A 288,358-nucleotide genomic window follows, 5' to 3' on the forward strand; every position below is an offset into this window, starting at 1 on the left:
GCATCGAAGGGTTTGTCCAGTTCGCTGTTTCCAATGTCAAAAGAACAACCCTCCCGCCCGCCCCCCCCAGCAACAGCATTCTTCAGATGTGCGTGATGATCCCCTACCTCCCCATTTTCTCTCCCACCCACCTCCCCATGATTTCTTCTGAGCATGCCCAGTAGGAATGGTTCATAATAATACCAATCCACCTACAAGAGAAAAAAAGGGAGAGAGAGAGAGAGAGAGAGAGAGAGAGAGAGAGAGAGAGAGAGAGAGAAGGAGCCCACTGATCCAGCTCCTAAACTCCAAGGTCCTTCAGTCTGCTGGAACAAGTAGGTGTGAGTGGGTGTATATACTGCAGTGTGTGTGTCTTTGTGTGTGGCTTATGGGGCAAAATCGGGAAGAAACTTCTGCGACCAGCTCCCCCTGCTCTGCTTTCTTTTCGAAAGGCCCTTGCGAGAGACCACCGGCATCACTTTTGTCGTGTGGAGATACTGGTGTCCACTGTTACTTCTAGAAGGGTAATTTAAATACTCAGTTTTTGTTTTGCACAAGGTAGATTGGCTCCCGCGTCATAGGATGATGCAACATCTGCAGAAGCGCTGTCTGCTGCCCCCCACAGATGGTGGTGGGGTCACGGGTGCGAAGTAGGCGTGGACTTTAATATTGGGTAAGTGGGTCTGAAAAGACAAACACATATATTTCCCCATTCAGAAAAAAAATCAGAAAGATGGGGGAGAGCATGGGTTGCACACAGAAGGACGCTGGGCCCATGAGTTGCAAAGCAGATCTCTGTAAGGAACAGGGAGACATTTCAGGGAAGGTGTTGGTTTTTCCTCATTCTTCCCACCCTTTCCCCACCCTGTAACGGGCATATCAACATTTGCCAGTTTTCTTCCTAGCCCGCCACTGTTCTGCTGGCCAGTGAAGGGAGCCCCTTAATTCTATATAGGCTTCTAACATATTGTAGATTTGTGGGCCTCACTTAGTAAAACACAGGTGGCTGCCAAGAACTGAAAAACTCCCTGAACTCTGCATCCCGTTTTAAGTAGGCTCTTCGTTGATCTGCCTCTTCCTATTCCAGTCCAACAAGAGGCTGAGTATATCGTGTGCCCCCCCCCCAACACCAGAAAGAAATATATCATTTTTACGTCCAGGAAAAACCAAATTTCTTAGCTTAAATATTAGGAATGTCTGAATATATTTGTGGGTTTAGGCAAGGAGTTATAAAGGGGCACAGAAGCTGCAACTCTTGACCTGCTCAGTCTGGCCACTGGAAAGAGTGAATTACCAAAGTTCTCTCACAATAGTTGAGGGTGCACAGGAACTGAGCAAAGTGGCTCGGAAAAGAGGCTACATATTGTGAATGAGAGACAGACTCGGCCTTCTCTAACGTGGGGAATTTCCTGGTTCAAAGTTCCCAGTTGTCAATGGGCCCCCCAGGAGAACCCTGCAGATAATTCCCACATTGACACCACAGAGGGCTATGTGTGAAGTTCTTTCTCACTCCCCTCAAAACAAACTTAAGACTTTCATGTCCTTAGTCTTAGCACGGGGTAGGGAGGTGGTGTAGATTTAACATAGAACCCCACTGGGCTTCCCCGGCATCATCTTCTGAAAGGAGTCAAACAGGCCCAGGAACTAGCAAAGCGTGCACTTGTGCCTACTTAAATAAATGCCTTTTTTTTACCCTGAGTCTCTTGATTCCAGCCCGTGAAATCTGTTGACAGTCGTACAACTCTATCCTCTCCAGGCTGTGGCAGCTCTTGAGGTGCTCCAAGGAGGCGTCTGTAATCAAAGGGCAGTTGTCCAGCTCAATCACCTCCAGGCGGTCGTGGGCGCAGGCACCGTTGCCCAGGTGGCGAATCCCATCGTCAGTGATCAGCTCACAGTGCGATAAACTCTGCCGCCACAAAGGGAACAAAGCGAAAGCAAAGGAGAAAGAAGCAGGCAGCATTTGCAAAGGTGTTATGATGAGGTCATTTCAAGATGGTGGAGCTACCCCAGCCTGGCAGCGCAGAACTTGATTTATGCCTAAGTTATGTTCAGCTGCAGAAATTCTCCAGCAACAGTATTCCAAACCTCGGTCTACGGATTTGTTGGATTCATGGATGCTCTCCTCATCGGATGAGCCCCCAACCCCAGCGACCTATGATGTGCCATGCTGCTGGGAAGAGCTTCCCCTTCTCTCCAAATCCCTGCTTCCTCAGCCCTCTCCATTGCCTACTGCAGAGGTGGGGAACGTTTTCCACCCTGTGGGGCCACGTTCTCTGCTGAGGAACCTTCTGAGGGCCACATGGCAGTGGAGGGCAGGGCCAGAGGCAAAAGTGGGAGGAGCAATGGATGTAAATTTTAACTTTGTACATTAGACTAGTTTCTACACAAACTCACACACTCTTTATCCTCCATCCATACAAGCAAGAGGCATTATTAGACTTCAGGGAAATATTTTAGTCAGGCAAAAACACTTGGGGTGCAAAAGCAAGGCCAGTGAGGTGTGTGGCCTAGGGAGAGTCCCAAGGGCCAGACAGATTGGTCTGGAGGGCCACATCTTGCCCCCAGGCCCAAGGTCCCCCCCCAGCCTACTGATTCTCCAAGTCACTCCAAGCTCACTTGCTTTGTGCTGTGTGTGTATAGTTAGTTCTCTTCTAAACCTTCAACATACTTGCTATGCCTTCATTTAGCATTTGCCTTTCCCTTCACTTATATATATATACAGTATATCTAATCTGTGTTATTTGTATTGTAATAATGAAAAGTGTTTAATTAGCGGTCAAGGCACCTCAAATTATCTCATGAAACCTTGCAACAATCCTATTATTATGCATCTATATTGCAGATAGAGGGGGACAGAAGCCAAGAAATGGTTTAGCTCAGGGTCACCTAGCAATTCCATAGCTGAGGCAGTGTCTTTTTTTTATTAATACTGATTAACTAACATTTAATAGTGTCCACAAGAAAAAGAATAATAAACATAGCATTGAATTCATAGCGTCATTTTACATAATCTTAAAACATTAATGGTCAATGTAGGCTCTCCATACATGTTTGCAAAATTAGTGGGAAACGTTTGCTATCTATTTCCCTTGCATATGAAAAGAAGGGGCGGGCGGGTTTCATTAAAGGTGTCTCTCTTTACAACACTTTTTGTGACCCTCCTAAGCCCCGTTAGTCGCTCTGAAATAGCCACATCTCAGATATTGTTGAACCATGTCTCAAGGGGTTAGCTGAGGCAGTATTTGAGATCAAGAAACTTTCTGGCTCGTATATCTTACCTACCATGCTAGACCAGCTCTAAAAGCTGGGCCGTCTTGTTGACAAAGCTGCTGTCCTGTTCATAGATCCATTATGCCAATGACAGACAAGAAGGTAGAACACTCAGGAGTTGCTTCTTAAACAAGATGTTGTTTTCTTAATCACACTCACAACTTTGAGCTTTTTTAATGACCCAAAAATTCTGCAGCTGAGAAAAAAGCACTCAATTTGAAACTCTGGCTCTACCACATTGTTTTGGGCAAGTCATTATGAGTTCTTCCTATCCAGATCCGTAAAGCTTAAACAACAGATGACCTAGCTCACAGAGCTTTGGATATGAGCACATTATTTAGGCGTTCGTGCATTTCAACACGCTGAACTACACATCTCAGGAGATCACCCCATTTTCTTTTCCAACTTGGCAAATAATTTAAAAATCCAGTTAACAACGTGGTTAAAATCCACGATGAGGGGGGAAAACTCTTGAAGACTCACCAAAACCTGAAGCCGTGGACAATGTATAGAGAGCTGGATTAATGTGCTGTCTGTTATCTGGAAGAGATCAAAAGATACACATGTTTCAGAAGGTATCGCGTAGCATATCTTGTAGCAGTTCTTGGTCAGGACTAACACCAGAATAATGTCAAAGCTTGAGGTAGGCCTTCCAGATACAGTCATACCTTGGGTTACGAACGCTGTGGGTTGCATGTTTTCGGGTTGCGGACCGCACTGAACCTGAAAGTACCGGAATGGGTTACTTCCGGGTTTTGGCGCTCGTGCATGCGCCAAAAAACAAAATGACATCATACGCAGAAGCACCGAATTGCGTCATGCACATGCGCAGAGCGGCGCTTCAGACTGCGAATGCTGCGGGTTGCGAACATGCCTCCCGCACGGATCATGTTCGCAACCAGAGGTATGACTGTAAACGCAAATGGCTGCTGACAGAGTCAACTGTTTTCAGAAGGCTCCCGGAGTTTTGGAATCAATCCCTAATACAGACATTCCCTCTCTCATCAAGTACATACAGAGGTTCTCAAACTGCGGCCCGCAAGCTCCGTTCAGGCGGCCTGCAGTAAAATTGTATCTGTGTCTGGCCCTGCACTTCACTGATTTTTTTTCTGATGGAGAGCAAAGCTGTTTTGACCAGGGATGGACTTTCAAATTGGCAAACAAGAACCTGGGGTCCCTACAGGGCCTCTGATTTCATGATACTGTGCCAGTTCGCATTGGGATGCTGGCACTGAAGAAAAAATTATATATTTACTTTGCTTCATATTTAATTCAGAAGCACATCTATCACATTAGAAATGAAATCCTACAGTCATTAAAACTTGAGTTGTGTGCGTCCTTTGGTTCATGGAACCAAACAAGTTCATTAAGTGATCCACCGAAACCTTCAGCAATTTTCAGGTAGTCTGAGGAAACATACCGGTAAGTTTGAGAATTGCTAGGCTGGATGTTATGGGAGCCATATGGCTACTGCCAAAAGCAGCACCTCTGCACTGCCTCTTCCTCTCTCCTGTGACGATATGCAGTAAGCGAGGTCACTGCACTCCAAGTCCCCCTCCTCTTGCATGCAACAGGCAATGAAGTACAGCAGGGAAACTTTCAGTACAATGAAGCCCCATGATACTTTAAAAAAATTATTACTGAGCAGAGAGGAGGTGGTGGAGCTAGAGCAGCTGCCACTCATCTTACAGTGATATTTTGTTCCACCAGATTTTATTACAAACTAAGGGGCTGTTTTCAACTAAGCACTACTATGAGTAGACCTGTTGAAATTAATGAACCTTAAGTTAGCCTTATAAATTAATTTCAATAGGTCTACTATGAGTGAGATTAGAATTCAATACCACTCTAAGTGGATAGGATTAGTGAGACTATATACTACTATGTCTCAATATTACGGCGATAGGAAGTTCAAAAACATCTTTTCCTTTTGGGGGTGGGTGGGTATGAGTGACCAAGACCCTCACCAAAGCATTCTTGTGAAAATGCTTCCATGCATTCTCTGAGTCATGGTCTGCATGCACACCCACACCCACCCCTAAGAAATGGGATGAAGATATTTCATATACCTGAACGCACTCTTCCAGGTCCATTTTTTCAAGCTCATGACAATTCTGGGGAGAACCAAAAACAAAGCAAAACACACACAAAATTAAGCATTCGTGTTTTTTTGGTTTTTTTTTAAAAAGCATGTATTGATTCTACCTTCTGAACTCAAGGTAAGATGGCTATAGACTAGTCCCATTTACTTCAATGGGATCACTCCAATGTAAGCTGTTGGAGAAATGAGGCCAACAGGTGTTTTAAAAAGAAACATTCCTTCCACGAACAGAGCCATGATTGCAAGAGGATCCAACTGCATTACAGTGCTGTCCTTAGTGCTGGCTAGTCTAGAGCAAGTTCTGCTTGGTAGAGAAAGTGCACCGTATTATCTTCCCCTCTCCCTGATTTGGCTCCAAAGCAATCCCAACACTGTAGTTAAGAACATATTATGCAGCTATGGAAATTATCTTATTTAAATGGCCTATTCTGCTCCCATCAACTAGATTTCTCAATGTAGTTTAACTCCAGACCAGCCCCATTTCCATCGATGGGATTACTCTGGGGAGAGTCACAATAATCTCTGTATTTAAGGTCTAGAACAGGGATGGGGACCCTCAGCCCTACAAATGTTGTTGGACCACAACTCACATCATCCCTGACTGTTGGTCCTGCTGGCTGGAGCTGATGTGATTCCTCACCCCAAAAACTCAATGATGGGAAAGATAGTGGAGATCAGAGGACAAGATGGTTTTGCAATGGATGGAAGCAGGGAATGGCTGCCATGAGTTGGGAGAGGGGCATGAAAGCGCGAATCCTTAAACAACAGAAAATGCGGTGTTGCTCTGTCTTCCATTAAGCCCCAGCCAAGCTTTTGAGATGCTACCATATTGCAAAAGTCTAAAGAGGTGCGTGCTTTGAGACATCAGTCCTGCCAGGTTCTGGTGCTTGTTGAACCTCCATTTCCATGGCTGTTCAATCCAGAACTCAGGTTATATCCTCGCCCTTAGGTTCTCTCAGGGACAAACTGGATATGGCAGTGGCACTTACATTTCTTTTCACATGCCCACCCCCATTCACTTGTAAAGCCTTATATAGGGTGTGCAGAAAAGGGCGCCAAGTCAACACATCACCTCCTCTTAGTTCATTGCTCAAACCACTCTTCTCTTTTCCCAGCTTGCTTATGGTACTGAGCCAGGTATGGCATGGGGCACAGTTTTTTTAGCATCTGTCTTCTACAAGGAAGACACCACTCACTGCTTTAAGTCTATGAACAAGCAAACAAAAAGCACCAGATGCTTACCCGAGCCAGCGTGGTAAACCCCACATCAGTGAGCTGAGAACACCGAGCCACTTCCAATATTCTGCACAGAAAATAAAATACAGCAAATTAAGCACTTGTGCTTTTCTGAAATCCATTTCTGAAATCTCACAAACTTGGTGCCTGTGGAGAAGCAACCCCAAGACCACCAGTTCCAAAGTAGTTGAGGACATTTCACCTGATGGGCTCACTCTATATATCAGCAATCCTAACAACACACGTCGAAGAGATAAATACAGCTTAAATCCCCCAAGCTACACATCCCCTCCCCCATTTTTAAGATTCTTACACTTCCCATAATCGCTCCTGAAGACCTTAAATAAACAATTTTTTCCTGTTCTCTATTTCTGCCTGCCTGCCTATCATATTTGACAAAACTCCTCCAGCTCATCCTTATTTACTCCAGACCCTGAACCCATCAAACCCTTGCAATCTCACTTTCTGATGATCAATGTCACACAACTTTGTGGGAGTTAAATTCCTCAAAGCCCATCCCTATTGTCCTCTTGACCTGGCTCTAGGAAGGGAAGCTAGGATTATTAACAGTATATTACGCAACCTACGACCATTAGTCTAATTTCAAAAGCTTTCTGTAAGCAATCAGTTCAGACTTCTGAGAAGAGTGATCTGTCCTTCCCCCGGCAGCCTGCTGGGCAGGGAGGAAGAAAGTGGGATTCCCCTCCCCCTCTAACTTTTTGCTGTAACTCCACACACTATTTCAGCTTGGTCCATAGTAAGCATGTGGCCCCTGACAATTACCCATGAGGGATTTTGGCCCTTAACAGAAAAAAAGTTTGCTTGCCCCTGTTTTAATTGTGGCAGGTTTCATTCTGGGCAATGACATTTTTCACTACCTTGAACCTATGAGAGTAAGTGTAAACAAATGAATTTCCTTTTCTATGGCCCATCCCCTTCCACATAATATGTCAACCCCTTCCTGTGAGCTTTTGATCCCCCTCATGTTACCCATTTTTACCCAACATGCATCCCATGTTCACATGCTAACCTTGCATCCTCTCATGCAGCCCTCTAACCCAAAGCCTACTTACCTAAGCCTTGGACAGTTTTGCCCTAAAGCGTTCAAGATGGCGTCGGTGATGTTGGAACAGCCGGAGGCGCACAGAGACTGTAACTTGTGGCACCCTCTACATATTGTAATGAGGCCATCGTCTGTTATTTGCTGCAGAAGGCGAGAAGGGAATCAAAGTCATTTTCAGTGTGAGACAAGGTTTTGGTCTGTTTCGCCTGGCGCATGAAACCCACAGGTCAAAGCAAACTATTGTTTAATGTGAATGAGCAGCATGCTGTTGGCCACTGCTCATAAATTCCCACAGCATGCTGTGGACAAAACAACCTGCATGTTTGTCATGTTGTCCAAACGCAGGCTAAAGGTTGGTTTCCACCAAACAAACCACAGGCAGTCAGTCAAGAACAAATTTTGGTACTGCTTATTACTTTGCTGGGTGGAAATCAACCACGAACCAGGGTTCAGAAGACAGGATAAGCCAGACTCTGACACGTTTTGTCCACAACGGGGCAGCAAAGGTTGTGGGGGAGGAGCGCAATAGGAACCAGAATGCTGCTCGTTCCCATTAAACCACAGTTTGTTTTAAACTTTGGTTTGATGTGACATTTGAACTGGGCTCCAGGGTGGAAGAACCCTTCTGAGTCCTAATATTACATGTTAAGTATTATTTGGTAAACTCATTTTAGCAACTATCACATGAAAAAGCAGGATGCCAACTACACACAGGCTCTCAAAATCTGTTCCTTTTTTGGGCTCAACATTCCATTTTTGGCACCACCACAAAATGGTACAGGATATTTTCTCAGACAAAAATGTACTTCCTCTTCCAACTTTTTAAAAATACACACACACAAAAAGTTATATACGGAGACAAGAAAGCATTCCAACCCGACCAAAAGAATCTTTTCCAGCTTGTCCTGCAAACAAAATTTGAAACGCCTCCTGGGCAAGGGTGAGCTTAAGACCAGATACGATTTGTCATATGAAATGCTAACATTAGGAGAGTTCTTTACTATATCCAGAAGGTATCCATTGTATGGTCTAGGGTGGTGATATGGTTGCCAACTTGAGATTTTAAAAATATCCGGACAGTGAGTGGAGTTGGCAAGCTCCTAGTGATCTGAGGGTGGAGCCCAGTGGATTTTGTAAGGTCAGAGGCCAGAGCAGAGTCAACAAGGTGCCCTCAATATGTTGTTGGACTGTAACTTCCGGCATGCTGGTAGAGCATGAGACTCTTAAATGGAAAGAGCTCTCTTCCAATATCCTTTATTCCCTGCACAGGAGCTATACAGGGGAATATCATGGTTTTAGGAAGCCTTCAGTGGCTTTGGGGCACCATGGAAATTCTAATAACGTCTGTATGCCTAGCATACTAGGGGCATTGAATGTCTTGCTTAACACGTTTGGAAGCAAAGGGTCAAGAACGGCTATAGGCACAGAGACACAAGCAACTGCAAACAGTTGCCCATCCCCTCAGCTACTGACGATTTTTATAGCCAGATTTCCACGCACATTCCCATCCACCACAGAGTTGGGATTTTGCCCCTATGAAATAAGATGAACATCAAGCTACCAGGACTGCAACTACTCCAAGCCAACAGGGAGAGGCATTTCTTGGGGTGTGAGTGTCACTCTGCATAGTTCTTCATGGCCTCTGCATGTTAAGAAAAACGGGAGCAAATTTGGATTTGTGCAAACCAATTACTTACCAAGCAGGTCTGCAAATTCAAAGTCACCAGTTCAGGACAGTGTGCCCCAATGTATTTGAGAGCTTCATCCTCCAGCTAGAACAAAAGTGTAATGGGAGGGTGGGAGGGAAGCAACTTGTTAAAGAGTCAGCGTGAAGTCATATTTTGGGTTTTCTTTTTCAGGAGAAAAATTACTGAAAATCTCGATTCCCAAAGGTCTCAGTTTTTATTTTAAAAAGAAAGGGCTGGTTTCTCCTCCTCAATGACAGCTAAGAGCCCATATGGGTCTCTGGTGTCTTGTGTCGCCATGGGACCCACGGCATCTAATAGGCTTTCAAAGCTGTCTACAGCAGAAACTCTCAGCATCAAGGCTTGCCATGAAGGAGGGAAGAACAAGAGAAATGTTGCGTTTCTGCAAGGCCTCCCCCTACGCGATTCTATACCCCCTTGAGTACTACACCTTTGTGGCACAGTAGCCCCAGAATTTCTTTGGCTGGGTTCTCAAAATACTTTGCTTCGTTATGGAGATGTTTGAAAATCTCATAGTGTAACCACATGGTTCTAAAATCAGAGTTTCTGAATTTTATGGACTTAAGTGCCTTTAATAATAAGAATAATGTTATTATTTAAACGTTGCCCACCTGGCTGGCTTTCCCCAGCAACTCTGGGCGGCTTACAGTACATATACAAACATAGTAAAACGGCAAACATAACTACTTGTTGGTTTCACATAAGCATGCTTTGTTTAAAAGAGAAAAATAGGCTCTTTTGTTAAAGAAAAAAAAGGCAACATCCAAGTTATTTCTGCTACTAAAGATGCTACGGATGTCCTTGAATCACAGAGAACAGATGGCAAAACAACTGATAACAAGTGCCTTGCTTCCATCAATATTTTTTCCTTAGCACTCCATAAAAAAGGGAAAAGGCTCAAGCTATTTAAAAAAAAGAAACATGCATTATAAAATTACGGCTGCGTTTGCTAAACCTCTCCACTATAACTTCTTTCTTTGACTCATATCGGTGCAACTATAAACTGAACATCCTTTATCCATGTGGATGCCGATACAGATGTGGATGTGTATCTCCTGATGTGCCCTGAAGCTCCTGGATGCATATTTGATGCAGATGAACATCCTCAATCAAGAGCCCACAAGCTGTAACATGTGGTTAGCTGCCCACAACTAAACCTGGATTGGGAGCCTAGAAACATGTCTTAAGCTACTCTATTACAATTCCAAGCTGCTCTAAGAGATCCACAAAAATGTCTGCAAAAATCCAGTACTGTATAAAGAAAAATGAAACCATGACAGTGGAAAGCTCCTGTCCTGCAACTGCCTTGAGTCACAGATATTTTATTATTTTGCCTGGGATTGCTAACAAGGTTGGGATTTTTCCTTTCCCTGTATGAGGTGCCACAACTAAGTCATGTGGCCCATCTCAAAGAACTGAAATTCTTTGAGATGGGCCAAGCACACAGAGCAATGGCCCTCAACTAGTTGAACCAGGTCCTGCCCAAAGCTGAGATCAGGGGCCATCCTGCCCAGAACAGGATTCAACACACAACCTGATTTCCAATTCAGTTATCCAACTTGCTATTTTTACTTTTTAAGCAATTTCTAATTTCAAGACAAAACTTGGAGCATATTTGGATAAAGGGTAGGATTGCGGAGTGTGGTTCAGAATTTCAAATACAGTGGACGCAAGAAATGCTCAGCTTTTCAGTACAGATGCTCAGGTTGTTTTTTTTAAAAAAGGTTGGCTTGGATGCCTTGGTTCTCTTCTAGTCAAACACTTTTTAAAATGACAAATATCCTAGAACAGAAGTAACCAAAAGTTCCTATCCTTAAAAGCCACTCGCTATCGCCAGACAGCCAAGAACTGCACGAAGCACAGTGCTTCTGCTCTACTTCCTTTGTTCAAAAGTAATTTCACAGATTTCCTCGTGTAGTGCAAATTGCCATTATAACACTTTTGGATAGGGTAAAACAAATAAAGGAATAAATAAAATTTATTCTCCCCTATTGTTCTCCCTCTTGCTTCCAATGTCGCAATGTATGACCCACACTCAACTTCACTCTGCTCCAAATTAAAACAAATGCACTTCAAACTCAAGCTTTCTTGAAGCTGCTGTGTCCTCACTGGAGACTTACCTGCGTGCAGCCTTTAAGAAACAGAGCTTTGAGTCCACCGCAGCCTCTCACCAAAGCCTGGATGCCATCTTTTGTCACTTGGTCACACCATGATATATTGAGCTGCTCCAGTAGAGGGCATCCCTCGCTTGAGAGGTGAGAAGGGGGCAGAGATGTTAACTTAAGGATAAAAAATCTTGCTTGGAAACAAGGGAAATTCACCCCTTGTTTGCCAGTAATAACACACTGAACTCTGCTCCCTGCCGCAGCTTCAAGGATGACCACCAACTAAAAACTATAGCAGGAATTTGGTTAGAGCATGGTGCTGATAACGCCATGGTTGCAGGTTCAATCGCCATATGGGACAGTTGTATATTCCTCCATTGCAGGGGGCTGGACTAGATGATTCTCAGGGTCCTTTCCAGCTCTATGATTCTATGAATAATAGGGGTGGTGGGGTGCTGGGGGCGGCAGTGATAGAAGCCATGTGGCAATACTGCAGGGAGAAAGGGAATGGGCATGTTTGTATACCATGCACAAGGGCTACTATATCAAAAGGACCTGAACAGGGCAGGGGCTGAGGAGGAACAGACAGCAATGCCACAGCGTGTCTCACATCTGAATCAATGGCAAGGAAAGACCATTCTATTTCTTGGATGTCAGCCTTCCGTGGCATCCCTACTACTAGCGTTGTTGATCTCACCTGTTCCACGACTAATTGGGAAGCTCATTCTTTCCCTCTGACTCTGACCCAATGGGACCAGAAAACAGCCCAAGGTTGTACTGATTTGTCATCTTATGCCCAGCCTTCCTGGAATGCCCCAAGTCAGACTTCTGGTAACTAAGAAAGAACAAGGTGTGCCTCTACCCCCCCCCCCCCCGTTCCAATTCTGGTCAGCTGCTATACCACTGACACCATGAGCTGCCCCAGAGCTTGGTAAAATGAAACAGGGGTTTCCATCGCAAAGAAATGTGATATTTTTACATCAGGGTGGATAAGCTTTATGAAGAGCTACACTCACCTCAGTGCTTTGAGGGACAGGTTGGTTATTGAAGTGCAGGAAGCTAGATCAAGATGTCGGAGTTTGGAGCAGAACTTACTAAGGCTAGTACATGTCCTGGAAGAGAATAGGACACACATAGGTTCACAGCTCTGTCTTTTTTTTTTTTTTTTTTGAAGTAGAGGAAGTTTAGTGATCATGTGCCTATATCAGAATGGGTCCCTCATTTTCATTGTAGTTGACTGAAATCTATTTCTTTAAAAGCACACTAAGATTCTCAATATTCTTCTTAATTTGGATTTTTCTTTTTAACCAAATCATTGTTAAGACGACACAATGTTCTACAGTTTATATTAAAAATTGATATATATATATACATGGGTGTAGTAAATGAGAGAGATCAGATGCTCAGCACATCTGGCCCAGCCTAACCATGTGCCCTCTAAGCTTAGCCTCTGATCCCTTGCCTGTCCAATATACACACAGGGGACCACTGCAGGTTTGGTGCAGGTGATGCAAAGGTAAGGAAGGGCTTGCTGTGCACCAAGTTTAAGATGGTGTCGCCCCCTACAGTGGAACAGGGGTCCCTTGACAATTTGCCCTATATACCCATTCACAATAAGAACGAATATACTCTGACACCATTTAAGCAATAAAACATGCAACCAAGAAAAAGTGGTGAAAAAGAACTAAAGAAATACCGCGGAGAACAGAAATAAATGCCACTTACGCATCTGTAATCTTGGTGCAGCCATTCAAGTTCAACACTTCAATATTTCTGCAGTTCTGTGCAAACGTCCTTCATGACAAAAAAAAGTACAGTGCTTTGCAGGCTTTTAATGACATACATTTTAAATCAGTGGCACCTGACATTTAAAAGGTCTTACACACTGAGGGGCAATTAAAGCAAATAATGCAGATTTGGGGTTGGTTGGTTTTTCTAAGTGATACTTTGAGAATATTTAGGGACGGTACCCAGCTTAAAAAGAAAAAAGAGAACACCATTCACAATCTATTTCATGTGCTGGCTGTGATCAAGATGGTAATGTACATGTGGATCTCCCACTGCCAACTACGGAAGACAAGGCTCTACATACATACTAGGGTGCTTTCATCAGTGTACACTAGCTGTAGCCAATAGGTGTGCAAGTGCCAGGCAGGTAAGTACATGCACCAGCTCCCCTTGCTGGATCTCCAAACTGCTTTCTAACATTGCCTGGAAGAAGGTCCAGCATAAAGAGAAACCCCAGTGCACAGGTGTTAAATGTTGTACTGGGACTGGGAGACCAGGGTTCAAATCCCTGTTCAGCTACGATGCTCATCGGGTGACCATGGGCCAGTCATTATCCAGCCTACCTCACAGGGTTCTTGAGAGAATAAATTGGGGAAAGCCATGAACACTGGGCTGAGCGCCTAGGAGGAAGAGATGAAAACCTAACTGTTAACAACAAGAACACCTCCTCCTCTCTGAGCATCAGGAGGAGAGAAAGATTAAGTGTTTTATAGCTGTGCTGTCAACATTCTGCTCTCTTTCCTTGAAGTGCTGCCACCATGCAATGTACCAGAAAATGTGCAATGCACATAGCCCGCATTTCAAGTAACAAAAGTACCAGAACACTATATCCTATTTTAATTCTTCACAGTCTTTATCTCATCATCCTTACAATGATCCATCCTGTAAAGGCACTTATGAAGTGAAGGCACTGTGAAGGCACAGATTATGGTAAACCATAATCAATGGTTTACTGTGAACAAGGTGCCTCTTGCTTCATTCTTCCCCTTGTGCAGGGCTGGTGCAACAAACCACAATCCCAGGCTTAGAGCCCTGACCAAACAAGCTACACTCCTTGGCCAGAGATCATGGGGTTTGTTGCTGGAGCTCACACTAGGGAAGTAGGGGCAATCACTGCACATTCACAGGCAAACCATTAACTATGCCTCAGTTTACAGACTAGGGAACTTAACTTCCAAATTAGATTCAGACAGCTGCCCAGTTCAGATGTCAGAGTCAAGTCACATTTTGATCATCAGAGATATGCTGTGGGCTTGAGTAGTCTCTCCAGTTTTCTGATACCATGATACCCTAAGCTGGGGAGAGAAATGAGCAGAGGAGCTGTAGCACGTTCCTGACAGCCAAGCCATGATTAGGCTGTGGTGTCCGAACCACACCAGTGTGCATGGGGGACGTGTCTGGGTCTCCTGCGTCTCACTTTTGATAGGTATAATTCCCTCCAAATCTGTTATGGGAGGACTGGTGGTACTGGCCTATTTCGAGCAGGTACCAAAAGAAACCAAGCACCTGCTGGGCAACCATTAAGCAGATCTTCGCCCTATTGTGGTGTTGCAAGAGAACATTTACTTCTAAATAATAACCACCATCACCTCAGAAAGAAGGGGAGACACATCTACACATAACCGAGTGGCTGTGGAAGCACAGTGATCTCAATGCTGAAAACCAGGAAGAGCTCAACACCTTGAGAAACAGACAGACACTCTCTGAGCAAACCGAACTAGCAAGAGCAACATCATTGAGATATGGTCAAAATATAAAGGAAAATTGATACCAGTAAATTCCCCACTAACTCCGGTGGTGGTGATAGAAGACATCCCAGTAAATTAAAAAAAGGAAATTGAAAAAGAAGCAAAAGAGAAGAAAATATTTAAAATAAAGAAATGGGTGGAGAAAATGAGAGGCAAAGAACAAATAAAAGAAGCTCTAACAGGAAGTAAAATAACTTGGTTTAACTGTATACAATTGGAGCAATGGACAAAGAAGTGGTTATGAGAAAACAAGAACTACAAAGAATATACAAAATTTTAAAAAATGATTATAAAAAGGGAAGATGAAGAAGAAAATGTAGTTATAAAAGTGGAAACCAGTGAAATTCATAAAATATTAGTAGAAATGGAGGATCAACAAGATCAGTTAAAAGAGGTGTGAGAAAAGGAGAAAACAGGGCAGGTAGTCAAAGTTGGGGGTAAATATGGGAGAAACACAATTTGAAAATGTTGTCTACAAGGATAAAAGAAAATTAGTATGTTGGTTTGGAGATGGTATTTAACACAAGTCAGATTAAATCAAATAAACAAGAAATATTCAGTGTTATGTTGGAGGGTATGCCAGGAAACCAGGACTTATGTTCACATGTGATGGTGGTGTAAATATGTACAATTTTTTGGGCAAAGGGTGTTTAAGGAGATAACAGAAATCACTGGGTCCAGAAGTAGCATGATTATCAATTTGCAATGGGGTGGAAGGTTCACAGGCTATGAAGGACTTGCTCACAAATTTATTGAAAGTTGCACAAGCTATTACAGCTAGGAAGTGGAAGGGGCAAGGTGAATATAAAATGGAAGAATGGTTTAAAGAGGTGTGAGATATAGCTATTGATAAATTAACAAGGTAAGATGGGGAATATGCAGGAGAAATGATTTTGAGGAGATAGGTAAGGTTTTTGTAGAATTTGTATTGTTAAAATGGAAAGGGGTCAAACTAGCACAAGAGGTGTTGAAATTCTGGGAGGGTCCGGGGGGAAGGAGAATGGCAGCCTGCCCTCCCTCCCTTCGAGCTCAAGAATCTAACCAATTTGACTGATTGCTGCTACAGAACTGGTTACAATGTATTTAAAATTGACACAGGAGACTGGCAAACTTTTCTTTTGGGAAGTTAACTAGAGGAAAATATCTCCTTTTAAAGTTGCGGTATTTGCGCTCCAGTTCAGGAAAATGGCGATGAACAAAGAGGGGAGTAGAAATACGACACCCGTTTCCTCCTCCTCTGCCAGCATGCTGGGTTTCGTCCTTGAACTGGCACTGAACTCTGGACTAACGGACGAACAGAGACTCACTGCCTTGAAGGTGGAACTGCTCTACAGAAAAGTCAAAGTCTTGTGTGGGGGTCTGAAATGGAACCAATTGCCCACAGAGGAGGCTTACAAAACTTTTGATACTTTGGAAGAAAGTCTTGCCAAAGAGCTGAGAGGATGGATGCAAAGATGGAGTGAAATGAATGAGCTACTTCGGAGAAGAAATTCGCTTTTTGGGGGTGGCAGCCCCAAGGCGACGTTAAGATTTCGTATATCCAGTCCCCGAGGTGTGAGCTCGGGGGCCAGGGACAGAGAATTAAGGTATTTACAAGAAGAAAAGGAATGTTACAAAGAACCGAAGAAGCTGAGAGATGATGAGATGGACACCTCTGAACTCGCGGCAAGGAGAGGTTTGGACTGTGCCTGGATCTGTGGACGCTTGGAGAGGGAAGAGATATGGAAGCTCAGTGCTGATGCCATTAGGAGAAGAATAATGGACAGAGGGGGTGTGGGGTGAAGCATTAAGTAAAACTTTAAGCAGCCTGATATGGTAAATTGAAATCGGAGGGTGAATACTGTCAACAACTTTTTGTTATATTTCTTATTTGAACATGAAAGGAGATATTTCAAGTTTTTACGTTACTAGCAGCAACCTTAAGGATAGAAGAGATAGATTAGATGTGAATGATTTGAGAAGATTTATGAGGTGGAGTATAAGCAAAGTGAATTTAAGTGGATTAAGTTTATGGATTTAGAAGATTAAATGGTGAGGTATTATTATGATGATGCATTTTTAGCAACTGTTGAAGATATAATTGAATGTAATTATACAATTGTAGTTAATGTTTTTTTTTGTAGGAGAAATGGTTATAAAATAGACTAAGGATACAAACTCGAAGGTGAAAAGGCAGGGGAAGTCAAAAGTCAAGATATGGAATTAGAAATTTTTTTTTTTTTTTTTAGAAAGATGCATTAAGAAAGCTTGACATTGTTTGTATTTGTTTTATTTGTTTTGCATTTGTTTATTGTAGGTGTGGGTGTGGGTATATGTTTGTTATAGAAAAATGCCAATAAATTCTTATAAAATAAAAAAAAAAAAAGAAATTCTGGGAGGGTGGATAGTTACAATGGAATGGTCTTGGGGTGGGGTGCTCATTTTTATTCTTAATTTATTTATTATTACTTTGTCAAAATAAAATAAAATAAATAAAAAAGAAGCAAGGTGAGACCAAATTTGCACAGGCACTCAGAACACGGTGACTTGCTAGAGGCCTTTCACAGAGCAATGACTAGCCTATAGGATAAGTGGCTATTCCTAGCAACTTAAGACAAGCTACAGTAAGACTGAGTGAAGTTCCAGTATATTCAAAGGTAAGGTCCTGATTATATGATACCTACAGTTGTGTGGGTGCTGGCACCTGGTAGTTATTTACCATGCCTTCTAAGAGGTCAAGTTGTATGCCTTACAAGGAGTTGTTTGGAAGAAGCTATGGGACAGCAGCAGTAGTGCCACTCCAGACAATGAAGAGGCCAGAGACCATCTTGGCTGTGAGTCCTGGAAGACCTGCTCCCTGCTTTGCAGGCCTTTTCCCACCTGGCCTGGGAGGGCAGGGCCCCGACTGACTCCAGCTACAAAAGCTGAGGCTGCGGAACAGAATCTTGTTTAGGTGGGGTTGTTGGGGGATTGTTGTTGTTGATGATGATGTTATTTTTTTGTATCTTTATTTTGGATCTGATGTGGAAATTGTTCAATTTGGTTGCGTACTTTTTGATGTTTCATTATTGTTCATGGCTACTTTTGTTACATCTGTAGTTACGTAAACTTTTGTATGTTGTAAGCTGCCTCGAGCATGATTTTAAATTTGAACACAGGTTTCCTCAATCCAGACTCTGGTACTGAGAGTACGCTGCAACATTTCACTGCAGACACCCACTTCTGTTCTGTAATTCTGTTCAATGGACTGTGATCCAGCAACTGTAGAATCTACCAAGGGTGCAAACGTGAAAGTTGGTGGCTCATGAGGACAGGGATTTTCAGGGGGAAATGAAAAGGAAGTGTTTCTTGTCCTTACTCATATATTTTCCCACTGCACGACACAGTGCTAAACAGCTGAGGTTTGGGGTCATTAACTTGAATTTTTTATGCCATTTAGCTAAAAATAGGATAGGCATTTCTGTGCGCTGCTCTGGTTTGAAAGAAGCGGCTTAGTCATGCTGGCCACATGACCCGGAAGCTGTACGCCGGCTCCCTCGGCCAATAAAGCGAGATGAGCGCCGCAACCCCAGAGTCGTCCGCGACTGGACCAAATAGTCAGGGGTCCCTTTACCTTTACCTAGGATAGGCCAGAAGGGTGGAAAACAGAAAAGAGGACATGTTTTCTTTTCTCTCTTGAAATGTCTCCATTATAAGAGAGGGTTTTTTTCTTTTAACCTCATAGCACACATCCTTTCAATGGTAATCCCCAGTTCTAGGACACTATAAATTGTTATGGACTCAAGCAGGCAAATAATATGTTTCCCATACATTTCCTCATTATTTTCTTTCAATTGATGCTCTCAATGCTCTGTAGGACCTGAAAGTCACTCTTAATAGGTTCTTGTCAATTCATTTCAATTTAAAAAAATTCTTTTAATTTGTGAATTAATATACTTCTATATAACCGAAAAGTTATGCAAATATGCACAACCCCCACTATTTTTGGTAGGCCCATTTTCTAAACCGATAGAAATGGGAGCACCTAAGTGTGTTATCAATACAGGAGCCAATTATTTTGGAAATGCTGTAACCTAATTTGAAAGTGGCTCGCTGCCCCACCTTACATGTTCGGATTCTCCGCTGGATAGAAAAATAAAATTATTTGTGCTTTTTCAGTGGCAAAGCGCTTGACCTCTCTACCTTAATGCGTTGTCTCCCACACCTAGGCATCCACGAAGGCTCAGCTTTCGTAAGAAACCCCCACATCTTTTAGAAATATTCTCCACTACACGCCCCTGTAAAAAGACCAGGAAGAGAATTCGATTGATGTGACCTTCCAGAGTAATTAGCTTTGCTTAACTTTCCATGTGGTAAATAACTTTCTCATTTCTTTAGTAAAAGCATCAACTCCCCCCCCCCACTCCTCCCCTGGTTGATACCCTTTTTTATCCGACCCTCAAATCCTCCTTAAACTTGTGCATTTAAATTCTGTATTACAGAAACCTGCGTTCTGTAGAATGTCTAACATCTATATGTACTTGGCCCATAATAAGCTGAATCTAGGGCAAGGTCACACAATCCCTGTGTGCTGCTCAGATTCTTCTTTGCTTGTAGCAAATTGTCATCTGAACCTACAGGCACAAATCATGATTTGACATGCCTTCATTCAACCCACATTCACGGTTGTTTGCTGCAATATACTCTTTTCCCAGTTTGCGCTTGCAAAAGACAGCCCACAGACAACTATTTTACTTAACAAAATATGAGCTGACAGGAGCCATCAGCATGACAGAAAACCATTAGCCAGCCGTGCATAGGGTCCTGTCACTGAGCCACAATAATATTATACTTGGAGAAGTTCAAAGAGCTGGCTTTCTGCACAAAAATCTGACTCGGATTGGCTCCCCATTACACAATTTGAGAACCCCTGGTATGAACAGTGTAGCTTTAAAACTCATGCCAGAAGCTCCTAAGTCATATCTGATGGCACGGATCTGACTGCTGCAATGGGAAATTTGACTACATGAGAAAATAGGGAGCTGCCTTATCCCAAATCAGATCATTGGTCCATCTAGGTCAGTACTGTCTACTCTACATGGACTGGCTGCGGCTCTCCAGGATTTCAGACAGCCCTACTTGGGGTATTTCCCAGTCCTGCTTTGAGGTGCTGAGGTCTGAACTTGGGTCCTTCTGCATGCAGGGCAGATGTTCCACCACTGAGCCAGGGTTCTTCCACTTGGAAAACACTAATGTGGCTAAGAGCCCCAAGGAACCAGAACAGATTCTTTCCACAGCAACGGTTATCACATAAAGAATAGATTTTGTGCAACTAGAAATGGACTAAAATATTTTGGTGCCTGAGGAAGGAAATCCAAATGACATCCTTACCAAATGGTTGTTTGTTTGTTTTTTTAACCCAAATATTTTACAATCTGCTGCCCTTAGAAGTACTCCAAAAAGCCCACCACCCAAAATATGCTGTCTCACCCATCCTAATGGTGCATTATTCTTGCAAGCGCCCAATGAACTAATTGCCCAGATCTGCTAAACGGGAAGTTACCACCCCTAGATCTTTCCCCAGTAAAAATATTAACAAGTTAGGGATCCATGTCTTTGTACACAGGTGAGTTCACACATCCACAAACCTATGTGCATAAAATAAGTTAGCGCAGTTTCAGTATCTGAAACCCTGGAGCTAGAAACTAGAAATTAACAATCCTATCTCTGGGGAAAGATGCAAAAGTTTACACAATTTATTACTGATCTTACACAGTGCTGTAATTACATTTTAACTAGAGAAATTGGTTCTGCACACCACTTAATTATACCTCTATGTCCCTCTGGAAATCAAACAGGTCAATGCGCTGCCAGTTGCTGCCATCCAGGGCCAGGACATTCCACGCCTGCAGTGAAAAGAGAGAAGACAGAGAAAAGAATGTAAAACATGGGAAAATATGGTGGAAATATAAAGCAAAACTTGGGTCTGATTTAAACCAGCACCAAAGCCGCTGGCCCTTAATGAGGTGCAGCTTCCAGTGGGATGCTTCTAGCAAATCCATGCATGAAAGGCCCCAACCATGCACAAATGATTTTCAGTGTGGCAACAGAACTACTGAGAGAATGCTTAAATCATTGTTTGTTCTGGCTGCCATTTCTTTCTCTTTAAAGAACCACAGACAGTTGGGTCTTCCACAATTCTGAAACATGCACACCTAGTGAATACACGCAAATGCTCAGGCTACGGTGCCATACTTTGCAGTGGATTGACATGATTGTCTGGGTCCACCTTAGTACAGGTGCTAGCACCCTCTAAAAAAACAAATTGTCTAAGTGGTACATAGGCCTACGGAGGCATGAGTAGTTGCAAAGGAGTAAGTTACTCTCCAATGCCTTAACCCTATTGGTAAAGCAGAGCAGACACCTGCCCTCCCTTCCACACCCTTAAAAGAGGTGACTGTATTGGCTGATGATGCCTTGGAATTTTCTATAGTTTCACATTAAAAAACCAAAAAGCTTTAAAGCACGTATTTTAATGACTCACATATAACAAATGGGAGTGTTATATTAAAGTAACCCTATTAACAAAAGTAAAGTTCCCTAAAAAAAATCAATAAGAGGTGTACTTACATTTTCAAAATTACTTCTTGGCACTTCGCCATGTCATATATATTATTTTGCATTACCCACTGAGGAAAGTTGGAAGAGAACAGGCAATGGAAGGGGCCATGGGAAAAGAAGAGAAGCAAAGAACTACAGAATGTGAGAGTCTTGCTGGATCAGATGGAAGGCTCACCTAATCCACATAGCTGCTGTATAGCTATAGCAGCTAATAAGACCCATGAATTTGTTTATTTTATTTTTTTAAAAAACCCAATGGCAATCATAAGATAAAGATGCATTTTGTTAATTACTGTCTTTTGACTGTCCAGCTCAGTAATTTCATTAGTGTTATGAGAGAGGAAGCCAAACATCTATCTACTCCACATCATACATAATTTTAAAAACCCAATTCGCCTCCCCAGCTGTCTTTTTTTTACCCAAATAAAAAAAAAATCCCAAGGGCATTAGTTGTTTCTTCATAAGGAAGATGCTTCAAGTCCCTGAATATTTTAGGTTTTTCTTCTCCAGTGCTACAATATTGCTTTTGAGGTGGGACAATTAGAATGAAGTACGGAAGCTTTGTAAATAGCGGCCATTTTATTTTTGGTCCCTTTCTTAAAGATTCCCAGTATGGAATTTGCTCACTCCACTGATGTTGCACATTGAGTTAACATTTCCATGGAGCTATCCACCACAAACTGAAGATCTATTTCCTGGATAGTCACAGACAGGTCAGAACCCATCAGGATTTTTTTGCCCAATGTGTAAGAATGTGCCAGTGCTTACTAATGACTGTGTGCTGGAGAAACAAGCAACAAATGTGAATTTGCATGACCCACCTTCCTCATCACAGTGATCTCAGTGGTTTAGCTACAGCTTCAGCACTCCCTAGTCCCTCCTTCAGTGTTTGAGCCTGAGCATCAGTTCCAGTCAGGCATTTAGTGACTGGGGCAAACTATGAGTTCATAATGTGTTATATATATGCAGGTTGATACTTAATTATTTTGTTAACCTATGGATTATTATAACAGGTAGGTAGCCGTGCTGGTCTGATGTAGTAAAAACAAAATAAAAAATTCCTTCCAGTAGCACCTTCGAGACCAACTAAGTTTGTTCTTGGTATGAGCTTGGTATGCACACTTCTTCACAAAGCTCATACCAAGAACAAACTTAGTTGGTCTCTAAGGTGCTACTGGAAGGAATTTTTTATTTTGTTTTGACTATGAATTATTATGTTTCCATAATAGCAGTCACATCTCCACCCAGAATTTTTATGATAAGCAGATGCACACATATCCTACAGGAGAGAGGGGAGCATTAATTGTATGCCCGACATTTTCCACAATCAAGAGACATGCCAGTATTTGCGTCTAAGAGAGGTAACAGAAAAATAATTATATCTGACATAGGTTAGGGAACTTCCCTTTTGCTATAGTGATAACCTTTTACCCCATTATTCAGTATAGGGCAGTTGGCAGAAACATATAACATCTCTTTGTGAATCTCTATCCTAGGCTATTTGAAAATCTCAAAATAGTAAAACTCCACCCAGTTAGATTTGGCTGATCGAAACTAAGACAGACCTCAGCTGGTAATGTTACAAGAAAAGAAAAGTAAAAAAAGGTGGGTGGGGTGGGGAATACAACCTGTGGGGAGGATGTGCATTCTATGTCTCTGCACTTGTACAATTAAAGCAGTATCATACCACTTTTTACAGTTATTGCTTCTCCCAAAGAACCCTGGGTAGTTTGTAAATGGTGTTGAGAGCTGATAGGATGAAAAACTCCTATTCCCTTCACAGAGCTAAAATTCCCAGAGTTCTTTGGGAAGAGGAATTGAATGTGAAACCACTATGACACCTGTAGCTCTGCGGGGGAAGAATAACAGTTTTCAGCACCCCTGACAAACAAAAGTTGCCAGGAATCTTTGAGGAAAGCAATGATTGTTTAAAGTGGTATGCTTTAAATATATAGCGCAAATGGGGCCTCTGTTGAAATATTCCTTAAAGCTGACACTTTCTTGGCTTTGGGATATGATGACAAACTGGAGGTGCCCAAGAGACAAGCAATTAAAACCTTACCAGTACTAGATTGCAAACATTCTTACCCTGGAGACCTGAGCGCAACGGCAAAGCGTGACCACATCCAGGAAGGAGAATATTCTGTTAACAAACACATACATACAAATAACTAAACATTGGAACATGCACATGGGATTCTCCTCCCAAATTGTTTAGCAACAATTGGCATATTTGGTCTTGCAGCCTGTTTCCAGTGCCTGGGCTCAGCCCTGAAAAATTTAAAGTGGAATAGGATTTAACGTTTGACCAGTCAAAAAATATGTAGCGATTTGACCGGTCAAATACCTAAAGCACTCATCTACTAGAACTGTAACAAAGATTGATTCTTGGAATAATAAACAGCAAATAATCAAATATGTGTTGTTTCTCTATTAGGGTTAATTCCTTATTATATGACAACTGGAATTAAGAGACACACTTACTAGAAACAGCAAAATCACTTTACTGTTTAAAATAATGGCAATGAATTCTATCACACTATTTCACACATTATAAATGTCTAATAGCAATATTTATGAGCTCAAACAATCCTTGTCAATACTGACACATTTTGTTTAAAATGCAGTTAAATAAAAAAAGCAAAGTAAAACTAACTAAAAAAATTAGTAGTATGAACACCACATAGCAAGAATAAAACACAGATTTTAAATGTGGTTGGGGATGAAGAGAGAGGCACAGAGATATGATGTACTCAGACCCTTGCAAGACTCTTGCCTTTATTACTGAATGGCACTAGGATGCAACTAAAATGTAGGCCGTCTTTGTGGAACACTTGATTGTATTGAGTTTTCAGCAGGCACTGCCCATCCATTTTCAAATACATCTTTGTTTAAGGGCTAGCCACTCTTAATATTGAAAGTGTAAAAATCTCAGGAAACTGAACCCATTCTGCACCTTTTCTGTGCTCCCGCAGTGTTATGGCACACAAACGGCCCTTCCTTTAATCTCTTAATACGCTATGCAGCATTTACGATACAGACCACAACTGCAACAAGTTGGTAACACTACTTCCTTTTGAATGCATTCCCTTTTCCTGGGGTTTATATCCCCTTCTTCTCTCCCTAAATGCACCTGAATACTAGAAATGTATCCTATACCCAATCCTTCAGAAAAGCTTCAACAAGTATAGTATGAAAATCGAGAAACAACAAGGATGCTCTAGTCATGAATTTAAATGCATCCGTGTGCTCTCAGGTGGTTTGTGATAGGGTTCATTTGCGTTGTACCTCCAGGGATAGGCAGATCTCTTTGGGTTAAGAAACCAATGCAAACTTTCCAAGGATATTCCAAGGACTAAAAACAGCACTGAAAGCTGCCTAAAAGCTCAGTAGGAATGCTCTTTTAGCCAAGCCAGAGCAGCTTAGAGACTCTGCAGGCATTGTTTAGTTACACACCCCAGAGCTGCAATGAACTGATGATGATGATGATGCAGCTTCTTCTTGCCAACAGTGAGGTTGGAATTCCTCAGAGCATTCCTCAGTCTGGGCTAGAACAGGATTCCACAACTCCATACTCCATGAACCTGGCAAAACCATTGTGCATTTTCATGATTCTTTTTGTGCTCTGCCTCCAAATTATTCTCTGCTCACCCTTTCTGTAAAGAGGAAAACGCTTCACATCACTAGGAAGTTAGTCAAGGGGAGGAGCAGCGATGAGAATCACAAAGATACAAAAAAGAAGATAATCATGTATTTTACTGGATCACCACCTTGATGTGAAATACATGCAAGTTTTTGATTTTCACAGACTACATCAGGATGAATGAAGTGGTTAAGAAAGGGTGAGAAGCTGTTCTAGATATTGGCTTAACCCTGGGCATGAATATTATCTAGAAGAAATGAAAGATCTTTTTACTGAGGTACAGTCACGGTCGTTTTTAATATTTATACACCAAAGAACTTGGAATCTACACACTGGGGGGGGGGCATATCCACTCCTTTGTCCCATTATCATCATCTAGACTGGGAGTACTCTACTGCATATATAGTGTGTTTCCAAACCAGAGCAGGATAGGCAAACAGAAAGTAACTCCCAGGCCCTATCCGACAGCTTTCCTCTTTCCCAGTATCCAGAAACCTCCCCACTGCCATATAGAGCAATCTTGGAGGAGGGTTAGACTTGGCAGGATGTGTGTCACGAGGTTTTAAAACTCAGCTCTCTATGAACCTTTCTTTACTTCTCACTCTTCAGAAATTTCCTCTCCATGCATTTATTTGCTTCAAAGCATGCAGGCATTATAACACAACATTGGAAGGTTTTAGGATTGTGAGAAAGAAAGCAAAGATGATGCATTTTTGTTCTGTGGATAAGTCTTCCACTGCAGTTTCTCAAATGTGAAAGTGCTTTACTGGGTGCCCACCAGAGCTCAAGAATGAGTACCAATACAAATGTTGCTAGACATTTTAATGTGAGATAAACTGTGGTTGCTAGGGAGCAGATTTTTAACAGGTGGCCAGTCAATTTTAATAATAATAATAATAATAATAATAATAATTTATTTATACCCCCGGCCACTCTGGGCGGCTTCCAACAAAATATTAAAATACAATAGTCCATCAAACATTAAAAGCTTCCCTAAACAGGGCTGCCTTCAGAGGTCTTCTAAAAGTCAGGAAGTTTATTTCCTTGACATCTGATGGGAGGGCGTTTCACAGGGTGGGTGCCACTACCAAGAAGGCTCTCTGCCTGCTTCCCTGTAACTTGGCTTCTCACAGCGAGGGAACCACCAGAAGGCCCTCGGCACTTGACTTTTAACATATTACTGCAAGCAAATATCGGGCCAGAGCAGGTTGTAAAGCCCCCAAACACAATGGTATATATTGTTTAATAAAACCTTCAAGGAGAAATTTAGTTTAAAAGTCAAATGCTAAGAATGTACCACTACCACCCCAATTACAGCCAAAAAACCCTAGATTCCCATTTGGGTAGTGGCTTCTTCTAAACCATGTTGATCTACAAAAACCACCAATAAGAGCTAATTTTGAAAGGTGAAAGCATTTACCGTATTTTTTGCCCCATAAGACGCACTTTTTTCCTCCTAAAAAGTAAGGGGAAATACCTGTGCGTCTTATGGAGCGAATGGTGGTCCCTGGAGCTGAATTGCCCAGGGGCCAAAAGCAGATTGTGCTTTTTATTTTACAAAGAGAAAAGGGAGTGTTGAAAGGACCCGCTCAGCAGCTGATCAGCAAGAGATCGGGAGAGAGATAAGAGTCCCCGGCTCCCTTTCAGCCCCGCCCTCCTTTGTTGAATGTGCTGCAGAGGGAGGTTGTTTGTTTCCCCAGGACATGTGACTGGCTGATTAGATTATCTGTCTGAAAACAGTGGAAATGGCTCCCTCTCCTTAGGATTTTTCAGAAATGTGAGTTAAACCCCATAAAAATGGGGCTTTTCCTCTTTGCTTTTCCCCCTTTGCAAAAGGAGCTTTGCTTTTCCCCCTTTGCAAAAAAAGCTGCAAAACCTTTAGCTGATCCTCAAAAAAACAAAAAAACAAAAAAAAAAACCCCTAGGGCTTTTCCCTTTGCAAAAAAAGCTGCAAAACTTTTAGCTGATTCTCAAAAAAGGCCTTTTGCCTTTGCAAAAACAGCAGCAAAACCTTTAGCTGATCCTCCAAACCCCCCCCCCCAAACCCCAGGGCTTTTCCCTTTGCAAAAAAAGCTGCAAAACTTTTAGCTGATCCTCAAAAACAAAACAAAAAACAAAACAAAACAGGGCTTTTAGAGGAGGAAAACCAGAAAAATATTTTTTCTCTTGTTTCCTCCTCTAAAAATGAGGTGCGCCCTATGGTCCGGAGCGTCCTATGGAGCGAAAAATACGGTAAGCATACCTACATTTCACTGAGATATACAGTGGTACCTTGGTTTAAGAACAGCTTACTTTATGAACAACTTGGATTAAGAACGCTGCAAATCCAGAAGCAGGTGTTTTGGTTTGTGAACTTTGCCTTGGAAGCAGAACATGTTGAGTGTGTTCCATTTGTAAATTGAGTCCCCTGCTGCTATCGGAAAGCAAGCCTTGGTTTAAGAATGCTTTGGTTTAAGAAAGGACTTCCGGAATGGATTCTATACCACTGTATAGGCAATCTGTTCTAAGAGAAAGGCCACCTCTATGTTGGCTTTGTGTGTTTGTGTGATCTCCCATCAGCAACACAAAGGCCACCTTGCCATTAGCCTGGCCATTTGCTCAGTTCTGCTTTTTAAGAGTAATACGATTTCAGTCCCTTGCATGTTTAATTAACCTCCTGACCTCTGTTGCTTAATGCCTCTACTTAAATAGCTCACTTTAGGGGAGGGTGGAATATACTACAGTAAGTAGGAGAGAGAGGGACTGATCAGCTCAGCTCCAAAGTGGCCCCAAGCCACAGTAGCGAGGGAGGAAGTACGCTTACTGATTTATAATTTCTTTTTTGTACCGCTTAATAAAAATCTCTATGCAGGTTACAATAAAAACACATTAACACAAAAAATGCAAACATTATTCTATAAATCCAGTAACAGGTAGGTAGCCGTGTTGGTCTGCTGTAGTAAAAAATAAATAAAAAATCCTTCCAGTAGCACCTTAGAGACCAAGTAAGTTTGCTCTTGGTATGAGCTTTCGTGTGCATGCACACTTCTTCAGATATCTATAATATTTTATTATTCTATAAAATCCTAAATGGAAAGAACCATCTTAACTTCATACTAGACACCCGACAGTTTCAAGTGGTTTTTCCGTTAGTTGACACTGGGGCTTTTATTGTATTGGGTAATTGTTTTATTATAGTTATATGGTATTTAAACTTTTAGCATATTATTTAGCCTTATTCACTGTGTATGTATTGGAGTTTTATATTGGAGTCTTATTTCTTAAGTTTTCAAGACCAACGATTAGTACAACTGAATTTGTGGTTGTTGTTGATTATCTGAGGAGGATAATTTAGTGTTGCACTTCTGAGTTTACATGCTATCCAACAACATGTTGTCACTACAATTACTTCTACAGCTACTATGGGTAACATATATCATCCACCGGTATCATTAAGGTGAAATTATGTACTAGGCTGATTATGCTTATTCCATGAGGATACATGTCACCAGAGAGGTTTACAGTATATAGAAAATTTACATGTTGCATGAGGGACCTGGATGTAATTGTTAGGATGACACCAGCCATGCCTTTGAAGCAGCTGGGAAGGGAGAAGAGTTCAGGGATTTTATTTTTTAAAATGATTTTGTTGTGTTGTCTTTGTTTCTCAATTTGATGTACTGTGGTATTTTATGCATTGTGAGATGGTTATTTTTATTGATTATACTTTAGTAATTATTCAATTGAATTGCTAAGAGTGAATTTTTGTTTAATTATTATTTGCTGGTATTTTGAGAGTTTTACTGTGTACTATTATATTCTAATGTATTATTGCATATTACTTTATTTGATATTTTTATTGTAAAGTCAAGTTTTTATCATGACTTTTTTGTATTGGATCAGATTATTATAAGGTGTATGATTGTTGCTGTATACTTGGTTGTTGCAAAACCACCTTGTGCATTAATATTGAAAGGTGGTCTACAAATTAAAAGTGAAGTGGAATGAAATGAAATGAAATGAAGGCAATGTGTAAACCAGGTATTACTGTTAGCTAAATACTACAGTTAAATGGGAAGGCCTTTTTTAAAAGGCTTCTGAGTCTAACGTTTGGGGCACTGTAGCAGTTGTAGGAATTGTTGCTGAGCAACTACCGGTAGATGTGTCTCAACCTGCTGTGTTCCAGACCACAGCTTCAAGAGACGTATATGAAGGTGAAAGTTGAGGTAAGAACTTACTCTTTCTCTCCAATGGCTCTAGATGTAAAGAGTAATCTTTTTGTCCTTACCCACGGGTAGAATCCAAAGGGGGAGAAAAGCAAATGTTGCACCCCAACTATCACTGGCTGATGAAGGGACTTATTTTATTGGACAAGCATTTTCTAGTCCTAATTTTGTATATTTAAAGGAGGGGGAAAAATAATTTCTGGGATTGCTAGCCAAACCACAAAGAGCTGCAGAAAGGTTCCATAAAGCCTTGGTGTGTGCAAATACTTGCCCCTTCAAAATGAGCAATTTTACATAACTACAGCAACCCAGTAAACGGAAGCAACAAATCCCTCAAAAATAAAGAACATATTAACTGAAACTAAAAATGGAAAAATCAAAAACACCCCTGCCTGGAATTCAAAGAAATCAATGGGCTTTCCCAGTTTCCTGTTCTGATTATTACACCTCCTTATATCCTGCACTGGAGACTGAATGCTCTCCAAAATTCCTGTCAGTTTTGAAAACTGCTTCTTGGGCACTGCAGGAAGCCACAATAGAACAAACAGAGCCCAAGGGACAACTATACAGGCAGAAGCTCTTCATAGGGTGCATTGGATCATACATTTGAAACCAAGAGCACTGAACTTTCTAGCAATGACAACATATTGCTGTAAATCTTTGTGTGAGAATGGGCGGTGACGAATTTTGAATGCTATTTTTTTGAAACAAACAGTCTTAGTGAGTGAATGGGCAGTAAAATGGTAAATGAAATTCAGTGTAAACAAGTGTAAAGTGATGCATGTAGGGGCAAAAAAATGATAATCATCTTAATGTGACATATCTACAGTCATGTGGGATGTTGAACTGGTGGTGACTGACAAGGAATGAGACCTTGGGGTAGTAGTGGATAGCTCAATGAACATGTTGTCCCACTGTGTGGCACCTCTTAAGCATGAGCCTAGCCTTTCCTTGGACTCACCTGTTTTAATAGCACTGCTATATATTCACTTTTGCTCACCACACTGACAAATGGGAATGACTCCCTCTTCTTTCTCCAATGCAAACATAGCTTCCCAGCCATCTCCAAAAACAAAACCAATCCCCCAGAGATACAATCAGGTTGAGATTAAACAACAAATACTTAAGCAACAAAAGAAAAAACTAGCCTTTAAGGCCGAGGGCAAACAGACACAAAAATAGGATTTCCTTGAAAACTGGAGCAGTCACCAACCCCTCTTGTCCCTCTAACTGGGAATTCCAATTCCTCAGACCATATGCGAAACAGTCAGCCAAACAATTAAACAAACACCCATAATTAAAATCTTCTGAAATGGCTATACACTAAATATGGAGATAGTCCTCCATATGAAGAAAAAAATGAATAATTTGCCCAAACAGATAAACCATTATTTTCCAAGTGAGCAAATTACCAAACCCACCCAAACTGCCCTGTTACTGATAGGTATGTGAAGGAAGGCAAAAATTAATTGAGGGCTACATTATTGCAATTTTCCACAAGGCTAGATTAAACAAAAAGCTTTCTCACAAGAATAAGAAGTGACAAAAATAATCATTATAGAAAAGTGCTGCATGGCTTGAAGAAGTGCCTATGGTAAGGGAGCAGGAACCATTGCAACATGATCTCTTACGAAGGGATGGATGCCACTGTTCAGGTCTAAGCGCTGGCCTACATTTAATGGACTGACAACACAGTTGTCCTCTAGTTCTCAGGTGTGCTGGAAAGCAAACAGGTTCCAGATCCGTTTGAATACTAGCACCATAACTCATCAAATGTTATGATATTGTGTTTCCTTCTTTACCACTGCACATTTATGTGGCTGCCATCTGTGTTGAGTGTGTGTGTGTGTGTAGTGTACAAAAGAGTTAGAGCGAGAAAAAACAAACAGTGTTGGCATGGTACTCCTATCCCCTATTTTCCTCCCTTGTGTTGCCAGAGCATGATGAAGTGGCAGCAGAAAGGGCAAACAAAACTCCAGTGTCAGACACAATGTAGTGCAAAGTCATCATGATTAGAAGCCAACCTGTTGTCCACACTACTGCAACTCAATGGGAGAAAAATAATGCTTTTCACTCAACACCCCCGTACATGAGACGTCAGGACATTCTTTGGAATGAAGGAATGAGGGAACAAGAACTTACACAGCAGGGCTGTATGAAAACACACCAGCCTTTGTCTGACAGAAACTGATGCCCATTTATAAGCCTGTCCCCTTGATAAGACTCCCTTTCAAAGGCTGCCCTGCCAATGTGCATTAATGAATTTTCGCAGTATGCATAACAGAAATTTTCCAGTTCTCAAAACTCTTGCTTATAGTTTAACTTTTTATAAACTCGATCCTCCTCGTTTGTTCCCAAGAGCAAAGTTTGGCAGAACCCTGAATGCAGAACTCAGCTTCTCAGGAGGAATTCCAGAAAGATAGCCATATTAATCTGCTGTTAAATAAATAAATAAGAAGTGGCTTGCAATACCTCTAAAATTAATCATTTTATTGTGGCAAAGCTTTCATAAGCAACAGCTTGCTTCTATACACATTCCTTAGATGTAAAGAGGTCTCCGGGCTTATCTACATTTTGCCTTTAAGGGAAGCATCATTCCATGGCAACTCTATGTAATCTCGAGTATGCAGCTTTCCCTAATAAGTCTGCCAACTGCATGACGGATTTATATGAGAGCTAGACTACAGCAGAGTAGTGGACTTTGATTTGGGTTCAAGTATCTGCTCTCCGTGTATGCAGCCTTCTAGAGTTGCGAGGATAAAACAGGATAACTCATGTACTGATTATTTCTAAGGAGTCAGTTATACTCCTGAATATCTGAATTCTCTGATTGTAAAGAAATCCAATGAACATTTTTCAGGAGGATTCTAAAACACATTAAGTTAACAACTAAAATTTAACCACACAATTAGGCTATGAAGGATACAATCGGGTTAGTCTCAATTGTCCCTACCTTCCCCAACTGCAAGCAAATGGCTTGCTAGTGTGAAAACGCAGGTAACTGTTGACCCTATGGCCATACCCAAGTTTTTGGTAAAACAAAGTAGATCAATAACCTCATAACACAAAGTTGGGCAAGTAATATACAAATACATGAGTAAACGGGGGTGTTTTTGTGGGGCCTGCAAGACCAAAACCCCTATGATCAGTATGCAGATTAACAAACATCCAGCAATGGAAATATATGAAAATACAGTTTTATTATTTATATCTGAAGAGCTTCAGGCAAGTTACAATACTTAGCAAATCCTCAAAGCAACTATGTGAAGATTCAGCTCAGAGTGTGTGATTTGCTGAAGGCTAGTCTGATATGCTTCACTGCTAAGTTGATCTTCCATATCCAAAATAAACAAACCTTCTATCCCCCTGATCCGCAATGTGGGCTAAAGTTCAAGAAACCAGAGATAACTTTAATCACCTAACGTTTTTGTACACTGTACTAGCAGAGAGGTTGGGAAAATGTTTGAAATTCCCAGAAACCAGCTCCAAAAGTCTGGGAGACAGAATCCAATATTTAAGAACTAAATTATCAGTAAGTAAGCTTTAGGTATTGACCATTCTGCTAGATGGAGAGAAAGGCCAAGTGATGCTATCTTACAGCCAGTATATGATGTCACAACCTTTAAAACTAGCTGTAACAATGTAAAGCAGCCTATCGCTGATCTATTATGTCTGTAACCTGAGCTAACTGGATTGGCAAGTTTGTTTTACTGGTTCTTTTATCTCACGTTTAACGTTAGAGTCCACCACTTTACACTTAAGCAGGTACCTGCTACTGCTCACTGGTATGCACACATACAAGCCACCTTAAAAAAACTGCTGAAATTAGTCGGCAAAGAGGCAGGTAAAACTGATACAATCTGCAAGCCCAATGGAAGATTAGACAGGTTGGAGTCACAAGATGGTAGGTTGAACATAGTAAGTATATAGCTGTCCCTTTACTATTTTCACACTTTCATAAGGAATATAGTATCTGTCACTGACTTGAAAGAATCAAATTTGAGGCAGTAGAATAGAGCATACAATCCATAAATCAAGATTTGAGAGATTGACTCAACTCCTCCTATCAGTTCACACGTAGTTCATGATTTTTGAAAATGAGAATTGTAGGATGAGTGAATAACATCCACTAGGAAGTATGAAAATAGCATGAATGTGTGTTAATTCAATAGTTTTAGAATCTGCCAATATGCCACAGCTCTGCATCTTTACAATGGATTTCCAGTGTCAACTTTAATAGGAAATGTTTCCCATCCCTCCTCTATTTGCATTAACAAAAGCTAACAAAATATTATATACCACTAATAAACATTTTTCTTCGTTTGCTCTTTAGGCTATGCGTATACTTAATTCCTGAGTTTATTTGTGTGACATCTTCAGGTACCTTGTATGTGCAGCAGAAGAGACACGATAGTTCCAACTAGGGCTGCTTGAGGAATCCCATATTTATGAATTCTGACACCTCCCAGACTAATGTGCAGTTCAGAATTTAGTTTCAACAATTTTACACTCACTTTCCTAATGTTCCAATGCTGTCCTTAGCTCTAAAAATGTACCAATATTTGTTAGAATGTGCATTGTGCAAGAAAATGCATTTAGAAATGAGTGTTTTGAGAGATGCAAATTTTCATGCAGATCTTTTAAAAAAATGCAGATCAATGTGGAAACTGGAAAGAAGCAAGTGAACACATGTGAAGTGTCACAGACTGATTAGTCCATTTGTAGTTCCAACAGTAAACCAGTGGTCAAGTTCTAGCTTCAATACAAGTTTATTATTAACAACTGCATCTAACTGCTAGCAATCAAATCTAATAAAACTTCAGAAGATAAAGACAGGGTAAATCTTTAAAATTACATCCATGTCAAACTCTCAGTCAACCAGTTATTACTGGCTACAGACCACTAAAGGATGGTCAGGAACTTAAAAACAACACGATAATATTAACCATCCTGAATGGCTGGAAAACGAACCCCCTTGCATTTGGAAGCTGATGGCAGTGGTGTAAAAATCTATAAAGTAAGTTTTAATTTCCTCATTCAAAGATTTGAAAATTTTGAGCTTTGAGTTGGCTCAAACTGAAGCACCTTGACCACAGTTGCTCTCTTTGGGAATCTAAAGCAGATTAGCAGTCATGCTGCCTTTCTTTTTAGGAGTCTGCTTGTTTCCAATACACTGTTGCATATTGGTAAATAGATTATTACAAAGACCCCATAGTCTCCTGTGCTTTTTTCAGTCAAAGAAAACCAAACCACATAATACTGTCCCTGAACTTCTCATTGCTTAAGGAAGCGGTAGTGGCAAGGCACATATCAATATACCATATTTAGGTTCCTAATGCCTGTTGATTCTGCATGGCATAACCAGTGACTACACTCAGTAAAACTAGCCTGATTGACAGATTAAGAGATTTGGGAGGTGTTTGCATAATTCTGCACCACCTTCAGAATTTGTTGAATTTACCAATTTTATTCACTTATAGTCAACTATGGTCTCTGCTCACTCAGCTATTACCAAAACTCCTAGCCTTGCACAAGCCAAAAGGTGACTTACCGAAGCAGCAGTTCTTTGGGAAGTTTTTTGTTGATTGCAGCCTCATCACTGTTTGAGAACATCTGCAATAGAGAAAGCAACAACATACATTTACCCTGTTGTGTGGATCATTATCTCTTACAAACTTGGGGGAGCATGGCAACTTCATAAGGGAAAACTATTTTTGAGGGAATCTGAAAAGGTGGCATTTGAAGAAGACATAGTGCCTTGCATGTTTATTTTAAAAGGCTGGTATTAAAATATAGTGCAACTCACACTGAACATTTGGGGTTGTGTTGAACTCTAAATGAACTAGCCTGAATAATATGACAGTTTATTTTGGTTTCTCAGTAACAGGCCATACACCATATGCCTCCCCGCAACCCTCAAGTGTTTCCCTCTTTCCTGCTGGATTATGTGGATGTGCAACAGCCAGATACAGACTGAAAGGAATGGATCAGAATTCCAAATGCAAATTCCAAATACACAGACCCCCCAATTGGCAAATAATAACCCCAATGAACAGTAGTAATCCACCAGCATTTGTCAAACTGAGCTCTTCAGGATTTCATGTCATAAACCATTTCTCAGAGCATATGGTGTAGTAAATCATGCTGAAGCTAAAAAGGTCTGGGTCCTGTCAGTGCCTGGATGGAAAAATGTCTGGGAACCCTATGTACGCTTATTTTGTATTCCAATATGGAAGAATGGCGATATATAAATAGGAATGCAGGAAACTGTGTAGTCACTATAGTGGAGGGGAGCTGGCTGATGGTAAACTCAGTAGTGTGGGCATTTCTTTGGCATTTGGACTTTGCACTCCAAAGATGGAAAGTTGGCATAACCAGAGGAAGTTTGCTGGGCATACATCAGCTAACAGCCACATGTTTCTCTCAGCATCTGTATCCCCATCAATACCACATTCACGTACACTCTTCACTTGGAGATCTCTCTGAAGCCACAACAGACATACCATAACAGTTCAGATTTCTACACAAAGAGGAAGGAGTATGCAAACAGGGCCAAGAACTGAAGTAGTGGGCCAGCACATATGACTTCACCAGTCATAGAAATCAGGATTTTTTTTAAAAAAATCCATGTGTAGTATGTATTAAGATTTCAACTGGCATGTAAAAGACACAACCTGGCTTAAGAGAGCAGGGGAACAAGAATTATTTGCTTTGGGTTTTAAACAGCCCAGCACGCCAAGCATTTTTATGTGTGAACATACAGGTAATCTATGCATTGTGGTTATGGCTTTGCAGGAATAGACAAATAGGAACACTGTTTCCATAGAGTTACACTGCAGGTAGGCAGCATTTGTGAAAGGCTGGGAAAAAAGAGAGTTATCAACATATAACCACATCAGTTACCTAGAATTTTGATGCCAGTTCCTAAAAATTGCCCCACCAACCCAAGAAAATCCCAGAAAATGGTTTGCTCACCTGACAGAATTGGAGGCCCAGTTCAGAAAGCACATACCATGGGCTCATTCCTGACACACGGTTCCCTCATCCACTTCCTGGTTCTCTTATATTTGCTGTTAATAGCCAAATGAGAAAACTTGGGTTAGCACCTTGCCTCCAAACCGTGATTTGAAACCACACTTTGAAAGGGCTTTGTAAATCATGGTTTGGAGTCAAGACACCAGCCACATTTTGCCAATTCAGACCTCCTGCTCTCATCATCCTTGGCCATTGTCCATGTCAGCTGGGGTACATGTGCGTTGGAGTTCAATAATAGCCAAAGAGTAACAACAGAAACCCCACACCCAGTTTACTATGATGTTTGAGTATGTAAAAAGTTAAATGAAGAATTCTCTATTAAGGATAGAGTCTTGCCCTTGGGCTGCAAGACCTGGGTTCAAATACCCACCAAATTCACTGGGTGACCTCGGGCCTTTCACTCTTTATTACAGGAAAACTTATTGAGAGAGGGGTCAATTGCCAGAAGGAAGGAGAGCATCAGAACTTTCCCTCTTTAAAGTGCTTAAAGATCTGAGGAAAGAACACAGGTGCAATGCAGACTGCACCCCATCCAGTAAAAAAATCAGCACCCAAGTTTTGTTCTGCTCTCTTCCTCATGTAAAAGCTCAGGTTAGGTCTTGCTGTATCTTCTTATTTTACCCTTCATAAATCGTTGAGGTTGATCAGACTAGGAGCTGTCAGAACTGAACACTGCTTGATGCTAGGTCTGCCAGGTTCAAAGTCCACTGCTCTATTTATTACCCCATTTATTACCAAGCAGCAGAACAGGTTGCTACTTTCCCCACAGAAGCTGTAATTTAAAAAAATATATATACTGAGAAGAATCTCTACAAGCAGAAGCCTCACCTCATACTCTGTCTTGATGCACCAGATGTAACACAGCTATATCTACTTCAGTGGCACCCAGGTAAGCAAGTTTGCTTACAGCTAATCAATCATCTTTATAAGGTATGAGCTTCCAACCATTTATTACATGTCACTTCTGCAGAAACTAGGTCATGCAATTTAGTCAAGAGGAATCCTTCTCCCTGGAGTCAAGGCCAAGATGAGTGGGCAGCAGTGCTTAACAGAAGAACATAGCTATAGCAGACATAAAGTAAAACTAGTGGAATGGAGAGAACCAGTGGGGCACAGTTATATCTGGATAAAACTACTGCAGGGATGTGAATTTTTTTTCCAGCTCAAGGGTACATTCCTTTCTGGCAACTTTCTGGGGGCCACATGCCAGAGCTGGCTGGGGCCACACACAAAAAAAGGCAGAGAAATGAATGTATATGTTACCTTTGTACAGTCAGGTAGTTTCTACACTTACTCACCCACCCACCTCTATGCTTCATAGAGCAAGAGGCATTAACAGAGTCCAAGGACAGACACAAAAACTCAAGCGAGGGGTGTGTGTGCAAGATCTAGGGAAAGTCCCAAGAGGCAACTAAAAGGGTTTGGAGGATTGCATTCAATCCTAGGACCTCAGGGAAGGCTGTACTGGAGGTGGTATCAAAGAGAACACAAGAGTTCAAGATCACTGATTAATTTAGTTCAGGGGATGTATGATCACCCCCTCCCAACTAAAATGCCCAGGGTGACCTTGAGATGGAGACTTAGGGGGCACCTAAAGGAAGAAGTGTCATAATAACTGCCAACTTCAACTACCCTCACAGATTGGAGCATTCATACACCCAATCACAACCAAGAGGTAAAATTTCCAGATACCCTAAACCAGGAGTCAGCAACCTTTTTCAGCTGTGGGCCGGTCCACTGTCCCTCAGACCATGTGGTGGGCCGGACTATATTTTGAAAAAAATAATAATGAACAAATTTCTATGCCCCACAAATAACCCAGAGATGCATTTTAAATAAAAGAAGAAGAAGAAGAAGAAGAAGAAGAAGAAGAGTTTGGATTTGATATCCCGCTTTTCACTACCCGAAGGAGTCTCAAAGCGGCTAACGTTCTCCTTTCCCTTCCTCCCCCACAACAAACACTCTGTGAGGTGAGTGGGGCTGAGAGACTTCAGAGAAGCGTGACTAGCCCAAGGTCACCCAGCAGCTGCATGTGGAGGAGCGGGGACACGAACCCGGTTCACCAGATTACGAGTCTGCCGCTCTTAACCACTACACAACACTGGCTCTCATACATTCTACTCATACATTCTACTCATGTAAAAACACCAGGCAGGCCCCACAAATAACCCAGAGATGCATTTTAAATAAAAACACACATTCTACTCATGTAAAAACACGCTGATTCCCGGACCATCCATGGGCCGGATTGAGAAGGCCCATGGGTCGCATCTGGCCCATGGGCCTTAGGTTGCCTACCTCTGCCCTAAACGACTCTGCCCTAAAACAGTTTGGGTCCTGGAACTGACCACAGAGATGGCAACCCTCAACTTAAGTGGCGCCCAAGACCTTGTGTGAGATGTGTTGATGAACCAATTTGGAACACAGTGCTATGTAAGTGGACAATTGCTAAGAAAGTCCAACATGACTTCAAAAGTGGAAACTTCCCCAAAAAATGAGGGGTTGCTTATAAGACAGTGGAACGGCAAAGTCAAGAGGGTCAAATCTCTCCAGAATGGTTTGGGGCTGTTTAAAACCACAATAACAGATTGGCTAGAATGTACAATGCAGATCAGTAAAGGTACCACCAGGGCCAAAAGGATGGCAGCATAGTTAATGAGCATAGCCATGGAAGCTATTAGAGGTAAGAGGACTTCCTTCAGAACATGGAGTTCTGTCCAAATGAGAAGAACAAAAAGGAACATAAACTTTAGCAAAAGAGTTGTGTGAGGCCACGAGGGATATAAAAAAAAAGAATTTGATGAACACTTTGTTAAAAACATAAAGAGGCCAACATGTAAACATTTTTAAAATACATAGCTGTTGGATAACAAATGAGTCAAATGTGTGCTTCAGGAGGAAATGTAACTGCAGAGAAGCTGAATGAATTCTTTGCATCTGTCTTCACAATGGAAGATGTAGTTCTCCAGAGTTTCAGACAGGAATCTTTCCCAGTCATAACCAGAGATACCAAGGATTAAACATGGGACCTTCTGTATGCAAAGACGTGCCCTGCCACTGGCTATGGTCTCTTTCTTCGCTGTGTGAGGTAGTTGCCTGGCTCAAGCAAGGTCAGAACAGATATTGATTTGCTGGCAAACTCAGCTGCTTCTCAGCTGAGACAGAATCAGGACTTTATTTCCTAAAAAAAAGAAAAAGAAAAAGAAAAGAAAGCTCACACAAACCCTTATGATTAAAAGAATCAATGCCAAAATCAGCAACCAGCAGAAACTGCTAGTCTGGAAAGAAGACCTTGACATTGTAAAGGAATTATTCCAAAGGACAAGGTTGCAAAGGAGATCTGGTCTGAGAGCTTTCCATGGGCTGGAGCTGAAAAAAAGCATTGCAGCTTTGTGCTGGCACATACAGATGTGGGGGTATTCTTCTAAGGTTTTTGTTGTTTTTAATGGGGGGCATTGTGGATGAACCGTTACAGCTTATAGCATTCTGGAAGATGTTTAAGAGCCTAGTTAAGTAACAGAAACAGAACTTAAATATAGGGCAGGACCTAGTATATCCAAACTCTTAAAATTTGTGCAAGTCAGTGTCCAGGGAAGAAAAATGGTGAGAGTGGGCCATGAAATCAGAAGCAAAGAGACTTCTGAGTTTTCAAAAAGCATGTGATCATAAGAGAAATTAAAGGCATATTTTAGTACCTGTCCCAATAACCTTTCAAGCAGCCTACGACAGGTACCACAGGCAGGGAGAGTTAATAGCACTCTTGGATTCCAGGAAAATATGAGAATCCACAGGCTGGCCTTGGCATGGCCTGCACTTCTCCTGCTTCTCTCTCATGTCATGATACTGCTTGCTTTTCAGTTCCGTGAACCAGGGGCCAAGCCACCTCTCCCAAGAGACAGAAAGGGTGTGGAAACTTGTATTATAGCTGGGATTGCTAATCGTTGGCCCTTCAAATGTTACTAGACTACAACTCTCAACTATTGGCCATGCTTGGAGGTGCTGATGGGAGTCAAACAACACCTGGAGGGTCTAAGGTTCCCCATCCTTGCATTGTAGCATCAACTAGGGTGGCCCATACAAGAAGATTAAAGCATAATAAAAATCAGAATTGAATGCTTATGTTCTTTACGCTCTCTTAAACTAACTTTAATATATATTTCTAGTCAATTATAAGTAAATAGTTTTCCACTGTAACACTCTCTTGCTGCAAAAGTTTTCCTGAGATGCTGGGTCAAGTGCATTGCAGATGCAGAACAGCTAAAACACTTTTGTGATCCATTTTTTATTCCAGTTCCAGTATCTATATCTTTTACTTCAAAGAGAACTTCCAAACACTCCAAAATATTTATAGACTGAAAGGATACAAGTGAAATACAAGGTATCCTGGGCATATACAGAAATACATTGAGTTGAAGAGGCCTTTCACCCAGAATGAGCATGGTAGACATCAGACCATAAAATAGCTTGCATATTTTTGCCAAACTTAAATCCTACCATGGAGTACCAGTCGCAAAAGAGCAACCATGCTTATTCTTGCTGCCATAAACTCAAACTAATAATCTCTTTCGCCGTTGAGTACAAAAAGAGACTGCCTCTTCCACCATGTACAAATTGCAACATCCGAGATCAATGAAGTTATTGCTTGGTTTCCCCTACTCTTACATTCAGAAAATATAAGGGAAATGCACATGGTCTGCAAAAGAGGAGCATAGCCTTGGGGACACATGCTTCCATCTAATCAGGGTTCTCTTGCTAACTAGGATTTGAAACGAGAGGTTGAAGTAGTTTTACACATCCTAACTGAATCAGTGAAATATAAGCCACAGCTAAGTCAACAAGGGAAGGGATGGAATATGCTGGTTCCTGATTTACAGATCATGGTTTGCAGGGAACCAGTGTTGTGCCCGTACCAGAACTTAATTTAGGGAAGCTTTTAATGTTTAATAGATTATTGTATTTTAATATTCTGTTGGAAGCTGCCTAGAGTGGCTGGGGAAACCCAGCCTGATGGGCGGGGTATAAATAATAAATTATTATTATAATTTGCATGTGACACTTAAATCACTAACTATAACCCATCCTGAGCCTTAGGAATTGGCTTGGACTAGAAGTCTTAAAAAAACTAAAATACATTTTGCCTGCTATTAGCCACTCAACATGCACACAGGGAATAACAAGATTCTATATTTCTGTTTATGATGCTGAAATAGTTCTTCCACAAATTGTATTTTAAAATCCACCATTCCTCTGGAAGGAGCTGTATGGAGAATATTGTCCACAGGAATTTATAATTAATACAAACAGTTCAGACTGGGTGAGCTTTCTTTAGAAGCTTTCCTGCTGTCCAGGGACTTCTATTTTCTTTTCTTCACTTTCCTTTTTACAGCTCACTTTATAAATTGTGTTCTCTTTGGGAAATGTGTATCTGCAGACTGCTACAGCCACCACACTCATGAACACAATCACTGAAAGTCTGGGGCCTATGATATCTGCTCCAAGCACAGGTGTTATTAGGCCCGAGGAACAGGAACTGATGGATGGCTGATTACATATACCAAAGAGTGTTCGAAACTCCCATTGTTCTGGGCACATTTTGCAACAGAGAATTTCATTAGCATGAGCAGTTTCTGAGCTCTGGGCGCAGTAATGTGCCAAAGATTTCAGAGTAAAACTGCAGAGTGGAAGGAAAGGAGGACATTTTTATGCCTCCCCACTTCCAGCTACTCTCTGAAGACTTAATATTCTTAAGAATATTAGTGGGGTGGGCAGGGGAAGGACCATTTGAAAAATGAACACAATATTTTAGCTGCAGTTCATTAGTTTTCAGCTTTGTGTTCTTGTTATAAAAAAGTGTGCCTACGCATTCTGTTGTTGTGCCTACAACGTAGGTTTAAGGTGCCATTTAGCTCCTAGCTTTCATATCTCAGTTTCTAACACTGATACCAAACCCCTTCTCTGCAACTTCCATAGGCTTCTTGAAATTATGGTGTGTGTATTGGGCAGCAACCACAAGAAGGTCAAAAAAAGATGAGGGAAACAGGGGCTTCCTGTTTCCGGCGGTGAGAAATGGCTGACTCCCACACGATCGGACCTCAGCCGTGCCAATAATTCAGGGTTGATATGGGGGTAATCAGCCCTGGCAGACTCCCCAGGGTGGGGGAGGACTGTCTCGTAGACCCGCAGATTGTCCAGGATTGTCAGTTGGCATCAAGGTGCAAGAGGCAGGACGCTGGGTCCTGAGCACGGCACGACTGGCACTCTCCGAAGTCACTCTCACAAGCTGGAAATATCTGTTTGATAAAATAATTAGATTTGGACAATAAACAGACATAGTCTGGACTGAAGAAGACTGAAAAAATCTGCAGAATTGCACAGTCCCTGGTGTTTAAGTTCGGACTTCAAAGAGATTCTCATCATGGTGCTTGGATTTATGGAGGTAATTGGTATGTTCTTTTTTCTTCTTTTCTATACCTACAATTGTTTTTCTATGCCAAGCCTCATTAAGAAACCTATTGTTTTTTTATTTTTTATTTTTTAAACTGGAGTACAGATGGACTTCTATTTTTAATTAAGTATTCAACTGTGCAGCTTTACTTAGACTTGATAAAGATAAAAGAAGAAACAAGATGGCGCTTGTTAGTATGACGCAGCACGGAAAAATGAGAATTCCTTCCTTTTTTGAGGGAAATGGGAAATACTTGTTAGCTGACTTTATAATGACTTGAGATAACAACTTGGGATAACATACAGTGCATCTGTTTGCAGAATTTCTTCATTATGAGTGAGAGAGAAGGCTAGATGGATGTCTAGCAACCCCCCTTCTAGGGCCCGGGGGGGGGGTTGTGTGGTGTCCGGGAAAGCTGATTGATCGCCAAATGACTTATATCTGTGGAATACAGTTCATTTACATTGCAATATTGCAAACAGTATGCTTAACAATTTAACATTGGGAAATTATCGTGAACAGTAACAATTTAAAAACTTGGGAATTACTGTGTCATTAAACTTCAAATGACAGGCTTGGAAAACAGCCCGGATTGAAAGATTGGAATGAAGTCAGGAAAAGCTGTGCTGGAAAATAGACAGTTGAAAAAATATATATACACAAATAAAGCTGTACCCGATGGATGAAAGGATAAATGATTTTTGACATGATTGAGAATCGCCAGGGATGGGGAACTTTAAAGCATCAAGATCGGAATGTGGAAAATATGAGAACAACAAGAAGGCGGCAGAAATGAAAATATTGGAGATATACTTCAGAAGTCCAGACTATGAGAAGCCCCCCCAAAATTAATAATTAATAATTTGGATTGTAATTTGACTGTTTTTAAATTTAAGTTTATTATTTTTAATTGGGTTATAACTTGATGGATTTTTTTAATTGGGTGTTTTTATTGGAAAACTAATTAAAATGATTAGAAAAAAGAAAAGAAAAGGATGAGGGAAGAATCCATGAAGCACCTTACAACTCCTGAGCCATTGCCCTGCTTGCTCCATGTTGTTAATTCTTTGGGAACAACAAGCAATTCAGGCCCAGTGTTGTAGAGCAGATTGAATACTGGCATTTCAATGGGGAAACCCAGATCCAAATACTTTAAGCCACTCACTCTTCTACCCTCAATAAGCCAACATAGGGGAACAACCCGGGAAGGAAAAAGAGAGAAAGCGAGTCAGGCGAAAACTGTGGCACAGATCTGGCCTACCCTTAAGCCTGTTTTCTATTTAAAAAACTCAGAGTTTACTCAGCTTCCATCTACTAGAGTTGGGCATACCACTGAATCCAACCAAGTTGCCAATACACAAGCTGTAGGAAGTTTGTAGGGAAGCTGAGTAATAGTTAATACTATGTCAGCCACCCACCACCCACATCATCCTAGAGCCCCTAGCCATTCCCCGCAGCTATGTGCAACCCCTGGCACTGTCTGCTCAGAGCTATCTGCCTGTGTCCACCTGGGCTAAGAGCCCTTAGTAGCAGAATGCTGCCAACAGTCCTTTATTCATCTTGATGCTTGTTGGGGCCAAAAAATTAATTTCACATATACGCTCATGGGGTCTGAATTGGAGGTGGCGGACAAGGAACAAAACATTGCAGTCATAGTGGATAGCTCAATAGCCCGTGAGCCTGGGTGAAACCGCCTCAGCTTTTGAGGTGAGAGCTGAGGAAGTTTCACCCGGTGTCTCGCAGGCAGAGGCCAATGCATTGTTTTTTCAACACTGTGGTATACTGTCAAACCTCAATGTTTGGCTGACAATACACCACAATGTTGAAAAGCTGATATCGTCCAGCCCGACCAGTTAGACCAATATTCTGGTATTTTCATTTTTATTGCACATACTCAATTTTTCTCCACCACCCTCCGCTGCTGATACACCTTTTGAATAAACTGCTTAACTGGATTTCTGAGCTGTGCTGGTTTGTTAACACACTCAGAGGTTGGTTGTCCCAACCAATGCTCCACTGCTGGCTGTTAAAATGCCTGGTAAAACATGAGGGAGATGGATGAAGTTGCCAAGCAAGACACTTGGAATTCAGCTGGCTGTTCGCCTGCTCCTGAGTAGACAACCACAAGACAGTGGGAATCCTGAACTTCTTGTCCTAGGTAACATATAAGCGTGTAGTAACAAGCAGAGAGAGAGAGAGAGAGAGAGAAAGCTGTTGCAATTTATCTCTTTTTAACCTGGAAGTCCTTGTGAGAAACTAACATCATCATGCAAGATAGATCTCAGGGTCTTATGGGTGAAAATGTAATTCACAAGAGCAAAACAAAGGCCAATGGTTTTTGCTCACCCTAAAAAACCCACACCCACCCACCCACCACAAAAAAGGCTGACTTAGAGGGTTGTAATCTCCCCTGCTTTGTTTCAAACCCTCCACAAAATTTGCCCAAGAGTTCTCCTTTAACATTCACCCCAGATCACAGTTAAACATTAAGGAAGAATATTTCCACTCCTGTGACAAAAAGAAAATACATATAGTTATTGGGGTGGTGAAAAGTATGTATCAAAATTGTGAATCATTCCCGCTTCAAGTACTTTGAGATTATCCTATTTTATCCTCACAGCCGTACTGAGAGTTAGGTCAGGCCAAGTAATAATGCCTTGTCTAAAGCTGCTCACTAAGCCTCATGACTGCAAAGGGATGTGAACAAAGGCCCCATAGACCAAGCCCAACAGTCTATCCATTACAGCATACTGCCAATTTTTATAGGGGTAACACTCATCCATTCTCTTCCCTACCCCCATTGCTATTGTGGGACTAGTCATTCTGAATGCAACAACTGTCCACACAAACACTGGCTCCTCTGGGATACCCAGAAGATCTGAAGGAGTGCTATTAACAATTCAGAATACCAGAACACTAGCACAGATATGCAAACTATATTGGTGTCGGAGCATTGCTGCTTCTAGTAGGTGTTCTAACAATGGTGTGAACTCTCCTGCTATTTAAGAACCAAGATGAGTAAAAGTATTGTACAAAGCATTAAGCAATCCCTGTGTATAAGGAATGCAACCTGTATTTCACAAGCAAGACAGGAATGTTGTCCAACTGAGAGATGGGCACACAGTAGCAATTAGAAAAGGAAAAGGTTGGGCAACAGGTCTAAGGAGTAATCTTAGTACTTTATTGATCTACTGTACGAGATTAATTAGATTTATGACTGGCAACACACAAAAAGAATCCTGAAGCAATTTATAGTGGTAACATACCACATACAATAAAAATCTATTAAAACAAAATATACTGAAAGTTACAGGTAGGTAGCCGTGTTGGTCTGCCATAGTCAAAACAAAAAATATACTGAAAGTGTTCATCCAAATCACCCACCAGCTTTTAGAAGAATAATTTGAGAGCAGTGCAGTAAGGAACTCCAACCAAAAGGTAACAGCAGATATATATCGTCCAAAACTGGTTTGAAGTTCACATCGTGATAACTGTTTCATAATACAGTGATACCTCTGGTTACGAACTTAATTTGTTCCGGAGGTCCGTTCTTAAGCTGAAACCGTTCTTATACCGAGGTGCAGTTTTGCTAATGGGGCCTCTGACGCGCGATTACCGTTCACATCCTGGGGCAAAGTTCTCATTCCCAAACTCTTTTTATTTTCATCAAAAGGAAAATAAACACTCAACAGTCATTATACAAATGTTTACAATATTGCATAAACTCCGCCGAGTTTTTTGGACTTCCTTCCTTCTTTACTCTGGTTTTCTAATTTTACATCTTTCTCTCGCTTTACCTTCTTTTATACATGTTTTGTTTTCTTGTTGTAATTATATCTCTTTCCATATTTTTACTCTGCTGCAAGATTTCTCAACCAGGAGCAGCTATTTCCGGGTTAGCGGAGCTCGTAACCTGAAGCGTTTGTAACCAGAGGTACCACTGTATTTGACCTGGCAATATATCGCAAATCACAATGTGTGAGAGGGCTAGGCGATATCTGGTTTTCAACATAGCGATATATCACCAGCTAAACATCGTGATAGATCACCAGCTAAACATTTCATGCAGAAATCTTTGCAGTCCTCTTCCTGTTTGTTGCTGTAGCAGCAGTCCTCAGAATGGGGGAGACAGCAGTTCCCCCCCAACAGCAGCAGGAGTCTTCATGGGGGGAAGGTGACAGTCCCCAATGAGGGGCCACAGGGCTGCAAGGTCAGGAAGGTGGAGTTCATTCAGGGTAGGCAGGCTTTATAACGCTGCCCCAGCAGCTGGTCTATGCCCAGCTGGGGCAGCAGCTGTTCCCAATGGGCCTGCCCAGGGACCTGGTGCCTGCAGAATTCTCCACAGTCCTCAGAATGGGGGGAGACAGCAACAGCAGCAGGAGTCCTCACAGTAGTCCTTCAAAAAGAGACCCCCTTCCACCTGACCTGCTCTTCACAGGCCACTTTTATTGGGGCAAACCAGCATGAGCCCTCATTGATTAATGAGGAGCTAGCTGACAAGCAGGCACAAGCGGCCCAGGCACCCTTCTGTTTGTTAACTTATTCTAATGGTTTACAATAACACAGAGAGCATAACTCCATTCAATATGCAAATGAGTTTTGCATTCTGGGTTCTGACAGTTTTCTTTGCACTTTTTGGTTCCACCATTGGCTAGGGTATATTCTTTTCTCTACAACTTTACACTACCCCAAAGCCCAGAATAAGAAATGTATTTGCTTGGAGATGGAAGACCGACCAAGTCCCTGCAGATAGCATCCCACAAATGCAGAGTTGGGGACATAGAGAACACCCTCTTTACAACAGTTAGAAAGGGATATATCTAATGCTAGTCAAACACAGAGTAGATCCACTGAAAATACTTGGGTCCATTAATTTCAATGGGTATACTCATAATCTAGCTGGATACAAACCAAAGCTCTTTCGCCATTCTCCCTAAATTTGTAAGTGTGAGGAATATAAAAGGACTAAAAGTGCTGGTCAGTTGACAAGCATGACCAACCAAGTGAGGTACACCTACCCTCTTTCAGAAAAAAAAACCCAGTGCCAAAATGTTGTCAATGTTCAGGTCAAACAGTCCCATGAAATTTAGATATATATTTTTGTACTTGGATTCGAGAAACTGTTACCTTTATTAATAACTGAAAATGATTTATAATGAAATAAAGCAACATTAATTCTAACCCATGAAAGATACTGTACGTAATGTCACACCACAATTCCCATGATGAACTGATGTTTTTTCTATTTGTATAGTGATCTGATCCAATGCAGCAGCATGAAAAGGGCACAAAAGGAAAGAGTCTTCACAATCTTCACAACTGCCCTCTTCCTGGAGAACTGCCAAAGTAAGAGCTTGAACATCTTCCAGAAGCATTTTAAGACTTTCCTTTTCAGGCTGACTTTTTGTGGCTAAGGTTAAGCCAGCATGGTGAATGAGGATGTACATACTTAAATGGGGTTTTGAAATCCTGGTTCCAGTGTGTGTGTGTGTGTGTGTGTGTGTATTTAAAAATGATAAATACACTCCACAGGTTAAAATGTTCCTTTAAAAACATAATTAACATACTAGGGTTGTGTACATTCCATCATTCAATCTAAGCATGAGTTTGTTAAAAGGATATGTAGTCTGCTTTTCGATTGAAAAAAAGGGAGAGTTAACTAATACAGAACAATAAAAACAATACAAAGGATCGGCCCTTAAGAGTGCTACCCACTCTTGCTCATCTTGATGAGTCTGGAATTGCTTGGCCAGAGCCTTTTTGATTATTCTTGGTCATAAAAGCAAGCTGAACATTGGCTTCCCCAGGCTCTTTATCACTAGCCATGAAGGATAGGGGTCAGATAGGCACGTCAAATGTACTGATCCAAAAGCTCCCTTCACATCCTTGGCTGCCAGCACTTGGAACTCCTCCAATAAAACCTACCCAGACACCCATGTGGTTGACTCAGAAAAATGGGTGGAATCAATTTGGAATGGATGCAAATGATTTTATCCACAGAACCTTGGCAACACTGTCATAGAAGGTCATGAGTTAAGCCTTCCAGCGAAGGAGACACAGAATGGTAAAGCCCCAACTATACAAAATCTTGCACTCAGTGGTGGTGAAATCCACAGATTTCTACTCCACTGTCACTGTGAGGAAATAAACCTTTCACCGGACTGTTTGATTGACATTGCTACAACTTTTCATCCAAGTGAGTTCAAGTACATTCCTGCCACCTCATTATTACCAGCTTGGTCTGCTTGCCAGCTATGACCATTCCTGGACATGGATAGCCTGACCATGGCAGTCCATGCACTTGCAACCACAAGGCTAGATTACTGCAATGCTTCTATATGAGGCTGCCCTTGGACCTGGTTCAGAAGCTCCAGTTGGTGCAAAATGTGGTGGCCAGTCAGCTGATGGAGGAAATGGCCAACAACATGTGGCATCATTGCAGGCCCGTCTTAGAGGGATCGGCCGCCCTGGTGCAGCGATCCCTCGGCGCCCCCAGCCTGCCGCCTCTCTGCCCGCCTCCCTCCCGTGCTGGCTGCTCCTCGGGAGGGGGGGTGGGCGAGCGGGGATGAGAGGCGTGGCGTTGGAGCGGGCGCCCGCGCTCCGGCGGGCGGAGGATGAGGGGCGGGCGGGCGGGCGCTCGCGCACCGGCGGGAGGGCGGGCGGGCTGCAAGCCGGCCGCCCTCGCCTCCCAGAGCCCCAGCTGGAGTGCTGGAAGGTCGCGCAAAGCCTCGCGCCGCTCCAGCTGGGGCTCCGGGAGGCGAGGGCGGGCGGCTTACAGCCCGCCTGCCCGTGGGGGCGGGGGCGGGTTGGGGAGGGGGAGCCCGGTATGCCGGTGGGCTCGCGGGGCGCCCCTGGGGTGCCCTGCGCCCTGGCGTGCCGCGCCACCGGCCTCTATGGATGAGACGGCTCTGCATCATTGTTAAAACATCTGCCCTGGCTGCCCATCTACAACTGAGCCAGGTTCAAGGTCCTTGTATTAATTTTCAAAGCCCTGAACAACTTAGGTCCAAGGTACCTTAGGGACTGCCTGAACCCTTAATATCCCAACTCGATTACTAAGATCATCTGCAGGAGCGTCACTGATCATCCCCTGAGTTGCTGAGGCTCATCTGACAGTGACATGACACTGAGCCTTTAGCATCATCTTCCAAAAAGAGATTCAGCAGGTGCCTTCTGCTTTAACCTTTAAATATCTGCTGAAAACTTTTCTATGCCACCATGCTTATGCATACAATTAAGAAAACATATTCCTGTAATAGTTAACTGATTATTTCTGGCAATTTTTTACATGGTTTTGCATGTGTGTGTGTGGTGTGTGCGTGTGTGTTATAAACCACTTTAGATTTTTTTTTAAAAAAAATGAATAGTGGCATACAAATATTTTTATAAATATATAACCCACAGTTTTCCATTAACCACCACAAGTTCACACTTCTAAAGCCACTGAATCTGTTCAGGGATAGCACACAGCAGCTGGTTAAAGGTCAGACTGGCCTTTGTCCCATGATCAGATACTGGACAATACTTTTTAACACAGCTTTTGAATAGCAAATCATTGCTACAATGTGGCATATAGCCAGACACTCATGGGGCCGTAGCCAACTAAACAGATCTGCTAGTGCAAGTATTTCTGATTGTGCAGGGAGAGAAAATGGGAAGTTCATTTGTGCAAGGGCAAATCCTTGTGCTGGTGGATATTTAGAGCAATACAGCCCAAGATAGAGAGATCTAGCCATCAGGGCCATGGAGACCCTTGAACAGAGACATGAAATTATGCACCCCTGTAATTCAAGTACTACTGGGTTTAGAAAAATGTCATCATTTAATCAATTGATGATTTGGGGTGGTATAATTACCTTTCTAGTCAAAATAGAGATGCTCAATTAAACACTGCAATGCATGTACACAAGGGTATAATTTCATTTAATCCAATATGATTTCTTGGTATTACTCTTTGTGCTAAACTTTGTATTTACTATATATCCCAAAGTCGACAGCTGTTATTAAAGGTTGGACCATGCTACACGGTAGGGAGATGGCATCTGGAAATTGTAATATTTTATACAATGCTAGTTTTTAACTAGCTGTGAATGTGTGTACCGTAATCTGAAAGGGAGAGGACATATCAGGCAATAAGTCATGTTAAGGAGGACTCACAACATCCACATGTGACTAAAAGCCTAAATGAAAGCTAAATGCTGAATAGCTGTAATTAGAAAAAAGGCCTTAATTTACAAACTAGGGCTTTAAAGAGCCATGCAGCCACCTCAGAACCAAAACCTAAAGCCTGGGCAATGTTCTTAAACCAAGAATGCTGACTGTGCCACTGCTGCCAGACCACTGCCGCTTCTGTTGCTGTCTCCCACCGCCATGGTGAGGCCTTGTAGCCTGCTACTGATTTTGCTACCACTGCAAGGCCACTGCTTTAATTGCCACTGCCGCAGCAAAGTCTCATAGGTCGCTACTGCTGCTGCCTCCCACCACCACAAGGCCTTGCAGGCGGTCAGCACTTCTGCCACCGCTGCCATGAGGCTTCACAAACCACAGCTGTGACTGCTGCCACCAGGTCAAATATTATGAAACAGTTATCACGATGTAAACTTCAAACTGGTTTTAGACGATACATGGTATGTCTATGTCACCCAGTCCTAGTGAGCATCAAAATCACCTGCTAAAACAGAGGCTTATTAACCATCATTTTAGCAGGTGACACCATGCAAATTTGCATAACACCCCCTGTAAATGGATGGAGAACCACTCCCCTTTAGCAGCACTTTGCAAGGTGTCTTCAGGACTTCAAAGTATCTTGAAAAGGTGGGTGACCCTGCACACCTGTCAAATTTGGTTTGCAAAGCTGATGCTGAAAAGGATTTGGCCCATGGAGCCAAGATGTTTCCCCACACCTGTTGTAAAGGCTGTAAACTCCCCTGCATAGAATTACCACCACAGGTTAAAGTGGGAGTTTGCTTAATCCCCAAATATATGTTCCTGTGAGAAAGACACAGTGTTACCAGAAAAGGAGCCTTTACATATGAGTTGTGGCGAATCACTACAAAAAGTAAGTTACTAAAACAGAAGAGGTGTGTGATGAGATGGGCTCCATACATACAAAATACCATGCACTTATTCGGATTAAATCGTTTTGAATAACCAGTTTTTCCAAGGAAATGGCAGTGCAGTTTAGAATCCTAGTCTACCCGTAAGTACACACTTTCATTACTGCAAGTACATGCAGCCCAAACATTGAATCATAGAATCGTGCAACAAACTAACTATTTAAAAAAGAATCTTGCAAGAGATCTAGCACTCCAATTGTCTCTACAATTTGGGATCTTTAAAGGAGGCATAAATAATTGATTAATAATAATCAATTATTATTACTCACTACCATCCAAATACCCTCCAAAACTTCCTGGATAAAGTGTTTAAGTTAACAGTCAAAATCTAAATCACTTGTAGTATAGCATCCTTTAGAAATTAATCAGTCTGGATCCTGAAGGACATTTGTGACTTTTGAGTTATATCAATACAAAACTCACACACAACATTCCCAAGTACAGCAACTGTGAAGACATCTATGTTGACTAGAAACAGATTTCACATCTAGGGGGGCAGACTTGTTCTGTGGTACCTTCATGATTTAACAAATTTATTATAAATTTTGTGGACCACAGTCCATTCATTTGATGCATGAAGTATAATTGTGAATTGGTAAGCACTGGCAAACACATGGCTGAGGGGAGCAAAGTCAAATGCAAATGAAATTCATAACAAACAGTGCCTCAAAGCAAGATAATTACAGTGACCAATTAACAAGGCAGTGTTGATGACAGCACCAACATCCTGGCATTGGTATCCAATTAACGTATGTATTGAATTGTAATTCATCTGTTTCATGCTGGACTTTCCCTTTTGAGATCTTTGGGTTTTATATTCCTGTGTGATTTACATCTAATGCTACTTCAGCCATGTCAGATCAGCCACAGAGCATTCCTTAAGTGACCAGGGAGAGCTGCCACCCCATTGATTTTAAAGAATGTTCATACTCCTGTTCCTATCTCACCAGTTCCCCTCTCAGTTCTGACAGTATACAAGTTACAGGAGAATATGCTCAACTATATCAACATGGCTTCTTCACTACTAGAGTGGAATAGAAACAATTAAGTATTGGTTTTTCTCTTGCTGTAAACCGAGGCCATTGTAAAAAAAATATGGAGGCAGCCTAGTGAGCAGTACTCTATTGTTTGCTTTGCTGCGGAGCTAAGTGATTATTTTCTCCATAGGAGCCACACCTTCAGAACAGACATTCTTAACAAATGTTCTCATTCTGGTACAGAGACCAACTAGCTTTCTTCCACAAAAGAGGGGCGGAAGGGGAGGGTGTTCATTATTACTGTAATGACCTGATTGTGACAAGCAGGCATGAGGAGTAGGAAAACAATGCTTAATGGACAGCCCATATGGTATCAATTCATGATGTAAAAATAGGTGATTGCCCAACAGGCTTGTAAGCATAACATTATTTTTAAAGTGTCTTGAAAACCACCTGCAGTTTGAAATATTTCACTTAACCTCTTAAGTGATTGGGAACATAAATTTCAGGAGAGATTTGTGTATATAACGCCATAGCTCTCAAAATATATAGACAGCCTCATAAGGGACTAGGTCACAGAAGTTAAGAGTTCAGAGAGTGAGAGTTTAAATGGGTGGTCTATGACTAGACAATACATCCTGCAGATCACCAACTTGTGGAGAGTGCCTTGCTTTAAGCGGAGGCAGGGCACACATACAATGCAGACAGCCATACCCAGCTTGAGGACTACTTCTGCAAAGATGATGTTCTTGGTTTGAGGAAAGACTACTTTTAGGTGAGGCAGGGAAGGAACTGGTTTAAATTTGTATGAAAGCAGGATGTTTGCCTCTGACCATTTTCTACCCCTGCAATTGTACTTCAAATGGATGGCTTACACAATTACTCCTTTCTGAAGGAAGGTTCACACAGTGGTGCAGCTATGTACTGTACTTCCAGATCTTGCACTAAATGGTCTTACGGGGAGTTGGGCCACCTTATATGACCATTAGTATCATCTCTCCCCCTTCCGTCACTTCATTCATTGCAAGTGGTTAAATGTTCCAGGCATGTTAGTGCAAAAGCACAAACAAATCAGCTGGACAACCTTGATAAAATAAGAAAATAGAGAACATGCAGTTGTGTTATTTAAACTCTCTTAAATCACTGCACTATCCTGACTACAGGAAGAAAATGCAATTTGATTCTGCTGCCTTGATGGGAATGCACAAACTTCGTTCTAGAAAAAGTATTGTATATTTTAAAGTTGGAAAAAAATCAAATTAGCACCTGCAATCATGTACTTGTCTGGTCAGTCTCCACAAGCATATAAAAAACTTAAAATAAGTGGCGGGATAGAAGGATAATAATGATGATGATGATAATAATAATAATTTATTATTTCTACCCCACCCATCTGGATGGGCGGGATGTTACAAATATAGTATCACGCCTGGTGGGCTTTGGCATGCCCACACCTGGCTTCTTTGCCACTGGGGGATCAATGGCTTCTATTCATATAGAAGCCTTTGACCAGTCCAGGAGCAGAGCCGCACCATGCATTTAAAGCACATTCCACATCCATTTAAGGCATATGGCTTCCCCCAAAGAATCCTGGAAAGTGTAGTTTGTTAAGGTTGTTGGGAATTGTAGCTCTCTGAGGGTGAAACTACAGTTCCCAGGATTCTTTGGGGGAAGAAATGAATATTAAATGTGCACTGAATATGCTTTAAATGCACGGTGTGGATTTGCCCCAGATGACCTTTCTTTTAATTCTGAAGATGTTTGACTTGGCTACTGTTTGATATTATTTTATTGTCCAAGCATTAACAGATTTTTATCTGCTCTTCAATTCACAGGTAAGGTGTTATTTGACTAAAGTCAGTCATTGATTTCAATTATTCTTCTCTGAGTATGATTCTGTTGGATACCACCCATCATTATGTATTTTTAGTGTGCTTTTATTCTGGTTATTAGCTTCCTTGAGTCTGTGGACAGAAATGAAAGATACTGAAAAAACCATTTCTGTCAGATCATCAAACATATGGAGAGATGTACTACCAGATGGCAGCTTCCCCTGGAGACTCAAAGTCTGACCATCTTTCTGAAGAACTATTTACTCAAGTTATCTTTGGTGGCAACAGGCAAGGGTTCATTTGATTAAAGGGTGGGGCTTAAATGTATCTAGTTGTCTGAGTACCTCTGTGTTTTTGTGTTAAGGGCTGGTACAGTGCAGTGGCTAAAATAGTGAACCTCTTAGTTTATACAACAATGCTCTGTGGCCACAGGCAAGCCATAAGTCAAAGCACAGTATCTGCAAAATGGGAATAATACTAGCGGCTTGTTGGAAGACTCATCAAGATGTTTGTAAACACTGAAAAGCTCAAATGCACACAAATGTATTGTATCTGAGGAGGACACTGTACCCAACTATTGCCTCTCAGAACCATCTATACTGTCATCTTCATGCCAATTGACTTTGGATGCTCAGAGGTGCCACTGGCTTTTTCCACAATATCTACCAGTGGGAGGCACTCAAAGGGTATGCTTCCAAGAATACATAAATGATCAATTGCCAAATATGAATGATGCTCTGGGTACTTCAGAACATGTTCCTATCAGCTGGGCAGACACACCCTGCAATTCACTTGTTATTCAAAAAGTGGAAAAGAGAAATTAGAACCGGTTATTTTTACTCAGTTTTTAACACTGTTAACTGAAGAAATCATTCCTCCTGCCATGGGACCTACTCAAACACTCCTGAGGCAGAAAACTATCTACAGTAAAAAAGAATTTTACAATCACTGTGAAATACTGTGAAAAATAACTTCAGTGTATGTACTGACAGATACTATATATAATCCTTCAAGTTCTACTCGAAACCCTTTTTGAAAAGCAGTGGCTCACAGCCTCAACTATTCACACCACTACTGTAAAGATAAACTGCAAAGAACATGTATCAAGCACACAGATTCAGAAATTATATATAATCTCTCCTATCACACTGCTCATTTTGCACCATTCCACCTACAGCCAATTTACAGAAATCATTGTATGTCTGTAGATCTAATATAATGATGACTCATATATAATGGCTAGTCTTTTCTGCACTATTCCCTACTTTCAAAGGTTATGTAGAGACTAAATTGTAAAGCAGATTGCAAATCATCTTTCTTTGAAAGGCTTTAAAGAAGATTCTATGAGAGATACTTTAGAAATTCCCTCCCCTCCCCTGACATCAGATGTTTTCTATGAACACACTATTTTGGAGGAGCCTGTGCAAGTAACCTACTGCCTCCAGTAAGGTTAGTTTGTTAGAATTACTGTTTACAAGGTTCTCTGCAATACTACTCAATATATGTGACCATATTTTCTGCCACAATTTTCTTCTTTCAACACCTAACTCAAAAGCTCAAATCAAGAATCTTGAACATTATCTGGTACTTACCGGTAATTCTTTTTTAACCACGATACTGTCATTGATAGCTATCTATTGTTTAGCAATAAGGGAGGGACATGATCACAAATCACCCTCCCCCAACACTCCACCCTCAACCATGGCTTGATCAACCATGGCTTGATGTCACATCTGATAATTAAGAACACCCCCCTAAACACCAGTTAACCATGGTTACTATTTTGGGAACATTATGCCTGCACCCCTTATGACTCTGATCTGGCAGAGAGATTTATTACCTGGTCTATTTTTTACTGGAATAGAGGTCTTTAGTTATTACAACTGCAGGCAAAACATTCCCTAGTTTGATATGTTTGTACAGATTTGGTGATAAATGTTTTGTGATCAAGACAGCATCTCTGGGGTTCCCTGCTGCCATAAAACAATGGGAGATCTGATTTAGTCTGTTGGTTTCACTTACATTGAATGAACAAGACTTTAAAAAGTATGTCATGCTAATTTTATGTACTAAGTATCTGAATAGTTTCTCCAAAATTCAGTTAACTGAAGTATTTGCCTGGAGAGGAGAATTCAAGCTGCTACATTCAATGTGGTTTAAGTGTTAGATTCAAACAAATTTGAATATTTATTTGGAAATTATCTTTATTAAACTACTTTTAAATAATTTATTAAAACAACTCAGTAACATACAGTCGACACTCAACTTCTGTGGGGGTTAAATTCCATGGAATAAAGCACTAAAGCCAAAATCATATATAGGCAAGACAAACTCTCTCTGCACCTCCAAGCACTCTCCCAAGGTGAGTGCAATGGCAGGTGGGATTGCCAATGTTTGTTTGTTTGTTTTAATGGATGCCTAACCCTATTTGCTTAAGTTTAAATGCATGTAAGTTGCAAGTCAATTGTATAAAATTATAAAGAAAAAAAATTAAGGGACTGAAAACTATTTTACCATACTAATTTAGTATCCCTCAAGAGCTGTGTGCAATAGCATGTGCTTTCTAGAGCCAGTCACTTCATAAATAGCCAATTACAACCATGATTTTATATTTCATTAGTATTATATTCATTTCAGTTGCCAAAACTGCACAATACTCATTTCTAAAAGTGGAACATTTTCCATGGAAAAAATATCACCTGAAAAATTTCCAGAAATGTTTTCACCCCACAGCACTGTAACAATATATTTGGTCTACAAATATTTGTATTAGTAAGTAGTCTCTCTCTGTATACAAGCTGGAAATTAGCTATCATTCCATTGTATCTAATTACATGTTCTACATAACTCAAAAGACTAAAATATTCATTTACTATCAGAGACTGGTCCAACAAAACTCTCTCATATTATTTCTGGTTTCCATTTTTAAATATATCATTGTATGCACATTTTCCCAATTGGGTTATGCCTCCTTTCCTCTCCCTCGCAAGAATACCATGTAGACATCTATAATTAGAATAAGCAACCATAACACACACATTTGAATGTTAAGGTTCCCAACTGTATATCTCCCTTGGACACCAGTTTTGGGAAAAAAAAAACATTCCCAGTGCTACCCAAAACACTGTTCATCAGTGCCAATATATACTTTTCACAGGGGAAAGGCCTGGGAATACATTCCCCTTCTCATACAATTAAACAATTCATCTCAATGGGGAAAAAATACTAGTGTCAAATCACAAGAACCCCTCCATCTATCTAAACTCTCCCCTCAATCTTCAGATTACAAGATGGTGTAAAAAATAATGAAATTGTTATGTGCAGCTGCTTCTTACTTCTGTTCCCTGCAAGCCACAAAACTTCAGTTAGTCGCCTTTTTTATTTGGATTTAGTTACCAATCAACATTTTCCTCTGCTATTTAGTCAATGGAAATTAATTCAATGAACATGCACTCTTTTTGTTTAGTTTGCATCCAGCTTCCAATAGTACCCATTAAAAGTAAGAGAATGAAACCAAAACATTGTTTTTACCTGTCTCAGTTTCTGGATGAAGACGCCACTCTTTTTCATTCTGCAGAATTTATCACCTTGTGCCATACGCTGCCTAAGTCATCCAGTACTTTGACTCAGTTACTTTTATTTTTCCTTTCTAGACCAGAAAGTAAAGAAGTAGCTGTGCCCAAAGCAGAAGTTCCTTCTGAGCTGAGCTAGTCTCCTCCCTGTATTCAAGTTATTCCTTGGTCACACTGCTGAAAGATTACACTTGGGCACTTTATTTTCCTCCCTCATGCAATCCCCACAAAAAGAGACTTGAACCATCTTATTGCTCTTATTTGTGTCAACGATGCTGCCTCCTCCGCACTGTGGCTATCAATTCAGTAAAGGGGGGGGGGAGACAGCTGTTACGACAAAGAACTGGATGAATCTCTGGCTAGATAGGGTGCTTTTGTGTGATGCCAGATCATGCCAATTATGTACCGTGTTTTCCTGAATAGTTCATTGTTTACCCTTTGCTTGCCCTGTTTGCACTTTTTACAGCATCTTCATCCTTCAGGATTCTCCTTTTCAATTTCAGAATAGTAAAGCAACAGTAGTCCTGGACTACTGTTGTCCATCATGACCACCAGTCATGTTTCCTTTAAAGCTATTTAGCAATCCGTTTTGCATAATGTCCACAAACACACAGGGTCAGCACCACACACTGCAATCCAGTCACCCATCCTGTCAAAGAGCTACAGGCTCCACAATGCCCTTCAACCACATTCACATTTGTTACTTCAAAATACACAAAAGCATCAAAGCTACAGGCTCTTCCTTACTCTGAACCCACTATATTGGCCATATGTCAGAGCGCATGTGTGTGCTCACGTGCACACCTCTCTGACCACTGGTCAGCGTCTGAAAACAGTTGTGATTAATATACAGCTGTAATTTGCTAAGCTGATGTGACCAATAATCATTTTGTCAGCATACAATTCGATGAACTTTAGCCTCACATGGACAGATATAACTATTTACATATTACTTTAAACCCTCAAATTTTGCTCTTTTACAAACACACAGAAATAGACTATGTATTCCGCATCCTGGAACACTATGCTCCTCTTTTCTTGTATGTCCTTCCTTTTCCTCCTAGCTGCCCACCTTCCTTTTCCAGACCAGGAGGATCCCCTTTGTCTATACTGTATATTAGGCCCTTAGTAGCCATAAACAAACAGCACAAAACTGGTCATGCCAGCAGCATTAAGCCAGGTTCCCTTGCCCTACCTTCTCCATTTCATGCTTCTGTCCTTGCATGATTCCTTCCTTGCCCCTCCCCCGGTGACATGAAGTCCACAATTACTCCACAGAATCTCCCACTACTCTGAAGTATCACCCTCCTCTAATCCCTACACCTTTCTTCTGTTTTATCTCCCCCACATAAGTGGGACAGAAACTGGGATAAGATGACTTTTCCTCCTAGCCAGGTTAGCTAGCCTCCTGATGAGACCTTTTCCTGCCACTACCTAGGAACTGCAGCTTTTATTTTCTTTACATATACTAAGTAAAGGTTATCTAGACAGAACATTACAGCTGTTGAATTTTCCACTGCTATGCTTCCTGTGGATTCCCTATATCTTCAGCAACAGCAGCCTGTGTATAAGAGTGCACTTAGGATGCACTTGAGAATAAATTGAAAATTAGTTGGACAAGTAATTGAAAAGTGCCATCCCCTTCTAGCAGTCTCTGAACAAAGCTAGAATCTTAACAGTACCTTCCAACCCTCAAGAACCTTCACAGGAGACGGAGGATATCTGTAATATGCCCCCTTATAAATAGCCCAGGGAATCTGTTCACACACACACACACACAACCCTTCCCTTCATTGGTATGGCGTAAATTATGTGGGCAAAGTGTGCCTGCCTTAACATTGTTAGGAGCCTCCACATGCCTACAACTTGTTTCTCTCCCAATTCTAATCTAGTCCCAACACACTTCTACAGCAGCTCTGCAACCTTCTTCCATTAACTCTACCACCACTCCAAACACATACTTTCTCATAACTGAATTTCTTCTGGCTGCAACCTGCCAATTCATCCCCATCCCTAAACACCTGAAGAATAGCATTTTCAGGTCAGACCCTGCCCCACCTCACCAGTCTGCTCTTCAAGTTCTGGTTAATTTCACCCCACACCCAAAATAATAATAATGCATTAATGTCCATGTTCCTCCACTGTGTATATAATCAAGGCAGCCCCAACCCTGGGACTTTCACTGCCGCTCCCACAATGCATAGGCTCCTCCCCTTCCTCTTCAAGCTCATTCTCCACCCATCCTGCCCCACTCCCAGTGGAAGTGGGTGGGACCCCAAACTCTGTTAATGAACCTCCTTGCACAACTTCCCTACATGTACCGTGGTGCCACTAAGCGCACGCACCAGACTTCCTAACGTAATACTTCCTTTCCCCTCTGGTGCTCATCCTTCCCACAAGCGATATCCCACAGAATGGCACGGGCGGGGGGGGGGGCCGCGGGCGGGGCGAGGGAACCCTTCCATCTGCGTAACCTATCACGACTGACTCCACCCCACCCAACATACAGTGTTTCCCTCTTATTTGCCTGTCTACAGGCTTACCTATTCAAAGACGAATACATACACCTTTCCCAGTTTTGTTCGAGGGAAAGGATCTCTCGCGTCGACGAGAGAAGAAACCACCTTACACCTGTACATGCAATCTCCCTCATTGTAATCACGACAGGCAACCCTCCCACCCCTACCCCCCACCCAAAGCACACTTAGGGGAACTTGTCGCCTTCTCCTTCCGCGGCCAGTTTTCTTCTCTGGTGTCTGTCTGGTAGGCGAGGAAAGGGAATTTCCTTCAGCCTAATCTAGTCGCCTCCCTTCCCCCATTTAAAACCCTCCCAGGCCGGCTCTGGAGACACACAAACACCGCCCCATCTCGTCGGCCACCGCTTTATCGCCCCTCCAGATCTAGGGTCCCCCCTTTCTTTTGAGGGGAGGAGGAAGAAACGAGAATAGGGAAAGGGAATCTCCTTCGGTGAAATCTAACGCCCCCCCCTGCCCCATTCATAACCGAACAAACCAGCCCTGCAACACCTTCCCTCTCCCCACCCCGGGAAACTTTGGGAAGGCCCAGCCGATGCTCCCTCCGCTCACCTCAAACCGGCTCTTGGTGACTCCGTTCATTTCCCTCCTCATGGTGAAGGCCCGGCGGGGGTCGGCTCGGGTGAGAGCAGGCCAGGCCGGGCCGGGCCGGGCCTGGCCCCCCCGGCTCCTGAACGGCGGCGTCAGCAGCGGCTGCCCGCTCAGCCCCGCGGCCTCCCTTCGCGCTGCGGGGCTGAGGGAGGCGCAGCAGCCGGGGAGGCAGCAGCCGGAAAGCCCGTAGTCGCCCGTCTGCCTCCCTAGACCAGCGGCGAGGGCCCGGGCGGCGTTAAGGCTCCTCAGCGGGTGCGGTTGAGGTGGGGGGGTCGGCCGGCCGGAGCCCCCTCCGCCGACTAGGCCCACTCCAGAAGGGAGGGGGGGAGCAAAGAGAAAGCGAGCGAGCAAGAGAGAGAGTTCGGCCTTCGTCAACTACAACTACTACTTCTTCTCCTTCTACCCAAAACAAAAACACTCCGCACCTGCCAGCAACAGCGCCGCTCATTGGATGAGGGCGGCGCAGGCCGGGGAGGGGAGAGCACGGGCTGCGCGCGCCTCTGCGTGCGCGGGTGGGGGGGGAGGAGCGCGTGCGCGGGTGGGGGGGAGGAGCGTGTGCGCGCCCGCCCCCCCCCTGCTCCCGGGGACAAGGCGAAGAAGCCGGGCGGGTTCTGGTCTGTCTCCCCCCCCCCCCGCACCCTTCTTCAACTCTGGTTTTGGCAGGTGAAGCGACCTCCTCCCGTCGCCAACCCTGAACCTATGCACGTTTCAATGACGGTCGTCGCATCGCGCAGGATTTCGGTTCCGATCCTACGCACGTGCGCGGCTCCCGGGTGAAGCCGTTCGTCCCTACCGAGCTCGGTGAGGCTTGTAGATATGTTTTCATTGCCCGCGCACTGGCACATTTCGGTTACGCTCAGCGGTGGGGACATGCTCCCAAGCAGCTCTAGTGACTGGCATCCTTACTGATCTTAACGTTGTGCTGAATGGATGAACAAAAGGAGCTGCTTCTTCGTTGCCATCAGTTAAAATGCTTCAAACGCAGCTAAGCCTTTTCTCTTCTCTTCTCAATTTTATCTAGCTTTCCTCTGGTTGGAATTATTATTCCCTGGGGTACCCCTTGCAGCAAGCTTCAGCATCCCATCAGGTGCCTTCAGATCAGTCTCTTGAGCAACAAGATGAAAGCTTCCAGTTAATAAGATTTGGCTCCTTTGTTCTTGGGGGGGGGGGGAATAATTCCTGTGGCATGGTGTCTCATCCAGCTATATTGTGTGTGTGTATATATATTGGGGGGGGGGGGTATTCTCAAACCAGGATAAGTAGCTGCCTCACTCCCTTGAATCCAAATTCTGCCAAGATCTGATGGATTGGTAGATTGAGCGAGTTGTGGACCACCTGCACTCACTAGGTTGGCTTTCAGCAAGCCGATTATCCTATCAGCTCCACATACAATTGGGGGGGGGGGACATACATATATAGAGGATGGTTGCCGTATACTGGTAGTGATGATACAAGCAGTTTGACAGTGGAACGGACTGTTTTAAAAGGTGGTGGATTCTCCTTCACTAGAGGCTTTAAAGCAGAGAATGGAAGACTAGCTACTGGGGTGCAACAGCAGAGGATTTCTGCAAAAGCAAGGGGTTGGACTAAGGTAACCGTTGAGGTCCCTTCCATATGATCTTACTAATTTACTGTACAATAGGCTATTATAAGGATTACTGAAAGGATTGCATGTGAAACTGCATGTACTGGAAAACCTGAAATACACTGTATAAATGTCATGCATTCTTACTAGTGTTAATTATTAAACAAAACAATTAAGCTTTTACTCCTGATACCATGCACTGAAAATTACCAAAACCAATTAAACGATACTTTTGCCAGTTGTTCACTCAAACAGGAACAAAAGAAGTTGATTAACATTTAGAAATTTATCTTACTTGTATATGAACAATACAGTTCTTCTACAAACCTGCATTTTGTTTCCACTCTACAGTATATTTCCCCCACCTTTGACTAATGCAAACATTTTTGTTAAGTCAAATCGCTGGTCTGCCCTGTGTTCATGCCGTTTGGAATGTAATGTAATAAATAAAGTTTCTTCTAGGAATCTGATTTGGGAGATGAAAAGAAGCAGACATTTACCTGGATACCTCCCACTGTCAACACTCAGCATTAGTCCCACATACGCCATCTTCCAATTAAGAATCTCTGCTCACAGGCAGTAACATTTAGAAATTAACATCCTATGACCAACTATTCTCTTATTACACAAACTCCCAACACCCACTCCAATATCTATCTACACTGTCCTTCTCAAGGTTCCCCAGAACAGTTATAATAAACCAACAGGCATTTGTACTGTATTTGTCTTCATCATATTGTGGCTTATATTCCATCCACATCAACTTGTAATGCAAATCAAAGCCTTCGGGAACTAATAGGTGACTAGGAATTAAAAGAAAAAAGCACTGAGAACTTGATCATGTACAAGGTGTAACAAACAAGATGCAATCCTCATCTGTTCAGCATGGGCAGAAGTCCAAGAGTCTGGGGAAGCAGACTATTAGACCAGTGTTTTTCAACCTTTTTTGGGCAAAGGCACACTTGTTTCATGAAAAAAATCACGAGGCACACCACCATTAGAAAATGTTAAAAAATTTAACTCTGTGCCTATATTGACTATATATAAAGTAATTTTTCATTTTTTCCCACGGCACACCAGGCAACATCTCGCGGCACACTAGTGTGCCGTCGAACAGTGGTTGAAAAACACTGTATTAGACAACTGAGCTTCCTAGACAAAAATGCTGATGAATGTTCCGCATCTACCAGTTCCTGCTAATATAAATAAAACAGCTATGGTCGTGATGGAAACGCACTACCAACTTTTTAAGTTTTGAAATAGAAGTTTCAAAAAAGGCTTCCCTCTCCAAAAGAGCTCTTACTTGACAATCAGAACTTCATCCAAGTAGAAGCCAACTTTTTAAGTGCAGAAATTGAGCTGAGGCAAACATTTCTATCAAACAAAATTTATTCGCATGTAAAACAAACATGTTATTTGAAGTACCATCAAAAAACTAAAAATGCAGTCTATTCCTTCCCCACCTCCTCAGTCACCAGAAGCAGTATTTACACAATTGTTCACAAATTAAGAGTAAAGGACCTACCATGTACATGAAAAGAACCAATCTTAATCTCAGGTGAAGTACCGGTACCTTCACCTGAGATTAACAGGTTTGATTCTTTCCTATTTTCTGTTTGTCTTTACAATACTGAAAGATGTAGGGTATTGTGAACAAATAAATGCACTTTTAGAAGTAAACATGAGATATTTTAACACAGAAAAGGGTTGTGTGATACTGGTATGTGTACTCCCAATTTTAATTTGTGGAACTATTCTTTGAATGGCTTATCTTTCTTCATTCCCTATGAAAAAAACCATCACTACTGGACAATAAAAGGTATGTTGTATTAAAAGTAGAACTTTATTAACATCCTGCTTGGATAAGATAAAAAACCCACACAATTTTGGAACCTGTTAGCATGGTAGACTTTAGACTTCCATGGAACTAATATGACTTAATCCAGTTTATGCACAGAGGGCTCATAGGCCACAATAAACCTAATCTTCCCCCTCCTTCCCACATATAATTGGGTGTTCAGCACTTGTGGGAAATGGAAGGCTGGTGCATCATCCTCATCCCTCATATGTGCCAGGGAAAGAGCCATTATGACTGATAAGGGAATCCATTCATGAGCAAATCCTGCACCTGTCATACACTGGATCAAGGCTCGTTTTTATTCTGAAGAACCTTTTTGCATAACTCAAAAACCTACTACTGGCCAAGATGGATGTCCACTGAAAAACAGAAAGCCTCAATGCTTGTTTAACTTTGGGACCCAAAGAATAACCCCTCTAGAATTCATGGTTCAAGAGCCATTACCTCTTTTAATATTTTAGACACTGTCCATACCTAAGAATTGTATTACATTGCTCCTCACAGCCTTCATCCTCCAAATACTTTCAACAATTCCATTCCAATTACAGAGGATACCAGAACTATATTGTGTGTCCCATCATGAAAACACCACTCAGATGTTGCTGCTGGGATGCAGCAAGATGTCCAAAGCCTTAAACAATAAAGCTTCTCATTTTGAGTTGCACACTGTGTTTCTCAGAACCCAGCTTCCCTAAATGAAAAGAATACTGTAAAAACCATCATAATAAAGAGAACTGTTGTGGCCTGAACATACACAGAATTACATTCTGTGATGTGGCTATCACAAAAAACCTCTCGATGTTTCAAAGACCTTGTACACACCCAAGTCGTCTGCAGTTATAAGTCCAGCAACATTTGTATGGCCACAGGTTCCCCATTATTGTTGCATACTCTAGTATACCATGTGGAGTTCTATGTGACCAGGTGCTACCCTATTCTTTTGAGTATCAGGGAATGTTCCATGTGAAGATGATACTGGAGAGAACAAGACATCAAGGTGCCAAGACAGAGGGTGATATGCATATAGTTCATGGCCTTCAATGGAACACAGCAAGGCAAATCTTAATCCACTACAATACCATCTCTATCTGGTACTATGTGGTTATGGAAAAATTCTAGAATGTTTCCCTTGTATCTAGGTAGGAGTTGAAGTGCACATTCACTAAGCATATATTTTGACCACTCACACATTATAGGCTCCTGCTTAACAGGTCTCGAACCCTATATTACCTCTCTGGCCTGTGAGCTGCTCCAGTATGCTGTTCCAGTAACTGTTGAAGTCATGTGAGAGGAGTCAAAGATGCAGCCACTTCACTCTGCCTAGGATTTGAGACAACTGCCAAGGGAAGTAGCTGCACTGCTGATTCCTCCCATGACCGCAAGGTTCCTACTTTTCTGGAGTGGGATGTAAAGGAGGAGCCATGCTGCAGTGGATCTTATACCGAGGAGGAAACTGATCCCACACTCATGCCAACAAACTACATTCACCAAGGGAAAAAAGTGTCACTCCCAATTATTTCAACAATATTCTCTCCTAGCTGCTTTTTCAACCTACCTCAAAATTAAAGGGGCTGAAAAGTCTTAATCTACACTCACAGCACCAAACTCTCACTTTCTTCTTCCCCACTCAGTTGCCATCTTATACTACCCAGTGGTAACACAGGAGACATGCATGGAAGCCAACAGTTTCCATGGAAGTAAAGAAATCAATTTTATAATACAAAGATTAAGTGAAATGGCTGTAAAAGATGTAACACATCTATGTCAAATACTTCACCACCTGCGTAAGGGCCCAACTGGTGCTATCCACTGAACAGTTCCATTTCATATTTTATTTTTAATAGGAGATGGCAGTCAGCACCTTGTGAACTAGGGGAGATACCAGGCACTGAACCAATTCCGCTAATTAATTTTTGGTGTAAATATCAGAGTATGAATAACAAAACCCAAACAAGCTTAAATCCTGAACACTAAAAATACGCTCCAGAATGGAAACGTTCCTAAAAATGCGAAGTGAAACAAATGAAATGTTTAATATTTGCCCAAGTTTCAATTCTATCTTGCAAGTCCACTCTGGGACAAGTGACAGAACTACACCAAATAGCTTGGTGCATCAATTCTTTGTGGTAGAGACTCTGATTAGATGGAAGTATGCATGTGTAAGAGTCCATGTAAACTTCCAAGAGTTGAAGAATATTTTTTTCACCATGCTCCATTTGTCAAGAAGGACAGCTAAAGAAAAATGCTTGTTTTTACCTGAACCCACAAGGGTGTTGTTTGCACTCACAACTTTAAAAGCATTTTTAAAACAACACTAAATGAAACATTTAGCCCCAGCCCACTCCCCACCTGCCAACCTTGGCTAAATATTCTCAATTTCTTATCAGGGCAACATCCATAAGATCCTCATCTTCGTCCCCAATCAAAAAATCAGGGCTAGGCCTGGATGGCCTTTCTGATGTAAGAATGGCACTGCTTGTCATAGACAAAGACTGTTCTGAAGAGATAGGAGATTTAGACCAGTTCTCCGTCTTAATGCTGTGAGTTTTCTTTTTGTCTCTCTCTTTGTCACGATCCCTATCCCTATCCCGGTCTTTATCTTTTACTTTCTTCTTTTCTTTTTTGTGTTTCTTATGCTTTTCCAAGCTGTATTCTGGAAGAGGCCTAATTCCATCATCAGAGCTGGGGCTGTTCTGATAGGATTTCTCTGCTATGGATGATCCCGATTCACTCTCGCTGTCAATGTTTTGCGGGGTATATGCTGGAGACTTACTGTGACTAGGAGAACAGCGCTCATGCTTTGGAGTAGACCCACTTATTAGTGGTGATCCATAGCTTTTGGAAGATGTCATCTGAGGCCTTAAGCCATCCCCACCTCCTTCCCCAGGCTTCTGCAAGGTAACTTTGGCTTTAATGCTAGGAGAGCCACCGTCATGTTTGCTGATGATAATCTTGGCCACTCCAGTGCTTCCAACATTCTTTGAATCAGATGCCTTTTTGGAAGAGTCAGAGGAGCCTCCTGAAACAGAGACTTTGGATTTCTCCTTGTCACTCCTTTCCCGCTTCCCCTGCAATTCACCCCCAGAGAGGTTGTGTTTGGAGGACATGGAGTGACTTGAGGAACTAGAACTCTGGACAATCTGTCCATCCATTGAGTCTTCCCCACCAGGGCCACTGGTGACCACACCATGCTTGAGTTTGTCAATCACAGCTGTCAAAGATGGCTTTTTGTTCCGGCTTGGGGACTTGCCTTTTGAACTCCCGTGCTGATTCTGAGACGAAGACATGGAAGAGCTGCCAGATGAGAAGGAAGATGAAGATCCCGCTGAAGAATTTGAAGAAGGGAGTGGCTTCTGGGACATGGAACTGGAGGATCCCATCCCTGAAGAAGACTTCATGCTTGAACTTGATCCAGTCCCAGACATGTGTGAGCTTCCAGAACCGGAACTAATAGGGGACTTTGCTTTAGACGACGGGGGAGTACCTGGAACGGGTTTCATCGGAGAGGCCAGCTTGTCAGAACCGCCCGAGGGTCTAGAATGAGAAGGAGAAATGTTTGGTTTACTCATGGAAGGGTTCATAAGTGATGAAGGCTTCCCTTGAGGTTTGATCTTGGTACCTCCAGAGCCGCTGCTGAGGCCGTGTTTTGTGATGGGGGAGGACCCAGGCTTTCCCACTGATTGGGTGGAGCTTTTGGACTGACCTGATCCAGAGCCGCCTTGGCCCGAGTAGAGGCTGCTGCTCATCTTGGACCCAGAAGACCCATCCGACTTGCTGCTCTTTATTTTGCCCGATGTCGATGAGGAAGACGAAGAGGACGAGGATGACGATGAGGAGGAGGAAGAGGAGGAGGAGGAATGACTGTGATGACTTTTGCTGCTCAAAGAGGAGACTGAGCCGCTGCTTGTGTACTGCCCATGGGAAGGTTTGCCAACAGTCACTGTTCCCTTGGGAATCTGGATGGTGATTTTGGGTATGGGAGGAGTGGCTACCCCAGGGGGTGTTTGAGACCTGCCTGAACTTCCAGGAGATTTCGAGCCACCTGTGCTTGCTGGTGGGGTGAAAGGCCTGGTAGACGAACTATGAGAGGGAGATTTGCCTTCTGGCTCCACCTTCCTCCGCTTCTGGACCTTTTCTTTACTCTTCCCATCGCTGGATGGGGTGCGGCTGCGTTTTCCACCCTTGCCATCCAGCCCAGGACCCGTTAAAGAACTCCCGGATCCATTACCCTCTTTGACCCGTTTCTGCGACTTTTCCTTCCCCAAATCTCCTGTGCTCAGTAAGGGGCTCTGGCTTCCACTATGATGCTCCATGACATCAGAGACTCCCAAAGCCTTGCTGGCAGCAGTGATAATACTAAAGTCGACTGTGTCCGCTTGGCTGCTTGCCTTGAACTTACTCTCCCCTCCATCTCCCCCCAGCACCTGCACGCCCAGAGTACTTATCGTTTGTGATGCAAAGCCCTTGAAGTCATCAGCGTCTCCACTCTGGCTGCTATCATCAAAGTACTCTTCTCCAAAACCGCTTTGGCTCTGGCTGTTCAGGAGGTCAGGGTTGAAATCAACTCCATCAGGGAAAAACTGATTTGAAGAGTCACTGTTTGGGCTCACGGTGGCATCAGCAATCAGGTCAGCTGGATCAGTGTAAGGGTTTTCACTGTTGTTAGACTGAAAGACATCAGGATCAAACAGGGCACTTTGGGAATGCCCTGAACTAGAGGAGTCTCTTACTGGTGTTCCAATAGGAGGGCAATCTTCACTGGTGCTTGGTAGCTTGGATGCTTCCTCTGCTATGTCAGAAAGGATATCTGTCACATCAGCACCAATGCTGTCTGAGCTAGAGAGCCGAACCATCCTCTGAATACTGGGCTGGGTATGAGGTATAGACTGTGGATACGTTGTCGGTGGAGTGCTGCACTGACTGGGAGCTGGAGTAATATGAGGGGTATCTAAAGTGTCAGTGGTCATATTGACATCAAAGATGGGATTCTGAGAGTCAACATCCATGGAAAACAGCTCTCTCTGGAAGTCATCTTCAGTTTGATGCTTGGGTTTCTCCACCAGGACACGTGATTTTTTCTTCTTTTGCTTGTTGCCCCCTGGACCCATTTCCATCCTTGGGGAACCAGAAGAGGAATTTTGCCTCTCAAGTGGGCTGTTTCCATAGAGCGTTGAGAAATCTTGAGCTGGATTGTCCTTCAACAGGTTCATGAGCATGGGGTGGTTCTTGGTGTTGCTTGCAGGAGATGACACAGGGGGAGGGGTATGGTGTGGAGGTGTGGGACTGGAGCCAATAGTGGAGCCCACGTTGCCTGTGATTTGTAGCAAGCTTGTAAGGATAGGGTTCTGGGACACTTTGCTGAAGTCTTCCCCATGGCCCACTGAATCATGCCGTTCTTTTATACCCATGCTCATCGTGAACAACGTGGAGATGGGTCCGCCGGGGAAAGTGTTGGTTGGGGTGGTGGTGCCACTCATTGGGTTGTTGCCGGTGGTCATGCCATAACCTGGGCTGCTGGCAGGGGGCAGGTTCTTTTTCACCATGTCTTCAACTGTCTCAGCAATGAGGGACAAGGCTGGTGTGTCTGCTTGGATTGTTTCAGCCTTTCTCCGGATGGCTCTCATGGTCACAGGTATTGACATGCATCTATAAGGCAAGATGGAGAAAAGCTGGTTTAGTGTCATCCTTGCCAGCAGTAAGTTCCCCCATGAAGCTAAAAGCTGTACTCATCAAAAACAATTATGAGCAGTGTTAGGTACACCTCTACAGAGTGAGCCTCACTTCTCTACTACTCAGGCACGCTATATACAGGAATATAAACTTTTACTCTTTTTTATAGAGGCGAATTCTCCACCACAGCAACAAAGTGGCAACTGTAAGGAGTAAGGAAGCCCTACTCAATTCACTAAAGTTCTCATGAATAAATAGGTGAATGTACTCTTTTTAAAAGAGAGTTCCTACTTTATTTTCTTATTCCACGAACATGACAAAATCAAAGAATGTTAAGGCTTTGCTGAACTGAAGAGCCTGTTCAAGTAAATATGACCTAAGTAAATATGCCTTGTTACAGGAGGGATGGGGGACCTGCAGGCCTCCAGATGTTGTCGGACTACAACTCCCATCGGCTATGTGGGGTGGGTCTGATAGGAGTTGGGAAGTCCAACATCTGGTGGTCTATAGGTTATCCACCCCTGAATTACAAAGTAAAATACAGGATGGACAGATCTAGGCACTCCTTTCATACATGGCTATGCACATTAATGAAACCCAAATTCTGAACTTCAAATAAATCATCTCTATTCACATCAAGATAAATTTAGTTATTTTATTCATTTTACTCATTTCTCTAGACTATAGAGATGGCTTGAAGGCCCAGAAGAGATAGAAAACATTCTTCTGATCCAGTTAACAGAAGACATAAATTCTACATGTACCATTTCAGCATACATGAAAGTGTGCACAACATATAAAGACCATCAGGGGTGAAAAACACATGCCTATTTTCCAAGGGGTCACTGGGTAACCACAGCTAAATGCAAGCTGTAAAATATAAAGTGCATGCACTTTTCATAAATTGTGTACATGCTTCATATACTCTTCTACCTACACAAAGTGTACAAAATTGCCTTATGTCACTGGTGCATGGACGAGCAGCTGTCTCAAACTTCTGCTCCTGGAGGAAAGCTCCTTATCACCAGCAGTAAAAGCAACCCACAGAAGACGGGACTGAGCCTTTCCCTTTTGATAGAAAGAAGGGAGCCCAAATGCCTTTAATAATTAGAAATCAGCAGCTGATCTTAAATCCAACTCTAAGTTTCAGAGAGCTTTTAATACCAAAGCACACCATCCAAGACAGCAGTCTGATTTGATAGGTAAGGTCTGTCAAAGTGTGGGCATGAGAAATTTTGAGAAAACCACAGAAGGATGGACTTGCTGCAGTGCCACAAATATCCATGAGGATTATTGGACACGAAAGGTTACAGAAGTTCTAGTTACCTCTTTCTACTTTTATTTGCCATCTTTTATATTTTGTTATAAATATATGTAGATAAATAGATAAAAGAGAAATGCAGAGATGGAAAGCAGGAGCTCCAAGTTAATTCTGGTTGAAAGGGAAGCTAGTGATTGCAGTGCGATGGAAGGCATGTGTCCCAAACATTTAAAGCAATTACCCCCCCCCCCCAAAAAAAAGGAAAAGGAAAAGGTTCAGGATGCCATTGCTTTAAGGATTAGCACAGAAACTTTCCTCCCTTGCCTGGGATAGGCTCTATTACTGAAAAAAAACTGGTGTGTGTGTAGACCTTTACTGCTGTCACCATTAGAGCAGAATATAAAAAGGATGGTAGGAAAATGTTACTGTAAGATTATTTTTCCTTTGGTAAAACTTTAATGTAAGTGACCTCTGAGTTACCAGGTTTATATTTAACCACTGTCTTCAAAGATCAGTTTTTATTCTGGCTTAAGCAGTATGACATACCTTTGAACAACTTTAGCAATGAAGTCATCTGTGCAGATGAGTGCATCAGAAAGCCCTTTATACAATTTGCAGTTCACATGTGTAGAATCTTGCACATCCATTACCACTGAAAGACACAGAGGAATCACAGGGAGGTCAGTAAATCGAAAATGTGTCCATCTTCATTCAATGACTGTTTATACATACATTTTTTTTTCTCTTAAAACCCTCCATCCAGCAACTTACCACAAACTAGAGAGTCATTTACAGGATGCTGAAAGGACACACTGAAACAGGAATCTGACAAAGGGCAGACTTCAAACTGCAGGATGCCTGGGGAATCTGGAAAGACAAAAGAGCTTGCTAGCAAAGGCCTTGAGCTTAAAAAGTCATGTTCACCCTATAGATAAAATAAGGGTAAGAGAGAAAGATGTTCATACTATTCTTTGCAGCTCAACTAAGACATGGCAAAATAGGTCAGGAAACATCTGATGGTGCATGGGTTGTGTAACAGCTACCCTAATCTTTTCAAAGTTTATGTTTATTATGTTAGCTGCTTCAAGCTTACTCTGGAAGGAAGAGTCTTCTATATTAGTTTGGTGCATTGTGGGCTTTGCCTAACTGCCATTTGAGCAGTTTACTTTAGGGCCTGCCTTCTTTAGTTTTTTATACTCTTGCTTAATTTCCTTACTAACTGAATGGAAATCCTGAACCTGAATTTACTGGCTATCTAGTTCATGCTTCCTTACACTATCCAGAATTTTGATATGGTAAATAAATACAAGGGTTGAGAAGCAACAATACTACTAAGAGTAAAAGTATTAACATACATAAATGGATAGAGAAACTGATCTTCCTATGCGAGTGAAATAAATTGGAGGAAAAGCCAAAGGAGTCAGCTGCTGTAGTGATTCAAACCTAACAACATCTGGAGAGGACTGACAGATTATAGAGACCAATATGTTGTAAAAAATACTTCAGGCAATGTACCATGGATAGCACTCACCTTCTTTTAAGACTGTTCGCTTGACACAGCTGCCTATCAGAGTGTTGTAGGCCACCTGATGCCTGATCAAATTGAGGATGAGAGGAACCCGACTAGGATGGTGGAAAGCAATTTTGCTGAGCAGAGTTCCCTGAAGACTTCGTCCATCTGGCAAGGGGGCATCTTTGTTGAGGAAGTAGCAGTGCTGCTGTCCTGGCAAAGCCTGTTATGGAGGGGGCACACCCAATCTCACATTTACTACTTGGTAAAGTATGGATGGGTGCTACAAAATCATACATAGCCAGGAGATGAAAACCAAACTACTGTTTTTGAAGAACAAAACTGCATTATTCAATTATACTTTATTCCACCCTTTCCCAAAAAGTCCTACTAGTAGCAGTGGAAGGTGAGTAATGGCTCTAACAAAAACAAACAAACAGATACAACAAAAGCATTGTGTCCACATTAAAAGAGGCAGGAACCAGTGCTATGCCTTAGGCCTGGGTTTCCCCAAATTTGGGTGTTTGGGACTACAATTCCCAGCAACCCTGACCATTGGTCCTGCTAGCTAGGGATGATGGGAGTTGTAGTCCAAAAAACAACTAGAGACCCAAGTTTGGGAAACTCCGCTAGGTTGTATTTGCTCTCTTTGAGGGCTCAATTATATGGCTTGCCTAATTAATACTTAATCTTCTGGTACTGGGATTAAAATAAGATCTCATTATATACCACCTCATGATATTTTTTCTAGACACCAGTATAAGTTTAGCAACAGCAGCATAATTACTTTGTCCTTTGAAGAGTCAGTTGAAAGTATTATCAATACATAATGCCAAAAATTCTCTTTTGCAGATCACTAATCATATGAGGTTCTTAGAACAGGAACTGCCTTCATTCCTTTCAGTCCAAGGTTCAGTTTCTCTACTGCACTCCTCTCAATAATATTCTCTCTTAAAAGCAAACTTGAATAGTGGAGCATCTATCAGTTAGGAAGCAAAATGGGGCCATCAAAATGGCTTCGTATAGATCTCACAAGTGATCACTGGTCCAGCACACAGAGCAGGGCATACCCTAGATTTAGTCTCTTGCTCCAGGTGGAAAGGGTGGTGGTCTGGAAATAGGAGGGGTAGATTTTCCCCCATTGTCATGGTCAGACTACTTCCTGCTGAGGTTTGGACTTGCAGCGACAACCCTCCCCTACAAGGGTGCAATGCCATTTAGCAGTGCCTATCCTCAGATGCTGATTGAATCCAATTCCTGACTGTTCTGGGTTTTCTCAATAGATAGGGCAGGAGATCCTGCTGAGGCCCTAGTCTATACAGGCAATTAAGAAAACAACTTTCCATAATGGTTAGTTGATGGGCTTTGATTTTAAATTAAGCGTTTCCATTATACACAGATATGGTTGTAAACAGCTTTGATTTTTGTATGAGATAGCAGGATGTAAATATTTTTATAAATAAAATAACTGGGAAGATAAAAAGGTGTCCTGGAACCAGAGCCATGAGATTCCCTGTTCCAAGGAAGCTTGAGCCTGTAACAGAAGTGCTCCAGTTAAGGGGTGGAAACACACTGCACTATTTTGTAGCAAATTCCCAGTTAATATCTACTTTACGACCACTCTTCCCTGAAGCCTCAAGATAAAGAACAATGGTGGGACTTCACCATAATTTATACTGAAGGCATTATGTAAACCTACCACAAATTCTCTAACAATGTAAAGTATTCCAATGAGAGAACATATTTTCTATAATCAGATCATATAACCTGTCTAATTATGAAAAGCTATATATAGGATCCTATATTAAAATTACTGATATTTAGTTGAATGTGCACCTAGAATTTACCAACCTTCTCACACTCTGTGAGTGAAGGTAATTTATGAAATCCCCACTTATAACTTACCGCATAAAAGCGCATATTATGATTCAATGGTCCAGGGTCATCTTCCTTGGATAGCTCAAACTGTGTGATAAGCTCATATAAGGGGACATACGTTGGAGGGGTTTCAAACAATGGAATGCCTAAGAAAAGAAAGAAAAACTATAACCACCCACCCATAGATTTATCCTCTCATAAAATACAAGTACTGTTACCCACAACTTGTATTTGCACTAGAGGGGATCTCAATAATTTTCACTACAACTTGACATGAGAGATGCTTGTTGCAGCGTCAAATTTCTATAATCAGTTATCCAGAAACCACTTGTGTTTAATGTATTCCAATGTGGATATTGAATGCTAGGAACTTTGAAATTCTTGACATGGAGCTAACATGAAAATCAGCATGATCTTATGGAGTGCTGCACCTGGGAGAGATGGGTTCAAATACCTGAACACTAATAAATTACACTAGGAATCTTGAATAAGCAGCAGGATCTTAAACATGTATATTAGTGAGATATCCCTCCCATGATCTGCGTGAAGATGAATGAGAAGAATAGTATCTTAAAGGCAATCTTAAAAGGCCTGAGAGTAATCCAACCTCTGTGCCATGGAAGGCCACATACTGGTCCCTCCCCAATTAGGCAAATTACATGTTTTCCTGTATCTGCTTGCTCTGCGCCATTTGTTTGACTGAAAAATTAACGTCTCTAAGGATTTGGCTTGGTTTTAAACAAACACAAAAAACTGGTAACAAAAACAGATTGAGAAGATTAGCTTTTAAGTGGTCAGTAGGGATATGGGAAAAAGGATGAAGACATCCATGTGCTCTCATTAATACAAGACTCTGCTTAACATTACTCTGATTTCTTGCCTTTTCCCAATTGTATCATTTGGGTTAATCAGTTCCATGATTAACATTAGACACTTTGGTTTTGTTTTTTTTTAAAAGAGGAAGACAGTCTGAAGCTGCAGGTATATGGAAAACATGATCTAGGCTACAGAAATGCTGAAGAACAAGGGAGCAAATATTCATATCAACCCAAAATCTAAAATGCTTTGACTGCTGCCCTCTAGATGTCAGGTTATGGCACCAAATATCTGAAGACATGACTGACCTGTGCAGTTCTGAAGTTTCTGAATGAAAGCCCGAGAAACTGGAATAGGCCTTGGGAACTTCAAGAAGAAGCAAGCTGGCAAATCAACACTATTGGCACTGGTGATTGAGGAGAAAGAAGGTGTCCTAAAGAAGAGATTAAAATAGTATTACATCTGGGTTCATGCAAATACTTTTTTTTTAACATTAGGAAGGCTGTAAATATACTTTTATTCCAACAAGCCTTTGTTCAGTTCTGAGTAACTAATTTATGCCGTTAATCTGTTATCAACTGAAGAAGAAAATTAATATATGTACTGTCCATCTTGGATGACCTTATGGAATCATTCTAATTCATTATGGTAAAATTACACCAACAAGTAAACAACAAATAGTGCCTGTTTCTTACCCTTTGTTGTCCACTGGATGAGATCCCATAATGAGAGGGGCAATTGGAAGTTTGTTCATTGTCAGTGTTCCTTCAATTGTAACACATATGTTCATACCCAGGTAGCGAGGAACTGAAAGTGGAGGCAAGTGTTAATTTCTCTAATTTAAAAGACCATCAGGTGTGGTGAAATCAGAATAGGAGGGAAGAAGAATGGGTGCAGTGGCAGCAAGTTGGACCAGTCATGGGGAAAAACACAAATAGGTTCAGTTTGTCACTTGGCTGTTTACTATTTAGTCATTGCAACAAGCTGCAAACTTAATGGTTGGGGGTTTAATGTACAAGGTCCACTGCAGGTCCAGCCAGTACTGACATTTAGGCTAGATAATTTTCAGGATACTCCATCATGCTCACAGTCATTAACCAGAACACCAGAGAGTACAAGCTTATGTTTCCTACTAATAACCATTGTCTCTTAAAAAAAAATACTACTAGTAGTACTACAGTCATCTGAACTCATTATTCAACTGCCTCACTGTTAATCAAGACATGCACCTGTCAAGAAATTTGCCTGGAGACTAGAAAAATTAGTAATCCACAGGAATGTTAATGGGACTGCTTGTTGATAAACATCAGACAGTGTTGGATATAAGAATCTGTCAATACTCAACTGACTATATACTATTTCAATATAAAAAAATAGGAGGGGATATCTATACTTAGGAAAACACAAGTAAACCTTATACCAAAATAAAAGGAATCTCCTGCTTGGGGTTCAAAGAAAACCTTCAATATACAGTGGAACACCGGGTTGCGCACACCCCAGGTTGTGGACGTTTCGAGTTAAGAACGTCTGCAACCCAGAAGCGTTTCCGGAGCGCGCAGAACCCCCAGATGCGCGGAATGCTCAAATCGCGCTACTTCCGGGGTTTGGGGGGGCGTTCGCATTACGCATGCCTGTGTTACGTAGCGCGATCCGGAACAGATCGCGTGCCTAACACGGGGTACCACTGTAATGCAAGGTGTGTTCAGAATGCACATTTGGAAGCAGAAAGCACGTCTAGAAACATACCGTTGTTCTCATTCAGAATAATAGGAGCTCCAGTACCTTCCTCAATCAAATCATAGGGTGAAACATAATACTTCAGATTCATCAGGTGACCTGAAAGAAGAATATGGCACTCTCATGGCACTTAAAATGTGGCTCAGCCTTGAGAATATGTCACCTTCATATTATGACATTCTTACATGGAATTCAGGGTGGCATATGTAGCATTGTTTTTATTCTTACAGCAATCTCATGAGAAAAATGGCCTTCCTAGTATCACCAAGCAACTTCATAGTAGAGTAGGGATTCCAACATGCGGAATCAACAGAGAAGCCACAGTCCTATACTGGCTATGAGCAAAAACCCCCACAACAACCCAGTAATTTATGATGTGACTCATGTATACCTAATTTACCAAACATGTATTCAGAAGCTCTGAAGGTTCTTGGTCCTGCTGACTATATCTGGGGTTGGGAAAGAATTTTCCTTGAAGACACTTTTTGCCTTTTCTGTTAAGAGGTGGATCACTTACATTTATGGAGCTGTTTGCTTTGGTAGCTAGCAGTCTTCCAATATGCATCTTTTCTCTGCTTATGGCATACTGGATAGGCTGAGCTCCATAAGGGGCTAATACGTGGATGGGCATTTCAACACTTTAACAAAAAAATAATAATAGTCTGGCACCATTTCACAAGTCATCTTTCAAGGGGGGAAATGGGCAGTATTGTAAAATGGGCCCCTCTTTCTTTCACAATATACAGTCACCTACCTCCACTCCTTGGGGTGAGATAGCCAACACTGCCATGCAGAATCTTGTCCAAAGGGCTTGCATTGGTGGCTTGCCTACAAGCAGACAGAATCAAAGACTTATGATAAGCTGGTGCAGAATTAAGACCCAAGACTGCCACAGTATAAATCTTTTGGATTGTTATCTTAGACTGAATTTTTAACATGCCCAAACTGAACTTTTAGGTTTGCAACACTAAGATTAAAAAGAGGAACCCATTTTTCCTTCTGACACAATTTTTTCCTTTTTTACTACCATGTTGATAGGCAGCGTAGGACACAGGACAGACAGCTAGTCTTGGATCTGGGAGCTTTGAAATCCAGTATCACCTCCTCAATGAAAGTTAGCAGTCAATCTTTCAACCCCAGTTCCTCAAAAACCAAAGATAGTTGTTGGGTTTGTTTGTTTTTTCTTTCAGTTTTAAGACTTCGGATTCCATAATGCTACCTTTGGAAACTTAAATAGCAATTCACATGAAAGAAATGTAATATGCAAGCTTCTTTATTAATAAGCATCTATTTCTATAGACTGCTTTAGTGTACAATGAGTTTGGCTGTGTTTGTTGCATTCATCTTCATGGGAGCCCGACAAACTTGATCATAATCTGCTATATTTACAGATGGTGGAACTGAGGCAAAGATGTTGTGGCTTGCCTGAGAATATCTAGTGGATCTGTCATTCAAGTACGATTTGAACTTGGTTCCTTCCAAGTTCAATGTTCTATTTCCTGAACACTACTGCTGCTTAGGACATCAACAGGTAAACGCTGGGTTCATTCAGTAAAGCAAACTTTTCTTACCAGTACATCCCTGCCATCTTTGAAAGATCAAGCTCCAAGGACTGAAGAGCCAAGTACATTTTAGTTTTCAGTTTGCTAAGGAGAAAAAATAAAATATTATTTTAAAATTGGTACAGAAAAAAGATAAAAAGATGCTTTGACGTGGCAACCCTATATACATTAACCTGGGAGTAGGTCTCATTGAACTCACTTGGACTTCCTTCCAGTATACATGTATAAAACTGCACTGTGAGTCTTACAGAATTGCACTGTCAGCCAACCGGAGCGCTGTCCAACCAGTAGCAGCCTTCCATGGAAGGTCTCTCAACTGTTATCATACACGATCACAGACATGCCAAGGACTTAAGCTTCAGACTTTTTATAGCTTATGTAGTTATTTCAGTTGAACACCAGATTCTGGAAACCACAGGAAGGGAGACTGCTTTCGCACTCAGGTCCTGCTTGTGGTCTTCCCAAAGGCATCAGGGTGCCTACTGTGAGAACAATATACTGAACTAGATGGGCCATGAGGTTCTTACAATCTTAGCTTTCCTATAAAAAAAATCATTTTTTGACAAAATGAAGACGATATTCTAAGACTGGCCGTACTTCTAAAATTCCCAATGCACACAAAGGATCCAACCTTGGCTGCACAATTCCTCTTTTAAAAAAGACGCAGATTTTAGCCCCTTTGTGTTCTTTCTAGCATCAGAAATACTGCAGTTCTACCTTGGCTTCCTTTCTGAAAGTTGGGAGAGATAATGGTAATGCAGGAAAGGGATGGGGTGGCACATAAAGTAAGGAGAAAAGGAGCAAGTAGACATACAATTGGGCAGGGTTTCAACCACTATATGCAATGCTCTAACAAATATGTGACTGCAGGTGTTGCCACATCACAGAAATTATGACATATAGTGGAATGCTTACTTGTCACCAGGCAGTTTATACAGATTGACAAGACCCTTCAGGTGCTTAGAAAATTCTTCAAAATTTCTCTCTCTGGGAAAGAAAAACATATTAATTTTAGAGAATCTGGAGGAATCATACATGCCAGAGATATTTATAGTTAGATGCACCTAAGAGAGATGGCGAAAGGAGTCCATTTCAACATTTTAGCTCCAAAAGCACATCCTACTACAGTACTCTTCCAGAAAATTCCAAGATGCATAATACAATTCAAAGGAAAAATAGATAGGTGAAAACACACACACACACACACACCATACTGGAGGGTTGCAAGTACTGAAGCTTCCCTTTCAGTATCCTTACTTTGAAATGTCATGACCCAAGCTGCCTGCCTATGGTGCTGTGCCCTCTCAAGCTGTATGTAGGCTTCAGTGCTCTTTTGCTGGCTACTTGTTCTCCTGGGCCTTCTCAAAACTCTCTGAGAGGACCTTTTCCTATGTGACTCTCATAGCCCTGAAACCACTATTCTAAAGGAGAATTTCTAAGAGAGAAATCTTTAGAACAAAACAAATTATTGTGAGGCCTAGGTGGTTGCCAACAACCCTATTCTCCTGATAGAAGAGAAATGACCTATATGACAAGTTCACCAATGCAGTGCCTGATGATGTCAATGTGCCTGCCAGTATCTATGGCATCTGCCAAAGGTCTCAGAAAATACCCCTTCAAAAATTCACAATGCATGAGAGACTATTTGCTTTCCCCGCTCCGTTCCTATTTGCACTGGCTTGGCCTCTCCTAGAAACGCACCCAGCAGTCATTTTGTGCTATACTATGCCCCTTCAGTAGCCATTTTATAACTAACATTCACAGTGCTTTCTTAAAATTCCAAATGTGCTCACTGGCTGAAAAATGTTGGTGATCCCTACGTACAGAGTTGCGCCACTCCTAACTTCTTATTAAAGACTCAACCCTGCCTTCTTACTTAGGAGCAAAGGAGTTGGCCTCTCCTCAGTGGATGAGAACAGTCTTCATATAATTCCAAAGAGGAAGTAAAGACCTTCTGCTGAAATCTATGTTTTTAAAAACCCCAAATGTGCAAGTTACAGTGACTTATCCAATGCATTTCAAAGATCTTCGTGGATAAATAGGGACCTTTCAAACATGAGCTTGAAGCTGCTTCACAATTCTGTCTGGAGGGCAAGACAAGCAACTATTTGACAATTCAGTGGTAACAGCAAACTATGGTTTGTACTAGGAAAGAAGTAACTCAATGAATTGGAGAGTCCATGGGAAGGATGGAGGGCCTTATCATAAGGCCCATTCATATAACACCGAATCCGACTTGGTGTTGTTTGAATCAGCTCATTGAATACAGAATATATATTGGGTCTATGTTGCACCACTGTCAACATACTCTTCACCTGCTGTGAGAGAGATTTGAGTCAGGTGTACAAGGCTCAATCATAGCTAATTAGCCCCCCAAAGGCAGGAGCAACATACATCTTAAGGAAAACTGCACGCTTAAAAGGCTCGCTTTTTAAAAGGGCCAGAAACTGAAAACTGGATGAATATCCACATATTTGTTGTTAAATCTGAGCAACACTGCTGCCCCACCCAGTTCTTCAATTCTTGTTCTTTCCAAAATCTTCACCTCACCCTGCACAATTCCTGAAAAGCACTATGGTTGAGAAAAGATCTGTACTCTATGTTCTAAAATAGCCAATATGATGGATGAGTAAGCCACAATAAATCCAGGATGCTGTATATAAATTGTACAAGAGACATTATAGGAAATGAAGAAATGGTTATCAATTGTTGGAAAACTGTAGCCATACAACAGAACTGCAAAGGGAGAAGGTATGTAGCCAGTAATGAAAGAGACTTAGTACTCACCTTAGATGCTGCACCAGCTCTGGGCAACTCTAGAAGGGAAAATAAAAAATGTGTGCCACAACTTCATTTGAAACTGTTGCAGTTATTCAGCACAATGGTGCTGGCTTAAATTGTACATGACTATAGGGAATCTCAGCTTCATGCAGGTACAAAACCCTAAAAACTTTCCTAACAGTCCTACAGGATGTTTGGACAATGCAGAAGGCAGATCAGAGATATCCAGTGTTTCAAACACTGGGTGATAAGGATGATTAGAAATGACTGCAAGCATTTTGAAGGATGAGACTATAAAGTTAAAAAATGATCTCAAATCTTTACACTGCTTCAACAAAGAACAAAAAATAAGTTTGGGGAAGGGGAGAGAATTACAAATGGTACTAACTTGTTTAGCAAGCTGTTTGTACCACACTAGTAATAGGGCAAAGGGAGCTTTGACTTCTCTCCCTACTACTGAGGGATCCAACATTTTATTAAAGGATGGGAGATGATAACCTCGGTATTGAAAGAGTAGGTAGAATGTGAAAATGTGGCAGCTTGTGACTTTTTTACAAGTGACTGGCTAAGAGGATTTAAAGGGAATTGGGCTGAATAGATCACTTCCCTTCAGGAGAAGTGTAAAACTAAATGCAGGAGTACCGGTAGAGATATCTGGATTTTAGGAAGCTGTTAAGCTCAGGGTTGATACATACTGTAGATTGCCCTGCGCTCTCAGAACAGAATGGGCTGTAAAAACATGTTTCAACAAAAAGTAGAAGGCAGAAGTTTGGTGTGACCTTCATACTCTACGTACCACAGGGTTTTCTCCATGATGGGCCACCTTAACATCGCACAGCTGTCCTGTAGGATCCAAATGGACTTCCACATAGAACATGTCTGAAGTTATGTAACATTCAGTGCCATTTGCACTAAGATGAGATCCAAGACTTACACACAAGGAGAAAAAAGATATTCACACATGAAAAGCTTTATCAAATACCAATCAATAGCACATCAATTAATCTGTTTGACTGGAGGCCTATATCCTGGTCTTTATTCTGGAGGCTCAAGATTGATAATAATGGGCTGCATACAGGTTATTTGCACTGAATTTATACTGAGGCGGCAATCTTAACCTTGCTTTCAGGAAGTAAGTCACATTGACTTCAATAGTTCTAAACAGCCATAGATAGGATTGTACTGTAAGTCTTGATTAACTTGTCCCTTTAATTCCAATGAGAAATAAGTGCAACAACCAACCTTGATTCTAGTCCAATGTGTAGGGGACATACCTCTTACATTTCTCTTTCTACATAACCACCATGTGATTGCTATTTGGCAACACTCCTTTCCACCGGTCCAGGGCAGAGATGGAACCACACTAAAATCTAAGTCTAATTAAATCAAACATTTGATTTCTGGACCTGACTGTAACAAAAACCTTGGCTTCTACATTCTTAAGCACGTAGTATAAACAATGAATAAAAAAATACAAAAAATGTGATTGGTTGTAGTCTCAATTAGCTCTTAAACATAAGATACACGAAAAATATTAATCTTACTCACTGGCGGGGAACCTATGGCCCTTCAGATATTGCTAGACTAAAATTCCAAACCATCCCAGTCAGTGTGGCCAATCGTCAGGGATCATGGGAGTTACTCACCCATTTTGTCTTGCAATAGACTCTAAGCGATCTGTCATAGCAGGTAGCGATGTCACTAGGAGGAAGACGAGCTTGTTTAAAGCCAAGTACACAAGCAAATTTATTCAAGTCCCAATAGGTGATATCCAACCAAGCCATACTCAGAGTAGACCCACTGAAATCAATGGATCTGAACTGAAAGGGGATGGCAGACAGAGGTTTATCTTTCCATCTGCTGGGCAGCTGGAGCTTTAACTGCCTGAGAAAGCCAGCTCACCTTCACAGCCCCTTATCAACTATGAGGTAGAGACAATGCCCATTAGCCAAGGCACTTCTATTTGTCACTGAACTTGTGCCACATTCCAAAGATGCAGCCCAAAGATAAGACCCTGCCTCTTGGTCAGCCATCCTACAATTGTAGACACTTACTCCACAACTTGTGGAAATAAGAGTACAGTAAAAATTTGATCCTGATCTGCCCTCAGATGTGTACATAAAGGGAAACTTCTGTGTCTGTACTCATTTAACTAGTTACTTGAATAATTACACTTGATGTCAGAAAGTGACAGAATTGCCACCTCACAGCAGTGGCTGTTTTAAAAGGTGGACAACCAGGATATTGAACTATGCAGAGATTCAACACACAGTCATCTGAGTGGGAACTTTGGGCTCACAGGAGCCTTTCGTTCACCCAGTTTTCCCATTGAAAAAAATGAGAATTACTGGGTACAGGCTGCAAGTTTTGGTAACTGGCTGAAACGGGAACATAAACAATCTTTCTTCTTTAACCAGACACAAAGTGGTTAGGAGTGTGTAACATAACATGTGACTATACAAACAGTAGTAATTGATTCAATGAGTCTACTGAACATGAGCATTATACATGCTCGTATGAAGCTTACCCACTGTTTTACAGCAACAGAGAGCCGAAGAATGCAGTTATAAACATACAAGGCCACAAGTTCCACTAAATACAGTAGGACTTCTGAGTAAGCATGCAAAGGGCTGTCCAATAACCTTACTTCCAAAGATCTTTGAGGGTAGCATAGTAATTCTTTGCACTCATATAGTACAAACCATATAAACATCTTGATTATCCTAATGTCAATTCCTCCTAGTCTTTTTAAAAAACAAACAAACACAAACACTTATTTATGTTTCAGAAGCATCTACCAACCTTTTAATGCCTTCTGCAAAGTTTCTAAGCAGCTGACAAGATTCTGATGACCAACAGAGTTCATTACAACTCGCTTTTCCTATGTTCAAAGGTGATGGAGAGAAAAAATAGAGAAAGTGTTCATGCACATTCAGCAATACTGTGAAAGGAAAGCTATAACTAAAACATTGGAGCATTCAACTGCATTCCTGAAGGCTTCCACTTTGTTCTGGAAAATCAGCTACTATGGGTGCTGTAAATAAAAAAACCCTCCACAGATGCCGGCCTTGTGCATTATAAAGCTAGACCATTGTATGAATCACACTAACTCAAACCAATGACAGCTTAGAATTGTTCTACTAAATAATACCAAATCAAAAGAATTACAGTGATACCCTGCGTTACGTACGCAATCCGTTCTGGGTCGCGCCACATAACGGTAACGTTAACGAACAAAAAAAAGCAAAAAACCGAAAGTTCGCGGGTTTTTGCACTTCTGAGCATGCGCAAAGTGCGCAGAACGCTTCTGCGCACCCGCGTTCCGTGGAGGACTTCTGGGTTGCGGGGGTACGTAACTCAAAAGTACACAACACGAGGTATGACTGTATTATTCAAAAGCTAGATTGTTTTGACTAATACTTTCTGTGTTCTATGAGTTACTGGGTTTTTGATAAAAGAATCAGCAATGACAGTTTATTTGCAATTGTGGCCCATTACTGCCAATCTTCCCATATAGTGCATAAGTTGCAGAGGAATGCTAGGCACCTTCTAGGGAGTATTCACAATTGATACGGAACAGCAGCAAAGACAGTGCTACCAGAATGGAGAGCATGTCATAGAATTCAATCCAGAATCCTCTTTAACTGCTGGGATTCTGTGAAAGATGCACACCGATCTCTTGGCAATTTACTGTTGACAATGTCCTCTCTAAGTAGACAATCTTGACAATCACTGTTTTAAGAAAATGTGCAAGGAGATTTTACCAAGTACTCCCATCTAAAATATGCCCTTACCATAACTTGCCGGACAAGCTTCATCGTTTCTGTCCAAGGTCTACTGTTAGGGTTAAACTTAACATGAAGCCTTTCTAGAAGGGAACTCATCTTATTCAGTTTCTCCGTATCTATAAGAGAAATTGCAAGTCAGTGAAGCATACAATATATTTGATTTTCAGTCCAGAGATGCAGGTTCACCTTCAATTTCCCTGCATAACCCCCAGAGAACATTAACTTGAGTTATGTTACCATGAATAGACTAAAGTACCTTGCAGAATGGGACCATGGTACATGCAGTCCAGAATTCTTTACAATACGTACTGTCAACATTAGGTAACCAACGGCAGATACTGATCTATGTTCTCCATATTTCTTACATACAGGTTTAGAAGAGATCAATACTGTCATAATTAAAATATCAAGCTCAGGACACAATAAGAGGGCTTAATCCTACATCAGGGAACAAAGCTAAAAGGGGCCTGCTTCATATTATTTAACCTCAGAACTTACTTTAGTTAAAATCCTATGCTAATAATGGAATGGCAAAATCAAATGGAGGAGGAGTTCAAATTGTTGTTGTTTTAAAGGGAAATTCATCTCAGTGGGTTTACAAACAGAAACCCTAAACTTTAATAGTTGGGTTTCCAGTTAAAGGACCTCAGGTTGATACTTTTGTATCTACTGTGGTTGATATATTTACTATTAATGGTCTCTGTCAACGTGTGATTCTTAAGTGATGCATCCCTTTCTGAGACATTTATAAGAAGGCAGGTTAAACAGGCATTGTTTATCCTACTGGCAAACTAACAATGCTGTAACATCTAAAATGCACACTGCTGCCACTTTTAACATAAGAGGATTTGCAAGGGAGCAATTACTTCAATATTTTTAAACCTCAGAAAGCAAATTAGGCAGCATTATACATAATAAGCAAAAGATTTGTTAATAAAGCTGTAGCAAGAATATTTACTTTCCTTTTCTCAATGGAAAGTTAAGTAACCTTTAACACAAGCTGTAAATAGCAACTCACCTGACTGCCTGTGGTGAAGAAAGAACTGCCTCCAGGTAACAAGGCAGGAAAGCTGTAAGCCCACAAATGACTAAGAGGTGCATGTTGGCAGGCAGCCCAGAAATTTTTTATTTGAAATAATTTCTTTTTGGATGTCGCTACTTTTCTGAAAAGCTTCAGAAATGCAGAAGGCATCAACACCCCTAAAACCATCTCCATTGAACTATGGGTATTATGTATGTCATTTACAGGAAAAGTTTCAAATTCTTAGGCAGCTGCTGAGTGACAAGTGTTGACAGCATATTTGTAGGAACACAACTGCAATTTTTTCTTTCCTTGACATTTCTACCAACATATCATCTATCTCCAATTTAGGATGACCATCTTATACTGTCTTATACTCAGCATATTGGTCCATCTAAGGCACTACTGTCTACTGATGGGCAGCTAAGCCTCATGTTATTTATTGGTCAGAGTCCAGGGGTCAGCAACTTTTTTCAGCCGTAGGCCGGTCCACAGTCCCTCAGACCATGTGGTGGGCCTGACTATATTTTGAAGCAAAAACATTAACGAATTCCTATGCCCCACAAATAACCCAGAGATGCATTTTAAATAAAAGCACACATTCTACTCATGTAAAATAAACCAGGCAGGCCCAACAAATAACCCAGAGATGCATTTTAAATAAAAGGACACATTCTACTCATGTAAAAACACGCTCATTCCTGGACCGTCCGCGGGCCGGATTGAGAAGGCAACTGAGCTGCATCCAGCCCACGGGCCTTAGGTTACCTACCCCTGGGTCAGACAAAGGTCTTTCAAAGCACTGTTAATGGTCTTCTAACTGGAAATACCAGAGATTGAATCTGAGATCTTATGCATACAAAGCAGTCCTGTTTAGGGAATTTTTTAATATTTAATGCTGTATTGTTTTAACACTTGATTGGGAGCCGCCTAGAGTGGCTGGGGAAACTCAGCCAGATGGGCGGGGTACAAATAATAAATTATTATTATTAATTATTATTATGGTCCACCAGAAACCTTAAAAACCTACTCTTCACTCTGTGTTTTGAAAAGCAATAGATCACTCCCTCTAGCATGTCCTCCATACACACCCCTGGGTCTGCTAGCTAGTCACTGCTTGCAGACAAAACGCCTGAAAGAACTTTTGGTTTAACTCAGGGGTCTGCAACCTTTAAGACCAAAAGAGCCACTTGGACCCGTTTCCGAAGGGAAAAAAACAACTGGGAGCCGCAAAACCATTGCGACATTTAAAACAAATATAACACTGCATTTTATTTTAAAAAATCCGATTTAAATTTTAAAAAATCCGATTTAAATTTTAAAAATCCATTTTAAAAAAATCATTCATTTTTATCCACCCTGGGGACCACTACCAGGTCACAGCCTGATCCAAGGTGGGTTGCAACAGCATACAAATATTTGATTTGTTGTTGTTGTTTTTTTAAAAAATGAGTCCTCAACTGCACACTTGTGTTAAATGTTTGTCCCATGTCTAATTGAAGACTGCTGGCTTTTACAATAATCTTAGTGTCTTTTACCCTTAATATTCCAGACCAGAGGCTATGTTCACCTCTTCCAACCTCCTCTCTTGCTAAATAAAGCACAGAATTGCACCAGAGAAGCCTGTGATGTTTGTGCTGACTTGCATACAGGTGGCTGTAGTAGTTCGTAGTGTTCAAACCTTTTTAGGGGAGTTCCCTGCCCCCGTAATGACAATGGCGATAGATTTTGCACATGAACACAGATCCAAGTTAGGACTCCTCTCTTCCACGCCAACAGGTGCTTTGTCAAGGCTCCCCTAACACACACTCAGGACAGAGGAAAAACTGCAAAACGTCCCGGCCTTGCTCCGGGGCGGAGAGAGATGCGCGCCCGCGAGAGCGCGGTCTGAGGCTGCGAGCGGAACCAGGAGTGAAGGAGGCAGCAGCAGGGAAACAGGCGCCGCTTCCTCAACCATTTTTAAAAAGAGGGCTTCCCCCCTCGCCCGCCACCCGCTGCCCTGGCCCAGCCTGCAGCTGCCTACCTCGTCGTCGCCTCGACTCAGCAGCCAGCAGCCTTCCGAGAGGAACCGCGGCCAGCCCTCCCCCGCGGTCCCACAACCCAGACGAGGAGTCCTGGCCTCCAGTGCCCGTGCGGGGACGTGTCTGAAGACCCCCTTCCTGCCCCCATCCCGTCCCGCCTCCCAACTGCCTCTGGATGCCGTGGGGTCCCACATACCCGCCGACCCTGGAGCTCCCCTGTCCGCCCCAAGGCCGCCTCCCACGCTAGGAAGACTCCTGGAGCTGGGCAGGGTTGGTCCCGCCAGGCAGGCTCGGGGGGCAGCCTCTCCCATGGGCGCCTGCTTCGGAGGCGGAGGCGGGGTCTTCAAAGTTCCCCCTCCCGCTCGCCCAGCTCCATCTCTTCCTGAAGGAGCATGCGCGCCTCAGGCGCGCTCCCCGCCAGAGCCCTCGGCTGAGGCACGCCACCTCTACTGCGTCCCCACCGCCTCCGAGCCCCGCTGCCCCGCTGTTCAAGGCCAGGTGATCCTGGGTACGCCCCTGAGCAGCGCCCTCAGCCTCCGGAGGGCAGGCCGCCGGCCAGCTGGAGGGCGGTCGCTGCCAGCTGGAGAAGTGGGCGGGCGTATCCGCCCCGGAGCCCCGGCAGCCGTGTAAAAGAGCCGCATGCGGCTCCGGAGCCGCAGGTTGCTGACCCCCGGTTTAACTCAACATGGTGGTTAGCATATGCTAAAGAAACAACATCCAGCTCCTTTCTGAGGTTTAAGTCCATGAAAGCCCCTTTCTCTTTCTACAAAGCCCATCTCTTGCATGATGGAGGACTGCAAAGGCTACAGTCCTAAACATGTACCGGGTACTATCAAGTCAGGCCTACTGACCATAGTGAGGTTTACTGCCAAGTAAGCACAGTATAGGATTCAGCTGTAAATTCCGCACCCGCTTCTAAGTTTTGGGCGTTCCACCAAGCCCCTTTCCACCTGCAGGATGGGGAGCCTGCTGGCTTCCAAATGTCGTTTGATCCCAGCTCTCATCAGCCCTAGCCAGCATAGCCAATGGTCAGTTATGATGGGAGCTGGGGCACAGCACCATCTGGAGGCCCATAGATTCCTCACCCCCGCCTTAAAAGCAAACGGCAGAGAGAGATTGAGCACTAGTTTAAATAAGGAAAAACAAGCCAAACTTGTTTCCCCCCTCCCTTTAAGAAGCATTCAACTATTCCATGCTTTGCAGATACGATCATAGGAGCAGACTCCTAGGCCCCCGCCCAAAGTTGAAAGGCACCACCATTCAAATGGCGTGCATGTGCTGGATCTTGTGACCGATTGCGTTTCACCCTCACCCCATATTTTATTTATTTATCATTATTATCATCATCATCATTATTACATTTTATTCAAGTTGACACTCCTGGATGCTACATTTAAGGGGGGGCGCTTTTAAAAAAACTCCCTAACTCCAATCTGTACATAACTCCCCGAGAATTCACGAATGAGGTCCGACGTCTTCCCGGAAACTCTTCCCTCCCGTCCATGGAGGGAAAGGGGGGAGGCGACTCATGAAGCTGCCCCGTAGCTCTCTTTGAACGAGAAGCAGTGAGGCCCTTCTGACCTCTTCGCCAGAGAATTTCCGATACTTTTTCGCAGCCCGAAGGATTGGGCGGCTTTGGCGGGCGAGGGGGGGCACCTTAATGAAATCTACAAACCGCCGCTCTGACTCCCGTCCCGCCCGCCCCCTCCGTCTAAGGGGCCTGGTCTTCCTACGAAACTCGAGCACCCTTACCCGCAGCATTTGCCAAAGGAAAGCGAGAGATTTTGACCCCTAAATCACTCACCCTCGGCGCCACTTTGGGCCGCCTTCATCCCTCAGGAGCGTGGTGGGGCGGGAGAGGGGCCAGGTGCCCCCCTCCGCTCTCCCTCATGTGGAGGTGGGGGGGAGAGGGCCTCTCCCGCTCTGAGGAGGAGGAGGCGGCGAGGCCGGGGCGAGAACAGCAGTTGGCCTGAGATGCTACCTCGCAGCAACCGCCATCCCGCCGCCGGCCGCGCGAGACCACGTCGCGCTTCTTCTCGCGGGATTCGAAAAAAAGGAAAAGGGGCGGGGAGGAAGTTCACAAGGAAATCCCGCGGTGCGGCCAACCGGCAAAGGCTCGGGGAAGCTCTCGCGAGATTTGAACACATACACGCGCGCGACCCCCTCCCCCCTCGTTTTTCAAAAGGAAGCACTTTTTAACTCTTTCACGCGAACAGCTGGGCTTTGTCGTCGTCATTTGCTTTAAACACGGAAGACTTTTGTCGAAGGATGAGAAGGACCAAGTTTGTCCACGTCCGTTGCTTAGCTATGGTGTTTTGTCATGGTTACCAAGCGGCCCAAAAACGTATTCGCTGAAAAAGCTGAAAGTGAGAAGGCGAAGAAACTGCCATTCATAAGTTCGTTTGCTCCTGTTGCCAAGGGGGGCGAGAATCAATAATAAAGTTTTGTTGAAAGATATATGTCCCCAGAACTACAGTGTGTGAAGTTTCAATAAAGTTTGTTGAACGGTACAGGAAGAAATGAATGAATGGAAGTTCATGGCCCCTCCTTATGAAAACAACCTTGCATTTTCCCTTAATAAAAGTTTATTTCCTCAGGAATGCTGTCGTCTGCGGTTACAATGAAATAAAGTTTTGTTGAAAGACAAAAACCACTTCCCGCGAGATTACGAAAAAAAATTGCTTCATCCGCCTTCCAGCCCCCCCCCCCCCCCATCTCCGCTTCCCTATTTGCTTCCAGGGCCCGGCGTCGCGAGACTTCTCGAGCCTCCTCCTGCGTTCCGACCGTGTGCGCCTGCGTGCGAGGAAGGGCGACCGAGCGCTCACACGCGCGCATGTGCATGTTCTCGCGGTATTTGGAGAAACAGGAGCAGGTAGAGAGGAGTTGGGGGAAGGAACCCCCGAGCGGCTGGCTGCAAAGGAAGCCACGGCATCGGCGGCCAGGAGGAGGACGGCGGCGATTTCTCCCCACGTTCTCGCGAGAGTTGGTGGCTAACCTTCTCCCTTCTCACTTTTCTACCTTTCCTCTTCCCCCCCCAACCCCTCCCCCCACCCGAACCTGGAAGCGGCTCCGTTTCGTTCTGGGAAGTACTAGGAGGAAGAGGAAGGTTGGGGTCCCGGCTTGGGGGCCTCGCTAGAGACTCAGGCTGAGGGCAGGGGAGCCCCCTCGGTGGGAACGCGTTGGCCCAGGGGCCCAGGGGTTTCCCCACACAGCCAGGCCTTGGGGCGGGTGGAGGTGTGCCCATCTCCCCGCCCCCGTGCTCTCTTCTCAGGAACTTAGGGGGTGTTTGAGGTAGGAACTAAGTCCGACCCTCATCTTTCTTTCCAAGGGGGCCTTGAGTTAGTGGGGTGGGGGTACCCCTGACCACGAGGAGCACGTTGCTTAAATATTTTGGTGGCTTAGAAACGAAGAGGCCTATTGTTTGGGGGGACCGCTGCTTCAGAAAACTGGGGGTGGAGTGGGGTCTTTTTCTGAAGCTCTCTTTTTGTGGGGGGTAGGCAGCAGGTTGGAGAACTCCCAAACTCATTCCCCATTTACAAAGGAACCTAAGAGCATCTTAGTGCTTCTGGCGTGTTTATGTTCTGAAACTGGTGGATAACTGAGGTAGGGTACTTGTTCAGGGTCTTAACAACCCACTCCTCCCATCCTACCTTTGAAGTCTAAGAACAGGGGACATTCTTGCCATTGCTGCTTGTCCCCTATTCAGAAGGTTGGGGGTAGCCTGTGGGGCGACTTCTCCCATAATATACTTTGTCGACCCAGATCCTTGTAAAGAAACTACATTCAGCCCCATGTAGGAGAGAGAAGAGTGGGTTGAATGTAGGACAAGGTAACTAAAGTGAAAGCAGCCCTTCTGTTTTGGAAGCGGGTAAGTTGAGGTTTAGACTTAGGGGGTTTTGGAGGATTCCCCCCTCTTTTCAAGCACAGTGGAGAAGGAATGCCAAACCCAGAGAGACATGGGGGTAAGAAGGATTCAGGAGGAGGGGGGTCCTTGTATCAAGAAGCAGTGTCCAGCAGTGGCAGTTCAAACAGCAAAGAGAGGCACCGACTCTCCAAGCACAAACGACACAAGTCCAGGCATTCCAAAGACTCACCGATGGGGGCCCAAGAAGCTGGAGCACCGCTCGGCAGCATGATCAAGCCATTGGTGGAATATGATGATATCAGCTCTGACTCGGACACCTTTTCAGATGAAGCAGTCCTCAAGCTGGAACACAGGGAGAATGATGAGAGAAAAGGGACATCAGAAAGGAGTGACCGGCTACACAGGCATCGGCATCATCAACACAAGCGAGTCCGTGAGTTGATGAAAAGCAAGCTGGTAGACAAAGAGAAGAGGCTGGATAGGAACCAAGACTCCTCAGGCAAGTTGAGTTCCACTAAAGAAAAGGTGTCGGGGGCCTCCAAAAAGCTGCATGAGGAGAATGATGACCATTCATCTAAGTCATTCAAGAGCAGCAGCAAGGACTCCCGGTCAGCCAAATCGCACAAGGAAAAGTCCAGGAAAGAACGAGAGACAAAGTCCGGACACAAAGACCGTAGCAAAAGTCACCGGAAAAGGGATGCTCCTAAAAGTTACAAATCGCTGGACAGTCCAAAGCGGAAATCCAGAAGTCCCCATCGCAAGTGGTCAGACAGTCCCAAGCAGGATGATAGCCCCTCAGGAGCATCTTACACACAGGACTATGATCTCAGCCCTCCACGCTCACACACATCCAGTAACTATGATTCCTACAAGAAGAGTCCCGGTGGGTCTTCACGGAGACCATCAGTCAGCCCACCATACAAGGAGCCTGCTGCATACCAATCCAATGTGCGCTCTCCGAGCCCTTACGGCAGGCGGCAGCGGTCAGTCAGCCCATACAGCAGGCGGCGTTCATCAAGCTACGAGAGGGGAAGTGGGTCTTACAGTGGAAGGTCGCCTAGCCCATTCAACCGAAGGCGCTCCAGCAGTCCTTTTGTTTCCAAGCGGTCGCTGAGTCGAAGTCCTGTGTCCAGGTGCGTGGCCTTTATTTTTAATCAAAAGTGTTTGACTTCTTTGGTTCAGATGGTGCTAGTGTCCTGAAGTCAGGTAAGAAAAATATTTGCTTTTCCCCTGTAACATGATTTGTTTAGGGTACAAGGTCTTTGTTGCTTGTCTTGCAGCACTTTTATGATTAGATAATTATTATTTTCACTTTATTGCATTGGGAATCTGAGTTTGAAAGGTAACCAAATCCATTCAGCCAATGAGACACTGGCTCATTTCAGATGTCGCGCTGAATCATTGTTCCCCAGCCTGGTGCCCTGCAAAAAATTTTAGGCTACAACAACTCCCATCATTCTTGATCTGACCATGCTGGCTGGGGCTGATAGGTTGGAATCCAACTATAGCTAGAGGGTACTAGTTTGGGAAAGGCTGTGCTAAACCATAGTTTAGCAAGACAAGAATGAGTGCAGTGAGCGTTGGAATAACATGCTTCCTCTTCCTGCTCCTGCATGGCTTTGAGGAGATGTTTAGAAGTTTTGGTTTAGATTAACTAGCTTGTCTGGTTATCTGAACCCAAGAAACGGGTGCTTGTTTGAAACAAGGTAACTTAAAACCATGCCTTGTTGAAGCAAATCATAGTTAGCATCAACCACAATTTAGGATTCAGATAACGCACTGAAAATCGGAAACAAAAACCACTGAAGAGTGGTTAATGAAAATCGGAAACAAAAAAAAACTCTTTGGAGCTACACCAGAAGAGGGGACGGGGAAATGGAAGCTACTGCAGCTCATCCTCATCATACTAAACTAGAGTTTAATGTGACCTCTGAAAGTGAACCATGATTTGGACACAATTTCTGAAGTGGCAAACCATGGTTCCATTTTGTGGCATGTCAGTTGGTGGAGATGCACAGAGTGGTGAAATTGATGGATACCTTTTACTAAATCTTCCTTATGTTAATTAAAAAAACAAGGTTTAGAATTGTAGAAAACTGTGCCGTCCTGATCCTAAGTATATTGAGCAGTAGAAAGTGAGGTACGTCAATAGAACTAAAGTCTCAGATTGCAATGGTATCCAAGGTACCTATTTCTCACAAGATTTGTGGCTGTTATGTGGTTACCAGGTTCCACTGGTTTCAGTAGAACTTGGTTTCAATTAAATCTGCCTTGGATAGCTGCTTTTCTCAAGGTAGAATAGGTGAATATGAAATCTCCCCATTCATGTTAGAGAGTTGTGGTGTATGTAACCCAAATCTCAAGATGTGTGTGGAAATGTTTGCTTCTGATCCATTACCACATTCACGTTAGATGTGAGTACCTCAGAAATCCCTTTTGAATACAGCTAGTGATCACCTTCAAGGGAATCCAGGCATCCTACAACCTGTTTAAATTGACCTTGGGGGCAGTACAGTAAAATGCTTTTAAAAATCAATCATAAAAGGGGATCTTGAATCCACTACTAACATCCTTGCTAGTCCTTGATCAAAGCCAGTCAACACCTTTCACCTGTTCAGTTTACTTAGAATGAGGTTACATTTTTGTCATTTCTGAAACTTAAGTTATTTCATAATCTGGATGTGCGGAACTGCTTTGGTCACAGATCACCACAGATCACCCAACAGCTTGCTCTGCAGTTTTAATATGAAATCTTAGGCACAGTACTGCACCCAGAGCTCAGAAACTGCTCACATTTATGAAAGTCCCTGTTGTAAAAAGTGCCTAGAACAATGGGAGTTTTGAACACTGAGTTTGCTGTTGGGCTTTGAATGTGCAAAGTTGCCATTTGACTATAAGCTCCTTGTGCTCTATCTAGTGCCTAGCACCTTGTCAGTGCTAAACATATAGTCACCATCTTGTTGTTTTGGTTATCTAGTCACTAGATTCTAATGGGATCGTATCTGCCAAGCCATGAACTCTGTGGATAGCCTTGAGCAAATCCCTGTCTCTCAGCCACCATTCCCCACCTGTACAGTAGTAACATCTCTTGGGTCAGGCAGGTTGATTCCTCAGTCCCTGGCAACTACTTCTAAACAGGGTTGAGCAAGTGCAGCTGCCATTTCCTGCTCATTAAGGAGCAATTGCTATCAGAAAATTCTCTTTAGCATAAAGCATCTCTTTTTAATGAAAAAGAACTGGATAATGAAAGCTGATTGCAAGCACTTGGGGTACCTTAAGTACTTTTAGGAAGCTGCTATGAAAAGGATTGCATGGTGGAGCCTTTGTTAGGTACTAGGTAGAGTAAGCTTGAACAGAGTAGATGTTTAAATATTTAAATATGTGAATCTAGGAAGGGGATCTCATTCCTGTTTGTTTTCATACACCCTTGTTCATCTCTTTGGCTTTGTCTACTCTTGACTTTTTTTTCCCTTCATGCTGCGTTATCTCACCAGGTGCTTTAAAAAACCCTTAACTTGCTCCAATTCACCTCCTTTTCCTATTGGGAGTAGAAAGTTAGTGTTCCTCGATAGAAAGCATGTTCTATTGCTTCTGAACTGTTTCATGGGAACAATAAGAAAAGACCCCTTAGGGCTAAATGAATACTTCAAAATTCGAAGAAGCCCAGTATCAAATGAGCTGCCTGCTTTGGACAGGACTGGGGGGGGGGGGTGGGATCCAGTTTCTAGCCAAATTCTTAAGTGAGCAGAGGCAGGTATGCTGTTTAATGAGATTAGGGTTACAGATCCTTGGAAATACCCTACCTGCAGGAACACTTTCCACATTGGCCCATCTACTGTGCAGTTCCTTCACACTTCAGAGGATTTTGGGAAATGTATTAGCATACATGCTTGGATTTATGGACTGCAAGAGACGCCTGCTGTGTGTAGCCATCACCTCACTGAAATTAAAGTGTGCCCGAGAATACTGCAGTGCTGTGTGCATTCCAGGGAAATAATTGGTTAATGGTGAACAAACGATCTTTTCAGACAACCATTTCTAGTCTTGTTATTGTGGAAGTTCTGTGGAGCACTCTTTTGAAGTCCACTGTTATAAATTAATTCTTTAAAAGTTTGAAAATGCCGATGAGGGAATTTCTCATTGTCACAGTAGGTTTCTGAGAGTCGAGAAAAGATGTTCAGACATTCCACTTGCAGTTCTTTGGACATGTCTTAGTCAAAACAAAAGGGAGGGATAGAGTTACATGGACATAGAGCTTTCAAACAGCCTGGACAAAATAAAAAAAGCTCTTTTCCAGTGTATCAAAGCTTCCCTGCTTGGTTGCTTGAAAGTGATTCTTACTCAGCGTGAAAAGCTAGGCAAGTGGATATTTGCTTATATAACTTGGAGGGTCCTTGAAGGAGTTACAAGAAAACATCCTGGTGATTGTGTGTGTAGGATAAATGGATATCCCCAACAGTGATGGTCATGGCTCTAGGGATGGCAGTCTGATTTGTGCCCCAGTCAAGGGAGGCACACCCAGGGAAGAACCTACCCCGCAACTGGCTGTTTTCCTGCTGGATAGCAACTGAATAGTGAGCTAGCCATCACCAAGAGCCCAACTGGCATTTCCCATGTCAGGCCATTCAGAGAATTTGAACAGTCTGAAATGGCAGGTATGCCTGTTGTAGTTACTTATTGACAGTCTGATGTGCACACAGAATGAAATTAGAGTGACTGGCCTGAAGCTGAAATCAGTTTGTTTACTAAACTGAATCAATGACACTCCTTTTGGTTGCTCCTAGAGGGGCTGCCTTCTGCTGTGTGTGCCCTCCTCCCCAGTCTCCTGGTCCTTGTACGGCCAGATCTCAAGAGCCGAATTTAAATTGTCCCTGCCTGTCATAAGCAGCAGTGCGTTCAGTCCTGTGCATTTAGTGAAAAATGCAGCTGGGATTTTTCCAGCACTGCCTGTGAGTCTCAAAAGTTATGCTGTCTTTCAGTAGTGATTGTAAAATATATGCCCAAACTTTCAAATCACCTGTAAGTAATAAGGCAACCACTATCTCCAGGAAGGTTACATTTTGAGCTACTAAAATGGCTCTTAGCGTCATCTTGTCCTTGCCAGCTAAGACAGAGAAGTCTTGTAGTGCTTCTGCTAGGTACCAGGATTTGGTTGAGTTTTCAATTCAAAGGAAATGCTTCATCTTCTGAAAACACCTGACTCCAAAAGTTGGTTTAACGTTTTTGAACTTTGTGAGGTAACTGTTTAGTACATATTCTTTTACTCAAACCCCCCCCCCCATGTTCCTGTTTAGGAATGATTTAGATTATGGTGATCAGTTGACCTGAGATTTGATCCGCAGAAGCATTTTGTCCAGCCTTAAGTGGTGGTAGAACTAGGATGGCCAGGAGGCAATCCATGGGTCATATCCCACCTCTAGCATATTCCCTCTGTGAGGAGTGGCATGAGACTCTCAGGCATGCTGTACTGAACTGCTCTTCAGCTTTTTTCTCAGTTGTCTGGTGCTCCTTTCATCATAAATGAAAATAATACAGGAAAGAATTCTGCAGGAAAGAGTTCTACCTTGCTACAGTGGACTCTGGCACATGCTCTCCCTTTAGTGCTGAGATTTTTGTTTCCCTAAGCCTTTCCTCAGCCAAGATGCCTAGTGTGTGTCATGCAGTGATACTAAGGTGTAGTGTTTCTAGCCCCCAGGCAAGTTGGCTAGGCGCCGAATACACCATGGCCAGAAGTTGTCCACCTCTACTTTGGCAGGTAGTGCAGTGACTGATTGTTTAATGTGTTGTAAAAAAAATATGTGGCTGATAGAAGCAAATGGGGAAGCTGGTGAGGAGTTAAAATGTTCTTTGGAGCCACAGGATCACAGCCATGTCTACACACTTCAAGCATGCCCCCCACCCCTTTGAGAGCTAAAGGTTTGCACATGACTATAGCGTTTTTTGGAGATGCTGATTTTCCTCTACTTTTTCCACAGGAAGCCAGTGAAGTCTCGAAGTAGAAGTCCTGCTTACTCGAGGCACTCATCTTCACATAACAAAAAGCAGAGATCTGGGTCCCGCAGTCGCCATTCCAGTATCTCACCTGCCCGGCTACCATTGAACTCCAGTCTGGGGGCTGAACTGAGTAGAAAGAAAAAAGAGAGGGCAGCTGCTGCTGCAGCTGCAGCAAAGGTTGATGGGAAGGAGAGGAAGGACTCTCCTAGCGTTTTATCTAGGAAAGAAAACAGTTTGGCTGAAGTTAAAGAGCCAGCGGTTGAGGCCAAAAAGGCAAAAACGGCTAAACCTGAGAAGTGCCCTTCTGACATTGAGCCAGCAAATGTCACACAGCACAACACAGAGACAAAAACTACTCCTGAGCCCCTAAAAACAAAGGCAGTAGAGAACCACGAGAAGAAACCTCCTGCTTCAGTTAAAGACTCAAAAGCATTGGGAACAAAAGATATGAAACTTGCAGGCGGAAAGGAGGAAACTGTGACTCCAAAGGAAACAGAGACAGCCAAGCAAGAGGTCCCACCTCTTTTGCATTCTGTTAAGTCACTACCTCCTCTGCCAACATCGTCGCCCCCTGCACAGGCTCCTCCTCCGTTACCCCCTTTGCCTCCATCACCAGTTATTCCCCCTCTGCCGCCTTCCCAGTCACCTGCCACTCACACCCCTGCTTTAGTTCCATTGTGTCTGCCGTCATCTACCCACTCCAGGACATCTCTGACTACTCAGGCTAACTCTCAACCCACCATGCAGTCCTCCTTAAAGGCGCATGTATCTGTGACAACTGCTGTTCCGCATCTGAAAACTTCAACGTTGCCTCCGCTTCCTTTTCCACCTGTCTTGCCTGGGGAAGATGACATGGATAGGTAAGCGCAATAACCAAACAAACCTCTTCCACAAAGGGTTGGTAATATTATGGACCAGGACTTGTTAGAATTAATGTATCTGCTCATTTCTCATTGCAAATGAAAAAATCTGGTGTTTGAAATGTGATTTGGCTTTCTGAAAATGGCACAGATAGTGAAGAATAACTCAAGGCCTCAGATGTAGAAAGCAGCTTTGGAATGTATGGAGAGGATACCAGGTATATGGATGTGTAAAACAGGCTTCTAAATTAGTGGGATGGTTAGGATTGCGGCTCCCTTGCAGGAAATGGAAGATATGGCCCCAAGTTAGAGCATGTTGAATAAAGGATCTTTGCTTAAATAACAGAGCTGAAAGAGGCTTTAGCCTGAAATTCTGGACAACTGTTGCCAGTCAGGATAGTACTGGATTTAGCCGACATGAATGGTTGTACAGCAGCACTATTCCTTGTGTAGCATATATCAGGGGTCGGCAACTTAAGACCCATGGGCCACAAGCTGCCCACGCAAATCATTTAACTGGCCCACGAGCTGCCCGCTTGGCAAGTCCCCATGTGCTTGCTAAACCAGCGTGGCACGAGGACTCGGTTTTGCTGCGCTGGAAATCACGTCTGCACATGTGCAGATGCCGGAAATCGCATCTGTGCAGACACTGGATATCGTGTCAGCACAGGCGCAGACGGCGGAAATTGCAGGCAGGTGCACTTATGCACGTGTGCAATCCGGCCCACAGAGGGATCTCTGCTGGAGTGAACCGGGCCAGGCAAGGTAGACCTTGCCAATCCCTGGCATATATAAACCTAAATTTTTGTTTTAGTGTTGGCCCCTTGTTCACAATGCCTCACTTATGTGGCCAACTCAGAAAAAAAATCCCCAGTTAGCAACAGTTTAAGTGCGTCAGGTTTATGCTACTGGGCTCAATTTTTCTCTTTAAAGGACTTGGCAGTCAGGTTCAGACTATCTTGTCTTGGTTCATTAATCTGAGAAATGCATGAGTGTTTAGCCCTTGCACGGCGCCCCTTCACAGTTTGCTGCTTTCCACAGTTAAGCTAGGAAACTTCTTGTTAACCCTAGTTTCCTATTTTGGATTAACTGGGAAACTCTGAAATTCCTTCCAGTAGCACCTTAGAGACCAACTAAGTTTATTCTTGGTGTGAGCTTTCGTATGCATGCATCTGAAGAAGTGTGCATGCACATGAAAGCTCATACCAAGAACAAACTTAGTTGGTCTCTAAGGTGCTACTGGAAGGAATTTTTTATTTTGTTTTGTTTTGACTATGGCAGACCAACACAGCTACCTACCTGTAACTGGGAAACTATGCTTTAAGACAACCCAGCATATTAGCCTGGAGTTTGTAACATAGTTTTCCATTTTGGACAAAATGGGTTCAACAGAGACTTCCTGATTTAATCATGGCAAAGGAGCTGCCTGTGCACTGAGAGGTTATCATCCAAGCACGGACAGTGTGTGGCATTTGCTTCACTATCAATGATTGATTGCCATATCTGGAGTCAGAGAGAATATTCTCCCAATACAGAGTCTTGAATTTTTAGGGAGGTTGGGCTTCTTTTTTAGTGAGTCCTTTGGCTCGTTTGCTTTTTCTGGATAGGTTCTCAGCCTGCTTATCAAACCAAGGCTTGTTTTAGTCTAACTCTAGTTTGTTAAAACAACAATCCCCTGAATTTGTAGATAACCACGTTCAGATCTAATGCTAAATAATGGACAAAGCTGAGGCTGTTGTTCTCCCCACTCCTTGTCTGGTGTAGTTGTAAGGAGGAGATAAGCTCATGCCAGTCTTTGTCAAAATATTCCTAAATTTTGAAGTAACTATAAGTCTTGAATTAACTATGAACATGGAAATTGCCCGTCTTTTTGGCCTGTGAGGTGGTTTTCCTTTCTAAGGAGCATGTTCTGTGATGCCATACGCATGTACAGGCAGTGTTAGAATCTGAGATACAAAAGTTAGGAGCTAAATGGCACCTTAAACCTGGGTAACGGGCGCAACAACAGAACGTCTAGGTGCGCTTTTTTCTAATGACTACAAAGCTGAAAATGAATGAACAGCAGCTAAAATAATATGTTCATTTTTCATATGGTCTAGTCCTTCCCTGTAGTATTCTTAAGACGGTCTCTCCTCCAGTCTTCAGAGAGTAGTTGGAAGTGGGGAGGCAGAAAAAGGTCCTCCTTTCCTTCCAGTCTGCAGTTTTAATTTGAAATCTTAGGTGCACTACTGCGCCCAGAGTTCAGAAACTGCTCGCACTAATGAAATTCCCTGTTGTAAAATGTGCCTAGAACAGTGGGAGTTTCGAGCACTGGGTGCGGGATCTGGTTTTGTCTCTTCTCTCCAATTCAGCTAGAGCCCATAGAGGCTTCCAAGAGAGAGATTGGAATGGTGCATTGTGATCATATTCTGTGCTTGTAGAATCTAATGTTCTATTTGCTGCAAGTTATGTAAACCAGCTTCAAACAATTGAGTGGGGGTTTGCTTCATTTACAATATTGTTCTTTTTTAAAATAATACTGACAGGACTTTGGGAGAGAAGATAGGGAGGAACAAAGGTTAGTAGGGTGGTGATGTGGGGGTCATAGTTTATGCCTGCCAACTGTGTTGAACCATAAAGCCCACCTTTAGAAATGTGGGGCTGGAATAAGGCAAAGAAGCCTGATACTTTAAAAATCCTGCCCAGAGGAAAGGCCTTCAATCCATCTGATCAGCTGTGTAATTAAGCAAAGATCTAGTGCACCCCTGAAAGAGAGTTTACAGGGCAGTAGATCAAGCTGACTTCAGCCATCAGAAGTCATAAGCTCCCAGTGTCACTAGCCAGACTGACTTCTAGGGAGGGATTTCATTCCTGACCTCAAACAGGGCAGTTTGTTGGACTCCAGGTATGAATTTTTGCTAGGCTTAGCTCTGCGTTACTCATTTTCTGTGTGTGCACTTCACAAGGCTGATTCAAAGTTGCATATATGCATTACTTGACAACTGGTTACAGGTGGGGACCACTTCACACTGGGGTTCCATTCCTGCCCCTAGTACACATCGGCAGAGCACATATAAGTGTGCTCCTTTCTGCCTTCGTCCGGGTCTAAAAGGACCCATGCGTTGGCAATCACGCGTCAGTTGGATGTTCTGAAAATGATCACTGCCTGTGTTTCAAAAAAAGCATTGTGTTTGAAGTAAAGTGAAAGTTCTTGTCTGTAGGCCAAGGGAGAATTAAGGCCACTTGTGGTTGCTAGTCATGATGGCTACATTACCTCCAGCTTTGGAAACAGTATGCCTCTGAGTAACAGTTGATGGGGATCATGAGCAAAAGAGTGCTATAGTACTCATGCCTTGCCTGTGTGCTTTCCAGAGGCAAATGGTTGGCCATTTTGAGAACAGTATCATGCATTAGATGGGCCTTTGGTTTGATCCAGCAGATCTCTTCTTAACTAATCCTACATATGTAGTGGTGCATTCACACATGCACATTACCACTTTAGGTTGTCCTGATGACTCTGCACACGAACCAGCCTGTAGTTCTGATTCAATTTGGTGATGGTGAGGGGTGTCACACCTGTAACAGCAGGTGACTGAAGATGGATGAAAATTAAATTTTAACTTGCGGAGAAAATTGTTTCATGTAAAAAGCTCATATATGCAGTGGTCAGAAAGTCATCCCACTCCTTATAAGCAGAAATTAATATTTGCAAGTAACAGTTGGGGGTATTTCTCTTCTCTGTTTCCTATCTACCCTTCCCTCTTTCTCACCAACCATGGCAAAGAGGACTTCAATTCTTCACATCTGCTAGGGAGGGCAATGGACCCCAGAAGTGGCAACCATTTCAGCCCCCAGTGCGTTGATGGAGCACGTATAAGTGCCCCCCGTTATGTCCTTGTTTTGACTTCTTCTGGGCCCAACAGGACCCCGCATCAGTGATTGCGTGTCAGTTGGATCCTCCTAAAATGGTCTCCACTTGTATGCAGGAGCAGAAAGGGGATAGATGGCCAGTCAGTCTAAGAGATAACTTACAAGGGAGGAAAGGAGTACCTGTGCAAACCAGCCTTTTTCTGGCTTCACTAGATATTGCCTGTTCATTTTGGCCCCGAAGTTTCAACCATGAGGGTAGATGCTTCTCAACTCAACTCATTTTATTTCGGCTTTAAGCCCATATACATAACAACCAAAAACAGAAACAGAACAGCACAGCCTGGTTTACAGTTACTAACAATAAAATAGATTAAAAAAATACTCAGCTGAATAGAATATAATAAAAGTTAAATTAAAATTTCAAACTGTATATAACAATCCATTGCATTTCTTAAGTGTCAGGACTGAGGTCAGAAATTTTGCCATATGTATGTAGGGTTACATTCGGGTCTGTATCTTGCAACAGAAGAGCAAGGTAAGTCTCTTCCAAATACCCCGGTAATTTTTGAATTAATGGGAGTAATAAAGTCTTTCGGGCATCAGTATACAAGGGGCAGACAAACACTATGTGATACAAAGATTCAATTGAGCGGTTATCACAGGCACATAAGACTGAAACTTGGCCCCTAGAAAATCTGTGAAAAAGAACGTTTGAAAGGAAGACATTAAACCGTGCTTTAATAAAAGCGAAATGGTGACTAGCAATAGAAAGAGTTGATAGATAGGCTGGTACTTGAAGTGGGGGTACAATTCCCAGAGATCTCGGTGAGCATGTCCCTCCGCCCAGCATAATACTGCGATGCAGCTCAATGTCATCCAATCTTTGGGAGATGGTCTTTTTTGCTGTATATAGATCTTGATTCAGAATCTCTAAGGGCGAAATTCCAATAAGCAAAAGTTTGGTGTGAATCTTACTAGCCCAAGGGCTCATGAACTAATTGCGCCATAAGCATTGGGCCAGATAACATTCAGGCAGTCTGTGCCAGAGTGTCAACCAATAAATAAAAACACGCTTCCACAGGAGCGTCTCCAAGGAAGGCATCCTCGGCTCCACGCGTATGGCCGCATTGCTCACACAGGTGGGGACTTTCAGGAGACGACGAAGGAATTGGCTTTGTAGGGATTCAAGAGAGGAGAAATTTGCCAGAGCAGCCCATAATGGTGCTGCGTAACTTAGTGTATTTACTATTCTCGACTTATAGACCATCAGCCCTGAAGGCACATGCAGGGCACCATCTGTGAAGTAGAATTGAAGTAATGCATACACCAGGGACTTAGCCTTATTAAGAAGGTACTGGATCTGCGCTGTCCACCTCATGTTTTGTTGGAACAGTATGCCTAAATATTGGAACTTAATGACTTGTTCTACAGCCACTCCATCTAGCTTCCAAGTGTATTGTTTGGGGCTTCTGGAAAACAACATTATTTTTGTTTTGGCGTGATTAATAACTAGCTGATTGGATCGGCAGTATGAAGCAAAAATCTTCAGTGCTCTATTTAAACCGACTCGAGAGTAGGATAAAATTACTGCATCATCAGCATATAATCGTAGTGGACATCTATAATCCGCAAGGCGAGGGGCATGGATATTGGCAGATGACTCAGCTAAAGGTTTCCTCATATCACATATATGAGTTAAAGAGGTAGGGGGCCAATATACAACCTTGCCGAACGCCTTTGTTTATGGGCACTCTATTCGTGAGTTCACCACTTAGTGGGGTTAATCTCACCCTGGCAGCTGATCCCTCATGGAGTTGGAACACGAGTGGGTAGATGCATCTTAGTGTGTGTATGTGTTTGTGTGTTAAAGTAACTTTGGATACCCAAATTGATGCCAGATACTAGATTTGGTTCTTATATGGCCCATCACTTGGATGAGCTAAATACCAACAAATACTCACTGTCAGTAAAGTTTGAATCCTGGTGACTATCTCCAAAAAAGAAAGCTTATGTCATCTTTCTGTTAGAGGGTGGTGTTGAGATGTGACAAGTGGTTGCTGTAAATAATTGATAAATGTGCCCTTCTTTTGTTGTTGTTGTTTTTTTCTGGTGCTTTAGCCCAAAGGAGATTGTTCCCTCAAAACCTGTGAAGAAGGAGAAAGACCAGAGACCACGACACTTGCTCACGGACCTCCCACTCCCTCCAGAGCTTCCTGGTGGAGACCCTTCCCCTCCGGAGTCTCCAGAACCAAAGGCAGCCACACCACCTCAGCAACCATGTAGAAAGAGACCAAAGTAAGTGTGGAGAGGGCACCTATTTGCATAGTGGCCACTTCAGGGAAACTTCTGGTCATTTTGCTAAGGTTTGGAATTAATGGGAGGAACCATAAGAAACCAGATGAAGATAGACACTTAGCTACTCACCGAAGTTGTGTAAAGTGGAGCTTGCCAGATCGTTGCTCAAGCCATCTCATGCCATGTTTTAGTAGTGATAAGAACAGTTGGCATTTATGTCTTGCATTCTCATTCATTCTGAATCACCTTATAGGAGCCCTGTGTGACAATGGCCAAAGGCTACATACTGTGTTGAAGGCAGAGGCAAGATTTGAACTGGGAACTATTGGTTCCCAACTCAGTTACCGTGCCATGTTAGCTGTCATGCGCAGACTGATAAACCTGTTATTGAATTGATATACATGATTCCTATTTAATGATTAAAAATAGAATAAACTCTGCATAATGTGTTGAGATTCACAGTTCTAAAATAACAATAGAAACAGTGTGGAGAGGCAGAAATCTACTCCTTAGAGGCATGGCAGAATTAAAAGATCTCATGAAGCAGAGTAAAGCTAAGAAGATGCTAACCTTGTGTAGCTCATAGGGGAGAGCATTCTGCAAGCAAAATGTCACTACTGAAAAAGCATTGTTGTTAGAGGAGACCGGCCTTGTCTTTAACAAGGAAGGCATCTGACATAGGGCTGCACCGGAAGATGTTAAGACACAGGGAAGGTCATTGAGAAAGATGCATTTTCTATATAAATACCTAAAATATAAACTATCAATGTCAACACCTTACAGTTCAGCTCAGAAATAGATTGGTAGTCAGTAAATATTTATTTAACTTTGGTGTAACTGAGTCTTTCTGATTAGCACCAGTAAATAACACTATGATTATGTTGCAAATCTCTATACAGTGGTGCCCCGCTAGACGAATGCCTCGCTAGACGAAAAACTCGCTAGACGAAAGGCATTCGCTGGCGGAAGGCCGCCTCGCAAGACGAAAATGTCAATGGGCTTGCCTCGCAAGATGAAAAAAAATATTTTTTTTCGTCAAACCACTATTTTCCTGTTGGTGCTTCGCAAGACGAAAAATTCGTTATACGACAACACTTGCAGAACGAATTATTTTCATCTTGCGAGGCACCACTGTAAAACTATTTTTAAGGGGAGAGGAAATGGCAGAAGAAAGAGGTTCATAAAAAGAATCCATCTCTTTGCACATAAAGAGTAAGTCTTTAGGAATGTTTTTTAGGTGATGAGAGAGGGAAAAGATTACTACGTAGAAGGTAGCAAATGGCAAATCAGAGGGCCACTGAATTTTGGTGTGGTGCAGGAATCAGTTGCTGGTATCCTAACTAAAGGGAAGAAGCAAAATTCCCAGAGCAGATTTATTTTCTTTGTGTTTATTTATTAAATGTAACATGCTCTATTTTTATAAAATAATGAAAACAATGGGGACAAATTTACAGAAGCAAAACAAATCGCAAGCAACTTATTGAGGATTCACTTTTTAAGAGCGCCAAAGCAGAAATAGTCCAGCAACATCTGTAGAGCCACAGATTCCCCATCTCTGTGTCAAAGGATCTGTGGTAGCAAGACTGAGGAAGATCTCTGTCTTTGGGAACCCAGTGCCTGTTGGAATACTACTGGATCAATAGCTAAACTCTGTATAAAACAGCTTAAATTATTCTCATATATGTTTAAACACCTAGTCCTGTAATGTCTCAATGGAAAATTGCCCCAAAACCATGTTTGAGGTTCTTCAAACTTCTCAGAGGAAGCGTGGAGCATAAATGTAATAAATAATATATTGAATTAGAAATTTCAGTCGGTGTTACAACTTGCATGCATGAATGCTGTAAAGAAACTGTGGTGTCAGGTGTTGATATGGGAACCATGAAGGCAGATAATTGGACAGGAAGATCCACCAAAGCTTGTTATTCAGAAATGTTTTGTCGAAGTCGGCATTTGGGATTTTTACAGCTCTTGTACTTCCCCTACCCAACTCCGATTTCTCTCTCTCTCTCTCTCTCAGAATCTGTTGTCCTCGTTACGGTGAGAGGAGGCAGACGGAAAGTGACTGGGGAAAGCGCTGCGTGGACAAATTTGATATCATTGGTATTATCGGCGAGGGGACCTATGGGCAAGTGTACAAAGCCAAGGACAAGGACACAGGTGGCTACTCGGTGCACACTATTTTCTTTTCTTATTTATTTACACATTTCAAATTTATACATTTCACTAATTTTACAGTCATTTTGACATTTCAAAACTTGACTTCCTCCCCCTTCCCTCTTTCTGCGGTTCCTTAAATTTGTTTTTGATATCTTCTGCATATCCAAATTAACTTAATTTGCTCATGTATTCATCTTCTTTGAATATATGCTCTTGTAAAACTGCAGTTTATTACAATAACCCTGCCAATGTTTTTGTCTGTTTATGATTTATCTGTAAATATTCAACAAACCATTTCCATTCTTTTATTTTAAAAAAAAAATGTTACCTTGATTTCTTATTCTTCTGGTAAGTTTCACCATTTCTGCATATTCCGTAAGTTTCCATTCTTCCTTTGCTGGGACTTCTGCTTCTTTTCGTTTTGGGGCAGGTAACATCCTTGCCGCTGTAGTAGTTTCTAAAATAAGTTTCTATACATTTTAGGTCATTCTGTCCCTATAATTCCCAAAGGTCATTTTAAAGATCCTTTTCATTTTCATAGAAAAGTGCACACTATTTTCAGTCTGTTTTTCTCATACTGAATTCACTTTTAAGTAGCTGTCGCAGAGCATGCCAGTCAGCCTTCTTCCCTTGGCGATTCCCCAGTTGGTTCCTCCCCACCATTCCTCTGCATCCAACCACTCCATGGCAGTACCCTATAAAAAAACGCACTGTGTTGTTTAACTGCTTTCACATTTGTTGACATCAGCTCTTTTCGTATAGGCAGAGGCAGTATGCTTACAGATACCAGTTACTGGAAACTGCAGGAGGGGAGAGGACTGTTGTGCTGTTGTCCTGCTTGTGGGCTTCCCATAGGCAAATCGTTGACTGGATGCTGGACTAGATGGGCCACTGGCCCTGAGACAGCAGGGCTCTTCTTACATGGATGTGGCCGGTGTCTGTGTAATAGGCTGCTGCTTGGAGGGCTCTGTTTATTCATCATTTCTTCAGAATGCAATGCCAGTATGCTTTCTCATGTTTTCTCAAAACAAACCCTGTGCATTACGCTGCGATTGGTACCACAAGAAGAGGCCTAGGGATGTATCCAGGCAGAGAAGCTGAATTTTCTCCTTTGCTCCCCAACACTAGCCGTGGCACCACAGTCCAAAGCAATAGCCTTGCAATGATTTGTAAGAATGAAATGGGCAAGATGACTGGCAGTAGGCAATAATTGTCTTCTTGGTGTCAAATTATAAGCTTGCAAATAACATAATGTATCTCTTACCACTGGTGGTACTACTACTACTACTATTATTATTAAATTAATATACTGCCCTTCATCCATGGATCGCAGGGTGGTTCACAAGATAAAAACACAAAATACATAATAAAAACAAGAACAAAACTGATAACCCTTACTTCCCCCCAACCCCAAGCAGTGTTGGCCTTATCTACCAACCAGTACTTATCAAAGGTCCGGCTGTGCTGACTTAATATTTCTTCATGTAACTTGGAAGGGAGGGTTGCGTTTAAGAGCACCAACTTTTTCTCAGCTCATTTTTATTGCAAATGGTTGCCTGCCTTCTTACCGACTGCCATTTGTGTTTGACAGGCGAGTTGGTGGCTTTGAAGAAAGTGCGGCTGGACAATGAAAAGGAGGGCTTCCCCATCACAGCCATCCGTGAAATCAAAATTCTCCGGCAGTTGATTCACCGCAGTGTTGTCAACATGAAGGAAATTGTCACAGACAAGCAAGATGCACTGGATTTCAAGAAGGACAAAGGTATCGAAGGACATTGTGCTAAGAAGTAAGACGTGAGACTGATGCAGGTTGTGGGGCCCCCTTAGTAGCAGTGAACATACTTAGCATATAAAAATGCTCCATCCAGGTAAAGGATTCTGCGTAGCCTTGCTTCAGTTTTCGCCAGGAGTGCTAGCATGGCAAAGGCTTGTCTTGTCACAAACATTCACGTCTGAAGTTTGCTCTCCATTTTGAGGGTCTTTCCTGAGATATTTAGAAGAGTTTCAGGCTTTTCCAGTCCATCTCTTTCGCTTGGGTGTCATAACCGTGGTGAACAGGGAAGGAAATGTTTCTCTCCTTAGAGATCAGTTCAGTGCAGTGACCTATATGATTCCAAGGTGAGTGATGGGCTGGCACATGCCAATTTTAATCCCCCCCCCCCGAAAATCATGACAATCTTCATAAATATTAAGGAAGGCAGAAAAAGGAGGGTTTCAGCTGTAAGCATAGAGTCAGAGCAAAAGCTGTTCTTGCTTTTTCCTGCTCACACCATATTCCATCTTGCAAATTTCACAGATGAGTGTTTGGGCTAAAGCACCAAATTGTGTACTTTGACACCGTCAGTATTAACAGGCATTTTCTCCTCCTCACCTTCTTCCAGGTGCCTTTTATCTTGTATTTGAATATATGGACCACGACCTCATGGGATTGCTAGAATCTGGATTGGTGCATTTCTCAGAGGACCACATCAAGTCTTTCATGAAGCAGTTGATGGAGGGGCTCGACTACTGTCACAAAAAAAACTTTCTACATCGAGACATAAAATGCTCCAACATCTTATTAAACAACAGGTAACTGCCTTCTGGCCAGACCAATTCGACAAAGGAGATGTGGCTCCCAATTCCTGTGCTTTTTAAGGCCAATGTGGAAAGGTTTTTGGAAGCTGCAGCTCGTATAAAACGCAACAGCCAGATTGCTTTCTGGAATATACATGTAAGCCATTGTTAATAAAAGTCTACTTCCGCCTTCTTGTTGCAGTGGGCAGATCAAGCTGGCTGACTTTGGGCTTGCCCGGCTCTACAGTTCAGAAGAAAGGTAAGTTGTCTGCTGAGAAAAGGGTAGGTGTGGATTTAGCTACACCAGGATGGAATCTACACACACATATAAAAAAACGCTGTGAAAATGCTTTTTAAAAAAAATGGTTTGAAAAATATATTGAATTTGTCATAGCTCACCATTGCTATCTAGTGTCACATTTGTATATTGCACTTTACAACACACTTAAAATGTTTCATTTGGAGCTGTATAGCTGAGTGCCAGGACAGTCTCCTGCATAAATGTTAATCTTGCACGTCTCCCATCTGTCTTAGTGAGACTTATGCAAGAGATAGTCCTGCTTGGGTGAACATCTGAGTAATGTCTTGGGTTCAAATCCCACCTCAGTCTTGAACTCATTGGAAGCCCTCAAACAAATGATTCTGAGCCTAATTCCCACCTCAGTCTTGAACTCATTGGAAGCCCTCAAACAAATGATTCTGAGCCTAATTCCCACCTCAGTCTTGAACTCATTGGAAGCCCTCAAACAAATGATTCTGAGCCTAATTCCCACCTCAGTCTTGAACTCATTGGAAGCCCTCAAACAAATGATTCTGAGCCTTTGGTCCCTGTTGATGAAGTGAAGACTGGTGCTTTTATTTTAAACCAAAGATGTGGCGCAAACCTATCTTTCTCTTACCTTGGAAGCTCTGCGTTGTGATCAACTAACCTTTACTCAGAGTAGACCCATTGAAATTGGTGACTGGGAATAGGGTAAAGGTAAAGGACCCCTGACAGTTAAGTCCAGTCGTGAACGACTCTGGGGTTGCGACGCTCATCTCGCTTTACTGGCCAAGGAAGCCAACATTTGTCCGCAGAAAATTTTTCCAGGTCATGTGGTTTCGAACTGCTAGGTTGGAAGGAGCAGGGACCGAGCAACGGCAGCTCACCCCGTCGCAGGGATTCGAACCGCCGCCCTTTCCGATTGGCAAGCCCTGGGCTCAGTGGTTTAGACCACAGTGTCACCTACGTCCCATTTCAGTGGCTTCGCTGAGCAAAAGCTAGTTGAACGCAACCCCTTCTTCCCTGATCCCTCAATGTGTGGAGGCTAGTGGTGATGAAGGAACAGTGTTTCCACAAGTGATCAGAGGCATGCTCCTGAGCTCAGTCTCTGGCAGAGTAAAGATGCCTTCCTGAGCCACACCCTAATTCATTTTGGTTCAAATTCTGTGCTGCCAAATGGCTCAAGGGTGAATGAAGTAAGGATCGCAAGTAGCTTGGCACAATTGAAAGTGCAGTATAAACAGTCAGCAATAAAAACGATAATTTGAATCCTTGATATAGGTCTTACATAAACTTGACTTTCATTATATTAAGCGCTCTCCATACACCACAAGTATTCTGGGGGTAATTCATCCTACCAACAGCTTGGGGAGGGGGGGTAGGTAGTTTTATCCACAGGGTGAATATCTGTTTTATTTCAAAATAGCTTGAGGCAAATTGTATTAAGTTCTGGATCAGGAGATTGGGGTGGGAATAATTTGGAAGTGATAACTGAGATGAAATGAATTATATTTCTAATGCTGGTTGCTTTTACAGTATTTTGAAATTCTTCCCTCCAGTGTCTGAGAGCCAGTGTGGTGTAGTGGTTAAGAGCGATAGACTCGTAATCCGGGGAACCGGGTTCGCTTCCCCGCTCCTCCACATGCAGCTGCTGGGTGACCTTGGGCTAGTCACACTTCTTTGAAGTCTCTCAGCCCCACTCACCTCACAGAGTGCTGCTTGTTGGGGAGGAAGGGAAAGGAGAATGTTAGCTGCTTTGAGACTTCTTTGGGTAGTGATAAAGCGGGTAATCAAATCCAAACTCCTCCTCCTCCTCCTCTTCTTCATGTTGTTCCAGCATTATGCTGGAAATGCTCCCTTTTAAAATCGCCACAATCAGAATGTTTCTCCTAGAGGAGCCAAGCCTCCAGGCTGTCCTTATGGGAATAGTCATTACCTGCTGCTGCCACCACAAGGAAGCAAAGCCTGGAAGCTGTCCTACTCTGGCACTAAAAATAGTATTATCCAATAACATACACCTTTTTAATGATTGTGTAAGTCCGTTTCCAGTCCAACAAATGGCCTAGAATCAAGCAGATGGGCATCTGATTAACCCCTTAGATGGGAGGCCACTGGCCTCCTGTTGCCGCTTTCTTTGTGTTGCATATTTCATTGTGTAAATGTCACTCAAGTTTTTATGCATCAGGTTGCATGCCCTATTAACCTATAAAGCATTTTTTTCAAGCAGCATTAGCGATCCGATGACATTTTACAAGCATGACTTGTAAAAGCACCTGTGACACACATCTGGACGAAACGTTAAAAGCCGCTTTTCCCATTGTCTGGATTGAGCAGGTGTGGCTGTGAGAGAAACCTTCCTTAGCCTATCTAAAGCCCTTTAACAAACACACACACACACACACACACACACACACACATCAATATGGGATGTGACTATGAAAAATGATTCCTACACAGTTCATTTTGTTTCAACCATTTGAATCCAAGCCAGCTGGGTTTGAAGCTTCAGCCTTGGTCCCAAACACAGTTTGGCTGCACCATTCTTGCTTCTGTATGTATGTTCCGATTCCTTACATAAATCTCTTAACCTGAAGCATCTCTTTTTTCCCCTTACTTAGCCGTCCATACACCAATAAAGTTATTACATTATGGTATCGACCACCTGAGTTGCTGCTAGGCGAGGAACGTTACACTCCAGCCATTGATGTCTGGAGCTGCGGGTAAGTTATCTTTCTGGTTTCAGATATGAGTTTACAGTTCTTGGTGAATGCTTCCCTGTGTTGTGCTTTTCCAGTTGCTTGTGCAAGAGAGAGAGTGTATGTGAACTAAAAACATTTTCTAAACATTTTGGCACACTGTGAAAACTCTGGCAGTGCCCGCATTTGATGTAGATTAGGAAATCATGCTATAGGCCAGGTTCTGTCATTTGCACCATAACGGTGCACCATGACAGTGTGTGTGAGAAAGTGTCCATGGATTATTATTTTTTATTATGTTATGCATCCCATTGTTTCTTTTTAAAATTTGGTAGCCTGGCCCCTTTATTGCAGAAAGAGTCTGCTCAGTGTTCCATGAGCCTTGGAGCGCTGAGAATAGAAGATTCTGTGTTCTATGAGTTCCAGCTTTCATCCTGATCCAAAGTAGAAAATTTTGGACACCTAATTGGCACAGAAGCTATCACAACACTGATCGGGCTTTCTGGATTTGTTTTATAGCAGTCTTTTTGCATGGTAAAGGTGAATGTGTCACACATCTCCCCAATGCAAATGGAAAATGTTGACCGTAGAGGTTGATGGAATTACTTTTTTTAACGTTCAAATTTGACTGGGCACTTCCCTCCCAATTCTGGGTTTCTACCAAACCTCCTAAGCAACCAAGGAAAGTCACCCAACTCCCTATTCAAATGCTTCCTTCAGTTTCTGCTGTTCATTTCAACCTTTCTTTGTTCCTTTTCCCCTCCCAGCTGCATCCTTGGGGAACTATTTACAAAGAAGCCTATTTTTCAAGCCAATCTTGAGTTGTCCCAGCTTGAATTAATCAGGTAAATCATTCTGTGTGCCATCAACAGGAGCGTGTGCAAAGAGAGCTGTGTGTGCTGTCTTGGCGATGCCAGCAGTCATTTTGTTCCGAAATGCTAGCAGTCACCTTATGTGCAGGTAACAGGCCCCCCCCCCCGCAGGTAGTTTTTATGTACAGACAGAAAGCGGTTGTTGGCAGCTCAGTGTCAGAACCATGTAGACACAAACAGAAGCAATCAGGATCTCAGTGAGAGAGAGAAATTCTCCCTTGGCTTCGTTTAATTGGCACCAGATTAAAGGGAGGCAAGAATACTAGCAGCCTCCCATCATAGAAATTTAGGGCAGCGCAGAGCATATAATGCCCTTAGCCTAATGTTTCACCCTTTTTTTAAAAACTCTGGTCCCTGCCTAAACTTGCTTCTACCTTCCAAGGCACCCTGTCTTAAGATGGAATTATTTCTAAACTATGCTATGAGAAAGAGCAGTAATCACGGGGGTCCTTTAAAAGTTAGAAAAATAGGCACTTCTGTGCAATTAACCTGACCTTGCAGGTAAACAAGCCCTGGGAAGCTTTATAGAAATCTCTTTCCTTTGGATCTGCTGTGTGTTATGTCTGTTTTGTGGCCTATTCTCCTGCAGGAGGCAGGGGATCCTTGGATAGGATCCTGTGCCGGTGGGGAACTGTCTGTTCCAGGATCCCCTCCATTCCCTGCAGCAAATGGACCTTCACAGGAGGTCCAGTGTCACATGTTTATTCCTGTCCATCCTTGATGGGAGGCCCTGTATCATCTACCTGCAATGTAGGGTTAGGAGTAGTGAGGGGAGTGGGAGGCTGCATGCAGGCATGTGCAGAAATAGCGCTGAAGCCATATGGCTTCACTAGATGAGAGGGAAAATCAAAAGAGGCTTAAGCCATCCACGTCTTCCAGGCTGGAGAACTAAATGGCTTCCGTTTGAGCGGTTTCATTTTGATGGATGTTTCACTTCACATTTTATGGTCCTTTTAACTTGTGTAAACCACGAAGAAATCCTGGGCAACGTGGCAGTATAGAAAGGCAATACAGAAAGGCAATACAGTGGTACCTCGGGTTAAGAACGTAATTCGTTCTGGAGGTCCGTTCTTAACCCGAAACTGTTCTTAACCTGAGGTACCACTTTAGCTAATGGGGCCTCCCACTGCCGCTGTACGATTTCTGTTCTCATCCTGAAGCAAAGTTCTTAACCTGAAGTGTTATTTCTGGGTTAGCGGAGTCTGTAACCTGAAGCGTCTGTAACCTGAGGTACCACTGTACATAGTTGTGTTCACGCTTTCCCTTTTCTAAATCTCCTGCAGCCGCCTTTGCGGGAGCCCCTGTCCGGCTGTGTGGCCAGACGTCATCAAGCTACCTTACTTCAACACCATGAAACCTAAGAAGCAATACCGAAGGCGCCTACGGGAGGAGTTTTCCTTGTACGTCCCGGGTAACAGTGTTGTGTGCCTGTGAATCCTTGTGTCTGTGATATCTCCAGAAAGCACTGAATTTGTGTAGAACCCCCCCCCCACAAGACACACACCCCAACATTTTATGTGTGTGTTAGCAATAAGTGTGGGGACTGAGACATGGAGAGGCACCAGAAAAATGATTTGCTGCTGGAGAACAATCCACGATAGAAATGGAACAAGATGCTTGTGATATTTGCAGCAAGAGATCAGCCCAAAACAAGTTGGTGCTGAAATATAGAGTATAGCCAGTGCAATACCCCAATGAGAGAGTCCGTTCTGAATGTGAGACATCCAGGTTCATACCCTTGCTGAGCTGTGAAGCTCGCTGTAGTAACCTTGGCCAAAACAGAGTTTCTTACCCTAACCTACATTGCAGGAAGCTGCCAGGCTAGTGCTCCCCTCTAAGCTTTGGGAAGAATAGGTGAGGTGCAAATATCCTAATCAGTACAGTGGTACCTTGGGTTACAAACTTTATTCGTTCCGGAGGTCCATTCTTAACCCGAAACCGTTCTTAACCTGAGGTGCACTTTCACTCATGGAACCTCCTGCTGCTGCTGTTCCGCCGCCACGCAATTTCCGTTCTCATCCTGGGGCAAAGTTCTCAACCCAAGGTACTACTTCTGGGTTAGCGGAGTTTGTAACCTGAAGCGTTTGTTAACCCGAGGTACCACTGTAGTTTCAAAGTGACTTACTATCTAGAAACTGTGTGCAGGTCATTGTCTCCCAACTCAGAATGGATTCATCATCAAATTTCTGTTTAGCTAGAAGAAAACAGTGGTACCTCGGTTCTCAAACTTAAATCTGTTCCGGGAGTCCATTCGACTCCCGAAACTTCAAAAACCAAGGCGCGGCTTCCGATTGGCTGCAGGAGCTTCTTGCACTCAAGCAGAAGCTGCGTTGGATGTTCGGCTCCCAAAAAACATTCGCAAACCAGAACACTTATTTCTGGGTTTGCGGCATTCGGGAGCAGATTTGTTTGGGAGCCAAGCCATTCGAGTACCAAGGTACCACTGTAATGCACTTGGGTTGTGTTGCACAAGCCACTAACTCAGTCCAGGAAGTAATAATACTGGCCTGCTTTTAAAGGGCAGGGGTACTCAGAGGAAACTGGTTGAAATGAATGAACTTAAGTTGATCATGTCTCCTAACATCAGTGGATTTATTCTGAGTAGGACTAGTGATGAATATCACCCCGGGCATTGGAGACAGGGAATTAAGAGATAATATTTCTGCAGAAGAGCAGCGCTTGTTATTGTCATAATGGGGACCGTTTGTGGGTGGTGGTGGTTGTTGTTGTTGTTGTTTTCTTCATTTTCTCTCTTCTCCCAGCATCCCTTCTGCTGCTCTTGACCTTTTGGACCATATGCTCACGCTGGACCCCAGTAAACGATGCACAGCAGAGCAAGCCTTGCAAAGTGACTTCCTGAAGGATGTTGATGTCAGCAAGATGGACCCTCCAGAGTAAGCACCTCACTGTTCCTTGGGAAAGTGAGCCTGCAGGGTGGGGACTGAAATATGTCCTAGTCTTTTAAAGGTGCACTGAGAGTGGAGTGCTTTGATTCGTAGCAAGGCAGGGCTAGCTAACCCACAGATCCACACAGAGCGATCTGCACAGTTCAGGTCACAGAATGCTACTGGCATGGAGGAAGCGTTCACCAACAGGTGCCCACTTAACCATCGCAGCAGAAGCAGTGGAAAGGTAACCTCAGTCCTGGTTTGTGAGCCAGTTTAACCTCGGAGGAATTGAATGGCTTCTGTTATGTGTTTCAGCCTCAGTGTATACTCCTTCTGTATGCAATGAGAAAGGATATCACCTGCTTTCCTCCCACTCCAACCCCACCTTGTAAGGCAAGAGGATCTAGGAAAGGATTTTTTTGCTTCGTGTCTTTGCCTGCCTCATTCATATTCAGAGGCAACGGGAAGACTTCAGCCTCCACACCCAAGCATATCTGCAGCCCCAAAATTGACTCTGCAGCACAGCTCAAAGTACACCTCTAAGTCTTCATGAAAATGTTATCCGTAAGAGTTCCCTAAATTTGGTTTAGCTTACTTGTGTTACTGACCTGACCCAGTCCTTTGCATCCCCTGAGCCCTTTGCCACACACAGAGCACTCCGGGAAGGGTTGTGTCATATTGAGATTTTGGGCAAAAGTTGTGCAAATCTAGCTCCTTTTGTAAGGCCTGTCGGTTAGTATGAGACTGACCTGCCCTTTCTCTTAAGTTCTCCATTCATGCCAAATAACTCAGGATGGGCAGGGTTGGTCTAATACCTGAGATAGTAAAAGCACACCCACCCACACCCAGTTCTCCATATTGTGCTAAAAGCTTGGGAAAGAAGAGGGAATCTTTGTGCTGAGCATTTGGGACCAGTGTGGCATCAGACAGGCAGGGGCGGTCGCCCAGTGTCAGAATTTGCCTTCCAGGCTTCTGCCACAGCTTCATTGCTCCCTTCTCAACAAATGTCTATTTGCTGTCTTTCTGCAGCCTTCCTCACTGGCAGGACTGCCACGAATTGTGGAGCAAGAAGCGGCGGCGGCAACGGCAGAGCGGGATCGTGGTAGAGGAGCCCCCCTCGGCCAAGGTTTCCCGAAAGGAGACAGCCTCCGTAATAAGCACAGATGCTATCAAGAATCACAGCAGTCCTGTACAACCACAGCCTGCTCCGATCAAAACACAACCTTGCGCTGTGGACTCATTTGGTCAGTGTATAGCCTGCGGTAACAGCTATTGCTTTAGTTAGCTAGACTGGGCTGTCTTCTTGCTACCCTTGGTTCCTTTTTGCCATCCAGCTGGTTGCTGCTTGCTTTTACTACTTTACACAGAGGCAGCTGGGTTGAGCTCTAATGTAAAAGGTGATATTCTGAAGCCAGATCTCCAGCGCCCCCCCCCCAAAAAAAAAGTGACAAAGGGAATACAGCTGTTATATTTGCACTTGGGAAAACCATACGTTTGGTGCAGGACCTACGTAGGAGGAAGCTGGGGCAGCAAGGAAAGATGCAGACAGATGCATTGTCAGAAGGACTGTCAACTAATTAATCAGGACTTCCAACTTGGAGAGTGTTTCCAGAAGGCTATCATGGTTGATGATATTGAAGTGTCCGAGAGGCCCAGCGGAATCAGTAGGATCACTCTCACCAGAGTGACCCTATCAGATTATTGGACAGAATGAGTCAGTTAGTCTAAGAGATCTGAGATGACAAACCCAACAGGTGATAGCTGGAGATAGCATGGACTAGTAGGAAAGTGAAACTGGGGCAACCCAGTCAGGTGGGCAGGGTATTATTATTATTATTAATTATTATTATTATTATTAACTGGGTTGAATAGAAAAGATTCCAGAGTAGCACTAGGTCTGTGTCTGTACAGGAGCAAGACTGAAACCTCCTGTGGCTTCCTGTCCACACCTGCTATCCCACCCTGTATAGTCAAACCCACCAGCAGGGCACAGAGCACTTCCTGGTCTGTCCAATGAGGGGGTACTCATCCTGAGAATGGCTCCCCACCATGTCTCCATCCTTGGACTCTCCATGCCCTTAATAGCTCTGGTTTTGGTTGTTGTTGTAGAAGGTGGAGTGAGGCAGGTGTCTGATTGCACATGTGGATGGTTATGGACTGCCTTCTGCTATTCCTTTCCTAATGCTCTGCTTTGTTTTGTTTTGTTTTGTTTTTGTCTTCTGGCGGCCTTCCTTGGCGTTTGCAGCCGGCCTCGGTGACATCACGCAGCAACTGAATCAGAGCGAGCTGGCTGTCTTGCTGAACTTGTTGCAGAGCCAGACGGACCTTAGCGTCCCACAGATGGCTCAGCTGCTGAACATCCACTCAAACCCAGAGATGCAGCAACAGCTGGAAGCCCTCAACCAGTCCATCAATGCACTCAATGAAGCCACCACGCAGCCGCAGGACTCTCAGAAAGCGTCCGAAGAGGAAGCAGCTGTTGAGGAGCAGCCCCAGCCAGCCCAGCCGTCAGAAGAGCAAGCCACCCCGGAAGTGGCGAACACTCAGGGAGACATGCAGAGCATGCTGGCGGTTTTGCTGAGCCAGCTCATCAAGACCCAGGAGCCGGCAGGAAACGTGGAGGAGAACAACGGGGAGAAGAGCAGTGAGCTGCGGGGGCCACGGAAGACCCCCACTTTGCCTCAGGAGGAAACTACAGGTAAATAATCGCAGCATCCCCCCCTCTTGCTCCTGGGACATAAGGAGGGGAAGGATGTGGGGGCTTTCCAAGCGGTAAATAAAAAGCACTTTGAATATTCTTTAACCAAGCCTGGTAGTCTTCTCTTGAGTGTGTGTGGAATCTGGCAGCAAAATCCCCATCAGAAGTTCATGGTCAGGCTGCTCCCTCCTGCGTTAAGGCAAGACAATAATACAATCTACTTCTCCGCGTGGCTTTAAGAGTAGGAAGCCATTTGCACATCGGAATTGCCACCTGAATTTAAGTAGTGGCAGCCACTGTAAGACATATCACACAGGACTGGTTCTGACATTCAGACAGACAATCTCATGTGGATTCTACCACATTAGAAAGCAATTTGGGAGCTGACTTCGTAAATATTCTCCAGGCCTAAACTTCCATACACGTAAGAAGCTGACATGGCAGTGAGAAGGCAAGGCTAGAGCACTTGTTCTGCCTGTGCTGTCTTTCCATGTGTAAAAAAAGCATTTTAAATAAGCAGTTCTCCCCCCACATTCTGAAATGGTAGTCATGGGAGGCTTTCTGCCATGTGGGTTTCCCCCCGCCCTGAATGTTTTGATCAAGTATTGCTCATACCTCTTTGCTTGCTACACTGCATGCATGTTTAATGTACCATAACTTTCATCTTCAAATGTCATAATGCACCCTGAGAATAGGATGGAAACTCCTAAAAATTCTTTTTTGAGTCTGTGGCTAAGCTAGAAGGAAAACAGGAGCTGAACTTCTTTGTTGGGGAAATGGGTTAAGAGGAAATCTTACCCCACCTGGGTGAAGGCACAAGTTTTCTTCCTTTCGTTTGCTTTTTAAGGGAGCAAGTTTCTACTCCTTTTGTTTGCAAAGATACTCTTGAAAGCACGTTGGCAATATTTGCTGAATTCTCAGATGCCAAAGGAGAGGCTCAGCCTTATTTCCTGCGGGTGGGACTTTGGGGCTCCGCCTAGGACTTTGCAACTCCCCATGACTAGCCATAGTAAAATGAACATAGTAATATGAAGCAAATAGAATAACTTTTTTCCCCATTTTCCCTTTTTCCATTTTCTATTCATGTCACACAATGTGGGTTCCCTTGGTTAATTAAGTTTTGTTTTTGTTTCTGTTCCTTTAAAAACATCAAGAGTACACACACCTAGCCCTACATAGAATTCTGTACCTCCTACCATTTCCCTGACTTAGTAGCAGCTCTTGAAAGATCTCGGGAAGAGGCCTTTCAAGCCTTGCTATCTCAGAGCCTTCTAGTGGGCGGTCACCCGGGATCTTTTGCACACAGAGCATGACCTATGGCCCCCCTCCCCATGAGTCCGTGTCTGAAATGTTTTGATGTTTGTTCGCGTGTGACTTTTAAGATGGTGTTTAAAAGAAGTAACCATTCCACAGCCTGTCCTCACATTCTCCCACCAGAGAAGAGACCCCCCGAGCCTCCAGGACCTCCGCCGCTGCCGCCTCCGCCGCCCAACCTGGCCGAGGAGAACATCTCCAACGCAGCTCAGGACTTTAACCCGGCCGTGACGGCTGCCCTCCTCCACCTTTTATCCCAGCAAGAGGCAGGGCTGCCGAGCCACCCAGAGCACGAACCCCAAGCTGTGAGGCCTTCCTCGGATTATACCCGGTCGCAAACCTCATCCAGGACTTACAGCACCGACGGGCCCGAGGGAAGCAGCTTCGATGTCGACGAGCGGAATTCCAGCCAGACTTTAACAGCGGAGACGTCGCCTCAGACCTTGGGGAAAAGTAGGACATTTCTGGGCTCCTCAAGTCACCTCGGGGAGTCAAGCAGCTACCAGGGCGCAGGATCGGTTCAGTTCCCGGGGGACCAGGATCTCCGCTTCGCCCGGATCCCCTTAGGGATGCATTCTGCCGTTGGCCAGTCCTTCATCAAAGCCACCGAGGGGAGCAACAACACACTGGTGCACCCAGAGGCCAAAATTCACAACTACAGTGAGGTGGGAGTGGCAAACGCTAGTTCTAGTGACACAGGAACAAGTCACACGTGGGGGAACCCGGTCCAATCCGCTGCTTACGGAAAAGCCTTTCGCGGGCAGAGTAGATTGCCTCCAAGAGGAGGTCGAGGAAGAGGGTTACCTTACTAAAAATGACTGCAGAGGGGGGAATTGGTACCTTTTTTTTCAGTGGTGTTTTACCATCCTTTTCCCCTCTTGACCTTTCCAGCAGCCAGTTTGTCGGGGCAAACGACTGCCCACCTCCAGCCCACCACAGAAATGGTTTATTGTTGATACTTTCCCCTCCTGCTCCCTTTCTGCTCACCAGGCTGCTGCTGCTGCTGCTGTTCTCTCCCCCACTCCACCGTGGGGCTTTAGAATGAAGACCTTGGCCTTTTTTCCCTCTTCCTTTTTTTTTATTTTACATTTTCCCATACCCAAAGACCTACTGATTTGGGTTTCCCCACTCAAAGGTGGTGGGAGAAGGAAAGGATCCTTAAAGAAGTCATAATAATAAATTGGAAACATGAACCGAATGTGTTTGCTAGCCTTGAGCCATTTATTTGTGAGAGTGAGCCCCGCTGAGAGTCTGGAAAAAACTGAATCGTTTCCTCTGCAGCAGAATGAGGTGGCAGAAAGAGCCGTACTGCTCCTGATTGCAGGCGGGGGAACCTCCCCTTTTTGAATCCATGCGCATGAACACACACTACAACTTGCCTCCCTGCACACAGAAAGCCTAGCATACCTGGGAGTGAGATTGTAGCCCAGTCCTTCTCTCCATTGTGCTAGTCTTGCTGTTTTCCAGGAGGCAAAATTATGGGTTTGGGCCCCCCTCCCAGTGGTAAAACTCATTCTGCCGCATTGTTCCACTGTATGTGTAAGATCCAGCCTCAGTATTGCAAAGGCAATGCGTTGTTTTGTTTTCCTTTGCCTCCTTGAATTTCAAGATTTGTCAGATGGTGCCTACATACCTTTTATAATGAACTGGGAGGATTTGGTTTATGTTCTGTAAGATCCGGGATATTTCTCTCCCCACCCCGTTCTTAGCCACATCTTCTTCACATGATGAAAAGACAGGATGCTACCATTCTTCTCCTGGCTAGCTGTCCCTTGTTTTACTGTGAAAGGCCTCGTGCTGCCTCATACTCACCTTCCAGACCTTTAGCTGAACTGAATTTCTGTAGTGTCCACGAGTCCGTTGACTTTTGGATGTTTTCTTCTTCTTCTTTTTTTGAATTTTCTCTCTTAAGAATGGTGAGTGTCTTTTTGTTGGAAGTTCTTAAGGCCAAAGTTAATGGCTAAAAATAAAATAAAAACCAAAAGCTTTGTAATCCTTAAGTTCTTCAGGGTGCAGTGAGCTTAAGATCGAAGCTGAGAGCGGTCGGGGCAGACAGGAGCCGAACAAGCAGGATTGGCGTTTTCAATCTTCCGAATGGTTAACAAGTGTTTACTGTCTCTTGTGCGATTTCGTTGTTGTCAATGTTAAAAAGCAGCTCTGTCCACAGCTTTCCTCACTGATACTGCAGTGAGGATCAGTTTATATACTTTTAACGGCTTTAGCAGTTCCACCTGCTCTGGTTAATTTGTTCCCCCCCCCAAAAAAAAATATTTTGAAAGACATAGATTTTTACTGTGAAAGGACAGCAAGCCTGGTTTTTTTGTGGGGGGTGTTTGCAGGTAAAAACAAGTAGAAACTTGGAAGGGTGACTAATTTCTTGGGGTGGGGGGATCATTCCCCTTTTAAACTTGACAATGTTCAAAGGGGAGAAGCATGTCAGAAATTGCAGGGGGCAGAGGGAGTTTTAGCTCCAGCTTCTGGTCTTTACTTTACAAAAGAAGAACGGAATCTTCTTGCTTTCATATACAGGTAATACAAAAGAAAAGCTGCCTCTGTGTAGCACACTGCTGCTGAGGGCAGGGGGAAATGCCTTAAAACACATGGACAGGAGAGCCTGGTGTGGTACAAGGGAGTTGAAACGGCCTTTTTAGAAAGAGTTCTGTGGAGGTTGGGGGTAGGCACTGTTAAGTATAATATGTGCCACCTTGTATTGACAAACAAACAAAAAACCCACAACCTGCTTCCTTCAAAGTGTAGTAAGTTTGCAAAATTCCAAGTGTACATTTTGTATGTGTGTGTGTTTTTTTTAATTCAGTTATGAGTTCATGCCTAACATGCAAAGAAAAAAAAGAGAGAGAGAGAGAGTACTGTACATGCAGAATATGGTAAATAAAAAGGAGAGACTTCTCCCAGGCATTTATTTAAACATTTCTCTTTTTTTCTTTTCCCTTCTTCAGTTTCCTGATGTTTTGGGCCTTGGCATTTTTAAGCTGTCATGGAGTTCTCAGACATGTCTCTCCTCTACTCCGTCCTCTCCACCTCCCTTCCTCTCTCCACGGGAAAACACAATTGCTGCCATTCAGCCATGTGGCCATTAATTTTCTTTTTTTGCTCTTGTCATAAACCTGCTCACCTGAAGGAATTTGACCACCCTTTTCATGCAGGGTCTTGCAGATTCTGACTTAACACGCTTCCTTTACTGCCTCAGATCCTCCAAGGAAAAACTACTTAGGAAGGTATACTCTGGTATGAAGATTCCCACCCCCCCCCACCCCTTTCTAGTGTTGAGTCTCAGCAGCCATACCCAGCTGAGGAAAGTATGGAGTTTACAGAATCCAATCAGTTTTGAGTCTTTAACCCAAAGTAAGGTATCACCTTGAGTTTCAAGGGAATGAAGGGGGTAGTTCATAATAAAACCCTCCCTCATTTTGGCCCCAAAGTTCCCAGCAGCTGCGTTGCCAGTTTTCATACAAGATGGGGTTATTATTATTATTTTTAAATGCCCACGGTGACATTCCTTGAGTTGCTGCTCCTCAATTAGAATGTCACATGGAACAACTTTGCACCTGAATTGTTTACCCTTGGGCCACAGCTTATTTTGCATGACATCTGCCCTATGCTAAATGGTGGCGTCCTAGTCTTCATTGTCACGCATCCTCTTTGGGTGTTGTGTGGAAAGGGTGCATCTTTAAGGAGTCGCTGTGCCCAAGTTTAGTGTTTTAGGAGGCAAGAGAGATGATGGCGAGCATTGAAAGGGGAGTAAATATGTCCTACACATGAGGATCAGGATCCCAATAAGTCCCACTTGGATAAACTCGGGGACCCTCCTTTGGAGAATCTTAAAAAATAATAATTGTGGGGAGACGTCTGATCCATCAGATGTGGAAAAGTGTACCTATGCTGTATCGCACCAATTTTAGTTGCTTAACAAAATGGCAAATACTTCTGAGTAGCGCAAATCCTTGCTTCATAAAATCATGTTTATGCATGCACTATTTCTTACCTGACAGTCACATGGAACGACTTCACCCCTAACCTGTTGCCCCAGGTTATGACTTGTGAAAGACCTAACGCATGTAACAAACAACACAGGCAGAACTTGGCATGGCTTGGATGCAGCAGTTGGAAGCATTCAGTTGACACACGCACAAACAGGAAATAGCTAATATGTGTATGACCTGACAGAGCATGGCTGGACCTTGTCTGTCAGCAGGTACAGCCTAATCAAATCTGTTTTTTTCAGCTTCCACTACTGTTAATTAACACAGCAGTTTTACTTGTGAAATGCCAGCAGCTGGGCAGTGGAAACCCTAATGGAACATTGCTGGAGCTCATTTCCAAAAAAATTGCACAAACTTGGGGGGGGGGGGGAGAGAGAGATGACTCACACAGATCCAGGCTTTCAGATCCCCCCCCCTTTTAAAAAGACATTTCTAGCCCTTATAGTTGGGGAGATACATATGAAGTCGTGCAGGGTCTGTCGGCAGAAAACCTCAATGTACTGTACAGAGATGGCAGCAGTTTTTAAATGGAATTCCAGGAAATTCCTTGGAAAGCTCATCGGGGTGCCTAACTGAGAAGTTCACTGGTGGCAACCAAGCTTCCCTGAAATACAGCTGGCCCTCTGCTTCTGATTTTTTTTCCTGTGCAGCATACACATTTAGAAGAATATTAGGTTGCATTCTCAGTTCATGGAAGGGAAGGACAAGGCCCAAAAGATTAGCTCAGTGCCTCACACGAACTTAGCCAGGAAGCTAAGAGCTAAATTTGTGGCTCAGCTTGATTGTCCGTTATAATTAAACAAATTACACTATTACACATGCATGCGTATGAACTAAGTGTGTGCCCTGAAACATAACCCTCATTTCTCTGGAACATGCAGGAGAACATATGTGTAACTCTGAAAGAAATCCCTGAAGACGCAAAGTTTGAAAGCCCTTGTCTTGTATCTACTTCCCTACAATAAGCTGCTGTTTTCTCCTTGAGTTGTACACAGCTGTGACCCATCACATGTTCACATCTCTTCTGTATTTCTAGAATTATATTCAGCAGGCTACCAAATTCCAGCTAGTAAGCTCAGAGTAACCTGCAAATTGAAGCAGGGGAGAAGATGCAAGATGCACCGAGTTTCCATTCCAGTAGAAATGATCCAGGTGTAACCAGGAAGTGTCTCGTCTCTGCTCTGCTAGGAATGTACATGCCTGCTTTATTTGTTGTCCAAGATCCTTGTGAACCCTTGGCCAAGGCCGTGTGTACACAGTGCATTTTTAAAAAAAGTAAATTTATGTGTCCCTCACCAGAAAAAACCTCCCTACATTCTAACTTTGGCATAATTTATTATGCAGTATTTACTAATGTATAACTCTGGTTTTGCTAGCTATGAGGACCACAAGGAGATCTACAGGGCATTTGGCTCATTGCAGATCTCATTCAGCTACTTCGCTGGGTTCTGAGATTTTTGCCAAGCATTGTGCATGGCATACTTCAAAAACAGTAATTCTAAATGTTAACAAAAAGATGGCACAGGGAAAAACCACAGGGAAATGGATTTACAAGTTAGGCTCATAATACCTAAATTTTATCTCTTATATACATAGAGCTACTCCCTCCCCTAATTCCTCTGTTCATTGTTCACCCTATCTTTAATGTGCATATGTATAGTTAGCCAATGTTGCCAGATTCCAAGCATTAACAGAGCATTAATCTTCCACATGTCTCTATTCAAAATAAGCCTGCTGCTTTTAGAAGTGGTGGTCTGATACACTTGGGAGTGATCGGGAACTCCTGAGTGTATCTGATTGCTGCTGAAAGCAATTTGGTGCCTTACTGTTAGGGTAAGGCACCAAACTCAAACAGTGCCAAATTGAAATCATGACTGCAAAGGAACATTCCCTTGCAGCCTTGGTTTTATGTGTCCTGTGCCCGATGTCGGATGGGCATGGCTTGGCCCAAGTGGCAAAGCAAGCCAAATTAGGAGGGCTGATCTACCACTGATTTAAATTAAAATTAAATTAAAAATGAATTTAAATTTTAAAGGCAGGATATAACAACATCAGACTAATTGCATACATATGATCTTCCCATATGCATTCACAAGGGCTAGAACCATGCTGCTTCTTTTTCTTAAATGAAAGTCTAGAATCTCAGGCTCCAATTCTGTGCCCATGACCAAATGTCTTTGGCTGCTCCCGTGGAAAGAGCCCTGCCCATAGTTTCTCCCAGCCATCTTCGCAAGCTGCTGTTCGCTGGCGCAGCACTTTGGGTGCAGCCTTACGCTGGGGTTGTTACTCTTGGTTTTGCATTATTTCTGTCTGCAGGATTAATTTTCCTTGATTTTAATGCAAAAAGCAGTGTGCATATATTCTCGACTGCTGGCCACTTTTAAGAAACCGAATAACACTGTAAATGTGTACAATTGACATAATGTCCTTTGCTCACTGAAATGTTGGTGCAGAATCTGTGCCCCCCTCCTGGAGTTGGGGGTGTTTGAGTAATGGAGTGTTCATCTTGAATGTATCGTTGTTTCTTCCATGGATCTAATCAAATGAGCTTATCTGGGTTCCAAGAGTCTCGCTGTAGTGAGGCTCAACCAGAAATCAGATTTCTCAGCAACAAGGACTGTACACGTTCTGAACAAGTCTCTCTGATTATTCATAACAAAATTCGTATTAGTTATTATTTCTTCCACCACTTGGAACAGGTCCCCAGCCCCCCCAGCCCACCCTCAAGGAGATCACTAGCATGCAATATTTCTTCTCTGGCGCCTCTCCTGCATGATTTCTTGTATGTGTAAAACATGTTCATTCTCCTCCCACAGAACCGGAATGATTTGCCCCTCCATAATATAGATACTGACTGAAGTAAGCAGCTGCTTTGTGGGCCAAATGGACATCTCTCTTGTACTCTGTGCTTGTAGTGACATCTGGTGACATAATGCATGCCTTGCACATTATTAGAGCACCAACCAATGGCAACAGGGAAATCCACTTGCTTCCATCCAAGAATATTTAAAAACACAACTTTCAGATTCAGCTCCAATGCTAAGGTAACTAACCATGTATGGATGAAAAGATAATGGGGTTTTTATATACCAGTTTCCATAATTATGGTGTTTTGAATACCCCAACACTGCTTAGAGCAGGTATGAAGAAATTGAGCCTCCAGGTGTTGTTGGATTCCAACCTCCATCAGTCTTGGCCAGGATCGCCAATGGATAATAGGAAGTGGAAGTCCAGAACATCTGGAGGGGAACAGGTTCCCTGTCTCTGGTTGAAAGCAGCAGCTCTCCCACCCCTCCTAGAATACTGGTCCATCCACTTTTCAGATCTAAAAAGTAAACCACTACCTTCACAATAGCTTGTTCCTGGTTTTGTTTAGCTGGATGGTATGCTGGGTTGGGATGCGGAAACCACTGTGCCTCTTGGGCTTGCCGATCGAAAGGTCGGTGGTTCGAATCCCCGCGACTGGGTAAGCTCCCGTTACTCGGTCCCAGCTCCTGCCAACCTAGCAGTTCGAAAGCACGCAGTACAAGTAGATAAATAGGTACCGCTGCAACTGGAAAGGTAAACAGCATTTCTGTGCACTGCTCTGGTTTCGCCAGAAGCGGCTTAGTCATGCTGGCCACATGACCTGGAAAAAATGTCTGTGGAAGCGGACAAATGCCGGCTCCCTTGGCCTTTAAAGCGAGATGAGCACTGCAACCCCAGAGTCGTTTGCAACTGGACTTAATTGCCAGGGGTCCCTTTACCCTTTACTATGCTGGGTTTATAGAAATCCATAGAAAAGATGAAAGATATACCGCCAACAAGAAGGGAACTCAGTTTTGCAAGCTGTCCTGTGGGCAGAAGCCACATGTGGTAAGCTTGGCACAGATCTTAACACCATGATCTTCATTTTGGAGAAATGCAGAGGGGCTGGTTTGTTCATTCTTCCGTACTTCTTAATTCTGCTCCCCAATGACACATGGTGTATGTTCTAGTCTTTTGCGCTTATTCTCATTTGTTCCCCTTGCCATTGCCATCCTTGTGGCACAATTCAGCTGGCACAGCCCTTTGATAATATTAATAATCAGCTTCCACCACCAACACACACATACACACACACATAATGATTTTGCCTCCACAGTTAACAGCGTATTAAGCGAGTTTGCCCTACCCTAATCACTGGGCTGGATCCATTGGCCAATCGGAAAGTTCCACCTGTGTTGTTTTGACTTCCGACGGCACCTTTGCATGTGAGAACCATCCAGCAATTTTGCAGTCCTCAAGTGATGAATGTACGTGTGAGAATGAACCAACCCCTGGCATGGAAACCAGTGTGGTGCTGTGTGTTGTACTGAGGAGACTGGTTCAGATCCCTCCACCCTCAGTCATGAAACTCATCCAGTGATCTAGGGCCAGTTCCTGTCATCTAGTGTAACCTATTTCACTGTGTTGTGAGGATTTAAAATAAAGGTGGTTTTTTTTTTGGAGGGGGGGGGAAATTTGTGGTGCTTTGATCACCCAGGGGGAAAGGCAGGATAGAGATGTAGTAAATTAATAATCCTAAATTCCTCTAGGCACAGACTTCGCAGGGATTTTGTTCAGAATTTTTTCAGCCTCTTGACAATATCCTCCAGTATACCCGGTTATTTGTTGACAATGCTTAGGATGACTTGTTGCAAGTTTTGAAAGCTTGCAAATGTTTTAGAGCAGCTACAACTAATGCAATGGAAATTATGTTACTTTATATTTCTTATTTTATCTTCTAAAAAATTCTGTTTTGCGCATCATGGCTCCATAAAGCCCATAATACGTATATAGCTCTTAAGCGCTCGGAGCAGCTAAGTGCTCTCAGTAATCCCTCTAATCCCGCTGCAACTAAGGTAAGGCAGAGTTGTTACACCTGTACAGGGTTACCAGGTATCTTGATAGATTAGGACACGTAGGCCGATAGCAGAAAATGTCACCTGGTGACTAAAGTGTGGACCTTGGTGCCCGTGGCATCAAACCAGTGTGGTGTAGTGGTTAGAGTATTGAACTGGGAGTGTTGGGAGACCAGGATTCAAATCCCCACACAGCCATGAAGCTCCCTGGATGACCTTGGGCCAGTCGCTACCTCTTGGACTAGCCTACCTCACAGAGTTGCTGTGGAGATGCAATGAAGGCAGGGAAGGTGAGGTTTGGCGAAATTTGAGCTGAAAAATTCCAGCTGGGGACTTCTGGTTCATAGCTCACACTTTTAACTCCTAAGCTCCTTGGTTACATCTAGCTTATATCTATATATATATAACTACCCTTGCTTTTTCTCACTGCAGATGGCCATGCCCTGGAAAAGTGTAGATGACCATGCCCTTATATGCCTGATCTCAGCTCATTGAGGAGGCTCCTCCCTGATCTTCAGTAAGAAAAGAACCAAACTTTGTAAGTAACGAATGTGACACGTTGCCTTACAGGCACTTCAAAAAGGCCTCTTGCTTTATACAGTGCAGTGGCTCTGGAAAATGGAGTCCCTGCTTTGGTATGCCTTGCCCACTTTTCTGATTTCTTGCTGCCACTGAAAGGCCATCCGGTCAAGTCGCCTTCCAAATAGAGGCTCATCCCTTCCCAGCTCGGCTAACACAGTCCAGATTATGAACTGCTCACCGATCAAATAGTTCCACACCACTCAGGCAAGTAAGCCAGGTTGCAGAATGCAAGTGAAAGAGAGGAGGAGGGTGGAATTTAGTAGGAGAGATGCCCATCCTAGATATTTCAAAGCAGGGGAGGCACCCTTTTACAATGTTGCAGGCCCCACATACCAGTGGTGGATGTGACCACAGGCACAACTGGGTGACACGATGAAAGTAAATTTGACCTTCATATGTAAAAATGTAAGGCGGGCCTGCTGGATCAAGCCCATCTAGTCCAGCATCTTGTTCTCACAGTGGCCAGCCAGATGCTTGTAGGAAGACCACAAGCAGGACCTGAGCACAAGAGCACTCTCTCTTCTCCCCCACTGTGGTTTCCAGCAACTGGTATTCAGAAGCGTTACTGATGTCTAGACATCATGGCAAACAGGCCAGTTTCTTCACAGGCTCCCACGCCCCTCTCTAGTCTCCATCCAGGCAAGCAAAAGCCATGACCAGCATTGTCGGGCACTGTAATGGACTGGTTGGACGCAGAGGAATTTCAGTGGGTGGCACCAGCTAGGGAACCCCCAAGGAAAGAAGGCTCAGAGCCAGGGGATTGGTGGTGGGACAATGATGAGTAGTTAGAGGGAGAAGGTTTTTTTTGGGGGGGGGGGCGTTGTCGGAAGCTGAAGAAGTTACAAGGTTTAGTGAGAAGGGAGAGTCTGTGGCAGAGAGAAGACCAGAAGCAGGAGGGGAAGGAGGCCAAGAGGCAGAGTTGACTCAGGCTGGTGAATTTTCAAGCGTATCTTCCAATCCTGGGAGAGGAGCGGGACATTTCTGCTGAAGCTGAATACATCCATAGCAAGGGGCAGTCCAACGTATTGGACAAGGACCGCCCTAAGAGAGCCAGGAACTGTGCCCTGAGTGGTGGCACAATTCGAGGGGAGCCTGCCAGGCTGCACTCTCTCATCATCTGAGCTTTTGACATGACCAACTTACTAGGTAGATTGAGAGTGTACCCCAAAAGTGACACTACCATGGGTTACTGCTGTCTGTTAAGGGTGCTGCTGAGAGGAGACCCCTATCCCCCTCACATTTTTCAGGTAATTCTCAGAGTGGTTTAACATTCGATCCCTCGTCATAGGGAACTCTGGGAACTGAAGCTCTGTGAAGGAAATAAAAGGTAAAGGACCCCTGACAGTTAAGTCCAGTCGCGAATGACTCTGGGGTTGCGGCGCTCATCTCGCTCTATAGGCCGAGGGAGCCGACGTTTGTCTGCAGACAATTTTTCCGGGTCATGTGGCCAGCATGACTAAGCAGCTTCTGGCAAAACCAGAGCAGCGCACGGAAACGTCGTTTACCTTCCTGCCAGAGCGGTACCTATTTATCTACTTGCACTTCGACGTGATTTCGAACTGCTAGGTTGGCAGGAGCAGGGACTGAGCAACAGGAGCTCACCCCGTCATGGGGATTCAAACCACCGACCTTCCGATCAGCAAGCCCTAGGCTCAGTGGTTTAGACCACAGCACCACCTGCGTCCCTGTGAGGAATAGGGGTCTCCTAGCAACTCTCAGCAGCACCTTTAACAGACAACAGTTCCCAGGATCCTTTGGGGGAACCCATGAGTTGTTTTAAGTCGCACGATTTAAATGTATGTTGCAGATGGGGCCGTAGTCATTAATGGGTATTATTGAAGGATAGACAGCCACCAGATGGCACTCTATAACCAAAGTAGAGGAGGGGAAGGTTTAGGTTTTCTACCCCAATTCACCCCACAGCTGCCTCATCCATAACAATCCTTTGCAAATTTGTGAGAGCATAACACACACACTGCAGTTTTCAAGTCCCTGCAGAAGCAGCCTTGTAATGGAAGGCTATGTCTATACTACAGATTGAAAGCACATTAAAACCAGGTTTTAGCCATCATGCGTTCTCTAAGAACCTCTGGGATTTTTTTTGGGGGGGGGGTTAAGTGTTATTTTAATAGAAAAAGAGGTGCCAGAACTCACCATGAATGCCTCCCTTGTTCTCTTATAATAGCAATGGCACCCACCTGAGAGGTGCCGGAACTGAGTTCTGGAAAGTTCTTTTAAATTTATTTTTAAAGGACCAGATGACCCTCGGGGTTGCTTTCAACTCTACAATTCTACGATTTTATTCCATCCATGTAAAAACAAAAACAACAAAAGTAAAAATATCAGAAATTATTATTGTTATTCTTTGTTAAATTTGTATGCCACCCTATCCCCTCAGATCTCAGGACGGTTCACAACATGCAATATAAAAAAAACACAAAATACATAATAAAAATAAGAACAGAAACAAACCAATAGTACCCCGTCCCACAACACGTTTAAAAAGCCATCGGGTGTCGCTCAGCCCAAGGCCTTTTTTTCACCTGGCACCAAAAGGTGTATAAGGAAGGCACCAGGCGAACCTCATGTGCATTTCCTTAATTTGTCAACAAAATTGGAAGGTGTGAGGAGATGCCCATTAGTAGAAACATTAAGAAGTCACTATTTCCCACATTGATGAGAACCAAAGAGTCCTGGAGGTTAGTTGTGTTGATATATGAATATAATAAAGTCCCACCACACAGTATAAAAATGTTCTGAATCTTCCAAGGCTCTGGGAACTTTCGGCGCCAGATTACGTACATGTTTTTGCTTTGGTTTCACCACAAGGATATCTGCAGGCCTTGTTCTGTGTATATGCTAGTTACTGCCAACAGACACGGTGCCAACTCTCTTTAGATTGCCATTTTTTTTAGTATGACCACCCCATGTATTTAGAAGTGAAAGCTGTAGAGTCATTTGTATGGAAGTCTTTAAAAGAGCAAATACTTCCTGCTCATGGGCAACTTCGGAGGGTGGGGGCGGGGCAGGGCAAGGCCCCTCCAAACTAGGAGCTTCCCCCCACCGCACTCGCTTCCCCCCTCCACTGCTAGACTCCTGCCATCCTAGACCATCGGTCAATGTTGGCTGGGGCTGAATGAGCACCGAAGAAACACAGATTCCCCGACATGTTTTAGATGCTCATTGGTAGGCCTGATCAGGGTGACTTCACCTTCCGAGGTTAGCGGATGGTCGGAGAAAGAGACTTTTCTATAAGGGGAACTGAGTCTTTGGATTACCATCTCCAGAAATACCTATTTAATTATTTGATTCTGCTTATTGCTTGCCCCGCCCCCTCCACTAATTTTCATCTTTGTTGTTAAAATTGTTTTGTATGTTTTATTTCATCCCCCCCCCCAACAATCTCTTTAAAAATAGCAACAGTTGTTTTCAACATTAGTAATGGAAAAGCGGGCTGCAAATGCTTTAAAACTTGTTTTTGGTTTTTTAAATGTGGCTGTCCAGCTTACCTTACAAGGTTGTTTGCAAGAACCATCAAGATATTACAAGGAGCATTATGAGTGCATTAGAGAGAAGTGCTGCATGAATAACTGTTTGTGCAGTTAAATACGGGCCTTCAAAGCTGGCCAGATGGCTGGTTTTGCTCTTGATGAAAGCGGCAAGCTTTCTTTAAAAGACGCAAGAGGGCAGCACATGCCAATAAACCTTCCCAGCACTTCATGGTGGGGGGGCAGCGACTGCTCTGGCTTCCCTCTTTTGGGTTATCATGGCCTGTTAACCCCATCTGAGCTCTGTTTTGGTTTCATTCCCTTTTATCACTTGCTGAAGGAGACCTTTGAAGCCAAAGAAGTCTGCTATAGGATGCTGAGACAGAGGAGTTATCGGAGTTTCGCAGTGCAGCAAAAGGTGAAGGCATCCTTGCGATAAAATCCAAAGCTGGTTCCTGAACCAATTATTGCCACGTAGCAGGGGGCATGAAAAATCGCCTGCCTGTTTCCTGGGTTTTATATTAAGGAAACATAAAGTCAGCCATTAAGCAACCTGCATTCCATTCTAAAAAGTATGAAGAGCAATATGTTTTATATGCAGATTAGCTGATAATTTATAGAGCACCATCCGTACATGGCATTTTACAGAGTTCCCTATGTACACTGATCCAGGCAAGTCCCTGCCTCCAATGAGCTTACAATGTAACATAAGCAGTGGGGGAAGACCCTGGGCATAGTCTGAGGGCCGTGGTGCAGCTAAGCAGGACTTGCTGTGGTCAGTGTCTGGATAGGAGACCTCTTCAAAACTCCATGTTGAGTGGAAAACTCCATGTTGAGTGGAACTTGTGACCTTGAGTTCCACGATGGAAGAAAGAGAACAGAGATGTACAATACTGAAACAAATAAACAAGATGGGAGGGGAAGAGATGATAGGTAGCCACAGATGGGTGTGAGGAAACGCAGTTGCATGTACTTGGGCATAAAGATTAAGAAAAATACTTCATTGAAAAGATGAGGGCGTGAGGAAGTATTGTAAGGAAGAGAAAGAGATGGGTCACTACTTATGTGATCAGGGGGATCAGGTATAAGGGGTGGAAAGGAGGCTGGGGAGAGTCAAGTTAGAAAGCAATGAGACTGTCAGGCAACTGAGGGTGAGGCCTGCTTCTAGGGATTTTTTTTTAAAAGAAAGTTGTGAGGTCTGTTTTGTTCATTGATTGATTGACTGACTTGCCTTCAATTCGGATTCCAGCTCAGCGTTTGATTCACAGCGCTGCCTCGGGGGATATTGCTTCCTTTCAGACTACGTTTCCCCAGTCAATAAAATGGGATCTTGAGCGTTCTGGTTCCCAAGATGGTGGTGAAGGTAAAAACGATGGAGAAGGAGGGCAGGGAGCCATTTTGAGTGCCAAAAAAGAGCTGCACAAATTGATTGCTGATTACTTTCCATTCATTTTAAGTTCCCCTTTTTTAAAAAGTATATTCCACTCCTTGCTGAAGGCTCAAAATGGGCAGGTGTCAAATATGAAGAGTATTCTTTTAAAAAAAGAAAGAAAAGTATCTAACACATTTAATACTCCACGCTAAATAAATACAAGTTAACAATATTTTAATAAGCATAAATATATTGCATGCTCTTTGATGCCTGCTTTGCATCCTATCACTGTGCCTGTTATACTACACCCCATTAACTGGGTGCACCCAGCAATCCCTTTGCCACGTTGACCAAAGTCATGTTAGAACTGCTTGTCTTGCAGCTCAGTACTGAAGTTCTTAGCTAAATAAATTTTGTCTTGGGATTACCATACCAGTTAGCAGGGAGAGAGAGCTATGTACCCTAAGTACGTATGTAAAGCAGATTTGTGCCATTGACAGAAAACCCCTAATCATGTTTTGCTTGATAAATCATTTGCAGAGATGACCTACTGAGATGCACAAAACTTAATAGCTAACCAGCATGAAACTCTTGAGTTGTTTCTTTCTTACCTAGGTTCAGCCTCTTGTTGCATGTCGATATCCCGACCCCTCCCGTGATAAATAAGACACAAGACACCGTAATTAAGGTTAAATGGACAAAGGCCACAACTTTATTGGTTCCGGATGTTGAGCGGTATTGGCTTTAGGCATTGCATCTAACTGACTATATCCGACTCCAGTACGATGTGCTGGCAGTCCAGGAAGGGATAACCACTGCTGGGTGAGCCCCTGCTGCTGCACATCAGCTAAGGACTCACCCTGTGATCACCGATATGGGGCGTGCCTTAGGCCCTCACCTTCCACGGCTCTGGACACGGACACGCCCCCCCCCCGGACTCCTTTATCGAAGTACCCTTCAGCATTTGGGGGAGGTGTTGGCCCGACCTCCCCACCACCACCTAACCTTCCTGACCTTATCCAATGCCTAACCGCCAAACCAAAATTGTGACGAATTGCTACGAGGTAGGTGAAAACCACCAGGCGGAGGCCCCAGAATTTGTTCAACTACAACTCTCATCATCCTTGTCCATTGTCCATGCTAGCTGGGACTGATGGGAGTTTGAGTCTGACAACATTGCAGAGCCACAGGTTCCTCAGTGCCACTGAAATAAGTGATGCATCTGGGAACGGCATGCACCATAGAGCTATATCTGCACTGCCATAGACCTATACTGCTTTAAAAGCAGTTCACTCTTTTCAGGGATCATTGGGACTTCCAAACGGTGTCTCTGGTGTGACCACATTGTGATTTCTGTATAGATTTGTTCCCTCATATCTGGAAGGAATGTCACAGAGCTGGAACTCTGCAAATTTATTTATTTGGTTTTTCAGATCACATATGCAACATGCAACATAACAACAAGATTTCAAAGCATCTCCGGGACTTCCGTCCTCCTCTTTGTGGGTCCTATTTTTAGTTATTTCCTCCTGCATCTTTTATAATAATCCAAATCTCTCCACTGTGTCCAAAATTCACCATTAAACTACAAGTGTTATTCCAAACCTACTAACGATTTTAGCTGTTTACACAATGGTTTTTAAGATAAATTATAAATTTTCCCCATTCCTTTTTAAAATTTTAGTCTTCCTGATTTCTGATTCTTCCGGTCATTTTTGCCATTTTGGCATAACCCATCAACTTAATCTGCCAAACTGATTAAGAACTTTAAGTATGCAAACCTATGCATGTCTACTCAGGAGCAAGCCCCATTGATTCCAACCATTCTGCCCACAAATTAGCATCCATAGGATTGCAGCCCAAAGCAGCAGAATGGGAGAACGTGAAGCACAGCGGCTTTGCATTTAAGCACAAGCGTAGATATAGGAGTGGCCAGGTGCAAAAGGAGAGTTGTGCAGAAGAGGAAATATCAGCTGGTCTAGCTTACATGGCAAGAAGACAGGGGCTCCTGAACCTTTAAATTTCAGCAGGTACGGCTTGCCATGCAGGAACTGCCTGCTGAAATTCCTTCGTCTTCACAACCATTAAAAGTGAAGGTGCTCTGTCCTCTTTTTCACCTGGTCACCTTATAGAGGCAAAGAAGGGATTGTTGTTCAGTCGTGTCCGACTCTTTGTGACCCCATGGACCAGAGCACGCCAGGCACTCCTGTCTTTCGCTGCCTCCCGCAGTTTGGCCAAACTCATGCTAGTCGCTTCGAGAACACTGTCCAACCATCTCATCCTCTGTTGTCCCCTTCTCCTTGTTCCCTCCAGAAGGGATTGCATGCAAGCAAATGAGTCAGCTGCTTAATGCTCTGCACCTTGGATTGAACCAAGCAGATCGTGAGAGGAGGGGAACGCCCTGCTCTTTATCATAGTGCAGAAATGCAGCGCATTCCTAGAGGAGGCTTGAAGCGAGTAGAAGGCTGCTAGCAGCTTTTCAGGCTAGAAGCTTTTGTGGGCCTACTTACAGGGCGGTGAGGAAGGCTTATGACATTGGGAACGGTGAAAGCGAAGGTCCGTCCCTCTCTCTTATAACACCACCACCAGTTGGGGTCACCACCCTTTGTCAAACCAAGGAGGCCAAAATAAAGTACTTCTTTTCGCAACGCGTGCCTAAACTGATGGAACCTGCCACTGTAAGATGTGGACGGTGGCAAGTGGCTTTTAAAAAGACTAGGACAAACTCTCCGATAAAGGGTCTCTTGCCAACGATTCTTAGTTACCCAGAGTGGCTGGGGCAACCCAGTCAGATGGGTGGGGTATTATTATTATTATTATTATTATTATTAATTTATTAGCCTTGGTAGCTGAAAAGAGACCTTCTACCCATATGGCAGAGGGAGAACGATTTTGATTCCTGGAAAAGTGGAGATGAACAGGGGGTGGTCCTCTCCATCAGGCCCTGCTTGTTGACAAGCACATAAGCCATCATGACTGTATGTCACCTCCCAGGGTCAGTGGCAGTACTCTGTCTATTGGGAGTGGCAACTGAGGAGAGCACTCTTGTGCTCAGGTCTCCTCCCACAGCTAAGTCCTTCTTTTGGGGGGCACCACCCACCCCCCTCTCTCTCTCTGTGTGTGTTTGTGTTTGTGTGTGAACTCCCAAGCCCTCACCCCCTCCTCCCCTTGACTTACCTCCCCCCTCCCCTTCCCCAGTTCCACCCCACCTTCCCTGCCAAGATGGCTTGATTAAAAAGCCGCTGCTCCTGGAATAGCTGCACAGCTGGTGATCCTGTCAGCACCCCTGAGCAGAAAGTCGCTGAAGATTAAAATCTCCAATTAGCGGGAACGTGAAGCCGGCAAGAAATGCGGCAGATTCCAAAGCTTGGGAACACCTTGATAGGGCTTCTTCCGCGCAGGATTGGGAATAAGCCCACTTATGGCCGGATTTGGTGTTCCATGTTGGTTTATGTTGCCCGCTGTTGGTGTGGATATTTATGCTATTGCTACTCAGTCTTCCCAGACGTGGCTTTCTTTTCACCCTGGGAGCCCCTCTCCAAGGCTACCACTTTAAACTCCTGAAATGTGAGATTATTAACGCAAACGTTTGTTTAGAACTTGGGCGTTTCGCGGTTTGCTTTTCTGAGAGTTGCATTCCTGATCCTCGCCAGATTCTCGTGGCCCAAAGCCTAGTTGACGGTGCAATCCTGTGCGTGTTTGCTCAGAAGTAATTCTCGCTGTGTTCGATTAGGTTTACTCTCCGGAAAGGGGACATAGGATTGCAGCCTAAATTGCTAATCCTTGTGAATGTAAGGAGTCAACATTATATTTAAAAAGGTGTTATCAAACACTTGACCCACCCATTAGCACAGAATTTAAAACCATGGATTCTGCATGATACCTTACAATTAGCTTGGAATATGAGCTCATGAATATCTGGCTCCATCCTGGACAGCTACTATAGCTGTTGTGGGTCATTGTAGATTATTGTGTGTGTTTATACAGAAATAAAACGTTGAAATGGAATGTTACACAGTTTAACGTTTCCCCCCCTTTACTTCAGCATGGTTAAAGGACAAAAGCTGTCTTGGATTTGTGCCATTGACAGTGACACAAATACAGAATATCAAGAGCTTGCCAGAGTGGTGTGCATTCTGCCACGGAACCTCTGCACAAGTGTAAATACTCTATTGTGCCTCTTTCCTTCCTGCTCCCAGGCTGTTAGCAGGTTGAGGGTGATTTAAGCTGGGGAATCGGCATGAGGGAAAGGGTTGAGGCTCCTTCCCTCAGAACCATAGTCCTGATCCAAATCTGTGAGTCTTGACAGCTGCTTTTAACCAAAGAAAAATATTTACTGAGATCAAATCATGGATCTCTTGAGTCGGGTTTATTTTGGTCCATAGAATTTGGACCCCAAGGGATTGGGGTTACGTATATAGCAGCTGTGGAATAGGAAAGATGTTAAAGATGGATGCTGAGAAATAAAGCTGGGGCTTGGGCATATTGGTGGAGGAAGAAACCGAAGTTAACATCTTGGTTTGAAATGACTACGCAAATCTTTGCTTGCAGACCCCTTGTTCAAATGGGATCTGTTGTTGACTTAGCAACTGTTTCTCTGCTAGAGAATCTGTTTTCTTTTTTCCTCCTCCCCTTCCTAAATTCAGGCTTAGTTACTTGGGAGAACGAGTGCATAAAAACGGGGCCAGGCCGCAGCTGATGAAATATAATAACGCCAACCACCGGCTATGGAAATCAGTCTGCCACGTCTCTTGTGCATATACACACGCATGCACACACACACACACACACAGCGCTAGCGAACAGACTGGCATGGCCTTGTGTTGGCACAGGTTCAGAGAACCCTCCTGTAGCCTCTCTCTCCCTCTCCCTGCGTCTCGTTCGAATCAAAGCGCAGATGAGCCAATCGTAGCGGGATAAGGAGGGAGTTCGTGTGGCACGTCCTCACCTGCCATTTAATTGGATGTATTTTTAATTAATAGCACCTCGGGGACCGACATGAGACGCCATCGGTCTTTGAATAGGGACTGGGGAGGAATTGGGGAACGTGCAAGGATTGGACCGCAGGGTGCTCTTAGTGGGCAAACACTGCCATCAATCAAGGGCCACTTTGGGCTGTTTGGATGGATCTCAGCACGAAGGGAAATGGATAGTGCGCATGTGTTATGTGCGTGTAGGACAGGCGAGGAATCAAAGGGAATCATTCGCCGTCCTTACTTCTAAGGACAAGCCCTGGCCGACTGGGAGAGGCGCAAGCCTCAAGAGCTTATCTTTACTTTTGCCTCCAAAGAGATGAGACTTGTTCATTGGTAGTTAAGCTTTGTTTAAGACTTCAGGGGAAGTGGCGTCTTATCATCTAGAAATTTTCATTCCTGAGTGCCAGGTGGGTGGCAGCAAATGCTCAGTATCAGGAGAGAAGCCTCAGAGGTGCCCTGTTTATACCAGGGGTGCCCCTTCTGGAATTCAGTTGGGGGTGAAGGCAAGATTTTCAGCAAGGCCAATTGGATGTATTCAAGATGAAATTGCAACCAAGCAGTGCATGTTAAGAAGAGGGGGGTATTTTATACACACAACCTATAAGACTGCGAGTGACTACCCACAGAGGCCAAATGGGCACCATTTTGACACGCACACTTAATGCATTTTCCCTTTGTATTGATTGTAACAATTGCCACTCAGGCTGCTTCGAGACGAAATTTCTGTGGAGCACTGATCCTCTTAATTTGCTTGCGAGGAGATCAGACAATGGGTGCTTTTAGGCTGTCGCTATATTCAGGCAGGATTTCATAGAATGATAGAATTTGATCACATATTGTCCATGCAGATTGCACAATTGATTGGGAGGCCCTAGATATTGGGATGTTTGAGTTAAGGAAAGTGACAGGGAAGGCACTTGCTTTGATGCAACGTTGTCCATCCTCCCTACAAACAAATATGGGTCATTGCTCAAGGAACAGGTCGCCTGGAAGCTCCAAATGCTGCATTGAGCAAATATTGCCCTACACTTCCCAGTGCATTTTTCAGTCACGTTCCCTATTACAAGGAGTCCGATTTGAAGTGGGATTGGGTTTGCTGCTGGTGTGTGATTGAATCCCACCCGAAAATAGTGACAGCTTGGCTGTGCCCTCAGAATCCATGGACTGGATCAACTGTAGGTCAGGTGTGGGGAACCTTTGACCCTCCTGGTTTTGCTGAACTACAGCTCCCATCATCCTTGGCCATTGGCCATCCTTGCTAGGGCTGATGGGAGTTGTAGTTCATCCTGAAGGGCCAAAAGTTTCTTCCATTCCTGCTATAGGTGCTTTTAACGAATAAGGACATTGTTGGCAGAAATGGGGAGCAGGAGGCAAAACGCTGCCATCTTCCCTCTAAATGACATTCCTGCTTCGTAAGTTCAATATCTAAATGCTGGCGTTGAAAACGGGTTTGGGGGTGAAGCCATACATTCCAGGGCTTGGCTCTGCCAAGCTTCCCTAAGCCATGAATCATGACCAAATACGCCTGGAAGTGGAGTGTATTACTTGTGCAGACATACCCTAAAATCTAGCCAACTATTTGCCACAGGCAGACTCAGGGCTCTGTTCCCTCAGGCAAACAGAAAGTATTCAGAATATTGTCTCCAGCTCAGCTCCCTGGCAATTTAAACTTTCGTTAAAAGAAGAAGAATGTTTCTAAACCTTATGGCTGCGACCGTGTGCCAGAAATGTACCTGAATAAAATATTCAGCTGCCATGGGTACAGAATTGAGTTTTCGTTGGTACAGAATTTGAATTGCCTGGGTGCAGAATCTTAATTTCTTTTAAAAAAGAAAAGAAAAGTGCAAGTATTCAGAGTTCTGGGCATACTTGTGGAAAATAAATATACTTGTGTTTACGTAAACGTAGGGTTGCCTTCCCCCCCCCCGCCCGCCCCCCAAAAAACCACCCTTTGCTTTAAACAATCGCTGCTGCTTGATAGGAGGAAATTCAACAGTGAATGTGTTTCCCATCACTCTATATCTGTACAGCAGGAAAAGATTTGCCTGCTGAATGCATGCAGCTTGTAAAAGGCATGGAAGCCCTTCCATGGGTCCATGCCTGTGCATGAGGAGTGTGCATGTGTGCATACATAAGAGAGAGAATGCTAAACTGTTCCACAGTCCAGCATGAAGATGCAAACCTCCTCCGTCCATCCTATTCTTCCTGCGTGCAGGTTTTTTTCTACCTGGATTGCTAAGGCTTGAAATAGAAAAATGCTGGTTCCCGGAAAAGTCCCAAGTGGATCTGGTGGGGAATGGCCCTGAAGAGTGCCATGCAGAGATTTCTGGCAGGCCTGGGAGAGAGCGCAGGGACACCAAAGCCATCTATTCACCTGATTTGACGTACGGCTAAAAATAAAAAAGAGCTTGGGGCGGGTAGAATAACCAGCCTTGCCCCTTGCTTTTCTGGCAGCTGGACTAAAAGCAGAAACTGGAACACTAGAACCTGGTTGGACCCCTATTTTTTTCTGGTTGGCTGGCCACGCTGTTCCCGCTTCGAGTGGGAAGAAAATCTGTGCACCCCAAAAAGAAGACCCCCACTAGTTTGGTTGCTTCTGATATTACTCGGTTGGGCAAAGCAATAGTTGGTCTTCCAAGAAGGTCTAATTAACTCACCTACAAACAACAAAAACACGCACACGTCCGTTTCCCCCACCCCTTATTCTGTCTGCTTTTTTTCCATTGGAAATGCTGTCTTCCGGCCTTGACTGCCACTGCCTCCCCAGAAGGGCGGCAAAGGAAGCCCGGGCTGGAAGAGAAACCTCTGGAAATGAGTGCACAGCTGGTACGGCTCTCCTCCTGCTCAGCTGCACCAGCCCCCCTTTGCCTTCTGGCGAGTCCCCAGTTGGCGGTGGTGGGGGGAAGGGGGTGGCGGGGAGGGGGGAAGGCGGAGGGGAAGGGGAGGGAGGGTTCCTGCTGGTAGAGAAGATGGTCTCTGCGGTGATGCGTGAGGGCAGCTGCCCTGCAGAAGGAATGATGGAGAGGGAGCTGGTTGGGGTGGGGGGTGGGGGGAGGGGAGGGGAGAGTCAGGTGCTTGTGGTTTTCAATGTAGGCCACTCATTAATATTTAGTGTCATTGGAGGACTGTGGGGAAAGTGTGAATGTGCGGCGGGGAGGTTTAGCCTTGCTTGTGTGGCAGCCTCTGTTTGGCCTTCTCTGCGTTGGAATTTGCTTTGCCCAGGCAAGGATTGAGGCCTGCAAGCTGCAAGGCCCAAAGAGGCCTCGGGGGTATTCTTTGGCCCAAAGGCTTTCGGACAGCTATTACTGGATGTTATTTCGCTCTACCCGTGGGCGGCTGTGCTCCAGACAACCCCTTTTATCAAGGAGTAATAAACTGTCACCTTGCCCACAGATGACCACACAAACACACCCAGTCCAAGCCTGGTCCTGTGCTTTAAAAAACACCCGCCATATCTGCAGGGCTGAGTATGCGCAGCAGCACCGAGAGAAACAGTATCTCTTGCTCCGTGTCTGCAGAGCAAGCGTGTGGGGAGCTGGTTCTCGGTGGCGCCGCTCCAGAACTTTGTCATGTGCCGGCTCTTCCGTATGATAACGGGGACATGGTAAAAGTCTTTTTACCGTCTCAGCAAGGGCTACGGACAAGCATTTCTCCCGATACAAGGTAAAAAGGTGAAGGACCCCTGGACAGTTAAGTCCAGTCAAAGGCAACTATGAGGTGCGGTGCTCATCTCGCTTTCAGGCTGAGGGAGCCGGCGTTTGTCCACAGACAACTTTTCTGGGTCATGCGACCAGCATGACTAAACTGCTTCTGGCACACAGAGGACCATGACGGAAACCAGAGCACATGGAAACGCCATTTAGCTTCCAGTCGCAGCGGTACCTATTTATCTACTTGCACTGGTGTGTGTTCGAACTGCTAGGTTGGCAGGAGCTGGGACAGAGCGACGGGAGCTCACCCCGTCGTGGGGCTTAGAACCGCCGACCTTCTGATCAGCAAGCCCAAGAGGCTCAGTGGTTTAGACCACAGCCACAGATACAAACACTGATAGGTGTAGCATCGTCTGTATTGACCTGGTGCATTAGCAAGGACTTAATAGAACGAGGATGTGCTGTCAAAGCCAATTTGAAGATGTGAATTGGTAGCACTTGAGAGGAGCGTCAAACATAAGCCGAGTTTATTGTCTTCCTTACTAAAACCTGCTTCCCTTATTTCAGAAAATCCAGGGATATGTTATGCAATGTAGGGTGGCAAGGGCAACTTACTGCATGTAAAATGCAAGGTGTGCATTTGGCCAATCCTCTGAGATAGAAAGTCTATGGGGACCGTGGTGCACCCAGTTCACACTTTACATTGTGTGCATAGTAGGGAGGCTGTATCCCACCATGCATGCAATATTCCTAGCTCCGAGAGGTATGTCAACCAGGTGTAAGTAACCCATAGTCCAACCTACACACTGGTGGGATTAGAAAATAGGGCTTTGAGAAGACGGAAGTTTCAGTTTCCAGTTACTTCAGAGCCTCTCTTTTTATAAGTTAAGCTCCAGTCTCAAAAGATGCTGTACAAACCACAGATTGGTGGGGTTTGAAATCTACTTTATATGAGTGTGATTGAGGGACTGAAAAATAAGTTGAGAGGAAGGGGAGGAAGAGAAGAAGACTTTGGATTTGATATCCCGCTTTTCACTACCCGAAGTAGTCTCAAAGCGGCTAACATTCTCCTTTCCCTTCCTCTCCCACAACAAACACTCTGTGAGATGAGTGGGGCTGAGAGACTTCAAAGAAGTGTGACTAGCCCAAGGTCACCCAGCAGCTGCATGTGGAGGAGTGGAGACACGAACCCGGTTCCCCAGATTACGAGTCTACCGCTCTTAACCACTACACCACACTGGCTCTCGGGTGTGTCGGGAAGCAGGAAAAGTGGGAATAAGGGGGGAGGAGCATGGAATGACCACATCATTTGTGCGAGGCATCTCCAGCTACTTGCCAACGTTGCACTTTTCTGCAATGACTTGGTTCCTGGTTTGTGGCAAACTGCCCTGAATTGCATGTGCCAGAGGTTCATAGAATCATAGAATTGTAGAGCTGGAAGGTTTCCAAGCTTTGGTCTGCAAGCTTCCATTCCATTCCTTGGAAAGGCTGTTGAACAGTAAAGAATATCTGTATTTGACACTGCACTTAATTCATGGGTTTTTTTCTGATGACAGAGATCAAGGCTTTTTTGACCAGGTCAGCAAAAAAGGCTAACAAGGTTTTGGCAAAGGGACAATGATTTTCATAATATGGCACTGATGCAGTCAAATTTTTCCTTTTAAAAAAATTTCCCTTAAAAATTCACCAGCTAAGTGTAATTTTGCTGAACCTGACCTGAGAAATTTTATACGGAACTTCACAGAACTTTGCTTCCCCAAATAGGCACATCAATCACATATTAAAGTATGTATATGTGCTTTGATCTGTCATATTCCCCAAAAAGTTTACCAACTATTGCACCGAACTCTCCAGCAGTTTTCAAGTGGCCATCTTACCATTAAAAACAAGAATTGATAGTGGGGTTGCAGGTCTCCTTTCAGCACAGAGTTGAACTTAAATGATTCTCCTAACTGGTCCCATGAATAATTGCAATGACAGGAGATCTGTGACTCTCAGAACTGTTATGGGGGGAAAATAATCTTTCCCCTGAGAGAGAAGTCCTACCATTTATTTGTCCCTTTGTGATCCTATGGCCCATATAAAGCAACAAGGCAAACCAGTCAATCTTGAATGTGTTTTTCAAAACATGATAACTGAATGTTTAAGAGTTAAACATTCAGACCTTTGTGCAGCTAGATTGGATTAAAAAACGCTTGTGCATGAAGTGGGGCAGGGGTTGATGGTTTTATCTTTATTACGGTCATAGACCAGCAAAAGAGAAAATAAAACGATAGTACATAGTATAAATATTTCTTAAATATCGTCTTTTAACAATACTATTTCAGATCCCGTGTTAGGTTAAAATTAAGCTAAAATTTAATGGGAGATAATTCCATTTAAGTATTATCTGCTATGGCTTGGTGGACGGCTAGTGGGGCAGGGGAAAACGTGCAATGGTTGGCTGGCGTGTTTGGTGTCCGAAAAGTGATCAGTAAGCAGGGCAGTCCACCTGCTCAAAATGAGGTCTTGAAGAGGGGTTTGGAGGGAACTGTAGCGGAAACTGACGGCACGAACAGGATGTGGGATGTAATTCACTGGGAGCAGTCAAATACAACATTCCTTGTTTTACTAGAGTGGACATGCAAGGGAATGTTTGCTCCAGCCAGTCGAAACTTCCTGTTCCTCCTGGCCTGGAGCATCCTTCCTTGCATGTGACTGGCAGGTGGGTGTGACCTTTCCAGACCTGGTAAAAGGCCAAGTCACGCAGCCACCTCCCTCTCTTCTATCTTTTTCGTCTTGCAAACTTCCTGATTGATCTGGACTGTACTGCTGGCTGCCAACCAGCAGTCCCCCAGGTTATCTCCCATATGGGGTAAACCTGTTTGTACACGTTTGTAACTTTAATCCTAAAGCCTGCCTTCAGAGATCACACTGTGCTATGCCTGATTGTGAGCAAAATACTGTGTCTTTATTCTTTTAGGAGGGATCAAAGGGGTCTTACCTGGAATAATAGAACATATCTCAACCTGGGCAAGCCAGATCGAATTGTTTATTGTCTTAAGAGGCTCACACGAGTCTGCAACCAGTTTTCTGCTGCGTAAGAAGGGGAATGCACTCTGCTACCGGTAAGTGAAGAAACTTGCTAGTGCAAGTTAGGAAGGATAATAATAATCAGCATATCCTTTCCTGCCACCCTCAACATTCCCACAACCATCCCAGGCACAAGGTGGGCAATAAGACAAGAGTGGGACAAGGGAAGACAAAGAGGGGCTGATGAGCTGGTTTGGGGGCAGAGGAATGTGATATCTAAGGTATGGGGAAGGGGTAGGGTCTAGCGGAGGAGAGGTGGAAAAATATATATAACAGAAAACCTGGAATAAACCCAGACTATCTGGGTCAAACAGCGACAGCTGGCAAGGAGGGTGCCACAGGGAAGGACAGCTGCCATCCATCCATGACCTGTACACACACAGAGAGAGGAAGAGAGAGTGTGTGTGTGAAGCCTTCTATTACCAGTATGTTGGCATTTCTATGGCGATCACCCTTGGAAACCTATTTGTCCCTCTCATACCCATCTCGTAGAGGCTGGAGCCCGTTTCTCACAAATGTCGCAATTGCCATGTCTCCCCCCTCTGCCTTTTCTCCCTTCTGTGTCACATAAAAGAGCATTGCGTATCGTTACAAAACAAACAAACCCAGAACGCAGCTATTTTGGCAACACTTTCGATGAGTGTTATTATTTGTGACTTTTTACTTTTACCCTTGGTAGTTAATGTTTACTAGAGCCAACGGCATACATTGTGTCCTGCAGGGTTACACAAGGAAAAAATGCCAGGGTGTTTGACTGTGGGCATCTCTCAAGGACCCCACCAGCAGCAGCAGCAGCAGCACTACAGTCGTAACATTTGAGAGTGGGGAAGACAAAGGAAAGGGGAGAAAATTAAGGTGTGTGTGTGTGAATATGATTGATCCAGTTATATCTACTTAGGCTGAATTATGGGTGATGAGGGTTGGGTTTAAGAGATTGAGCTAGAGAGGCTTTGTTGAAAGGCTAAGGAGGGGTCTGAAGAAATAGTTATGTCCTCACAAACATAATTGATGGAGGGCATTCTGGACAGCAAGGGAGACTAAGGCAGAGCAAAGAGAGCATGAGACCGTCAAACAGTTGAGGGTGGTACGGTTTCAGAATCCAAAACACAGTCCTCAGGCCTGATCCGGCCCTCCTAGCAATTTATTATGGACCCCAAATAATTTGACCTTGGAAACAAAGTACCTACCATGGAGAAACCATGGGCAATGCAGATTTGAGCGCTCAGGAGAGTGCGCTCCAATGTATCGTGGGTTCTGGCAATGACCAAGTACAGTGGTACCTTGGTTCCCAAACGACTTGGCTCCCGAACAAATCGGCTCCCGAACGTCACAAATCCGGAAGTAAGTGTTCCGGTTTGCGAACGTTTTTCGGAAGCCAAACATCCGACGTGGCTTTTGATTGAGTAAAGGAAGCTCCTGCAGCCAATATCCAAAAATAATACTTCATGCAAACAATGGGCAAGAAAGAAATTCCAGTGATTTAGCTGATTAATTGGTAGGATTAATAATTAAAAACAGTTTGATAAAAAGGTGTCCCCAATTAATCAGGCAGATTTTGAAATAGTTAGTCATTATTTCATTAGTACATAAATGCTGAGTATGTGTCATCTTTGAAAAAGCCACCAGTCTCCCTCTCCCAATGCAGGTGGGGAATACGTCTTCTAAAATAGTGCATTTTAAAAACAGAAACAAATAATACATTTACTTCAGGACTGCTGCTTTTATGTCTATGCAAATTTAATTGATTGATTAATCAATATGCAAAATTGATTGATTGACTACAACTCATATACCTAGCTGTATACTTGTTGCAAACATGTGATTAGAGTTAATCATGTACTGAGTAATCCTATACATGTGTAGTCCAAAGTAAGACATACTGAATTAAATGGAGTTTGTTTCCAGGTAAATGGGTCTAGGACTGCACCTTAGATTTATGTAATCTGGGAGGGTGGGAGACCTTAAAAGTGGGGTTGGCCATGTGGCACTCTTCAGATGTTGTAGGACTACAACTCCCATCATCCCTGACTATTGGTCATGCTGGCTGTAGTTGCTGGGAGCTGGAGTCCGTCAACATCTGGAGGGCCCCATGTTGACTTAAAAAGTATTCCTAAGTAGAAGGGTATGTATTTTATTTAGAACATTTTAACACCCCTTTTCTCAGAAATATAAAATGACTTACGATAAACAATGCACAATAGTGCAAATTAAATGTTTCTACTGTAAATGAACAACATGATCGACTTCTCACAGTATACTTCATGTATTCTTTCTTTCCGTCTTTCTTTCTTTCTTTCTTTCTTTCTTTCTTTCTTTCTTTCTTTCTTTCTTTTGCGGGATTTGCACAGTTCAACATAACCAAACCGAACAAAAGTTGCTGTTCAACACAGCAAGGGCAGAAATTCAAAGTTAACGACATGTTCAGCCTTCACGCTTTTACCACCCGTTGGAGCCACTCCTTGAAGGAGCCCTGCTCCACCCATTTAACAGCCTCGTTTTATTTATTGTGTTTGTTGATCAGATTTATACACTGCCCTTCATTGAAATATCTCAGGCTGGTTCCCAAGATCAAAACACAAGGTGCAAAAGTACAGATAAATAGTTAAAACACAAACAGCAAAACAATAACCGCCCCCCCCCCCCACAAACCCATTTAAGAGGCCGTAGAATATGAAGCAGCCCAAGGCCCGGTACCCCATATATATATATATATAGAGAGAGAGAGAGAGAGAGAGAGAGAACATGTGATCCCTTGCGGCTCTTGTGGTTTCTCACAACCTCCAGCAACAGGGAACAGGGCTGGCTTCAGGTTTGGGAGCCTCCCTCCACCCCACTCTGTTTGCAGCTATAATAGAATTGCACCAAGCAGCTGTCCTTTTAATTGGGTCTAGCCAGCCTTCCAATTTCCCAGGCTGCCTTAGAGCAGGGGCCGGGAACTGTTGGCCCTCTGCATGTTCTCGGAGCACAAATCCCACTCCCCCCAACCCCCTCAGCATTGGCCAGGCTCGCTGGGGCCAACTGGAATGAAGAGTTTCTGGAGGCTCACAGATTTCCCCACCCCTGCCTTAGAGGGAATCGAGATGGGGGGACACACATTGTGAGAAAGCAAAAGGTGGTTGGATCCAGCCTCTCTTGGTGCTGCTCAGAATGCTGGGACCGGGGTGGGGGGGGGAAGAAATCAAGGGAGGGGCCAAAGCAGGCTTTAGCACGGGGGCCCTGGCAGCTGCCCAAGGATGCCAGGTGCTCGCACCAACCTTGTATGTGGAAGATCTGCTTCACTGGCTGGATTTGAGATGAGGGCACATAGTTTACAAATTCCTAGTTATTGACAATTTCTCTCTCTCTCTCCCACCCCCAGTTCTCTCTCTCTCTTCACCCTAAGGAAAGGTAGGATCTTCCTAGACGTGGGGTCAGCTCAACCTGCCTTTGTGATCCACGTCTGTGTGCTTGTGTGTGTTTGTGCCTGCCAATTTATTAGCGTTATTCCAACATTGTGATGCAGCAGGAGTAAGGGAAGCAGATGCTCCTTGGTTGTAGTCTTTATTGTTACCTAGAGACAAGCTACTGGCGTTTTCCCAGCCTCGCCCCCCCCCCACCCGCCCACCCCGCCGCACACTTCTCTAACTCAGTTCCCTCTGCATTCTGCAAAAAAGAGAGAGAGAGAGAAATTTATGGTATGCCCACACCATTTAACTCCTTCCCGCTCAGATGGCAGAGAGGCAACCAACCAGGGTGTGATTAGTGCCAGGGCTTCCTAACAGGATCTTTGGGGTGGGGGTGTTGCTTCCAAGACTCAAGTGGCCGTGCAAGCCTGTGCGCCTGCCCCAGAACATGCACAAAGTGCCTTCTCATCTATCGAAAGAGAACTAGACAAATTCATGGAGGATCAATGGCTCCTAGCCACAATGGCTGGAGGCAGAAATGCTTCTGTATACTAGTTGCTGGAAACCGCAGGAGGGGAGAGGGCTCTTGTGCTTGAATCCTGCTTGTGGGTTTCCCACAGGCATCTAGTTGGCCACTGTGAGAACAGGACGCTGGACTAGATGGGCCATTGGCTTGACCCAGCGGGGCTCTCCTTAGGTTATTATGAACTTGGACAATTCTGAACTGAGAGTTCAGAATTCCTGTCTCAGTCTTAGACAAACTGCAATTTCTCAACCCAATTTCTCAACCCTGGTTGTTCCGTCTGCAATATGGGGATAATTATGTGGGACGGGGTGGTGTGGGGTAGAGGCAGGGGCGGAGGAAGGGGGTTCGGTGAGTGCTGCCTGTCCTGGTTGTAACCACAAAATGCCGGGTGGCACTCACCGCGGGACCTGAGAGAGACGCGGTGGCTTGGGCGCCCGCAGGCTCCGCGCTGCCCAAACGGTCTGCCTGCTGCTTTGCCCCCCCCCCAGCTGTAGGGCAGCTGAGTGGGAGGAGGCAGGCAGACTCCAGAAGCACCGCCCTCGCACCGCCCCTATGGGTGGCTCGCCCTGCCCCTGGGTGCGCCGCCCCAGGCGCCCAAATGGCTTCCTCCGCCGCTGGATACAGGAGCTATATTTCAGTAGTACAACACACCCCTTGGCATGAGGGGGAAAGTTCCAGGTTCATTCTGCAGCATTGTCAGTTAAAGGATATGGAGAGGCAAGAGACCTCTGCCCCAAACCTTGAAGAACCATCGGCAGACCAAGTAAAATAAGAACAGTCCCAGCTGGATGATTCTGCATAAGGCAGCTTTGCAAGTTCACTATGAATCCATAGCAACCTCTCACAAGCCTGGAACTGGGGGCAGGGGGAGGTTTGGAAGTTTCCATGTAAACTTAAAACCGGCACCTGTTATGTTCAGGAATTATGGTTGTAGTAAGTGGAACATACTCGTTGTCATCGTTTTGATGTTTCCAAGGTACTGAAAGAAGTGCTTTGATCATAGGTTGCCCCTTATCCCCCAGTCCTGATTACAAAATGCCACCTACCTTGAGAGCTTAATTAGAGGAAGGTGTGGTATAAATAGAATGCCATTGTGCTTTGACATTTCAAAGAAGCCGTCATCTAAGGATAGTCCTCAAAGGCGTTTTCTGGATGCAATAGTCTCACTGATGCACCTTGTGGCTGTTCCTTTGGCGCCCCCAGCGCAGACTCCAAAAGACGGTAGCTCTCAGGGGACCTGGAAGCCCATGCCCAGCTGGACAGGTAGGAGGAAGGAGACAAAGGAGCTTTCCTGGTGCTTAGATCCCACAGATTCTTCTCCACGGAGCTCAAGGTGGCCTACTGGTGGGAACTGGAAGCCAGCAACAGTTCAGCGCCTTCTGTTCCACCTTTTCAATGCCTATTGAAAACTTGTTGTTGTTGTTGTTGTTGTTGTTATTCTGTCAGGCTTATGCAGACAATTAAGAATACATCTTTCTATAATAGCAAGTTGATCTCTGATTTTAAAATTTGAATTTGGTTTTTATCATGTGTCACAGTTGCTTTGGATAGTGGTATATAATTCTATTTATAAAAAGTAAAGGTAAAGGTAAAGAACCCCTAGCCGTGGCCCAGAGATGGAAATAAGATAAAGTTCCTACCAGAGAAGAATGGCAGGTCGAATGGATGGATTATGCCGAAATAGCTAAAATGACCGGAAGAATCAAAAATCAGGAAGACCAAAATTTTAATAAGGAATGGGAAAAATTTATAATTTATCTTAAAAACCGTTGTAAACAGTTAAAATTGTTAGTAGGATTGGATTAACACTTGTAGTTTAATAGTGATTTTTGGACACAGTGGAGAGGTAAAAGATTTGGATTATTATAAAAGATGCAGGAGGAAATGATTAACAATAGGACCCACAAAGGGGAGGAGGGAAGTCCTGGAGATGCTTTGAAACCTTGTTTCTATGTTGTATGTTGAATATGTGACTGCAAAATTTTAATCTGTCACGGGGATTCGAACCGCCGACCTTCCTGGTCGGCAAGCCCGATAGGCTCTGTGGTTTAGACCACAGCACCACCTGCTCGGCGACTATTGGCTCCCCACACATGAAATGGAATGATCCAGAGAGTGTTTTGTGATTTCTCTTGGGGACTGGTGGTGCGCAAACTCACTTTGCACAGGAGATGCTTTGAAATCTTGTTTCTGTTGTATGTTGTGCTGTATAGCCCGCTAAAATCCTTAAACCGACCCTGCATTGTGCTGTGCTCAAAGCTTATTGGGTTTCGAAGGGTTCAAGCTGATGATGCCTGTATGCTTGCCATGGACCCATGTATAACCTCCTACGTCTGCCATTTTTAATAGGTTGTTACAAACATGCTAGAAGTCTCCTAGAATCCCTCTTTGAAGAATGCGCCATCCGTAGAAAGGTGAGTACACAGTAGGGCAACAGAATGCAATGGCTGTTCCTTTGTTTCAGCACTTCCTGTCGAACAGAAGGGATGCCCTTTGATTTTAGATGCAGCCAAGCCGCAGGTTTCCTTCTGCCTTATACTTAGGCCTAGTAACCCTTCCATTCACTCCACTTGCACAAATGGCATGCTTGCACACACCGTTCCTGCCAGGGAGACCAATGACTCTTCCAGGTGTTTTTTGGGAGGTCGCGCACAACTCCCATCAGCCCCAGCCAGTATGGCCAGTGGTAAGAGATGATGGGAGCCAGAGTCCAGTCCTACCCTTGATTTACACAATCCACATAGTTATGGCTCAAGCAAACAAGGTGTCTCATTCTGGAAGTTCCCTGTCTGATCCAAACTCAAATGGGTGGGTGGGTGTTTTGCACGTGTAAAAAATGGTTTAAAGTATTTGAAATGGCTCAAGCATAGCATGCCACAATCCAGTGTGGGATTTCTCATTGGAAATAGGTGCTGGGACTCAAGCCTAAGACTTTCCCCTGGAGATCATGCACTCTAGACCTAGCTGTGTTGGGGGCAGGCTGAGATCCCTCATGGGGGAATATATGTCCATTCCCCCCACCTCCTTGGCGCACATAAGGAATTTTGGCTGGGTTCAAAATGCATTTGATGGTTCCTGCAATTGACCATGAAATAACAGCCACCTTCCGCTGATACTGTCTGACGCCCACCTAGGGTTCACATCGCATCTTAGAATTTGGTTCAGTTCCTGGTATGCCATTGGTGCCAATGGTAGGAGTGTGTTGTTTAATAACGCAATGGCCATTTTCTGTATTCTTTGAGGTCCTGCTCTCCTTTCGATAATGGTTCAGAAGTGTAATTTGTTCATGCTTGCTATGAGTGGTCAATCTCAGAATGGGTATCAGCCTGGGGCATTGTTTGGAAAACTCAAAGAGATGCATAAGCTCTAAAGTTCAGAGTGACTCTTAAATAAATATATAGTGTATTGATCCCAGGAGTGAGTCTTGGTTGGGTTTGGTCATTCTGATGGTTCCACTCTGACCCCACTCTTAGCTCTCATCCTGAGACTTCCGGGGCCTTTTGCCGAAATGTGGCCTTCCGCCTCCCCTCTTGCTGACTGCACACACTTTATTCTACATCAGCTCAGATAGTCTCAAGTATTCTACTTTATGAAAGCACTGATAGATTTCTCTTGTTTGGGCTGGCTTGTAATGGCTAGACTGAGGCAGGCAGGCACTGAGTAATTTTATCTCATTTCTAAATCTGTTCCTGCAAGTTTTCTTGCAACACATATCCACAAAGATAGTAAGTAGTGATACCTTGGTTGCTGAACGGAATCCGTTCCGGATGTGCGTTCGACTTCCGAAAACGTTCGGCAACCAAGGCGCGGCTTCCGATTGGCTGCAGGAGCTTCCTGCACTTAATCGGAAGCCGCGTTGGACATTCAACTTCCAAAAAATGTTCGCAAACCGGAACAATACTTCCGGGTTTGCGGCGTTCGGGAGCCGATTTGTTCGACAACTAAGCCGTTCGGGAACCAAGGTACCACTGTATCTGTATTCTGCAACAGCAAAGAAGGTGCAATGTGTTGAAAATTTCCATGGCCTTTTGAATCGGAACCAGTCTTCGAAAATCTGATTATTTTGAAGCGAAGCAATGCGTATGGCCATTATTATTTTTCTTGGCAAGGCCTTGCATGCATGGAATGGGCTGATGCAACAGCTGTAGAAGACTCCACCCTGTGACCTCTCAAGCCAGTTGCTCAATCTCTCCCCCCTCCTGCCCCTAGGGCTCTGCCCACAGATCACAAGCAGGGCCTGCTTTATTTCTCTTGCTCCTGTTGGACCTGGACCCTGGCTGCCATAACTCAGGTGTTGCAAGGGGCTGACATGCACCATTGCTTGAAGTTATTGACGCCGTGGCGTTATCAGTTTTTCTTTCCTTTTTCTCCACCCTCCCCTTTTTCCCCCTTTCTTCCTCTCTTCTTTCCCCCCACCCCTTTCTTCTTTCTCTCAGCAAGTTTTTATGTGATTACAAGCACTGCATGGTAATTAGTGCTAAACTCATTTGCACAACTACAGTTAATTGGCTACAACAATTAATTAATGTGTTGGAAATTTGGCACCAGAATAAAAAAAAAAAGTTTTTTTTCCATCAAACAAAAGACAGAAGTTAAAGAAGAGAGATGGACAGACGGAAAGGCAAATTGAGTGTGCTTGGATGGCCCCCCTCCAACAGAAAAGCAAGCTTCTCACACTGTTGTTTCCAAACTACAGAGTCCTTCAAACTTTTGTTTTGTATCCGTCACCTAAAATGTTTTAGTTGTCTATTTTCTCTTTCATACCTTATCTGTTCTCTCCCTCCTCTTTTTTTTTTAATTCCTTCTTTTATTTTGTATTTCCTGTTTAAAAAAATATTTTTTTGGTAATTTTTTTTTACAACTTAAGCAAACTCATTTCGCTGATAAAATATAGCATGACTAATGACTGGAGCATGTAGAAATCATTGGGAGAATGTCCTTGGAAGACGAATGCATTTTCAGCAGAATAATTAACTTAATTAACAAATTCACATGCATATTCATCAGGCTATTAATGTCTTCTCAGCTCAGCTTGATGAACATTGCGGTAATAACAATCTCATTTGCATACTGCATTCTACTGCTATCCAAAAAAGAAAAAAGAAAAAAATTAAGCAACATACACAAACACACAGAAAGGAACAGGCTTCTCCCCCCCCCCACATTCTCCTCCCACCATCTTTCCCTTTGCAACATACACTGTATGTTTAGAATGAAGTTGGTCAATTTCAGCTTGCTCCCTATGAGGCGGGAGCAGGCATTAAGTAGTTCAACTGTATCTCATGTATGTGAGGCATGTGTGTGTGTGCGCGGGTGAACTTCCCCTATGCCTGTCTCTCTCTATCTTTCCTATCTCTCCCTAGGGAATCCTTGGCACGGGTTCCAACTTTTTCTTCACTCCTTCCCCCTGCTGCCAAGCGGCGTCAACACAAAATTGCCATTTTCCCCAGCTCTCTACGGAGCAATCTTGAAAAGCAGTAAGGTGTGACGCCAAAGGACTGCCAACTCGGCAGCAGTGCCTGCGGAGAAACCGCAGAATGGAGGCAGAGAAATAGGGATGGCTGTTGGTGGGTGCTGGGTTTTTTCCTCTCTCCTCTATATCCTCCGCACACACACACACACACACCCATTACTGGCGCGTGGAGCACTTGGGAGGAGGGGTGGCAGTGGGGGGAGTTGAGAGAGAAAGAGTGGGGGGGGGAATAACGTAGCAGCTGTCGGCCTAATTCCACTAACACTCTGCTTGTGGTCATATTAGAAAAACAGATTATACTCCTTTGTGGCACTCATTTATTCCTGACATACGTTAACATTCTATATCTTAATTCTGCCCGCCTTTCCTCCGACCAGTGGACTTTGGGCAGTTTTTTCTTTTCTTTCTTTCTTTCTCTCTCTCCCTCCCCACCCTGCTGGGTGTGTCGAGCAGACCGGGAAAGCAAAATGGAGCAGAGTGTCACACCGCCTTCCCCCTCTCATCGTAATACCGGAGTCGCTCGATTAAAGTGGTCGGCCGTAGGTTCAGGACGGACAAAGTGGAAAGGGCGGTTTCGCACGAAACGGCGTTAACCGATGGAACTCACACCCGCGAGAGCTGGTGAAGGAAGGTTCCCCAGCTTTGATGGCTCTTTCAAAGGGCATGGAGGGTAGCTCTGTCAACGGCAATCAGCCATGAGAGCTGAGTGGAGCCTCCATCGTTGGAGGGAGTCTACCTCTGTATACCAGTTGCTGAAGGGCAAATGAGTCAGTTGAAATAACCCAGGCATAGGCAAACTTGGCCCTCCCGATGTTTTGGGACTACAATTCCCACGATCCCTAGCTAACAGGACCAGTGGCCAGGGATGATGGGACTTGTAGTCCCAAAACATCTGGAGGGCCGAGTTTGCCTACGCCTGAAATAGCCGAAGCAAAATTCAAGTATTCTAAACATGCTCAGCATTATTTAATGTATTGACGGCGCGTTCCCATGCATGTTTACTCATAAGTAAGTCTCGCCAGTGTTCTTTTTCTAGAAATAGAGGTGTTGCAAATCACCACAAACACCTCCCTCATTCTCTTAGAATGGCAATGGCACCCACCTGAGAGATGCCGGAACTGTGATCTGGCTGAAAAAAAATTCCCGAGTCTCGCTATGTTCATTGGGGCTTACTCCAAAGTATGCATGCATAGGATCGTAGCCTAAGCAATGAGCTCTTCCCAGTGACCTGTTTTATTGAGCATTCATCCTGATGTGCTTCCACAAAGGTCAGAGCGTATCTGGTCTTTGTTAAGCATTTGTTGCAGTTTGCTTACAAGGTACAGGAGAGGAAAGGATTCTGTCTTTATGTCCTGTCAGGCCACTGGTGGAAACAGGACACTAGACTGATCCGTCAGAATGCTTCTTACGTCCTGTGCGCTGGATGGTGCTACCTGTCATTGACAACCCAAAACGTTGGTTTTTGTAACCCTACAAGGACGCAAGAAGTTATACACTGCACCTCCCTCCCAAGTTAGGGCCCCAAGGTGTGGTTTGAAGGCTCGCGATGCAGCAACCTTAAAGCTAAGCAGGTCCAGCTTAGGTCAGTGCTTGATTGGGAAGACCAGCCAGGAGTCCTGCATATGCCCCCTTGCATGCCGTTACGAAAATAAGGCACGTGCAATGAAGACGTGACTCAAAATGGATCCAGGCCAAACGCTGAATTAGTGAAGACATCACTATGCAAAAAAAATTCAAAGGGGGTGGGAGGGAGCGCAAGATAGCCATTTGGGCAAAGGGACAAGTGGAGAACATTTACCAGCCCTCTTGTTTCCATAGGCCCCAGTCCCTCAGCGTTTCCACCTACTGTGTTCAAAAATCCAGCCTCTGAGCATTTGTGCAATGCCTTTAACTGGAGGCAAAGTAAGTGTGTGTGTGTGTGTGTGTGTGTGTGTGTGTGTGTGTGTGTGTTTTCCCCCCAAAGGAAAGAAGCTTCCCTTCTGAGAGCAAGCCCGTTTTCTGAAAAGGATCACTATAAAGACAAAGTGTCTTTGTCTTCAGCAGAGGTTCCCCTTCGAAAGGTAAGGCATTTTGTTCTCAAAGGAGCGTGTACCAAGCCGATGGCATCGCAACGAGATCGGTCCAAGCACAACGACCTCACCCTCAGCCGCGCTTTAATTCCTTCTGTTCTGGCAGCCGGCCCAGAGGATGAAATTCTGACCAAGCCAGTAAAACTGGGGCTGCTTGGCAGGCAACCCTGCCGAGTGCATACCCTTACGTAACGCAGATGAACTGTGCCGTTTGCTGTCCTGGGGTAGCCAGCCCTGCCCTTGGCTTCCATCTCTTGCTGATTCTTCTTTTTAATTTTTTTTTAACATGGCGCATAATTGGAGGCTGAGACACAGATGCACCAAGCGGCAAGGCACACTTGCCTTGCCCGTTCTTGCCCATTTGGCATCTCCGTTGACGAGCCATTTCTAAACGGATCGCCTCAGCCTTGATCTCCCGCCCTCCAGGTTCCCCCGCTGCAGTCTCTTCCTGCCTGCTCTATCCATCCCCTGGGGTGCGCCTTCATCTTCCCTCTCCCCCTCGCTTCCTAAAGCATCTGACGATGGTTCCTCTTGGCTCTGAACCAAGAGTCACTCCAAATTGAACCAGATGTTCCCTCAGCCTCCTTTACAGCAACTCCTGCTTCCCCATCAGCGCACATTGCCTCTCTCCTGCCCCCATCTCCACCCGCCAGCCTTCCACCCCTCCTGCATTTTCTCATTCTGGTTGCAAAAGAGGGGGAAGGGAGGAAATTTGTAGACACACACAGAGAGAGGAGTCTGAGGGCACGTTGGAATTATTTTGCGTGGGTTTTGGTTTGAATTGTGTGCGCATGGAGCATTTGTGGTAGAAACGTCCAACAAGGTTTGCAGGCCTCCGACGCCTCTCTACATTTCTTTGTGCTTCTTGGGGCCAAACTGGACACGATGGTCAGAAGACCTGTGTCTGGTAATAATATCACCGTGTCATCATCAGTGCCACTGTTCAGAGCACAAGAGAGAAGTTCCCTGCCCCTAGGAGCGTACAATCTAAAATCCGGCACAGAGGAAAGGGGGGCATGAGAACTTAAGAAGAACCTGCTGGGTCGGACCAATGGCCCATCTAGTCCAGCATCCTCTTCTCACAGTGGCTGACCAGATGCCGGTGGGAAACCTGCAAACAGGACCTGAGCACAAGAGCCCTCTCCTTTCCTCTGGTTTCCAGCAACTGGCATTCAGAAGCATTACTGCTTCAGGTAAAGTGGAAGCATAGCATAGCAATCATGGCTTTGTTGTTCAGTCGTGTCCGACTCTTCGTGACCCCATGGACCAGAGCACGCCAGGCACGCCTATCCTTCACTGCCTCTCGCAGTTTGGCCAAACTCATGTTAGTAGCTTCGAGAACACTGTCCAACCATCTCATCCTCTGTCGTCCCCTTCTCCTTGTGCCCTCCATCTTTCCCAACATCAGGGTCTTTTCTAGGGAGTCTTCTCTTCTCATGAGGTGGCCAAAGTACTGGAGCCTCAACTTCAGGATCTGTCCTTTTAGTGAGCACTCAGGGCTGATTTCTTTGAGAATGGATAGGTTTGATCTTCTTGCAGTCCATGGGACTCTCAAGAGTCTCCTCCAGCACCATAATTCAAAAGCATCAATTCTTCGGCGATCAGCCTTCTTTATGGTCCAGCTCTAGCTATCTATTGCCCTCTCCTCTCTCTGAATTGTCTAAGGGCTCGTCCATGCTTTTACGTGACCCAAATTTTGATCGTATTGTTTAGCGATTAATTCCCCTAGAACCAAGAGCTTTTCTTGTTGTTCCTTGGCTGCACCTTGCAAAAATCCGGTCTTACCCACTGAATCCGATCTCAACGGACGCATGGAAAATCTGAGGAGAGTTTTTCTTTAACCGAGCATCATTTCCGCAGGTAAGCTTGGTTTTTCGCAAGGCCCAGCCAGTTTTCATGCAGAAGGTCCCAGGTTCAGGGCAAGGGGAGATCCCCGTCTGAAACCCCGAAGAGACGGCAACGGAAAGCTAAGATGCCATTAGTCTAGTTGAGAGATGACCTGAGTTTCTAGGGTCTAAAGCCAGATCTGCCCCAGGACTGTATAATAACAATTTGCTGTTTTAAAAAAATGGATCCTGCCTCCCTGGTTGGGGCAGATCCACATTTGCTTGCCCAGATCTGCAGGCCACCATCACATATCCCTTGACCTTCACTAATCCACTCAAATTGTAAGTACATAAAATAGATTGTGAGAATCTTAAATGTCACTGTCATGTACAGATTTTCTGTCCTGAGGTTTCTGTCTTTCATTGATTTTCACCGTCCTGCCAGCTTTCCAAAAATGCCCAACATATCTAAATTCTCCTTTCTAAAATATCAGGTCCCCTAATTTACTCAGCTTTGATGTCTCTCGCAGATGCCCATATATTTTGTCCCTCTTAAAACGTCTTTTATGCGAGCATGCCAGCGCTTATCGACTTCTTTCCTATCCTCATTTAGATCATTAGCCCTAAGGGTTTCTTCAGACGCTGTGTTTTTAATGAGTTAGCATAAACCATTTTACATGTACACATAAAAACATAACGTGTGGAAGATGCATGTTTTCGAACACATGTATGAAGGGCTGGCCCAATATCATTATTTTACTGTCTAGGGCAAGACAAGAGAAATAAAAGTGCCCCCTTCCAACATCATTCCCCACATCTATAGTACAGTGGTACCTCTGGCTACGTACTTAATTCGTTCCAGAGGTCCGTTCTTAACCTGAAACCGTTCTTAACCTGAAGCACCACTTTAGCTAATGGGGCCTCCCGCTGCTGTCGCCCAATTTCTGTTCTCACCCTGAAGCAAAGTTCTTAACCTGAGGTACTATTTCTGGGTTAGCAGAGTCTGTAACCTGAAGCGTCTGTAACCTGAGGTACCACTGTATCCAAGGCTGGTCAATTTGTACTGGCACCCAAAGCAGAAAATCCCACAAGCAGCTCCTCTTGGGAGTAAAAAAAAATACAACAATAGAATAAAATACCAAATAATTGCCCTTTCTTGCCCCCCTCCCCAATCAGCTGCCTCAGAGAGCTGCCTAATTCTACCTAATGCAAAGGTGGAGTAAAACATTTTTTCAGCCCAGGGCCCTGTTTCCTTCTGGGCAACTTTCCAAGGGACACCTGCTAATGGTGGGTGGGGCCAGAGGCAAAAGTGGGCAGGGCAGCAGGTGTGAATTTTACCTTTGTGAAATGGCGCCATCATCACACGTCTTTAGGTGCCAGGCAAAAACATTTCTCTTTACCCAGGCCTTTGGCCATTAAATCATTATGACCTACTAAAGCTTGGGAAGGGGAGGTCTGTTATTACGATTATTTTATTATTATGCTGCCTGTTGTTACGCTTTTTATCATGCTTATTATGTTTCTATTATTGATGCTCCGTAAACTGTGCTCTTAATGTTGTACACTGCCCTGGGATCTTTTGATAAAGGGTGGCATATAAATTGGAAATAATAATAATAATAATAATAATAATAATAATAATAATAATTCATTATTTATATCTCGTCCATCTGGCTGGGTTTCCCCAGCCACTCCAGGCGGCTTCCAACAAAACATTAAAAATACATTAAAACATCAGTCATTAAAAACTTTCCTATACAGGGCTGCCTTCAGATGTCTTCTGAAGGTTGTATAGTTACTTATTTCCTTGACATCTGGTGGGAGGGCGTTCCACAGGGCGGGCGCCACTACCGAGAAGGCCCTCTGCCTGGTTCCCTGTAACCTCACTTCTCGCAGTGAGGGAACCACCAGAAGGCCCTCGGAGCTGGACCTCAGTGTCTGGGATGAATGATGGGGGTGGAGACGCTCCTTCAGGTATACTGTAATAATAATTACAACCAACTGGTTTTTGCACACCCACACACCCACACACACCCACACACACACCCCTACACCTCATTCTTTTCTCATTTCCTCCACTCATTATCGGGGTTCAAGGACACATCCCAGCCAGGGAAAAACACTTGAAGAGGGTGTGAAGCAGGATTGAGGAGCGGGTGTGGCTCAGGTAGTGGTTAAGAGCGGTAGACTTGTAATCTGGGGAACCGGGTTCGATTCCCCGCTCCTCCACATGCAGCTGCTGGGTGACCTTGGGCTAGTCACACTTCTTTGAAGTCTCTCAGCCCCACTCACCTCACAGAGTGTTTGTTGTGGGGGAGGAAGGGAAAGGAGAATGTTAGCCGCTTTGAGACTCCTTCGGGTAGTGATAAAGCGGGATATCAAATCCAAACTCTCTTCTTCTTCTTCAGGTGCGGGTGTGCCCATGGGTCAATTTTCTGTGGTCTTTTTTTTTTTGAGGCTGCGTGGTGCTTAAATCTGCTGTGCCAAAACATAACGCAAAAGCTACACTGCGGGAGAATCTGCCACGGCAAGATTTGCCAGCACCTGTTTTGGGTTAGAATTCTGAGGGGGAGTAATTATCTTAGCTATTTTATCCATAAGCCACCTTGAGTCCCTGTCTAGGAAAAAGGTGGGGATATAAATTGCAGGCAGCTATCTGTTTTGGGAGACAATGGAGGAGTGAAGTCAAACCATTGGAGAATTACAGTGCCTGCTGTGGCTGCAAAGACTGATATTGCAGAGACATGTTTTGGCCTCATCAGCCTATTATTATTATTATTATTATTATTATTATTATTATTATTATTATTATTATTATTTTATCCCTTTTTGGCTGTTGAGGTCAAAACATGTCTTTCCCCCAGACATTTCCAATAATAAATAAATAAATAAAATCTGCAAAGACCAATATGGCAAGGACATGTTTTGACTGTATAAGCTGAAAAGGGATATGAATTATTATTGTTGTTGTTGTTATTACTATTATTTCTTTAAATGCTTGTTCACAGTCTTTGGCTTTAAACTGATATGGTATAACTTTGCAAATTGTGTTGGGCGGTTTCGTTTCGTTTTTTAAAGGAAAGGCATTCGATAACTATAGTTGGCAAACGAAATAATTAATAATCTCCTGCCTAAAAACCTTACGTGGACCTCTCTGCAGCATCTCCTGCTCCCGGCAATTCCCAGGCCTATCACATCCATTGCCCCCATCCACCCTGCATGCTAACAGTGTCGAGCACTGGGTGGTTCGCAAATGCCCGAAACCCATTCGCTAGGCAGGCAAGCTGCCACACGGCCAGCACACCTAGCGCACAGCCGAGCACGAAGGGCTGTTTCCTCCCAGATTCATTACATGCAGGTGTGATGCCGCTGCCATCTTCCAAATGTGCCTTACGGGCCTGCTGTACTCCGGCAACAGGGGAAAAACGAATTTGGGGCACGCTTTACATAATTACGTGGAAAGGCCCGGAAAGACCTCCATTGCCCAGCTTCGAGGCTGAAACTCGGTTCTGGGCAACTTTTCCAAACGCATTTCCCACCAGGGTCGCCAGCACTCTGCCTCCGCTGATTGTCCTGTGCCGAGACCTGTTGCTTAGCAACAACTGGTACATTCGTCCTTAATAAATTGCTGGCACGGCAGTGGCCAAGACTGCAGGGAGGGGGCGAGAGGAGGATTTGATTTGGGTGCCATTTTTTTTTTTTTTTAACGGAACACCATGTGGTTTGCAAAATAATAATAATAATGGGGGGGAGGTGCGGAGAAAAGAAAGGAAAATGCAATCTGTTGGTGCAGACAGGCTAGGCTGAGTCAGCCCACAGACTAGACAAGATCACCTTTCCATCAGCTACTTGAGAGCAACTGGGAACAGTATTTGTGCAGGCTCATTCCAAATCTCTGCTTGTTTTTTCTTATGTGTGTGTGAAAGAGAGAGAGACAGACGGACAGGGGTGTGATGGGTTTATCCCAACACTACCATCCAATGGGTGGGGAACTGGCAGCCTTCCAGGCATTCTTGGGCTACAACTCCTATCACACACACACACACACACACACACCATTGGCCATACTGGTTGGGGCTGGTGAGAGTTGGGAGTTAAACAACAACATCCCTAGGGCCACCAGACCTGCTTTGGCTGTACAGGTAAGGGTCTGCAGCCTGCTTCACCTGTGGATCAGGCAGGTGGTGTGCCAGGAAAGTGCTGCTTGCCGTGCGATGAGGCCAACTTGTGCAGAAACCAACGTTGGACATGGCTGCCACGCCCAGAAGTGGTTTTCATCGGCAAATGTGGTTACTACTGCTGCAAAAGTTACACCCAGAGAGTATGATAGACCTCCTGTGTCAGCAATGGAGAACTGGTGGTCCTTCTGTTGGATTCCAGTTCACCACAGCCAACGGTCAGGGAAGATGAGAATCACGACTCAACTTCAGGAGTGCTATGGGTTCCTTTGCCATGATGACCGTTAAGCCTGAGGAATGAGAGTCAAAGTACACCTTATGATCAACTTCTTTCCCCTTGTTGCTTTTCTAAATTTCAACTGGTTGAACTGCGTACTTGAGCAGTGTAAAAAACTGAACAGCAGGCAATGGGATACCATGGCAGCAATGCAAGCTTCTCTAAGGCTCAAGTAGGTTAGAACAAGGTCCAGGTGCCTTATTCTTTCTGCTGCTAGCCCACAGGGATCCACCAAGGTTTGTTAACTAGCAAGACTATCAGGCCAACTTTGGGTCCTGTTTGTTTAAAACTAACCCTGGTTTGTTTCTTAGTTTTTGTGAACAGTCCCTTGAGTTCACATGCACACTGTTGAACTGTGTTTTTCCCCTAAAGCAGAATGCTTCCATTCTGTTTCTTTCGCACACAAAGGAGCTCAAGGGCTCAATGAAGTTTGTTCCCAGTCACCTTAACCAGGGATGGAGAAGCCGCAGGTCACCAGGTGTTGCACCTTTGACCATCAGCCATGTTGGTTGGGGCTGATGGGAGTTAGAGTACAACAGCATCTAGAGGGCGACAGGTTTCCCACCCTTAGGGGTAGCCAATGTGGTGCTCTACAGATGTTTTGGATTACAACTCCCATCAGCACCAGTCAGTATGGCCAATGGTCAGGGAAGATGGGATTTATAGTCTAAAAATCTGGAAGACTTTATGTTTCCTAGTGCTGGCCTAAACCGTGGTTTAGGCCAGTGTTTCCCAAACTTGGGTCTCCAGCTGTTTTGGGACTACAACTCCCATCATCCCTAGCTAGCAAGACCAGTGGTCAGGGCTGATGGGAATTGTAGTCCAAAAACAGCTGGAGACCCAAGTTTGGGAAGCACTGGTTTAGCTGATAACATGGGACTGATGTGATAGAAGACTTCCCTCATTGCCTTTTATTCTGAACAAATATTAGAAAAGAGCTGCTTTATCCTTATCCCGGGCAGAACGTTTCATTCATCCATAGGTTACAAAATGGACTTCTAAAGCATGGTGGTCAGGAAATCTCACTTCAGACTGGGTGGGCCCAAGACATGTTGTTGTTGTTGTTGTTGTTGTTGTTGTTGTTTATTGATTGAATTTATATACTGCCCTACACCCAAATGTTTCAGGGCGGTTCACAGAATTTGTTGCCTGAAGGACAAGATGGCATATGCACACCAATGATGATGATGATGATGATGGTGATGATGATGATGATGATGATATATTTATACCCCGTTCATCTTGCTGGGTTTCCCCAGCCACTCTGGGTGGCTTCCAACAAAATATTAAAATACAATGGTCTGTTAAACATTAAAAGCTTCCCTAAACAGGGCTGCCTTCAGATGTCTTCTAAAACAATGAATAAAGAAGCTGTCTGGATGGGCAACTGAATTTTCCAAATCCTTAAATGGATCTGAAGGCAGCAGATTAGCTTAGTGTGTGCAGGACAGGCTGTGTAGCAGTGCAGACACAGTTCTGCCCTCCAACACTTGGCGACTGCTTCTTGCCCACCAGTTTCTGCTGCCCGAGGCAAGTGCCGCTTTCCTGCCAAATGGTAGGGCCGGCCCTGACTTCAGATATCACATTGCGACATATTTTGCGTGTGTTCTCCTCCCCTATTCTGTAAAACAGATACAGGGGTCAAAGTGATGTTCAAACTCAAAAGGAGAGTGGTGCTTTAAATGTGTATAGTAACTTCCATTTGGATCTCTTGTCTTCAGCGGAGCTGTGGCATTGCAGTGCGAAATTTTTTTTTTCATGCCCCTCTTTGAAAGCTGACGTTTGAGAGGTAGGTAAGCTGGTATTTGAAATTGAAACTATGTGCGGTTGGTTGCAGTGGCTCAAGGATACATGAGAGGCACTCTGCCCATGTTCAGAAGCTCTCTCTTTGGATCACAGCAGCTGTCGAGCATGTGGTGTTTGGCACTGAAAACAAATTTGGCTGTGGAGGCAGCCTAGTTTTAATCAAGCCCTGGAGAATCACCCCCCCACACACACCCCTCAACCATCATTTCCTCCAAACATGCCAACTCTGTCTTCACCCCCTTCTCACAGAACAGAGAAGCAGCGACCCTAAGGAGGCCAAAGTGTGGTAAATTCTTGCCACGTTCCTTGCCTGCTGGAGGAAAAAGGAGCTGTCGGATGAGTTGGGGGGGGGGAAGAGAGAGAACAGGGAGAAAGATGCGATATTATTGTTAGCGTTTGACTGGGTCCCTTCTGCGCCTTGCCGTTCATTTAAAATTCCGATTTAAAAACCAAAAGAGGCTCTTTAAAAATTTCCACATTAGCATGCCGTTTGTATGTTAGGCCAAGATGCTCGGGGATGCTTTTTGGCAGAAGTCGCCCTCTGACAGCTTTTGCCAGCAATAAAACAACACATGAATAAAAGAAAGTCGGGGGCTCTTTTCAACAATTTCTTCCCGATATGCAGTGTGGAAGGCGGTGAAAGGTTTGAAGGGCATTGAGGCCTGGAACTCTGTCCATTGTCTGCATTTGGAAGGACAGGGGATTCTCTTGCGCTGCTATGGAATGCATGATTTTTTTTTTACCAAAAAATAATAATATTTTTTTGCAAGGTTATCAAAGGAAGAATTCCTCTCTCTCTCTCTCTCTCTCTCTCTCTCTCTCTCTCTCTCTCTCTCTCTCTCTCTCTCTCCCCCCCCCCCCATTTCCTCCCTTTCCTCTTTCCCCTTGGGGGAATCTCTTACTTCTTCATAAGGACAGATGTCTCTTTTGATGAGGACACAAGGATTTGGCTGCCTTCCTGGGCCAGCCCAACTTCATTAATGGGCTTTCGTGCAGCTCGGGAACAGGTGGGGTCGGAGAGCGAGCGTTCTCCGAAGGATGTCGCGCCACATAAAATACGACGGTGCTGGCGGGTGGGTGGGAAGAGGCTGGCAGACGGCAGGGCAGAAATGAGAGCTGGCGGGGGCTGTTTCTCGCACACACCCACACGGCCATTTGAAGCAACCTCCTTGCACAACCAGCACACACCGTTACACATCTTGCTTTGCAGCCGAGATATGGGGGAGGCCTGAGCACGCCCAATTCTAGCATATATATATATATATAGAGAGAGAGAGAGAGAGAGAGAGTTAGTTAGTTAGTGCCAGGACTGTATGCATGCCCCGCAAACCCCTCTCCTTTCAAAATTCCACAGCACAAACAGAAACGCTGAATTCTGCAACCTGCATAAACTCCAGGCATTTGTGTAACTTACTTTGCATTCTCCTCCTCTTGCTGCTGCCATGGAGGGGAAGGAGCAGGGAAGCAACCCCCTGCCAGTGGTAGCAGGAGGAGGAGGCTAAGGAAATAAATATGAATAAAATCACAGAATAGATCATAGACATTGGAAGGGACCCCAAGGGTCATCTAGTCCAACCCCCTGCAATGCAGAAATCTTTTACTCAACATGGGGCTCGAACCCACAACCCTGAGATTTAGAGTCTCATGCTCTACAGACTGAGCTATCCAGGGACCATCAGAAGTTTAAAAACAGTAGTGCATAATATTTTATTTTATTTCCCACTCTTCCCCATAAGTTCCTGAGGTAGGTTACAACACTTAAAAAAAGAGAAAGCAATTGAAGCCGTTTAAAACAACTAACAACCACAGAAATAAGGTGGGTCCTAAAAACATACATCTCAGGTATTGCATACCCTTCAACTTTTCTCCAATGAAAATAGGGACGTCCCCTTCCATAATGATAATTTTACTATTTATACCCCACACATCTTACTGGGTTGCCCCAGCCACTCTGGGCGGCTTCCAACATAAAAAACGTAATTAAACATTTTAAAAAAACTTCCCTATACAGGATTGCCTTCAGACGGTTCGGGGGTCGGATAACTTCATACCCTCCAACATTTCTTCAATGAAAATAGAGACATCCTAAGGAAAAGTGGGACATTCCTGGATCAAATCAGAAACTGGGACGGCTTCGCTAAATCAGGGACATCCCTGGAAAACAGGGACTCTTGGAGGGTCTGGTATTAAATGCCAAAATAAAGAGGTGTGTATTCAGCATTCACCCAGAACTGTATAGTGAAGCTGCCTTTTCTTGGGCTGCTGCCACCCCCTCTGAGCTTTGGAGGGTGGTGAAACAGCCAAGAGCCCCCCCCTCCAATTATCTTAGCACCCAAGATGGTCTTTAGGGAACCACAGAACCATCTAGTCCAAACTCCTGCAATGCAGGAATGTGCAGCTGTCTCATATGGGGATTTGAACCTGCAACCTTGGCATTATCAGCACCGTGCTCTAACCAACTGAGCTATCCAGGTGGTCTTTCAGGCTTGGGGGTGCCTAAGTCATTGAAGGCTTCAAACGCTAGCATGAGTACCTTGAAATGGGGCTGGAAACAAACTGCCAACCGATGCAGCTGTTTTAAAACGGGTTGCGTGAGTTCTAAAGAGAACGCCAGCCAGTAGTAATCTGGCCACTCCTTTTCAGACCCGTTGCGGTTTCTGGGTCGTCTTCATGGCCAGCCCCACTCAAAGCTCATTGCAAAAATTCAGTCTGGAAGCCGCTAAAGCATAGGGTACGGTGGCCAAATCATCTCGGTCCAAAAAGGGTTGTAGCTGGCGAACGAGCCGGGGCTTGGTAAAGACACTCCTAGCCACCTAAGGCCACCTGAGCCTCCAGTGAAAAGTCTTGAACCCAGGAGCATCTCCCAAGTTGCAGTCCTGCTCTTTCCGAAGAAGAGCAACCCCACCCAAAACATGCTGTCTCCCCACCTCCCAGAATTGGACACACAATACTTTTGTCTGCTCAGGGTTCCGCTGCAGTTCATTGGCCCACATCCGTACATATGACAGTGGGATCCCTCTGTCACTGCTACAGCCGCGAATGGAGGATCCTGGCACCATCCGTACGGTGCTGGAGAGGTTGCCGCCGGCAACCCGCTATCTACAGCGCATGTGCGGCGTTGCTACGTACAGCACATGCACCATACGTAGCGACGCCACACATGCACCCTACATAGCGACGCCCCACCCCAAGTGTTGCGGCGCCTTCATTCGCCCCTGCGTGGAGGGGAAGAAAAAGCAAAAACCGGGACATTCTGGGATCAAATCAGAAACCGGGACAGCTTCTGTAATTCTGGGACTGTCCCTGGAAAATAGGAGCACTTGAAGCGTATTTTAGGCCCAAAATGCTCCTTCGCACTCCCTCCATTATAGTCACTTTTAACCGTTTGTCCTTGTTTCTATCTTTTTAAGTATGTATGATATAATCACCTTTTAATTACTAGTTTTTATCCCTTACCTGTTTTAAGTCTTATGTGTTCAGTTGAACCATATATTTTATCTTATGCTGGTCTGCGGCCGAAATAAAGTTTGATACTGATACAGAGGGCATGCAGCTGCTTCTACTGATTCAGATAGAACAGAGAGAGGGAGATGGCTGGGTGCCATCTGCCTATTGAAGACACTTAACTCCCAGATTACCTCTACCAGCGGCTTCAGGTAGATATTAAATAACATGAAGGGCTAGTTGGAACCTGGCAGGGCGCCACAGGGCAACTGGTGACTCTCTGCTAGTTTGCCGTTTGGTGGGCACCATTCCTCAATGGTGGTTGCTGCTCCATGGGATCTCGTAGGGTAGAAGGAGAGGAGACCAGCAGTAGGTGGAGATGGAGCCAATGGAAGGCAGCGCCACGCCTGATTGGTTGTAAGACAGGAGTCAGGCATGTGGGGGCTGGCTGAGGTCGGTGCCCCATTTGCCCTAATGGACCAACTTTTGCTGCCATTCCTCTCCACTGTGGTTGTCAGTCTTGATAACAGCCTTATATCAGTACAACACCCTCTGAGTGGCCCTAACTGGCCCATTCCGCTCCTGGTTTCCAAAGCCGTGTATCAGTATCTTTAAAGACTCCCATGTACAACCGTGCCAGCTGAATTTCAGTGTCGCCAAGGTACAGTTGCCATGGCACAAATAAAGTTATTCATATTCCATCAGCCGCCTCCTTCTCAGGCATGCTTTGGGCCCAGCATCTCTGAACCGTCTGGAAATGCTGGCACCGGTTCCAGTCCTCGGTGCTCCCACGGTGAGCCGGCACGCATGGCAGGCCGCAGTTTCATTAGGATGATTGATTCCTTCAGTAGCTCACACACAGTGGGGCCTCAGCAGCTACCAATGGGAGGGGAGGGGGTAGGAGGGAAAGCGTGGAACAGCAGCTTCCACAAAATCTTCCTTGGCACCTCTTTGTGGACATGGCTGCCCTGCAAGAGAGGAACGTGGTTTGGTTTGGTTTGGTTTGGTTTGGTTTGGTTTGGTTTGGTTTGGTTTGGTTTGGTTTGGTTTGGCTTGGCTTGGTTTGGTTTGGTTTGGCTAAAGAGGAGGCCAACACGGAAGCTAAAGACTCATGAGACTGGTCAAAGGCTGGTGCTCATGGTTTGGCCTCTCTCTCGTCTCAGGGTGAGTCTGGGACAAGTCAACTAAGGCCAAGAGGGACTTCCCTTCTTGGAAGGGTGGAATGGACCAGGGATGGGGAGCCTCTGAGCTGGCTATAACTCCCATCATCTGTCACTGTTGGCCATGCAGGCTGAGTCTGAAGACCATCAGCATCAGGAGGTCCCCACATTCCCTACTCCTCAAATGGGGCAGCAGATAGGTAGAGCACATCAATGTTTCTCAGTCTTTCCACCTTCTGGGAACACTTTCCACATCACCATGTCTACTGAGGCACACCTGACCACCTGCCACAAAATCCCTGTGAACCGGAGAGATCCTAGGAGGACCTAGTTTGTGTGACCTATTAGGCCTCACCATTCTCCTACCTTCAATGTACCATGTGTGTGACCTCGAAATACCCCCAACTCCCCTGAAGGCTGTCCGTGGAGAAGCCAAACTGGCTGCTTTCCCATCATTATTGATACTTTTCTTGAGGGACCTCTTGAGAAGTGTTTAGGGAACCTCCCAGCATCTTCCAGAACAGAGTTTGCAAGCAGTACAGTAAATGAATGCCCCCTAACTTCCTGCTGAAATCCTGTAACTTTTTATACCACAAATGTTCCAGGCAGTGTGTACAGCCTCCGGACAGCAATAATTGCAGAACAGCTAATAAAGCAAAATACGGTGGTACCTTGGTTTATGAACTTAATCCGTTCCGGAAGTCCGTTCTTAAACCAAAGCGTTCTTAAACCAAGGCTTGCTTTCCCATAGCAGCGGGGGACTCAATTTACAAATGGAACACACTCAACATGTTCTGCTTCCAAGGCAAAGTTCACAAACCAAAACACCTTACTTCCAGGTTTGCAGCGTTCTTAATCCAAGTTGTTCATAAACTAAGCTGTTCTTAAACCAAGGTACCACTGTAATGTGTGGTTGACGGACCTTTATAAATCCACCACTAATGCATTTTACTGCATTAATGGCATGCTGCAGAATAAACCCTGCAAACAACACCAGTCCAGGGGGGTCCACACACACCTGCTGAAGATGTTGGATTCCAGGTATCTGTGATTGGCAGGCTGTGTGATGCTTCTAGATTCACCAGGTGGGCCATATATGAACACTTAAGCTACTTTTGTAATATACTAGGATATTTCTGTCATTGCCTGGTCAACATAGCAGTAACTTCCCAGCTTGCGTGCATAGATACCAACAACAACTTTGATATTTTAAACAAATGAACAAGCACACCTGCAGCTGTCAGATTTCCTCCTTTTTTCCCCCTTGACATTTTTTTTTAAGGTGCACCAAACCACAGGTCCATTTTCTCTTTCTGACACACATTTGAAAAATCTTCAACATTACGTCAACGGCGAAGCATGCAGCTGGGGCTCAAGGCTGTCTGTCTCCCGTCCCCAGCTCAGCTCAGAGAGCCGTAGCTCGCCAGCGCGAAGGTTTCTCGCCCTGCCAAACTAAGTAATTAAAGCCTCTATCACAGTCTATAAAGATGTGCTCTTCTAGCAACAAGGAGAAGGGGGAGGCAATGTCGGAGGCAGTTGCAGGCACCGGCTTCTTGTTTAGGGCTAAAGGACCAAGGATGGGGCAGGAAAGCCTCGGCAGGGGTGGTGCATCCCGTTTCACCACCTGAGGCAAAATGGGAAGGTGCTTACCTGGGTTTCACAGTGAGGCCCACAAAGCAGGGACAGCAATGGCAGGTCCCAGCAAGGTCTTTTGAGATTTCTGCAAGATCTCATGATATCTCGCCGGAAGCCACCACCACCACTTCTGTGCTGGCAATGGTGGTGGCAGGGCTTCTACCATCTGAAGCAGCTACTTTAGCCTGCCTCATGTTTGGGCCAGCCCTGAGACTCCGTTTTGAATATTAAAACCACACATTTCACGAGCATACTGTTACACACCACCTCAGTCTACACATAGTAAGAGACCCTGAGGGTTTCAAGTTTCTTAAGGGTGCTGACTGAGAGTTGTTAGGAGCTTGCTCTTTCCCTCAGCGAGGTACAATTCCCCCAGGGGTTGAACAATCAACCCCTCTTTACAGGGAACTCTGGAAATTGTACCTGTGTGGGGTGAACAGGGGCCTCCTCACAGGGGTGTAGCAAAGGGGGGCGTAGGGGACGGGCCGCCCCATGTTACATAATGGAGGGGGTGACAAATTATCAAGGAACAATTACTGCCCTATTAGGGCAGTTCATAAAAAACTTTTTTTTAAATGCCTGCTCCAAAGGTTTTATCTTATAATACTAGGGATTATATAGCTATATATGAAATTTCATGCATATCGGTTAATATCTTGACCCTCCTCCACTAAAATAGCTGTTTACTTGGCTGTTTTCCTATGTCGTGAAGGCTGAAATTTCAGTTCAGTGGAGCACTTACTGTTCCCAACCCTAACCCTGTGGAAAGCCATCTAATTAGACTTTAATTTGATTTTGAGGTGTTTTTAGGAGGTAATTTAATTATTGTTTGATTTTATACCAATGTTATGTATCTGATGTTAGCCACCCTGAGCCCGACTTCGGCTGGGGAGGGCGGGATATAAATAAAAGTTTTATTATTATTATTATTACTTGTTATTATTCCTTTGTAAGAAAATATGAAATAACATAAAACCATTTTTGCAAGGGGGGGATCAATGGGGGGGGGTGACAAGAAATTTTCCGCACCGGGTACCATCTGACCTTCCTACGCCTCTGCCTCCTCACAACTCTCAACACCCTTAACAAACTGCAGCTCCCAGAATTCTTTGGGGGACGCCTCAACTGTTTAAAGTGGCACCGTAGGGCTTTAAATACATGGTATGAGTGTGGCCTTTGTTGCTGTTTTCTGTACATCCTGTGGTAGGAGCATATACAGAAGAAAACTCGGTGGGAAGTGTGTGGGAACATTTATATAATATAGTAGCAGAGTTAAACGTTCTTTATTTAAACCTGCATAGCGGCAAACGGCTGCTGACTCGTTTGAGTCTTTCGTCCTTGATTGTCAGTCCCTTTATCCCTCTCAAAATAAAGATACACATGAATCTGATTAATAACCAAAGTAAAGAAATTTACTGACAGATTCATTCATGTACATATTTAGGTTACAAAACAAAATATATAAACTATATAAACTATATTAGTGAGTCTCTTAACACATCTTTAAGCAGCAGCAGCCTAACCGACCAACAGACCAAAGCTAACTGACACAAAGTGGCAGTTGGTCCTCCCTTAAAATGTTGGACTTGACTGACATCATCCCACAAAGTGCACTTAATCGAGAAAGAGAATCACATAGTAAAGGATGTCAGACTGAACCATTTCAGGTGTGGGTGTTAAGTGTTTGAAATCTACCCCCCCCCCATGGGAAAACCTTCCCTTCTGGTTTTCGTTTGGTATACATATGGATTTATGTGTGCGTGCACACACACACACATGGGATTCTCCCCTTCTTTGGCTTGCCCTGAGTTCTATACAGGTAAAAAGGTTTATCATCACTGTGCAGTATGCAGTCTCTGGGTCTTAGTACAATGAGTGATCTGCGAAGCATTAATTCTCTGGGGCTGGAGACATTTGTTACATGGAAGCTGACTTTTTAACACAGTAATTTTTAATTAATTTTGAAATGTGGGTATACCATGTCTCTGTAGATCTGACTTAAGTGAATTTAGAAATGGAACTGCAGCTCTCACTCTCTCTCGATCTCTCTTTCTCTGTAGTGTCCCTCTATGACATAAAATCCTGGTGTTTTTTAGCCATGATGTGGGGAAGGGTGATGGAAGTTCTTTTTTTCTTTTTTCGAAAGAGCCTCATTGTGAAAAGCAGCAGTATTTTAACAGGATGGTTTCCTTTTAAAAGTAAGAATGCCTTACAATCATATGCAGTGCTTTTTTTCTGGGGGACGACGACGACGCAGGGGTACGCATACCCCTGAACATTTTGTGAATCTAAGTTTGGCCTCATTGAGGGGCAGTATTTCAATGAGCAAGAAAATGAGAGTACCCCTAAACATTTTTTTCCTAAGAAAAGAAGCACTGATCATATGATATTTTCAATGATCGGCTTAGCAGCTCCCTTATCTCTTTCCATAAGAATGCTAAATCCCTAGGGTTCCTTTTAAAACATCTTCGAATCCCCCTAGTGGCCAATGGACCCAAGTGCAGGCAAGTGTTTGCCCCACAGACCCCTCAAGCAAGATTCCAGGTGTCCTCTCTTCCCAGGCTACAGTCGCCAACCTTTTTTTTACAGGCCCTGCTCTGCTGCTCTCAACAGCACCCTGGTGTGGTGCAACAACTTTGCAAATTAAACTTTTCCTTTTCTTATACACGCAGCTAAACCTGCTTGTTGTGTTGGTGCATATCAGACTGCCATTAAAGATGCAATAGCCAGCCCAGCAAATCCCTTATTCCAGACTAGAGTTGCAAGCTTTTAAATACATTTCTATTAGATTGCAAGCCTGTGGGCAGGGATGGCCTGATATTTTAATATGTGTACAGCACGTTTTAAAATGTTAGGTGTTTTATTATTGGATGAAGAGGAGGAGGAGGAGGGTGCCTTTAAAAGCAGTTTGACCTGCAGATATTAATGCAGGTGAGGATATTTTGTCTCCAAATCACAAAGAACAACTGCTGGTTACTGTCGCTCCAATTTTTGTTGAAAGGAACAGAAGCAGGCCTGGACATTCCTTTACGGTCAGCCGGCAGTCTGATTTTAATGATCCCAGACTGATTTTAATGAAAACTAGTTCTGAGTGTGTGTGAGTGTGTGTGTTTTGAAATTAAAAAACACCTTACTATTTTCTTATGCAAAAGATGGCAATATCTTTATTTGGTCTGGGAGCAGAGAATTTTTAATCTTGATTAAACACTTAGGGCACAGTCAATGTTCTGGTCTTCAAAGCGCCACGGGGTCCTGTTGTTTTTGCTGCTAACATGCTACTGCACCGGAAATGTGATTTGTTGTTGTTGTTCAGTCGTTCAGTCGTGCCCGACTCTTCGTGACCCCATGGACCAGAGCACGCCAGGCACGCCTATCCTTCACTGCCTCTCGCAGTTTGGCCAAACTCATGTTAGTAGCTTCGAGAACACTGTCCAACCATCTCATCCTCTGACGTCCCCTTCTCCTTGTGCCCTCCATCTTTCCCAACATCAGGGTCTTTTCTAGGGAGTCTTCTCTTCTCATGAGGTGGCCAAAGTACTGGAGCCTCAACTTCAGGATCTGTCCTTCTAGTGAGCACTCAGGGCTGATTTCTTTGAGAATGGATAGGTTTGATCTTCTTGCAGTCCATGGGACTCTCAAGAGTCTCCTCCAGCACCATAATTCAAAAGCATCAATTCTTCGGTGATCAGCCTTCTTTATGGTCCAGCTCTCACTTCCGTACATTACTACTGGGAAAACCATAGCTTTAACTATACGGACCTTTGTCGGCAAGGTGATGTCTTTGCTTTTTAAGATGCTGTCTAGGTTTGTCATTGCTTTTCTCCCAAGAAGCAGGCGTCTTCTAATTTCATGACTGCTGTCACCATCTGCAGTGGGAACTCTAAATATATATTTTTTGGGTGTGTTTTTGTTTGTTTTTTTAATTGCTTGATTTTGACTTCTAGTCATTCAATAACCTTGACCATGCTTTCAGAGGAAAGCCCTGCCATAGTGGCTTATAAACATAGGATTCATTCAGATGTGAGGGTTATAGAATCATAGAATTGTACAGTTAGAAGGGACCCTGAGGATTGTTTAGTCTGAACCCCTGCAAGACAGGAACATGCAGCCGTCCCATACAGGGATTGAACCTGCAACCTTGGCGTTCTCAGCACCATATTCTAACCAACTGAGCTATCCAGGCTTCTTTGAAAATATATCCCCAAGAAACCAGCAGAACTAACTTCTAAACGGCTGGGTTTAGAAGCAAACTTACAGTGTGCCGTCACTGTAATATGTTAGCAAGCCAAACTGCTCTGGGCTTCAGGTTCACATTGGCATGGCTTTGTTTAGTGTCAGATTCATATCCGGTTGTGCACATCCCACCCCACCTATGCAAAGGTGCTCACACCTTGGCCAGAGGCAAATTAGGAATGGCTTAAGAACTCCAATCAGTGTGAAGCTGGCTTGAGAAACAACACTTTAAACAGTAGTACAGTGGTACCTCGGAAGTCGAACAGGAATGCATTCTGGAATTCCGTTCAACTTCTAAAACTTTTGGAAACCAAGGCGTGGCTCCTGATTGGCTACAGGAAGCCCCGTCAGACATTCAGGTTCCAAAAGAATGTTTGGGAACTGGAACAGTCACTTCTGGGTTTGCAGGATTCGGGAGCAAAAATGGACGAGTACCAAGGCGATCAGGATCCAAGGTACGGTTGTATTTTATGACGAAGTACAGCATACATATACATTCTGTGTGAACATGGATTAAACACCCAGCACTGGCAGTGAATGCACAGCCAAGGACTTGCAAAATTCTACCATGACCTTGGAGCTACCTACTTCCTGGACTGCCCACTCCAGAGACATCACCTGAGACTGAGCTCTGCTGCCATTCATACTCTTGAGCAGGTGTCTGACTGCCGAAAGCACTGCCCTTCCGATGACTGTTGGGATTGCTTATACATGTTGTGGTTTGGGTGGTTTGCTATGTTTCCTACCCACTCACTTCCAGCAATTGATTCCATGTCTTCAATTCCTTTTCTATTATCCCCAACCCATTAACACTGCAGCCCTATACTTTCCTTTTCAAAAGCGATGGTTTGCAATAGAGCTTACTCCAAGGTAAGCGGTGTGTCTGCCTAAGTGAGCATTCATGTGTGTGTCTACTCAGAAGTAAGTCTGATCAGAGTCTTCATTACGGAGGATGCCATTCTAACCATGTCCCATTGAATCCAATGGGCAATACTGTCAGATAAGTGGGGTTAGGGTACTTCCGCACTTAATTTTTTTAAAAAATAAATAAATGTGGGGTTTCCCACTCTTTGGACCACGCTGGACAATAGTCATGCTTTGTGCTTGTGGTGATATCAGGGCAGTTATTGTGCTTTCAGTACCTTTTGTGCCTTCTGGGAGAAGAAGAAATCCCAAGTTGATTCCAAATCAGTGGTGGCTGGCCCACTGGTAGGGCAGAAGGCAGGGAGGCGAACAGTAGGGGGAGCCAGAGCCAATGACAGGAGGGTCAACTCATTCAACTTCCATCTCTATCCTCCTCCCTGCTGAGTTCCACAGGGACTGAGGAGGAGGAAGCTGGCAGGCAAGGCCACCCTCGGGGTTGGCTGTGAGTAGAAAGGGAAGCAGGTGGAGGCTGGCTGAAGGCAGACTGAGGTTGGTGGGGCAATGCAGCGGAATATTGCTAATTGCTCTGTGGTTTTGTGAAATCACTGGTTGCCATTCAAAAGCAAGCAAGGACCCCTTTAAGATTTGTGCAGAAGAGAGAATTTGCAGCAAGTTAAGTCTTCTGCAACATGCTGCTCTCGCTGAAGCGCCCTCTACTGCACGAGCACTCAAAGTACAGGAGCCCTGCCCTCTTTTTCACCTGGCTACCCGAAGCCCACCTATGGGCCAGCACTCATCCCTATGGAGGTCAGATAGGACCTGACAGCAGTTGTGAGCTGGGTCAGCCACCTGAACCATGAATTGAGGTAACCCAAACTCTGCTTCGAGAAACACAGGATTCTGCCACCATTATAAATTATGCAGCTCAAGCACACATTTTGCCCTGCATAATTCATTCTGCTTCTCCTGGTCTGGAGAACTCGAGAGGCCTGTTGGATCACACCAAAGGTTTGTCTCGCCCAGCATCCTGCTTTCCACAGTGCCCAAGCAGATGCTTCTGTGAGGCTCATAGGCAGGGCATGAAGACCACACACAATCTGAGCCACAGTGACTGGTATTAAGAAGTAGACAGTCTTAACCTAAACCTGGAAGTTCTGCATGGTGAATAGCTGCCGATTGCCTTATTCTGCATGAATTGGTGGCCTAATCCCCATGAAAGGAGTGTAAACCACTGGTCCTCATCGCTATTTCTTGTGGTTTTGAGCTCCACAAATGATGTTCGCATAGTGCTATAATGTGATTCCCTGTTGTCAGTCCTCTTCCTCCTCCAGGGCAATAGAACTGGCAAGCTGGCAGAACTTTCCTTGCAAGTATCCAAAAAGATACTCACTGCACCCACTGGTTTCAACTGCTATGTCTTTGACTGGTTTATTTATTTATATTTAAAAGCAGGTGTTCCTAAGTCAACCGTTGAGAGTCTGCGACTGGAGTTGTTGTTTTTAATATCCCCGTTGCAAAAGCAAACAGGTATGCTGGAGGATTGCGTGGGTGAGCCCCCGGCAGATATCTGGCAGAATTCAGTGAGCTGCCCTCGGTGCTCACACCTGAGAAATGAATGAATGGTTCCTGAGATCATTCAGAACATTAGTTGTGACCAGGGAACCACAACCTTCCTAGAGGCTCTTGTGCCTTTGACAGCTGTGTGTTTAGAAGAAATTCAGTAAGTGTCGTTTCCTTCCACCTTAGCAGTCAAAGTTGCACCTGTAGAATATTTGTGTTGTTGTTGTTGTTGTTGTTGTTGTTATCATTTTTTTATACCCCGCCCATCTGACTGGATTGCCCCAGCCACTCTGGGTGGCTTCCTGCATATATGAAAACATAACAAAACTTTAAACTTTTTTTTAACCTTTCTATCTAGGGCTGCCTTCAGGTGTCTTCTAAAACTTGTACAGTTACTTATGTCCTTGGCTTGGGTGTCCTCCATACCCTCCAACTTTTCTCTGATGAAAATAGGGGCATCCTAAGGAATAGCGGCAGGATTGAATCAGAAATGGGGACGGCTTCTTTAAATCTGGGACCGTCCCTGGAGAATAGGGACACCTGGAGAGTCTGTGTGTCATCCCCTGGACGGCAGAGCAGGTGAGGGGGCTGGCCGAGGGCCGACTGAGGTGGGTGAGGTGGTGTGCCCCACTTGCTCAAACGGACCAGGCACCACTGTCACTGAGCCACGTGTATCTGTTTCTGTCAAAGGCTGGCTCCCGTAGTGCTCTGCCATGGCGACGAAGCCCAGCTTGGTTGGCGGAAGTCAGAGCCCAACCCCCCAACCCCCCCCACTCCCACTCCCCCCAATGCATCCTGAGCCTTCCTGACATATGGCTGTAGCTGCCCCTCTTCACTCATTTAGATTTCTTCTTCTCAGAGTTGCTGTTGCATTAACATTTGCCTTTAGGCGCCTCGGAGTTCAGATCGGCGGGCACCATAAGGCCTCCCTTTATTTATTTATTTTGCCACCTCAAACCGCTGCCCCCGCCCCCCTTTGCACTACATGCACACACTGCAAGAGACATCTTGCAAAGGGAAAAGAAGGAGGAGGAGGAGGGGGATGGAGGAGAAGAGAGTAAGACACTGGCGGTGCTCATCCTAAGCAGGTCAGGGATGACCCTCATGGTCCCTTCCAACTCTGCGACTCCGTGTTTCTGTGTCTACTCAGAAGCAAGGCCCACTGAGATCCACAAGACTTCTTCCCAGGTACATTGTGCTTGTAGGATTGCAGCCTTGGTGTGACCATGAAAAGGGTGTTCAGAAGCAGCTGAATCTGGGTTTAGATCTGAGGACTGACTGAAAATACGCCATCATCACCCGCTCCAGATTGCGGAAGAAGGTTCTCGTGCCTCGTCCGCGTGGATGGCAGATGAATGGGTTGCACACAGTGGTAATGGCAGCGCTGCTCCCTTTGGATGCCGAGCAGCTGTGCCTTTTAGAAACTATTCTGCTCTACCCACTGACTGCTGCTGCTACTTCCATCTTGTTTCAAATGCCCCACTTTTGTTGAGTAATTGGAAAGTTTGGGGGTTGAGAGGGGGAAAGGTGTTTTCTTACATGGTCAGTTACCTTGGGAGAAGAAAATACCAGGGATTAAATGGCATTTTCATGCCATCTGTTTATTTACAAATATGCAGGCTGCACATAAGGAAGCAGGGAAGCGTGCAGGCAGACACGGCTAATCTTCAGGTACCATTCATTTCCCCTTAAAAGCAAACACCATGCCCTCAGAGTAATGGCACCTTCCTGCCTGCCAGCCAGCCAGCTGCAGCGCACGCGTGCGCGCGCGCGCGCACACACACACACACACACACACACACAGGACTTCTATCTTTGCTGGCTGCATTCCAACTGCCCTGGCTGTTTCTCCTCTCAGTGCCCACCTCACCTGGAGAGATCTGGGCGATAACTAGTAGCCACCAACCACCAATGCTCATTGAGGAAATGCAAAACCTTAGAGGAGGGAATATTTGGTCTGCGGTAGTTGAAACAAAATTTTTAAAAAATCCTTCCAACTAAGTTTTTTATTGGTATGAGCTTTCATGTGCATGCATGAAATAACAAACCTAGTTGGTCTCTAAGGTGCTACTGGAAGGATTTTTTTTTTTTAAAAAAAAAATTAGCATAGCAAAATATGTCTTTGTTCCTCTTTCTTTCCTTTACTTCTAATAATGTAATATACATTTATTTGTGTATGATATAAAGATGCGAGGGAAATATTGGATATGTTTCTGTAATCCATCTCTCATATAGACTACAGTTGCCTCTTCGGTGCATCCATTGAAAAGGAGGGTGGAAGACTCTGACTGAGAGGACAAGAGGTTTGCTGAAGTACAACAAAGTTTTTTTAAGCAGTTTTGACTGTGAATGCGGCACACAATGCAAGATGCTTAAGATAAAATGTACATTATTTAGGTATAGAAGTAATAATAATAATAATAATAATAATAATAATAATAATAATAATAGCTACTTTCTAGATAAAGAGGTGCCAGAACCCCCCTTGTTCTTTTACAATGCCAATGGTGCCCACCTGAGAGGTGGCGGAACTGAGCTCCAGCGAAATCCAGCTGAAGAAAGCCCTGAAAATAACAATAATTATTTAACAGAGAGAAGAGCAGTGCCTCTTGCTGGGATAGGGGATTTTATGGCCTTGGAATTGAAGGGGGGGACAGACAAACCTAGCATCCTGTTCAAGGAAGGATGCCAGTCTGTTTTCTCTGTTGTCTCTCCTTGTACAGAAGAATGGAGGGCACAAGGTCAAGTAAAGGTCAAAGGAGGAGCATTGATGAGGAGGCAGATAGAAGTTCAAATGTGCATCAAAAGGGGTGGAGGGGGAGAATTGATGATAACGCAACATCACAATCTGTCAGCAAATGAGGAATGAAAATAATGCTGCGGAACGAGCACACACACACACACACACACACACACAGCACAACACACGTACCAGGTTTTTTTTAATTAAAAAAAACTTTTTAAAAAAAGAACCTTTGGATGGGTGCAAAACAGCAGCAGTGAAGCAGTTAAACTGAGACGCTTACACATAGCACACAAAGAGAGGGGGGGAGCACACAGCAAGGAGGAGGAGGTGGGGTGGGGAGAGGAGAGAGAAAGTTGGTCCCAATCCAAAGAGTTAATGTTGCGCACCATGATCGATTAGATGTCAGATGTGATTTCGAACCAATACAAGATGAATAGCATAATTTTCCTGCGCCCATTTTCCGACAGAATTAAGAATCCATTAGCTAACACAATTTTTTTGGCAACTTTAATAAAAAAGCGCCAATAGACATTTGCGGCAAATGCTCCCTGAGGTACCTTTGAAAGATGTGAATAACCTTTTATTCTCTCTCTCTCTCTCTCTCTCTCTCTCTCTCTCTCTCTCTCTCTCTCTTTCTCCTCCCTCCCCTGTCTTTTTCTCTCCTCCCTCCTCTTTCCTAATCTTTTTGTAACTGCTTTCTCTAAGAAATTGCCTGGTTGTGTTCTTCTGCCTTGTTGTCATTCCCCCACCACCACCTCACCAGTTGTGTTTATTTGAATAATTCGGGTGGGTGGCAGAGAACCTTCCTTCTTGTAACCACCAAGCATTCTTCACTGAACAATACTTCTAAAAATGAGGCAGGGCAGGTAAGAAGCAGTTTGTGATTTTGGGGGTGCGGGGAGGAAGGAGAAGAATCAGCCAAAAGAGATTCTCCAAGCTTGCTTGGAAGACGAAGCTTCCCAAAGAGGAAATCTCCAACCGCAACACAATGATAACAGATTGAGACCTCCCAGGCCTTCTGAAAATTCATACAACCTCCCTGTCTACTCAGCAATTTGCCCTCGAGGAGCCGGCAGTCTGAGTGGAAAGAGGCCAGCTTTGTGAAATTGGATTCGTCAGGATTTTGCTTCATTTTTTCCTACAGGTTTGATGTCCATTAGACTAGAGCACCCAGAATAAGCACTGACTTGATATGTCCATGTCAAGCTTCCTCACATGCTATTGTTTGTGCCACATGAGTGCCAGATTCACAGTTTTGTGGAGCCGAGGACAATATATTCTCCGTGGACTCTCTCCAAATTCTCTCCTGGTTTTTCTGACCTCCTTGAGCACGCAAAGTGAGAATGAGTTATGGGGTTGGAGAGATGAGCCCTTTGACCTACCTTGATACCCAATGGAGCCAGCCCTGGGTCTGAAAAATGCAATATGAAGTAATCATAAGGGAAAGAGGGTTTCAAAGCATGTGCAGAGTGCATTTCCCATAGACCTCATTAACCCTCTGTTAGGAAGGACCCGCCTGTCAATGACTTTCAGTTTGGCACAAGCCCCAGCATTGAAAAGCTTCTGGGCTTCAAACTTGGTCGTTTTGGGGTGCATTTGAGGAATGAGAGATTTATGCAGTGGAGGTCCAGAAAATAACCAGGAACTCCTAATTGTATCTGGTAGCAGTCAAAAGCCTCTTGTATGAGTGAGTACATTTCTGTGTGTGTATAAGCCCAGAAAAACAATAAAATGTGGTTTGAAACCAAGGATCATAAAAAGATAGCTTGCTTCCCCGCCCACCACCACCACCCATTTGTCATCGGTATTGAATGACTGGCTTTAGGGATAGAATGGAGCTGAATTTTTGATGGCGCTAATTTCAAGCGAGTTCTTCCTCCTAGCATTTGCTTGCAAAAAAACCTGAACGGATATCTTCCTAATTTGGCTTTTTTAGGTTTGGTTTTGTTTTGTTTCTGCTAAGCTGCCAGTACCACACAACAGAGGCAGCTGTGTGATGGCTAATGGTGTGTGCAGAGAACTGTGCATACATTGTGTTCTGCACACTATCGCCAGCAGGGCTCCTTCCTGGCCATTTTTTGGGGGGTGGGTGGGGGGCAGGTGGGTGTTCAAATTGAATACGCATAAAATTCCAAGGGCACTCTGGACTGGCACGACGTCACCACCTCTCAGCTCACAAATAGGGACTTCCGTGTCAGAGCTGGTTGCGCACATGATGTCTGAAAGATGCCCTGCTCTTGAGGTTGTGTCAGGCACAAAGAGATGTCAGCTAAGGGTCCTGTTCATCGGGCACCCAATTCTCTGCTTCCTGTGCAATTGGAGCCACTGACCCAGAAATGCAGGCAGCCCAAGTCAAGAGCATTAACACCAAAGCCCACAATACTCTTGGCGCATTGAATCAGGTGATTTCAGGGAGCCAATCCCACGTCACTGCCGACTATGAAGCTTCTGTGTACCTACAGCCTACGCCACCGTATCGACTGCCTTAACCCAACGCCAGCTACTTCCCTCTCAATACTTGCTGCATGCCTCTCAGCCTAACCTACCTCACAGGGTTTTTGTGGGGATTAAATCGGGGCAGGGGGAACCATGCAGTCCACCTTGAGCTCCTTTGGAGGACAAACGGTGGGGTGTAATTGCAACAGGCAGATAAATAAAATCTCCAGCTGTGGGGCTGGCCTTTGCCTGCAACCAGACCAAGGCTCCAGACAATTCATTCAGATGCCTGACAGTTAAGTCAAAAGGTGGCGTGGCAGGGCGATTCTGCAAGTTACAAAAGAGTCTAGACTTTGACTTTTTTAATAATAATAATAAGAAGAAAAAGAAGAAGAAGAAGTCTTCTAACATTCTAGTTCAAAACATGCACTGTTGGAAGAAAACCAAGCAAAGGCACAGAAATCGTACTGATTGGCAGGAAATTATTTGCAGGGCGTATGCGTTTGGGAACAGGGAATGGGTAAGTTGGAACAGGTGTTGTTCCTTGAGGTGCTTCCAGACAGGGAAATTTCCACATGTGGCTGCCCTCAGCCACCATCAGTGGCCTGGTCTCGGGCACCGCCTGTGATTTTTACAATGCAACCCTGGTTTTGACAATGCTTCTAGCCACATCACCCAAAGCGGAAGAAAGGGTTTGCCGAAAGGAAGGCCAAAAGAGGACACACATTAGCATACGTTTTGCATACACCAGTTTTTTGGTTTTTTTAAATAGAGTTTTTCTTTTCAAACAAAAGAAAAACAAACATAAAAACACTACAAACAACAAAACACTACAAACAATAATAAAAAAGAACAAAAATACAAATATTATAATAAACATGTCTTTAACCTCTTTTGTCTTTAACCTCTTTTGGGCGACTTCTTCACATCCTCACCTTCTGCTTTCACTGAATATCATCTTTAGTAATTTCTTAACATTAAACAATTATTATATCTAATTACTCATTAACTATCTTAAATCTATCTTCCTTAACGTTTATTCTATCTGTCTTCTTCCTAATATTTCTTTTAATTCTGTAGCCTATCAAATCTCCCTACTCTTTTCCTAGAAATTAATCTTAGCATAGGTTTTTAGATATTCTTTAAATGTCTTCCATTCTTTTTCCACCGCGTCGTCCCTCTGGTCTCGGAGTTTCCCGGTCAGTTCTGCACGCTCCATGTAGTCTATCATTTTCATCTGCCAGCATACACCAGTTTCTATGATAATTACTATTACAGAAACACATCACGGCTCACCATCGAGGAGGAGAGTGTCACCAGGTAACCTTCTATGTGCCTCCTTATTCTGGCAGCCAGGGGCTGCTAACAGGTGAGAGGCAGCTTTACGTTGCCATTGGCTGTAGGCTCCAGTACTGCTGTCCTCCTTGCCTTCTGCCCCACCGGCCCTTCAAACAGAGGACTTTGCTGTGTCGGCCCCTTGGATAGAAAACTATCCTCTGTCAAGCCGGACACTGGGCTTAGCGCTGAAGAAAATAAGTTTAATCAGTGGTGTTCCAAGACCCCTGGCAATGTTCACAAGGCCTGTAAGAGGCTGGCTTCAACTAGCTTACATAGCTTTGAACATGGAACGTTAAGGAAGGCTATTTTGAAGTTCTTTTTCTTTATTGGGTGTGAGCCCTTCTTGCAGGAAAGGTAGGCTATCCTCCTAAAACCCACCGGAGAAAGTCACCTGATTTCCCCCTTACCCCGCCCATCCGCCAGCCTTTCGTGACATCTGTCCGATGCGGTGGTGTCTCTGGGTGCGTAGCTCCAGATTCCTGCCACCAAAAAGGATCAGAATTAGGATTATTGTCACATCTGTTTGGAGCGGAAAATGTGATTAATTTGGCAGGAGCTCATTTGCTCTTTTTGTGGGGGAGGGGGGGCAAGGATCATATTGCATCCCCTGGACTAATCTGACCTGCTCTAACTTTAAATAGGCTTAATTGTTGCAGTAATCAAAGGGGAAGCCAGGTTAATGTAATTATTTGAAAGTTGTATGTGTTTCTCTTTCTCTCAGTTACTTTATGGTGGGGGTTATGGGGGCTGGCAGAAAGATTTATAGTCCTGTGGAGTTTAATTAGGAACAGGCAGGAGGACTGAGTCACCTCTCACTTTCTTCCTGGGTGAATTCTGCTTTCTAGGGGTTTGGCTTAGTCACTCTGACCCACTTCTCTCTGAGAAGGCACCCCTCCAGAATTATTTTCCAGTGGGGGGCAGGACATCCCTGATGATTTGTGCTGGGTTGGTTGTGCACGACCTTGCTTTCAATACTGTTTGAGCCTGCAAAAGTTTCAGGTTGGAGTGCTACCACTCTTGTTTCCAAGCGGTGCATGCCCTGCTGAAATCCTGCAACTGTTTATACCACAAATGTTGGGCTTGGTTGTTCCCGCTTTTGTTGCACCATATAGCACAAGTGTGTCCCTCCAGGAGGAAATAATGCAGTCACATGGGGAAAGCATTGCAGAGCAACTAAAGCAGAGCAAGGTGTGGACCGTCCAGCACAAATCCACTATTATGAACTGCCTTGGACCTTCATGTATAGGGCGGTATAGAAATTGATTAAATAAATACATGCATACATAATCTATACTAATAAAGTGCAAGTGTCTCTGCGTCCAGTCCCTGTGTCCGTGGGATTGCGCTACTGCGCATGTGCCCCACGGACAGCCGTTGGGACTTGGAACGCAGAGGCTTCGGGTGCCGCGTGGCACTCAGCGACCCCGAGAGCAACTACGGCGCCTACCAGGTGGGAGCAAGGGAGTGCAGGGGCCCCGGGATCTCCGAGGGATCGAGCAGAAACCCCCAGGCGGCTCTTTCCTGGGGGCGGCCCAGCCACGAAGCATGGCGGGCGAGGTAGAGAGGCAGCCGGCGGGCGGAATGGAAAGGCCGCGCAGCGAGGGAGACGGGGGGACCCATGGCGGGAGCGAGCGCGGCCGGGCGCAAGACCGGAAGAAGAAGAAGAAGAAGAGTTTGGATTTGATATCCCGCTTTTTACTACCCGAAGGAGTCTCAAAGCGGCTAACATTCTCCTTTCCCTTCCTCCCCCACAACAAACACTCTGTGAGGTGAGTGGGGCTGAGAGACTTCAGAGAAGTGTGACTAGCCCAAGGTCACCCAGCAGCTGCATGTGGAGGAGTGCAGACACGAACCCGGTTCCCCAGATTACGAGTCTGCCGCTCTTAACCACTACACCAAACTGGCTCTCGAAGGTAGCCAAGGGAGCACGGGCGGAAGCGAAGCGGCGGAGGAGAGAGAGCGACGGAAGAGACGCCGGAAGGAATGTTCTAGCGCCCGTTAATTTAACGGGTTTAAAGCACTAGTAAATAAATATTGTGACAATGACCTGCAGACCTGCAAGACATATGTGTCCATGTGCATGTATAAACACACACAATCTGCAGGGGCACCAGAGCTACTTGTGCCCAGGCTGTCAAACTTCAGACTGCAGGGGGATGATGGCAAGTGCTGTGATGGCTAAAGTGTTGGACTAAGACCTAGGAGACCAGGGTTCGAATCCCCACTTGGCCATGACACTCCCTGGGTGACCTTGGACCAATCACTGCCACTCAGCCTGTGGAGGTTAAATGAGGCAGGAAGAACCAGGTCTCGGGTGGGGCACCATTGCCATTCGAAGAGAACGAGGGAGGTGTTTGTGGTGAGTTCTGGCACCTCTTTCTCTAGAAAAATAGGACTGGGGACAACCATGTAGGCCACCTTAAGCTCCTTGGATACAAAGGTGGGATATAAAAGCAGTAACTAAATGATGATAATAGACAGTGTGGACAGAGAAATATTGGGACAGAGGCAGAGTTCAACTGAAAGTCCAGTGTATGGATGACTGCGTACCAAAGCACCCGTGGGGGAACTGGATCTGTGTGACCCACATGCGCATGAACACACTGGTGCATGCACAGCTCTTGGACTTTGGAGTGGGGCGGGGGGGGGGAGAGAAATGGTACACTTGACTGTTCCTTGTCTTCCTCTCATCCCCCAGCTACATCTGATATGTAGACTTCATCCTTCACCACCACCACCTCCCATGCTGGAATAATGAATGCTGTTGATAGGACAGTTTTAAAATAATTAATTAAAAACCGATTTGAGGCTTAAGCCAATCTTAAGGGATTAGAACAGATGAAACTGTCACGGAGGACCAACATCTGCTGTTGTGCTATGGTGGGCTCGGTGTCCCTCTTTGGACATCTGGCACACAGCTGGCCTCTGCTTTGATGCATGATGGGTGATACTGAATTGAATGGACCGGGGGTCAGAGCTAATTCAGCTGACCTTTTTTGGTTTGGAAGGAGAGGGTTGAACTGGCTCAGATTGCTGACCATTGCCATTTATGTTCTTCATGTTGAAGCAATTATCTGAGGCCTTTGCTACAGCCCCAGGGAAATCAAAGGGATCACATTTCCTAGCAAAAGGGCAATGGGTGCATTCTGTGCATGCTCAGAGGGCGGGTTGGCAGGTGTCCATCCTGTCAGTTTGCATTTCTTAGTGCAGAAAGTATTGATCTGATGTGTGGAGATCATTCCTGTTCTGATTAATGCAAGAGGGTTCTAGAAGCTACCAGAAGCTTCTCTGTGTGAGAGAAGCAGGCAGAAGGGTCATGATTGTTTGGGTTATACCTTCTGGGAAGCTGGTTTGAACTAGTTCTCTTATCTCTTTCAATTAAGGTCATGCTAACTATAAATATAGACCAGAAGGAGCCTGGGTTTTACTTTCTCTTTCTATCTGTCTTCCTTCTGGTGTGGTATTCTGTACATAGTATGCTTAGTTTTAAGGTTTAGTTTTGTTATAAGTTTACAGGTATAAGTTTTTGTAAGTGCTGCAACTGGATTTCTTATGGACTGTGCCAATCCTGAATGTATTTGGATTTGTAACCATTACACTTATTTGCCTTCAGCACAAGTAAAGCTCTGCTGGATGAAGTACTATTACCTCTGGTCTATTTTTGGAAACTCTGCTACATGCTTAAAGTTTTCTTCCACACATTGGCATGTCCACCATTTGATTTCTTGCCACTCAATGCAACTGCTGTTGATAACTGGCAGCCGACTGTGTACCTGACTTTATTGGAGAGTATAGCATTTCAGCTACCATTGAGCTTGGAGATTTAGTTTTAAACATATATTAGTTTTTATTTTAACTAAAGAGAATTAACTCCCCCAGCCTGGAAAATAACCCTCACTGTCTTTCAAAAAAAAAAACTCGAGGCAGCTTGCAATAATAAAAACTTTTCTCTATGGTACTACACCTATGATGTCTCATTAACAAATGTATGTCCTACTTTGGTCTTACATACTTCTGCTGAGGAAAGTATATACGTACATATACAAGTGAGTAAGGGATCCTCTCCACTCTACTGACTGGTGGCCATTTCAAAATAAGTTTTGTTTTGTCTACCCCAACAGTATACAGCTGGACTCACTTACAGAAGCTGTCTATTTTGCTTTGTGGCAATGAAGCTTCTTGTGCCATTTGCCTGAGCTGTGTTCTAAAGTGTAAGCAGAAGGTTTTGTTTCCCTCTCCTCAGGTGTAAAGGGGGAGATGTGGGGAAGAGAATGTGTAAGTCGAAAACTCTCCATTATTCATTCTCTGTCACCTAATCCATGGTGAAATGGTTGTCTGATCCATGCCAAATTCAGTTTCATATCTGAGTGAAAACTGGGTCTCTCCAGTACAAATCCAGTACTCTTGCTGTCAAATATCAAATAAGAAACCTTTATCAGAATCATATACTGCTAGTGTATGTCAGTTATTCAAGCATTTGTTCAAGTATCAGCTTGGACAGATATTCGAATATCATGGGAATATCTGTGGTATATTCTGAAGAGAAATTTTGAGCAGCTTTTTTTTGGGGGGGGTGTTCTAGTGTGTTTCATCCATCCCTTCCTAGCTGCAGTAGAAAGCGAAACTGATCGTGTAATTTCAAATTCCTCCCACTTCATTCATCCCATGAGATCTAGAAACTTCAAATGAAAGTAGAAAGAGCCTGATTTATGGGATGGCCTCTGCAGTTTGTTGGCAGAGCTCATGCAGATCTGTAGATCTCCCTGAATACATTCAGAAGATTATGTGCAAAATCAATCCAGTGAGGAAGTTGAAGTAAGCGTAAAATGGGGAAGGGATTGGGATCTTGTAAAACTTGTTCCGTCTGCCTGTATGCAAGGGTGAATATAGTGTGCACCCAACACACACACACACACACACACACACACACGTCTTATTTTTCTGTGCTCTCTCTGTGCTTGACGAGATTGTTGCCATATTAATGGGATTACAGCTGAAATAACAGATGTTAACTTTGCAATGGAAGCTCCAGAGATATTCAGGGAGCTTAGAACAGGAAACGGGTTTAGTCACCTCCTGGGTTTCAAGTTTTACACACACACACACACACACAAACAAACACACAAGCAAGAAATAAGCTACTAATGGCAGTCTGTGCCCTTTTGTCAACAAGGAACAGAGGGGAAGGATAGGGCAGGGACAGAGCTTGTGAGGAGCCAGGAAAAGATGAAAAGATTAAGAGGGTCCAGCTCTCCAAAGAACGAAATCTGTGAATATCACATATTTGGGTGGAAATATTCACCATTCAAAACTGGTAAGTGTTGCTTGTCTCTGTGTACATTTATGTAGCCAGCAGTTGAGCTGTTGAGGTGACCCTGAATATTCACAAACATTCAAATTACATGGGGAGAGGGCAAGGTTCAGTGATGGGGTGCTGCTCAACACTGCAAGCTCTGTAAGCAACGTGAACATTTGGTCGTTTACTGCAGGCAAACTCGCACAGGACTGAGGGAACAGAGGGACTGTGTGCTATCTCACCGAAACGGAGAGAAGGGTAAAGGCCGGGGCATGCAGTAGTCAAGGTGTTTGGGCCGAGCAATTGGGTTGGAAGGGAGGTAGGAAGAATAGTGAGCAGAGAGTTCAGGAGGCTGGTTGAGTAAGAGCAGAGTTGGAAGTGGAAAGGAGGTAGGGGGAGCAGGAAAGTGGAGCATTGGAGAACCAATGGCCAATGTGGGAGGTCACCACTCAGTGGTAGAACTGAGTTCTGCATGAAGAAGGTTCTGTGCCCATCTCCAGTTTAAAAGATCACGTAGCACATGATGTGGAATTTCCCTGCACAAGACCCCAGGCTGAGCCACTGCTAGAGTAGAAAATACTGAACTAGATGGACAAAGTCTGACATAGTAGAAATTGATATAGTTGCGTGCATCCCAGTCTCAGAGTGGTGAGAGACTCCAGGGGTTCCAATGCTTACCCACAATTCAATTTCCTTGGAATAAAGGTCACTAGAGAGGAGACTGTGGTGTCTTTAGGATAAATGGCTTTATTTACACATATATACAACCTGAGCCTAGAATGGAAGGTCTCACAGTTTTTGCACCCCAACAGGTCTTGCTTCCCCCATTTCTAGAGGGCCCCCCAAAGCCATAGCTTTATGGTCAGCACACACTGCACGTCAGACTTCTTGTGTTTCTTTTCAGCTTCTAGTTCAGGCCAGACTAAAAAAAGCAAAAACAAGGCTAAGGGCTCATCCACGCTTCTGCTTGTCCCATACCCAGAAAGCATGGGCCTGAGAGGTTTTCAGCTTGTCCCATGCTTTCCCTGGGGAAAACCTGCTCTTTAGTGCTGAATTGGAGGAAACGTCAATTCACAGAAAACCCAGCTGAACTTTGCTCCAGTTCAGCGACAAAGAGCAGGTTTTCCTGGGGGAATGTGACAGGATCAGTGGAAGTCTGTCATGCAATACTGTGTTCTGATGCATTCCGCACACACACCCCAAACCGACTTCAATCCGAATTAAGAAAAAGAGCAAGCTAGCTGTGTCTTGTGAACTGCCCTGGGATCTTTGAATAAAGGGTGGTATACAAATTTAATAATAATAATAATAATAATAATAATAATAATAATAACAACAACAACAACAACAACAACAATAAATTGTTAGGCTGGTAATGTGTGCACAGCCTTAGCATCAAGGGGAAAGATGCAGCTCATCCCTATTTGCATTTCTCCATCTGGGGTCCCAATCCTTGGATAAAGAGTGTCATGGAATGATGGGAACTGGCTTTTGTTATTTGCATGTAGGTATGTGGATACCTGTGTGTGTAACTGAAGGCTCCACAATATGAGACCTACGACAGACCAGACCCAATCCAGAACGTCACAACAAACCAGAGCCATCACTTTACTTCAGGAAGCCATGCCAGGGTCTCTCATCTGTGTGTGTACTGGGTAGGTGGGCCGAGGAGCAGGAAGCACAGATGAGTCAAACCCCACTTGATCTTTCATGACTGAGACCTTTAGCGTTCTTCTTGCTACTCCCACCTTTCCGTGGTGCTCTTCCAAATGTAATTGGCCCCCATTGGACTTGCAAGCAGCCAAATCCCCTTCCCACTCTGAGCTCAAGAGTGTTGGCATAGGACCCCACGGATTTTGCTCATCGGATGAACTACTGAGAGTGGAAGGGAAGAGAGGGAGAGGGCGATGGGAGGCTGACGGAGATGCATCCAACTCATTTCAAAGTGATCTCTCTCTTTTTGCCTCTCATTCTTCTATTGGCCCCTGTCTGTTTACAGACCTGCTCTCTCATATACAACCAGAGCTATTCCATTTATGTATTTATTTTCTATTGCAATCTGTAGCTTGGAAAATTGGAAGGCAGCTAGCAAAAGAGGCACCATATGCTGGAGAAGCCTCCTTCTTGAGCAAAGAAAATAAAACACCATCGAGCAAATGGAAGCAAAGAAGTGTGTAAAGGTAGAAAGCCCAGTTGGCTGAATGGATGATACCATGTGATTCCTGTTTTGAAAGTGATGGAGCCTGTTGAGATCAAGAAGATTCCCATTCCCAGGCTCAGGAGCTCAGTTGTTTCTGGTAAATAGCAAATAATTCAGGAGCAAAATTCTATTTGCAATTAATTATGTTCTTACATTTATAATCCCACCTTCCTCCCATCACGGAATCCAAGGTGATTCACAAGCACCCATCCAGACATTGGCTAGTCCTAGATCTGCACAGTGGTCACCTCAGGCACCTTCAGACCATCACCCCGACACCAGCCATGGATGGGACCTGTTGGCATGTATGGGGTAAAGGGTGCTTTGAGAAGGGTGTTTATTGCAGTATCGGTGCCGCTCGTGCATGCAATGGTTGTGTGTGTGTGTGTGGCATCCATTATAATGTCGTGGTATTAACATGGTGGCCTGTATTCACCTGTCAGGGACTGGACTGAAGGGGAGGAGGAATAGTGGAGATCACCTCCCCTCCTTCTCCTGACACTCCCTGAGAAGAGGAAGGGAGTATTGAATTACAGCAGTGGTTTGAAGAAGGACACAGCGCAGAGACAGGCAAACAGAAGAGTTGGGAGGTGGGGAGGTGTTGAGAGAAGAGAAGGGGGAGACAGAGACAGAGCAGCCATTTGACACGTTATCACTGGAGAGCATTTCTGACCCGCCTTCTCCAAGAACCTGGCACGCATTGAAAGTGGAAGAGCAAAGGACTCAGAGACAATTAGCCCCTGGCAGCCACCGTAAGGGGAAATGCTGTTGCTAGGAAGGGAGGGGGGAGGAGATCAGTTGGAGCAACGCCATTATGGGAGACTGACTAGATTTCTTTGTCTCTCAACGTGATGTTTGAATAAACTCCTTGCTAAGGACTCTCTTTGTTCTTTCCTGCTTTGAGTTGCCACCAGGAGAGGGATGGAATTATCTGAGCCTGACACCACACCGCCCCATTTAATTCAGGTGGACACTGATCATGGGGCCAGTGTTCCTCGTGTATGCAAATTTTCTCCATGTCCACCTGATGTTGTCGGCACTGAAATGCCAGCCTGTATTTCTTCCCTGCTTAATCTGGATTTACCGTTTCCAGGAAAAATCCAATAAGTGGAAGAAAGAGGAAGAAAGAAGAAGCAGCTTGCAGCTGAGGAGCCATTTGTGATATCTGAATGTCCTGTTTGCATATTAAACTCTCATCTGGAAGCACCTCTCCCCTTTCCCCCCTCTTTTTGTGCATAGTCCCACCTTACAATGTGCTTCTGGGGATACTTCCCTGATAGGTGTTTACTGTGGAATGACCACTCTCAGTTCACTCTGGCTGTGCACACATGACCGCCTTAAAATGCAGCTAGCTTGTTATTTTCCTCAATTCGGATTGAAGTACCGGTACTTTGGGGGGGGGGGAATGCATCAAAACACAGTGCTGCGTAAGAAGCCGCAGGATAGATGTGGATTGTTGCTTAACGTAGTGTATACACTACCCAAACCAGCGGCAGGAGGGCTCTGGATGGAAAGTAAATGGGTGTACACAGCCGCTTTCTTTTTTTTTTAAATGGAGCATCAACTTCACATCATCAGATCGTTCCCCTGTGTGCTCCCCTGCAGTTTTTCCGTCTCTTTTGAGACCTCTGAAAATCTGACACTTTTGGAAAGTACAGAAGAGTAGCACAAATGCCAAAGGTGTGAGTCACCTTAGCAGCTTAGTCTTCTGTATTTTCGGACTGTAAACCTAGCGCCCTACACCTCTAAACTTTGACAGGGAGCACCATTTCGGTTCTTACATTTTTGTGTTGTTGTTCAGTCGTTCAGTCGTGTCCGACTCTTCGTGACCCCATGGACCAGAGCACGTCAGGCACGCCTATCCTTCACTGCCTCTCGCAGTTTGGCCAAACTCATGTTAGTAGCTTCGAGAACACTGTCCAACCATCTCATCCTCTGTCGTCCCCTTCTCCTTGTGCCCTCCATCTTTCCCAACATCAGGGTCTTTTCTAGGGAGTCTTCTCTTCTCATGAGGTGGCCAAAGTACTGGAGCCTCAACTTCAGGATCTTACATTTTTAGTTGATCTTAATTTGTGCTAAAGTAATTTTTTGCCTACTTTTTCTTTTCTTTTCTTCCAAAACAGGCCTTTTAATATTCATGCAATAGTGCTTAGATGGGAGGGGGGGGGATGTTTCAGCACATATCTTTAAAGTAGGTTTTTTGTTTTTTGTTTTGTTTAAATGAACTGCTTTGGTGTACTGCCAACCATTCACCCACATGGCTATGTCACACCCATGTGAAAAAAGAACATAGCGGAATGTTGCTTAGACTGGCCACCGCTTTGTATCCTAGAAGATCATCTGGATATTATATTTTTCTTCTCCTCACTGATACAAAGAGGATCATTACAGAAACTGTACCTACATTTCTATTGAGCACAATGTAGATACAAGGAAAGCCCTTACCCAAATAAACGTGACCGTGTTTTCCTCTCTGCCAGAGATATTCCATAAACTTGTGTCTTGTTTTATATGATCATGGATGTCTACTTTTTATTGTGAGGTTTATTGACCACCTGCTTCTTCATAGGTGGGCTGGGTCTGCTAGAAAGGCCTAGAGGGCTGCATTTGCCTTCCTCCCGGGCCTACGGTTCCCCATCCCTGAACATTTGCTCCCTCTCTTGAAACCACTGCGAAGGTGCCTTGCATTTCTGATAAATAAGCCCCCAGAGCAGGCATAGGCAAACTCGGCCCTCCAGATGTTTTGGGAATACAACTCCCATCATCCCTGACCACTGGTCCTGTTAGCCAGGGTTGATGGGAGTTGTGGTCCCAAAACATCTGGAGGGCCGAATTTGCCTGTGCCTGCCCCAGAGCTCCTGCTGATCTCGATGTTTCACTGCTGGTGCCTTATTCCTGGCTGCCATATTGCATTTGTTGTTCTGTCTGTCCAGTGGGCCAGGTATGTTTCAAGGGACCTTTCCATGTTTAGAATGATCCCAGATGTCAGGGGCGGGCCATGTTCAGCCTGCAGCTGGGGCCAGGGCACCAGGTGTCCCAGCAAAGCACGGAACAGGTGACAACCCAACGCAGTGATCTCGGCCAACAGGTAAGAATTGGTGTGACCCTACCTAGCATTATTGGGCATCCATGCTTTCATGCTATTGTTCTTCCCTGTGGGAGTGGGTTGCACAAGCCTGTGTCAATGATTTGAGAAAATACTATTCCAGTAAGACTGGAAATGCAATTCTGCTTCTTTTGCAAACCGACTCTTCCCCTGCCCACACACCTTTTGCCCTCTGCACCTCAAAGTTCCAGCCGCTTCCATTAATAGTGAAAGCCCACCCCCACCCCTCGTCTTGCCGCAGCCAGTGCAAGCAAAAGAAGGATGCTTCAAACAGCGAACCTGTCTCATCAATGTCAGCATTCAATCAAAGCAGATGGGTTGCAGCTGTGAGTACCAGCATGACGACCAGCCTGCTTATAGTCACTTGGGAGGAAAAAAGGGAGAGAGAGAGAGAGAGAGAGAGAGAGAGAGAGAGAGAGAGAGAGAGAGAGAGGAGATGAGTGAGGGGGCTGGATTGAAGAGGGAGAGTTTTAATTCTCTAGTTTATAAGTTTATAAGTCTGTTTGTAACCAAGCTTTCTTGGTTAGCTTTCACTCTCTCTGTATAAGCTGAAAAAAAAGTTTTTAGCTAAGAGCTTGTCTGCTAATGCATTCTTTACTGACATACTGTTAATCCAGAAGCGGGCAGCTAAGGGAGGGGGCTTCCTCCCCCTTTCTCCTCTTCTCTCTCCTCACCTTATCTCTTTCTCCTGGTACTGCATGGCATTCTTTTTGGCTAGAGCTTTCAACTTTCGCTGAACTGAAAGTCAGGTTTTTTTTTAGTGGCTCAGAGCCGCGCATTTGGTTTTCTCTGAAGGACAGTCTCTGAACAGAGAGAGAGAGAGAGCTTTTTAATTAATTTTGAACTGGATTTCTGGGCTGAAAATCTTCCTTTTCTGGAAAAGAAAGAGACCCTCCTCCCTGAATACAGGTAGATTCTTCTTCTGAAAGACAGTCTTTTAATTTGCTACCAAGGAGAGACTCCTTCTTTGGAGGTCTTTAAGCAGAGACTTGATAGCCATTTGTTAGGCATGCTTTGATGGAGTTTCCTGCTTGGCAAGGGGTTGGACTGGATGGCCCTTGTGGTCTCTTCCAACCCTATGATTCTATTCTGTGATTATATATTGAAAGCCTCCTGGAAAGCCTGATGTAAGTCTCCCCCTTTACCTTCTTCTCTATGCAAGTAATTGACTTTCCTTCTCTATGCAGTCTCTTAAGTCCTTTTTAACTGATCTTCCTTCTCCTTTTTGTTAAGTCCTTTTAAACTGAGATTCTTTCTCTCTCTCTAATGCTTTTTAAGTTCTTTTATTTGACATGTAGCTTCTACTGATGTGTAGCATTCCTAGCCTCTCTATGAATGGTATTTAGACTTTACCTGAGTTTGTAAAACTTTGGCTTTTGTCTGTAGCCCCTTTTATTTGATACTATTTGCCTGGCTTTTATTTGATACTATTTGCATGGCCTTTTTAATATTTCTATGTTATTGGCATAATATTTAGCTTTTACTGTAAGCTCTGTCTTTGTGCTACTTGCTCTTAGTGCATACCTCTCTGGCATATCATTAATCAATGAAAAGCGCCCCTTCCCTGGATGGCGCAGGAATTCCTGGCCGAGGGATGTGAGAGTTGCCAGATAGCCAGAGACAGGATAATTCTTAGGGAAAGGCGGGAGGTACCAGGGGCAGCCAGGGGCTGCTTAACCCCCCACTTTGAGATAAGAGTGTGAGACAGGAATTTTCACCCAATAATGAACTCAAGGCTGAAACCCTTTAAGTAAAAGCTTTTCTGTAACCTGTTTAGATTAAACCTTTTCTGATAGATATGAACCTTGATTAGTAGTGCATTCCTTACTGGCATATTAAGCCAGGAAAGGAATAGATCAAGAGGGGCCCACTCAAGGAGACAGGCAGGCACCAGGAACGAACTCAACGCTAAGTGACCTTTTGGCCTAGAAGATTGTAAAAACAGGAATTTTCAAGGATGTTACTAAGGCTGTGACGTGCACAGATTCCTGGGGAGGGGGAAAGAGGGGTTTGAAGATTATATAAACTGTATGCAACTGATGCTCGGCGCAGTTCGCTGTGAATTATCACGCGGGTGCCTTCCTGCCATTCTAAATGACAGGAATAAAAACTCTTTCTCTATTTCAAATCCTCAGTGTCTTTTTTGACTCCTTCCTCCCTCACCCCCCCGGGTGCAACAAAGAACCCAAGGTTATCGGAAAGGCCTGCAATAAGGCTACATTTTCCTGGGGGCTCTTGTCCGGGATTTGGCGTTCCCCGGGGTTGAGGGACTAGGTCTGAGGCATCTCTGCAAGGCAAACAGCTCAGTTCGGCTTGGCGCTCCTGCGCGCACCTACCAGTTTGTAGGAGGAGCCAGCCACTCCGTTCTTGAGTGGAGACGCTGCAAGAGATGAGAGAAAGAGAGCGGCCGCACAGGGGGGAAATCTGGAGGGAAAAGGTAAGCTCCAGAGGTTGGGAGGTACGGGGCTTGATCAACCCCACAAAGGCAGTGAGCAGTGAGTGCCGCCTTTAACCTGGCAGTGAGCACATGGCGTGCCGCCAGGGCCAGCAGTGTGCAGCAAATGCCGCTGGTTTTTGGGAAGAAGGGAATAGAGGGGAGGTTTACTTTGTTCAAGTGAATGGGTGTATGGGGACACTCCAATGAATGGTTTGAGTGAATGAGACGCTAGGACTCAGAGTCACTGGCAAGGCGAAATGTTGGTCTTTAATGTGAATGTGGGCGTGAGAGAAATTTGGTTAGGTGGGGGGAGTGTCCCAGGTCAATTGGAATTTTTGTTGCTGTGTAAAAATTTATGATTTGTAATAATGTTATGATATTGTGTGTGTGATATTGTGAATTTCCTCTTGTGTGTGTGTATGTGCCTGTCTGTGTCTCAAAGATGCCATGCTGTGTGATTTTGTATGAGTCCGTCTGTGTCTGCAGTGATGCCACAAGAGGCTGTTTTGACTGCTAATCCAGTATGCTTAGTGAAGTAAAATTTTTGTATGTGTGGGTCTGTGCGGGTTTCTAGGAGATTAGCCTATCTGGGTGAACTTCTGTTGCCTCTGTGTGTAGGTTCCAGTGAAAAACTGGGACGGGAGAGATTATTTCCATGCTTTCTTTCCAAGTGTTATCCTTGGAGAGAAGGGAAATTTTTTACTCCAGTTGTCTAGCAGACAGGGACTGCCTGACCTCTCCTCCTCCTCCCCTCTCAATGTGTGTGTGAGTGAGTGGAGTTGCAGGTGGCACCCACCTTTCCTCCTATTTCTTCCAGATCTCTGTGAATGATTATGTCTCCTTATTGCTTTTTGCAAAAATTATGAAGGTTTCCTTTCTGTTTGAGGCTTGCATTTCATTCAGAACAGGGGGTGCAGAAGGCAGCCCCAAGCGTTTGGCATTAAGTAAGTGAAAAGGGAGGGCTGCCACCTCCTTAGAGAGTGTGTGAATAGAACTGTGTGTCCCCAAAGCAAGCAGTATACCTGCTTGTTCCCGCATCCCCCTCAAATTCCCAGACCCTGCCTTGGAAGGGGGCTGCCAGGCTATCTGTGTGCACATTGTTGTGGGAGCATGGTCTTTGAAACCTCCATGACAACTTACACCTTCTGGTTGTGTGTTTCTTTGACTTTGGAAGCAAGTTGCACCTGTTTACCTGTTGTGTTGTGTTTCTCATTTCTAGTTTTTATTTTGTCATGAAGCCCCTCTTACATAACAATCTAAGCAAGAGGGAAGAAGAAGAAGGGGGGCCTCACAACCCCTCCAATAATTAGTGATCACTGATATTGTGTGTGCCAGCAGGAATTAGCCAAAAGGGGGCTAAGTTGCTGCAGGCTCTGTGTGTGTGTGTGTGGGTTTGTTTGTTTGTTTTTCCTTTCTCTCTTTGCCTTAACACAACTGTGTTTTGTGTTGAAGACAGAACTTCGGGTCTCAGTGAAGAGCTGGGATAGAGGAGAGAAGATTTATTTTCATTAAAATCAACCCTCTTGCAAAGCTCTATCTCTGTGTATGAAGGGGGGTTGGCTTTCCCCAATCTCTTTTTTATCCTTGTAAGTTGACCTTTGTCTTGTCCCTTGGCTTTTTTGTATATGTGGCTGCACAACAGCAGCTTTCTCAGATGGATTTGAAATTGACGTGTGTCTGCACAGTGACAGTCCCTTTGTATATGTTTTGTTTTTATGTCCTCCTGCTTCCTTTCGAGGAGTCTGTTTGAACCTAGGGTTGGGTGAGTGTGTTTTATAAACTGTTTGTATGCCAAGGCTTGTATATTCAATAGAACGGGCTGTAAAAGTCTATTTCTCTGCAAGGTTTAGGTGAATGTGAGTGTGTTTTGCATTAAAAGGAGGGCTGTTTGTTTGTTTGTTTGTTTGTTTGTTTTTGAAGCTAATACAGTCCTTGATTGTTTCTTAATTGACATTTGTTAAGTAATAAAGGAGTAACGTTTTCACTAAAGGAATGTGGCAGGGAGATCGCCACAATCTCTAATAAAAGCTTGCTAGCAGGAATGGAAAGGAGGGGGAGTGGGGGAAACAGAAAAGCCTCATTTTTAAAGAAAAAAATTTTTTCTCTTCACAGCAGCATACTATGGAAGGGAATTGGCTCTCCCACCGGCTTGAGGGGAGGTGATATGTCTTCTAAGCAGGCTGATGATCTTCACTAAAGGTTGATTAGAGGAAAAGTTTTATTTTATATCCCAGGTCTTAAGTTTTTCTAGGAAGTTCTTTTGAAGATATAGTATGTGGAATAAAGAAAAAAAAGGAATGTTAAAAGCAGAATAGGAAGGGCTCGTGGCAAGCAGTAATTGCAACAGGAGCCCTGACACTGTGAGGATTTGGGAAATTTTGAACCTCAGGAGAAAAGGGGGCAGAAATTTGGAATGATTGGAAGAAAAAAAATGAATGATGGCAAAGAGAATGTCTGTACACATTGAAGGCAATATTTATCTCCTACAGATTTGAAGTGTGTTTCACCACCCGCCGTGCCCAGGTTGCAGAGCACATCTCAGGGGTGACTCCGTCGCCCGAACGAGGCACCATGGAGCGGGGCTGGTGGCCCGGCAAGGAGTTGGCGGCCTGCCAAGCTGCCGCTGTGGAAGCATAGGACGATGAGAGGAGCCTGGAGATGGCTCTGATATTACAGAGGTGGTAAGATATAGCAAACCCTTCAAAGACTGTTTTAAATAGACAGGGGCTCTCCCTATTTCCCTGTCCATAATTCGTTGTTACCTAAAAGAACCCTGAAAATTGTCACCCTTTGAATGAGCACATCGAGGTTTTAACTCCATTGTCCAAATGAAACACCGTTGTGCGGAGTTGGCAACCTTGCTAAGCTGGCCACCACACGTGAGATGATGAGAGCGACCTACCAATGGCTCTGAAGTGAAATAAATAGGCCAAGTTCTGTCTGGCAACCCAAGTCTGTCAGACTTGTTCCCTACTGCCCTGTTTGCAGATCCTACCCTAAGTTCTCCTGAGGGTCAACAATGGGCTGGTGGTTTTGGGAGACATGCATACGTCACAAAGTGCAGTCTCTCTCTCTCCCATGTTTTGTTTTATTGAAGAGTGGGTAATAATGTCCCTGGGCGGGATTTGCAGATTCTCATTGCTCATACAGGCGGATTGTACCAAGATCCAGCTGGGCATGATTCAGGTGTAAAGCAGATTTCTGAGTAATTGAATACACCTGTCATCCACAGGTGATGGAGGCATTGTGTCTTAGCTGACACGGACTCTCCAGTCTGTTTGGATGCAGGCAAACAGAAGAGGAGGGAAAGTTAATCTCTGATATTGCTGTTGGAACCATAATATAATTGGGATGGGAAATGGAGCTTATCTGGGAGAGATTGTATCTTTCTGTTCCTTGACATCAGCAGAGTTTTATGCTAAACTGGGCTGAATAATAATAATAATAATAATAATAATAATAATAATAATAATAATAAAATGTTACCTTTCAGTGTATGGATATTTGTCTAATAAAGGTATCAACTATTATAAAATTTGGTATTATGGAATGGAATCAATCCCCTGTGGGATGACTGAAGGGTTAACGAATGGATAAGAATATATAACTTATATATTTATATATCAATCTGATTTGCAGGAGTTGGAGTTATTAATGCTATGGGTTTAAAAGTTCTGGATAATAAACTGGCATTTTTAGGTGGTCATCTTGAAATGATAAATATTGCAGGAAGCTGGTGTGTTGATTCAAGATATAAAGGTTATAATAAAATATTATCTAATCAATATGATTAGACAGCAGCAATAGACATTAAGGGCAAGATCTACCCTACTGCACATCTATGAAGATTGGAATGTGATATTCAAGTGGAAGTGCTGAAGGTATTAACAGATAGAAGACATATTATCTTGAATATCAATATAAATTGGAAATGGCTCAAAATATGTGGTATTGTGTATTTGTTTATATTTGTGTGTATTCTAAGTTTAGAGTGTTTCCATGGATTGGGAAAATGAACCAAATTATTTCCCTGGGCCAAAGAGTAGACCATGTAAGATCAAGGGGTGGAGCTATGGGATAATCATTGCGGAAGAACATTGTATTTCGAGGAGATAGTGATCTGACATGGTCAGCTTTACCTTGTGAGTGTATGGGAGGCCATCCTTATTTGTTTAGGGTATTCTAGCTTACCTCAAACAGGTGTGACCATTATCGATCGTACCCTCCAAGCGCAGATATTATCTCTGTCACGTGTCTTCTATTCTTTTAACAGGAAAACCCTCTAATGCACGCCGTGTAGTTTTGCTAAGCCAGTTTATCCCTATGCAGCAGCTCTGAAATCTAAGTGGCTGAGGTGTCTCCCTACTCATGCAGAAAGTGAATCTGCCGCAACGTGCGGAATATCCCTAGAAGCTGAAGATCCAGAGAAACCCTGTCTCTGACCCCACCGGGAGTGGGTCAGAGCACGGTCTCCAAAGGCAACAAAGGCCTGCTGCCAATGCACCGGGAGCCATTGGCCCTGCGCACGCATATAGAAGAAAGGGAAGAAAAGAACACTGAATGGGAGGACCGGACGATCGTATTGCCTTAATTTGTGTTGACCAGTTGCAGATAGGTTAACCAATCTAGGATGATTCAGGGGTATTTTCATTATATTAGAAAGTCCCCTTGCTGTTTTATTGCTTTTACGCTTCTGTATTCCCTGCTTAATGCAATGTATGCATATAATGATTCACAAAGTTGTGTCATGGATTCTACAGCCTATTGCCCTTGCTAGAGAATATCGGTCATTTCCCAAGGACGAGCCGTAAGGCTGTCCAAAAGAAGAGGAGGGAATGAAGAGGGAGAGTTTTAATTCTCTAGTTTATAAGTTTATAAGTCTGTTTGTAACCAAGCTTTCTTGGTTAGCTTTCACTCTCTCTGTATAAGCTGAAAAAAAAGTTTTTAGCTAAGAGCTTGTCTGCTAATGCATTCTTTACTGACATACTGTTAATCCAGAAGCGGGCAGCTAAGGGAGGGGGCTTCCTCCCCCTTTCTCCTCTTCTCTCTCCTCACCTTATCTCTTTCTCCTGGTACTGCATGGCATTCTTTTTGGCTAGAGCTTTCAACTTTCGCTGAACTGAAAGTCAGGTTTTTTTTAGTGGCTCAGAGCCGCGCATTTGGTTTTCTCTGAAGGACAGTCTCTGAACAGAGAGAGAGAGAGAGCTTTTTAATTAATTTTGAACTGGATTTCTGGGCTGAAAATCTTCCTTTTCTGGAAAAGAAAGAGACCCTCCTCCCTGAATACAGGTAGATTCTTCTTCTGAAAGACAGTCTTTTAATTTGCTACCAAGGAGAGACTCCTTCTTTGGAGGTCTTTAAGCAGAGACTTGATAGCCATTTGTTAGGCATGCTTTGATGGAGTTTCCTGCTTGGCAAGGGGTTGGACTGGATGGCCCTTGTGGTCTCTTCCAACCCTATGATTCTATTCTGTGATTATATATTGAAAGCCTCCTGGAAAGCCTGATGTAAGTCTCCCCCTTTACCTTCTTCTCTATGCAAGTAATTGACTTTCCTTCTCTATGCAGTCTCTTAAGTCCTTTTTAACTGATCTTCCTTCTCCTTTTTGTTAAGTCCTTTTAAACTGAGATTCTTTCTCTCTCTCTAATGCTTTTTAAGTTCTTTTATTTGACATGTAGCTTCTACTGATGTGTAGCATTCCTAGCCTCTCTATGAATGGTATTTAGACTTTACCTGAGTTTGTAAAACTTTGGCTTTTGTCTGTAGCCCCTTTTATTTGATACTATTTGCCTGGCTTTTATTTGATACTATTTGCATGGCCTTTTTAATATTTCTATGTTATTGGCATAATATTTAGCTTTTACTGTAAGCTCTGTCTTTGTGCTACTTGCTCTTAGTGCATACCTCTCTGGCATATCATTAATCAATGAAAAGCGCCCCTTCCCTGGATGGCGCAGGAATTCCTGGCCGAGGGATGTGAGAGTTGCCAGATAGCCAGAGACAGGATAATTCTTAGGGAAAGGCGGGAGGTACCAGGGGCAGCCAGGGGCTGCTTAACCCCCCACTTTGAGATAAGAGTGTGAGACAGGAATTTTCACCCAATAATGAACTCAAGGCTGAAACCCTTTAAGTAAAAGCTTTTCTGTAACCTGTTTAGATTAAACCTTTTCTGATAGATATGAACCTTGATTAGTAGTGCATTCCTTACTGGCATATTAAGCCAGGAAAGGAATAGATCAAGAGGGGCCCACTCAAGGAGACAGGCAGGCACCAGGAACGAACTCAACGCTAAGTGACCTTTTGGCCTAGAAGATTGTAAAAACAGGAATTTTCAAGGATGTTACTAAGGCTGTGACGTGCACAGATTCCTGGGGAGGGGGAAAGAGGGGTTTGAAGATTATATAAACTGTATGCAACTGATGCTCGGCGCAGTTCGCTGTGAATTATCACGCGGGTGCCTTCCTGCCATTCTAAATGACAGGAATAAAAACTCTTTCTCTATTTCAAATCCTCAGTGTCTTTTTTGACTCCTTCCTCCCTCACCCCCCCGGGTGCAACAAAGAACCCAAGGTTATCGGAAAGGCCTGCAATAAGGCTACAGGATGAGGAAGGCTGCAGGAATGCAATGCTAGGGAAAAGGAGAGAGCGAGAAATACAATCAGCAACCCCAGGCCTGGACCAAACCAGGGCAAAGGATGTCAGCATCATGGGAGAAAGTGGAGGTCCAAAGCAGGCCAAATGGCACAGGGTGGCAAATCAGTTTTTAAAGTAAAATAAAATAAAGTGGGCAATGGTTTACATTACCCCTATGGAACTGCACATTATTGAAAACATTTCTATACTGCCTGCCATCCTGTTTGGATTTCAGGGCAGCATACAGCCAATTTGTAGCACAATTCAATCAATAATTTCAAAAATAGTCCCTCCCAAATAGTCTGGGCTTCTAAAGCAGAGCAAATCTGGGCCCTGATATACTCAAACGCTTCCCTTCTCTGTTTTCATGCTGCTGTAGGGCTAGGAACATCTTCCCTAGCACAGAGGGAACAGCAGCTAAGGCCTGGGGAGGGAACCTTCCCCATTATTAGTCACCACTGCCTTTTAAAATAGAATCTCATTTCGGCTATGCGTGAAATTTCACTTATTGTCAGCCGCCTTCTTGGAAACCTCTTGTCTGGAACAAGAGCATAATATGAGCCTACTGGATCAAGCCAATGGCCCATCTAGCCCTGCAGTGGCCTGCAAGAAGCCTGCAAGCAGAACATGAGTGCAGCAAAACTCTGCCAGAGAATGGAAGGCAGGTTTCTGTTCAATGGATTTGGATGAGTAGGAGATGATATTTTATTCAGTAGTTATCCGTCCTCTTTCTCATTTGTGTGAGAATCCACATATCTATTTCAGCGGAGTTAAAAATCACAACCCATGTGCAGCTTACCTCTAGAAGCTATTAACAGGCATGGCCAAACTCGGCCCTCCAGCTGTTTTTGGGACTACAATTCCCATCATCCCTGACCCCTGGTCCTGTAAGCTAGGGGTGATGGGAGTTGTAGTCCCAAAATAGCTGGAGGGCCAAGTTTGGCCACGCCTGTATTAGGACAAAGGCTGCATAACCTTCTAGAACAATTACAATATCGAAAGATGCTTTAGGCAGACTTGGATTATCTTCTCCCTTTTTAAGGTTTCCCTCTTAACAAAGAAATCACTCTCAGACTGTTAAGTCAACATTTAAAATACAGTGTTTACTCACATCAAAAGTCTTGCCAGGTTTCAACAGTGATAGTGATCAAAACCAGGCAGGCAATAATCCTTAAATGTTACAAATATCCATGGTCTAGCTCAAAACTGAGATTGCTAGATACATCTTCCTGCAGGTAAGGGGGGGGATGTGTAGCAGCAGGAAGGAAGGGATTAAACCGCTGTCTTCATCCTCCTACCAGGTTTGGGGGTATGACATCATAGAGTCCCCTCTATACAGGTTCTGAAACCCCATGGTGCCATTGTCCCTGCTTGTGACTCTCTAGCAATCATGTACTTGTGTTGTGACTTTGGCTGCACATCCTCCCACAGAAGCAGAGCAGAGCCATCATGGCTAGTAGCCACCGAAGGCACCATCTTCTCAAGTTGATTGGTGGGGCCCGATGCAATGTCCAGATGTGCTGACATCACACGCACGATGTTGTGGAACATCGTGAGGAGCCAGGGGTGGAGCTGAACACCCTCTGAACATTGAGGGGGCCCAGCCCCCTAAAAAAAAAAAAAAGCTAGAAGACGGCAATGTATGGGAAGTCCAGATGTATGGCAACCAATGTCAAAACTGATTTTGATTTATTTTTGTCATTCTGCATTTTGGGTCTGGGTTTTCACTTTATGAAATATGGCAACCCTAGTTACAATTCCGAGCAGCCCTTAACAAACTACAGCGCCCAAAACTATTTGAGGGAAAGAATGTGCTTTAAGGGTATCTAGCATCTAAAAGAAGACTGATCGCCAAAGAATTGATGCTTTTGAATTATGGCGCTGGAGGAGACTCTTGAGAGTCCCATGGACTGCAAAAAGATCAAACTTATCCATCCTTAAAGAAATCAGCCCTGAGTGCTCACTGGAAGGGCAGATCCTGAAGCTGAGGCTCCAATACTTTGGCCACCTCATGAGAAGAGAAGACTCCCTAGAAAAGACCCTGATGTTGGGAAAGATGGAGGGCACAAGGAGAAGAGGACGACAGAGGATGAGATGGTTGGACAGTGTTCTCGAAGCTACTAACATGAGTTTGGCCAAACTGCGAGAGGCAGTGAAGGATAGGCGTGCCTGGCGTGCTCTGGTCCATGGGGTCACGAAGAGTCGGACACGACTGAACGACTGAACAACAACAATAACAGCAACAAAGCGTCTAACACAGCCTTACTCTGAGATGCAGAAACTGAATGGGCCGGATGTGACATTGATGGTCTTCTAATGCAGGGGTCTTTTTCAATGGCCTCCCTGGACCATTTTATCTAGCCCCAGATTTTGTTTTCTCTTCAAAAAAACAAAACAAAAAAACCCAACAACAACTTTGCTTATAGGGCAGCTGGATGGGTTGCAAATCACTGTGCTGGTGAGAGTCAACTACAGAGGCTCAGAGAGTAGAAACAAGAGAGAGGGCGTTTTCGGTTGTGCACACCTCTGCCACCTGTAGAATGCTCTCCTGAGTGAAGCCTGCCTGGTACCTACACTGATATCATTTCAGAGGCAAGTTAAGACTTTCTTCTTCACCTTTTAAACCTGATTGTAAGTGGCCCAGAGACTTCCCTGTGCCAGGTGACTGACAGATCAAATAAATAAATCATATTCGTTTATCCAGATGTACACATAAGTAATCACATGCAAATTTATGCCATAGGCCAATGCCTCCCCCCAGTCCTTTATGTACCTAGCAGTGTCATTCCCCAAACGTCTCGTATAGATTGAGGCTCCAGAAACTGAAATCTGAACCAAGGAACTGAGAACAATGCCACCCAAAATAGATCACCATGTAAACATTGCTCTTATAATTTCTTCTGCTTGCAAAATTCAGGCTTTTTCAAATGTTTTGGGTCCCTTTTTTATAGAAAGGATGCAGGATGCGGGAGTGGGAAGGGAGGGAGAAAGAGGGATGTGAACAATACAGAGGGAGGGACAAAGAATTAACATTGCCAAGTCCAGGTTCCTGTATTTCAAAGAGTTCAGAAAAAGACCTCTGAGTAGGTCCCATTCCCCCCCCCCCCCGCCCCTCACCCCACCCCCACCCCCACCCCCATGTTCTAATCATAGGTATGGATATTTATGTCCCATCACCATGATGGGTAAGTAGAGAGCCCATATATCCCAGCCACAACTTCTGAGACAGAAAGAAAGTTCCACTTGAACTCCAGTTATGAGCCCGAGTCCTCAGTAGGAGCCACTGAAACCATCTTCATGGTCCATCTTCATGGACCCATTTGGGATCATTATATATAGTGGCAAAGAGATGATTAATTTTAATTGATAAATAAATAAATAGGCAAACTCCAGAAATTGTTTCAGCCAACATATTAACATTTGTAGGCCACATCCACTTTGAAGGCCGAGGATTGGCTTTGGTAACATGAAAGCAACTTGTTAATTTTTATTTTTATTTTAAATTTTTATGCTTAGCAAACTCCTCTGTGGCCCACAGCCACCAAGAGCAGTTCCTGCCTTAAACACAAGAACATCTACACTCGCCTCTGCGTGATAACTACATGTGATGCCTTGAGAGGGTGAAATAGCCTAGCCAACGGGAATCCAGCACTGAACGCCATTTGCATCACAAAGGTTTTCACTTCAATGCTGTGTTTGACTGCAAGTAAATAGCTGTGGTCCAAACCACAGAGCCTGGGGCTTGCTGATCAGAAGGTCAGCGGTTCGAATCCCCACGACAGGGTGAGCTCCCATTGCTCGGTCCCAGCTCCTGCCAACAGAGCAGTTCGAAAGCACTCAAAGTGCAAGTAGATAAATAGGTACTGCTCCGGCAGGAAGGTAAACGGCATTTCTGGGTGCTGTTCTGGTTTCTCCAGAAGCAGCTTAGTCATGCTGGCCACATGACCCGGAAGCTGTCTGCGGACAAACGCCAGCTCCCTTGGCCTATAGAGTGAGATGAGCGCCACACCCCAGAGTCATTTGCAACTGGACTTAACTGTCAGGGGTCCTTTACCTTTACCTTTTAAAATAACTGGATGATGAGTGATGTTGCAGGAATGTGTGAATCAGCATTTGTGTTCCAGCAAGTTTCAGGAGCAAAGGAGATTAGTTATTGCAGAGTAGCCAGGGAAAGCCGTTTTTATAAGATGGGAATATTTTTTATCATGTGTTTCATATCTATTATATTCTATTATATACTAGATAGAAAATACTTATGATTAAATATATATATATATTCCTATCTTATAAAAATGGCTTTCCCTGGTCAGACCAAGGTCCTGTCTAGTCCAGCATTTGAATTCCTTCAGCTGCTGGCCTGGTGCCCCTAGAAACCCTCACAAAAAGCCACGATGTGAGGTGACCCGTTGGTTGTGCTCACAGGTACACTTCCTCTGAACATGGGGGCTCTCCTCATAGTTACAATGGCTAATAGCCATTGACAGTTGCATCCTCTGTGGATTTATTCATAGATAGATAGATAGATAGATAGATAGATAGATAGATAGTAACCATGTTTGCTAAGAAGTCCCATGGAATTCAGCGGGGCTTACTCCCGGGTAAGTGGAGTTAAGATTTGAATAATAGAGTTGGAGGTGACCCTGAGGATCATCGAGTGCAACCCCCTGCACTGCAGGGGATATGCAGCTGTCCCTTACAGGGTTCAAACCTACAACCTTGGTGTTATCAGCATCACACACTAACCAACCAAGCTATCCTTGGGTTTGCAGCCTCAGCTCATGGCCAGTGGCAAATCATGAGTCAGTGGATTCCATAGGCTAATTGCATGTTGGGGGGAGAAATGCCTGCTTTGGATCTTGAGCTATCAGTCCCAATGGATGACTCCCAAGTTCTTGTCACTGTGAGATTCCAAAACCTCCGCTCCCTTCTCAGTCTTGGAAAGCTCTGTCGTGCCTGACAACCACTGAATTATTGGGGTTCCCACCCCCTAAGCAAGGGATGGGGAACCTGTGCTGATACTCACAGATAATTTCAGAGGCTCTTATTTGTGGTTTGTGGTTTGACTTGACTTGCCCTCCCACCTCCCCCCAAAAATGTAGAATGGATCCTTCCTGGGTATAGAAGATCCCTCAGGGGACACCTTGGAAAGGTGTAGCTACAGCATGTGCTTTAAGAAGGCCCTTTGGTGCATCTCATCCACCACCTCCTTCCATCTTAATAATGGAGCCATTTAATCTGCATCCTGAAGTCTATGGGAGGCATCTGAAGATGCTCAAGGAAGGACCACCAGTCTGCCCCTACAAGTAGGGCCGGCCCAATACATTTTGGCACCTGAGGCAAACCACAACATGGCAAACCCCCCCCCCCCCACTTCCTATCAGGGAACAAGGGGTAAGTGAAGATCTACATCAGGAACAAGGAAGGAATAAAGACCTCCATCTGCTTCCCCTATGGATCCTGCCACCCAAGGCAGTCGCCTCACCTTGCCTCATGGGCAGGTCCGGCCTACAAGATATTTGTGGGAATGTTGAGGGTGGCAAGAGAGGATATATTGTTTATTAATATCCTTCCTAACTTGCGCTAGCAAGTTCCTTATGTAGCAGAGTTATGTTCCCCTTGTCACGCACAGCAGAAAGCTGGTTGCAAGCTCGTTAGAACCTCTTACTATTACGCAATTCAACCTGCCTCAGATTGAATTGTACATTCCTGGTAAGTTCCCTTGAATCCCTCTTAAAAGAATAAAGACACCACAATCCTATTCATAGTCAACAAAAAGTAGGTTTACTCACGTTCAGTACACAGTATCAATCCTGAAGGCAGGCTTAAAGAATTAAAGTTACAAATAGCAACATGTGGATTTTTACCCCATATGGGGCACAATCCCTGTGCTGCTGTTGGCTGCAAGCCAACAGAGCAGTCCTAGCTGGAAGCAGACGAAAGGAGGAAGAGAAAAAAGGGAGGGAGCGATGCGTGACTCATCCTTTTGTTACCTGGACAGTTAAGGTCAGTCACGCCCACCACTGGTCACATGCAAGAGGAAGGATGCTCCAGGCCAGGAGGAACAGGAAGTCTCCACTGGCTGGACCAAACATTCCCTTGCATGTCCACTCTAGCATTACAAGGAACGTTGTACTTGACTGCTACCGGTGGATCTCGTCCCACAATATTCCCAAATGCCCCCGCTTCTTTGAAAGACACCAGCTTGTTCTTCCTAGCTTGGCATGTTTAGGAGTCAAGCTGTAGAGACGTCCGCGACGAAATGAACCAAGAAGGACCCAACTTTCCCCCTCCGCGCTTCTCCCGACCCCCACCTCCATTTAGCAGGGACTTCCTAACGCAGCTTCCCGAGCGAGAGTCGATCAGGTGGAAGCCACCTGGCTCCCTTGACCCGCTCTAAGCGCGTCAGGTGGGAGAACGCGGGCAGGCCGCAGCTTGGGATCTCACGCACTTCTCAAGGGGCTAGATCTCTGTGCGCGCGTGTGTATGCTCAGGGGGAGGGTCGGGAAGAGAAATGCAGGACCCCGAGTCATTTGTTCCTGTATACGGAGATTCCTTATTATCCCGAGAAAATAAGATGAATGCTCGAGTTCTTCGGAAGGAAGGAAGGGAAGGAGAAAAGCGAAGAGGAGAGAATTGGATCCACCAATTTCTGTATTTAAATTATTGGAGTGGAGGAAGAAAGGGGCCGCCTAATATGCCATTATTTTGCAAGTTGGTATTAGCGTTAGCATCATTCCCTCCCTCCCCAGTCAAAGTGTTGCCAGCGTTGGTGTATCATGGTGGTGGTGTGTTTAAAGCCTAAGCGCCTTTTGCTTTTGCCTGTACCTCTGCCTCGCTCTGTCCGAGAGAGTTCAGGCACTAAAGAAATGCAGGTTTGTGTCCTGGAATCAAGCCCCCCTTTGGCCTTCGAGCTACGGAGGAGCCCGGCGCGCTGAGCCCAAGAGCCCCCCGAATCCCGCCGGCGGCGAAGCGGCGCGCAATGCGCCTCCCGGGCTCAACCCAGGAGCGCCTTCGTCCTGCCCACATACAAAGCTCCGTGCCCGAAATAATGCCAGCTGCTGCTCTCTTCTGCCCCAGGAACCTCGCCCTCCAAGGGACAGGTGTTTGTCTTTGCTTTGGGGAGAGAAGGGGCGTCACAGCAGGACAGCTTCTTTCTCCCCACCGCCTCTCTCCCATGCGCAAATCGCCAGGGCAAATCCTTGAATCTTGCTAATGATAAAAGTAACTTTTCCCTATTGTTGGGGACGGGGTTGTTTTTTTCTGTGGTGACCAAGAGAAGACTGGGCTTAAAGGGGGAGGGAGGGAGGGAGGGAGAGAAGGAAGGAAGGGGTGAGGGAGGGGGGAAGGAAGGAAAAGGAAAGAGGAAATGACAAGGGAGGGAGGGAAGAAATAAAAAGGAGAAGAGGAAAAGCGAGGGAGGAGAAAATAAAAGGAAAGGGAGGGAGCAGGGAGGACTGGAAAAGGGAAATAAAAAAATTAAGGAAGTGAAAGGGGAAAGCAGGAGAAGGAAATAGGGATGAAAATAGTGGGGAGGGAAGGAAGAGAAGGAAGGGGCGGGAGGATAAATAAGGAACGAGATGGAAAGACGGGGAAAGGGGGGGGAGAGAAAAGGGAGGACAGTGGGAAAGGCAAGCGAGAGGGAGACCGAAGGGCCTTCTTGGTTTTTGTTCCTGCCTGCCTGCGTGGCGCCAGGCGGATTCGTCCCATCTAACTCCGGCAGCTCCGGCTGGGGGTCCAAAGTGGCCGCCAGGAAGTTTGGAGAGGCGCCTCCTGGGCCTCCGCTCTTCTTCTCCCCACCCGCTCCAGGCTCCTGGGCGCCTCCATCCCCAGCTTGGGCCGGGACTGCCGCTGCTGCTTCCTCCCTGCACACACCTCCCAAATCCCAGTGCTGCGAAGCAACAGTCCGTCGGCCCTCGCGCTCGCGCGTTTCAGCCCTTCTCCAAATTAAGCGGGTAATAACAGGGGCGCGGAGTAATTGATTCTGGCTCCGGCGGCCAGGCTTGTCCTCTCACCTTTGCCGGGGAGAGTTTGCCAGAATCGTGGCTCTGCCAGGGAAGAGGCGGGCCCGCAGCCTCAACTCCATCGCCTATGCAAGGGCGCGGGGGGGGGGGGTGCGGCTGCGCCCGAGTGTCTGTCTGTATGTGGTGTTTCGTTTTGTTTTTTAAACCCACAAGAAGGCCAGGGAGCCCTATGGGAACGGCTGAGTTTCGAGATCCATCAATGCAAATAAAGGAAGGCTGGGATGCGTCCACGTGCATGGCGAGATATCCACCCCCCAAAAATCCGACCAACCGCTCCCCCCCCCAAAAAAAACCCATCCCCTTCCTCCTCTCCAGGGATATTGACAAGGGAAGGTTGCTGGCTTGTACAGGTTCCAGGGTGTTTTTTAACAAGAGCACTATCTTATATAGCGAACAGATGTCCTGGAATTTCAGATGTGCTCCCCTCCCCCTCCGTACCCTCCCCCTCCCTCCCTGGTTTCCCCCTCCTCCCCCCAGCTGGCACCGGGCACCGAATGGCACCAAGATCCCCCTGGAGCGAAGCTTCATATTCTTGGCTGGGGGTGGGAGAGAGGAGAGCAACGCAGCCTGCGGTTTTGGCTAGCAAAAAACAACAACAACAAAAAAAGGCTAGCGTGGCCAGTGGCAGATCCTAGGCTCAGTCTCCCCACCCCAAAACACACTCCTCTTCATTTTTTAAAATAAATAAATAAATAAGGAGGGAAAGCTTTTTGGGGGACGCGTGTGAGATCGTTAAAAGGAGGGGGGGAGATGGGCTGGCTAGTGAGGAGGCAGAACTTGGCAGGAAACGCAGGAGAGAATCGTTGTCTCTGGACGCATAAGAAGGGCAGGTGGGTTGCACTGCAGGGCAAACTTAACACGGCAGAGGAAGCCGTTGTTTCGCGGATAAAGGCGTGCCCTTTTCCCTGTCCGTTTTCTCAAGCGTGGATTGTAGGTGGCTGAAGAATGAAAAGAGGCGAGGAAGCGGGTGCGCGCCGACTCTTTCCCAAAATGAGAAGCTCCGGGGCAGCCCTACCCCGCCCCGAAGCCGCCTCTTCTCTGACCTGAAAAACTATCCCCACAGACTCCCCAAAGACTGGACGGAGAGGGCTATTTAATTCCCGTGGGTGAGGGAAGGCGCTCTACACATGCCTGGAGAGGTAATCTCTTTGGATAAAGCTTGATACTAGAAACCACCTTCCTCCGGGGCCTCTGCCATGGGCTTAGCCAGGAGGGGAGGCTTTATACTGGGGGCAGAACCGAGATATCGGCGATGCAATTGGTCAGTTAGTTAAGTATATTTATTTACTTACTTATTTGCCCCCCCTCCAGCTACGCCCATGGCCTCTGCCCTGGTTATTCCCGAACCGAATGGAGATCTCACCCTGCAAACACAATTTCCTGGCGGATTCCACCTCCGCTCCCCGAATCCGCATCTCTGGATTCTTCTTCGTTCTGTTGTCGATTCTATAAATTTACTAAGACCCTTTCAGAAAGTTCCTTCAGTATTTCACTGTAGGTTTTAATTAATGTGTTCATTAACGTGCGTGTGGACAGACAGATATATTGTTATAGGTCTTCTTGACCCATTCTAAGAACACGTCCTGCTTCTTGACCATAGTTCCCCTGGTTAAAGGAGAAGCGTCAGCCTCTCATAGCCTGCTATCTCCCGTGTGGTGGTAAGTTGGTCGGCCAGGATGAGGCCAAGCGCAACCCCCGCCCGCCCCCCCCCCAGAAGCCAGATAGGTAGTGAAAGAACTGTGGGGGTGAGGGGAGCATCTCTTTGCAAATAGGTCCCCTGGGCGTGTGTGTGTGTGTGTGTGTGTGTGTGTGAACACAAAACCTGCCAAGCGACTCGGCATTCCAAAGTATCAAGCATTTGTTACACGGTTGATGCCAGCCCTCATTGGCAGGTTCGGATATTCCCCACAATTCGCAGACACAGATGTCCCTACTTTAACTCTTTCGAGGAGGATGCTGTCAGATTGGAAGGGTGCGTGAAACAGATAAAGGGTAAAATAATAATAATAATAATAATAAGATAGCCCACGTTTAATCCTGTTTTAGGACTTGGGGGAATTACCTACACCCCCTTCCTCTATCCAGGTGAAATTTGCATTTCTCTCTGCCTACAACGTCTCTCTCTTAAATGTCAATCAAGGGATACGGGCCCATTCCCCTTGTTGCTTTCGACAGTCTCTCTGTCTCTCTCTCTCTCTCTCTCTCTCTCTCTCTCTGTGTGTGTGTGTGTGTGTGTGTGTGTGTGTGTGTTTTAGGATGTGTTTTAGGGTGTGTGTGTGAAAATTTCTCAGCGTAAGGAACTTATAGGTTAATTCTTCAGGCAGGTCAACTGCATTTCTCTATTTCCCTATCTGTAACACCCAGCAGCTGTTTGCCTGCACAGAATCGGGCAAGATTACTGACAGTATATTTTGGGGTACCATGAAAGGACAGGAAACTATCAATTTATTCAGTTTATTATCCTGTTTTGGCCAGGAGCCTGTGTGTGCGTGTGTGCGTGTGTGTCCATTTTTATTTTCTGCCTCCGGCACTCAAAGCTCCTGGTCTTCTCTTCGTGTGTAAAAAGAAGCAACGCAACTCCTTTGAGTTACATCGCAATCCTAACTAGTCATGTTATTCAAAATAAGTCCTATAGAATTAAATTTGGCTTACTCCCAGGCAAGTGGGGTTAGACTGGCAGCACGCGTCTATTTGTCTTCCTCACAACGACCCTCTCAGGTAGGCTGAGGTGAGAGATGATGACTGGCTCAAGGTCAGCCAATGAGCTTCGCAGGGAGAGGGTTCCTCTGGAACCCAGATCACCTCATTTCCCAACTCGCTGTGCGCTGCTCCCTCGCACTGACTGGGGGAATGTTGATTTCAGGCCCGTCTCGTAGATTTCCAAGCGCCTTTGGAGTTGACCTTTGGTTAGTCGCGAGAGAGGTGGGTGCAAATGGGTGGGTGGGGGAAGAAAAAAAATTAAAGTAGGCCTATGCACCCACATAAAACAGCGTAACAGATGAGCGAAGAGAAGGAAATCTACACGAGATCCGTCAGAACACAGGGAGAAATCACAGACGAATGAAATCATAGAATAAAATAGTCTAGCGACTTAGGAAACTGCCATGGAATCGGTGGGCAGACAGTGGAATTGATAAATCAATCTGATAGACAGACCATCTAAAAGTCACCAAGAAAAACAGCAATAAGATAGCACATATATATGTGTGTGTGTGTGTGTGTATTTAAAAAAGGAATGAAGGCGAACAGATCGGATCGGTAGAATTATTTTGCCCATTATGGATGGATGGATCGATTTCTCATCCGCTGTAATATATGAGTGTGTGAGAATGCAGACCCACACGGACCCACACCCTGATCTGAACTGTGTTAATAAGGTGTTAATACAGATATATCGCCCGCACAAGAGTGAACGCGCACGCACCTTAGTCAACCTCTAAAAATGGTCAGGGAAAGTGCAATGCGATTATTTTTATCCTGCGTGCTTTATGCCTCAAACCACCCACCTCTGAAATAAATCAGACTAAGCGGTTCTGAATCCTCCTTTCTTTTTCTTTTTCTTTTCCTCTCTCCCCCCCCCCCCAATTCCGTCTCTCCCACTCTCTTTTAAACGATATCTGCAATTCTGGCAGAAATCTGTCTTTAATTTAGCTGTCCATATAAAAATCTACACTGTATAATAATGAACAGATGCCACGAAATTTAAACTGAAGCAAGGTCTCCTCCTACCCTCCCCAGCCTCCCTCTCCCCCCCCACCCTTCTGCTTAGCCTGGCATCCGCCTGGCCACTGGGCAAAGAGGGAGGCATGGGGCCGCTTGGCAGGAATGTCTGATGTCGTTGGAGTCTTTCTCGCTCCCCTCCGTCCCTGCTCCCCCCCCCGTCCCCGGTTCTGGAAAGGAAACAATAATAAACGCAATGAGTGCAGTAGAAAAAATAGGGAAAGGTCCCTCAGTTTGGGAGAGGGGGGTGTATTTGCAGTTGAGCCTCTCGCCTCCCAATAAACTTCTCCACGCAAACTCTTTTCAGGAGCGGATTTTATTTCCAATGCATATAAAAAATGAAAAAGAAACTAGAAATACAGTACATAGGTTTGAGCAAGTCTGGAGAGAGCCAGTCGTTCGCTTGGCACCGTGACCGGCTTTATTTTAAAAAAATAAATACAAAAAGGAAATTAGATTTCCCGGTTCGTAATTTGGCCTTTTCACCCACGACATTGAGGAGAGAGGCAATGGGAAGACGGCGTAAGGCTGCGTATACGATTAAGGCACATCTAAAGCACCGCGCGTTCCTCCCAAACAACTCTGGGAACTGTAGTTTCTTGGGGGGGTGTTGTGAATCGTAGCTCCGTGAGGGCTGAACTACAGTTCCCAGGACTCTTTAGGGAAGGGGGAGTGCTGAAAATGAGCTTTGAATGTATGTTGTTGGCCGCTGCCTAAGATATATAGTTTTCCACTTTCCCAGCTCGCCACCGCAGGAGAGGAGAGGAGGGCGCCTGTAGCTCCAGGCTCGGAGACGGGGGGCTTTGTCCCTGTAGCCTTTTTTGTTTGCCTCTGAGAAAGAAGTCTGGGCTTATCTGTTATATGTCGTCTAATCGATAAAGCATTCTTTCCATCTGACTGGATCTCTCTCTCTCTCTCTCTCTCTCTCTCTCTCTCTCTCTCTCTCTCTCTCTCTCTCTCATATGCCCATGTGCTCATTCCAACCCAGAAATACACCAGCATTTTCTCCATCACTTCCATTAGAGAGCATCGACCCAGCTGTAATTTTTCTGCTCCTTCCTATCCAACCCTTTACTTCCTCCCTCTTCCTCTTTTCCTCTCATTTTTCCTTCCTTTTGCTCCTCTGACTCTTTGTGGCAAATTTACTCTTCTGTCCGAAGTCTATTTGCCTCCTGGGCCCCTTTGGCAGTGCGTGGTAGATGCCAGCGGAGTGGGGGGGGGGGCAACGGGACCATAGTGCCAGAAATCCAACGCGGGTAGCAAGAACTGTTGTAGGACCGGGATTGAGAACATGACTGGGACCATCTTTGGACAAGTCTTCTTCTCTGTTCCCCCGCCCGTTGCCTAGTTTAGCTTAAAATGTCCCCATCCTGGGGCGTTTCCTTCCTTTTGAAAACCTGGATATGGGGAGTGAAAAAGAGTTTTTCGGGATTTTTCTTCATCAAGAAAGCTCAGTGAATGAATCATATAACCACCTTAAGCAGAGTCACGCTTCTCTCTCACATGCACACCCTTCTTTTCCTCGATTATATACCTCCACATTGAGTTTGTGGCGTCTCTGAACCTTGCATCTGCCCAGTATATTTATTCCTTGCTAGCCAGGGGATGCTATGCCTGCCCGTGTCCGTGTTTTCCTGCTCCTCAGCAAGCTTCTCTCTCTCTCACTCTCTCTCTCTCTCTCTCTCTCTCTCTCTCTCTCTCTCTCTCTCTCTCTCTGTGTGTGTGTGTGTGTGTGTACATTTGCCTTCCTTTAATACTGGGGGCCTTCCCCTTTAAAACTGCTCTGGAGTGAACAGATGTCCGACACTCAGTTGTAGCAAGCTAACCACTTCCCTTCAGTGGCCCTTGGCTGGCAGTTGGCACAGACAACAGCCTGGCATCTAACTCCCCATAGAGAGCCTCTCTTTTACTACTGCGGAAATCAGGAAGCTGGCACTGCCAGCCAGAAGCATGCCAGCTAAGCTAGCTTCAGCTATCGATAGAGCACACACACACACACACACACACAAACACTTTCTAAAAAATCTGTGTGCTCCTGCAAACGCTCATAAGGAAACCCGGATATCTATGGTTTATCCTCATTTGGAGGGGCTGAAAATGTGACTGGGGGGGGGGGGGGAGCCACCCAATGTTTGGTAACTGACTAAGCCTCAATACGGTTAGAAGATATGATCAATCTCTCCGTTTCTCTCTTCCTCCCAGCCTCCAGGGGAAAAACAAAACCAAGAAACTTTCTCAGCTGAGTTGTCCTGGATTCATATTTCCAATCTGGAAAATGCTGCACATCTCTGAAAATGACAGAAAGTCTGCCGGACTGCACTGCGACTCATATTTATTTCCAGGATATAGACAGACACAGATAGATAGATAGATACGCACACACATATCAATGCCTACTAGTCAAAGTCCTCTCTCTAGCAGCCCACATTTCCGGACAGCCTGCGCGCAAATTCTTACAAATAGTGCGAGGTGCAATTCTGGCCTTGTTTCAGGGGCACCGAAGTGGCTGGCTATCTGGAGAAGGCAGGATCGTGAAGGGGTGAGGAAGGGATGGCGTGGCAAGGAATATTTATTTCCCTGGACGTGGGGCCGGGTGGCCGTGGACCTACTTTTGGAAAAGAGAAGTGATGCGAGATCGATATTCTGAGACGTTGACAATAAGCATAAAGAACCAACACGAAAACTCTTCGGGGCCGAGAAGGGTGCGTGGTTGTCCCACCCACCTTCCCCACCTCGAGAAGACAGGCAATGGGGTCCTCCAGGCGCTTGGAATAGACCCGGAGGGTCAGCTGAGCTGGCAAAAGGAAGAGGCGACCTTTCGAGCACAGCTGCGCACGCGAAACAGATACGCGCCCGCCGAGCGAACTCAACAATATTCCGAGGCAGTCGCGCTACTTTAATTGGTTAAACAAAAAGGGGGAAGTTTACAGCGTGTGGTGCTAAGAGTCTCTTGCCTCCCCCCCCCCGTGTGCAACAAGCTTCAGCCAACAACTTCCGCGTGTTGTTTACCTTTTCCTTCCTTCCTAGAAGATGCACAGATCTATCTAATTTCTTTGTGGGACTGTCGAGAGAAGTACTAGTCCCTTTGAATCTCTTAATCCAATGCAGCAATTATAAATGGTGTCCTTTCCTCTCTCTCTTTCTTTCCACACCTTCGTGGAGATAAAACTATAAGGTGTGCACTGATTGTTGCCGTGAAATCGCTCCAGATTTCGTCTCTCAGGGCTGGGCGCATCCGGTTCCCGTCCAAGCTTCAGTTCACCTATAAAAGCACATTAACCCGAATTTCTCAGTTGCCCTTCCCTGATCTTTTCCTGCCTGGTCTAATCATGTACAGATCTGACAGCAGGAGAAGCCACGTGGTTGGATATTTCATACAGTGCCTGGCGCACAAGTTGGTGCTACCTAAGCGTTTAGCTCAGGGACCTTCCTTCTACCCTTAATGGTTGCGAATATAATTTGCACCATGTGTAAATTACGGGTGGTGCGGAATCTGTGGCATAGAAGCCAACTCCTAGGGGCTGAAGCCCCCATAAAATATTTGAGGGGGCCGCTCCCCCAAAGCGGATGGGCATTCCCATTCAAATTGTGTGTGAGCACCGTGTCATGTTATTGATTATGCTAACCTGCCTCCGTCCAATATTTTATTCATGTTGGCACCCCTGTGCGATGGCATGAAATATCCTGAGTCTGGTGCTCAGGGTCTGCTGACAAGCACCTGTCTATCCCCGGTTGCTCCAGCATCAAGGAATGACACAGTCCTCTGAAGAAGCCATCGCAGAGTCGTATCTGGACAGAGAATGTCCAAATCGTCAGTGTCTACCCCAGATCCTACGCTTTTCCTTTGAAACATTCAGCGAAGAGTTATAAGGGCCTGAATCATTAGCGTGCGTCTGTGTGTCAGCATCAAAAAGGGAGACTTGCTTGTTTGTGTATTGTGGACCATCCATCACAACTCGCTAACACCAACACAGAGAGTTCTAATAGAACTCCCGAAGCAATGGCTGTCGATTGAGGCGGCTCAGACGCTCATGAGGAACCAAGTGATGTGGAAGCACGTGTGAATTGGCCAAGAGCGGTGAGAGATGAGGTTGCCCACACACGTGTGCGCTACTCTTCACACATCCTTCGGATAGGTGACAATGTAACGGACATAAGGTGTCTGTGCCTGAGGTGCACATTCAGTGCCGGGGAGGACGTTCCCATATATGTTCATATTCGCATAATGAACAGTATTATAGCTATAGATACAAATAAGATCGGGAGAGGGTGAATCACGATTTACTAGGTGATTTGCAATAGATCGGCAAGGATCTCACAATTCTTTTGCAACACCAGCAAGAAAATGACCCTAGCTAAATTATGCCTCTGAAATGAAGGAAGCTTGTGGATCATTATTTGGTGAGCTCCCTTCAGGTCTGTTTCTCTGAACAAATTCCTGGGCTGAGAATTCTTTGATTCTAAGGCTAAGCGGATTTCTTTTGCATCAGGCTCCGGTTGGTGGATCTGGGTTTTTTGGGTTTCCATTTTATATTATTCTTTATAGTCATAACAGAACAGATCCCGCAAGCCTTTAATCTGCCCATACAAACGCGTATAAACACACACGCACGCATACACATGGTAGGCTGTTACCTCGGAGAAGCTCACACCATGGAGGGGAAGACCTCTATATTTTGTGCCTGTGACCATATTGCCTCCGTGGCTTCAGCATTTTAAAGTCCAAGTAGAATTTACTGCCCAGTAAACATAGCTGGGGACCTACTCTTCCTATACCTACCGGCAGAGGAGAAAGTGCAGGTACACACCCACACCAGTGTTGCCTTCAGATGTGAAGATCAGACACGCGTCTCCTTGGGCTTGTGGGGAATGGGTGCGTGCCAGCTGGGGAGACCAACCTCCGCTTCCCTGGAAGGGTTTCCTCGGGGATGTGAACACGTGTCTGATTACATATGATGGCTCATATATTCACATACCCGTGTATAACTGTGTACTCGAAATGGGGAACCCTAAACTTTTGGAAATGTTGAAGTCAGTCTCTGCTTTTGATGGGCTTTTCCTTCCGCTTTGTCTCTGGACGTTCCGATATTTCCCATGCAGGTGAGAGCAGATAACAGATGAGTCCGTGGGGCCTTTTTACAGTGAACATTTTGAAAACAGCACGTGCGTGTGTTGGGTTGCTCCCTTCCCCTTCTTCGTGAGCAAAAAAAATGTAGGGATGTGGAGATTTCGGGGGAGGGGGGGGGGAATCTGTCCCTTGCTCCCCGGCAAGGCAGAAAGTGGATGAAACAAAACAAAACAAAACTCAGGAAGTCAAGTGCTAGAGATCTCTTAGCTGAGCAGTACAGAAACCCGGACATCCGGTGTTTCCTCGCCTGCAGAAAAGTCTTGGGAACAATAAACAATAATTGCGCATGTGACTGTGCGAGTGTTATCCGCAAATGTGGCGACTTAAGGAGAACTTGTGTGTGTGTGTGTGTGTGTGTGTGTGAGAGAGAGAGAGAGAGAGAGAGAGAGAGTGAGAGAGAGACCCAGTGTCCCGAATTCAAGATGAGCGGGGTTGCAGGAGGAACATCATTCCTTTGCATCGTTTGAAGCGGTTCACCGAGCAGCTCAAAACCCGGATGCAGCTTTTCACAAAAGGCTACCGAAATGGCAGAAATGCTGGCGTGCATGTTACCGTAAGGTCTTGGTTTTGTGGTCCCCTTGAACAAACGTGTAAGCCTCTAGAAAACCACAGGATGGTAGAGAGGCACAAACAATTATATATGCTGCTTGTTCAGAGGTGGTTCAATCATAGATATGATTTGCAGCTTCAAGTGTAAGGACTCCCGCGTGCTGATTCAAGCCGGGTTGAAACCGGTTAACTATTGCAACTATTATATTCCCCATGGAAGCTGCAGCCCGGTGTGCCTTGCCCAGTGAGAAAATACAAATCCACACCTTAGCTAAGCAGAAGTGGGATTTCAGGCCGATTTGCAATCGGCTAAAGAGAAGAACGCCGATTGAAGCCGATTCAGTCCCCAGATCAGCCCCAGAGCGGTGGCTTCAAGGAAAACTGAGTCGTGGATTGGGTTGGCGCAAGCGACACAGTCTGCTTCAGCCCAGCCCCGAACATCCGATGGAGCTACAGCAAAACGCTGACCTTGTGGGACAAGAGGCTTTGATCGCTTGCCTGAGGGACGCCCACCTGTGAGTCGAAACCTGCAGGCGTTTGGAGAGGAGAGCAGCGCAGAGACTTGCCTCCCTCTTCGGGGTTGCTAGGGAGAAAGGCAGCTGAGGCTTGGAGAAGTGGGTACCTGGTGAGTGCAGGTGCGGAAAGAGCAAGGATCAGGCGAGTGTTTGCACGCTGTCAAACTGGAATGGGAGGATGGTGCTGGGGGTCGGTATATATCTAGGTGTGCGGGGGTGGGGAGGTTGGAGGGACCCCATCCAGGCAAAGTTACACTTGTTTGTTAAAGAAAAGAAGGAAGCGGGGCTGACGGAGAAAGAGAGACAGGAGGGAAAATGGGTAGGATGAAAGGAATGAGAATTGCGGGGAAAGGAAGGAAGGAAAGAAGGGTAACGCAACTTCCTGGAAGTAAGTTGCTCAAAAGCTACAGCTCACTGACTTCCGGCTCATGTTAAAGTACTTAAGTGTATAAATAAGTGTATGTGTGAAAGAAGTACAAACAAACCGCCGTAGTGTAATCCTTCAAAAAGGATCTTTAACTTTTTCAGATGGTACGGTTCTGCCAAGGCCATCAGCAAGCGGTGGAAAGAGAGAAACGTCTTCCGTGGATGCCAAGGAGCTCCTACTTCTGCGTGCTCGGCTTTGGCCCGGGGTGTCAAGGGACATCCAAAACTAAGCTTCCATCATAAGCCATCTTCGGGTCCCCTGGGAGGGGGGGCAGCTTTGCAGAAGGCAGCAGATGGAGAAAATCCCGAACTTCTTGGATATCAAGGCGCGGGAAGGAAGCGCACAGTGCCTCCAAGTCAGACCTACTATATAATAGGGGGATCAGCTTAGAGCTCCGGACTCCAGAGTAAGTACTTTGCTGGGCAAGTACAGAGAAGATGACGATGAAGAAAAGGATGATGAGAGCCAAAATTCCCGTCGATGTCTCGTTGTGATGTTCCTTGTATAGCTTTGGGCCAATGTTCATTGGACTCAATTGAAGGACAAAAGTTTGTGCAAATGTGTATCAGTCTGTGATGAATCTAAGCGGGCACCAGAATTCCAAATCCCCCCCCATTTCTTCTACTCTCGAAATCTACCAAATCTACACTGATATAGACCGGGTCCCCTTCACATCCACCAAAAGCCATCGCGAAGGTCTTAGATATATCCCTGTTGGTTACCCAGGTTAGAATCTGGCCCCGCCTGTGGTAACTTTTGCCTCCTGCTTGCAGGATAATAGACACGCTTCCCTTTCCTATATTTTGTAGCCCACCTTGCAGAACCCATAAACGGATGCTCACCAGCTCCGAGAATCCTCGACAGGGAAAAGGAGATCAGGGGCACTGGTGGTTGTTGTTTCCCTTCGGAGCTTCCGGTTCAGCACCACGCGTCTTTGGGACAGCTCCCTAAAGCTCCGGTTTTGTTATCTTGTAAATAAGCTCCCCTTTAAGAAATTAAAAGAAAAGAACCGAATAGCTATCTATCGATTGTTTAAGTCCTAAATAATAGTAGATTCGCCAGGAAAGACCGCTCACCCCAGTAAATAGTTTTGTGAGACTTTGGTCTTGAATTTACTCTTGCTTAGCAGATCAGAAGGGAAGTGTGTGAGAGAGAGGGAGAGAGGGAGGGAGGGAGGGAGGGAATGTTGCAGGGGAAATGCCATCTGTCCAAGACAAGAAAACCACATTAGTCTTTATAAAATGAGAAGTAGATCTCCGCCCACCTTCCAAGTTAAAAACAAAAAACAAAAAACAGAACCAACAGCGTGTGTGAGGGAAAAAAAGAATTCTTATATATATTTAAGTAGATCTTCCAAAGACATACTGTCAAGCTAAGGATGCTTTGAAGCCATCTTAATCAGTTCAGGGTTTACACACCCACCCGCCTCTTCTTTGAGAAACGTGTCTGGCTACAATGAAAGAATGGGGTCTCGCGTATATATATACATACATATATTTAGCACGACTTGTTTGAAGTAAACTAGCAAACCTGAGGGAGTAAACATCTAATATTTATTAATTGTCGTCTTAGGACGCTCCTTCATTACATGTTTGAATAAGATCATAGCTGACTCGCAGCTCTCAGCCTGTCAAAAAGTGTTCGGATGCATTTCACAAAAAGATCTGCAAATTAATGCTTAAAACATACCATTGAAGACCAGGGCTTGACACACACACCCTCCCCTTTCTGGGTTTTTTATCCCTTCTTCTTCTTTCCCTAAACAATGCATGCATTAAAGAAAAAGAAAAAACCAAACCCCACAACTACCCAGAATGTTTGCAAGGGAACCTTTCCCTAGTGTTCCTAATTTTTCGAAGACGTTCATGATAGAGGCGCGGAGTGGGGTGGGGGAGGGGTTATATACCTTCCATTCACAGAGGGTCTTCACCTTTTGATAAGTATTATTTAGGGGTTTTTTGTTGTTAAGGGGGGGGGAGAAAGAGATTTTAGAAGGCCAGACAGATGCGGAAAAGGCAGCCCGTCTTACAAAAATGTCCTCTCCAAAATGTGTGAACCGAACAAGACAGAGTTTGCCGCAAACTAACAAAACAAAGAACAGAGAAAAAAACTCTCCTTAAAACAAGACTTGGAAAAATCTCTCTCCCCTCCCCTTTCCCCCCTGGACTTTAGTATATCATTTTGACATAAGTATTTATTCATCTTAAGGAAACCAAACACACACACACACAGCACTTCTGGTGTCCAATAGACATTTCAATCTGTACTACAACTTTTCTGGTCTTCTTGTTTTTTTTTTAGTAAAACGTTGAGTTTTGTTTTAAAAAATATCAATCAGAAATGTGTGCCTTTTGCTTTTGATTATTTATTTATTTTAAAAATTGCTGGTATGTTTAAAGGTGATGCAGGGCCATATTAAAATAAGGGGTTGGGGATTGGGAATCTGAGACAATATTTTGACATATCCCCCTGGCTGTAAAGCAAGTCATCAAAGGAAGGAGAAATGAATCATTACTCTGTTGGGGAAAAAATATACCAGTTTGAGTCTTTCGAAGATGTTGTTGGTTTTTATATAGAGATTTATATACTGGTGTATTGTTACATAAACGTATTTCTCCCCCCCAAAAAACGCATTACAGAAAGAAAGAAATTAAGAGTTACTTAATTGGGAGGGGAAAAAAACTAGCCAACGTAAGAATTAAGCATAATAATCAGTGTTATTTTTCACATCACCTTTAAATTTTGCATATTTGCGTTTCCCCCTCCTATCCATGCATAACAAAACATTTTTTGTCATTTCATAAAAATCTTTTTTTCCACTTTTTTTCATTAACGTTTTTAAAACAGGTAAAAAACAGCATGACACACGAATTTTGGAAAATAAGTTACTTGGGGTTACAAGGGTGGTTTCAAAAAGTCAGTGATTGTTAAATACCAGGGAAACATACCACAGTCCGTTTCCCCCAAATCAAAAAAGTGCTCGATTTTAAACCTCAGCGAGTTTGTTGGTCCATATTTCTAATATCTCATATGGATTCTTGGATGTTGTTGTTTTTCATTTTCCCTTTTTGTTTTCCCTTTCCTTCATTTTAAAAACTTTTTTCCCTAGTTTCAGTACCTACTTGCATAGATAAAGATAGAATATATTTATCATCTGTTTGCCCCTTTATTGCTTTTTTTAAAGTTCTCACTGCATTGAAAGTCTGACTTAAAGTTTGCAAACGTCTTTTTTTTAAAACAAACAAACAAACAAACACGTCCTTAAATAGATTAAACTTTCGGGGAATTCTTGAATCAATTTCTGGAATGATGAAAAGCCCTCCCCTCCCCCCACAATCTCCTGCTCTGTACTGAATTATTTCGCTTTACAGCCATTCTGGTCTCTAGATTAAATGCCTATATTGAGCATTGCTCAATATAGGCAATCGCTTAGGGTGGGACGAACCTTTGACTCCCCCTCATACACACTCCCCATAAATTTGATGTTTTCCCCCTTCCTTAATAGCACTTCCGATTTGGATCTAAAACAGTCCACGAAGCTATATAGTTTGCTTTCTCATATATATAAAATTGCATTAGAGCATATATTGCACCAGATTTCTTTTATTAGTAATTGGGGCAGAGGAGGAGACCAGGTCTCAGATCCGGTTTACACCCCAACTCCCAGTCAAGTAAGGAGTCCCATAGGAAACAGGGCGCTTCATCAGCTCCGTCGACTCCTCATTTAAACCGAAGACCATTGACTTCAAACAGAATCGATCCCGTCGAATCCCAGCGGATTCGAAGTGAGTCAAGTCCGTGGCTTCGGCCTAAGTGTCTTGTAGATCGGGCTGAACCCGCCTTCCACACGCTGCTTTGAAACAACAAATTTAGGGATGGGGATGGGTGTTATTGTTGTTGTTGATATTATTATTAATTATTATTATTATTAAGATTACTTCTGTCTAACTGCGGGGAAAAGTGGCTCACAGTTGAATGAAAAGTTGCAGCTCTCGGGAAGAGGCGAGTAGGGGTTTTGAGAAGGCCAAGGACCGTTGCCCCCCCCCCCCCAATAAAATCGCCCACACGCGCGCACAGAACCACACACACGTCTATCCCTTTCGCAAATGCAACCCACTGGGGATCTACAGGTGGCCCTGGTTAGGCGTGGAACCAGAAGGGGAGCCCAAAGGCGGGAGGAGTCGTTAATTATGGAAAAAAGCATTGAGCTCCTCGTACATGGGACCTCTGTCGTGGTGGAGGTGCATCTCATAAGGCAAAACGTTCTCCGAGTGGACGCTGCTGCGCATCCCAGAAGACCCGAACACCAAATTGTGGCCGGACGGGCGAGAACTCGGGAGGGCGGAGTAGTGCATAGAATAGTGGTAGTTTTTCTCGTGGTCTGGGGAAGAGTCTTGCTTGAGGGAGAAATTCCCGTTCACGCACAAAGGAGGGCTCAGGGGCCCATCGTATTCCGAGCTATTGTAGTCTGGCGACGCGTTCCCATAGAGCGACTCGTAGGTGGCGCAGTAGGCGTGCGTCCGCAGGGCGTGGGAGCTAGCCATGGTGCTGGAAGCGCACTGCGCGCCGGAGAGCCGCGAGCACTGGTACGTGTAAGGGTGCATGGCAAAGGTGGAGTTGGGCCCGTGGTACCTGCCGGCCTCCTGGCCTTGCTCGGTCAGGAAATTCCTCGAGTTGAGCTGCAGGCAGCCTGCCACCAAGTTGGTGGTGGGCTGCGACAAGCCTTTGCACAAAGTCTGCACGTAGGACACCAAGTCCGGCCTCTTGCCCGAGCGCAAGATCTCCGACAGGGCCCAGATGTAGTTCTTGGCCAGCCTCAGCGTCTCGATCTTAGACAGCTTCTGAGTCTTGGAGTAACAAGGCACCACCTTGCGAAGGTTGTCCAAGGCGGCGTTCAGGTCATGCATGCGGTTCCTCTCGCGGGCGTTGGCCTTTTGGCGCCTCAACTTGGAGCGCTCCAGCCGGGCCTTGGTCATCTTCCTCTTTTTGGGGCCCCGTTTCTTGGGGCGATCCCCTTCCGCCTCCTCGACCCCTTCTTCTTCTTCCTCTTCCTCCTCCTCCTCGCCCCCTAAGTCGTGGTCGTCTTTGGCCTCCCCGTCGGTCTGCTCGTCCTGGAGGGGGCCCTTCCGCTCATCTTTATCGCTGGCCTCGTCGTCGTCGTCGTCGTCGTCGTCGCAGTCGTCAGCCCAGCTGGAGAATTTCTGAACTTCTGGGATCAGGCTGGGCTCGCTGAAGAGTCGCGTCAACATGGTGGCTGGAGAGGTGACATAGGGGCGGGGAGGGGGAGGACGGAGGGAGGGAGGAGATGGGGGCCACAAACAGAGGGTGGGGGGGGAGGGAAGGGACGGAGCAAAGGAAACGAGAAATAAGAGCACAAGTTTCTTTCAGAGCATCAGCAGCCCTAACTCTTAAGCACGCGCGTCAACCAAACTATTCCGGACTGTTGGAACTTCATCCTAAAGCCGGAGCAACCTTGACTGGTCCACGGTTTCAAGCACATTTAGGACCACCAAGGCATGGATCGATTTCCCATCCAATCCAAGGCTGAACGGACCTTCCCTATCCAAGCAAAATAATCTAACTTTTGCCTACGCTCTGCAAGGATGTGCAGAGCATCGCATCCCAAAATATATGCCTTTGCGCTGTCATTGGAACATGCCAAGTGGCTCTTCCGGGATGGCTGGGTGGAATCCGTTCTTTGGACGTGCTTAAGAGCCACCCAGCCAGCCAGCCACCCCTTTCACGGTTCTGCATTTGTTATCGAACCCCGTAATTTGTTCTTTGAAGTCCTGTTTTTCTTTTCTTTTCTTTTTTTAAATGGATCAAATCGATTAACGTGATCCCCATCCGGATCCGACGCACTGACGATTCTCTAAACATTCCAGAGCGTGTTTTAGAGAAGGAAGTCGTGGGATTCCGGCCTTTAACCCCCCCCCCCCCGCGTCCCTTAACTCCTGCATTTTCACTCCTCTCCGCTCCCCAGATCATAAGATAGGGCACTTCTTAAAGCCTGACTCAACCTTTTCATTGCACTCTTCTCCCAAACGTTCTGCCTCGAAGTATGTGCAGTGGCTCTCGTCAAAATAACCCTGCTTACCTTTCGCTCGATCAGAGACAAAATCTCCCGCTCCCTCCCCACTCCCACCGCACCCATACTTTTAACGGGAGTCTAATTTAAGCAGAGCTTTTGTAGGAGGAGGAGGGGATGGGAGAGCGGCTTAGAACTGGCCTGAAACCGCGCTCCCCCCTCCCCTCCATAAAAGCAATTGACTCGTTTTAAAGTGTGATTAAAATTAATTGGTGTCTCCATTGCTTTGCTGCGGAATTGGTGCAATATTTCTGATAGATCCGGTTCATTACAGACAGTCTCTGTCTCCCTCTCTCTCTCTCCCTCCCTCTCCTTCTCTCTCTCTCTCTCTCTCACTCACACACACCCTTTCGTTTTGTTGTTGAAATGTAATGGATATTTTCTCCGATTTCTTTAGGGGGCTGTTTATTTGTTTTTTGTTTTTTGTTTTAATTTAAGGTTCATGTTTATGCGATCAGCTTCAAGGGAATTTAAAATCGCTACGCCCCATCTCCTCTGCCTCCCCGGCTCGTATATATAAGTCGATCTCTTCTAGCCAGCCAGCCTCTGTTTATATCTCTGGAGAGCTTTGAGGCGGAGATCTAGAGAATGCCAAGCGAAATCTCTAACTTTTCTCTCCGGTTTCCCCGTCCCGTCCCACCCCAAGCTTGATAACCTAACGGTTCATCGCAATTTCTGGGTGGTTTTCTTTTCTTTCTTTCTTTTTAATCAATGTTAATATTAATATTAGAACGAAATGTTAGAATTTGGAACTTTGCATCCTGCTGCCTCCAGCCACCCTCATCCTCGCGTTCTTCCATCGCACCCCAACCCTTATAACTTCTCATTCCCTGTCTATTTCCCCCTGTCCTGTCCTGTCCTGTCCTGTTTTTTTTTTTTTTTAACTGTTTGGGTCCTGCCAGCACTCTTTCTTTTTCATGGAATGGTTTCGTACTTCACCCTAAACCCCTAAAAAAAGAACATTCTGGGTATATAACAAGTTGATCGATCGTTCAATCAATCAATTTGATTTATTATTATTATTATTATTATTATTATTATTATTATTAAGCTCCCTGAACTACTCGATACTGTTGCAGAATCGCTAGATCCCACCCGGTTCCAGTCGCTTCTGCTTTCCGCCTGTCTCTCTCCATTAGCCCACATGCAGACCCCGCTGAAGACCATTTTCCTAGGGAGCCTCTTTTTGCTCCAAAACTACGAGGAACCGAGGGATCGCTTGGCCGTTCGTGTGCGAGCATTTGCACTCGCTGTATTTTGCTTAGGGATGGGTGGGAGCCAGTTTTCACAAAGAAGAAGATAAAGAAGAAGAATGGGGAAAGATCACCCAACACACGCACCCGCTCACTCCTCAAAAAATACACCCCTCAAGCTAAAAACCAACAGCTTCGTAGATGAGCTGAAGAGAGTGCCGTTTACTCCAATAAGTGCTACAGCTTCGATTGAATGATAAGGCTGTTCGGGTTTTCTTTTAATTTTGTTTTTTAAAAAAAACCAATTGGAGAGTTGTATTTCACCGGATCGTCTGCTCAGATCTCTGCTTGATTCTTATAATTCTTATTATTTTTTTAAATGGTATCTTTGAACCTGCCACAAAGGCTGCTGAGATCTATTCAAAAACGCACACGCACACACACACATCTCATGCAAAACCGATCTTTGCTACATAAGCGATTTTGATCTATAAAAAAATCTTGCCTAGAGATAGCTTATTCCACCACACCACACCACTCCCCGCGCATCCCCCCTCTCTAGCCATTCTTCCCCCAAAGATACAAATAAATTGTGTGTGCGCAGAAGAGGGGGGGGGGGCGTCGATAGAAAGAGAGATAAGATCTGTAGTGAGGGATAGGGGAGAGATCCAAGAAGGTGGCCGGGGGTGGGGTGGGGTGGGGTGGGGAGGCAAGTTGCGTGACCCCCCATCCTTTCAAGTTTCTGCCCCGCTCTCTCTTCCTTACATAACTTACCTCCAAAGCTGAGCGGAGGAATCTTCAAGTCCTCGGACCCCGCATCTTTTGGGAGTAAGGGGGGGGGGAGAGAAAATTAGAGGGGAGGAAGAAGAGAGAGAGAGAGAGAGAGAGAGAGAGAGAGAGAGAGAGGAAAAAAAGAGAGGCACAGACTCCTTGAGGTCCACCCCGTCTCCTTCAGTGTCTTATCCAAAAGGAGGAGGGAAGTGGCACGCTTCGCGCAGGCAGAGGGGGTACCAACTCTGATGCCAGACCATATGGCTGGCACGTCATCCGCTGGAGTTATCACATGAGCTGCGGTGATTGACATGCGCTCGCATGTAGGGAGATCTCGCTCTCGGGGGAAAGCGGGCCCGCCATCTGTCACTCCCTACTCTTAAGAAAGAAAGAGAGAGAGAGAAGGAAGGAAGGAAGGAAAGAACGAACGAACGAGAGAAAGAAAAGACACAGCCCCAGCCATATCAGATCTACGCAGCCCTGACAAGATGAAACGAGATAGATGAGGTGGGGTGGGGTGGGGGGAAACAGCTAAGGGGTTGGAAACAATAGAAGGGGGGGAATAGGGAAGGAAGGAGGATATTTGGAGTGTACCTTTATGTGGCTGGTTGTAAAATCACCCAGGAGGAGGGATGTTAGAGACCTTATGTCAAAAGAATCTCCCCATCCCTCTTCCCTCCCCCATTTTCTCTCTCTCTCTCTCTCTCTCTCACACACACACACCCCTCTCTAGCAGCAGCAACAGAGGGCCTGTCCTCTGGCCCACCCAGCAAATCAATCTTTTGCAAGGGCCACTTCTCAACCTCCTCCAGTTATTATGGTTCTTTTTCAATGGGGGCGATCAAGTGGTGTCCTTTTGTTTTTATTTACCAAAGGAGTTTGGGGTTTCGGGGTTGCTTCTGAGCCATGGGCTCTCTCTTTTGCTTCATCTGGATGGGCAAAGGTGAGCCATCCCAAGGGACGTCCCTCCATTATTCCACGGAACAAGCATGTAATCCACTGGGGAATCCTCTGCCACAGGCCAGACTGAGAAGAGCCAGCCGGGATATGGCACAGTCCCCACCCACCCAACTCTTCATTTCATTGGGTCTTGTGCAGGAGAATGTCTCTGGAGTGAATCCCCCCCCCCACCGTCAAGTCCAAATCTATCCCTCTCTGACTCTGCTGCCCTTTAAGGGGACCCCAGATTGGCCGCCTGCGGTAGCTGCTTCTCCTTGCTGAATGGCAGGGTAAGATCCATGCTTGTGTGCAGCTCCCAGTGGCGCCATGAGGGCAGAGGTCCAGGGGCCCTCTCAGTAGAGGGAATGAGTGGTGTGGATGGAAAATGAGGCCTTAAAAAAAAAAAGTTGGGAAGGGGCCACAGTTCAGCGGCAGAGCATCTTCTGTGCGTGCAGAAGGCCTCAGGTTCAATTCATGGCATTTCCAGATGGGTCTGGGAGACCTACCAGCTCACAATAGTGAGCTAGAGGGACCCAACTTAGTATAAGGTGGTTTCCTGTGTTCTTTTGGTGATGCTCTGTTGTCCTAAGGTCCACACGAACCTGGAACCAGTGTTGAAAAGTTGCTGTCCAAAGGGAGGGGGGCAGGGCTATTAAGAACTATTAAGTCTGGATTACATGTTTGCTAGACGGGCACATGACAGGAGCTGAAGCCCTCAGAGTTTCTTCCTGTAAGTTTCCTAGAGAGAACTCTTGAGAGACACGCCCACTGTCCCCTGTCAGGGAGAGTGCATAGGCTCTTCCTCTTTGCTCTCTCACCATTATTCCAGCAATGTGAGAACATCTGCTAAGTCTGAGCCGCAGCCCAGATTCCATTTTAAACTAAAGTATGTCCTTGTAACTAGATTACCATTTTAAGCCTGCCCGAAGAAAGCTGCTGTACCCGTTACTCTTCAACAAGTATTCTGAGTGAGTAATTTTTTTTTTAACCTTTTACAAGCCTGTTTGTGTGGTTATTGTTTTAATGGGGAGAAAAGGGGGAAATACCAGGAGAATCCAGTCTGCCTTAAAGCATCCTGGATTACTTAAACTAAAAAGCTAAAACTGTAGCCTATCTAAGCTTCCCTTTTAAACTACAAAGGGATGCACTCTGCTGAACTCCCAAACACAAGGAAGCAAGAATAATATTACATATATATTGCTCTGGGCAAATTAAGATGGTTGGATGGCAGGGGCTTCATCAGCAATGCACCTGTAAGGAAAGTAAAAACAACAACAACAACAACAACTTTAAAAAAAGTTATTTAAAAGGGGGGAAGAAGAAAAGGGCAGAGACCCATAAACACTGGGGCCTTGTACCACTTCTCCCCTAACAATACTCATCTCAGTCCCCAGATCTGTTCTCCACCTTCAAGGCTCTGCCACTCAGCATTCTTCCATCCCCATCATGTTGCAGCTATTGGTGGTGCTGGAAACAGATGGAGGAGTAACAACAATGTGCCTCTGATTGCATGGATGTTGCCCCTTGAAAAGGAGACCTAGAGAGGTAGCCAAGGAAGTCTATCCCAGCTCTGAGCTGTTCAAGAGTTTGGAAGGAATCTGGCCTTCACTGGTGCAGCAGCACATGAGACTTCAGTATCTGGGCTCCTTCACTAATTGGTGAGTCCCTGCTCTAACCCTGCCCTGATGGGTAGCCCCGCTGAGCTGCTTCCAGCTCATCTGCATTTGATGACTCAACAGCCTGCAGAATGCCACTGAGCTCCATGCCTCTTTAGCAGCTCATTTGATCAGGCAAAGACTGAAATTTATATTTAACGGGTCATTCTGATAAATCAAACAGACGCATTTTTAAGGTACAAATGGCAGGTAGTGATAGATAGAGCAATCAATCAATCAACAAATCAACAGGTAGGTAAATAGATTATAGAACCTATCCATCCATCCTTGATTTTCTGAGTGTTGTTGCTCTTGTTGCCAAAATGGCATTGCCCACTCAGAAGGAGGGAAGTATACAACAGGCTCAAGGGAATCTCAAAGTTTACAGAAGTCCCAAAAACCCCAAAGGAGAAGAAAACCCAAAATAGCCAAATGAGGACTGAGCAAGCTGCAGACTGAGCATGTCTGGCTACTGTCAGGGGAAAAAACCCAGAAGTGGGTGGTGGGTGGGAAACAGAATGGAGTTACTGAAATCCTAAACAGGGAGCACTCTGTACTGTCCAAATGGCAACTTTTTGTTCTAGGTCCTGCCTACACACACACACTAGCATCACCCAGAAAGAGAACCAAGGGTGGCACTATGAAGGGTCAAGTTTGCTTAGATAGAAGCAGGTTTGATACTCTAGCCATTGAGTTTCCCAGGGACCGTAGGTCAGCCTCAGCCTCACACATGCCCCGGATATATATACCCCTTTACTTAGTAGTGACCGGTCCCCTTTGGGGCTGGTGGGGCGGAATGCTGGGAGACCAACAGTAGGTGGCACCAGATTTAATTAATTACAGGAAGTCCCGCCTCCTTTCTCCTCTCTGCTAAGTTCTACCGGAGCGAAATTGAGCCTAAGGAGGAGCAATCTGACAACCAGAGCCGCCCCACCCCCCGGACTAATTGTATGTAAGAAGGCAAGTCAGTGGGGACTAGCTGAGGGCAGACGGAGACTCGTAAGGCAGAGGCCCTTTTGTCCTTATGGACTGACCTCCAATGCCTTGACTTTCTCCCATGCAAGTGAATGGATGCCATTCACAGACACATTATGACAGGTGTTTTCTTATTGCATACATAGAAGTCCGTTCCCAACATTCTGCCACAATTCTGTGTGCCTAAGGAAGAGAATCCAGGGTGGGAGCAATGCAGAAAACCTGGAGTCAACTAGAGGCAAGGGGCAGATTTAGCTCTCTGGACCAGAATTGTACCCTTATATTCCTCCCATATAAATTACGACAATTCCGTCTACGGGGAGAAATAAAGCACAACACTTGGGGCCACTGCTAACAATGAGGGGAGGGGCGAGGGTCTTTGATGCATACAAGACTCCCCCTTGTCATCCCAATGGGTGTTTTGCTGGATTACATCTCAGCATGAAAATCGATTTCGGCTAAAGAGGCAGCCATGTGCATTGTCCTGAGATCCTTGGATAAAAATACCATACGTTCATCCACGCAAATAAAGCCTTCGCTTGCAAATGCATCAGCCTGTGTGCACAACGTACCTTCAAAGCACATTGGAAGCACATTCCCCCTCCCCCTCCCCCACCCCCAAAAAAGAATTATGGTCACTGCAGTTGGTGAAGGATTGCTGGGAATCGTAACTCTGGGAGGGGGCTATACTTTTTTTGAGGGTGGAAATGTGATTCAAATGTGCTTTAAAGGTATTGTAAAGGTCTCAAAGTTGTGATGGAGTGGGTGGGTGACCTTGGTGTATTCTACCTACCTACCCACCCACCCACCCAAGGTATACAATAATTACCAAAACCATCACTCCAGCTTTTCCTGATCCCTGGCTTTTTCTTTTCTTTTCTTAGAAGCTAGCAAACCATCAACTGACCCTCATTCAGTTCCTGGTTTGCTTTGCCAGCAAGAGGATGTCGGTGGAGTGGGGGGGGGGGAGAGAACCCTGCAGGGATCAATTTCAGCCGTGTTTGGAAACTCGGCGGTGGATAATAGCAGGGCGAGTAAATGCCGAGGAGTGCGCAACATAATAGGGTGTCATTAGCACACGTCTCAATACATCTTTATTTCTTTTCATCTGAAAAGGTCCCATTAATCAAAGATTCCATTGGCAGCCTTGTTTCCCCCTTTGCACTCTCCAAACAAAAGTGACCCATTAATAAGCCCCCCCCCCCGATCCTCAATGGCTTTCAGCCAGCTAAAACTGCACCAACCCAACAAAGCCAGTGGGTTCGGTGCCTTCGATAGGAATGCGCTTTTAGGCCCAGTTTTGGCAATGGGTGGGCGCCAATAGGCACGCCAATCAGCCAACGTTAAGCACTTTACGGCCTCATCGGTTTCGAGCGGAGACATTTCAGGAGGGCTTTAACTCTCCTGCTGAAATGAATGGGCCTATAAAATGCCTAACTTCGGCTGGATCGTGCCCAAAATGTACAAAAAAAGAGAGGAATTCCAGAGGAATATCGCTGTCCACATAATTCAGAACCCGCTCTGAAAATTCTGCCGGCTATGCCCAACCTGCCATTGATTTTGACAAATCTGCGACGTATTCAGCCTGGCCTGAGAAGCTTTTTATCGTTGTCACGCTCACTATAGCTATATGCATCATGTAGTCTTGCAGCTAAATCTGCCCCAAATGCTTTAACTCTTCTGCTTCCGTTTCCTGTAGGTTCCCAAAATACAGTGGTACCTTGGTTTACAACCATAATTCGTTCCGGAGGTCCGGTTGTAAACCAAAACAGCTTGTATCCCAAGGCGCGCTTTTGCCAATGGGGCCTCCCAAAAAACACACACAAAAACGGGTTGTAATAAAAAAGGGGGGGGACACACTTCCAGGTTTGACGTGGTTGTAATCCAAAATGGCTGCACACCAAGGTTCCACTGTACCGCGGTGTCACCTTTTACAGGGAGGCTGCTTACATCTTTCCCTTTTTACATGCCTGTCAGTCTTCTTGTGACCTACAAAGAGCATGTGTTGTGATGCCTGCGACCCACCCGAGTGCATAGCTGTCAAGTTTCGGATTTGAAAATAAGGGATCAGCACCCTCACCTGTCCCGGGAACAGTCTACGGTTCTCAGGGACAGTGCACGCCGCAGTAACCCCCCCCCCCAGGCTACAAATTAATTTACACCAGGAAAGAGCTCACAGGAAAGAGAAATCAGGGCAGAGAAAAGAAAGCACTTATTTTCGCAGCACACAGTTAACCTCTGGAACTCCCTGCCACAGGGAGCAGCGATGGCAACCAACTTGGATGACTTTAGAAAAGGATTAGGCAAATTCATTCAGGAGGAGAGGTCCAGTGATGGCTTCTGGCCAGGTTGGCTCTGCTCTGCCTCCAGTTAGGGGCAGCAATGCTTAATCTGAGCACCTGTTGCTGAGAAACATTTGTCTATTTTATCTTCTTCTTTATATATCTGTCTGTTTGTCTGTTTGTTATTAGGTATTTATATTCCACCTTTTTCTCCAAGGAGCTCCCTGGTCCTAGTCCTCATTTAATCCCCACAACAGTCCTGTGAGGTAGGCAGGCAGGCAGGCAAGGCTGAGAAATGCAAGGACCCAAGGAGTCCCCGGACTCCAACTCTCCTTCCCGGAAATAAGGGAAATTTAAGGGATATCAACAATAAGGGATAGCAGCGGGAAACGGCTTGGAATAAGGGAGTTTCCCGCAAAAAAGGGAGACTTGACAGCTATGCCCGAGTGGCAGATTCCAACCCATCCACCTTTGGGTCTAGCCTGCAAGCACTACAAAGCCCATGAGGCAGTGCCACGCAATAAACACGAATGCTCACAAGGATCGGCCAAATTGCAATTGCAATTTTGAGTGACCTGTTTCTGGGTTCATTTGTGAGGGGCTTGTGGTTGCCAGCTGTGAAGTGGTGAGTAGATAGCCTTTCAGTCTATTGCAACTATATTGTTCTATCTCAGAACGCTTCTAAAATCTCATTGCATGGGTGGGAGGGGGGGGGTGGCAGAGTGTTTCATCCTTCCACTGCACTCAGTGCACATGCACGAGCGATGAAACCCGGAAGTATCCCGTTTCGGTACTTCCGGGTTCAGCGCAGAGCACAACCCAAAAACGCGTAACCCGCAGTGTTGGCAACATGAAGTACGACTATGTATAAATCAGTCAGAGGCAATGAAATGTAAAATGAATCGAGTACTTTGGAAAAGGACTTTGGAGATATTAGGAACATAAAATGGCGACTTACGTTGCGTCAAGCCACTGGTCCATCTAGATCAGTATTGTCTACTCTGACTGGCAGTGGCTCCCCAGGGCTCCAGGCAGGGAGTATTCAATCCTCACTTCACTGAGGAGGTTTCTACAAAAAATAATAATAAATCTTTAAGTGACAACTTCCAGCCTGGGGAGTTGGGAGGAGAAGGTGCCCACACACCTTTGAAGACATTGGCAAATCAAGTTAATGGACTATGCCGAAATGGCAAAATTAACTGGGAAGCCCAGGAACCAAGAGGACAATAAATTCAAAAAAGAATGGGAAATGTTTATAATGTATGTTTAAAATCATTGTATACGGGTTATAACATTTGCAGGATTTTCAGTACACTTATAATTTAAGAGAACGTATAAACAACTTAGGAAGATGAAAAAGGGGAGAAGTATTGATATGCAGTTGAAAATATAATTCAAAAGACCCATGGACGGGATGGGGAGAAGTCAGGCGATTCAGAGTAATCTGAATATTTGGATTTTGTACTGTTTTTTTGAGGTATGTATATCTATCTTTTTTCTTCTTTTTCTTGTTTTACTCTTTTTCTTTTTACTTTCTTTTTCTTGTTATTCTTTTTGAAAATCAAATAAAAAGATTTCCAAAAACAAATAAATGAAGGCACACCAACATTGTGGACATGTTCTAGAAATTCTAGAAGATTTTAACAACGTCATCAGTGGGTTCAATGGGTTACAAGAAAGGAGATTCCGGCTAAACATTAGGAAAACCTTTCTGATGGTAAGAGTTGTTTGACAGTGGAATGGGCTACTGTCCATCATTGGAAGTTTTTAAACAGAGGATAGATGACCATCTCTCAGGGATTCTGTAGCTGTGATCCCTGCTTTGTTGTAGTTTAGACTAGATGACGCTGTGGGATGTGATACACAGATAGCAGCCAAATACAACATTCCTAGAGTGGATATGAAAGGGGATGTTTGCTCCAGCCAATAGGAACTTCCCATTTCCTCCTGAGCTGGGACAAACTTCCTCTGCATGTGACTAGAGGTGGATGTGACCTTACCTGCCTAGGTAATCAAAACCACAAGGCACACAGCCCTCCCTCTCTCTTTGACTCCATTTGTCGAAGAAGAAGAAGGAGGAGGGGGGGGGAAAGAAGAGTTTGGATTTGATATCCCGCTTTATCACTACCCGAAGGAGTCTCAAAGCGGCTAACATTCTCCTTTCCCTTCCTCCCCCACAACAAACACTCTGTGAGGTGAGTGGGGCTGAGAGACTTCAGAGAAGTGTGACTAGCCCAAGGTCAACCAGCAGCTGCATGTGGAGGAGCGGAGACGCGAACCCGGTTCCCCAGATTATGAGTCTACCGCTCTTAACCACTACACCACACTGGCTCACCACACTACACCTCAACAGCTTTTAGCTAGAGATGTCCTGTTGGGTATCTTTCAGCCAACAGAGGACAAGGGGACTATCTCCATACGGGATAGATTCCACATGTATATACTTTGTAACCTAAGTCTGCCTTCAGGGATCTATCTGTGAACTGAATGTGTGAGTAAACGTCTTTTATACTTTTTACACAAGATTGTGCTGTGTCTATTCTTTTTAAGGGGGAGAAAAGGGGATTACCAGGAATCATATACTGAGAAGCTTAAGCAAGCTTGCAACAAGCTAACCACTGTGTGTTTAAAAGAAGAATGCACTCTGCTAAGTAAAGGAACTTGCTAGCGCAAGTTAGGAAGGATATTATTAAACAATATATCCTCTCCTGCCTCCCTGAACATTCCCACAGACCCTTCCAAATCTGCAATTCTGTGACTCTATCTATGTAAGCAGAGCTTTCTTTGGCTATACTGGGGACCCTCTGGTGGCAGAGGTGCCATCTGGCCTACTGACTTCCCCTCTCCACTGGCAGAGCAGCAGTTACGCCAAATTCCTAAGGCTCATCAGTTGGCCTCCCAAGCAGATACACAGAATAAGAAGCACAATGCTTGCAGCTTGCATAGGTTTACTTGGAAGGAAATTGCAGAGACTTCAAAGGGGTTTTGATGCAGGATAATTGTGCCTAGGATTGGAGCCATATCAAGGATCGATTGATTTCAGATATTTTGATTTGACTAACAAGGTGCACCCAGTTAATCAGGCAGCAGATATTTCAATTGGTAAAATTATTTTTTAGTGCAAGTACTTATAAAAGGGGTGCCTCTTTCAAGGTGATATCTTATGAGAGAAATGTTTGGCACCGTCTGAATCAGGAATGGGGAACACATAAGTGATCCGTGTGACAAAATTAGGAAAAATATATCTGCCTATATGAATTCTCACAGGGAATTTTTGTTTTATTTATTAATTTAATGTATTTCTGTACAGTTTCCTGTGCTGCTCTTCACTGGCAAATGATCCCATGGTGAGTTACATAGGAGAAGGAAATACATAAAATGTTACCGAATGAAATTAAGTGGCCTTAAAGTAGCATAGAGCAACATAAAATTTTTCCACAAACTCACTTAATAACCAGCTCCCTCTCAATATACCACAACTGGCCTCGAGAAAATATGGGCATTATCCAGCCTGTCCCAACCTGATGCACTGCAGATGTTTCGGAGTCCAGCTCTCATCAGCACCAGCCATATCAAAGAGGCACGTGGAAGTTGTACTCTTAAGACATCTGAAGAGTACCAGCTTTGGGAAGTCTGCTGCGGTCTCATAAGTGAAACAGCTCAATTTAAAGCAGAAAGTGATGTCTTTATCATGCTTTTTGAGATCATGTAATTGCTACATGATCAAGGGTCTGGAAATGGAGCCTTATGAGGAACGGTTGAAGGAGCTGGGTATGTTTAGCCTGGAAAGGAGGAGACTGAGAGGAGATATGATAGCCACCCTCAAGTATCTCAAGGGCTGTCACATGGAAAAGGAACAAGCTTGTTTTCTCCTGCTCTGGAGGGTAGGACTCAAAGCAATGGGAAGAACTTTATGACAGTCAGAGCAGTTCAACAGCGGAAAGGTCTCCCTTGGGAGGTTGTGGACTCTCCTTCCTCGGAGGTTTTTAAGCAGAGGTTGGATGGCCATCTGTCATGGGTGCTTTAGCCGAGATTCCTGCATTGCAGGGGATTGGACTAGATGGCTCTTGGGGTCCCTTCCAGCTCTACAATTCTATGATTCTATTATTCTAACTATCAAAATATATACATAACAAAGATAGCAGCTATAGGAACTTCTAGGAAATGCAGTGATAAATCAGAAACAACATATAATAGCAGGCTGTCCTGGCTTGTCCAATATTTTGCCACATGCCACCAGGTTGCAGAAAACAAAGCCTATTTTCTATCAGTGTGCCAACTAAGCAGTTCGGAACGACCCTTTGACTAGAAGTGTAGTCCTGATTCTAATAATGATATCACACTTTGCACTGGGCTGAGCCTATTATAACAGAGAAAACAAGAGATGACAGTAGGCCAAACATATTTCTGGAGAACAAAAGGATGAAAACAGCTCCTATAATAGATGTTGCTATACTTCTCGCATATGGCATCAGGGGAAAAACACACACACCTGAGAATGATACTGCCGTCCCAAACCCGCTTATCCAGCAAGTAAGCCCCGTTGAACTAAGCGGAACTCACTTACATATTGTTATAGTGTAAATCAGGGGTAGCCAATGGGGTCCCTTCTAGCTGTTGTTGGACTACAGCTCCCATTGGCCATGCTGGATAGGGCTGATGGGATTTGGAGTCCCACAACATTTGGAGGGCAGCTGTTGGCTACCCCTGCTGGAAACGAATGGCTATCTAATTTTAGGAACAAAATCCAAAATCCAGTTTGGGGCATAAAGCCTAACTGGAAAACGAGGGGCAATACATGTGCAGTCTTCCCTACGAAGTAGGTGGGGGAGAATGCCCTTCTCCAGATTTGACTTTTTTTAAAAAAAATGATTTAAAAAAAAAGTTTTACTTATAATCACAATATGTAACATTGTATCCTCTTACTAAATCTCTTTGGCTCAACTGAGCCTAAACGACCTCCCTCCCTCCCACCTAATGGTTTACAAAATCAAATTTTACTTTTTTTGCATTTCACTTCCTATCCCATTCTTGTTATATCATTACTTAAGATATTAAATTACTCAACCTGAATAGGTAACTAGTTCATCTTACAAATCTTCAGATAACCCTGCTAATGATGTTAATTGCTTACAGCCCTCTTTCAAATATAAATATAAATTTGTTCCAGTCTTTTTGGAATACTTGATCTCGCTGGTTCTGGATTCTTCCCGTCAGTTTCGCCAGTTCTGCAAAGTCCACCATTTTCATCTGCCACTCTTCTTTTGTTGGTACTTCATGCTGTTTCCATTTCTTGGCTAATAAAATTCTTGTTGCAGCTGTTGCATATAAGAACATTTTTTAAAAAAAATCTTGTCTCGGTAGCTCTTTATCCACTATACCCAGTACGAAAGCTTCTGGTTCAGATTTGACATTCTTATGCAGGACATTCTTATGCAATGGATGAGTCTCCTTACAGAAAGAGCCTGAGCATTTTAGATCCTTGAGTAAATGCCAGAACACCCGTGGAAAATAATAACAATCATGGTAATGTTATCGTTAGTAATGATTATCCTATGAGGCATAGTGGTGCTGGGGGGGGGGGGGCTTCTCTGTGGTGGCTCCCCCAGGCCCCAAGATGCATCTGGCACCATCGCTGCATGCTTTTTGATGGCTGGTGAAGATGCGCCTCTTCACACAGACTTTGGTTACCTCCTGCACTGATGCTATTTCATGGAATCATAGAACTGTGGATTTGGAAGGGACCACACAGGGTCATCTAGTCCAACCCCCTGCAATGCAGGAATATTTTGCCTACTGTGAAGCTCAAAACCCACAACCCTGAGATTAAGAAGTCTCGTGCTCTACCGACTGAGCTATCCCAGCTCGTTAAGTTTGTTATAGGTTCCCTTTGTGATTCTCTCATTTTAACATAACGGACTTGTTTTCTCCCGTGTTTTCATTGTCATATTTTTATAATCCCTCCCCCAGGACCATTAGGTGAAGGGGGGCGTGGAACTGTAAGTACAAACAAAGAAATAAATTGAAAACGCTACCAATAACTATGATGATCGTGATACTACTACTAAAAATAATAAATGGGGCCCAGGGGGAGGTAAATAGAAGGGCACAGAGGCAGGCATTTATGATTGTACCCAATGGTAGTCCTACTGAGAAAAGACCCTTTAAAGAAATGGGGATTAAATTAAATCCATTCAATTCAATGGAACTAACACAGGACACAATCCTTGGTCTTGCCTGTCAGCCAGTCTGGGCCTACTGTCTGAAGTGGTTCCTTAGCTCCTTCTCCCTTCCAAGAAGCACATTCTGAGCCCAAATCCCCAAGCGTTTTCTGAAAGTCCTCCACCTTCCTTTTCCCTCGAAACACATCACACATGCGGCCTTGATGGAGCACACCACTGTTGTCCATGTGGCTGCTTGCCTCGTCCTCTGTTTTTTGCCGCCGGGGCCCGAGGGCTGCTTGAGTGTGCTTGCAGGCACCCTTCTGCTCTAGTGCCTTCACGTTGAGGAGATTGACGGTGATTTTCCTTGTCTTAGCACATTAGGAGCCACAGCTCACCTCCCAAGCTACCTCCAGAGAGCAGGAGCTGGCATAAGATGGCAGGAAGGAAGGAAGGAAGGAAGGAAGGAAGGAAGGAAGGAAGGAAGGAAGGAGAGGTTTAGCGGAAGGACTGTTAAGCGGGAGGGAAGCAAAACACATTGAGAAAAGTTTCTGTGCAATTTCTCCCAGTCCGAATTGTTTTGTATGCATTCAGCATTCCCAGGTTATGGATGCTCTTTGACTGAAAAATAAATAAAATAAAGGGCGCAGTTCAGCAATAGGAAGTTTTCCTGCCCAAGACCCCACTGGAATGAATGGGAGCTGTGCAAGAGGAGTGCTTGAGGGCAGCTCCCATTCACTTCAATGTGGGGTGTGTTGCAGAGGAGATTCCTCCCACTAGATTGTGACTTGGGCGCATGGGTTCAATTTCATATTGGCAGACTTTGGGATTTCAAATTTCAACGGCACCCTGCGTGAGGCCAAAATTCAACGCCCGCCCACCTCTCACCTTCCATTCTAAGTCACTGTTGTGGCACCTCCTGCGGTATACACTCTCGGCTCAGTGCCCAGTGCGGGCAAACCGGTTGCGCTCCCCTAAATCCACCTCTGAGTTCATTGTCATCTAACATCAAATCAGAAAAGGTAAGGTAAAGGTAAAGGACTCCTGGATGCGTAAGTCCAGTCAAAGGCGACTATGGGGTGTGGCGCTCATCTCACTTTTCAGGCTGAAGGAGCTGGTGTTCGTTCATAGACAGCTTTCCAGGTCGTGTGGCCAGCATGACTAAACCACTACAGGTGCACGTAGGACTGTGAGGAGTGCCAAAGCGCACAGAAACCTTCCCGTCATAACGGTACCTATTTACAGTATCTACTTGCACTGGTAGACTTTTGAACTGCTAGGTTGGCAGAAGCTGGGACAGAGCAATGGGAGCTCACCCCATCACACAGATTTCAACTGCTGAACTTACAATCGGCAAGCCCAAGAGGCCCAATAAAGACCAGACATAGCCAAACCTCTACAGAAGCTTTGTGCAAGCAAATTGGGATGACTGCAGAAGGAACAAGTTGCCCGCAGGACGCTCTGTCCCTAGGTATCTTCTGCATAGCATTACTTGAGTGCTTGGGAAATTTGATTGGCACCACTTTGATATTCTGCAATGCGAATGGCCTAGTCTGAGATCAGGCCTTTAGCACAATCCTTTCTCCCCTCCCCTCCCCCCCACTTCGCCCCACCAAAGAGTGTGTTGCGCACACTCGCATGCGTGAGCAAACAGGAAGGTGGCGCCCATTAGAGGAAGTCCACAGCGCAATTAGGAAACAGTTGGGTTTTCATCTCCAGTTTCCTCCTTTCATCTGCCAGATCTTTTTTATGTCTTCACTTTCTTCTCTCCTCCAGCGGCTGCGCTGACTGATGAGAGGGGTGGGGGGCTGGAGAGAGAAACCCATGCTAACAAACCTCAGATACTCATCTTTAGATAATTAATCTTTGAAAGGCTCCTTTCTCTTCCCTCCCTTCTTTGGTCACATGGACTTGAGGAGAGATCCAATCTTGGCTCTAAGGCCGGGATGATGAACCTCAGGCCCAGGGGGCCCATCTGCAGCCCTCCAGCCCTATATGGTCCTTGAGACTCCCCTCTCCCCAGGTCACACCCCTTACCAGCCACAAGTGTTTCCCAGCCTGGCTGGAATATGTCCTCTTCCTGCTTGCCTGGATAGAGAGTGCGTGAGTGTATGTAAAAACTAGCCTACTATAGGAAGGTAAAACCCACATTCATTGCTCTGCCCACTTTTTCCATTGGCCCTGCCCACCATTTGGCCCCTGGAAGGTTGCTCAGGAGGGAATTTTGGCCCTAGCACTGAAAAGTGTTCCGCACCCCTGCTCTAAGATTTGGGGATGGGGGTACCCAGGCATGGCATTCTCAGTATGTCCTTTTAACTTTGAGGAAGCTGCTCTCTCACGCTGCTTTCAGCTCCATCCAAAGGGAGAATGGTGTTGCTGTTGCGGAAATTGACCCTTTAACAGGAGCAAGCCAGCAGTAAATCACACTGAGCAAGTTGGAGTTAACTCTTTATTAACAAAGCAGGATCTGCACAGGAGTGTCAGGTCTAATGAGAACAGCAACTCATCTCCATCACGTTTTGCCCGGTTAAGCAGTTGCCAAGACTAAAGGTTCCCTACCTCCCCACAGCCAGCTATGTCTCCTCTTTTCCAGGGCTTTCCCCCCAAGCAATTAGAAACTGTGCCTGTGCCTGTCTTTGCTCCTCCCACTTCATGCCTCTCCTGGTTCTGGAAGGCCAATGGGGAGGGGAGCTTGTTGCAGCAGGAACTGGAGACACCCATGCCTCTTCACAAGCCTGACCCACCTCTGCGTCTTGGCCTCCCTCCTTCTCCTGCTTCAGCTTCTGCCTCTGATTCTGGACTGCTCTCTGCCACCAACTCTCCCAGCTCACTAAGACCTTCAGCTTCCGACACTTCCTCCTCCCCGTCTTCTCCCTCTCACCACTCATCATTGTCCCACCACCAACCCCCATGCTCTGAGTCTTCTTCCCTTGGTGGTTCCCCAGCTAGTTCCTCCCACCACTCCTCTGCAACCAACCAGTCCATGATGCCCTTTGACAAGGTCCTGGCAAATGCCTGACTTTGCCACCTTCTGGAGCCATCATTCTTAACCTTTGTTCCACTGAGGACCAGATCCCATTTTGGTTTCCTGGTACTACGTAGGTAGCCACTCTTTACAAGTGATAGCCATCATGCCACAGGATGATCTAAAGACTATCAAAACTCACCTGCTGAGAAGGCCACCGTGTACTCCCGAATTCTTATCACAGTCCCTGTAAAAAAAGATGTATATTTTGCATGCCAGGCCTCCACTCTGGGAGATGCGAAGTAGTCGTAAGAAGATTCAGTCTCTGGGCATGCGCAGAGGAACCAGAAGCAGTTCACTCAAATCTGGGTGATTATACCACAATTCAGGAGTCTTGATTTTCTGGCACGCAGAAGACCAAGCTCCATAGATATATGCCTTTTGTTTGGTTGTGGCTGTGTTACAAATAGAGCCATAGCTAACCTCACTTCCTCTGTGATGTTCCTCCATTCTTGCTGTGTGGCAGAGCAGCTGTGGGGTGGGGGAGAGTCTTGGTCGGTGGGGGGTGAAGGGGGTGAAGTGAAGAGAGAGGAGGAGGGAGACGTTTGGTAGTAGCGCCAGATGGAACAGCCTCAATGCTGCCGTATTTCTGGGAGGTGAAGGTAAGAGACAGATCACAGTGACAAAGTGTGTAATGGACTCATTGCACAGAAAGGGGGGGGTGGGAAGGGAGCAAAAAGTCAGTAGAGATGTGGGATGCAGGATGGGGAGCCTCGCCCCTCAATTTTCCACCCCACCCCATAACCAACATGCACACACACACACACACACACACAGATGCTCAGATTCCTCCAGTGAATAAAGGAGCTTCCCATTTAGGCATCCCTGCGGGGGTGCAATTCATTAATACCCCTCCCTTCCCCCCACCTGCCCCCCCCACATTCCCCCCATCGATGCAGATGTTTCTAATGGGGCACCGGCGTATTAATAAGCCACCGTTCCCACTCCATCACCCCAGAGCATCTTAACGATAGACAGCCGGGGCTGCGCAAAGGGGAATCTGGCTACCAGCCAAACTGGCGAGCTGCTGGGGGAGGGAGGGATTTATGGTAGTGTCAAAGCACGGTTGGTCTGTTGATGGTAGAGGGTGGGTGGGGGGGATATGACTGGGAATCACAGCAGCTGGGTTCCATTCCCATCTGTATATTTTGATATCTGATAAGCCGTTCCTTGCCTCCGTGAGCTTAGCGAGACAGTAGCTCAAGTTTCTGTTCTCTTCTGTCCAGGGCATCCCCTAGCCTAGCTCTGCTACTGACTTCCATTAACACCTTGATCATATCACTTCCCTTCCCTCATCTTTCCCATCTTCCCTTCTTGCTGTCTCTGTTGCACTTTGGGATCACCGCTTGAGGCAAATGCCAGTGACCATTCGCTGGGCAATTCCATGGACTCCCCATGAGCTTGGAACCACCAGTCGTAAGCTGCGTACCATCCTGCCAAGTGATAAAGAACGGTTAGCCCAGCCTAGATTATTTCTGACCAGGTTATACAATAAAGAACTCTTCTCTCATTAGGTCTGGCTCCAGAGTTTCATGGATTTCCTTTCTGTGGCACGAAGGGAGATGGCTCTGCACAGAAAAGCTTCCAAGTCTACTGTCCCCTATGGACGATCTCCTGCTTGGGCTATCTTGACAGCACCTAGGATCTATGGCCTGATGGCAGGAAAAGGCCCTGACTTCCGTCAGTATCTCACTTCTGCTGAGTTTTTCAGCCATGTGCCAATGCGGTGGTGGCATTTGTCCAATTAGCTTGCTGCCGAAAAAGCAAGACGGTGTTCTTTTGTCGGTAGGTAGCCCTGCTTGTGACTTAAGTCAGGGGTGGGGAATGACCCCCGCTGGCCTCCAGACCTTCCAAGCCCTCTCTCTCCAGCCCTTAGGATGCTCCTCAGGCCACATCCACACACCCCTCTGCATCCTCCTCAAGAGCTTTGGCCTGGCTGGAATGTGCCCTTGCACTGCTCCAACGGCTCTCGCTCACCTGGGCAGAGAGATACATACCCGGGTGAGTCTGACTTTTGCATGGGTGGAATCAACCCTACTACTGTGCCACAGAAACAGCCATTGCTCTACCCACTTCTTCCCCTGGCCCCACCCCCATTTTATCTCAAGGCACACCCGCCACGGGCATGCCACCCCCAGGAAGCTGCCTTGGTGAGACTGGCAGCGACTCGCTAGGATTTCAGACTGGGGGGCTCTCCCTGCCCTACCAAGGGCTGCTGGGGATTGAACCTGGGGCTTTTCCTCCATGCAGAAAGTTGGGCGCTGTCGTGCCACTGAGCTACGGTACTTCCAGCAAAGGGCATTTGCACGGCATCAAGGTGAAGACTCCTGCCTCGGTGTCATCGCTAGAGCCCAGATTGTATGCCTCTTTCTCTCCCCGCCCCCCTCCCTGACAAAGGCAATGTTGGTGGCTGCTAGGATGCATCTTCCTCCCCCTTGTTTTCTCCTCGCTAATTTTGTTTGTCTGTCTCAATTTCGCTGCTGTCGCTGTCTGGCTTGAACTCTATTTCCCCGGCACTCTCTATAGCCAGAGTCATTCAGATGTTTTTGTCCCTGCTTCCCAGCTGTGCCAGGCCAATACAGCTGCTGGGATCCTTGGCCATCTCCCAACACTCCCTTCCCCTTCTATGCCTTCCACTGGCTTTGACCATTTGCCCCTTTGCAAGAGATGTTTCCTGATTTTTCCTGTGTTTTTAATACACAAATACCGTCCCGTCTCCCCCTTATACAAGCCCAGAGTATTAGATCTCAAATAACAGGCCATGCTGGACAGCAGCCTGGGAAGGACACAGGAGGCACCAAAGAGCCAAGTTTTCCGTCCAATGGCATTTCTGCAATCAAGTGTCCTTTCAGTCTCCCAGCCAATCAAGTGGTTCCCTGGGGATGGTGGGGAAGAAAATATTTCTGCTTCTTTTGGCTAAGCAGCTCTATCAGGGAAGTTAGAATTCAGCATTACTGTATTGTTATTATTTTTAAGTCTCAATTTCTGCAACCACAAAATTCTAATTCAGCAATTAAGATATATTGCACACAGTGGGCATATTTGGAAAGCGAGAGGGAGAGAGGGAGAGAAACAGGATACATTATCTTTTCATCCACACAAAAGGCTGGAAGTTCAGGGAAACTCTCACATTCAAAAAGACCATGTTCTCAGCCCCCACTTGACTGGTGGGATCTCTGGGAAAAGCCTATCCCCTAGATCTTAACAGATGATGGCAGAAGTCAGGTGGAAAGAGGAGTTCCCTAGGCAAGGTTTTCCCAAACTTGGGTCTCCAGCTGTTTTTGGACTATAACTCCCATCATCCCTAGCTAGCAGGACCAATGGTCAGGAATGATGGGAGCTGTAGTCTAAAAACAGCTGGAGACCCAAGTTCAGGAAACCCTGATCTAGATGATGTAGCATCACAAGTTCCACCACTCTGACCCTTGGCCATGCTGGCTGGGGCAGATAGGAATTGTAGTCCCAACAGAATTTGGAGAGCACCATGATGTCTACCCCTCCCAAAGGTATAAAAGACTTAGCTGGATTGTGCATTAAGAAAACGTCTGCTCCTGTGGAAACTCTCTCTTCCAAGTTGAAAATTATACATGTCGGGCTCTTCCCACCACTGCTTTTTCCAGGGGGTGGCAAGGTGGGGCTCTGGTGAGCTGGGACCCAAAGGCCAACGAGGATCCCACTGAGAATGCTGGAAGGCGTCTGGTAAAACCTTCAAGCAAAGGCACTGCCTACTCTTGGCTTTTCCTTTATTCCTCATTAGGCTTCCCATTAATTGTCTTGCTATTCTAACCATGTTGGTGATATCTTACAGTATGGCACACATTTGGTGCATACTTCATTTGGTAAATTGAGGCGAGGGGATCTCTCTAAACTTAGGATTTTTAGTATGGATGCGGATATTATTCTAGAGATGAATGGTGCAATATAAAGGAGTGGCCTCATGCAGATGTTCCAAGTGATTTGGGAAAAATCTATGCTCTGGCAGAGACTTGGAAAGTGTCTTTTATTTAAAGGGGGAATGGCAGAATTTGGCACATGAATAGGCTTGTTTACATAAGCGATCGGGGCTAAAGATTGAGGTGTGACCACCACTGTGATCATCCAGGGCTCCCAAAGCTTTAGATTCAGACCTGGCTCCTTCAAGGGACTAGCTAGTGTCAGACTGGTTCTTCTGTTGTGGTCAGGGTCTGAGCCAACATGACACTAGATTTCCAACAGGTAGCAGGCTCTGGAGTGATGTCATCTGTTGGAGTTCCAGAGTGATTTATGAACCCTTCTTGCCCTGGGAAGTGAATGAGGTGACAGTGAGGCTTTCAAGTTACGTTTTTTGGCAGATAAGACACAGAGAAAGCTATTGAGTGAGGAAAGTCCTTCCTTCACATTAGCTGTTCAAAATGGTCATACTTCTTTGCAAGACGGTTCACGTTTCTAATTAAAAAGCTAAAGGCTGCATCTCAGCTGGCTGAATATCTTTTGTCAAAGCTCATTATGTGGACATAATGCACCAAGAGAGAGCCAGTGTGGTGTAGTGGTTAAGAGCAGTAGACTCGTAATCTGGTGAACTGGGTTCGCGTCTCCGCTCCTTCACATGCAGCTGCTGGGTGACCTTGGGCTAGTCACACTTCTCTGAAGTCTCTCAGCCCCACTCACCTCACAGAGTGTTTTTTGTGGGAGAGGAAGGGAAAGGAGAATGTTAGCCGCTTTGAGACTCCTTAGGGTAGTGATAAAGCAGGATATCAAATCCAAACTCCTCCTCCTCCTCCTCCTCCTCCTCCTCCTCCTCCTCCTCCTCCTCTTCTTCCTCTTCTTCTTCTTCTTCTTCCAATGAGCCAATGCAGTCGGAAGAAAGCGCCACTGACTTCAATGGGCCTTGCTGCCCAGGAAATTATGCTGCAGCTATGCTCATACAAATAAATACGGTATTATTCTATGAAGTGCTGTTCTTTGAGACACATCTATCATCTATCCATCTATCCATCATCATCATCTATCTAATTATTTTTGATTTTCTTTGTGGCATGGCTATGGCAGTGCCGAATTTAGGTATAAACTAAACAAGCTATAGCTTAGGGCCCCACTCTCTTGGGGGTCCCAAAAAATTAAAGGAGAAAAAAAACTGGATGTACATTTCCAAAATATAAGATAAAAAACAAACAAAATAAAACCTACATACAGCAACAGTGTTTTGTGTTGTGTAGGCTCCTATGATGTAAGTAATGGAGCCTGCTAGCCTGGTTTGCTCATTTCTCTATATAAAACATCACTGGTTTGCTCATTTCTATATATAGGGTACCTACATTCTGCCTGGACTGGTTGCATGGCAACATGTGCAAATGGCTTTAGATAGCTGTTAGGTCCATAAATTACCATATAGCATATATTCAATACAAAAAACAACAACAATTTGTTGTTGACAATGGACAGCTGGACATATAAAAGGCCCCATTACCTTCAGTAGCTTAGGGCCTCATCAGACATAAATCCGGCCCTGGGCTATGGAGAGTGTCATGATGAACTCTACAGAGTACTATGAAATGTCTGGGGCAGGAGGGGCTGTTTCAGGCAGCAAAGAGTCTTAGGCCGATCCTGGGCTACCACTCCAGTTCACTGAACACTCCTTCATATTTGCTTACACACAGCTTGCGTGGATTGTATCCAGTATTTATTGAGGATTCACTCTGATTTGTTTGTGGAGAGGTTATACGACAATGCGCATTTATCCTGCAATGCCTGTTGCTCTCCTAACTGCAAAAAGTCAATTCCTTTCTTCTTGTTTTTGAGCTGTTTGTCGTGCTAGGTCAACAGAGCACTTTAACCCACTTTAACTGCGCACAAATCTAAATTTCCTGGTATGCATACAATACCGACAGTCTGGAGGTGCTTCCTGTTTCCTAGAAGTTCTGATTTACGGTCCTGGCCTGGAGCGAAGCTGGAAACTTCTGCCAGTGCCCTGTTAAGAAGCAGAGGCTCCTGATGAGGGTGTCTCCTCAGAGCAGGGATTTTGGGTAGGATCAGCCCATTGGAACTGGTAAAGAAAGAGGGCAGGTTGCAGTTGGCTGAGGGAAGACTGAAGCGGGTGGGGCAGTGGGGCAGTGGACCAGCTTCCACTGGGTAAGAGAAAGGGGATGTCTTGCTCCATCTTTTGGAACTTCTTTCAAGTTCAAAAGCCCAACGTCTCCAAGAAGAACTTGTGAAAGACTTCTGCCTGAAAACCTGGTAAACCCCTTTTTGGAGCGATGAACCAATGTACTGATTTGGTACAAGGCAGCTTCCTATGTTCCCGAGTAAAGAACTTGCTGGATGTGTTGATCCAGACTCTTATGCTTTGCTGAGCCTTTCAGGAAGCCAATGTGTAGCCTGGGCTCCAAACCCCCTGCGACAGAAGCTCCAATAACAATCTCGAACCAGGATCTCGGCCTAGCAGGTCTCGTGGCTCCAGGATCCTCTGGACCTGGAACCTGTGTGTGGATTCCTTGGGGGACCTGTCTGAGATGGAGGATGACTATGACTCCGAACCTAGGAGTCTCCAAACCTCTCAGGCCTGACAGATGAAGACCCTGAACTCCACACTCACACTGCACGAGGTAGTTCTCTCTCCTAGAGGCCCTCACTAGAAAAGGCAGATTGCATGGCTTTACAATTTGAATCCCTTGCAACCTTCTTGCTTGTGAGGTCTCTGAGCAGTCATCATGCCTTATATTGGGGTTCCAAGGGCTCGGCCTGTTGGATCAACTTAGGGCTTTCCCGGGAGCTCTCCAAGGTCCTGCAAAGCTTTTTTTCTGGAGGCTGCTCTGGAACTGTTTAAGCAAAAGCAGTGGTATACTGGTAAAAGCAGTGTGTGTGTGTGTAATGATAACGATTCCTCCTGCCCCACTCACTGTAAAAATACTGGTCTACTTTGCAGGACTGGTGTAAAAATGATAGAGACTGTCAGGCCTAATGAGCTCATTAGCTCATCCCCTGTAGGACTTACCCCATGAATCTGTCCCCTCTAATTCCAGGGCTTTCCCCAAGCAATTGGAAACTGTGCCTGTGTGCAGTTTGCTGCTGCTCCACCCATTTCAGCCCTCTTCTGGTTCTGGGAGACAGGGGGGAGGGAAGCTTGTCGCAGCAGGAGGGGGAGACACCTGTGACTCTTCACCAGCCTGACTCATCTCTGCCTCTTGGCCTCCCTTCTCCCACTAGCCTGCTTCAGTACCTGCCCCCAGTTCTGGACTTCTTTCTGCTGCAGACTCTCTGTTACCTCTTCAGCTTCCAACACCTCCTCTTCCTATTCTTCTCCCTCTGCCCACTCATTTTTGTCCCACCACCTCTCCCTGGGCTCCGAGCCTTCTTCCCTTGGGTGTTCCCACGCTGGTTCCTCCCACCATTCCTTTGTGTCCGACCAGTCCATGACAGGCTGGGATTTAAGATGGGCCTGAGCCCCTCTTGGAGCACAGAAGCACCCAAACATCAGAAGAGCCCTGCTGGATCAGGCCAACGGCCCATCTAGTCCAATACCCTGTTCTCATTGTAGCCAACCAGATGCCTAAGGGAAGCCCACTAGCAGGACTTGGATGTAACAGCCCTCTCCTCGCTTGTGAGTCCCAGAATCTGCCATCCAGGGTCATGCTGCCTCTGACAGAGAAGATCATCCCTCTGACAGAGAAGATCATCCCTTGTAAGTAAGTGGCACACAGTACGGCAACGTCGGGGGAATCTGTGGCCCTCCAGGTGTTGTTGGACTTCAGCTCCCACCAACCCCTTGCAGCATGGCCAACTGTCAGGGATGATGGGAGTAGCAGTCCAGCAGTATCTGGAAAGCCACTGGCCCTGCAGTACAAAGCCTCTTGATTGGCCAGGCTTGAAGTGTGGAGAAGCTTGCTGGCCTCCTCCTCTTGCCAAGTCCAACACAGCAGGGCCTCCTGTCTGCTGTACTCCAGGCCTCCGCTCTCAGCTTCATCATCTGACATCAGCCCCACCCTCCACCCCCCAAAATCTGGAAAACTCCAGCCCCAGGCCTGGATTCATGACCCCAGCCTGGCCCAGAAATCCCATTTCTCTCTTTCCCCCATTTTCAGTCCATCTCAAGAACAGCCTCATTCTTGCGGCGACGACGACAACCAAAGGGTGGGGTGTAGGAGGGAGCAGCAGAACCTCATACATTTGCAACCCGGAATGGAAGCGACATCTTTTAAACATGTTATGCAAATCTCCCTGTTTTACATAATTAATTCTGATTGCAAAAATAAAAAAGGGGGGATGCTGCTGCTGGGGTGGGTCTGGGGGTATGAGTGGGAGATCGGTGGTGGTGGTCAGGGCAGGGTTGTTGTTGTTGTTTTTTTGCCTTGCCCTCCCACAACACGAGGGGCGAGAGCGATAGGAGAACGCAAGATGATATCCTCCAGCACGGCAGCCGAACTGGGAAAAAGGGTAGGTTTTTGCAGCCCAAATGCATGCTTGGCACCCACACCACCACAGTATGTCATGGATTAACAAGAGCTCTTTTGGCACTCGCCAGAGCCAGTCTGCAGGGAGAGAGAACAAGTGCTAAAAAACCCCACCTACCCCCCCTCCCATTGCCCAGATGGTGTCGGCTTAGTCCCATTTCGAAGGACGTTGTGCAATTGAGCTGGCACTGCCAGTTTCAGAAAATGCTGGAGCTGGGGAGGGCTGTGGGGTGTGTGTGTGTGTGTGTGTGTGTTTTGACCCCATTTTCCATGGCAGCACTGCCAGATCGTGGCTGGTCCCTTTTCCCTCAGCTGCCCCCATGGGATGGGCAATAACCCCTCTCTTCTTTGTGCCTCTTGCTCCAGGCCCTCGCAATCCACACCTCCCCTTTCTTTCTCTTTTGCTAAACCCAGGCAGCAGCGCCGTATGGAATATTACAGAGTTGGCTGCCTGCCACAACATTTGGCACAGAGAGGAAATGGTGCTATCTATCTATCTATCTATCTATCTATCTATCTATCTGATCCCTTTTACTCCTTATGAATTTGCCCTTTCCACTTTACCTCTCTTATCTCCCTGGCACTCTTCTGCATGAATGGTTATTGTTATTCCTTCTCTTTTATTGTTTCCCCTGCCCACCTTTGTAGGCAAGGCTGGAAACCCATGGTGGAATACAGCTTTGTGGACTGGAGACAGAGCCAGCATAAGGTACTGGTTAAAAGCACATGCTATGAGCCAGGAATCCCTAGTTTAAAACAAGCTGCTATCTTACTAAAGGGCACCTGCACATTGTTTTGAAATAGTCTGGTCTGGGATGTCGGATGATGGAGGAAAGATCTTCAAAAGATCTGGAGGAGCCACCAAGAACACTTTTATGTCTGCAATCAGCACAAATGCCCTAATTCATACTGCACTGGCTGGTTATGTGGCATGATCCATTGAGCAAGGAGTTGGACCCATGTCCTGATCTATGCAAGGGTTTCTTCTGCTAATTCAGCATGTTGTGCAAGAAGAACTCTGCTAGATCACATCAAAGGCTCTGCTGGATCAGGCCAAGTCCTACACACTCAGCATCACTGTATCCAAGCTCTAGTTCTCAATGAGTTGATAGACCTGTGCTTGGACCATACCATTTCAGCCCTCAGGTTGAGGGCTCACACAACTGAATGTTCTTCCATCCAAATATTTCCATAGTAATCTGGCATGCCAAGGAAGAGACTAGGCAATAATCATTCTCCTGGACATCTAATTTTCACTGTGCAGAGATGCTTTTATTTACATCTGATATTGAGAAGCATTCAGTTATGTGAAACCCCACCTGCTGTATGAAGTGGCACAGCCCAGTTGCAATGGGTGCACAGTCTGATGGTGGGCATTCCAGATACCACTGTTGTTCAAATCCGCCACTGAAAGTAAGATGCAGTTCTCCTGGGTGCAATATTTGGATGCAGCTTTCCTTCAAGGCCCAAGTTCAGGGAAGGAGGAAGAGGAAGAGGAGAGGAAGACGAGGCTCCATTGCAGAAGAATAAAAAGCTGGGTGCAGTCTTGCTTGGTGTCACCCAAAATAGGCGCTCTGTGGGTCATGGAGCGTATGGGACCATTTCACACTTTATGTTGCCATGTGTCAGGGACTGGGCAGAGGAGGAATGGTGGAGACCGCCTCCCCAGCCTGACCCTTCCAGAGAAGAAGAAAAAGAAGAAGAAGGCAGTTCACAATTACAACATAAGTTTGAGGGAGATCACAGCTCAGAGGCAGATGAAGGGGAAAGCTGGGAGATAATGGGAGAGGAGAAAGAAGCACCACCAGAGGGGTGACAGCTGATGGACACAGACAGCGTCTTTAGAAAGCATTCCAGAACCTGGCGAGCCTTGAAAGTAGGAAAGCAAAGAGCTCAGAGGCAGAGGGCACTTCTCAGCACCCGTCGTGATGACGCATGAAGGAAGAGCGGGAGGGGGTGGAGACTCACTCGGGCCAACGCCATTATTCCAAGAGGCTGGATTTCCAAGCCTCTCTCTTTTAATATTGAATAAAAAGCAGTTGGTAAGAACTTTTCATTGTCTTATCTGTTCCTGGCAACCTGCCGTGGGGGTTGGATTCTCTGCCGCCTGACACCATGAAACCTGAATTTACCGCCCAATGTAAACATGCCAAGTCCAGCTCTTGAACAAATGAAGGATACCTGTATGCTGATCTGCACATCACTACATGTCATTAAATAATGGTGCACAAGGAGATTGAAGCATGCACTAGAATTTATCAGCAAGTTTGATTCTATTCTCAGTCAGGAATTGTGATGGGCAAACCCCCCTCCGCTTGATTTAGAATCAGTTCAGCAATTAAGTTTACTATCAGAAAATTGATGAGGAAAGTGTCCTCACACACACACACAATTATTATTATTATTATTATTTTGAGCAGATTATCTCCAACTTTTACTTCCAAAACACTGAAAACAATTATTAAAATAATTAATTGAAGTGCCCCCCCACATTTTTTTTTACTGAGTTCACTAACTAGCCTGCAGTACTTTGCACACAAGTGTTCTCACAATGCTGCTTAGGAACTATAGTGCAGGGCCAGGGGAATTGTAGCATCTAGCACAGCCATGATGGAGAACCACTTGTAAATTCAACTGCCTTCCTCCCAAAGCCAAAATAACCTGGGAAGAAGAGAAAGTTATAGATCTCGTTGTGGGATACCAGCCACATTCACCATTTGCCAGAAAAAGAACTGACTTGGATAGAGAAGTTGCTCAGGAAGAGAAAGAGAGCTGGTTTGATGTAGTGACTAGAGTATCTGACTAGGACCTGGGAGACCAGCACTCAAAACTCCCACTCAGCCATGTAGCTTGTTGGGAAACCTCTGGCTAGTCACTGCCTCTCAGCCTAACCTACCTCACGGGGTTGTTGTGGGGATTAAATGAGCAGGGGGAGAACCAGGTCAGCCACCTTGAGCTTCTTGGATAAAAAATGGTGGGAAAAGTGTGTGTGTGTGTGTGTGTGTACACACATACATATGTACACCAAAGGCTGCTTGGTAAGGTGTTCTGATCACATTGTTGTTGTTGTTGTTCAGTCGTTGAGTCGTGTCCGACTCTTCGTGACCCCATGGACCAGAGCACGCCAGGCACGCCTATCCTTCACTGCCTCTCACAGTTTGGCCAAACTCATGTTAGTAGCTTCGAGAACACTGTCCAACCATCTCATCCTCTGTCGTCCCCTTCTCCTTGTGCCCTCCATCTTTCCCAACATCAGGGTCTTTTCTAGGGAGTCTTCTCTTCTCATGAGGTGGCCAAAGTACTGGAGCCTCAACTTCAGGATCTGTCCTTCTAGTGAGCACTCTGTCCTTCTAGTGAGCTGAAAGATCTGATCACATAGTTCTTAGCAATCCACTGTGAACTACTATACCCGTGCCTACAGCAATCAGGGAGTTTCAAAAAGAATAAAGGGGTTTGGCTTCCAATAACTTTTGCACATGGGCCTATAAAGTATCCAGCTTTGAGTGCGACTGGCTGTCTGATGGCACATGAGCAAAATCTCATTTTTCATTCCGAGCCGAAGAAGAATTTTTTAATGGGTGGGGAACTGGCACTGAATTCAGAATGCAGCCTGTTGTTACGAATTGGACAAATGCGTTCAAATGGTCATGAGAATGCAGCCCTGTGTTTTTCTCCTTGGGAAAAAGAACGTGTATTCCTACCAGAGTTGTACCCATGTACTAGACTCCGGCGTAACGCAGGGTATGCAGGCCATTCACGCAACTGTACTCGCATAGAATGAATGTGCATATAGTTTGTGAAACTATATACTTTGTGAAACAATGAAAACGCTTATATTTTGGGTAACCCTGTAGCACCCTGGAAAATGCCTGGAGTGCAACACTTTTTTGGCCCTGAGGAACTGCCCTTGGAGACACTGATGAGGAATTTTGGTGAGGTACCGTAATTCTGAAGGCAAGGGAGTTTTGATAGAGGGGAAAGACGGCGAAACCATGGGGAGAGTGACCATCTAGAGAAGACAGTGGAGAAGAGAAGCTTTCCCCCCCCCACACACACAAATTCAAGAAATAAAAATTATCCAGCAGAAGTGAAGGAGTAACAAAGGCTGGCGGCTACAGTTGCATTCTAAACTAGGCCTGTATATCAGCAGATAAATGATTTATTGGCCTTCCAGTGCTCCCCCCTTACTTTTGTTTGTTGATTTGTTTACAGATTTACCTTAAATGGAATATTTATCTGAATTTCCCTCTAATACTTCCTCCCCACTCCCACCCCCCTTTGTAAAATAAATCCTTTCCGGAGTGGTATTTATTTATTTACAACATTAAATTCTGCCCTTCCTCCCAAAGGAAGCCAGGGCAGCAAACACCAAAAGCAGCAATACAACACAATTAAAAATAAAATAAAAAACATACTAAAGGCACCTGAAAATAATTCAAACTGTTAAGAAAACCTAAAATCACTTCAAAACATCTGCATACACTCACATCCGATAATTTCCAGGTAGTTGGGAACGGTACTTTCCAGCCATCAAACGTTCGGGGTGGACAGGAGGAAGGTCTTTCTATTCTTCCTGAATGTTAGTGATAGGGGAGGCAGACACTCGCTTCAGCAGGAAGGGTATTCCACAAGCAAGGAATCACCACCGAGAAGGCCCTGTCATGCATTAGGGCAGCACCCAGAGGTGGCTGCACCAACAGGGTCTGAGATGGTTTATATTGTGGGAGGAAACTTGAGTTGCACACCGCTTTGGTCTCTCAAGCCATTACTCATGCCTTGAAGTGGGTAGCCATGAACCATGTTAAGTAGGTTGTGGGAAAGAAAGGAGTCCTTTAAGAGTAGCAAATGTATTATGGCATAAAACTGGGTTCCCCTACCTGGTTCCTTAGGACACCATGGTGTCCTCAGGCACTGATCTGTCTTTGCGCCTGCCAAGGCCAACTGCCCCTCTAAATATTTATAAAAATTGATTTTTGGTTGCTTTTTTTAAGGAGTTCTTTGTTCTGAGGGCATTGCCTTGGCAGTGGGCTGTCACCTGCTTTTTTTTGTCTGTTTTTTTTTTTTTGACAGCATCTGAACATCAGCAGTTTTTCTTTTGTAAAATAGGTATTTTGTGGTGCCCACAGAGGTTTGTTCAATTTCCAGATGTGGCTCTCTGGCCCCAAAACATTAAGGACCAACTGGACTACATTGAGAGCCAGCGTGGTGTAGAAGAAGAAGAAGAAGAAGAGGTTGGATTTGATATCCCGCTTTATCACTACTCGAAGAAGTCTCAAAGCAGCTAACATTCTTCTTTCCCTTCCTCCCCCACAACAAACACTCTGTGAAGTGAGTGGGGTTGAGAGACTTAAAGAAGTGTGACTAGCCCAAGGTCACCCAGCAGCTGCATGTGGAGGAGCGGAGACGCGAAGCCGGTTCACCAGATTACGAGTCTACCACTCTTAACCACTACACCACACTGGCTCTGTAGTGGTGAAGAGCGGTGGACTCGCAATCTGGTGATTATGTGTTTGTTGTGGGGGAGGAAGGGAAAGGAGATTGTTAGCCACTTTGAGACTCCTTAAGGGGAGTGAAAGGCAGGATATCAAGTCCAAACTCCTCCTCCTCTTCTTCACTGTACACCTAAAAGAATGTAATGTGTGACAAGGCCTCATCATGGTAATAAACGTTGGAGACATGGGGCAAGCACATGCCCAGAACCAGCCTTTCCGTCAGATAGATATTGCAGTTGACCCGTGTTGGCCTGGAAAGGGCATTAGGATGGGGCTGAACCGTGTTTCCTGGAGGTTCTCCTTCAAGGCTACTGGCTGAGCTTTGGCCAAGAGGTGGAGCCTTCCACAAAGAAGAACACTGTGGATATATAGCCTGAGAAGAAGTCACCATGGAGATGGGCCTTGGTGGAGACAGGCAATGTGGAGATGATGGCACACAACAGCCATTGCCATGGCAACAGTACATCATGATGGCAGTTGCCACAGAGACAGTACATGGCAAAAACAGGGGGTAGGGGGAAGAGTGATGGGTTGTGGCCTGGGCCATCACTGAAGATGAGTTGTCTTTGCAGAATTTGAGCCCAAAGTGAGTTTTAGTGAGGAGCTCACTCCAATTTTGGGGGGAGTGGGACTTCTGGAGTTGGGGCAGGAGGTGAATGGAGATAAACTTAAAGGTGAGGGAAGGTGACCCAACGTTTCAAGGTGTCTCCATTGGCAATAGCAGGCTACAGGGACACATCTCCCCATAAGGTGCTTCTGCTTTGAGGGAATGACAATATATCAGTCCTGAAAACAGTCCTGAACACCAAATTCCAAATTGCCCAAGTATCCAAGATATTGCTCCTTACAGGGAGGCATGGAGACAACAGTATCAAGGGCGATAGTTGTGGGACTGCCTATCATTTGATGTAAAATGCCACAAATCCACACCATTTTGAAAAATTCACTTTTTAATTAAATAAAAAATAAAAATTCCACCCCCCTGCTTTGCCTTTCTGAAGCCTGTGAGCTCACCCTCTGTAGCATAACCTCCTACATGTGAATGATAATATAACAAGTCATTCCCCACCTTGGCAAGGCTATCTCTAGCTGCTAGGAGTCAGGATCAGGCCAGGGCTGTGGTGGGTATCTCCAAATCCAACCTAGTGTGTTCCCACCCCCCACCCCCAATCCAGAGTCCTCAAGGTCAGTTGCAAGCGCCAGACATTGCAGCAGACAGAAGGTATTGCTTTATTGACCAGCTAAGGGCAGGAATCCAGCCTCCTAATATTTCTATTAGTCCCACCTGGCCAACCTAGAGGCATCATATTGCCAAATTGACTCCGGTCCTGATGCTGTACTCTCCTGTCTCCATTCTGTGCTCAAAGAGGCATTTGAGAAGCTTCTGGGAGAGGAGCTGGAGAGCTCACCATCTTGGCTTCCGGCAATCCCAGGCATGGGGTTCCCGCAAAAGAGCCTTGTAACTCCAGGCATGGAGACAGGTCTTGCTGCCTTCCGGAAAATGGGGCGAATAATAAAATTTGGGGGGTCTGCATGCTCCAAGAGAGGTTTACTGGGAAGCAGCAAACATCTACAAGCAATACCCAAGATACAACCTTGCGCACATGGCCATCAGAGGGGAATGGCCAGCCAGGGTGGCTTCTGTAATTCAGGGATGTCCTGGTCAAATTGGGATAGTTGAAAGGTGTGTTTTGGGCATTCCTGAGTCACAGACATAACCTCTCTCTCTACTTGACACCATTTGTTGTATGCAGGAAGACGAGCTGGACCCTGTGTCATGTTTTTAAAAAGAGGTCCAATCCACACCCTGTGTTTTTGTGATTGAATTGTTGTTGTTGTTGTTGTTGTTGTTGTTACTACTACTACAAAGTTATTTCCAAGCCTTACACTCCCATGTGTTACATTCAGATGATTAGCAAGAAGAAGTCCACCTCGTGATTTTCAATTTTGACTTCAAAAATCTCTGCAGCTGGCACTGACAGCTGCTGGGGGGGGGGAAGTGTCCCAGTGGCCAAGCAACAAGCTTTGGATACTTCTGACTCAAGACTTCCAAGGAATGCCTGGATGCCAGCTATCTTGATCAGGGCTGGCCCTACCATTGGGTGTTTGCAGTCAGCCAGCACTTTTGCTGTAGCAGCAGGGAGCATGTTTTCACACCCCACATTCCTACTGCACTGTTATGCTCCTGCTTCTCCCCAAAAGGAGGGAGGGAGGAAAGGATACAACAGGGGACATCTAAGCTACAGGTACCGGTAAATGATTCCTCCCCACACCAAAAGCAGAAGCAGAAGAAATGTGGGGGGAGCACAGGGGCAGTTGCCCTGGTGAAAAATTGTTAGGTGGTGCAAAATTTCAACACCCAGTGCTGCCTCAATACAGCTGCATGCTTCTGTATGGGCTTTGTTGAAAACAGCTTCTCCATGCAAACCAGGAAGTGACCTCTCCAGACAACAGAACGACTCTTCTTTTATTATTTCTGAGGCTGCAATCACCTGGGTGCTGCGGACGCCATTAGGCAGTTGAATGTGCATGCGTACTTTGTCTGTTTCTCTCCCTCTCACCCTCCCCTCCACATGGCCCCAGGTTCCGGCAACCCAGGCTACACCACTGCAGGAGGGTGCTAAAGGTTACCCTTGGCTGCCTGTTCCCCAGTTCAGATCTGGAAGAGAGTCCCCTGAGCAAGCCTTTTGGTGCTGGATGTTGAAGTGCAGCAGGCAGAAGATGCTGGTTTTTCAATCTGGGTGTCTAAAGACAGGTTCCTCCTGGTATTTGGGCTTGGCCAATCCAGAGGCTTCATATTGCTAGCCAGTAGCCAGGGCTGTTCCTTTCCTTTCCCATTTCCTTCTATGCCAGTTGGGAACTCTGAGTACAGTAAAACTGTGGCATTAGGAGGTGCTGTATATGCTTTTGCAACAAAGAAACATTTAAAAACTGGATTTTGTAATTATGTAAAGCAGGCACTATGTTGTACTATGGTCAGACCACACCTGGAATCCTGTGTCCAGTTCTGGGTTCCACAATTATGAAGGTTATCGACAAGCTGGAACATGTGTAGAGGAGGGCAACCAAGATGATTAAGGGTCTGGAAACGAAGCCTTATGAGGAACAGTTGAGAGAATTGGATATGTTTAGCCTGGTAAAGAGGACACTGAGAGGAGACATGATGTTGTTGTTGTTCAGTCGTTCAGTCGTGTCCGACTCTTCGTGACCCCATGGACCAGAGCACGCCAGACATGATAGCCATCTTCAAATATCTCATGGGCTATCACATGGAAGAAGGAACAAGCTTGTATTTCCCTGCTCTGGGGTGTAGGACTTGATCCAATGGCATCAAGTTATGAGATTCCGACTCAACATCAGGAAGAACTTTCTGACACTAATTGCTGTTTGACAGTAGAACGGACTCCCTTGGGAGGTTGTGGCCTCTCCTTCTTTGGAGGTTTTTTAAACAGAGGTTGGATGGCCATGTGTCATGGATGCTTTAGTTGAGATTCCTGCATTGCAGGGGGGTTGGACCAGATGACCCTCAGGGTCCCTTCCAACTCCGCGATTCTATGTTTAATTTCTTCTCTTGCTGCTTGCCATTGAAGGAGGCACATCGCAAGGCAGGCTGCCGAGGCCCACCACTGGCTTTGCAGATGTTCTTCATGCCCTTTCGAGCCTATCTTATCAACCTTGAAGGCTAGGAGCCAGTGGTGGAGCAAGCCAATCAGGCGCCTGGGGCGGCATGCATGCCCTGCGCCCAGGGGCAGGGCCAGCTGCCTGCAGGGCGAGGCCAGCTGGGGCAGGACGCTCCATGGGGTCTCCAAGAAGTCTGCCTGCCTCCTCCCACTCAGTTGCCCTACAGCTGAGGGGGAGGTGGTGGGCGGACTGTTTTGGGTAACACGGAGCCTGCACACGCCCAAGCCATTGCGTCACTTCCAGGAGAGACACATGGCTCGGGCGCGCTGCAGGTCCCGCGGTGAGTGCTGCCTGGCATTTTGTCTGTAGCCACCCGGCATTTTGTCACCCCCCTCAGTGATGACACCCAGGGCGAACCGCCCCCACCGCACCCCCTTCCAGGAAGTGAGGCTTTTTCAGTTAAAATGGAAAGCGGCATTCTGTGTTCGCTTCCAACTCTCCATTCCAGAACAGTGTGGCTGCAGACAGAGAGCCCTGGGAAATAATAAGGGGAGCAGGCAAGGCTGTGTGGGTGTGAGAAGGAAGTTTTCCTGCAATTACCATTGGTGGTACACATAGCACAGTCACTGGGGCACCCTTCACAAACACTCAGCGTTATGGGAGTTAATGCCAGGGGTGGGATATAGTGGTAATCGCTTGCCTATCTGGGACTGTATCTTTACCATCAGTATCAGAACTGTTAGCTTAGCATACAAAGCACTCTGGCGTTCTTGCTCATCTGTTTATGCGATTTATTTTTCATTTTTTAAAGTAACCCACCAAACCATCCAAAGTTAATTCTTCAGGTTGGCAGCGATCGCCAGCTTGCCAGCATGGGAGTAATTGTGAAACATCCACAAAAGAAGATGTACAGAAGAGGGGGGGGAACAGAAATAGGGTCCGGCACCTTTAAGGTGTCACTGCTACGATACCAGGCCCGGGTTGGGAAACAGCTTGCATTATCCCATTACACATAGCTTAGCTACGAAAGGGAAGCGTAATGCATGACAATAAGGTTGGATCTCAGCAAAGTTGGAGCCGTGCCATCGGAAGAAATACATGAATAAAAGGGAGCTTTTCTCCACTGGAAAGGGGTTGGTGGAGTGGGGCGGGCGGTGTGGGGGAGAGGAGAGATTTTTTTTGCAGCATAGACAGCTTTGATCTAGCACATGTACAAGTTTGCAGGGAGGGGAGGGTGGTGCAAATCATGTGTTCTTACAAAGTGCAAATCCGCCTCGCCTTTTCCTCCAACCGCACACCTAACCCCTTTCCCTTTCCTTTCCTCCCCCCCCCCAATCAAGGCCTTCTGTCTGTCTGTCTCTGTGTGTGTCTCCCTCTCCCCTGCCTGCCGTGCGAGAGGCTGTTTAAAGTTCATTTGCACACCCCTTTCCAGTCCAGTTCACACCAACATCTGACAAGCCCAAGTTTCTCATTTTCAGAGTAATCACTCCACTGCGCTAATTGCACATGCAAATATGCAAATTCGTATTAATTAATTACTATACTAATTAGTTCTGTGGTATTTGCGAGTAATAAATCATTCGATGGGAGCGAGGAAGCTGGAGACTTGCCCCATTTACACTTCGCATAAAATTTTAATAGGCGCTTGGGCTGATCCAGGACAACGGCGGCATCTTAAAGGGACAGAGGCCTTCTTCAAGGGTGGGCACTACAGCCATAGATTAGATATAGACATATCGGTAGATTTGCTCTTTGTCTAAAAGGATAAAAGCAAAACCAGCCAGCAAAGGATTTCCATTGAAAGGCTCGCAGATTAACAGATGGACCGCGAGACAAACCGTAGGGCTGTAACTATCGGTAAGGAAGAAGGAGCTGGGAAAGATTTTAAACCCAAAGAAAAGAAATGCAGTCTCTCTGCCACTCCTAGATCACATGAAAAGTCCACCTTCCATCTTTGAATGAGACCGAAGTTCTACTCAGCTATGGCAGCCACTAGCCACACAGAGACCGGTTCGCTGGGAAGCGTTCTTCGTTTAGAAGTTAGAAGTGACTCCTGCCCCCGATGCCACCCCAAGGGACGCTCTTGGCATTACAATGGGCCACTGCACCTCCCATTGCAGAAACCATCTGAGACCAGGGATAGCTCCCTCCAGATGCTGTTGGACTTGAAGCTCCATCAGACTCCCAGCCAATACGACTAATGCTCAGGCATGATGGGAGTCAGGAGCCCCAACAACATTTGGAGGGCAGCACGTTCACAACCTGCTCTTTAAGCCCGCAAGACCTGGTCCCTGTTCTCTATCTGTCCCGTTTCCACCTGGCCTGGGACGTTAGGATCCTGAGCAGCTGCTTCTGCTTCTGGGGGGGGTGCCTAGTGACCATCTAGCTCAGGGGTCAGCAAACATTTTCAGCAGGGGGCTGGTCCACTGTCCCTCAGACCTTGTGGGGGGCCGGACTATATTTTTTTGGGGGGGGATGAACGAATTCCTATGCCCCACAAATAACCCAGAGATGCATTTTAAATAAAAGCACACATTCTACTCATGTAAAAACACCAGGCAGGCCCCACAAATAACCCAGAGATACATTTTAAATAAAAAGACACATTCTGCTCATGTAAAAACATGCTGATTCCCGGGCCGTCCATGGGCCAGATTTAGAAGGCAATTGAGCCGCATCCGGCCCCTGGGCCTTAGTTTGCCTACCCATGATCTAGCTGGCTGTGGGTTCTATACGATCTAGAACCACAGAATAGAATCACAGAATTGTAGACTTGGAAGAGACCCTGGAATGCAGGATTTATTTATTTTTTTGCCCAATGTGGGGCTCGAACCCACGACGCTGAGATTAAGAGTTTTCATGCTAGACCAACAACTGAGGACCTGGTCCTGGTTCCTCTGCCTGGCTCAGCTCCATCGGGCCAAGTGAGTGACTTCAGCTACAAAGGCTGCAGCTGCCAAAGGTGCCCAGAATGTTTAGGGTAATTTTTTTTATTTCAAAGTTTTTCCCTAGCTTGCCAATGGGTGTTTAAAGTAGTATTGCCATTGTTGCTTAAATGGTGGGGTTAGGGCCACTGCTGGGCCTCGATTCCCCATTCAGCTGGGCCTCGGGGCCCCATCCAGCCCATGGCCTCCTCACTTGCCTGCCCTGTCTATTAATTACTCCCCATACTGAGTAAGACCCCGTCCATACTTCCATTTCTCCTGTGCTTTGTAAGCCCGAGCCCGAGAGGTTTTTCGTTTGCCCCACTTTCCCCCATAAAACCTGATGTTTATCACTGAATAGAAACAAACACCAATCAGGTTTTCTGCAGATTGATGTTTGTTCCAATTCAGCTGCAAGCCGTTGGTTTCCCCAGGGAAAACAGCCGGGCAAATGAAAAACTTCTCTGACCAAGGCCTAGACAAGGGGCAATGTGGATGAGACCTAAAGGAGGCTGGGAGACAGGTGGATTTTGGGGAGGAGAAGTGAGGAAAGAGATGTCTCAGTGGGGAAAAGAACTAGAGGTGCTGAAGGATTTTTTTTTATAAGATAGAGTTTATATTTTAAAAATAGTAATAAACTGGGAATACAAAAGGAAGGGATAAGAGAGGGAAGGAGGAAAAAGTGATTGTGAAAGGTGCAGGGAGGATGGTTGAAAGGAACGGGCAGTTGGGGAAGGGAAAATGAGATACAAGATAAATGTGGAAGAAGAAGGGAAGAAGAAATTATGGGAGATGAGTAAAAATAGTTTCAGAGGCATGTTGAGAGGGAAGGGGAAATATAAGATAAGAAGCCCTTTCTTTTAATAGCCTCTGGATCAGCTACTTCTGCCTAAAATGGGGTGTTGATTCACAATACCTCAAGAGCCAACGTTTGGCCTTAGCACAAGGAAAGCTGAATGATGGAACTCCTTGCCACAAGAAAATTGCTGTAATAAAGAGCTTATCCCTTTCCAAAGAGAGAGTAGCTATCAATAGAAAGCAATGTCAGTAGCTGCTAGCTGGTTACGTGAAACTGCAACTCCACCTGCCACCATTTTGTGGCTTGTGCGTCTCAACAATTTTCAGCTCTCCCAAGTGGGCCCTGGGGGTAGAAAGTCTGAGAACCCCTGTACTATTTGAAATGTATCAATATATTTTTGGCGCTGTGTGTGTGTGTACCTATATATTGATGATTTGTTACTGTTATTGTGAGGTGATCTGAGTAACATTTGGAAAAGTGACATAAATAAACATTACACACACAAACATGCACATCTTGCTTCAGTTCACAGAGATGCAGGAGTGGAACAACCTCCCTATAATTCCATAAAGAATCACAGCTAGTGGTGACTTGATTTAGGGACAGACGTACTGACTGCATGTCACTCTTAACTCCTTGACAGGCCATCACCACAACTGGCAACCAGTTCTGGAAGATGGAACGTTACAGACATATATTTTATGAAGCGCTGTCTTTTCTTTGTCCTGAAACTACTGGCAATCAGCTTCATTGGACATCATATTCTAACTTCCCTTCCATCTTAGGATAAAACTTGATGATAACCTTAGTTCTTAGAGCATACCTGTAGCCTCACACATTATGGTTCACGGCATTCTTTTCAGTGCCTGCTGAAGACATTCTTATTTAGAGAAGGCTTCCCAGATGTTTAGAAAGTATGCATGAGTTTTAGTTTTGATCTCTTCTATTTAGGGTTTAACTTTCTGTATGTTTTTAAATTACAGTTGTAAATATTTTAGTGATAATTTCCCTGATGTATATTTTTTTGAGTTTCCCCCCTACAATCAAGCTGCCTAAATTTTATGAAATAAAAGATATAAAATACACGGTGCTACTGAGGAACTCTGAGGAACTAGTTTTGGCATTAGTGGTTAAATCGGTGCAGTTTGAAAGGTGCGGTCTGCCATCTTGATTCAAAATGGCGTCCAACTGTATCCAAACACAGACAGAAACCTGCTTCTTGAGCTCAGGAACCATCATGCAAAATTTGGTAAGAATTGGTGCAGTATTGAAAGGGTCATGCCATCAACTGGATTCAAAATGGCATCCGATTGTACCCAACAATTGTATAGTAGTCAACACAGTCTAACCTCCCCATAAACTTTGATCTGCAAACAGTTCAAAATGAATGCTCAATAAAGAAGTTGTCCGGAAGTTGTAGTGGGATTCTGTGTATGTTTAGATAGCTGACAATGCCCCTGCTGGGTTGGTTTGCCTTTTCAGGACCCATCTGCCCCCCCCATCACTCCCCTCCCCACACTCACACTCACTCCAGCCCTGGAGCCCAGCTGCTCCATTTCTGCTCATGCTACAATGGCGCAACGTATAGAGATTTAATTGGGTGAATGAAGGTCTCAACAGGGACTATGGATTTCTTTCTCATTATAAAGCCTGATGGAAGAAATTAAGGTATGCATTCACTTTAGGGTGAGGATTCCACCGACGCGCTTTCTTTCAAAATCCAAACAACCGACCCTTATATACTTCTTGCTGTTGTGTACTTATATATTTCAGCATCTCATGGTGTGGACTGTAGCAGATAGAAGCTCATGTAAAGGTCAAGCCTTTTCTTTCTTTTTCTAATGAACAGCCTCAGACGAACATAGCTTTGAATAGCACAAGATGCAGAGGAAGGCTGCTAGGAGATGATGTGTGCTTGGCCGCTTAGCGGAAGCTTCCTGAACAGGCTGTGCCGGAACATTCCGTAAGTGTCAGCAGAATCAGCACCCTAACCTATCCCCGGCAAAGAGACCCACGGACTTCACAGCGGCTGGTTGGATGGCTATAGTTTTGCAGTGATGGGGAACCTGTGGTCTTCCAGACATTGTTGGAAATCAGACCCAGCCAATGGCTTATGAAATGCTGACTGTAAAACTAAGAGATCAAAATGATGAACTGTTTATGGAAAATTGGAGACCTTTTTTGGGGACTTTCTGTCGAAATATTTCAGTGATATGAAATTGTGTGCAGGATTTGAGATACGAGCGGCAGGGGGGAAACGACGATAAGATGGAGTTAGGGGGTTTAATAACAATGCAGCAGTTAAGGATAAGAATTTTAAAAATATGAGTGTGGGAGGAGTGGGAAGTCAAAAGTAAAAATGTAAGTGAATGATATATTGTATGTGAAGTAAATTTGTTTTTTTTTAAAAAAAAAGCTAACAAAAATCAATATATTAAAAAATGAATTTATAAAATCCTTCACAGCAAATGTTTCTGAAGAGGACTGCTATAAAGGTACCAGAAGACAGAATGTATAATATCAGATTACACAAATCCAGTATATACAATATTATGGCTGCCTCAGACTCTCCTTTAAAAGGTAAGTTTTCAGTAGTCGCCCAGGTGCTTCTATAATTTTAGAAGGAACTGATTCTAGTCAGGGTCCAACAATATCAGGAGGGTCACAGGTTCCTCATCCCTGCTACAAAACCTCACTAACGAAGACAGCAGCCTCCTTTGCTGATTGTTATCACTGTTTGGAACTCAAGTCTGCGTCTGAATCAGGTTCTGTGTGTTAAGAGCTAGAAGCCATTGATAAGGTCTCTTCCCTTCAAATATGCCAAATACAAATGTCCTTGGGGTTGCTGGACTCTGAAGTCAGTCAGCAGAGGACGAGGTTTCATATCAGTCCTTCTTCAGTCCTTCATGGATTTGGTGCTCTGGTGCAGTCCTCCTGTAAAACTGGACACCTTGACTAGAGACTCTCCAGATGTTCAGATCTTTGCCATTCCTGAGACACTGTGGCATCAGCACTTCTGGTTCCATGGGCTCTCCTGAACTGCTTCCATCACCTCCGCTCACTTCTTGGTTAGCCATCAGTTTTCTTCCTGCTGAGTCATGGAAGCCATTCTGCACATTCCTGGCAGGGTGTGTGTGCTCTGAGAAGGTGAGGTGTGAGAGGAGTTTGGATCCTCGGCTTTTGTGCAAATGGAGAGTAAGACTGTCTGTGTCAGGCTTCAGGGAATCAGATCCCTCCCACGATGGGCAGCCAAGAATCATAGAATATAGAATCATAGAGTTGGAAGAGACCACAAGGGCCATCCAGTCCAACCCCCTGCCAAGCAGGAAACACCATCAAAGCATTCCTGACAGATGGCTGTCAAGCCTCCGCTTCAAGACCTCCAAAGAAGGAGACTCCACCACACTCCTTGGCAGCAAATTCCACTGTCGGACAGCTCTTACTGTCAGGAAATTCTTCCTAATGTTTAGATGGAATCTTCTTTCTTGTAGTTTGATTCCATTGCTCCATGTCCGCTTCTCTGGAGCAGCAGAAAACAACCTTTCTCCCTCCTCTATATGACATCCTTTTATATATTTGAACATGGCTATCATATCACCCCTTAACCTTCTCTTCTCCAGGCTAAACATACCCAGCTCCCTAAGCCGTTCCTCATAAGGCATAGTTTCCAGGCCTTTGACCATTTTGGTTGCCCAAAAAGAAGCAGATAACAAGAAGAGGCTTTGCAAAGTGCCTCTACATTCCAGTACAGTGGTACCCCGCTAGAGGAATGCTTCGCTAGACGAAAAACTCGCTAGACGAAAGCATTCGTCTAGCGGGAGGCTGCCCCGCTAGACGAAAAAGTCTATGGGGCTGCCTCGCAAGACGAAAAAATTTCGTCTTTTTTTTTTTTCGTTTTGCGGAGCGCGGCTCCCATTGCCGCTCCGCAAGACGAAAACCCCGCTAGACGAAAATTTTCGCGGGACGAATTATTTTCGTCTAGCGGGGCACCACTGTAATGGTGTTGCTCCAAGTAAAGTCCCATCCCACTGTCTCTCCTATTCTATGTCATCCCTGTGCCGGCTGATCTGTGCTTTCTGCCTCTGTGCTTTCTGTTCTCCTACTTTCAATGCTTGCTGGGGCCAGGGAGAGGGAGGGGGTCTGGCATGCTTTTCAAAGACACTGAGTCTGTCAGCTGTCTCTCCCCTGGTGGTGCTTCTTCCTCCTGTTCCTCTCTCAATATTTCTCAGCTTCTCCCCTCTGCAGCTTCTGAACTGTGACCTTATGCAAACCACTCTTCAAAATCTGTACTGTCTCCCTCTTCTCTGGGAAGTGTAGGAAGAGGGGGGCGGTCTGTCTCCACCATTCCTCAGTCCAATCCCTGATAATCTGTGACTACTAGCCGCAATGGAATACGCCCCCCATCCACAACCGCCCTGGTTTTCCTGGGACATCCTGGAATTAAAGAAACCACCCCTGCTTCTGATTGGATCCCAGAATGCCCTGTTTTTGTGCTGTGCTCTCGTAAGAGCTCCTGCAACAGCATGGCACTGAAAGACATGCCGAGCTCTTGCAGTCAGCTGGCCCACACACGGCAGATCACGGCACCAAAAATACACCCATCCCAAGTTCAGCCAACAGTCTCGACTCTTGTGTTTTAGGGCAGATCTAACCCACACATTTAAAAGCATACTCAACACACATTTAAAGTGCACGACTTCCTGGGAACTGTAGTTTCACCCCTCACAAAGCTACAATTCCCGGAGCCATGTGCTTTAAATGCACATCAAGTGCTTGGTGTGTGGCTCTGCATCTTGTACTGATCCTGCTCCAATTTTGCATTTATTTCTACAACCGATTTTTAGCCCCGGCCTACGTGAAGCTTGTGACAGTCCATCCCCTCCATAAGGAGGTGTCAGGTGTCTCACTGCTGGGTATCTACAAGTAAGATAGACCTATCAGCTCTCCCTGGCCTGAAGTGGTGGCGGCAGTGGCATATATCTCCCCTTGTTTCCATCCCACTTTGGGGAATTCTGCAGGCTTTTCATTGTCCTAAGTGTGGATTAATTAAGTAGCAATAAACATAAAGCTGTGCATTATTGATGGAGGGGAGAGGGAGGAGGGAAGCACAGGAGAGACCAGGTTAACGCAAACGTCGTAGCTGGAGGCAAACCTCCAGGTGGCCATTGTTAATTTCCAAATTTGAGTTTTTATCCTGATACATATAGTCAGAGCATCAAGGTGTCCCCTAGGACAGGGACAACCAACCTGGCACCCTCCAGATGGGGACTCCAACTCCCATCAGCCCCAGCCAGCATGGCTGATGGTCAGGGAGGTCTAGTCCACATTGTGTACTCCTTCTCTAGCATATTGGTCCTTGACTTGGGCCAACACCCACATCATACCTCTCAACTGTCTCGATTTGAGTGGGGTATGCAGGAATTAGAAGAAGCCACCCTGGTTTCTGACTGGATCCTAGAATGTCCCGGCGCTCTGTCGTGAGTCAGCTGGTTCAAGCCAGAGCGCTGAACCAAAAGGCGTTCTTCTTACCTACAATGGGGAAAAAGTTGACTGTGAGTTGTGCTCAAGGAAGCAAACATCATTTTGAGCTGGACAGTGGACTTTTGTAACTTTTAAGGATCATTACCTGCCTGATTTTCATCACTGTATCTGTCTGAATCCTGGCAAGTCCTTCACTATGAATAAACCTGGTATTTTCTTCTTTACTTTGAGAGTTATTTCTTTGATGAGAGGGAAACAAAGGAGAAAAGTGATCCAAGTCTGCCTAAGCATCCTTGGATATCATAACTGTTCTAGGTTATACAATTGTTCTAGGCTTGCCTCTAAAAATGTCTTACCTTGGTTTTTGAACAGCTTACCGTAGTTCTTGAACATTTTGGCTCCCAAACGCTGCAAACACGGAAGTGAGGTTTGTGAACTATTTTTGGAAGCCGAACTTCCAATGAGGACCTTCCTGCAGCCAATCAAAAGCCGCGCTTTGGTTTCCAAACATTTTGGAAGTCAAATGGACTTCCGGAACGGATTCCGTTCGACTTCCAAGCTACGGCTGTATTTACATTCTTACACAAGTAAGAAGAGGAATGATAACAAGCAAATAAAATAGCCTCTCCTACTCAGCTAAAACCATCCAACAATAAGAACTCTGGAACTAAGAAGTCATGTGCCTTTGTTCCTCCTGCCTTCCAATATATTTGCCTTTGTTGTCATGTGTTTTAGACTGCAAACCTGCAGGGAAGGACTATGTTACACTTGGATGGAATCTACATACATATAAAAAACATTCTGAAAATGCTTTTTTTTAAGCGGTTTTTTTAAAAAATACATTGAATTTTCCATAAGGCTCACCATCGCCACCTTGTGTCATATTGTATATTGCAGTTAAAACTTTTATTTGCAGCTGTATAGCTGAGTCCTAAATCTTCAAACTTTTGGAAACTTGAAAAGTGAGGTAAACAACAACAACAAAACTTTAAATAAATAAATATATTGGCATGTGTCAGGTCACAGCTTGCCATTGTGCCTACCGGTACATCCTATGGTGCTCACAAATGTCTCAGTAAATATCCCCTCAAAAATCCACATTGCACAGAGATGGTTTAGTCTTCCTGTTCAGTTCCTGTTTGCACTGGCTCAGTCTCTCCTACATTGAACATGCTCCCTTAAACATGCCCACATTTCAAAGGATGCCAGGATCGGACACCCACCCATCTGCTCTACATAGTAGAAAAAGCTTTTCTTTGTGAGTGAGCATGGCAGTGGCTGATATACATGCCTTTTCGCCCTTTGGTGGGACGTAGGAAGCATGCCCTCGCCATTTCGTGATCTTTTTTTTTTTTGGTTCTTTTAGATGTGGCAGCCATTTTGTTCTGCCATGGTAGCCATTTTGTGACTGGTGCCCTCAGCACTTTCTCAAAATCACAAATGTGCCCACTGGCCTGAAAGGTTGGCTGGCTCCCCAAATTAATTCAATGGATCTGATTTATTTATTTTTTTAACAGAGTAATGACATTCCTATGAAGTGGGATGTCTCTATGGACAGTTTATTTGTGGGAGTAGGAAGCTGGTAGTGGTAAAGCACACCTGAGCATGTGCAGAGTGTCTTTTCCCCCTTTAAAGCGAAAAGGCACACTGAACATGGTTAGGGGGTGTACCCCTAATTGCCAATCTTCTCTCCTAGCAACTCTCTCTGACACAGGAAATCACTCTAAACATGAATTAACAATCTCACACTGAGAATTCAGACACTTTCTGTTATCAGCACTAGATACTTGTTCCCCGGGACTTTTTTTGAGAGCTGATTCGCATGTCAACACAAAGCCATGGTTAGCATTATGTGCATCAGTCTTGGACTTGTTTATCTACCCCCTTACATTGAGGTGACCAGAAACACCCACTTCCACTTCAAGCTAACCTCAGTTTGTTGCTGCATCCTAACCGGAAACTGCAGTCAGTGCCAGCTACGGTTTATCCAAACCAGCTGGATTAAAGCATAGTTAAAACAAACCACAAACCAAAGACTGTTGAAAATGGCAGCAAACATTTCCAGTCCCTTCCATCTTGGAGAAAAAGAGTGAGGAGGTGCGTGCAGAAGCCTGAGATTACATGTGAACCAGCTCATTGGCAGCTCTCCTCAAACATGGTTCAATTACCACCTCTCAGTCCTAGTGCGGTATCTGACAAAATAATAAAAAGAGTGCATCTGAGCATGTGAGGTGTGTCTTTCCTTTACTAGTAAGGAACAGCAGCCAGCCGCTTGCTCAAATGGAGCTGGATGGAGAGAAGGGGTCCGGAGGAGAGAGGGAAACTCTCTGGCACAGTTTAGAGTCCTGTCCATTCTGAATCCCTTCTTATTTCAGAAATAAAGCAGCAGGTCTGTGGCATCTGTGGACAGCTTAAACCAATTTTTTAAAAGCAAGAGGTGCCAGCCACTGTCTGCCGCTTGCATCCCAGCCCACCTGTCTGACAGACCCTCGATTTTTTCCCGGAAAGAAGGGTGATTCGATTCTGGGAGAGAGGAAGTTCCGCAACCATGGCTAGAGACGGAGGGGGAAGCGGGGAGTGAGCAAAATGCCACATGTGTGCCCAAGAAAGGAGCCGAGTTTTTAAAAAGGCAGCTCAATTAATCTGTTCCCATCCTGGCTCCCAGAGTGCCCTTCTTCTGAGCTAAGGGGTAGTGGAATTGGCAGCTGTTCGCTATTTATTAACCAGTCATGGTTAAATTGGTTTATAAATTAACAGATGTTTTAACTTTAGTCTTTCTTCGGGGACTGGAGGCTGCAAACTGGTTGGTGATTGTAAGTCAAGCATCAGGTTGGGACTATGGGAGGAGAAGGATACAGGGGAGGCGGTGGAGGGGGGCTTGCCCTGGCTCCTTTCCGCAAGCCCCAGCCCACCGGGAGAGCAGACCACAGACAGCAGGTCTGTACTGTGGTGACTCTGCTCTGTGTAGGCAATCTGGGCATGAATCATCATTAACTTCCACCTTGCTTCTCACATCTTTATTAGCTGGCATGGTTGGGGGGGGGGCAGGAGAGTCCTTGGTTCGGTAGGTGGGAAGCCCATGTCCAACCTTCCACAGAACCAGGAAAGCTTCACTGCTGGCCTTGCAAGCTTTCATCGAATCACCGATCGCTGAATCATCAAATTGTAGAGTCGGAAGGCACCCTGAGGATCATCTAGTCCAACCCCCGGCAATGCCGGAATCTGTAGCTGTCCCATACGGGGATCGAACTTACAACCTTGGCATTATTCTCAGCGCGCTTCCAGGCTGCCGCTATATGCCCACTTTGATCTGCGGAACTGGCACGGTTGCAGGTACCCACATAATACTCATTCTGCACTTGTAAGAAATTGAATGTTCAGTGTGTCAGCGCCTACACTTCAAAAGTCCTTTGTTTCATCATTCTAATTTTCCATGCAATCTCCTGATTTAGCAATGCACTTCGGAACTCCCTGCTTATTGACATCAAGCAACCATCTTCGCTGTACTTTCTTTGGCCTCGACTAAAAATGTTTTTGTTTAGGCAAGCCTATGTTTTAATCTGTTTTTGCTTGCTGTTGATGTTAATTAACTTTTGAATGTTTTTGTTTTTTTTAAAGACCTGGTTTTAACTGTCTCTTATTGATGATTTTAATGTTTGGTTGTTTTTGTGAACCGTTTCAAGGTTTTATTGCAATCAAGGGGTATATATACCTTTTGCTAGATTAAATAAATTGTAGTCCAGCAACATCTAAGAGAACATCGAGTTTGCTACCCGGAGCCCTCCTTATTTCTAGAGGTACTCCAGGGTACTCACCTATTTTTCCTCAAAGGTTTAAAGTGCGACACTTACTGTAACAACATCGTGGTCAGTACTGGCACGCCCCCCCTTTTATATAAAAAAAAACCCACTGCACAGGAGCAACAAAGAATGGGTTAATGTGTTATATGTAGGGTTGCCTCTGAAGCTGGTTCGGAAGCTTCAGCTGGTGCAGAATTCATTGGCCAGGTTTCTCACCAGGACAAGACGGTTTGCGCATATTGCACCAATCCTAGCCCTACTGCGCTGGCTGCCAATTAATTTCCGGACCCACTTCAAAGTGCTGGTTTTGACCGATAAAGCCTTAAACAGCTCTGGACTGCAATAAGGCATTACCTTAAGGATCATCCTCTGAAGCCCTTTTTTGTGTGCCTCTTCCACAAGAGATCCTGAGCGGGGCAACATGAGAACGGGCCTTTTCTGCAGTGGCTCCCCACTTGTGGAATGCTCTCCCCAGGGAAGTTCACCTGACCTTTAGACACCAGGCGAAGACATTCCTCTTCAACCAGGCCTTTGGCTAATGGACATCTGATGCCCTTTTAAACGTGTTGTGGTTCATTTTTGTCCTTATTTTTACTATGTATTTCGTGTTTTTTAATATGTAATTTTACGCTGTGAACCTTGCTGAGAACGACAGTTGAAAGGTGGTGTACAAATTTAATAAATAAGTAAATAAATAAATAAGGCATGTTATAATGTGGGTTGGGCCTAATGGACATGGCATAGCCTCTCATGTGATACTATAGGAGCAACTGCTTAACTCTGAGCAACTTTCGCTGAATATAATTTATATTTTAGAACACTGGCTGTTCAGTTATTTTTATTTCATTGGTGGTGGCAATGTATTTTTCTATAATTACTGGACTGTCCTTATATCCCAGAGGAACAGGGTTGCTGGCACCATTAAAACACCCAGTGCTTGGTTATACTGTACTTCTCATCCTAAGCAGGAGGCATCAGAGACTGGACTTAGAGCCTGCCTGAGAAGACACTCAACACTCTTTTGCAATAATAATAATAATAATAATAATAATAATAATTTATTATTTATACCCCGCCCATCTGGCCGGGTCTCCCCCACCACTCTGGGCAGCAAGAGAAAATCAAGAGAAAATCAGCCCCTCTCTTTTTCTCCCAGTTTGCCTACATAGGAAGCTTCTGCCAAACTAGCAGTTCGAAAGCACACCAGTGCAAGTAGATAAATAGGTACCGCTGCAGCGGGAAGATAAACGGTGTTTCCGCATGCTCTGGTTTCTGTCACGGTGTTCCGTTGCACCAGAAGCAGTTTGTCATGCTGGCCACATGACCCGGAAAGCTGTCTGTGGACAAACATCGGTTCCCTCGGCCTGAAAGTGAGATGAGTGCCACAACCCCATAGTCGCCTTTGACTGGACTTAACCATCCAGGGGTCCTTTTACCTTTTTAACCTTACATAGGAAGCTGCCTAATATCGAGCCAGATCATTGGTCCATCTAGCTGAGCATTGTCTACACAGATTGGCAGTAGCTCTCCAGGGTTAGAAACTGGGGTCTTTCCCTACCTAGAGATGTTGGTGATGGAACCTGGGACCTTCTGCATGGGAAACAGATGTATCCTTGAGCTACTCAAACCTACCTCACAGGGCTGTTGTGAAGATAAAAGGGAGAAACATTTATACCATTCCCCAGGGAAAAATACTACTGGTGGCACATGTATTCCTACTGAACTTTCCATAGGGATATTGAGAAGTAGTAATTGTTGTTGTTATTGTTGCTGTTATTGTTTATACGCAGTGCTTTTTTTTCCTGGGGGGAACGCAGGGGTACGCATACCCCTAAACATTTTGTGAATCTAAGTTTGGCCTCATTGAGGGGCAGTATTTCAATATGAGTAGGAAAATGAGAGTACCTCCAAACATTTTTTAAAGAAAAAAATATATTCCCCCACATATCTTACTGAGTTGCCCCAGCCACTCTGGGCAGTTTCCAACATATATAAAAACATAATAAAACATTAAACATTAAAAAAACTTCCCTATACAGGGCTGCCTTCAGGTATCTTCTAAAGGTTGTATAGTTACTTATCTCCTTGGCTTGGGGGGTTGCATAACTCCATACTCTCCAACATTTCCCTGATGAAAAAAGGGACATCCTAAGGAAAAGCAAAGCATTCAAGGATCAAATCAGAAACCGGGATGGCTTTTGTAAATCCAGGACTGTCCCTGGAAAATAGGGACACTTGGAGAGCCTACAGCACAATCCTAGCCATGTCTACTTGGAATTCAAAGGGGCTTACTGCCAGGTGTGGAGTTAGGAATGCAGTGTCATCTCCCTCCTGCAAACCAAAAAAAAAACCCTGGACACTTGACTTCAGCATTTCCTTATAGGGAACCTCTTTATCTAAGCTCCTGGTCAGGGCAGCCAGCATGACACCCTTGAGATGTGCAGACTCCAAGTCCCATCAGCCCCTTCAGATGTGATCAACAGTCATGATCTTGTTGTAGTCCAGTGACATACAGAGGGCAGCACGTTGTCTTCTACAGCTCTTGACCATTCTGATTGTCCCTTGGGGGACACAGTCCCCTTGTGTCTCTTTTCCACTGGCCTTTGGAGGGGGTTTCCCCAGGTGCTTTGCTTTGAACTAATAAATCTTTTAAAGAGGCGAGCTCACCTTAACTGGCATCAACCTTGTTTAGGCAACTTAAGGGAAGAGATCAATGCTTTGGTGGCACCCCAGAGGAGACTGACCAGATACACATACACCCCTCACAAATCTGGAACTTCTCAGACAGATTCCAGAGCGGCAGGGAGGTAAGTCAGCCTTAAAATGAGGCAGTCGTCAAACTCTCAAGCTGGTAGAGTTGGCAGCGATAGAGAGAGATTTTTTCTGCCTGTTTTTGGAGCCTTTTTAAAAAAGTGATTTCTCTCCCTCCCACCACACACACACACACACACACACACACACGTATTCGCTTTACATGCAATGCTGTTGAGGGATTTGTGAAATCGGCAGATGGGGTAAAAGCCCACTGGGGTGCCATTTAATCCATCCCCCTTGGCAAAGGCAGAAGCTTTTCCTTCCCGTGTCCCCAATTCCCACATTTAGATGCATCGGAACTGAAGCCAGAAGAGACCCTCTGGGACCAGTCAACCCAAACGTCGAGTTACAGTGCAGAGAAAGCAAAGAGGAAACTGATTTGTTTGGGTTTTTTATGCTGGTTAAAAAAAGAAAAAGAAAAAAAAAACCCCCACCATTCCTGTGCCAGGTCTGTTCCTCTTCTGTAATTCCATGAGTGCGGGATCCCATGTGGAATTTGATGTCTGATATAGAGCTGGATTCCTGAAAAAAACAACAACTTGGTTTTCCTTTCCAAAAAGAAAACAAGTCTCTAGTCCTTATGGCTATTTATATAGTTATGGTTGTTGTTAATACGGGTCTGAGGGTATTAGCAACGGAGCCAAAGGGAAGTGGCCAGAAAAATAACTGCATGCCATTTTGTTACGCCAACAATACACACACCTTCTATTCAACTGTCTACCTTGTTTTCTCCAACTGATTTGCATGATGCAGACAGTGATTTGATGGTGTAGGCTGGTCATCCTGACTAGGAGCTATTCCATTGCTCATCCTCCCTTAGGGGTTAACGCCTCATGGCATTAAAATGCACATTTGACCCCTAAGGGAACAATGTAGATAACTAGTTTGCAGCACGCACAGAGCCATTTTTCTTGGATTGCGAAGGAACTATGGGCTGGACATTTGAATAACCCTGCCCTGCTGTGTGCCAACTTGGGCCCTGCCACCAAAAGCCAAATCGAATAGCTTCCAAGGGCTGTTTGAGCTCTGATTTTGGTGAGCCTCCAAGGGTCACAGAACAGGCAAACAATTGGAAAGGCATAGTTAGCATCTGTACATGTTTCCAGCATTCAAACGGGGGGTGTGTGATCTGTTTTTACATAGTAAATGCTTGGTGCCCTCATCTCTTCCTTACACACACACACACACACCCTTTTCACTGCAATCAGCCTCACACCTCCGTCAGTTTTAGGCCTAAATCGTAGAATTGTAGAGTCGGAAGGGAACCCGAGGGTCATCTAGCCCAACCCCCTGCAATGCAGCAAATCAGGTGCTCCACAACCCTCTACCTTCAATCCCACCATATCTCCAGCCTTGGATAGAATTTAAAGGGATTTCCCCTCGCCCCACCCATCCGCCTGTCGTTTTTGGTCGCCTCCTTTCACAGTCAAGCTACCCCAAGTGATCTGGATCTGTGTGGTGGTGGTGGTGGTGGTGGTGGTGGTGGGGAAGCCAATTAATTAGAGAGGGTGACATGAGAACCACCCCCACCCCACCCCCCAAGAATTCTGGGAACTGCAGTTTGCTAAGGTTGCTGGTTCACAGGTTGTTTACCCTGTGAAAGGTAAACAACAGTTCCCAGGACTCTTTTCCTTTTTGTGTGTTGGTGGGGGGAAGCCACATGCTTTAAATTTTCGGTGTGTACAGAGCCAGAAAGAGCAGGTGGGGAGAGGGTTAAGCCCCCCCTTGCCATTTCTTTGGTTCTGGCTGTCCCCTCTCTATAAGCAGCTTTTCCTGCCCCCCCCCCCTTTTTAAGTGAGCACCTTCATCGGCATTTAAGGTCTAGTTTGCCCACCCCTAAAAACGAGTTTGCCCACCCCTCTCTCTCTCTCTCTCTCTCTCTCTCTCTCTCTCTCTCTCTCTCTTTCTCTCTTTCTCTCTGTCTGTCTGCAGTGGGTCCCTTTCTTTGAGCTGTGCTGAAAAGAGAGAGAGAGAGAGAAAGAGAGAAGGCTGATTGTGCAGGGTGAAGGGAAGAGGTCAAAGCCGCAGCTGACTCCATCTTGGGTTCTTGGCCGCCGTTCAAACTTGTCTGGCAGTGGCACAGGGGACTTGGCATATGGGGTGGCAAAGCAGGTCGCTCCTGCAAGGAGGCGGCAGGCCTGGCGCCGTTGCCCCGTGCCCACGACACGTGCCAGGTCTTTCCCTTGGCTCACGTCCCAGGTCCTGTCTGCCACTGATGGGCCCAGGATCGGCTGCGAGCAACCAGGGGCGAAATTGTGAGGGGGGGGCGGCGGAGGGAGCTGCAAAACACACAAGTCAGCCATGCCCGGCAGTTTCAGTGCTACGGCGTTTCATCTGAGGCAGTCCTTCAAGACCTGCTTTTTTAAGGTTCCAAAACGTTTACGAAAACACTCTGGAAAATCAGGCAGTCTTGACATCAGTTTTTTTTAAACAAGCTTTCTTATTTATTTATTTATTTATTTATTTTAAAAAAAAACCTCCCTTTTTTGCACATATTGACAGCGAGGGCCCATTAAATAATGACATTCTCTCTCTCTCTCTCTCTCTCTCTCTCTCTCTCTCTCTCTCTGTGTGTGTGTGTGTGTGTGTGTGTGTTGAAATTGGCTGGACATTTCCAGAGACCAATTGCCCTGCAACAAGACTTTAAGATGAGAGGAAGAGGAAGAGCTCGGCTTCGAAAATTGCTGTTTGTGTTTCCAGTGTAGCTTTTGGGTGAAAAGAATGCCAATTAGCTGTGCCATTTCCAAAGAGAAATGATATTTTATTTAAATTTTTATACACCACCATTTAGCTCTTAAGAGAGAATCTCAAAGAGACTTTAATGAGAGAGAGAGGGGGAGAGAGAGATCCTTTAAAATCAGTTAAGCCAGCCCAGTAAAGGAAAACTATAATAAAAGCCTATATAAATAAAATGATCCTAGGCAATTTTCTAAATTTAACAGTAAACTTGCATGAAGAGGTTCCCTTGGCAGAGAGTTCCAGAGGGTAAGATGTTGGAAAAGACATACCCTCTTGTGGGCAGCTGACTCATTTCCAACAGTGGAGGTATGCAGAGGAAAATGCTGGCAGGATTTCAGTGACTCCAAATTTTTTTTTTTTTTTTAAACCTTTCTTTTTGGAAGGTTTGAAGCAACGCAAACATTTCAATCAAAAGGCAGTATTTTTGATGTCCTCCCAAAAAAAATTTTTTAGAAGTAGTAATGGTATCAATGAAGTCCACCCATCCTTATAATTAAAAAAAAGGCATTAAGAAATTATACATCAGAGGTCAGATGGTGCCTTTTATACATCTGCTTCAAAAACATGCATTGACAATATTTTGGGATATCTCGCATTCCCCAGAACGGGGCTCTTTTGAAGAAAAAAGGAAAGGGGAAATATGTTATTTTGGAAATAAAGAGGGATTTCACATTTTCAGTGAGATTTTTTTTGTGGGGAGGGGAGATTTTGATATATTTATAAAGTGATGGCTCTAATCCAGAGATTTGCCTGGTGATAAATACTGTGTGTTACACATGAGGTTATATATGCAGATGAATAAAGCAATCCATGGGTTTAGGTGGCTGCTAATCCGTGAGCCTACTAAAGACGATATTTCCCCCTCACATACTTAGTCCTGTAACACCAATTCTGTGTGTGGGAAAGCTGGGGCCAGGCATAACATCCACGGAGATCACTGAATTAGGGTTTCTTCTGATGCCCTTACATTTCTGGTATAAAATATTTTTAAACCAGGCAACAACATTGTCAAAAGAAAGAGGCCATCTTCCATATCTCTGACCAGCAACTAGATCTCTCAAAGCCCACTGTCATGGAGGCTGTCATGAGCTCCAGGGCTATATGAGGGAAACGCAATTTGTCTCTTCAACCCCACATCCTTGGGGAGAACAGAGGTCTCTGAGGGATGTTTCCCACTGCAATTGCTTGACTGCAATCCTTGTCATCCCAGGTAAGGTAATGGGCCGCTAATGTCTATTCACTAAAAAGAGCCTGTAGGTTGGAAGGCGAGGTGGCAACAACCTTAAACCGAGAGAACACAATTATTCCATTGTCCTCTTTTTGGGGAGGTATTTTTACCCAAGATTTCCCCAAAAATGCTCAAGAACGTTGGCACCGTGTTCTGCAACTATGACGTAGCAAATTGAGCATAACAGAAGGAGAGAGGAGAGGAGGCAAACTCTGGGATCGCACAAGGCCCAGCTGAAATTCAAAAGACCAAAGTATGCCCCTGCTGTTACGTTGTTGGGGACAATTGTCTGCGAGGAGACGTGTGTGTTTGTTTGTTTGTGTGTGTGTACATGCACGAAGTAAATTTTCGGCTGTATCTTGAGGTGGGGCAGCGCTTCAGCCTCTGTATTCTGAAGTTTGACGCTGTCGCATTCTGTCGCCCCCAAATATCATTTCCTTCATGCATCTTCCTCCTTTCAGTTGCTGACTGGGAATCAAGGGAAGCAGCTCCCCTTGTGAGGCTGGGTTTGGCCCAGAGCCTTCCAGTTGCAGGTGGCAAACATTAAAAGAAAAACCCCACCACTTGGAAGTGGCTCCCTTCACATTCAGTGGAATGTGCCATGAAGTGATGTGACTAGGATGAGTTTTAAATAGTTCGATAATAGTATTTATATAATACAGTGGTGCCCCGCTAGACGAAAATAATTCGTTCTGTGAGTATTTTCATCTAGCAGTTTTTTCGTCTAGCGAAGCACCAATGCAAACCGCAGTTTTCGCTAGACGAAAAAAAAATTCATCTTGCGAGGCAGCCCCATAGACAAATTCGTCTTGCGGGGCAGCCTTCCGCTAGACGAATGCCTTCGTCTAGCGAGTTTTTCGTCTAGCGAGGCATTCGTCTAGCAGGGCACCACTATACTTTTTTCAGTTCTCAGAGTGCTTCATATACATTATCTCTATAATTTTTACACCAGTCTAGCAAAGTAGACCAGTAGTTTTATGGGGGGCAGGAATAATAATAAAAAAATAAAAAAATCCTTCCAGTAGCACCTTAGAGATCAACTAAGTTTGTTCTTGGTATGAGCTTTCGTGTGCATGCACACTTCTTCAGATACCTCTTCTTCAGGTATCTGGAAGGATATTTTTATTTTTTATTTTGTTTTGACTATGGCAGACAAACACGGCTACCTGCCTGTAACAGGAATAATAATAATAAAATCATCATCATCATCATCATCATCATCATCATCATCATCATCATTATTGTTTCATACCACTACTAAACACATTACATAGCGTTGGTGCAGTTTAGTAGTTAACAGTGCAATCCTCTACTCAGAAGGAAGTCCCACTGAGTGCAATTGGACTTACTCGCAGGCAGCTGTGGATAGGATTGTATCCTAAAAGCCACAAACAAAGGAGTTGGGAGTCTTTGGTTCTGAATAATCTCAGGCTACCCATGAACCAGGTATCTAGGTTGTCATTTATCTTCTTCCTAACCACTAATCCCATTCCAGTTTTGTGTAAGTTCCATTTTTTTTTGTACATCTGAAGGACGAGCCTCCTTTCAATTGTGCCCTGTGTGACTTGAAAGCTTGCCTATTTTTATAGCTGTCACCATAAAAAGGAAAAAAAAGAGATTCTTCGTGATTCACAACTACCGTTGTGGCGGGGAGCCAAATCTGCAGCAGAGGGTGTACAACAGCTCGTGGCGATGGGATGTATAAAAAGCATCCGTAAAAGCAAAGGAACTCAATGTAATGCAAGCAGATAATGTGCAATCAAGCCCCAGATTCGGAAAGTGGTTCCCAGGCTAGACTCTGGCTCCAAGTAAACCCCAACTATACCTTGGTCAAACCTCCTCTCCGCCATCCTGGAGAAACACTATCCTCGCCCCAGGTGCTCATAAGGAGGCAAAAGAAGAGGTGGGGGAATGGCATTTATAAAACGAGAACTATACGGGACTGGACAAAAGTCTAGAGTCAAGGTGCCAGCAGTGGCAGCCTAGCAACAGATCGAGAAAGTAGGTGCTCCCATCCCAGATTCTGTTGCAGCAGGAGAGAACCGGGAGTGTCTTGGCTTCCAGCAGTTGCCCCATCCCCCAGATCTTACTCTCGGCTGGAAATTGCTTGAACTAGTCTTTGTTTGCAAGTAGCAAGTCAGTGGGTGGTGGTCCATGTGGAAGAACAGGGCACTGCCCCAACAGCCTCGGTCTGCCCTCAGCCATTTCCCATCTGCCTGCACCTTCATAACTTACACAGAGACCAGGGAGCAGGCAATGGCAGCAGGCCTCTTCCTAGATCTCAGCGTGGCTCTTGCAGAACTTGGCAGGGAAGAGGGTGGCGGGTGAGGAACTAGAACGGGTTAGTTCTGCCTGCCGTTGGCTCTGGCTCCACGTGCCCTTGGGCTCCCTGCCTTCTGCCCTACCAGCCCATAGCTGTCAACTTTCCCCCTTTTCTCACGAGGAATCCTATTCGGAATAAGGGAATGTCCCTTTTAAAAAAGGGAAAAGTTGACAGCTATGTACCAGCCTCAGTGGGCACCAGCCACCCCTGTGGGAAGTTCCAGCAAGGGCTGCCTCTGATCTGAATATGAAAGGACAAACAAGTCTTCCTGGAAGGATATTCTGCACTATTCTGAAAGGCTGGTAGAGGGCATCCCTCGCCCTGCTAATTCGCTTGCCAACCCTATATCTGTCGCAAACATTGTTATTCCCCACACTGCCACATTTTAAGCCAATGAGACATCCTTCGCGGGGAATGATTTAGGCTGCAGTCATCATAACCCCTGTTACCTGCGGAGGGAGCCCCACTGAACTGAGTAGTAGGATTTACTTCTAAGATGACCTGGTTGGGAGTGAGCTGTAATTCCCTTTCAAAAGGGAGAATTGGGTGCTAGTTGTTCTGGGGTCACTTAGCGGGGAGTACAAGGGGAGCAGTCATTTGCATGGGATTTCGGATTGACATTTAGTTTTGTATAGGATCCTACTGTGTGCTCCAGCCCAGAACTTCTTCCAGTGCCCTTTGGAAACTGAGGCTTTAATCTCAGATCTAAGCAAAGGAATGGGGCCTTGATGTCCTTAGCATCAAAAATAGCACTCACATAGCCTTCTGTGATACACAGAAGGAGGAAAGGTTGTCGGCAGGCAACGAAGAGGAAGCAGATTCATGGTCTCCCTAGCCAGCGCTGCAGCTAGGACCTCAAAGTCCCAATGGCCACCCAGAGATTGGTGGGTGGTGGCAGCAGAGCAGGGGCAGCGTTAGGACCCACCGAGGCTGATGGTCATTGCTGCATCCTCCTCCTACCTTTCTCCTCACTTCCAAAAACATGCTCTAGTCAGGTGGAGGCTTGCAAGGCATGTTGCACACATTACAGATGCTCGTTTTGTTATTTTCGCTTTAAGAAAATATATTATCCTTTCCTGCAACAAAATGGTGCTTATTCCCAAGCCAATGTGCTCAGCATCAGGGCAGCAGAAGCAGACACCGCTTTATTTCTGTAGACTAAAGGCATAGCTACCCACACTTTCTCCTGTCCCGTTGCTTTCCCCTAGGGAAAACTACTCTTTAGCGCTCAATCGGAGCAAATGGCAAGTCAGGTTTTCCCTTGGAAAAGGAGTGGGGCTAGGGAAAAACCGCTCAGAGCTGTGCTTTCTA

General features: G+C 44.9%; 4 protein-coding genes across 7 annotated transcripts; 1 reads left to right on the top strand and 3 right to left on the bottom strand.

Moving 5' to 3' along the window:
* Positions 1-342: 342 nt before the first annotated feature.
* On the bottom strand, positions 343-61,991 carry FBXL20 (F-box and leucine rich repeat protein 20). Of its 2 annotated transcripts, XM_033170901.1 has the most exons (16): positions 61,487-61,991; positions 36,399-36,493; positions 34,975-35,036; positions 23,664-23,718; positions 20,786-20,860; positions 19,158-19,252; positions 13,186-13,254; positions 12,477-12,572; positions 11,476-11,602; positions 9,347-9,421; positions 7,660-7,790; positions 6,593-6,653; positions 5,319-5,363; positions 3,733-3,789; positions 1,673-1,885; positions 343-662 (listed from the first exon to the last, which is right to left on the bottom strand). In XM_033170901.1, exons 2-16 carry the CDS (start codon positions 36,444-36,446, stop codon positions 555-557), a joined length of 1,317 nt encoding a protein of 438 aa, XP_033026792.1. In that variant the 5' UTR covers positions 36,447-36,493; positions 61,487-61,991; the 3' UTR covers positions 343-554. The 2 variants fall into 2 exon arrangements, with proteins under 2 accessions (XP_033026792.1, XP_033026793.1); XM_033170902.1 differs by lacking the exon at positions 36,399-36,493 and having other exon boundaries at positions 61,487-61,990.
* A 5,234-nt stretch (positions 61,992-67,225) lies between these two features.
* Positions 67,226-91,050, bottom strand: MED1 (mediator complex subunit 1). Of its 2 annotated transcripts, XM_033169993.1 has the most exons (18): positions 90,818-91,049; positions 85,978-86,087; positions 84,986-85,064; positions 83,830-83,884; positions 82,980-83,112; positions 82,190-82,218; positions 80,318-80,389; positions 79,412-79,486; positions 78,595-78,668; positions 77,850-77,939; positions 76,799-76,910; positions 76,412-76,536; positions 75,315-75,433; positions 73,431-73,632; positions 72,671-72,766; positions 72,446-72,551; positions 68,672-70,614; positions 68,323-68,502 (listed from the first exon to the last, which is right to left on the bottom strand). In XM_033169993.1, exons 1-18 carry the CDS (start codon positions 90,843-90,845, stop codon positions 68,465-68,467), a joined length of 3,486 nt encoding a protein of 1,161 aa, XP_033025884.1. In that variant the 5' UTR covers positions 90,846-91,049; the 3' UTR covers positions 68,323-68,464. The 2 variants fall into 2 exon arrangements, with proteins under 2 accessions (XP_033025883.1, XP_033025884.1); XM_033169992.1 differs by having other exon boundaries at positions 67,226-70,614; positions 90,818-91,050.
* A 1,466-nt stretch (positions 91,051-92,516) lies between these two features.
* Positions 92,517-123,315, top strand: CDK12 (cyclin dependent kinase 12). 2 transcript variants are annotated; one of them, XM_033171217.1, is made up of 14 exons: positions 92,517-94,011; positions 98,854-99,732; positions 105,700-105,876; positions 107,897-108,036; positions 109,628-109,798; positions 110,418-110,607; positions 110,795-110,851; positions 113,473-113,574; positions 114,318-114,395; positions 115,706-115,822; positions 117,185-117,316; positions 118,340-118,554; positions 119,556-120,008; positions 121,422-123,315. In XM_033171217.1, exons 1-14 carry the CDS (start codon positions 92,951-92,953, stop codon positions 122,132-122,134), a joined length of 4,485 nt encoding a protein of 1,494 aa, XP_033027108.1. In that variant the 5' UTR covers positions 92,517-92,950; the 3' UTR covers positions 122,135-123,315. The 2 variants fall into 2 exon arrangements, with proteins under 2 accessions (XP_033027108.1, XP_033027109.1); XM_033171218.1 differs by having other exon boundaries at positions 121,446-123,315.
* Positions 123,316-228,259: 104,944 nt separating this feature from the next.
* NEUROD2 (neuronal differentiation 2) lies at positions 228,260-232,687 on the bottom strand. The gene is made up of 2 exons (XM_033170537.1): positions 232,367-232,687; positions 228,260-229,565 (listed from the first exon to the last, which is right to left on the bottom strand). The coding sequence occupies exon 2, from the start codon at positions 229,558-229,560 to the stop codon at positions 228,496-228,498; it is 1,065 nt and encodes a 354-aa protein (XP_033026428.1). The 5' UTR covers positions 229,561-229,565; positions 232,367-232,687; the 3' UTR covers positions 228,260-228,495.
* Positions 232,688-288,358: the final 55,671 nt, after the last annotated feature.

This window comes from Lacerta agilis, chromosome 14 (genome assembly GCF_009819535.1).
Source record: "Lacerta agilis isolate rLacAgi1 chromosome 14, rLacAgi1.pri, whole genome shotgun sequence".
In the NCBI taxonomy this organism is placed as follows: Eukaryota; Metazoa; Chordata; class Lepidosauria; order Squamata; family Lacertidae; genus Lacerta; species Lacerta agilis.

Excerpts from the sequence above, each read along its gene's own strand:
- FBXL20 (XM_033170901.1), bottom strand. The coding sequence starts at position 36,446 with ATGAGCCCATGGTATGTGCTTTCTGAACTGGGCCTCCAATTCTGTCAG. Across the intron at positions 35,037-36,398 it reads TGGGCCTCCAATTCTGTCAG|ATGTTCTCAAACAGTGATGA; the intron begins GTGAGCAAACCA and ends TCTCTATTGCAG. Across the intron at positions 1,886-3,732 it reads GTCCACGGCTTCAGGTTTTG|AGTTTATCGCACTGTGAGCT; the intron begins GTGAGTCTTCAA and ends TTGTGGCGGCAG.
- MED1 (XM_033169992.1), bottom strand. The coding sequence starts at position 90,845 with ATGAAGGCGGCCCAAAGTGGCGCCGAGG. Across the intron at positions 75,434-76,411 it reads GAAACTTCAGAACTGCACAG|GCATTCCATTGTTTGAAACC; the intron begins GTCAGTCATGTC and ends TTCTTTTCTTAG. Across the intron at positions 70,615-72,445 it reads ATTGCTAAAGTTGTTCAAAG|ATGCATGTCAATACCTGTGA; the intron begins GTATGTCATACT and ends CTTGCCTTATAG.
- CDK12 (XM_033171217.1), top strand. The coding sequence starts at position 92,951 with ATGCCAAACCCAGAGAGACATGGGGGTAAGAAGGATTCAGGAGGAGGG. Across the intron at positions 105,877-107,896 it reads CCATGTAGAAAGAGACCAAA|AATCTGTTGTCCTCGTTACG; the intron begins GTAAGTGTGGAG and ends TCTCTCTCTCAG. Across the intron at positions 117,317-118,339 it reads AGCAAGATGGACCCTCCAGA|CCTTCCTCACTGGCAGGACT; the intron begins GTAAGCACCTCA and ends GTCTTTCTGCAG.
- NEUROD2 (XM_033170537.1), bottom strand. The coding sequence starts at position 229,560 with ATGTTGACGCGACTCTTCAGCGAGCCCAGCCTGATCCCAGAAGTTCAG.